General features: G+C 43.5%; 7 protein-coding genes across 13 annotated transcripts in view; 4 read left to right on the forward strand and 3 right to left on the reverse strand.

The window, feature by feature from the left end:
• Window positions 1-2,876: 2,876 nt before the first annotated feature.
• LOC306930008 (uncharacterized protein) lies at window positions 2,877-8,164 on the reverse strand (the record flags this gene model as incomplete). Its single annotated transcript, XM_079510745.1, has 2 exons — window positions 2,877-3,819; window positions 7,338-8,164. The coding sequence occupies 2 exons, from the start codon at window positions 8,162-8,164 to the stop codon at window positions 2,877-2,879; spliced, it is 1,770 nt and encodes a 589-aa protein (XP_079366871.1).
• Window positions 8,165-11,573: 3,409 nt separating this feature from the next.
• Window positions 11,574-72,985, forward strand: pparg (peroxisome proliferator-activated receptor gamma). Of its 2 annotated transcripts, none has more exons than XM_079510451.1 (9): window positions 11,574-11,963; window positions 44,137-44,526; window positions 46,604-46,776; window positions 54,788-54,926; window positions 58,574-58,773; window positions 64,251-64,401; window positions 65,718-65,932; window positions 66,748-66,991; window positions 70,868-72,985. In XM_079510451.1, the coding sequence occupies exons 2-9, from the start codon at window positions 44,145-44,147 to the stop codon at window positions 71,113-71,115; spliced, it is 1,752 nt and encodes a 583-aa protein (XP_079366577.1). In that variant the 5' UTR covers window positions 11,574-11,963; window positions 44,137-44,144; the 3' UTR covers window positions 71,116-72,985. The 2 variants fall into 2 exon arrangements, with proteins under 2 accessions (XP_079366577.1, XP_079366578.1); XM_079510452.1 differs by having other exon boundaries at window positions 46,607-46,776.
• Window positions 71,614-102,785, forward strand: terf2ip (telomeric repeat binding factor 2, interacting protein). 4 transcript variants are annotated; one of them, XM_079510448.1, is made up of 10 exons: window positions 85,681-85,831; window positions 90,350-90,595; window positions 90,958-91,112; window positions 91,574-91,791; window positions 94,108-94,649; window positions 94,722-94,822; window positions 97,211-97,272; window positions 98,647-99,186; window positions 99,801-100,010; window positions 102,275-102,785. In XM_079510448.1, the coding sequence occupies exons 2-10, from the start codon at window positions 90,369-90,371 to the stop codon at window positions 102,500-102,502; spliced, it is 2,283 nt and encodes a 760-aa protein (XP_079366574.1). In that variant the 5' UTR covers window positions 85,681-85,831; window positions 90,350-90,368; the 3' UTR covers window positions 102,503-102,785. The 4 variants fall into 4 exon arrangements, with proteins under 4 accessions (XP_079366573.1, XP_079366574.1, XP_079366572.1 ...); XM_079510447.1 differs by lacking the exon at window positions 85,681-85,831 and adding an exon at window positions 71,614-71,676 and having other exon boundaries at window positions 94,108-94,822; XM_079510446.1 differs by having other exon boundaries at window positions 94,108-94,822.
• Window positions 102,786-110,271: 7,486 nt separating this feature from the next.
• On the reverse strand, window positions 110,272-161,290 carry iffo2b (intermediate filament family orphan 2b). Of its 3 annotated transcripts, none has more exons than XM_079509508.1 (8): window positions 160,082-161,290; window positions 125,345-125,405; window positions 121,861-121,956; window positions 119,568-119,738; window positions 117,221-117,369; window positions 114,669-114,846; window positions 114,371-114,460; window positions 110,272-112,664 (listed from the first exon to the last, which is right to left on the reverse strand). In XM_079509508.1, exons 1-8 carry the CDS (start codon window positions 160,621-160,623, stop codon window positions 112,422-112,424), a joined length of 1,530 nt encoding a protein of 509 aa, XP_079365634.1. In that variant the 5' UTR covers window positions 160,624-161,290; the 3' UTR covers window positions 110,272-112,421. The 3 variants fall into 3 exon arrangements, with proteins under 3 accessions (XP_079365634.1, XP_079365632.1, XP_079365633.1); XM_079509506.1 differs by having other exon boundaries at window positions 114,669-114,876; XM_079509507.1 differs by having other exon boundaries at window positions 119,568-119,759.
• A 4,433-nt stretch (window positions 161,291-165,723) lies between these two features.
• mrto4 (MRT4 homolog, ribosome maturation factor) lies at window positions 165,724-170,241 on the forward strand. Its single transcript, XM_079509469.1, has 8 exons — window positions 165,724-165,825; window positions 166,108-166,166; window positions 166,294-166,397; window positions 167,286-167,367; window positions 167,915-167,982; window positions 168,108-168,259; window positions 169,156-169,232; window positions 169,325-170,241. The coding sequence occupies exons 1-8, from the start codon at window positions 165,798-165,800 to the stop codon at window positions 169,475-169,477; spliced, it is 723 nt and encodes a 240-aa protein (XP_079365595.1). The 5' UTR covers window positions 165,724-165,797; the 3' UTR covers window positions 169,478-170,241.
• A 100-nt stretch (window positions 170,242-170,341) lies between these two features.
• Window positions 170,342-178,399, reverse strand: akr7a3 (aldo-keto reductase family 7, member A3 (aflatoxin aldehyde reductase)). Its single transcript, XM_079509468.1, has 7 exons — window positions 177,881-178,399; window positions 173,992-174,179; window positions 172,510-172,614; window positions 172,286-172,382; window positions 171,401-171,500; window positions 170,846-170,975; window positions 170,342-170,504 (listed from the first exon to the last, which is right to left on the reverse strand). The coding sequence occupies exons 1-7, from the start codon at window positions 178,200-178,202 to the stop codon at window positions 170,343-170,345; spliced, it is 1,104 nt and encodes a 367-aa protein (XP_079365594.1). The 5' UTR covers window positions 178,203-178,399; the 3' UTR covers window position 170,342.
• Window positions 178,400-180,114: 1,715 nt separating this feature from the next.
• megf6b (multiple EGF-like-domains 6b) overlaps window positions 180,115-211,832 on the forward strand; it is a gene marked incomplete at its 5' end in the record, with an annotated part of 186,077 nt that continues 154,359 nt past the window's right edge. Inside the window, 3 exon segments of the mRNA XM_079510418.1 lie at window positions 180,115-180,215; window positions 183,879-184,013; window positions 188,974-189,083. Of these exon segments, the coding sequence (XP_079366544.1) occupies window positions 180,115-180,215; window positions 183,879-184,013; window positions 188,974-189,083 (346 nt within the window).

Here is a 211,832-nt window from a genome sequence, read left to right on the forward strand (position 1 = left end):
GTATCAGGGTCCAGAGTTACATCCACTGCATATTTTTGGATCCTCCTCAGCTCAGCATCACCCAGCTTCTTCTCCATCTCTGCACTGAGTGTCTTCAGATGAGCCACAGCTGTCCTCACAGTCTCCACATATGAAGACTGAAGGACATTGACCTTTGTCCAGTCCTTGGTGGGTGGAGGGGTGTTGATTGGTGTGAAGTTCTGAAGGAGGTGGTCTTCAGTTTGTGAGCGCTGCTTCAGCTCAGAGATTCTGTCCTCTAACTGAGTCATTTCCTTTTTCAAATCTTTAATGAAGCCTTCAGCCTGTTTCTCTGTAGTTTTCTTCTTCTCTTCAATCACGTCAAGGATCTCAGCCTGGCTTCTCTCAATACAGCTGATCAGAGCAGTGAAGATCTGCACACTGTCTGCTATGACTGCATCTCCATCTTTCCTGCTGATCTCTTCCAAGTGTTTGACCTCCTGGATCTTCACTCGTCTCTCCTGGATCATCTGCTGGATTTCAGCCTCTGTCTTTGCTTCATATTCTTCTTTCCACTTGTGACTCCTGAACTGATGAACCATCTCAGAAACTGAGGTATCGGTGGATACTTCTGGTCTCTCGTCGAAGACCTTTGCACACAGCGGACACCTGCACACGTCGTTGGTGTCCCAGTAGCGTGTGATACAGGTTCTGCAGTAGTTGTGTCCACATGGAGTTCTGATTGGATCGGTGAACACATCCAGACAGATAGCACAACGTAAGTCCTCTTCAGTTGGGAGAGCGCACATGGAAGCCATCTCTTCACACTCAGAATAAAAGTGTAGGAGGTGGTGAATGGTGTTGTCTCAGTGTGGGCTCTACTTTTATACCAGGTGCTGTGACGTCGTCAGAGTGATGTCACTGTGACGACAAGCTGTGCCCACACACAGACTTACGTGTCAGCCTTGCCCAAATAAGGAGTTCTGTGATGTCATGCTGGCCTCCTAAGTACACTGATCTTTAATGTTAGGTATAGCCATAGCAACCCAAAATCAACAAACTGATCTCTTCGGAAATCTATGAGATGGAATCTCCATATATGGGCATACAGGGTACACCCTAGACACAGATACTGATATCTCCATATATGGGCATAATTGGCACATACAGAGATCATATTTATAGGCATATGTGAGCCGGTGGAAATGTAGATGTGTTTGGTTTATTATAATTTTTGTGCTTTGCTGTGTTATACTTTTGCATGTTTGTTGAAATGTTTTTCTTTAAGTTGCCGTAGAGTGAGATTATTGTCGAGTGATTTAACTTTATTGTTTTGCTTATTATTTGCGTTGCCGTTGCATGATATTTTATTATTTTATATAACCTTTATGTTTCCACTTTCGCTGCGTTGAGTAGTTGTGGCGATTTGTACAAAACGGGTACAAAGCGGGCTACTCCTGAAAAGTTTAGGAGCCAATCGTAGCCAATGAGGGTGGATTATGAGAAATCAAACAAACCCGTCTTGATCACATGACTATGGAGAGCATGTGTACGGATTTGCGTGAAATTTGGATACAATCTGAAGGAGTAATATTAGAAAATGTGTTTTACATATGTCGGCCTTCTGGTGGCGCTATAAAGAGCAGATGTGAAACATTCCAGGCAAAGGTTTTTCCTTGGCCTCTAGGGAGTTGGCATACAAAGTTATTCACAGATCCGTGCAGTTAGAGGTAAAAACACTTTTCGGCCAGTTATAGCGCCACCATGAGGCTGAGTTGAAAATGTTCATGGGGCATTTCTTCCTCTGCCTAGTGGGAATGTGCGTGCACAATTTCACGGAAATCACATGATGTGTTCATGATTTGCAGCATTTTGTTTGAAACCGAGCACTCCTGCAAACTTTGGAAGCCAATCTTAGCCAATCAGGATGGAGTCTGAGAAATCTGAAAGACCCGTTTCGTTGAATGGCTCTAGAGAGACCGTGTACCAATTTGCGTGATGTTTGGACAAAATATGTAGGTGTACTGTCCAAAAACTTGTTTTGCACAAAGCGGCGTCCTGGTGGCGCTATAAAAGGCCATTCTGGAAATTTTGGGGCAGAGGTTCATCGTTGGCATCCAGGGAGTGTGTGTGCAAAATTTGGCATCGACCGGGTTAACGGTGCCGGAGATTAGCTGTTCACAGACGGACGGACACACGGACGGACGGACACACGGACACACGGACGGACGGACACACGGACACACGGACGGAGTGCAAAACATACTCTCTCCCCATGCCATCGGCCTGGTGGAGACAATAAACAATACATACAATACAATATATCAATACAACAAGTATCTCGCTATATGATGTACTGACCCCATGACGTCACAGCCCAGTAGCCAATGAAAACATGATGATGTATTGACCCCATGAAGTCACAGCCCAGTAGCCAATAAAAACATGATGATGTATTGACCCCTATGATGTCACAGCCCAGTAGCCAATGAAAACAGGGGGCGGGAATGAAGATACATTTTCTAGTTTATTTTGTGGGCTTGCTACTTGAGCCCTTACTTACAGTACATTAAGAAACTAAAGTACGGTATAATTCTGGGAAATTGAACAGTATGGTTGCTAGGTACAGTATGATGGTGATGTATTGAACCACATGACGTCACAAGGGGCGGAATAATGAAACTAAAACTGTTTTTGGGATTGCTAAATGGGCAATTACTATGGTCTGTTTTCCCTATAAGGGCAACCACACAAATAAAGGGTGTGGCCCTCTAGTGGCCGTGGGCCTGTGGCCCAAAGCGGTGGCTTACTATAGAGGTTCACACCTAGGTCACCTAGGCCGTAACACATCCTTAAGCATATTTTAATATATAGGACGTGCATAATTTATTCCTGAATAATTTACTGCAGGGACAACTTCACGTTCTTCTTCTTTTTGATGTCAGAGGGGACACGTTCCCTCCGTCCCCACTGAGACCAGCGTCCATGTTGACAGGAGAGATGATCAGAGGAGCAGAGTTTCTACCGCCATAATTAAGACATGGACTGAAGAAGGAAAAGAGTTTCTCAGTGAAGGTGCAGCCAGTGAAAGAGTAGAGATGAACTCTGGCCTTGGCGTCATAAAAGGAGACCAGACCCTCCTCATAATCCACAAACACTCCCACTTTCTGGAGCTCCTCTCTTACAGGGAGGGGGACAGCAGGGTCAGCATTAACCCAGTAACCATTCCCATAAATAAAGCCTATAGTCCAGTAACCCTCGTTGGGACTCAGTATGTCGTCTCCCTTCCTGTCGATGGACTCTCTGGCCAATCCTAGATCCCACTTAGTCTTGCCGTTAACCTGAACCTCATAGTAGAACCTTCCTGAAGATAAGCTTTGTTTTCCTAAAACACCAACACATGGAGAGAATCTCTCCCTGTTGTCAGGGACATTCTTATGTATGTCTCCATGACTCACTTGTTTTCCATCATCAGACAGAATGAGTTTGGGATGTGCTGTATCAGGGTCCAGAGTTACATCCACTGCATATTTTTGGATCCTCCTCAGCTCAGCATCACCCAGCTTCTTCTCCATCTCTGCACTGAGTGTCTTCAGATAAGCCACAGCTGTCCTCACAGTCCCCACATATGAAGACTGAAGGACATTGACCTTTGTCCAGTCCTTGGTGGGTGGAGGGGTGTTGATTGGTGTGAAGTTCTGAAGGAGGTGGAGGTGGTCTTCAGTTTGTGAGCGCTGCTTCAGCTCAGAGATTCTGTCCTCTAACTGAGTCATTTCCTTTTTCAAATCTTTAATGAAGCCTTCAGCCTGTTTCTCTGTAGTTTTCTTCTTCTCTTCAATCACGTCAAGGAGCTCAGCCTGGCTTCTCTCAATACAGCTGATCAGAGCAGTGAAGATCTGCACACTGTCTGCTATGACTGCATCTCCATCTTTCCTGCTGAGCTCTTCCAAGTGTTTGACCTCCTGGATCTTCACTCGTCTCTCCTGGATCATCTGCTGGATTTCAGCCTCTGTCTTTGCTTCATATTCTTCTTTCCACTTGTGACTCCTGAACTGATGAACCATCTCAGAAACTGAGGTATCGGTAGATACTTCTGGTCTCTCGTCGAAGACCTTTGCACACAGCGGACACCTGCACACGTCATTGGTGTCCCAGTAGCGTGTGATACAGGTTCTGCAGTAGTTGTGTCCACATGGAGTTCTGATTGGATCGGTGAACACATCCAGACAGATAGCACAACGTAAGTCCTCTTCAGTTGGGAGAGCACACATGGAAGCCATCTCTTCACACTCAGAATAAAAGTGTAGGAGGTGGTGAATGGTGTTGTCTCAGTGTGGGCTCTACTTTTATACCAGGTGCTGTGACGTCGTCAGAGTGATGTCACTGTGACGACAAGCTGCGCCCACACACAGACTTACGTGTCAGCCTTGCCCAAATAAGGAGTTCTGTGATGTCATGCTGGCCTCCTAAGTACACTGATCTTTAATGTTAGGTATAGCCATAGCAACCCAAAATCAACAAACTGATCTCTTCGGAAATCTATGAGATGGAATCTCCATATATGGGCATACAGGGTACACCCTAGACACAGATACTGATATCTCCATATATGGGCATAATTGGCACATACAGAGATCATATTTATAGGCATATGTGAGCCGGTGGAAATGTAGATGTGTTTGGTTTATTATAATTTTTGTGCTTTGCTGTGTTATACTTTTGCATGTTTGTTGAAATGTTTTTCTTTAAGTTGCCGTAGAGTGAGATTATTGTCGAGTGATTTAACTTTATTGTTTTGCTTATTATTTGCGTTGCCGTTGCATGATATTTTATTATTTTATATAACCTTTATGTTTCCACTGACTGCCACTAACCCACTGACTAATCAAGGACCTGCAGCTTTAAGGACCTGCACCTGGGTTGGGTGTGGTCAACCAGGAGCCCTATATAAGAGAAGACAGAGTGTTTGGGCCGGAGAGAGAGAAAGAGGAAGGAGAAGGCTGTGTTGGGAGAAGGAGGAATGGGGGCAGCTCCATGGGCTAGGGCCAGGACACTCCAGCTGGGGGCCAGCGGTAGCCATGATCGTTGAATACAGATGGGCTGTAAGTGCCATGAGAGCCAGCCCTTCGACACTGTAAGCGCCACGACCGCGGCCCCTGGCTGGTGTCATGGGGGGGCTGTCCGGAGAACATGAGAAAGACCCACAGAATGCAGCAGGGGGCGGAAAGAGCGATCGAGGGGACCGAGAGAGAGACGGACGAGGCTGGAGCGAGTGCTGCTTACGTGTCAGCGTAGGTGGCCGGTTCTGATGCCGGCCGCGGCTGTAAGTAACCTTCTGATGCAGTACTCGCTCACATACCTGTCTACCAGAGCCGTTTGATTAATAGAAGATGTTGGAACCGTTGTACTGGCCTACCTGCGTATGTGATTGCAGGAGCTGTTTGTGGAGTGGAAGAGTGACCAGGATATTCCAGACTACTCTTCCAGAGAACCTCCCCTGCACCAATCCCTACCTCTGCACTAATGTTGCACATGTTGAAGGACTAGAGTGTTTTAAGAGTTTTTAGCATTTGTGTTGTCTTTAATTGGTATTTTAGGTGCCCATGTAATTAGGCCTAATTTATAATAAATATTGTAATTTTGTATCTTCTTTATAGCCGGTTTCCGTTTCAGTCCTTCCTTGGTTTCCCATATCCTATTGCTATTTTTTTTACCTGGTTTTAATCTCGAACCTGAGTGTCCTTTTTATATAGAATTTCAGAGCCAGAGTTCCCTTTACTCTTTTAATCAAAGGGTGGCATAGTTGGCTACAAGACATTTTAAATGAGTATCACAGTACAAATGCACACGCACTTTAAAACAGTGCACTTTAAATATGTCTGTGTTCTTAAAGAGTTGTGTTTATAAATATAGTTTTCTTGTGACTTATTCGGCCACCCGTCACACATACACACACTAAAAGCCCAACCTGCACCAATGAATGGCCACACTGGCCTTTAAACAGCCATAACTTTGGTTCGGTCTTCCTATTGGCTGGCCTTTAAACAGTCATTCCGGCCCTCCTTCTAAAAGAAGTTCTCAGCTCCGTCGGCCCAAGCCTGGTATCATTATTCAATTCATGCGTTCTCTCAGGACAGGTCCCTGCCCCCTTTAAACATGCAGTGGTTCAGCCACCAATTAAAAAGAAAAACCTTGACCCATCTATTCTCTAAAACTTCAGGCCCATCTCCCAGTTACCCTTCCTTTCCAAAGTTCTGGAAAGAAATGTGTACACACAACAATATTTCCTAACAAACCACGACCTCTACGAGAAGTTTCAATCTGGTTTTAGACACGGCCACAGCACCGAAACAGCCCTCCTGAAAGTTTTCAACGACCTCATTTTAACAGTTTACTCTGGTAGCCCTGCCATCTTAGTTCTTTTGGACCTCTCCGCTGCCTTCGATACGGTGGACCACAGAATCTTGATCTCATGGCTGGAACATCAGGTCGTCATCTCTGGCACTGCCCAAGCGTGGTTCAGGGCTCTATTCTGGCCCCTTTACTGTTTTTAAGGGGCGCTAGCCCCTTCTATAATCAGCTTTTGTCCCCACACGTCTCAATATTTTGCCATTGACAATGAACGGAGAAATTACGTCAGAATTCCGCTAAATATGATGTAAATTAAACATCAATAAATTAAACGCCATTGACATTGAAGGGAAAACTTATGTCATTATGTAAATGAGCATATCTGCTAACCAATCACATGTTGGTGCCGGTGGGAGTGCTTGGTCAATAAGGGACCACCTTATATAAGTACCTTATGTAGCAATGTCAAATGTCCGCTAACAATGTGTGATTTTTTTTATTATTAATTAATGAATTAATTAATTTTAGTATGTTATTTAGCACACCCAATACTAACAGAATCCTTTGAGAAACCTCTTCTGGAGTCACTGCAAACAGACCACTAGGGGGCGCGCCCGACCCATTTGTGGTGTTTTTTTGGAAACTTAAAAACCATGTCACATAAATCACTCCCCAGCATGGAGGTTCACACCTACGTGATGTCGCACATGGAGGTTCACACCTACGTGACGTCGCACAGAAAATCCCCCTGATGTGACCATATATGGACATCTCTGTACCTGTCAGTCCTTTTCACCTTCATGCTCATATATGGAGATCCCTGATGTCATCAGTATATATGCCCATATTTGGGCAAACCCCTATTTTCTGCCCAAATATGGAGCAGAGTGATTTTGTTTGTGCCTGATGAGATGACAACACGCCCTTAAGCGTATTGTAATATATATAGGAAGGTGCATAATGTATTTATGAATAATTTACTGCAGGGACAACTTCATGTTTTTCTTCTTTTTGAAGTCAGAGGGTACACGTTCCCTCCGTCCCCACCGACACCAGCGTCCATGCTGACAGGAGAGATGATCAGAGGAGCAGAGTTTCTACCGGCATCATTAAAACAGGGAATGAAGAATGGATGTAGTTTCTCAGTGAAGAAGGTGCAGCCAGTGAAAGAGTAGAGATGAACTCTAGCCTCCACATCATAAAAGGAGACCAGACTCTCCTCATAATCCACAAACACTCCCACTTTCTGGAGCTCCTCTCTTACAGGGAGGAGGACAGCAGGGTCAGCATTAGCCCAGTACTCATTCTCATAAATCAAACTTATAGACCAGTAACCGTTGTTGTGATTCATATAGATGTCTCCCTTCCTGTCGATGGACTCTCTGGCCAATCCTAGATCCCACTTAGTCTTCCCTTTAACCTGAACCTCATAGTAAAACTTTCCTGAGGAGAAGCCTTGTTTTCCTAAGACACCAACACATGGATAGAATCTCTCCCTGTTGTCAAGGACATTCTTCTGTACGTCTCCATGACTCACTTGTTTTCCATCATCAGAGAGGATGAGTTTGGGATGTGCTGTATCAGGGTCCAGAGTTACATCCACTGCATATTGTTGGATCCTCCTCAGCTGAGCATCATGCAGCTTCTTCTCCATCTCTTCACTGAGTGTCTTCTCCAGATGAGCCACGGCTGTCCTCACAGTCCCCACATATGAAGACTGAAGGACATTGACCTTTGTCCAGTCCTTGGTGGGTGGAGGGGTGTTGATTGGTGTGAAGTTCTGGAGGAGGTGGAGGTGGTCTTCAGTTTGTGAGCGCTGCTTCAGCTCAGAGATTCTGTCCTCTAACTGAGTCATTTCCTTTTTCAAATCTTTAATGAAGCCTTCAGCCTGTTTCTCTGTTGTTTTCTTCTTCTCTTCAATCACATCAAGGAGCTCAGCCTGGCTTCTCTCAATACAGCTGATCAGAGCAGTGAAGATCTGCACACTGTCTGCTATGACTGCATCTCCATCTTTCCTGCTGACCTCTTCCAAGTGTTTGACCTCCTGGATCTTCACTCGCCTCTCCTGGATCATCTGCTGGATTTCAGCCTCTATCTTTGCTTCATATTCTTCTTTCCACTTGTGACTCCTGAACTGATGAACCATCTCAGAAACTGAGGTATCGGTGGATACTTCTGGTCTCTCGTCGAAGACCTTTGCACACAGCGGACACCTGCACACATCGTTGGTGTCCCAGTAGCGTGTGATACAGGTTCTGCAGTAGTTGTGTCCACATGGAGTTCTGATTGGATCGGTGAACACGTCCAGACAGATAGCACAACGTAAGTCCTCTTCAGTTGGGAGAGCGCGCGTGGAAGCCATCTCTTCACTCTCGGAATAAAAGTGTACGAACTAAATAACTTCCTTTGTAAGAGAGAACTATTGTGATCCGGTAGGAGGCGATTGTCGTGTCAGTAAGAGGTTGTTTAAATATTTTAGTCTCAGTGTGGACTTTACCTTAGATACCAGGGTGCTGTGACATCATCACAGTGATGTCACTATGACGACAAGCCGCGCCCACACACGGATGTCCTTGTCAGCCTTGCTCAAATAAGGAGTTCTGTGATGTCACGCTGGCCTTCTAAGTGCACTGATCAGTATTGGTAGCCATAGCAACCCAAAATCAACAAACTGATTTCTTAGGGAAATCTATAACATGGAATCTATATATATGGGCATACAGGGTACACACATAGGCCCTCATGAATCAACGCGGTGTATTTTTGGGCGTTCTGATTGGATCGACAGGACGTTTCGATCCAATCAGATAAATGACAGGACGTGATAAATGAGGGCCATATAGCCTACTGATATCTCCATATATGGGCATACCGAGTACACACTTAAAGCCCAAACCGCACAAATGATTGGCCACGCTGGCCATAACTTTGGTTCTGTCTTCCTATTGGCTGGCCTTTAAACAGCCATAACTTTGGTTCTGTGTTCCTATTGGCTGGCCTTTAAACAGCCATAACTTTGGTTCTGTCTTCCTATTGGCTGGCCTTTAAACAGTCAAAACTTTGTTTCTGTCTTGCTATTGGCTGGCCTTTAAACAGCCATAACTTTGGTTCTGTCTTCCTATTGGCTGGCCTTTAAAAGCTATAACTTTGGTTCTGTCTTCCTATTGGCTGGCCTTTAAACAGCCATAACTTTGGTTCTGTGTTCCTATTGGCTGGTTTAGTTTAGTTTAGTTTATTTGATCATCCTTCAGTTTCAGATACAATATTTAAAGACAATGAATGGAAGCTGTTACAAAAACAAAACAAAACATGAAGATGATCAAAAGGAGTAGGCTGGCATTTAAACAGCCATAATAGAGCGTCGCAGTCCCGCCCCTTACCATGGACCAGGACATGATTCTCCGTTAATTTTCCTCATAGACATTTCAGAAAGTATTTATTTAAAGACGTTTACGCCGCGGACAAAGCCAACTCGAGTCGTGACAAATCATGACAACAAACACAATTTTTGGGGCCGAAAAAATAATTAGAAAGAAGAAAAAAACGGCAGGTTACAACACTTTTTTTGTTGTTTTTCTTCTTTGTAATTATTTGTTTGGTCCAAAATATTGTTTGTGTTGTCATGAGTTGTCACGACTCGAGTTGGCTTTGTCCGCGGCGTAACCGTCTTTAAATAAATACTTTAAGAAATGTCTATGGGAATAATGCATTGGGATTCATTTCCTGGTCCATGGTAGGGGGCGGGACTGCAACGCTCTATATTGGTTCTGTCTTCCTATAGAGCGTCGCAGTCGCGCCCCCCAGGGCCCAGGAAATGATTCCCTGTTCATTTTCCTCATAGACTTTTCAAAAAGTATTTATTTAAAGACCTTTTAAGCCTCGTACAAAGCCAACTCGAGTTGTGACAAATCATGACAACAAACACATTTTTTTGGGCCGAACAAAGAATTAGAAAGAAGAAAGAAACGGCAGGTTACAACAATTTTTTTGTTGTTTTTCTTCTTTGTAATGGTTTGTTTGGTCCAAAATATTGTGTTTATTGTCATCATTTGTCACAACTCGAGTTGGCTTTGTCTGCGGCGTAACCGTCTTTAAATAAATACTTTTTGAAATGTCTATGGGAAAAATGCATTGGGAATCATTTCCTGGGCCTGGCGTCGTCGGGGAAATGGGTCGGGACTGCGACACTCTATTGGCTGGCATTTTAACAGCCATAACTTTGGCCTTTACACAGCCTTAACATTGGTTCGCAGCATGTTACAGTCTCGAAATGTGGTTTATGGACTTAACCAATAGGGACAAGCTGTAATTGCTACAAGCTCACAATGCTTGGAGATATTGTGAGCTTGGAGATCTGCTATTTTCAAATGATATACTAATTCAGTATGGGAGAGTCAACCATATAGCCTACTGACCTACTGTACTTAATATTGGATTCAATTCAATATTGCATTGCATTCATTTTATTATTCTTACCACATTATTTTTACATACCATCTAATGTTTTCCTGCTGTGTGGTTAATGGTTATTATGGGATTTAAGAGCTTCTATTTATGTAATTTCTTAATTATCTTGAAAATGGCCAGCTGATCAATCAATAAATCAATCAATCAAACCTGCCAAACAGTCTCCCCAATGACCAAAACATTAACTACAGGCCTACTTTAAGTTTAGATCCCTAAATTAGTGTTTATTCAAAAGCCCATGTAGTTCAACAATCTAAACCTGCATGTAGTTTAACAATCTTTTGATTGATTGATTGATTGATTGATTGATCTAAACCCATGTAGTTTAACAATCTAAACCCATAGTTTAACAATCTAAACCCATGTAGTTTAACAATCTTGTTTTCTCTCAGAACAAAAATCCCCAGTAGCCACATTTATATACTGCTATACTGTAAAACTGTAGGCTACTACAATTGGAGGTATTTTGTTTTTTACTTTACTACTCCAGTCCAGTCTCCACTACTATTATTTGAAAACTTTCTTTACAATATTCAATATAATAGTTACTTTGTAGATTTTCCTTTTTTTCACAAAACATAGAGCATGCCTACATTAACCACTAAGCCCTAATAAAAACGTCTGGGTTTCCGAGGCTACACAACATATGCGTCACGATTTTCAAAAGATTTAAAATTGTATATACATTTTTGAATAGCCTACTTGAAATGGGACATTCTGATGCCAATTGGCCACCAGAACTTGAAATGGTAATTTGATGCTTCCGCGTCTCTCCAGCACGCTCCCATGAAGGAGTCCCGTACCGAACTGACTGAAGTGAAGACGGAGGAGGGAGCTTTGAGAGAGGTAGGCAGACACTCTGACCAACCAGCGTGACAACAACCTCCTCCTCCACAGTCCACAACAACAGCAGGGTCAGCAGCGACGTGACCAACTGAGTGACCACACCACGTTGTATTTAATAGCAAGACCTTTCTTATCAAAGTGCGGACATTCATACTGCGCTACTAATTGGCAGGCGACGACAGACAGACACATTCGAGGCAGGCAGAGCAGCAGAGTCACTCACAGAACCACCACCACCAGACGCGCACACGTTATTGTCGCGCTGCCTGCAAATAATATCACAAGAAGGAAGGAAGACCCGTCTGAAAGAAGATAAACGTAACAGTCAATTTCAAGTTCAGGTGAGTAGTATAGTAGCCTACGGTAAATTATAAACTCGCTGCGCTGCTGGGTTTCAAGTATTTGCTGGAGGTTGCATGGCAGGCAGCATGGCAAATGTTTGATGGCATGTCAGTGACAGCCAGGACAGTTGGCCCTGCAATGCAGGGTCAGGTGAGAGAGAGAGAGACAGTGAGACTTGTATTCTACTGTAATGATTGATGACCATATGAAATGTATAATTAGAAATCTTGTGCACTAGTCAAAGCAGTCACAGACAGTGACAGTTTTGCAGGTGAGTCAATTACAAATGCACCTTAGACTATTAAAGCCTAAATTTCATCAGTTCATGCATGCAATGTTCAGTGTAACAATAATACCACTTCATTAGGAAGAACTGAACATGGTTTTCATCACATAGTCTGCTCTATCTGATCTGATATGCAACTTGCAGCTGTAGGCCTATATAGGTGCGTGCCAACTAGGGTGTGTGTGTGTGTGTGTGTGTGTGTGTGTTTATGGCAGCATATACTCATTCCGACTGTAAAATCTCAGTTGTGACTCGGCATAATTAGCAATGCAGCACACATGTTTTTGTTTGTTTTCACTGTTCATCCTAATCTTCTCTGGTATAGTTATTGTGTCCAAAGAGAGGCTAAAATAGTGTTTTGAGTCTTATTTGCCATATAGGTTTACAATGGAAGTTGAACATCCATGATGAAGGTGTGATAGTTGTAATATTTGAGTTTGTCATATTTGAGTTAGAAATCTAAGCCCATGTGCGCACACTGCTGTTCAATCCCAATGCTATTGTAGACCTCCAGTAAGAGTAAATACCGTAGAAACATCAAAAGTCTACTGGAAAGTCAAGTGCTATGCCATTGCCAGACATGTACAGTAAATATATATGGGTGGATTTCAGCCAACTTATCCAAGAGGCCAGGACAGTTCAAATGAGGTTGCCTCGGGTGTAGTGCATGGGTTAGTGATCAACATGATGAAAAACCCACAGAGCGGATTTCTAAACCATTTTAGGCCTGATGTCGAAAAAAAAAAAAAAGTCTTCTAAATCCTGACAGTTTTCTGAAATACCTCATGTTTCTATATCAGTGGTGCTCAATATCTCAGGTCAACGATCCCAGAAATGATATGTATAATTGGCCACCGACCCCCATCTGAAAATATTTTCACGATTAAAAAGAAAATAGCAGATCTACAAGCTCGTATCGCGGCACTCGGTGCAGCACTATGAGCTTGTAGATCTGCTATTTTTCAATATAGATAAAGTATAACAGAATGCTTAAAAACACCAAAAGGGGTTCCCGTACAGTCTAGACTCTAGAGCAGTGACACTAAAAATTATAATTAATATAATAATAATAAGAGTACAGTTTTATACACGTTTATTTAATGCACATATTTGATTGCATTTATGCAGGCAGCTTAATAAAGTACTTTTGTTGGCTATACTTTACTGCAATATTTAGATATGTAATAAGGGGGCATGACGGAACCAAGTCAAAAACTAAAAATCCCCAAATTATATTCAGGGCGTTGTTTCTGAATTTGGTTTTGTTTTGTTTTAATTGGATATGTTCAGAGAGAGAGAGAGAGAGAGAGAGAGATGTACTTTATTATCCCCACAGGGAAATTGATACGTTAGAGCAGCATAATGTACAATGTAAAAAATAAACAACAGACAAACAAAAAAACACATTGGACACATTGTATGCGTATGGGGTGTCGATTTTTACATGAAGTGAAATAAGGTCAAGGACACGTCGTCGGTGACTTGGTGATTTGCAATGGTATATTTAGTTTTAAACTATTTTAAGAACAGTAGAAATGATGAACCAAGAAGTGACCTTTTATAAGTCAATGAAGAAACCACCATGATGACAGACATGTTCTGTGTTTTTGTGAAATGTGGATTAAAGGTCATATCTGAGCTTAATGATGACTCACTGGGGATACATTTAATTGTGTTCTATTATTTGTTAGGCAGGACTGCTAAGCCACAGAGTCCGTTGTCGTCATTTTCAGTTATAGTTCCTCTTCAGAATGTGTGTGTGTGACCCTCCGGTGTGACTTGTGACCACAACAAGTATGGGACAATTCAGACCTGGTAGCTGTCGTGAAATATTGTGTGTATTAATGTAATGTAATGTAATGTATTGTACGATACAGTACCACTAGCAGTCTGTCAATTATAGCAACATTCACAGCAGTTTTATGTCATTATATTGCCTATACTAGCTTGTGCGTGCGTGCGTGCGTGCGTGCGTGCGTGCGTGCGCATTTGGACTTTGTTCTGTGGTCATAAATGAAAGGAGTGTCCCCAGATACCGTGCACTGTTTATGTTGTCTCTCACATAGCCTGAAAGCCACTTTTAACTCTGCCCAGACACTGCCTACCGTTGGACACACTCCCTGTGCTCACACAATGAACAGCTTAACCACTTCTTAAAATGTATTCTTCCAGAGAGAGTCTTATAGAAACACTCTTAGAAGTCTTAGAGAAATGGACTTGAGTCACAAGTTGAGGCGTTGTGAGCTTGCCAGGATAGGCAGGCTATAGTACGGGTTCTGGTGGTTCACTAACTCTACGCACATAATTATGTGCAAAAGCACATATTTTACAAAAAACAAAGCATCCATAACATGATCCCCAGTTGTAGTTGTAATGCTTCTAATCATATTTCAAATGTGCGACTTTCCTACAGATGAGTTGATTTAGGTTTAGGTTTTATTTATTCGCACATAAAAAAGGTTTAAAACAGGAAAAATAAATTCATGCATATTAATATTGTGCAGGAGAAGTTAAGCCAAGTTAAGCAAGTTAAGCAGATCTACAAGCTCATGCTATTTTTGAAAAATCGTGAAAATGTGGCGCAAATCTTTGAATATATTCTTTCAGAGCCAAAGTTTTTAACTCAAATCTTTGCTTCTGGGGGGGTCCCTGGAACAACATATTTTCAGATGGGGGTCGGCAGCCAATTACATATAATCTTGGGGGTCCTTGACATAAAAGTTTTGAGAACCACTGACCAAAAAACTGTCATGACTTAGAAGGCATTTAATTTGTAGAATCGTTCCCAGGTCAAAATGGGTTAAAAGCCAAAAGGACTTCCCCTAATTTGAAGAATCAGACATTAAATAGAAACAAAACAATACCAGTAATACATTCAAATAGATATGCTTAAATACAAAATGACATGCAGTACATACATACAGTATGCATACGTTATATATATTACAAACAATATTTTATATTACAGTCATAACAACCCATCTGCAGATTTGATGAGAAGGATTTTAGCTTCATGCCATGCACAGTAATAGTATACGTTTGTCATACTGTATCAAGGCCTGACAGTATATTATGGTAGTGAACATCACAGCCACTTGGCTTTGTATTCATATGTTGATGCTCACTTGGAAATAATTTAATAACTCTTATAATAACTAGGAAAAAAAAGTTGCCGTTTGGGTGTTTGACCCCATCCTACCCCTGTCACGCATGCGGTGTCACATGCCTAAAATAGCGTCAAGCACCTGAGCTTGTCGATCTATTTTCGGCACACAGCACCGTCGCACAACGGTACGACAGTATAAATCAGGCTTTAAGAATCATTTGGAAATTGGACGGACGAGATTTGTGAGGCAGAACCGTTGCCATTGAAAGCTTCAGCACTTGGAACTGGTCTTCCATTGGATTCACATGAAATGAAATGATTACTATATTTACCCAGGGTATCTGGGCTAAGCTCAAGAACTTGTTTCCAGCCAGGCCCTGCTCATAGAACACATTTCATCGTAGTGGTTCAATGCCTTGTTCAAGGGCACTTCAGCGGTGGTAATTTTAACGTGTCGGACCGCTGATTCGAACTGGCGACCTTCCGGTATCAAGACCGCTCCGCAATCCGTTCGGCCACCGCTGCCACATACAGGATGATACATCATCCTGTATCACGTCAGTTTTTGGGGGGGATATTTGAAACTAAATCCAAGGATCTTTTTTTTTTTCTTACCATTATTCGGGAATGTCATAGGCATAAATGAAAAAAAGAAATGCAAACACAAAAGTTCCCCCCCCCCACAAAATGGCGAAAATAGCAGATTCTCAAGTATAAAATATAGGGCTTAAAACACATGAATCCTATAGTGACCCTATTTTGGACATGTGATAATAGGAGAATATTCTACAAAAATACACAAACATTCAGCGGAAATATATCTGCTATTTAAGACATAATGGAGGGGGGGAAAAGTTACAGGGTTTAAGCGGTTAAATTGATTGGCTCATCTCCACACAAAAGAATCCCACGTGTCTGCATGCACATGCACATGCACGCACGCACACACAAAGCACATGCACGCACACGCACACACACACACACACACACAGCTGCACACACACACGCACACGCACATGCACACACACCGTATATAATGAGTCCACTTGTCAGTGCACTTGAGAAAAGTTATTAAAAACAGAGCGGCAGGTCAGGAGGGGACCCTCTCTGCTGTCATGGGACCAAACGACAGGTCAGGAGGGGACCCTCTCTGCTGTCATGGGACCAAACGACAGCTCAGGATGGGACCCTCTCTGCTGTCATGGGACCAAACGACAGGTCAGGCGAGGGGACCCTCTCTGCTGTCATGGGACCAAACGACAGGTCAGGAGGGGACCCTCTCTGCTGTCATGGGACCAAACGACAGGTCAGGAGGGGACCCTCTCTGCTGTCATGGGTCCAAACGACAGCTCAGGAGGGGACCCTCTCTGCTGTCATGGGTCCAAACGACAGGTCAGGAGGGGACCCTCTCTGCTGTCATGGGACCAAACGACAGGTCAGGAGGGGACCCTCTCTGCTGTCATGGGTCCAAACGACAGGTCAGGCGAGGGGACCCTCTCTGCTGTCATGGGACCAAACGACAGGTCAGGCGAGGGGACCCTCTCTGCTGTCATGGGACCAAACGACAGGTCAGGAGGGGACCCTCTCTGCTGTCATGGGTCCAAACGACAGGTCAGGAGGGGACCCTCTCTGCTGTCATGGGTCCAAACGACAGGTCAGGAGGGGACCCTCTCTGCTGTCATGGGTCCAAACGACAGGTCAGGAGGGGACCCTCTCTGCTGTCATGGGTCCAAACGACAGGTCAGGCGAGGGGACCCTCTCTGCTGTCATGGGACCAAACGACAGGTCAGGCGAGGGGACCCTCTCTGCTGTCATGGGACCAAACGACAGGTCAGGAGGGGACCCTCTCTGCTGTCATGGGTCCAAACGACAGGTCAGGCGAGGGGACCCTCTCTGCTGTCATGGGACCAAACGACAGGTCAGGCGAGGGGACACTCTCTGCTGTCATGGGACCAAACGACAGGTCAGGAGGGGACCCTCTCTGCTGTCATGGGTCCAAACGACAGGTCAGGAGGGGACCCTCTCTGCTGTCATGGGTCCAAACGACAGGTCAGGAGGGGACCCTCTCTGCTGTCATGGGTCCAAACGACAGGTCAGGAGGGGACCCTCTCTGCTGTCATGGGTCCAAACGACAGGTCAGGCGAGGGGATCCTCTCTGCTGTCATGGGACCAAACGACAGGTCAGGAGGGGACCCTCTCTGCTGTCATGGGACCACATGTTGATTTATGTAGGATGCTCTGTGGCCCAGTGAATGACATCACCGTCACTAGGGATGTCCCGATCATGTTTTTTTGCTCCCGATCCGATTCCGATCATTTGATTTTAAGACATACAGTACCAATACTGATCTTTCCCGATCCGATCTTTATATTTTTATATAATACTTATGCCATATCACAATAGCAAATATCCTAATCACTCTAGTCTAGTTGTGTTGCCTTTCAATTATTGAAAGGCAAAATGTGACTATACTTTTATTAGAATGACTGTCATTGTGTTATTTTTCTATGAAAAGCATGGAATTATAGCAAAATAATGATGTATTGGTACAAATTGCGAACTACATTTATTTCATTTGAAATTATGACTGGAAGTGATTACTTCATAATCTGTGTTGATTTTGGCAGAAAAGTTTTGAATGAAAAATAATTTTATTTGAGTCATCTCAGTCACCTGAAATTCTTTAGTTTTAGTCATGCGATTTTAGTCGACTAAATCTACAGTTGTTTTTTCTCAACAAAAAAGCATTTTTGCGGGCCTTGCTGCCACCGTAATGGCTGATTTTACACTTGCTGAAAATAGCCGACCTACAAGCTCACAACACGTCACTGTCCCTTCCCTTCCTAGAAATGCAGTGGAGTCAAAATTACAATATTTCTAATCTAAAATGTACTGGAGTGAGAAGTAACTAGCTTGCAAAAAAACAAAAAATTACTTAACCCATTCTGAGCGGGAACCCCTTTAGCTGTTGAAAAATAGCAGATCTACGAGCTTGTAGGTCTGCTATTTTTGAAAGATCATGAAAATGTGGCGCAAATCTTTGAATATATATTCTTTCAGAGTGAGAATTATATATAATTTTTGGGGTCCTTGACAACAATTATTGAGCACCACTGATATAGAAACAGGTATTTCAGAAAACTGTCAGGATTTAGAAGACATTTATAGAATCGTCCTCAGGTCTAAATGTGTTAAGTGCAGTAGTCTAGTAAATGTACTTATATTAGTTGCTGTCCGTCAGCAGTGTTTGTCAAGGATACTCTTTGAGGCGAGCTCAAGTGGCATCATCTGTTCCACCACACTCTCTCATGTATTCCAATAATGCAAACATTGCCAACTCTTCCGTCGCCAACTCACTGCCCGGCCGTCATGTTATATACGATATAAATATATATATTTATATATATATATATTTATATATTACCTGTAAAAAAAATAAGTTTCCATATCGACACATAGAGAATAGAACATAGAGTATGCATCAATATTGATGTGTCTGTGATAGGCCGGTGATATAATAGTTAAAATGATCCTACAGTAAACGCCAATATGCAGACTTGTTTTGGCATTGTCCATTTTTAGAAGTTTCTCCCTCAGTTACTCTGGACACGTACTGTGTGTACTGTCAGTGCTGGAAAGTAACTAAGTACATTTGTGACTCTTTGAGTGGTGCAGCCACTCCTATAGACAGCTATGTGTGTCCCTGTGTCCCTGGGTCTGTCCCTGGCTGTGTCCCTGGATCTGTCCCTAGCTGGGTCCCTGGGTCTGTCCCTGGCTGGGTCCCTGGGTCTGTCCCTGGCTGGGTCCCTGGGTCTGTCCCTGGCTGTGTCCCTGGGTCTGTCCCTAGCTGTGTCCCTGGGTCTGTCCCTGGCTGTGTCCCTGGGTCTGTCCCTGGCGGGGTCCCTGGGTCTGTCCCTGGCTGGGTCCCTGGGTCTGTCCCTGGGTCTGTCCCTGGCTGGGTCCCTGGGTCTGTCCCTGGCTGGGTCCCTGGGTCTGTCCCTGGCTGGGTCCCTGGGTCTGTCCCTGGCTGTGTCCCTGGGTCTGTCCCTGGCTGGGTCCCTGGGTCTGTCCCTGGCTGGGTCCCTGGGTCTGTCCCTGGCTGGGTCCCTGGGTCTGTCCCTGGCTGGGTCCCTGGGTCTGTCCCTGGCTGGGTCCCTGGGTCTGTCCCTGGCTGGGTCTCTGGGTCTGTCCCTGGCTGGGTCTCTGGGTCTGTCCCTGGCTGGGTCCCTGGGTCTGTCCCTGGCTGGGTCTCTGGGTCTGTCCCTGGCTGGGTCCCTGGGTCTGTCCCTGGGTGGGTCCCTGGGTCTGTCCCTGGGTCTGTCCGAGCACGGAAATAGCGTTATAGTGGTTTGTTCACCACCAAGTGTCACTGTTGCACAGCCTCAGATACAGACACACAAAGGCCAGGGAGGAGGGCTTGTACAGTACAGTACAGTACAGTACAGTACAGTACAGTACAGTACAGCACCACTCACTTCAGACGGGTCTGATTTTGATACAGAGACAGTCATGGCGGCTGTTCAGGAGAGGAGAACAACTGATTTTTATCCAAAATGAGTTAATAGCACAGGCAGACTTCACATACTAGAGCATGTCTGAAATAAGTGTCAGAGCTGAAATCCACATGTAAATATGAAATAAATGCTTAAAGGGTAAGACCACTTTTTTAGAGGTTTGGGTTGTTTTCTTACCTTATTATGGGCAAACTAGTCCTTTCCATGAGTTATTTCGCTCCGTTGTGTTGTTTATTAGAAATTTGAGAAATAAAAAAAGTCGCTCATTGACTTCCATTGTAACGGGGAAACAGCTCTCAAAGTCAGTCTTTTAGCACATGAACCAACGCAACAAAAGCTGATTCTGACAGTTTATGACACCAGGAAAACTCATGCGGTTTTATTTTCGTCTTTTAAGATAGATTTATAAAGTTTTTAGTCGGAGATAGACTGAAGCAGTGCTACGGCGTTCCCAACTCTCGCGCGTCGTCTTGTGAGGTTTCGTTTGTAAACAGAAGTCTCCACGCTGTTTGAGATGCATCCAGCTGCAGCCTCGCATATGAGCAGTCCCAGACACAGACACTTTACACACTTCTTCTAAAGTGTCTTCTAAAGTGTCTCCCTCAAACACGTCCATTGTGTATGTTTTTAGTGACAAGCGGACGAGATCAAATCCATGTGTTTACATCCCCGTCATTTCCAATAAGGAAGTGGTGTACAGTTTTGGTCCAATCAGATCGTTTTTCACATCAGTGATTCGGTCGGCGTAGGCATACCTACCGGATCTTCTTTCTACACAAATTAGTCAAAACAAGACAAAGTTGAAATTTTTTATTAAAAATAAAACCGCATGAGTTTTCCTGATGTCAGACTCATAAACTGTCAGAATCAGCTTTTGTTGCGTTCATTTATGTGCTAAAATAGTGACTTTGAGAGCTGTTAATACGTTACAATGGAAGTCAATGGACCCTATTTTTTATTTCTTAAATTGCTAATAAACAACACAACGGAGCGAAATAACTCATGGAATGGACTAGTTTGCCCATAATAAGGTAAGAAAACAACCCAAACCTCTAAAAAAGTGGTCTTACCCTTTAAACATGTAGCTAGGTGTAATGTTAGAGACCACAGCACTGACACCACTCATCCCTGCACAGCAGTGATCCGTTCAAGCCTGTTTTCTCAACTCGCTGTTTTCTACAAGACATTACTCTATAAGCCATATCTCCAAAACTGGTGGGTCAAACTGAACAACCAATATGTCAGTTTGAAGCTATATGATTTAAAAATAAATAAATAAATGACTTAGCCTCGGTCAGAAACTGTCACATTTACTTAAAGGGGCATTCCACTCATTTTCAACATTTTACTATGTCATTAATGTACCATAGAGCTGTTGTGTGGAAATAATAAAAAAGTCCCCCCATTCTGCGTTTCCTAGAACTAGAGGTCTGAAAAAAATCATTAACATGGTGAAACACATCTTGATGATGTCATCAAGATGTGTTTCACCATGTTAATGATTTTTTTCATAATTACAGTTCGAGAATGGGGGGACTTTTTTATTATTTCCACACAACAGCTCTATGGTATATTAATGACATAGTAAAATGTTGAAAATTAGTGGAATGCCCCTTTAAGTAAAATGATTTGGTATTTTTTTGAGTGGTGCAGCCACTCCTATAGACAGCTATGTGTGTCCCTGGGTCTCTGGGTCTGTCCCTGGCTGGGTCCCTGGGTCTGTCCCTGGCTGGGTCCCTGGGTCTGTCCCTGGCTGGGTCCCTGGGTCTGTCCGAGCACGAAAAATAGCCAACAGGGGGTGCTGTTTTTACTATACTTCTACTCCATTACATCTCAGAGGCAAATATTGTACTTTTACTCCACTACAATTATTTGAAACTTTAGTTACTAGTTACTTTGTAGATTTTGATTATTATCACAAAACATACATTAACCCCTTCAGCCCTACATAATATTTGCGGCCATTTGAAAATAGCCAATCTACAACTTGTAGATCGGCTATTTTCAAAAGATTTTTAGTTAAACTTGAAATGGGACATAATCTGTATAAAGACTACTTTTTCTGTTGGCACTTTAAGTACATTTTTGAGTGGTGCAGCCACTCCATTGCAGAGCTATGTGTGTCCCTGGGTGGCTGGCTGGGTCCGTCCGAGCACGCAAATAGCGTTTGGTTGGTTTTCACCACCAACTGTCACTGTTGCGCAGCCTAACACACACACACACACACACGCACGCGCACACACATTAACTGTATATATATATGATGATTTCGGCTGGGGGCCCCCACACCACCCTGGCCATGTTCCTGTGGGTCTGGAAGTTCTGGGGACCCACCCCGGGGACCCCCACACGGAGTTGCACCACTCAGTTCACACGGGTGTGTTTTTTTATGTCTATATCGCACTATATATCGCAGTATTGATACTTTCACTTAAAGTAAAACATTGTGAGTACCTTTTCCACCATGGGCTGCGGTTTCAGGCAACAAGGCACTTCCCTCTTTTCCTCTTGTGTTACTAGAAACCCCTCCCTGTCCTATCCTGTCCTCTACCTCTTCCTACCTTGTGGTGTTCCAGTCACCCCGTCTTTCATCTGCTGCATCACTGTTTTTCTGTGTGTGTATGTGTATGTGTGTGCGCGTGACTGTGCGTGCGTGCGTGCGTGCGTGCGTGCGTGCGTGCGTGCGTGCGTGCGTGCATGCGTGCGTGCGTGCGCGGAGAGTGGAGGCCTTGACAGTAGGTACCGCTCCTTCCCTCTCTTATCCAGTAAGGAAGCCCACACAGTGCCCGAGGGACTCATCAACCATTAACTCATAACTATTTAAAGGAATTAGGGGAGAGTTCACGTCCTCGGATTATTGTGCAAGAGCCACACGTTCCCTGCAGCGAGCCGTATATATACATTGACAGCGTATATCCTCATTGGCTGGCCAAGAAGAAGCGCGGCCTGCTGCACGTGCCCCGAGTGTTGTTTAGGTTTTTTTTTCTCTCTTCCTTGCTTTCGCTATCTCCTCCTCCTCTTGTGTTTGTTTACACAGTATAGATATAAATATGTCTAATGCTGTATTGTGTGTGTGTGTGTGTGTGTGTGTGTGTGTGTGTGTGTGCGTGTGCGTGTGCATGTGCGTGCGTGCGTGTGTGTGACCTGTCTTTGTATTACCCACTTAAACATTAGGCTCCATGTGAGTGGGGGTCAGCTAGGAGACACACGTGTCATGTGATACAAGACGTCCAATCACGTTCCTCCACTGCATTATTACTCAGCCAACAATGTATGACATCATCCTGAACTCTGCATTGTGTGTTTTTGGCAGTGTTGTTTTTGTCGACTAAAACTAAGACGAAATGTATTGGCAATTTCGTCAACGGATAGAAACTAGACTAAAATGTTAGGAAGGGACTAGTGGACAAGAGATCCAGTATAAGTCATTTTACACTTGGTTGCATGCTGGAAATAGCAGATCTACAAGCACACAAGCTGTGAGCCCTTAGATCTGCATGCTATTTTCAACAAGTAAAGTAAAATGTCCCCATCAGTGCCCATACCATAGGCAGGGTTGGCAAAAGGGCCTTTCTGTGTGGAGTTTGCATGTTCTCCTCGTGTCCCCTAGGGTAGGTACCCTCACAAAAAACATTCAGTAATCCTGGTCTCTAAACTGCCTCCCCCTGGCCAGCCGGGGCGCCTGATGGAGGGGAAAGGAACTGGTTGGAATAACGTGTTCCTTCCATGCACTATACGTCCGGCCGGGGAAACTCTCGCCTGTCAGGTGAAAAGAAGCAGCTTGGACTCCTCATGCATAGAAGGAAGCATGAGGTTAGTCCGTTGCTCTCCCCAGGTTGGTAGAGGAAGTGTAGCGTCCATGATTACATTAGATAATTGACACTGGGTGAAAACATGGGTTGCAAAATCGTGGTGGGATAAAAATGTAGGAAAAATAAATACAAATCTCAGTGCGTGCGTGCACGCGCGTGTGTTTGTGCAGTACGTGCATGACTATTGACTAATGTGCATCAGTGTTGTTTTTGGCAGCAAATTTCTATTTTAGTTAAGTCTTTGGAATTTAGTTTTTGCCATATTTTAGTCACCTGGTAATGTTTTAGTGTTAGTCTAGTTTTAGTCGACTAAATGTCAAAAGATTTTAATCGACTAAATCTGCAGTTCATTTAGTCGACTAAAATGTATTTTGCCAGGCCTTGATGCCGTCGTAATGACTCATTTTACACTTGTTGAAAATAGCATGGTTGCATGCTATTTTCAGCATGCAACCAAGTGTAAAATGACTTATGCTGGATCTCTTGTCCACTAGTCCCTTCCTAACATTTTAGTCTAGTTTCTAGCTGTTGACGAAATTGTCAATACATTTAGCTTAGTTTTAGTCATCATAGCTTAGTTTTTATTTAGTTTCCATTTAGTTTTCGTCAGTGAAAAAATGCAGTCGACGGACATTTTTCGTCTTAGTTTTAGTCAACAAAAACAACAGTGATGTGCATACTTCAGCTGTTGGGTTCATATTCACTCAATGCAGATCCATTCTCTGCTCCCCAGTCCCTCCATCCTCACCCTTCATCTTTCAGGGGCTGTACTTTACTGTGAATGTTCAAAGGTTTGGTGGTTGATTGTCGTTTCAAGCCATCATAATGTCAGGGTGGAGCGCTGCAAGCTGTTTCTGGACGGAGAACCCCTTTTGGTGTTTTAAAGCATTATGTTATACTTAGCTATATTGAAAAATAGCAGATCTACAAGCTCATAGCGCGGCACCGAGTGCCGCGCTATGAGCTTGTAGGTCTGCTATTTTTGAATCTTTGAATGTATATTCTTTCAGAGCGAACGTTTTCAACTCAAACCTTTGCTTCTGGGGGGTTTCCTGGAACGAAATAGTTTCAGATGGGGGTCGATCGGCAGCCAAATACATATAGTTTTTGGGGGTCCTTGACATGAAATTGTTCGAGAACAACTGATATAGAAACAGGTTTTTCAGAAAACTGTCATGATTTAGAAGATATTTTGTAGAATCTGATCTCGGGTCTAAATGGTTAAAGGGGAATACCACCATTTCGACATTTTACTATGTCATTAATTTAATATACCTTAGAGGTGTTGTGTGGAAATAATACAAAAGTCCATCTGTTCTGTGTTTCCTAGAAAAATCATTAACAAAAAAAATCAAAACTTGATGTCATCAAGATGTGATTCAACATGTTAATGATTTTTTTCAGACCTCCAGTTCTAGGAAACACAGAATGGGGGGAACTTTTTATTATTTCCACACAACAGCTCTAAGGTATATTAATGACATAGTAAAATGTTGAAAATGAGTGGACATTCACGGCGCTGGTGCTTTATCACATATTGACCATCATGGACGTGGTCCATCACTGTCAGGATATACGTCGTATCGTCTCGCAATACATGGAGGAAGTTTCACGACTTTCCGTGTCATGTTTGTCATGATGTTGCAACGCTACTCGATCGGCTCCGTAGCTGTATAGAGACAGCCTGAGGCTCTGAGGCTTAAAGGACAACTTTAGTGTTTTTCAACCAAAAGTTCATGTTTTAGGTTGTTATTAGAATAACGGTAGTGGGTCACACACACCAAGACTTCAGTTCAAATTGTTGATTTCAATTTTGAACAGGACAAACGTTTCGGCTATCCAGCCTTCATCAGCGTGGTTGTTGTTGTTTTTTTCATTTGCTGCTTTCTTTCGTTTTAGCTATTTTGACAGTGTGGGGGGGCATTCGAACATGGGGCTAAATATGTATTTTCTTACAAAGTTGTATATTATATACTATAGTCCTACTAGGCCCCATACAATTTCATCTGGCCACAAAACATCACAGGATCTATTGAATGTGAAGGGACACACTGACATATTGAGCCTACGACACACAGTATGGCAGCCCCCTAGTACCTCCCTAGTACCTCTACCTTCACATTCAGTAGATCCTGTGATCTTGTGTGGCAAGTTGTAATTTCCTGGGGACTAGTAGGACTATAGTAAATAATAATAAAGATATCGCTGTAAAATCTTGTAAAAAGGACTTTACAAAGACTGTACAAATGGGACCCAATGCCTCCCTGCTTGACACTCGGGATCAATGGGTTGGATTGGGGAGGTCAAATAAAATTAAAATAAAACGTTTTCCAAAACATGTATAACATTACACAAAATATGTAACATAATGTCGTTATTTGCCAAATGGGCAGAGTGATACGTTTTGGAAAAGTTTTGGAATATGCGCTGGTAAAAATGAGTGGGGAACAATGCCCAGCAGTAAGGCATAATTAATTTAGTGTTAACGTCAGGTAATATCATTTTGTACACATGAATAATTTCCGCAGGGGAAGCTACTGTGTGAGTGTGTGAGTTGTTGCTCACTGTCATTCTGCTAAACTCTGTATAGCCTCAGACAAAAGCAGAACTAGACCAGAGTGAAAGTCTGGTTTCATTCTTTGGTAGGAAAAGATGTTCAAGTCTAAACTGATCGTACATTCCACTCTGATTGTGCAACACAATAGGCATGTATTTTAGGGAAGATTGACCCTTACGGAAACACACAGTGTTGTTTTCGTCGACTAAAACTATGACGAAAAATGTTCGACTACCTTTTTTCACGAAAACTAACTAGAAACTAAATGAAAACTGAGCTATGATGACTAAAAGTAAGACTAAACATAGTGACAATTTCGTCAACAAATAAAAACTAGACTAAAATGTTAGGAAGGGACTAGTGGACAAGAGATCCAGTATAAGTCATTTTACGCTTGGCTGCATGCTGAAAAAAAAGTCATTACGACGGCATCAAGGCCCGCCAAAATACATTTTAGGCGACTAAATCAACTGTAGATTTAGTCGACTAAAACCGCATGACATTTAGTCGACTAAAACTAGGCTAACACAAACATTCCAGGTGACTAAAATGTGACTAAACTAAGTGAAAACTATTCAAGAGAATAATGACTAAAACTAAAACTACAAATCTGCTGCCAAAAACAACACTGGTCGGCGATGACATTAGAAGTTATTCTGTTGACATTTTGTCTCTGTAATAATTCCACACAGTAAAATCATTTGAACTGGTCGGCTCCATATATGGAGATCTAAGGGTTTGAGGTTTGAGGTCAGATGTTAGAGTTTCTGGCCGGCTCCATATATGGAGATCTAAGGGTTTGAGGTCAGACGTTAGAGTTTCTGGCCGGCTCCATATATGGAGATCTAAGGGTTTGAGATTTGAGGTCAGATGTAGAGTTTCTGGCCGGCTCCATATATGAAGATCTAGGTGATGATCCAGTCTTCTCCGTGTAGGGCTATCCAGGGCGTGGTGAGGTCAGTGTTGTGACTCGTGATCTTCATTGCGACCATAGCAGTTCGCCGTTTACTATGAAAAATCACACCCGTGTGAACTGAGTGGTGTAAGGTCTTATATAGACTGATCAGCTGTGGTCTGACGTAATGTCTTTTTGGTACGAACAGACACGGGTACATTTTTTGAATGGTGTAAACCACTCCTACAACTGGCTTTGTTAGTTTGTCTGTCTGTCTGTTCGTACCAAAAAATTAGCATGGTTGCTATGGTCACCCAGTTCACACGGGTGTGATTTCATTACGTCAGACCACAGCTGATCAGTCTATATAAGACCTTACACCACTCAGTTCACACGGGTGTGATTTTTTACTTTACTGCAGTATTTCCAAGTATCAATTTTACAAAACACATTAAAGTGGCATTCCACTCATTTTCAACATTTTACTATGTCATTAATATACCTTAGAGCTGTTGTGTGGAAATAATAATAAAAAAGTCCCCCCATTCTGTGTTTCCTAGAACTAGAGGTCTGAAGAAAATCATTAACATGGTGAAACATCTTGATGTCATCATGTTAATGATTTTTTTCATAATTACAGTTCTGGGAAACACAGAATGGGGGGACTTTTTTTGTTGGTACAAACAGACACGGGTACAAAGCCAGTTGTTGGAGTGGTTTACACCACTCAAAAACCAACGGATTGTGGCACGACGAATTTTCGCCTATATTTCCCCAGAAATGTTTGCCTATTATTATGAGATGCCTGGAATAGATATATACGAGGGGAAATAAATAATCAGCCTGGTAATATTGCGTCGGTATCGGCGGCAGAGGCGACTGGCGCCGCCACGCGTCACCGTTCGCTGTCACCATGGAGCCCAGAGAGACTGCAGCGGGAAGTGCAACCAGAGAGGCTGAAGCAACAGGAAACCTAATCACATCTGACTGTCTACTACACCACACACACACACACACACACACACACACACACACACACACACACTACAGACTACAGACTACAGACACACATGCACACACACACACACACACTACAGACTACAGACACACATGCACACACACACACACACACACACACACACACACACACACTACAGACTACAGACACACATGCCTGCGATGAAAGTTATCCATCCGTTGCATATATAATATATATGCAACGGATGGATATTATACCGGTACACATCAGTACAGTATACTGCCGTGCATGGAAACGGCATGCATGTGCACACACACACCACACAGGGAGCGAGGCACAGTGTGACATGCACTGTGGTACGTGCACGGTGACCACACAGGGTTGCACACTAATGACAAAAGAGGTAGTGACTTAAGTGAGAAACCGACCACATGATAGTTGATCAGCTGTCAGCACTTCTGCTCAGCTTTCTGTCATTGGTCATTGGTTCCTGGGGAAACACACACACACACACACACACACACACACACACACACACACACACACCGATCTCAGGCTCTCACCTCCCTGCAACCTCACTCATTTGCCAGCTCCACACAGCCAGCGAAAGGCCTCTTATCTGGTGGATGGGAGACGGGGTGAGTGTAGCTGAACGACACTATATCTGTCTGTTTTGTTAAGGCAAGGACACGATTTTTCTTGTGCACGCACGCACGCACGCACGCACGCACACACACAATCACACACAGAGACACACACACAAAGGATTTGTGAATGTTTGGTGTATGAAATAACCAATGCTGATGTCCATGCGGCAATACAGCCACAATTTGGAGTGCTGACAGTCCTTGTCTTCTTCATCATTATTTACAGTACCACTTTAACCACTTTTACCTGCTATTCTGCGTTGACCTCACTGGGTCCCCGAGGGCACCTTGATTTTTTTTTGCAGAAATTAGCCGATCTAGAAGCTCACAATGGACGCTATAGGGTTCAAGGATCCAGCACATATAGTTTTCAAGATTGTATCATGAATTGAGCGCATTGTAATTCCTTGTAATTTATTGTATGCGTGCGTGCGTAACGTGCGTGCGTGCGCATGGCTGAGGGAAGTAGGGGTGCTGGGGGGGCTGGAGCACCCCCTCCCCCCAGGCACAGCCCCCCCTCGGACAGTAGGGGGGAAATAATCATTTTAATAACAGATTTCTGTTACTAGGCTTAATAAATATGCTGTATCACAGTATCAGCACCTTATGCTGGTTAATTGCCTGTGTCAGTTTTCTCATGCGTGTGGAGAGGGAAAGTAAAAGCCACTTTTCTGCGTGAAATTGCGCGAAAATGCATTTTGCATTTTGCGGCGCGCACTCACGCGCACGCACTCCCTACTGAAGGTGCAGCACCTCCTAGTTTAAACATCTTCCCGCGGCCCTGTGTGTGCGTGCGTGCGTGTGTAACGTGCGTAACGTGCGTGCATACGTGCGTAACGTGCGTGGTGCAAATGGTTGTGATGCATACCACTGCCTGTATCCTGTTTGAGAAAATCAAGATGTGATTAATTGATTTTGTCACTGACTAGCAGAAAGTGCTTATGATTCAGTCAGATACAGTCCATTTAATCTTAATCAATTTTGGGCGGGAACCCCTTTTGGTGTTTTAAGCATTATGTTATACTTTAGCTATTGAAAAATAGCAGATCTACGAGCTTGTAGGTCTGCTATTCTTGAAAAATCGTGAAAATGTGACGCAAATCTTTGAATGTATATTCTTTCAGAGCGAATGTTTTTAACTCATTCTGGGAGGTCCCTGGAACAACATATTTTCAGGTGGGGGTTGGCGGCCAAATACAGATAATTCTGGGGGTCCTTGGCATGAAAAAGGTTGAACACCACTGACATAGAAACATGAGTTTTTCATAAAACTGTCAGGTTTTGGAAGACATTTGTAGAATCGTCCTCAGGTCTAAATGGGTTAATCGTCAAGCCTTATCAGGGTCTTACCAACAGCCTACTGTATGTAAATACCAGGGCTCTTACTATGAAATGAAATGAAATGAAATGAAATGAAATCTATATTTACCCAGGGTATCTGGGCTAAGCTCAAGAACTTGTTTCCAGCCAGGCCCTGCTCATAGAACACATTTCATCGTAGTGGTTGATGCCTTGTTCAAGGGCATTTCAGCGGTGGTAATTTTAACGTGTCGGACGGCTGATTCGAACTGGGAACCTTCCGGTATCTAGACCGCGCCGCTATCCGTTCGGCCACCGCTGCCATATAACAGCCTCAGACATGTTCATGGACTTAGAAGAACTTTACTGATTGTGTGTGTTATCCATTACCAGAAAGTAGATTGCATGTAAATCACCACAGAGGAAATTGGATTTGTTAGACAGGGATTAAGTTATGGTTTAACTTGAGTTCATGTTGAGGGCCGAGGCATTTACCAGTATGTAAAGCTGTGGGTTTTATGGTTCGTGGCTGGTGGAATGGGAATAGCTATAATTCACAAGAATATCCTTGTAAATGCATTTGGCATTGTGCAAGGATTGTGCAAGTGTGTGGGGTTGCCAGTTAATCAAATGATACAGTTAATTTGAAAGTGCATGAACCTTCTTTCCTTTTTGTCTTTCTTCTTCCATTCCCCCAACTGCTGTCCATTCTTTGTAACTTGTTTTCTCCCACTCAACTTGACTTTGATTTGACTTGTCTTTTCTGCAACGACGTGTTTGAGGGCAAAACAGTGTATTGGATCAGAAACCAGATACATGTAATGTGGTTGTAATTGTAACAACCAGACAGAGATTGTGGTGTCTGTACCCGCCCACTGTGCCGAGCTTTGAAGATTAGCAACCATCGTGTGTGTGTTGTGATGTATGTATTGGGCCATGATGAGTAAACTCTCTACTAGCCTTTTTTGTTTCTACTCATGGGGCAGTCCAGACCTCTGGCTGCACTCTCGTTGGCACAGTGTGGGTGGGCTTGGTTTACTCCTGTTTGGAGGGTATTACAGTGCAACTTTGTGAATACCGTAGATCAGGGGTGCCCAAAAGGTAGATTGCGTGTGTGTGTGTGTGTGTGTGTGAAAGGACCCATGAAAAAAGCTACAAATACATTGGAAAGGCTACACCATTAAAAACAGATATAAATGCAAAATAATATATAGCATATAACATGTATAACGGAGGACACAGACAATAGTAATAGTAGCAAAGGTTAATATAGAAAAATATATATAATTTGGCATCTGACACTTGAATTAAGTGTTGAGCACAAACATCAGTAGCACTACAAAGTTACATACAAAAACTACAACTATTTCCATTTCCCTCCCTTTATTTCCAAGTGTGTTTGTCATGTTATGTAACGCCAGAGCCACTATTCCAAAGCCCCCTCAGGTACATTTAAAAAAAAAAACTATTTTCAGTAATGACGTTTTTTTTGGTGGGTCATTTCAAAAGTAGCTCTCTAGTCAAAAACGTCTGGGCACCGACCGGCCGGCCCTGCTGTAGATTATAGAATCACAGGGTTGGAGCTATCAGATGTATGATAGATCTGCTTGCAATATCATTCACAGATGTACCTTGGCCCTCACCATACAACTTTAAACCAGTTTATTCTGAAATGAAACCTTCCTCTTAACTCGGTCGCCCCAAAAAACGTTTTGTGGGGGTTTTCGTTTTTGTACAGTACATGTTTTAGAATTAGTTGATTGGCCCTTGATTTACATTTGTAAAACTTCTGGACCCAACCATAATGTAAAACGCCTGCAGCACAAGTGAGACCTATGCATAATGTGACGGGTAACGGAGGTGTTTTAGGGATTAGGGATTTAGGGATAAACAGGTAACCAAAATACCAACTTTAGTGGGGGAACACCCCTTCCCCACTGCCAAATCCCCAAATTGTGTATTTAGAAAGCTCGGACGAAAATGGAGCCCTATGTCTACATAAAATGCTATCTAAGTTACTTAAGGTTAATTAGCCTTTGCACACGCCTGTATGGTGTTTTTTGTGTGTGTTGATACGTAAAGTAAAAACAAATAGGGATAATTGTAATTATTAGGGATTATTATAAATTGATTTTTGATAAACAAACAAACAAACCGATCACGCATTGCTTCATTCCGAAGTGATAGACTATGGGTTCCAGATCTTATGGGTAAGGTGATGTGAGGTTGCAGGGGGTTTCTTTATTTCACTCAGCGACACTTTGAACAATACTAATGGTAAACATGGTGAGGTCAGGAAGTCACCTCTGTGGGGTTGTCTGTTTTCTTCATTTCTCTCTCTTCTTCCTCTCTCTCTCTCTGTCTCTCTCTGTCTCTCTCTCTGTGTCTCTCTCTCTGTATCTCTCTCTCTGTATCTCTCTCTCTCTCTCTCTCTCTCTCTCTCTCTCTCTCTGTCTCTCTCTTTCTCGTTAGGTGATGCAAAGCATACAATCTAACAGTGTTTTAACAATTAAACAGACATTTCTCTTGTGAGGACCAAGAAAATGGTCTTCACAATAGACCTTGAAGTAAAACACACGCACGCACGCACACACACACACACACACACACACACACACACACACACACACACACACACACACACACACACACACACACACACACACACACACCTGTGAACGAAATGGAGCACTGCACCGAAACCACTGCATCTTTTTTATCTTTAGACAGGAAATACCCTGGCCTGCACATCACTTTGAACCTTTCCTCTTGTTTTTAAGCACTGTCATGCAACAAACATTGATGTATCATAGAGTGATAAACATATTTTCCGAAGACATTTTGTAGAATCTGTTCTCAATGGGTCTAAATGGGTTAATATGTTGTAGGACTAATAGTTCATTTGTTAATACATTGCAGTACTGTGGTTAATATACGTGGCAGTACTGTTACAATGTGGTTAATATGGTATGTTGATTTGTTGCAGTATTGTATATTAGTATTGTAGTATATATATAGTATTGCCCATTTGCAGACCGCGGCCATGTTTCCATCAGAGTTTGGAAGCACTCGTTTTCAGGAAAGCAATGTCCTGCTGCCTCTTGGATTATGTGCATTATTATAAACAGGTGGTACGCATGGGCAGTTGAGTGATATCTAACGAGCACTTCCAAACTCCAGCACTTAGAAAAAGAATCACCTGCAAGGACACAGTAACTCATAACATGTCTACAGTGGATTTTTATGAAATAAACATGAGGATAGAAAGAGAATAATTCAAGCTTTCCGTACAGCTGCAATGTTGGTGAGTTTGACATTGTTTAATTCAATCAGATAGGACTTTTCTGTTTGGATGAATGGGCTGCCAATGGAAGTTGCACCTATGTAGCACCTTGCCATTAACTTATATGGTAAGATGGCCGCGGTCTGCATATGGAGAATAGCAGTGCATTTTTCACCCTCAGAAAGGGAGCGTATACTTTTGAGTTAGAAAGATAAGGTTGTTGATACATCATGAAATGCTGCTGGGCAGGTTTTCCCCATTGTCTCGCTGATTACTCCATGTGTGTCAGCTTAGTAGGTGTCGTTAACTGCCATGCATGCCCAGGACTATATACAGCATGACCACAGTACCAGTGTTGTTTTTGGCAGCAAATTTCTATTTTACTTTTAGTCATAGTCTCTTGAATAGCTTTCACTTAGCTTTAGTCACATTTTAGTCACCTGGAATGTGTTAGTGTTAGTTTAGTTTTTGTCGACTAAATGTCATGAGATTAAATCTACAGGTGATTTAGTCTACTCGATTTTGGCGAGCCTTGATGCCGTCGTAATGACATTTTACATTTGCTGAAAATAGCCGTTCTACAAGCTCACAACGTGTCACGTTGCGACGCGTTGTGAGCTTGTAGATCTGCTATTTTCAAGCATGCAACCAATTGTAAAATGACTTATGCTGGATCTCTTGTCCACTAGTCCCTTCCTAACCTTTTAGTCTAGTTTTTATTTGTTGACGAAATTGTCAATATATTTAGTCTTAGTTTTAGTCATCATAGCTTAGTTTTCATTTAGTTTCTGTTTAGTTTTCATCAGTGAAAAAAGGTAGTCGACAAACATTTTTCGTCTTAGTTTTAGTCGACAAAATCAACACTGCAGGTCCACACCAGGTACCATGGCTATAGCCAGTGGTAGCCTGATTATCAGACTGTAGCTTTCTTGAAGCTTCAGTCTGACATTGTCTCCTGTCTGAGCGATTTCAAGGGGGAGGGGATTAGAATTTCCCTCAACCCTCTGTGTGTTGCGCTGCGTGATGACGCTGAAAACGGGACTCGGCGCTGATTGGTTGTTCGTTAGACCCACCCCCCCACCACCGATTCTCATTGGATAATACATTTTTGTACCGAAGAAATTATAGGTTCACAGCGCAACACCAGACCAAGAGATGCAGTCCACTCAGAGAGTGGGCGGGGTCTTTGGGCTGGATCCAGGCTAAGCCAGTGGTGGAAAAAGTACGTTTTACTTAAAGCTGCTATAAGCAAAAAATAAAACAAATCTGTATTTCTCAAAAAATGTAATTACTTTAAAGAATTCAGACAGCCAGCAATGGGTAAAACATCTCTGTGACACATCTAGGGGCCGCAATCTGCATTCAAAGATTTCCCATTTCTGCATTCTTTTTTTCTTTTTTACCAATTAATCTTTGAATATATATATATATTCTTTCAGAGCGAACGTTTTAACTGAAATATTTGCTCCTGGGGGAGTCCCTGGAACAACATATTTTCAGATGGGGGTCCGGCGGTCAATTACATATATTTTTGGGGGTCCTTGACATGAAAATGTTTGAGAACCACTTAAATAGAAACATGGGGTTTTTCAGAAAACTGTCAGGATTTAGAAGACATTTTGTATGGTCCTGCAGGTCTAAATGGGGTAATGATATGACAAAATGCAATAGAATATAAATGTGGAATGGTCTAGAATAGAACAAGCATATGAGTAGTGTAATTTGACCCACGGGGTCTATTAATCAGTCACTGGACAGTGTTGTATCGTTGCTGTTGTGAGGAAATACATATATCCAAACATTGCGTTCCTTTTGCAACCGTGTCCCTGAAGACAGACATTTCACATCCCAACGCTGAACCTTTGCGTTTTCTCATGTTATTTCTCCACCTCCTCCTTTTAGGCAGGGGATCAGAACCACTCCCAAAAGTTACCCAGAGTAGACTTTTATTTGTGTGTGTGTGTGTGTGTGTGTGTGTGTGTGTGTGTGTGTGTGTGTGTGCGTGTGCGTGCGCGTGCGTGTGTGTGTGTGTGCGCGCGTGTGTGTGCGCGCGCGCGGAGGCCAACTATTTGTATTTAGTATAGGCAATAGCATTGTTGATTTTGTCGACTAATACGACTATGACGGAAATTGTTCGTCGACTACCTTTTTTCACTGACGAAAACTAAATGGAAACTTAATAAAAACTAAGCTATGATGACTAAAACTAAGACTAAATATATTGACAATTTCGTCAACAAATAAAAACTAGACTAAAATGTTAGGAAGGGACTAGTGGACAAGAGATCCAGTATAAGTCATTTTACACTTGGTTGCATGGTGAAAATAGCAGATCTACAAGCAAGTGTAAAATCAGCCATTACGACGGCATCAAGGCCCGCCAAAATACATTTTAGTCGACTAAATCAACTGTAGACATTCCAGGTGACTAAAATGTGACTAAAACTAAATTAAGTTTAATTCCTCTTCCAGATTAGCACTTTTCATGTGGAGATAAAAATGACTGATTCCAGACGTGTATCTCGGTTTACTGTCGGTCTTGGTTCATGGACTCCAGTAGCTTGCCAGACCTGCTTTATACTGGTTTGCGTTTTTTTTGTTTTGTTGGGCTACAGTCACATTGTTTTTATATAACAACAAGCAAAGATAGAAACTACTCCTACATGTGGTACACTTTACTGCAGACAAGCACCAACATGCAGACAGAAATCTGAGCTGCTGGAAGAATGGATGCCAGAATAGTGCATGCATACATACAGTACGCACAGTGGTGGAAAAAGTACTCAATTGTTTTACTTAAGTAAAAGTACCAATACTGCAATTTAGAACTACTCCGTTACAAGTAAAAGTACGTAATTGAAAATGTACTTGAGTAAAAGTACAAAAGTATCGGCATCAAAATGTACTTAAAGTACTAAAAGTAAAAGTATTCATATTGCAGAATGTCCCATTTCACAAGTTCAAAATGTGTACAAAGTCTATTGAAAAGTCTATTGAAAAAGTCTATTGAAAATAGCCGATCTGCAAGCTCACAATGCGTCGCAACACGACACATTGTGAGCTTGTAGATCGGCTATTTTCAAACCGCCAAAATGTATAGGGTTGAAGTGGTTAATGTATGTTTTCTACTCAAAATTAAAATCGCCAAAGTAACTAGTAACAAAAGTTTTCAAATAATTGTAGTGAAGTAAAAGTACAAGTACAAATTTTGGCTCTGAGATGTAGTGGAGTAGAAGTGAAAGTACTGGAAATTGGAAATACTCAAGTAAAGTAGAAATACCTCAAAATTGTACTTAAGTACAGTACCTAAGTAAAAGCACTTAGTTACTTTCCACCACTGCGTACTACGCACATGCACAGTGCACACACAAACACACTGACAAGGCGCTCTCCGAGCATGCTCATGTCTTTTGTTCAGGCACACTGTGCAGAAACATTACTAATCATCTGTCATCCTTTTGAAAAGTTTGACAGAGTAAACTTTTGCATAATATGTGCACACAATGCTCACCCATACAACAGGAACATACAGTCATCTCCTCCCTGTGCACCTTGTTGTGTGAGAGGTATGACGATGTTTAGCAAGATGATGGTGATGGCGACTTCATGGGTCCACTCAAGACAGTGCCTAGATTGTAGGGGTGTCAAAAAAATCGATTCGAATTAGAATCGCGATTCCCGTTATGAACGATTCAAAATCGATTCATATATATATATATATTTTTTTTTGTTACAGTTACAGGAGTTTTCACTACATGGTGTTTGTGATATGAAATGTAAGCTTACCCTAATCACAGTAAACATCATGTCTTCAGTCATCTTCAAGTTACTGTACTACAGGTATAGTCACTTCAGTTCAAGACTGGAGTAGATTGTGATGAAATCCTATGTATTGAATCGATAATCATTTTGAATAGAAAATAGTTTTGAATCTGGAAAAAAATAAATCATTTGAATTAAAAAAAAAAACGTTTTTGGATTGAGTTGAATCGAAAAAAATATTTTGAATCGAATTGTGACCCCAAGAATCGGAATCAAATCGAATCGTGGGACACCCAAAGATTTACAGCCCTACTAGATTGGACTGGAATGGGCTGAGACATTTCTTTCCCCCCGCTCTCCTGGAGTGTGACAAGGTACACTGGACTGAACGTCTACTTTGCTGGTGCGTGTTCACGTCTGGCGGTTTGATCTTGTCGCCGCGAGTTTCAGTCAAATCTGGTCACATATAGTATAATATCATTTTGCATCTTTGTGACAGGCCTAAACACGACTACCAGCCCACAACGCGTCGCAGCGTAGATCTGCTATTTTCAGCATGCAGCCAAGTGTTAAATCATGACATACTGGAACTCTTGTCCACTAGTCCCTTCCTAACATACATCGTCAGTATATTTAGTCTTAGTTTTTAGTCATCATAGCTTAGTTTTCATTTAGTTTCCATTTAGTTTTCGTCAGTGGAAAAAGGTAGTCGACGAACATCTTTCGTCTTAGTTTTAGTCGACGAAAACAACACTGGTAGGGAGGAGGAGGGGGTCAACCAAATCGTCAGCAACGTCCCTGCTCTCTCTCTCTCTCTCTCTCTCTCTCTCTCTCTCTCTCTCTCTCTCTCTCTCTCTCTCTCTCTCTCTCTCTCTCTCTCTCTCTCTCTCTCTGGACTCACCTCTCCCCCCTCTTCTTCAGAGCCGTGGTGGTTCTATTGAGTGCATTCCTGCCTCCCGAGTCATGCCAACTGGAGTAGAAGTCTAGCCACTGTCCTCCTATTACTGTAACTCACCACTGGGATTGGCCACAAATGGAAAAAAAATCACTGCTTCTCTTGGACTATTATTAGAAAGCATTTGCCCTGCTTGGCCTGCAATAGCTTCCAAGGCAATTCCATATAGACCTGCTTGACTTGTACTCCCTCTCTCTCCCCCCATCTCTCTCTCTCTCTCTCTCTCTCTCTCTCTCTCTCTCTTAAAGTACACCCCCCCCCCTCTCCCATTGAGTTCTGTGGTGCCCACATTCCAGCGCAAAGGGAAACAATCAGTAAATGGAAGCTTGGAGGATGTTTGTTTCGTGGGGATATTTTGCCAAGTCATTTATTGGAACCATTTCAGGCCATTTTTATACCTGCTCTAATGCCCTTTTTTTATATACTTCCTCTTTATAGTGTTTTTTTCCTCCTATCGATAGTGATTCATCAGTGTCTTGATTGGACGGACGGACGGACGGAGGGTTATTTTCAGACCCGATGGTGATTGCGGAGGTTCGCTCTCGCTCCCAGCCAAGACCAGGTGTTTGGGAACATCTGGTGATTGTTCAGGACTGTGCAGCAGGGTGCTCGCGCTGTGTCACCTCCTGTTCGCCCTCGCCTCTTGTCTCAGCCAGTATTGAGAATGTCCCACCTTTAAATAGGACGTGCAAACCTGCATCACGAGAAATATCACAATAGGCATTGTTTTTATTTTTCTCTCGTGGAGACGGAGGTCTTTGCCATGCAGCGTGTCCTCAGAGTCCCTGAAACCGCTGTCTCAGGTTGTCCTCAGAGTCCCTGAAACCGCTGTCTCAGGCTGTCCTCAGAGTCCCTGAAACCGCTGTCTCAGGTTGTCCTCAGAGTCCTTTAAACCGCTGTCTCAGGTTGTCCTCAGAGTCCCTTAAACCGCTGTCTCAGGTTGTCCTCAGAGTCCCTGAAACCGCTGTCTCAGGCTGTCCTCAGAGTCCCTGAAACCACTGTCTCAGGTTGTCCTCAGAGTCCCTGAAACCGCTGTCTCAGGCTGTCCTCAAAGTCCCTGAAACCGCTGTCTCAGGTTGTCCTCAGAGTCCTTTAAACCGCTGTCTCAGGCTGTCCTCAGAGTCCCTGAAACCGCTGTCTCAGGTTGTCCTCAGAGTCCTTTAAACCGCTGTCTCAGGTTGTCCTCAGAGTCCCTTAAACCGCTGTCTCAGGTTGTCCTCAGAGTCCCTGAAACCGCTGTCTCAGGCTGTCCTCAGAGTCCCTGAAACCGCTGTCTCAGGTTGTCCTCAGAGTCCTTTAAACCGCTGTCTCAGGTTGTCCTCAGAGTCCCTTAAACCGCTGTCTCAGGTTGTCCTCAAGAGTCCCTGAAACCGCTGTCTCAGGTTGTCCTCAGAGTCCCTTAAACCGCTGTCTCAGGTTGTCCTCAGAGTCCTTTAAACCGCTGTCTCAGGTTGTCCTCAGAGTCCCTTAAACCGCTGTCTCAGGTTGTCCTCAGAGTCCTTTAAACCGCTGTCTCAGGTTGTCCTCAGAGTCCCTGAAACCGCTGTCTCAGGTTGTCCTCAGAGTCCCTTAAACCGCTGTCTCAGGTTGTCCTCAGAGTCCCTTAAACCGCTGTCTCAGGTTGTCCTCAGAGTCCCTGAAACCGCTGTCTCAGGTTGTCCTCAGAGTCCCTGAAACCGCTGTCTCAGGTTGTTCTCAGAGTCCCTGAAACCGCTGTCTCAGGTTGTCCTCAGAGTCCCTGAAACCACTGTCTCAGGTGGTCCTCAGAGCTGAAACCGCTGTCTCAGGTTGTCCTCAGAGTCCCTTAAACCGCTGTCTCAGGTTGTCCTCAGAGTCCCTGAAACCGCTGTCTCAGGTTGTCCTCAGAGTCCCTGAAACCGCTGTCTCAGGATGCATGTTGTAAATATTCATTAAGCATAGCTTCCTGGTTTTACACAGTGTTGTGAACGTCTATACACATTGACAAACAGGAAGCCTGATCAATGTGCCTCATCAATTTATCAGCACATTATTTTTTTTAGAACATAATCTAGAAACAGTAGTTTGACGTGTGCGTCAAAAATATCAGACCTACAAGCTTGTAGCGCGGCACTCTTTGTTATTTCCTCCCCAAGATAAATGTACATCTTCTGCTTTCAGTTCGGTGGCCTCTTTTATTGTTGATGACTCTGCAAGTCTGCAGCTTTCTCAGTTTGTAAGAAAGGATGCTTTTGAAGCTGGTCTTCCTTGACACTGTGAAAATGCCCGATATACTGTTGAATACAAAGAAGAAGAAGTGCTGCGTCATCTGTGTGGTTATCTAAAAAAAAAAAAACAGGTGCTCGTAGGAGAGGGTATACGACCATAGATAGAATAAGGGAATCCAAGGCACTCTGTTTCTGAGAAGTTTAAAAAGCCTTTCTTTCAGTTATGTGTGGAAAAACACTTGAACCCAACCCTATAACGGCAATATTTGGAGTGGTAAAGCCAGAGGAGAGACTAGTTGTGCATCAACAGAAGGCTTTTGCCTTTGCCTCACTGTTGGCCCGTCGTCTCATATCGGTGAATTGGAGAGCAATAAACCCACCGTTATTCAAACAATGGATCAATGAAGTGGTGAGCGCATTAAAGTTAGAAAAGATTAGAAACTCTGTAACCGGAGCAAGAGAGAAGTTCGATACAACATGGGCTCCATTCATAAGATATGTAGAGAACCGAGCTGTCATATAATAACAACATAAACCAAGCTGCCATCATGCTGATTCTCTTCTCTCTCCTTCCCCCTTCTGATACACTGTGCAGACTACATCCCTGTCCATTCAGGGCGGCAGGTGGCACGGTGGAGAGGATGGGGGGGTGGGGTGGGGTGGGGGGGAGGTAGAAAACAGAAGAAATAAAATCAGTATAGGAAACATCTAGTGACTCTCTCGGAGGCCTGGCCATGCCTATTTTGTATTTTTATTATTTTTTTTTTTATTTATACTATGTCGACCGTCATTAATATCGTATATCCATGGAACTGGTATAATCAACAATATTACAGTATTGTTACCATCATCACTATGTCTCATGTTTATATCAACAGGTTCTATTTTTTGTCTTTTTATTTATACTCTCATACAATTGTCATCACACAGACAATCACTCTATGCAAATGGAACAGACTGTACGAACACTCAGACACTGACCCTGGTGCGGGAGGGGGGGTTACGTATGTATATACAGGCATATTGAAAAATGGGGGGGGGGGGGTGGCACATGATTTACTGAGAGGGGAAGGGGAGAGTTAATGTATGGAGAAAAAAACAAAACATAAGTACAATAATGCTGTAAATGTTTATGTTGATCACTCTCCTCCCAGTTCTGTACAATTGTCTGAATGAGTGTGCTTATCAATAAACAGAATAATATTCTTTTTTTAAAAGCCTTTCTTGTAATGGCATCAGCTATAGGCATGTTAAAGAACGAGCAACACGTTTCGGCTGTCCATTTCAGAGGGGATCGTCCGTTTCTTTCCATTTTTACTGTTTCCATTCGATTATTCTATATTGTCTTGAATTGATAGTAGTGTGGACATAATGCTAGGCGTGTTAATTTTTTAACACGCCTAGCTGATGCCATTACAATAAAGACTTTTTAAAACTTCACGGAAACAGAGTGCATCACCTCGGCCCCCTGTAGGGCCAGGGCCATATTAGCCATTGGGCCAATGGGGCCGTGGCCCAGGGGCCCTTGGCTCTGAAGGGCCCTTCTGGGAAAATGTAAAGCCCTGTAATGGGTTTGAGGCCCTGAAAAAAGCTCCTGGGGACCTTCATTAGCCATTGATTTAGTTAAATTTAGGTAAAAAAAATGATATAAACACAAAAAACCTCGAAATTTCTGCGTGCACGCGCGCTAGGGGGGCCCCAAAAAATGTACCGGCCCAGGGGCCCTTGTGGGGCTAATCCGTCCCTGTAGGGCTGTTGAGAATCACCTCGGGGCCCCTGTAGGGCTGTTGAGAATCACCTTGGGGCCCCTGTAGGGCTGTTGAGAATCACCTCGGGCCCCCAGTAGGGCTGTTGAGAATCACCTCGGGCCCCCTGTAGGGCTGTTGAGAATCACCTCGGGCCCCTGTAGGGCTGTTGAGAATCACCTCGGGCCCCTTGTAGGGCTGTTGAGAATCACCTCGGGCCCCTGTAGGGCTGTTGAGAATCACCTCGGGGCCCCTGTAGGGCTGTTGAGAATCACCTCGGGCCCCTGTAGGGCTGTTGAGAATCACCTCGGGCCCCTGTAGGGCTGTTGAGAATCACCTCGGGGCCCCTGTAGGGCTGTTGAGAATCACCTCGGGCCCCTTGTAGGGCTGTTGAGAATCACCTCGGGGCCCCTGTAGGGCTGTTGAGAATCACCTCAGGCCCCTTGTAGGGCTGTTGAGAATCACCTCGGGCCCCTTGTAGGGCTGTTGAGAATCACCTCGGGCCCCTGTAGGGCTGTTGAGAATCACCTCGGGCCCCTGTAGGAAGTCTTCTAAAGTTCCCCCCAAAAACAAGCGTGAAGGATGAACAAGTTCCTCCCCATGTGGCCCAGGGGCCACATGGGGCCCCTGGGCCACATGTGGCCCCTGGGCCCTCAATATCAGAATACTAGATTTGCAAACCAGCTATAAATTACTTCAGTCTAAATTAGTAGCTTATTGAGTATAGTATTAATCTTTTGTTTATGTCCAATGTATTTGTATTTACTTTACTTTTCAGGATTCCAATTGAAAAATAGCCCAAAATATTCAGAATTTCAATTCAAATGTAGCTAAAATAGCTGATCTACAAGCTTGTAGATCGTCAATTTTTTGCTACAACAGTAATATACAATGTGGCCACTCTGGAGTGAGTGTGGAAATATAGTGGCCCTCTGGAGTGAGTGTGGTAATATAGTGGCCCTCTCCATCGTCCAAGTTGCTCACCCCTGTCCTAAATGATCAAAACGGAGACCTTTGACAGTTTGAGACCACAGTATCATTCACTACTACTTGATGAATTTCATTTTTATAGCGCTTTTCCAAGTGCTCAAATCGCTTTACAATGGTTCATTTATTCATACATTGGGAGGTGAAGCGGCGAACAGTCGGCGCCAGCGTCCTCACTTCCCACATTCACACACCAACGGTGGCGAGCTCACACCGACCGACTCATTGGAGGCAATGTAGGGTTCAGTGTCTTGCCCAAGGACACTTCGACATGTGGACAGGAGGAGGAGACGGGATTCAAACCGCCGACCCAGGGATCATTGGACGACCTGCTCTACCTCCTGAGCCACAGCCGCCCCAACTATAGCACTGAATGACCCGTTCCGAACTTGGCCTCAAACTCTTGTTGTCTCTCTGTGTGTGTGCTTGGGGTTGGGCAATTTGCGAGCCACCCAAACATGAGGGGAAGAGAAGAGGGTGTTTTGAGCAGAGCAGACGGGGGGTCAGGGCCAGAGTTCAGCGTGTACTCCTCGTGACAGTCTGTCTTTTCTTCTTGTTTACTAGATAACGGACAGACTGCTCAAAGGCACATGCAGCGGCGGCGTGTGTGTGTGTGTGTGTGTGTGTGTGTGTGTGTGTGTGTGTGTGTGTGTGTGTGTGTGTGTGTGTGTGTGTGTGTGTGTGTGTGTGTGTGTGTGTGTGTGTGTGTGTGTGTGTGTGTGTGTGTGTGTGTGTGTGTGTGTGTGTGTGTGTGTGTGTGTGTGTGTGTGTGTGTGTCTGTTTGATGGTGTGTGCATACTGTATATTTGTGCATTGGCGCGTGTGTGTGTGTGTTGCGCATCAACTGCACATGTGTGCAGCATTATTATTTTTTCTTCACATTTTCTGTTATCACCACATGGCCATGGACAAGTAAACCTCTGTCTGTCTGTCTGTCTGTCTGTCTGTCTAGTACCTGGAGGGTTGCGTGCGTTTTTACATGTTGTGTTTTTCCTAGAAGGTCACATCCCAATCTTTTGTGGTCGGATATTGCATCAGCTGTCTAGTAAAACGGGTGCATCCCTCCTCCTCCTCCTCCCTCTTGTCTCCCCTCCTGTGTGCGTGCGTGCGTGCATGCGTGTGTGCGTGCGCGTGTGTGGTGTGTGCGTGTGTCTGTAGTATCAGACATGGTGGACACCCAGCAGCTCCTCAGCCCCTGGCCCGTGGGCTTCAGTCTGAGTGCGGTGGACCTGTCGGAGCTGCAGCAGCAGCAGGAGGACGAAGACGACATCGACATGAAGCCCAACGGTAACTGCTGTTACTCCACCCTGGACTACGCCGTCCTCTCCTCCTCCTCCTCCTCCTCCCTCCACTCCTCCTCGCTCTCCTCGCCCTCCACCATGCTCTCGTCGTCCATGTCCGGAGGCGGCGGCGGAGGAGGCTGCTGCGGCGGCACGGCCTACGATCTGAGCCCCCCGCTGAGCGAAGACCACCTGACCAACATGGACTACGGCAGCGCGCTGCACACACAACAACATCACAGCTACAGGATGCACACGGAAAGTCACAGTGAGTTCTGGGCTTCTTATGTTCTGCTTTTTTTGTGTGTGTGTGTGTCTTTTTTTGCAGTGGTGGAAAGTAACTAAGTACATACTTAAGTAATTGTACTTGAGTACAATTTGAGGGTGTTTGTACTTTACTTGAGTATTTCCAATTTCCAGTACTTTTACTTCTACTCCACTACATATCAGAGGCAATTCAATATTTTACTTTTACATAGCCGAGCTACAAGCAATGCGACGCATTGTGAGCTTGTAGATCTTGTAGATCTGCTATTTTGTTTTACAAGATTTGAAACGAGACATTCTGCATAATGAGTACTTTTACTTTTGGTACTTTTAAGTACATTTTTGATCCCAATACTGTTGAGCTTTTAAATGAGTAGACCCAATAAACATACACACAGTACATATTTGTAACAACCGCCTCCAACGGGCGCTATGAGATGAGCATATACTGTATACTTAGTCTTGAAAAGAAACTCTGATTGAAACCCGACACAGCAGAGGGAGTATAAAAGTGGAAGTGAGAAGGTTCAGGGATTTGGAATGTTGATCTGTCATCTCCTATCTCAATGTCTATTTACGGCTTTGGCCATATCCTACATAGCCTAAACAACTTTCTTTTTTTTCGGTCAAGGACATTTTTTCTTTTTTTTTCTTTTTTACTTCTGTCTGCTTTGTTTGTATTCTTTCTAGTTGTTATACTTGCATGAATAATGAAGTCTTTGTTGACTGTACATCATTTCATATAATAGGCAAACATCGCTTCGGCTCCGTGCTTATTTAGAACTGAGGCCGATTCTAGAAACGGCTTCTAAATCGTAGAAAAGTTTTCTGAAAATCGTCTTTTTACTTCTTTTTTTAATAAAAAAATTACAAAAATATATCTTGCTATATAAACAACAACTCACAAAATGTGGTTTCTGTCTTGGAAGGTAAAAACGCAAAATATTAGTTTGTCTTGGAAGGTAAAAACTCAAAAATTGGTTTTCTGTCTTGGAAGGTAAAAACTCAAAAATTGGTTTCTATCTTGGAAGGTTCCAGAATGTCTTTGTGTTCCAGTAGGTTGCATCAGAATGTCTCTCTGCTCCAGTAGGTTGTATCAGAATGTCTTTGTGTTCCAGTAGGTTGTATCAGAATGTCTCTGTGTTCCAGTAGGTTGTATCAGAATGTCTCTGTGTTCCAGTAGGTTGTATCAGAATGTCTCTGTGTTCCAGTAGGTTGTATCAGAATGTCTCTGTGTTCCAGTAGGTTGTATCAGAATGTCTCTATGCTCCAGTAGGTTGTATCAGAATGTCTTTGTGTTCCAGTAGGTTGTATCAGAATGTCTCTCTGTTCCAGTAGGTTGTATCAGAATGTCTCTCTGCTCCAGTAGGTTGTATCAGAATGTCTCTCTGTTCCAGTAGGTTGTATCAGAATGTCTCTCTGCTCCAGTAGGTTGTATCAGAATGTCTCTGTGTTCCAGTAGGTTGTATCAGAATGTCTCTCTGTTCCAGTAGGTTGTATCAGAATGTCTCTGTGTTCCAGTAGGTTGTATCAGAATGTCTCTCTGCTCCAGTAGGTTGTATCAGAATGTCTCTCTGTTCCAGTAGGTTGTATCAGAATGTCTCTCTGCTCCAGTAGGTTGTATCAGAATGTCTTTGTGTTCCAGTAGGTTGTATCAGAATGTCTTTCTGTTCCAGTAGGTTGTATCAGAATGTCTTTGTGTTCCAGTAGGTTGTATCAGAATGTCTTTGTGTTCCAGTAGGTTGTATCAGAATGTCTTTGTGTTCCAGTAGGTTGTATCAGAATGTCTCTGTGTTCCAGTAGGTTGTATCAGAATGTCTCTATGCTCCAGTAGGTTGTATCAGAATGTCTCTGTGTTCCAGTAGTTGTATCAGAATGTCTCTGTGTTCCAGTAGGTTGTATCAGAATGTCTCTGTGTTCCAGTAGGTTGTATCAGAATGTCTTTGTGTTCCAGTAGGTTGTATCAGAATGTCTCTCTGCTCCAGTAGGTTGTATCAGAATGTCTTTGTGTTCCAGTAGGTTGTATCAGAATGTCTCTCTGCTCCAGTAGGTTGTATCAGAATGTCTCTCTGCTCCAGTAGGTTGCATCAAGCTGGAGCCAGAGTCTCCCCCGCAGTACTCCGACAGCCCCTCGTCCTCCAGGGTCCATGACGAGTCATCGCCGTCCACCTCGCTGAACATCGAGTGCCGCGTGTGTGGCGACAAAGCTTCAGGATTCCACTATGGCGTCCACGCCTGCGAGGGTTGTAAGGTAGGACAGACCGCAGAGTTATGGGAAATAACTCGTTTTTAATACACTCTCTGCTGCATTTATGGGGGAATGGGTTACGTGCAAACCTTAAAAGGGCCACTTCACCCCTCTAGCAACCAGATCTTATTTGAATTATGTTTGGGAGACAAGAAACACTTTCCTGGGGTTTTTACGTGGGTAATATGTGTTTTTAGATATTTCAGTATATTTCAAAGTGTCTATACACCGACACCAACTTTTGTCAACAGGGGCGTCAATATAGCTGGGGGGTGGAGCCGGGGGAAAGTTCAGAGTTCTCCCAACCGGAATAAACAGTGGCGTGTTGGGTTTTCAAACGCAGATGCTTTAAATACTACTAATTTAAAAGTAGGCGTCATGGCTTGCCAGATCACAGGCACAGATCCTTGTTGCCACTCGACAAGGAACGCTACTTTAGAAAATGAAACAAGCTAGAGGCCGATTGGAATGTTTTCCTTGACTGCATGGACATGATCACTGAAACTTATCATAATATATACATTTTAAAAAGCCATTCATTCATCAATGATGTTTATAGAACATGTTTTAGTGAATTCCAAGTAGGCTACCGACACCATTCGTTTCGACCGCACAACGATGGCTCCGTGCCAAGTTCCAACTGTCTCTAAACTATTTAGAATTCACTACAATGTGTTCTATAAACATTATTGATGACTTAATGGCTGTTGGTTTTTGATATTACGTTAAGTTTAAGTGATCAGATCTATAGTGTCTCTACGAGTAACACAATGTTTTGTAACATGGAGGGAGAGGGAGATTGATGTCCGATTTCAGTGGTGGTTATGCTTGTGCAACTTGACGCATGCAATAAAGTATAAAGAGATAAGGATACTCTGACTATAAACCACTTGAACCCCAGGTCCCCAGCATAAACCAAAAATCTACAAACTCACAACGCGTCGCAACCGTAGGTCGCAACGCGCTGTGAGCTCATGGTTGGCCTGGACTGTGTCTGTGTGTTACGCACATTCTCCATTTACAGTCCTTACGGCGTCTTACGCCTACACAAATGTTCAGATTACAAATATAAAGTGCTCACCCCAGGGCCATGGATGTTACAATTCTGCTAGGGTGGGAATAAGTACCGGTATCTTCCGTATTGTTCAATAAAAAGCAATGTTTAATCCGTTTTTGGCCATGTGCTTTCAACTATGCGCCCCTATCGGTTGGTGTATTATAACTGATAAAATGGCCACCGATCGGATTAAAACGCTTTTTATTGAACAATGCGGAAGATACGGGTACTTCTACCCACCCGAGGAGGATTGTAACATCCGTGGCTCTGGGGCGAGCACTTTATATTTGAAATCTGAACATGTATGTAGACGTTAATGTTCTAAATGGGAAAAGTGCATAAAACAGGTTGAAGTTCCGCCATGACAGACGAGCGCCATGTGAACTATGGCTAAATCGTCTCGTATACGTAATAATAAGTCAACTTTCCGAGGGCGAGTGTTCCAGATGTCCTTGTGATGGATTTTTCTTGGCTGTCAATATTTCTATCATCCAACAAATCGTTCTGAAAGTGATCCCCAAAGGATCGTACGCTATTATAACTCTATGGGGAAGACCATTTTGTTTACCCCGGGCTAAAACCGGATGTGACATTTGTGGGTGTTCCTGTCTAGCTTGGTGTGGATGTATTCAGTATTTAAGTCTGACGTCAGTTTGTAGTGCTACGTTACGTCCGGGTCCAAGTGGCACCAGCTCCCGTCCGCATCTCATTGTAAATAGAATATCTAAATGCGTGAATCTTTTTACAATGACGTTATTTATCAGAAATGAAGCCATTGAGGGTTAAAATGGGTCTTAATGCTTCCAACTCGAGTAGAATTATTAATGTTTTGTACAATTTGTCCATGACAAAAAAAATATATGATGTGGAGACAATAAAGACTATTATTATCATTATTATTGAAGGTGGTAACAGTCCATTTGCTCAGTAAAATATTTCGGGGGCATATTTAGAATGTTTGCAGGCTTGAGTATGTTGAATCTAGTTTGCATTAATGAGGATTTAGTTGACACAATGAAATAAAATGGCGATAGTATTCCGTGTGGGGCAGACGGCCTGTCACAGCCAGATTTGGGAGAGCAGCGCAGCTTTGTTGTTGCGAGGAAAGCGGTAAAATTAGACTTTCGTGGTTGTTTTCGTCTCAGATTTAGTCTGACGGAGCGTCACAGTATAACTTTATGGGGACACAAAAGCGACACAAAAGTAGGACCCGGAAGTATCTCAGGAGGGGGCGCTCACGTCACAGCTAAAATACTGAATGGGCTCCATGACGTCATGGACACTGGGCTCACTTACTTCCTGGACTACATGTTGTCTCAGACCGCCCTCCCCCTATCCACAAGGAGGAGCAACATTGTGGGAATTGTAGTCCAGGAAGGAAGTGAGCCCAGTGTCCATGACATGATGGAGCCCATGGACACTTTGAAATACTAAACTATCTAAAAACACATATTACCCACGTAAAACCCCCAGGAAAGTGTTTCTTGTCTCCCAAACATCATTAAAATATGATCTGAAGTGTCCCCTTAAGCCGGTTTTAGCTTCATTTGTTATAACTGCAATTCCTCCACAAAGAGCTGGCTATAAATAACAGCTGGACCTAACCATCGATTAGTTGAGATGTAACAGGTTCCTCTTATACGTGATTTTGTGTTTTATCCTTTTAACAAATTATAACATAATATATGTTTATCCTTTTAAATAATATATGGTCATGTAACCTATATATGTGTGTGTGTGTGTGTGTGTGTGTGTGTGTGCGTGTGCGTCTGTCTGTCTGTCTGTCTGTCTGTCTGTCTGTCTGTCTGCCTGCCTGCCTGCCTGCCTGCCTGCCTGCCTGTCTGTCTGTCTGCTATGGTGAAAATAGCAGCTTTACAAGCTCACAACCCACCTTGCGAGCTTGTAGATCGGCTATCTTTTCACTACTTCTTAATTTAATTTTTATTATGTTTTATTCATGGAATTTCTTAGATTTGTTTGTTTGTTTGTTTTAAAAAATATGTATTTTTTTATTTAAAAAATAATCTTTTGAAATCTTTAGAAAACTGGGATGTTAACTCGAGTTGTGACCCATAAAAATTAGTCCGTGACCCACAAATGGGTTCCGACCCACTGTTTGTGAAACAGTGCCATAGAGGAATTAGTCGTTAGTTAGCCTAGTTTTTGGTTGGCACAAGAAATCAGCTATTTGAGAGACACACAATAACGGAATATTGCAATATTCATGTTTACTCAATTTGAACAATAGTGGCAAAAGAACAGTGACTCAAGTGCTATCAAAGTGTAAATGTATGAAGGGCACATTCTACAATGGTGTCATTTCCAGAAAGTTCATCAAAGGGCAGACAGAGCGTGATCAAGCCCAGGGACGTGCACACATAGACATGAAAGGGGGCTTCAGCCCCTGCCCTTTTACCCTGTCTGTAAAACAACTGCGCTTTCCAGACCACAAATGCAGCGTTTACTTTTTACTACATGGTGAAAGAAATGCAAAATGCCACTCCTTTCCATGACATACCGGAAGGCATAAGCATTCAGGAGAATTGCTTTTTTTCTGAAGTCTCCTGAACTTGAACACAGTATTTTGCGTTGAACAAAATTGTTTAGAAATCTATGTCGTTACACACCGCATCTCCAATAGCTAAAGAGTGCTGGGTTGCGCCCCGAAAATAGCTGATCTACAAGCTCTCAACGCGTCGCAGCGCGACGCGTTGTGAGCTTGTAGATCAGCTATTTTCGCTATTTTTGTCCAAAAGTGCCCTCTTACGGGATTTCAGCCCCTGCCTCTCTAACACTCTCTGCACATCCCTGATCAAGCCCAGTCGTCTCCGTCCCTCTGAACTGGTCTTTTGACTTGCCATAAACCCACCTACTGGTGGAATAAATTCTTTAATACTGCATGGAGAGAAATGTGAAGATTTCATCTTCTTTGAAGCATGTTTCTCTAACCACAAGCCACAGGTGTAGACATACAGCCAGCCACTCCACATACCGTATGACTGTCTGTCTGGAGTGTATATGACTGTATGTGGGCAAAAATGTTGTGGTATACATTTCAAATTTTCTTTGAAACAATACAGAAACATGATCAGGTTAGCACTTTTTAAGCTCTGTTTTGAGCAGTGTTACTATGTGGTAGCTGGTTAGCAGTTTCAGTATTAGTATGTAACAAAAACTAAGTTTATTCCCTGATGCACATTTCTGTGGCAAATAACTCCTTATATGGTAAATGAATAACTAAAACGAATAGTGTTGGGCAAGTTAAGCTAACACTGGTTATATTATATGATATGATTTTCAATCATATCATCTGTAATTCTGATTTTCAATCATATCATACAAATTAGTACTTTTACTATTTTACTGTAAGTATATGTTGATGCCAATACTTTTGTACTTATACTCAAGTAGTAACATTTTGAATACAAGATTTTTACTTAAAAACAGTAAAAGAAGTACGCTATCTGAATACTTCTTTCACCACTGATGAATTATGGCAGCTTTGTTGAATACTGTGATTGGTCCGTCAAGGCAGTGTGTTACAGAGCCATTGAATACTGTGATTGGTCCGTCAAGGCAGTGTGTTACAGAGCCATTGAATACTGTGATTGGTCCGTCAAGGCAGTGTGTTACAGAGCCACTGAATACTGTGATTGGTCCGTCAAGGCAGTGTGTTACAGAGCCATTGAATACTGTGATTGGTCCGTCAAGGCAGTGTGTTACAGAGCCACTGAATACTGTGATTGGTCCGTCAAGGCAGTGTGTTACAGAGCCACTGAATACTGTGATTGGTCCGTCAAGGCAGTGTGTTACAGAGCCATTGAATACTGTGATTGGTCCGTCAAGGCAGTGTGTTACAGAGCCATTGAATACTGTGATTGGTCCGTCAAGGCAGTGTGTTACAGAGCCACTGAATACTGTGATTGGTCCGTCAAGGCAGTGTGTTACAGAGCCATTGAATACTGTGATTGGTCCGTCAAGGCAGTGTGTTACAGAGCCACTGAAGGAGAGTTGTGTCATTGAGGGGGCAAAAAGAGAGTGACAAGCTGGAGTTTGAAATACATTGTTTTCAACAAGGGTGGTGCAAATATCAGCAATTTTAGGCACATGTGTGCAACATGACAACTGTTTCAAAGTATTGTACAGTAACAATAAGGTTTCTGTAATGTTTGTTGTACTATTACTAAAAAACGAACTAAAATAAAGGGATTTAAGATCATTAAAGCTGGGCTGTTGCCCTGAGTCCAGTGCATTCTGCCAACTTCCGGTCCAGGACTTTGTCACTCTTCGCCAATAGAAGTCTATGTAGAAGAGCTGCCATTGGACTGAAGCCCCATGAAGTGAACGGAGATGTCGTAACTCTCCCTCGATGGCTCTGGTGTGTTCATTCTCAATAACAGGCCACTGGTCTGCTTCTGTCTACGTTGTTACGGAAGCGGATGCTTTAGTCGCCTCATGAAATCTATTTGAAATGAAGATTTAATGACAAATTGATACATTTGTTCATAAGTAGTTATAGTTGTGGAATAAGCACACTGATCACCTCACACATTATCCCTTAGTTAAAGGTAAGAAAATGATTTATCTGTAATTCTCCTTTAAGTATCGCCCATGCTGTTCTTTGAGCTTTTCAACCCACAAGTTAACCAGTATACCGGGAAAGTGATTTTTTAGTGTTGGCCGTTCAAAAATAGCAGATATACAAGCTCAGAGAGAGAGAGAGAGAGAGAGAGAGAGAGCTCAGAGAGCTCAGAGAGAGAGCTCAGAGAGAGAGAGAGAGAGAGAGAGCTCAGAGAGAGAGAGCTCAGAGAGAGAGAGCTCAGAGAGAGAGAGCTCAGAGAGAGAGAGAGCTCAGAGAGAGAGAGCTCAGAGAGAGCTCAGAGAGAGAGAGCTCAGAGAGAGAGAGAGAGAGAGAGAGAGAGAGAGAGAGAGAGAGAGAGAGAGAGAGAGAGAGAGAGAGAGAGAGAGAGAGAGAGAGAGAGAGAGAGAGAGAGAGAGAGAGAGAGAGAGAGAGAGAGAGAGAGAGAGAGGAGAGAGAGAGAGAGAGAGAGAGAGAGAGAGAGAGAGATGAGAGAGAGAGAGAGGAGGAGGAGAGAGAGAGAGAGAGAGAGAGAGAGAGAGAGAGGAGAGAGAGAGAGAGAGAGAGAGAGCGAGAGAGAGAGAGAGAGGTGTTATGATGATATGATGTTAAAATGGCAATTTTCAGGACTTCCCTGGGATATACTATACACATAACAATCACGTTGCTACGAAGTATAGAGCCTGTGTGGTTAGCATCTGCATTCGTTTTCCTATTTTTAATCACGAGTTATTTAAAGAAGGAGGAAGTCAAACAGGGTCGAGACTCCACCCCAATACAGAATGTTTTGTTTTTTAAAACAATAAAAGTGGTTGCCTTCTTGGCTGACCCCTTGTCTCCCCTGAGACGAGAGCAGAACAATGACCACTGTATCTTACCGTATGATCATTCATAGACGCTAATTACTCCATGCTTTAATTGAGTCACTAAACTTCTTTTCTCGGGGAATCAAAGACTGTTAATGTACAAAATGTGCTATAGTCGTCAGGGTTCTGTTTGTAAAACAAAGAAGGGGGGCAGGCCCGTCTAGAGTTTGAATGGACGGGTGTCAGTCAAAAGGGAGACATCGAAGAGGAAGGATGGATGGAGAAGGATCAACATAATATGTTGATATAGTAGTAATAGTATGTCAGAACCTGTTCTGACATTCCATATTATGGAATGTCAGAACAGGTTCTGACATACTTTATACTGTATATCCATATACTAATATTGATGACATCAGGAATCTCCATATATGGGCTTAATTGCGACAGCAGGTTGCATTTACTATGATCCCATGATTTACTATCATCCCTGATGATGTCATAGTGATGTCACGAGTACCTGGGCACAATATATGGGGGCTTTCCCCATGTATGGGGATTTTGAGTTATACACTGACAGACAAAAAAACGCACGATCCCATAGTTAACTAATAATACATGTCATGAACAAATATAACACTATCAAAACATTCCATTTATCTCCACTCGTGGTCTCCTGATCTATGTTTTTCATATTATATCAATTTTGAAAGAAACCACTTTTATTGGATGGTGTGTGTCAGGGGCCATTCCACGTTTTTGGTAGACTCGGAGACCGCGACCGCGTTTCAAAAGGAAAAACGAAATCCTCTCTGTGGTAACCAGTGTTGTTTTTTGGCAGAACTGTTTGATTTCAGTTTTAGTCATAGTCTCTTGAATAGTTTTCATTTAGTTTTAGTCACATTTCAGTCACCTGGAATGTCTTAGTGTTAGTCTAGTTTTAGTCGACTAAATATCATAGGATTTTAGTCGACTAAATCTATAGTTGATTTAGTCGACTAAAATGTATTTTGGTGGGCCTTGATGCCGTCGTAATGACTGTTTTTACACTTGCTGAAAATAGCCGATAGCAGATCGAATAGCAGATCTACAAGCTCACAACGCGCCGCAGCGCGCCGCGTTGTGAGCTTGTAGATCGGCTATTTTCAGCATGCAACCAAGTGTAAAATCAAAATGACTTATACTGGATCTCTTGTCCACTAGTCCCTTCCTAACGTTTTAGTGTAGTTTTTATCTGTTCACGAAATTGTCCATTTATTTAGTCTTAGTTTTAGTCGTCATAGCTTAGTTTTCATTTAGTGTCTATGTAGTTTTCGTCCGTGAAAAAGGTAGTCGGAAACTCTCCATCGGACTGTGTCTACTGTACTTTTTTCCCTTAATTGTTCTGTAATCTGTTTTTAACTGCTGTGCTGTGTTTGGCGCCTGAATTATCCCCAGCAGGAGCAATAAAGGTCTTATCTTATCTTACAAAAAAACGATCATTATATTTAATTGCCATTTTGTTTGATGATTCTTTTTTGTCCTTCTCCACTACTATTTATCTTTTATCTTCATTTTATCTTTTTCTTCTAGGGGTTCTTCAGGCGGACAATCAGGCTAAAGTTGGTTTACGACCACTGTGATCTCCACTGCCGCATTCACAAGAAGTCTCGGAACAAATGCCAATACTGTCGCTTCCAGAAATGCCTAATGGTTGGCATGTCACATAATGGTAAGGGCTTTACTACTGTCTCAAAACCTCATATGAGTCTGTGGATAACTTTAAAGATGTAGTGCCGTGATCCCCCCCCCCCCCCCCCTCCTAAAACATGATCATCAGGTACTATGATTATACCAGGAGGAAGATTTCTTTCAAAAAAGTGTACAGAAAGTGTTAAAATTATGTTTTTATGTGGCCACACCCACCAGTTCATTAAGTATACCTGGTTTTCACCTTAGCTCCACCCACCTGAAGTTAAGCCTCGCCCACAGCTGTTGTATGGTAATGGGGGAGGGGTTAGGGTAAGAAAAATGTTCGTCGACTACCTTTTTATCACTGACTAAAACTACATGGAAACTAAATGAAAACTAAGCTATGATGACTAAAACTAAGACTAAATACACTGACAATTTCGTCAACAGATAAAAACTAGACTAAGATGTTAGGAAGGGACTAGTGGACAAGAGTTGCATGGTTGCATGTTGAAAATAGCCGATCTACATCGCGACAGCAAGTGTAAAATCAGTCATTACGATGGCATCGAGGCCCGCCAAAATACATTTTAGTCGACTAAATAAACTGTAGATTTAGTCGACTAAAATCTTATGATATTTAGTGATTTGATTTGTTTCGTTTCCTATCGTTCTGCCTCTATTTCATGACTTCCACCCAGCGCTTTCAAACCTATACGTGTTTGTTTCGAGTTTCTTTTAATCAATCATTGACATATTATAAGCGAAGATAGACCGGACCGGTGTTGCCTTCTCAAAACTAGCCGTGTCACCGTTGCTGGCTCTGTGCCCAGTCATAGTGTGATAGCCTCCAGGGAATGTCTTCTAGCTCATTTGTATTTATTTGCTAAAGGTGTGATCATACAGGTAGTATAGTAGGCTGGGCGTGGCCCAGCTGCTGATCGTTTACTGATTTACTCTCATTGGCCAGGGACGTGCACACATAGACATCAAAGGGGGCTTCAGCCCCCTGCCCTTTTACCCCATCTGTAAAACAACTGCCCTTTCCACTAGACCACGAATGCAGCATTTACTACATGGTGAAAGAAATGCAAAACGCCACTCCTCTCCTTTCCATGCCATGTAGCCTACCGGAAGGCAGCATTCAGGAGAATTTGGAACGCAGCATTTTTGCATTGAACAAATTTGTTTTCGAAATCCATGTCGTTACACCTGCATCTCCACTAGCTAAAGAGTGCTGCTGGGTTGCGCCCCGAAAATAGCTGATCTACAAGCTCTCAACGCGTCGCGCTGCGACGCGTGGAGAGCTTGTAGATCTGCTATTTTCGCTATTGTTATCCAAAAGTGCTCTCTTAACGTGATTTCAGCCCCTGCCCCTCTAACACACTCTGCACGTCCCTGCTCAGTGCTGTCAGCCAGCCTTAACAACATATCGTACACTGAATACATTCCTCAGGCCATGAATCATGTCTAATCAGCGCTGGATTTGCCGGGGTTGAGATGAGGGTACAGCAGACAGGCTACGTTTCCCCCCCAAAAAAGTACATGTGGTATTTAAGTCAGTCTGACCAGAACCAGGCGATAGAAACACGTGACCAAATGGGAGGGAAATCAAAAGCAGAGGCAAATCCATCCGACCCGGCATTTTTACAGAACTAACTATTGTTGCAACTTTGACCGTGTTTGACCAAAACACTCAGCAGATGTTGGCAGGCATGCGTTGCGCGCCGCGGGGTCATTGAACTGATCACCTGGACTGTTCTGACACACTGCTCGCTGTTCAAACAGGAGGAACGTGCTACGCAGGCGTTATGCAACTAGAATTGGCACCAGCCCACGGGCGGCCTATCCGATATCACCAGCTGTTTAAACAGAGACCTTATCCACTAATACTTCCTCTGTGTTAATTTACAAATCAGCAATTCGGCAATTAAAGGTTTCAGGACATTCATTTTCATTTATTTTTCATTTTTCTTTATAGGAGAATTGCTTTTTTTCCTTCCATGTCGTACGTCGCATCTCCACTAGCTAAAGAGTGCTGGGTTGCGCCCGAAAATAGCTGATCTACAATATATCTGTAGATCTAGATTTTTGTCCAAAAATGCCCTCTTACGGTATTTCAGCCCCTGCCCCTCTAACACTCTCTGCACGTCCCTGCTCTTAAAGGGGCATTCCACTCATTTTCAACATTTTACTATGTCATTAATATACCTTAGAGCTGTTGTGTGGAAATAATAAAAAAGTCCCCCCATTCTGTGTTTCCTAGAACTAGAGGTCTGAAAAAAAATCATTAACATGGTGAAACACATCTTGATGATGTCATCAAGATGTGTTTCACCATGTTAATGATTTTTTCCATAATTACAGTTCTAGGAAACACAGAATGGGGGGACTTTTTTATTATTTCCACACAACAGCTCTAAGGTATATTAATAACATAGTAAAATGTTGAAAATGGGTGGTTTTCCCCTTTAAGCGCAATATCCCTAGACCAAGCAGGAATTCCGTCTTGTGAGAGTATAGTAGGAGTTTGCCTCCCACCCAGATGAAACAGGAAACTTACGGACTGCTGCCTGCCTATCCTCTTGGGCTCTTCAGAAGAGTCAAATGTTTGGGGAAAGTGGGAATAGTGCCCAGACCAAAAATATGAATTCCGGATGTGGGTGTTTCAACTTAGACATGTATTGTCTAAGTTCCATTCCCTGGCCCTAATATTAGTATGGGCAAATTAATATAATGTGTTGCATTGTCACATTTTATGTAACCTATTATGCTCAAACATGTGCACATAGTAGACCTAAGTGTGGAGTAGGAGAATTTTAGACATGTATTGTCTAAGTTCCATTCCCTGGCCCTAATATTAGTATGGGCAAATTAATATAATGTGTTGCATTGTCACATTTTATGTAACCTATTATGCTCAAACATGTGCACATAGTAGACCTAAGTGTGGAGTAGGAGAATTTTTTGATTGATTAGTTGATTGATTGATTGATTGATTGATTGATTGATTGAATACGTTAGTCAGAAATGTAAACAGCACATGTTACAGACATCAATGTTAAAAAACGTCCTGGGAAATAGTACATGCCATCAACAACAAACACGATGGGAATTTAAATTTCCTGTGTGGTCTACTGATAGATGGTTGTTCCGGCCAATGTTGAAAGAGATACATATTATGCTTCAATGCAGTGGTTTTCAACCAGTGGTCCTTGAGGGGGTTCCAGGTGGTCCCCAGTTAAATGATGGAGAGTTGGTAACCAAATGGGCCCTTATTAGATCTTTAACTCTAGTTAAGTCTACACAATTTAGATAATGTAGGAAAATATTTTGGTCAACGTTGGCCTGTTATCTCTCCTAATGGTACCAACATCAATACAGCGTGGAATTGTGGACAAAATCACATGTTTAGAAGCATCTTCCAGGAACATGACTGCCTGGTCTCATAAAATGTCATTAAAACAAAGAGGTTAATGGTTAATGCATCAAATCTGTGACGCTGGTCGGCTGTTAATGTAGAACAGCAGCAACAATAGGTTTAGACTTGATTAAAAAAAGATCTGTTTAATTGTTTCTGTAATGTATTCATCTCAATGAATCAGTTCAAGTCCCAGCCCTAACATCATTACACATGTTCAGTCTTGAGATTGTATTTTTTTTTGCTTTCTCCCACGTCGTACGCAGCCATCCGTTTCGGCCGTATGCCCCAAGCGGAGAAGGAGAAGCTTCTGGCCGAGTTGTCCTCTGACGTGGACAACATGCATCCGGAGGCCATGGACCTGAGGGCCCTCTCCAAGCACCTGTACGAGGCCTATCTCAAATACTTCCCCCTCACCAAGGCCAAGGCCAGGGCCATCCTCTCCGGGAAGACGGGGGACAATGCGGTAAATATTTAATACACTTAACTTTTTATTTTATTTTTTCAACCTTTATTTATAGGCGTAACTTATTTATAGACGATTTGGTCACATTGTGATGAGATCCTTGGTGCTACACTAGGGGCTCCATCTTGCGCCACCCCTTACCCCTTATTCCTAAACTTATTTGCCATTTTTTACTATTTTAAAACATTTTAAAATAGTACAACAGCGTGTCGATGTAGATTGGCTAGTGCTAGTTGAACTATTTTTAAATGTTTTAAAATAGTAAAAAATGGCAAATAAGTTTAGGGATAAGGGATAAGGGGTGGTGCAAGATGGAGCCCTAGATGTATTATATATTTTCCAGTAAGACGCCCTGAGGGCGAGAAGCCCTCAGGGCGACCTCACCCAAAAGGGTGAGGTCGCTTGCACGCATCCGCCTGGGTGACAGCAGACTGCTGGGCGAGTGCTGGCGCTTTGGCATGGGGGGGGGGGGGGGTCAGATCAAACATATGGAATGAATTCTATACTGGCCATATATGGAGCGTGTCTTGAGTGTACAGGGTTTGATGAGGTCAGATCAATATGGAATGTCATCGAAAATGTTCCCCCCCCTGTTTACCTGACGAGACCGAAAATCTTAAAACGTTAATTACTCGCGATCTAAATCATTCCGTCCAATTCTAAACAAAGATCCTGTGTTAGACGGCCCACCGCGGTCCAGTCGCTAGTAGCGTTAGATGTAATCATCCCGTTGTTGTCGATCGGCTCTAGAGTGTTTTGGCTACATCTAGCTGCTACAGCCACATCCGGGATAACATCCGGTCCGTCAGTAAAAGTGTTCCCCTGCTATAAATCGCTGGGCGCTATGATTTAATGGATTAAATAACCCCGGGCAATTATTGTGTTAATAGTTGAGCCATGTGATGACATGAGGTCATGATGTATGTCTGTGTGTACTGTACATTATATCACTCTGAATGTCTCCACCAAAGCATGCTGAAAATGTCAAAACTAACTTGGTCTGAAACACAATACCAGACCCAAACAGGGGATATGAGCCATAATGTGTTAATGTGTTGTTGTTGATGAAAATGAGAGTGGAAGGGCTTCTGGTAAGCACATGTCTTGGGCAATGGGAAACAAATAACATTCACCCCATGGGAGCGGTTCTGGCCAGTCACACTATACCTACTGCAACAAAGGAATAGACATATGTGTATTGCTTCAGCCTAATTAAAAACATCCCTCTCATCAATATTCATGCCCAGAACGCCACAATAATTTATTATGGCACACATGAATATAATACTATAATGTCTTCCTGAAGAAGTGAGGATTGATGCAACAAACACGTTTTTTGGGGGCCGAACACGTTTTTTTCTGTTTTTATTTTTTCTAAATATTTGTTTGGTCCAACAAATTGTGTTTTGTTGTCCTGAGTTGTCACGATCCGAGTTGGCTTTGACCGAGGCTTTTACAGGTCTTCAACCCATTTTGGGCGGTAACCCCTTTTGGTGTTTAAAGCATTATGTTATACTTTAGCTATTGAAAAATAGCAGATCTACAAGCTCATAGCGCGGCACCGAGTGCCGTGCTACGAGCTTGTAGGTCTGCTATTTTTGAAAAATCGTGAAAATGTGGCGCAAATCTTTGAATATATATTCTTTCAGAGCGAACGTTTTTAACTCAAATCTTTGCTTCTGGGGGGTCCCTGGAACAACATATTTTCAGATATGTCAAATACAGATGATTCTGGGGGTCCTTGGTCAGGGGATCTTAGTATAATCTGATCTGACAGAAGGAATTGACTTAAGATCCCCTGAACGACGTGACCGTCCTTGATATGACATAGAAATATGGGTTTTTCAGAAAACTGTCAGGATTTAGAAGGCATTTGTAGAATCGAACTTAGGTCGAAATGGGTTAAATAAATACTTTATGAAACTTCTTTGGGAAAAAATGAATTGGAAATTGTCTTCCGGGCCGGGGCGCTCGTCGTCATGAAAGGGGGCGGAACTGCGACGCTCTATTGAATGCCTTCCTTTTCAAATGAGCGTTATTATCACGGGACATATTCATATCATGGCCACCGGGGGCGGCGGTGGCTCAGGGGTAGAGTTAGCCTGGCTAATAAGCCAGACCGAATCAGCCGTTAGCAAAAAAAATAGCCAGGCTAGGGTAGAGTGGCTGGATGGTATCACGGGGCATATTCATATCATGGCCACCGGGGGCGGCGGTGGCTCAGGGGTAGAGTGGCTGGATGGTAACCGCAAGGTTGCCAGTTCAAACCCGGGCTCCCCCAGAGTTAGCGTCGAAGTGTCCTTGAGCAAGACACTGAACCCATAATTGCTCCTGATGTGCTGGTTGGTGCCTTGCATGGTTTCCGCTGCCATCAGTGTATGAATGGGTGAATGTAATGCACAATCTATGTAAAGCGCCTTGGATATAGGCGCTATATAAATGCACCATTTACCATTCTGTCCATCAGTAGTATTTCGATGACGAGATCAAGCAGCAACAGAAGTTCTTCTCGTCCGTTCCTGATGTTTCCTGTTATACTGCACTCAACTATCCCAAGGATATTATGGACCCCCCCCCCCTGCTTGTTATGACTGCTGGTTGTTGTGATGATAGTAAAAATGCTTGTTTTAGTCTCCAGGTTTTCAAAGTGGGAGCTGTGGCCCATAGACAGTGTTGGTTTTGACAGCAAATTTTGATTTCAGTTTTAGTCATTAGTCTCTTGAATAGTTTTCATTTAGTTTCAGTCACATTTTAGTCACCTGGAATGTTTTTAGTGTTAGTCTAGTTTTAGTCGACTAAATATCATAAGATTTTAGTCGACTACATCTATATTGATTTAGTCGACTAAAATGTATTTTGGTGGGCCTTGATGCCGTCATAACGACTGATTTTACACTCGCTGAAAATAGCCGATCTACAAGCTCACAACGCGTCGCAGCGCGACACTTTGTGAGCTTGTAGATCTGCTATTTTCAACATGCAACCAATGCAAAGTGTAAAATTACTTATACTGGATCTCTTGTCCCTTCTCTTGTCCCTTCCTAACATTTTAGTCTAGTTTTTATTTGTTGACGAAATTGTCAATATTTTTAGTTCATTATAATTTAATTTAATTTTAGTCATTATAGATTAGTTTCCATTTATAGTTTCCATTTAGTTTTCTTCAGTGAAAAAAGGTAGTCGACGGAACATTTTTCGTCATATTTTTTGTGGACGAAATCAACACTGCCCATAGAAGGCATTATATTTGGGGTCGTCATTGGCATTTGAGATGTTTGGGAGTCCCTGTTTTAGTCAATACCTTAGAGTATATATATTAATAGAGACGGCACCCGGAGGAAACCCTGAGGTGAAATGGACATAGTGGCCGAATTTGGTATTGCAGCTCGAGCCAGCGTTGGTACGTTGACTATCATTGCGCACGTTCTTGTTATTGGGGCCATGCCACGTGAACGCTATGTTTCATACGTGAACGCGTGCAATGATAATCAGCGGCCAGCGCGTTCACGATTTGGCCCAATACATCCTAGAATGCACTCTGTTCCTACCCGGAAGTGCCTCATGCGCTTTTGAGCAACTTAATGTTGTGGATGGGAGGAGAAATCCGGTGCCGTCTCTATTAATATATACTCTAAGGTTTTAGTCAATACGGGCAGGAAACCAGAAGTCTTTATAAAGTATATCTCTGCTGTCGGGAATAAACCACCTATATCCAAAATGTAAATTTTTCAGGAAATGAAAAATAATAATAATAATCAAACATGGAGTTAGGTGGTTTCCTCCTGACAGCAACGAAATTAAATGCTGAATAGTCGACATTCAGTATACTGTAGTTTCACCAGTAATCTGCTGACTTTTTCCCCACTGATGTCGTTCGTTATACTGATACAGACTGTCCATATTACGTGTGGCGTGTAGAACAGTCCTACCGGTATAGGAAGTAGTAGAACATTATGTTGCGCCCCCAAAAAAGGGGGGATAATTTCTGGTCTATTCTGTTAGATGAATGTTTTAAAGTCTAATAGAAAGGGTTCTCATATTATCCCCCACTCCTTTGAAAGATCCCCAGTGAAGATGTTGGCTTAAATTCTCTTTGGGTATGAATGGTGTAATTCACATGGGCTGAGGCCAGTACAGTGTGTGTCGTCGCCAGCGTGTTTCCACACAGTAAGCGTGTCTAGGGAGCTCGGCTTTAAGCCTCAGTGTCTTATGAGAAAGATGATGAGATGTTTTTTGAGTCTCTAGTCTGCACAAACAATTTACTGGGTTTGCTGGTCAGACGCAAGAGACGTGCCACGAACAATGAGGCATCACTTTTAACACGCGGGCGGGGGGGTATCGACTGACACGCAACGAAAGAAATGAAGAAGGACTGATGATCATTATTTGTCCATAGCCCATTTAGACCTGAGGCCGATTAAAAACAGTTTTCTGAAAAACTATAAGTCAGTGGTGCTCAACCTTTTTCATGTCAAGGACATCTGGATTTACAAACGGGTTGGTTTATTACAAACGTTAGCAATGTGGCTATGATTCAGGATGCTTATCTGCTCAATATTATTTTTTTATATGAACGTCTAAAAGCATATAAAAACGTCATATAAAAATGTCTGACGTTTATAACAAACCAAACCGTTTGAAAATCGGTTGAAATTAAGTAAGTTATGGTTATTTAAAAAGTACATGCCCCATAGACACAATGTTATGCTGCCCCGAAGTAAGATGGCCGCCACGTAGCGACGTCGCTCTCCATTGGCCAGCAGCGCCCGTGAGCCATCTAGCTTTCTTACTGTACCAACATCAATACAGCATGGATAGTGGACCAAATCTTATCCAACTACAACAAAAATGTATCCCATCAGATGGTGGTCTTATGAAAAGGGTTGAAAACCACTGGTCTAACTCATTCCTGGCCTCATCCTTTCCTCCGTCCCACGTACTCCATCCCTCCTCTGTCCTCTGACTAAAACTATGACTAAAAATGTTCGTCGATGAAAAATGTTCGTCGACTAGATAGTCGACAAACGATTTTTCGTCACTGAAGAAAACTAAATAACTAAATAAAAAACAACAAAAAAAGACTAAATTGTTAGGGAGGAGGGAGTAGTGGAAAACCTAAAGAGAAGTTATTTTATGTTTGGTTGTGCTCTGAAAGTAGCCGATCTTCAAGCTCACAATGCGTCGCGCTGCGACACGTTGTGAGCTTGTAGATCGGCTATTTTCGGAGTGCAAACAAGTGTAAAATCAGGCATTACAATGCCTTCAGGGCCTGCCAAAACGCATTTTAGTCAACAAAAAAAAATCAACTGTATATTTAGTCGACTAAAATCTTATGACACTTATAGTCGACTAAAACGAGACTAACACTAAAACATTTCAGATGACCAAAATATGACCAAAACCAAATTAAGTTTCGGTCCAAAATCCACATTTGCTGTCAAAATCAACACTCTTGTCTTAAAACCCCTCCTATCCAGCCTTTCGTCATCCACGACATGAAGTCTCTGATGGAAGGAGAACAGCTCATCAACTACAGACCCATGGCCGCCGGTCCAGAGCAGCATCAGCCGCTTCAGCACCACCAGCCACAGCAGTCCTGTGGCGGCATCACGGTCGGACACCACGGGGGTCAGTACGCCGCAGTGTCAACTAAAACTAAGACGAAAAATGTTTGTCGACTATACCTTTTTTCACTGACGAAAACTAAATGGAAACTAAATGAAAACTAAGCTATGATGACTAAAACTATGCCTAAATGTATTGACAATTTTGTCAATAAATAAAAACTACACTAAAATGATAGGAAGGGACTATTGGCCATTGAATCCAGTATAAGTCATTTTACACTTGTTTGCATGCTGAAAATAGCAGATCGCGCTGCGACGTGTTGTGAGCTTGTAGATCGGCTATTTTCAGCAAGTGTAAAAACAGTCATTACGACGGCATCGAGGCCCGCCAAAATACATTTTAGTCGACTAAATCAACTGTAGATTTAGTTGACTAAAACTAGACTAACAATAAGACATTCCTGGTGACTAAAATGTGACTGAAACTAAATGAAAACTATTCAAAAGACTATGACTAAAACTAAAATCAAATATTGCTGCCAAAAACAACACTGGTACGCTGTCCGTCAATGGTGGAAGGTAACGTATACAAGTACATACATTCACTGGCTGGGTTGGAGAAAGGGCCTTTCTGTGTGGAGTTTGCATGTTCTCCCCGTGTCCCTATAGGGTAGGTACCCTCACATGTTCTCCCCGTGTCCCCTAGGGTAGGTACCCTCACTTGTGCTCCCCGTGTCCCCTAGGGTAGGTACCCTCACATGTTCTCCCCGTGTCCCCTAGGTTAGGTACCATCACATGTTCTCCCCGTGTCCCCTAGGGTAGGTACCCTCACATGTTCTCCCTGTGTCCCCTAGGTTAGGTACCATCACATGTTCTCCCCGTGTCCCCTAGGGTAGGTACCCTCACATGTTCTCCCCGTGTCCCTATAGGGTAGGTACCCTCACATGTTCTCCCCGTGTCCCCTAGGGTAGGTACCCTCACATGTTCTCCCCGTGTCCCTATAGGGTAGGTACCATCACATGTTCTCCCCGTGTCCCCTAGGGTACGTACCCTCACATGTTCTCCCCGTGTTCCCTAGGTTAGGTACCATCACATGTTCTCCCCGTGTCCCCTAGAGTAGGTACCCTCATGAAAAACATGCAGTAATCCTGGTCTCTAAACTGCCAGCTGGGGCCAGCCTGATGGAGGGGAAAGGAACTGGCCGGCTGGGGAAACTCCCCCCTGTCAGGTGAAAAGAAGCAGCTTGGGACTCCTCATGCATAGAAGGAAGCATGAGGTCAGTCCGCTGCTATTTTTGTCCTATAAAGTGCCCTCTTAACGGGATTTCAGCCCTTTGCCCCTCTAACGCTCTCTGCTGCACGTCCCTGGCTGTCACAGGAGGTCACCCTGCAGGGAGCGTAACAGGAGGGGAGTCTGGCCAGGGGCCAACGGACGGACCCCGGGGGCCAACGGACGGACCCCAGGGGCCAACGGACGCCGCAGAGCTGCGCTTCTTCTACAACTGTCAGACGCGCTCGGCCGAGGCCGTGCGGGAGGTGACGGAGTTCGCAAAGAGCATCCCGGGATTCGTGGAACTGGATCTCAACGACCAGGTGGGTGGGGGTGGGGTGACTGACTGAGCATGGCTTTATTTTGGAGGGCTGTTGTTGTTTAACCAATGTATAGACCTGAGATCATATTCTACAAATGATGTTGTAAATCATGACAGTTTTCTGAAAAAAAGTCAGTGGTTCTCAACCTTTTTCATGTCAAGGACCCCAGAATTATCTGTATTTGGCCGTGGACACCCATCTGAAAATATGTATTTCCAGGGACCCCCCAGAAGCAAAGATTTGAGTTAAAATGATATTACACGAGAGGGTGTTTTTTACTTCTGCAATACATTTCGGTACTCGCCCAGCGGGCGAGTTCCTACGGCACCACAGGCATGCATTAATGACGATAAAGAGAACCCTCAAGTGTAATATTGTAATTATACACAGGGGTGCACATTATTATTTTTGGGCTAGTACTCAAAGGAGTACCTGTACATGTAGTTTGGTGAGCAAGATACAAAGATGCAAAGCTGCACAGTGTATTTGTAGTCGTTAAGCAGCAGAGTGTGCTGACCATATAAGGAGTTCCTCCCTGTCCTCAGTTAACCCCTGCGGGTCAAAAAACCGTAGGTTTCGTTTTTGGCTAGGTGGCCCAGCCTTCATCCAATCAGGATAGAGAGGGGCCTTCTGCCAATCATGATCGAGCGGGGGCGGGCCTTGGTGTGTGTGCTGTTGGCCTGTCGCGTGTCCCCCTACTGTAGTGCATGCATGTGCACATCTTGTTACCGGGGCCGACCGAGGGGGTTTTCCAAATCACCCAAATCACTGAATGCTCCTTTAATATTAATTATTATAGGACATTTCCCCATCAGGTGACCCTGCTGAAGTACGGGGTGATTGAGATCCTGATCATCATGATGGCTCCGCTCATGAACAAGGACGGCACGCTCATCTCCTACGGGCAGATCTTCATGACCCGGGAGTTCCTCAAGAGCCTCCGGAAGCCCTTCTGCGAGATGCTGGAGCCCAAGTTCGAGTTCTCCGTCAAGTTCAACACCCTGGAGCTGGACGACAGCGACATGGCACTGTTCCTGGCCGTCATTATTCTCAGCGGCGGTACGTTTGGTTTTGGTTGGTTTTTTACCGCTTATAGAATTCATTTGAACCTGTTTGGACCTGAGTGACGCCGTGTCTGTGTCACCTCATAGCTTTTAACCACTTTTAACCATTATTTTAAACTTTAGCTGCTGAAAAATAGCACATCTACAAGCTCGTAGCGCGGCACTCGGTGCCGCGCTACGAGCTTGTAGATCTGCTATTTTTTTTATAAATCGTGAAAACGTGTGCAGATCTTTTGAATATATATTATTTCACACTCACAGTGAACTTAAGTTTTTTTTAACTCAAATCTTTGCTTCTGGGGGGGGTCCCTGGAACAACATATTTTCAGATGGGGGGTCAGCGGCCAATTATATAACTGTTGCGGTCCTTGACATGAAATAGTTTGAGAACCGCTGACAAAGAAATGTATGTTTTTCAGAAAAATGTCATGATTTAGAAGACATTTGTAGAATCTGGTCTCAGGTCTCAATGGCTTAATATATCGAATGCTTGGCTACAGTTATTATTATCCGAGACTGCTTCCGTGAGATGCTGCTCAGATCCACTTCAGCATGCAGGGACAAAATGACGCAGGGACAACCAACGCAGTCGTGAATTTTGGTTGGAGAGTAACGGTATACACTGACACCACAGTGCGTAATCAGCGCCTCAAACTGTGACTCCGCCCACCCCCGGGGGAAGTTGTGATTTGCTCTCGTTTACGGCAATGCAATTTGCGGCATTTTAAAAACAATATTGAGCAGAGTAGCGATTATCAAACGTATTTGCAATGCCATACGTTGAAAGATCTGTTGCCCGTGGACAAGGCACGCTACCTCCGCAAGTTAGATAGCATTGGCATAGATGTTTGTCCGTATGTGATTAAGGATTGGACCAAGTTGCATTGGCAGCCATAGAAAATTCTTACCCCAGGCTAAAACCGGATGTGACGTTTTTGGGCGTTCCTGTCTAGCGTGGTGTCAGTGTATAGTCAGGCTGGGATACAAATGGGAGATTTATGCCAAGAAAGGGAATTTTATGCTCTCAACCTCAGCCTTTAAAGATTTTTGTACTTTTTCTGTTTTGCATACATGTGTCTATAGTTAACATTACTCTAATAGACCCCCAGGTGTGGTTATAATATTCAAATATGTCTTCCCTGTGTATTGTTGGTTCCTTCCTGAAAGCTGACATCATAACCCTAACCCCTCCCACATTATAATACAACAACAGCTGTGGGCGAGGCTTAACTTCAGGTGGGTGGTGCTAAGGTGAAAACCAGGTATACCTAAAGGAGCATTCAGTGATTTGGGTGATTTGGAAAAAAACCCGGTCCACCCGGTAACAAGATGTGCACATGCACACGCTCTACAGTGGGGGAAGTACAACAGACCAACAGCACGCGCACCAATGCCAGCCACACTCGATCATGATCTGATCCGCTAAAATGGGGGGGAACATTTTGGATGACGTCCCAACCGGAAATTACATCGAATGTTGCCCAACAGACGCTCCCAGCCTGTGGACCCTGTTTTGATATCAATAAATCTCCGTCCTTTTATTAATCTCTGTCCTGAGCGCTGGGCGTTACTATTTGATATGACGGAGAACTCCGTTTATGGGAGGGTGTTAAATATCTCAGTGTTGCCAGGTTCTCATAAACACTGTGCAGGAGCACTTTGGACAGACCTATTTGACAAGATCATTTTGCATTCAAGTACTACTAGGTCAAATCCTCAGTTACCAAATGGCTACATTAGCTAGCTGAAGATTTCACTGAGTACAAACTACAAGCTATGCTCTCTCACACACACAAAAAGAATGGAAAAACAGATTTTGGCACAGTTCTAGTGTCTATATTGCTGCCAAAACATTGGAACATCGAAATCTAGGTCACAAAGACTATCAATTCATCCATTTTGTGTCTGTATACATATAGTACAGTCAATATTGTTTTGGCCTCCATTTCTGCCTTTGCGGTGTCCTGGATTGAACCAGAATTGTGTTTTATTTAAGTGCCACAATGGTTATTTGCTCACAGATCTATAGGATTTGTTTGGTTTTGTCGACCTTGAACCCGCTGTCACTCGAAATCAGATCATTAGGTCAAACATTAACTTAAATGACCTGAGATTATAGCTGCAAAATCAAGATACAGGCAGACATGAAAGCTTTTGTAAAGAGGCAGCTAAAATGGTCTTTTTAACAATCGGTCCCATTTTCCTGCTACATCAAATTATTTTCACTACTTTCTTACAGCTTCTAACGCTCAGCTTTTTAATTGTTCAGCTATATCTGCACTTTTTTTCTCCCCATCTACACAAAGGGCTCCATATTGCGCCACCCTTATCCCTTATCCCTAAACTAATTTGCCATTTTTTACAAATTTAAAAAACCTTTTAAAATAATTCAACTAGACGATCTACATTGAGACATTATGAGCTTGTAGATCGGCTATTTGAACTATTTTAAAAGGTTTTTTTTAAATAGTAAAAAATGGCAAATTTGTTTAACCCATTTATTATACCCTATTATACCCTATTTTTCAAAAATAGCAGACCTACAAGCTCGTAGCGCGCCACTCGGTGGCGCGCTATGAGCTTGTAGATATGCTATTTTTAATAGCTAATATGTATAACATATTACATAATGCTTAAAAACACCAAATGGGGTTCCCGCCCAAAATGGGTTAAGGATAAGGGATAAGGGTTGGCACAAGATATAACCCCAAGGGCTATATCTTCCCCTTACCCCTTATCCCTAAACTTATTTGCCTTTTTTTCTTTTTTTTTACTATTTTGAAAAACATTTTAAAATACACAATCTACAAGCTCACAACGTGTTGATGCAGATCGGCTAGTAAAGAAAATGGCAAATCCGTTTGGGGATAAGGGATGGCGCGAGAAGGGCCCTAGGGCTCTATTTTCACCCCTGCCGTTACCCACGACTCAGTCAGCAAAGGAGCTTGCATGGTATTTTGGTCCAGCGGTCCACCAGTATTTGGAGTGAGACTTCAAGGCAGCAACACGAAAAATGTCCGTCGACTATACCATTTTGCACAGACAAAAACGACATAAAAACGAAATGAACTAAGCTATGTTTTCTAAAACTAAAACTAAATCTATTGACAATTTCGTCAACAAATAAAAACTAGACTAAAATGTTATTAGGGGCTAGTGGACAAGAGATCCAGTATAAGTCATTTTACACTTGGTTGTATGCTGAAAATAGCAGATCTACAAGCTCACAACTTGTGGATCGGCTATTTTCAGCAAGTTTAGGCCCACCAAAATACATTTTAGTCGACTAAATCAACTGCAGAATTAGTTTGACTAAGATCGTATGATATTCAGTCGACTAAAACTAGACTAACACTAAAACATTCCAGGTGACTAAAATGTGGCTGAAACTAAATGAAAACTATTGAAGAGACTATAATGACTAAAACTAAATTCAAAATTTGCTGCGAAAAAAACAACACTGATGATGCCCCATCCATTCCATTCCATTCCTGGGGCGGCGGTGGCTCATGGGTAGAGTGACCACTAGGGGGCGGCGGTGGGTCAGGGGTAGAGTGACCACTAGGGGGCGGCGGTGGCTCAGGGGTAGAGTGACCACTAGGGGGCGGCGGTGGCTCAGGGGTAGAGTGGCTGGATGGTAACCACAAGGTTGCCAGTTCGAACCCTGTGGGCTCCCCCAGAGTTAGTGTCGAAGTGTCCTTGAGCTAGACGCTGAACCCCTAATTGCTCCTGGTGTGCTGGTTGGTGCCTTGCATGGTTTCTGCCGCCATTGGTGTATGAATGTGTGTGTGTGTGAATGTAATGCACAATCTATGTAAAGCGCCTTGCATAAAGGCGCTTTATAAATGCACCATTTACCGTTCCATTCCAGACCGTCCGGGCCTGCTGAACGTGAAGCCCATCGAGCGCCTCCAGGAGACCGTACTGCACTCCCTGGAGCTCCAGCTGAAGCTCAACCACCCGGACTCCCTGCAGCTGTTCGCCAAGCTGCTCCAGAAGATGACCGACCTGCGGCAGATCGTCACCGACCACGTGCACCTCATCCAGCTGTACAAGAAGACGGAGGTGGACATGTGCCTGCACCCGCTGCTGCAGGAGATCATGAAGGACTTGTATTGATTCAAAAATGAAAGAAAAAACGGTTGGTTGGTTGGGAGGCATGGGAGAGAAGTGTAGGGACGAGTGTTTAGGCCTCACTCACACGTAAGACACACTTGTGTCCTGTGTGTTCTGTGTGTCATGGCCGCCTCAATGCATTTCCAATGGGAGTCACATGGTTTGAAGACACAACCTTGTTGCATGGGGGGAGGGCAGAAGACAGCCATGCAACAACCATGCAACAAGGTTGTGTCATGAAACTATGTGACTCCCATTGGAAATGCATTGTGGTGGCCATGACACACAGAAGACACAGGACATAACACACAGAAGACACAGGACACAAGTGTGTCTTGCGTGTGTCTTACGTGTAAGTGAGGCCTTAATGTGCGTGCATGTGCGTGCGTGCGTGCGTGTGTGTGTGTGTGTACATTACACCTCAAATAACTACATTTCCCAGAGTTCAGCAGCAAAATGGCTGCTGCTCGTTAGGAGCACCTGAAAAGGTTTAAATTGAGCCTTCAGTCAAATAAACACCAGAAGACAACTTGCAGCCGGTTCAATCCAAACTAAAGACCAATGGTCGGTGAAATAGTTTTTTTGTCATTTACATGCTTGTTTGAATCGCTGCTGAATGTGTTTTAACTGCTACCGTTTAAAATTGGTTAAGGAACACATTGCAGCACTGCTTTCATTGTGTGTGCGAGCACGTGTGTGTGTGCGTGCGTGCGTGCATGCGTGCGCTGGCGTGGTTGAAAGGAAGAGAGTATGACGTAGCCAGACAGAATGACTGACTGAAAGTAAGGTGTGAAATAGGGAAGCTGGGGGGGTTGGATGTGACTGACGGAGTCATTTCTCGTTTAAGCCGCAACCATGTGAGCAACGTGTGGTGTGTGTGTGTGTAGTCATCACTGCTGAGCACGGACATTTCATTCTGAGAGGACGGATCCATCCATCGACCACAACAACCGCCACAAATGCACTATCGCTATATCCGTCAGTGAGAAGAAAGCCAGCGAGAACTTCCTGAATCTCTTAAGATGTTTTTCTGTAGTCCGTCCGGGGGAACATGTCTCTTTACAAAGGGAACTGTGATATCACTGTGAATATAAATATATATTTGTTTCGTCACATGTCAAATAGGGTTAGGGGTCTTTTTTTTAATAACCCATTTAGAGCTGAGGATGCGTCTGTGTCACCTCATAGCTCTTAACCACTTTAACCATCATTTTAAACTTTGGCTGTTGAAAAATAGCAGATCTACAAGCTCTGCCGCGCTACGAGCGTGTAGATCTGCTATTTTTTTTAATTGTGAAAACGTGTGCAAATCTTTGAATATATTTTCCAGCGAACGTTTTTAACTTAAATCTTGGATCTCTGGAACAACATATTTTCAGATGGGGGTCGGCGGCCAAATACGTATAATTTTTGGGGTCCTGGACATGAAATCGTTTGAGCACCACCTGTTATTTAGAAGACATTTTGTAGAATCTGGCCTCAGGTCTTAAAACTCGTTTTTTGAATATCTACATAAGACATTGGTTTGCAAGCTGTGCATTTTATACTGTATAAAGGACCTGTGGAATTAATGTCACATACTGTGCCTAATCTTTTTTATCATTATTTTTATTATATACATATATACATTATCGTTGTACAGATTAAATTGTCCTTTAAATAAGTATAGTGACCTAATTGGTCTCACTTTTATTTCAAATCTACACAAATGTTTGGATGATAATGTTCACTGATGGAATTTACTTAAAACAATATGTTTAAAGCTACATGTCTGTAAAGTCTGCTTTATCAGATGTTTTTGTTTATTTTGCCAGACAGTGGGAATTGTATCTGTGGGGACAGTAGAAATTGTATAAATAAAATATTTTCTCTATTTTGTCCATTGGATGCACCTTTTGTTGTTGGTTGAAATATAACTAGTTTATTTGGTGTGAAACTCATACTGTATACTAAACTATCATAGGCCTTTTTTCCCACAATTTTATCCACTTAAACCGCCCAGAATCAGTACTAGGGTTCAAATTGTTCAAGGACCACTTCACCACTTTTCAACCTATCTTCATATAATTGGTCCTCACTAATGTTTGTGATAAAATACCACCATTTTTTTCCTACTCGGTCTGTCTGATTGGAGGGCTGTGGGCAGTTCACCTGTCCACCATTGTTATAGGCAGATTTGTTTTAAACAAGATTTTCAAAAATATATATAGGATATATTTGTATTATCGTGGGAACGATGATTTCCATTATCACATTGCAACTTTTCAGGAATAGAAAGCCTGCAGTTTCTATTCTCCATATGCAGACCACGGCCATCTTACCATATGATATAAGTTAATGGCAACTTATATCGTGTAGTTAAATGCAACTTCCAATGACAGCCCATTCATCCAAACAGAAAAGTCCTATCTGATTGTATTAAACGATGTCAAACTCACCAACATTGCAGCTGTAGGCTACGGAAAGCTTGAATTATTCTCTTTCTATCCTCAAAGTGTTTGTTTCATAAAAATCCACTGTATACATGTTATGAGCTACTTTGTGTCCTTGCAGGTGATTCTTTTTCTAAGTGCTGGAGTTTGGAAGTGCTCGTTAGATATCACTCAACTGCCCTGTGTACTAATGCAAGAGGCAACAGGACATTGCTTTACTGAAAACGAGTGCTTCCAAACTCTGATGGAAACATGGCTGCGGTCTGAAAATGGGCATTTAGCTTGGATTCCCCATCAATGAGGTCACATGTGGACGGGTTCAGAAACTGCCCACAGTCCTCCCATGAGACACAGACTGAGTTAAACAAATGTGGCATTTTATCATGAACATTTGTGAGGACCAATGAAGATGGGTTGAAAAGTGGTGAAGTGGTCCTTTGACAGTTACATTCCTGTCCATCACCACCAGTTTGTAAATACATCACAGATGCGATTAATCCATTTCTAAATGGAAAAATTCTTGGCCTGGAAGTGAATGAGGTCATCTTTATCAGGTGGTCCCCAACCTTCTTGGATTGTTTCAACCCTTAACCACTACACTCTCCAGTTGGCGTGCCAGCAGCAGGGACAAATTAGCCAGTGGCTCTCAGGGGCCCTTCAGGGAAATTGGACCGTGAGGTACTGGGTTTGACGCCCTGAAAAGGGCTCCTGGGGCCCTTCATTGGCCATTGATTTTGTTAAATTTAGGTCAAAAAGGTGATAAAAACACGAAAATGTCGCACGCACGTGCGCTAATTGGGCCCCCAATTGGCCCAATTAGGGCAATTAGAGCAATCACTGCTGGCCCAGCAGTGATTGGCCAAGTCACTGCTATGGTCCTATCTCTTATGCCAGAGCCAACAGGAGGCTCTCCCTGCCGTGTGTGTTCTTGGGGGCGATTGCAGGCACTGAGAGGTCTCTAGAGCCACATTCCAATACCCAAAATCTCGGCCACTCGCTCACTCTCACTCGCTCACTCCAGCATGGTGGTGTTACAGTGAAATTGGTGACCTGCTGACATATCGTGTAGAGTAGACGTCACATAATGTCAGTGTCTGAATGTAAATCATTGCAGTTGTATGAAGTCCACAAGATGGTAACATATATTTCGGAGTGGAAAGAGTGAGTGTGTGAGTGTGAGTGAGCAAGTGGCTGAGATTTTGGGTATTGGAATTTGGCTTAGGACTACGAGGGTCCTCCTAGGTCTCACCAGACTGTCTGTGCGCGCGGTGTGCTTGCGACCGTCCGTCCTCGTCCATTTGAGTCAAACATGCGATCTGTTATCTAGGCCTATTAGGGCCTACAATAGATTGCGTGTTTGGGTGGCTAGATTGTAGTCATTACATCATCCATTCAGAGCATATCTTACCAAACACACACTCGCACACCCTTTTGAAACCGCAACTTCTGAACCCATGCCGACACAGGCAGGAAGTGAAAAAATTCACATAGCTTATAAGTGAAGTAACACATGGATTCAGGAGTGTAAATACATATTAGCCTATTTTTACTGTGTGTGTGTGTGTGTGTGTGTGTGTGTGTGTGTGTGTGTGTGTGTGTGTGTGTGTGTGTGTGTGTGTGTGTGTGTGTGTGTGTGTGTGTGTGTGTGTGTGTGTGTGTGTGTGTGTGTGCAATTGTGCATGCTCATGTGCAAGCGTACGTGTGTGCATGCATGCACGTATTTGTTTGTGTCATATATTGCTATATTTTAAACTTTCTTGAATTTAGACTTTGAGTTGAGCAATCTGGATGAATAGGATTTGTATGACAAAACTGTTGTCTCCACCAGGCCGAAGGTATGGAGAGAGAGTATGTTTTGCCCTCCGTCCGTGTGTCCAGCTGTTACCAGCCAATCTCCGGCACCGTTAACCTGGTCGATGCCAAACTTTGCGCACACACTCCCTGGATGCCAACGATGAACCTCTGCCCCAACTTTTTCAGAACGGCATGTTATAACTGCACCGATCTGCATGAAACGTTGAATGCACACTCCATATTTCATCCTAATTCATGAATAACATTGGCTTCCAAAGTTTGCAGGATTGGCCCGTTTTGAACAAAAAGCCTCAAATCATGAACGCAGCTTGCAATTTATGTGAAATCTTTCACGGACTTTCCTTAGGCTGAGGAATAGATCCCACCTTTTTCATATGGGCCTTAATTTCTCTCTCTCCCCTTCTCTCTCTCCTCTCTCACTTTCTTTATCTCTTTCCCTCTCCTCTATCTCCGACTCTCCGTCTCTTGCTCTCTCTTTCTGTCACCCTCTCTCTCTCTCTTTCTCTCCTCTCATCCCACCTGTCTGTCTGTCTGTCTGTCTGTCTGTCTGTCTGTCTGTCTGTCTGTCTGTCTGTCTGTCTGTCTGTCTGTCTGTCTGTCTGTCTGTCTGTCTGCCTGCCTGCCTGCCTGCCTGCCTGCCTGCCTGCCTGCCTGCCTGCCTGCCTGCCTGCCTGCCTGCCTGCCTCGGGCTGCTGTCGTTCTTCCCTGGGTGGTCAGGGTAGCGTGGCATTGGTCCGACCTCCCGTTAGTCCAAACATTACTAACACTATCCCAAACCCTAAGCTAACCCTAACCTCCTGTTAGTCCAAACATTACTAACACTATCCCAAACCCTAAGCTAACCCTAACCTCCTGTTAGTCCAAACATTACTAACACTATCCCAAACCCTAAGCTAACCCTAACCTCACAGGAACATTACTAACACTATCCCAAACCCTAAGCTAACCCTAACCTCACAGGAAGCCGCGGGTGATTTGTAACCCGCAGCACGGGTGATTTGTTTGATTGATTGATTGACGTATTTATTAACAGATTGGAGAATTACAGTACATTTCAAGCACAACTCAAATACAAAAAAAAACTCCACAAAGACACCATAAAGCATTACACTTACAATAGGGTCCACCATGTTCAATTCATCATAACAATTAGAGACGTACAAATATACACTTCTATATAGACAAAATCATCATAGAGGTAAAAAGGGAAAAGAAACATACAGTGAGGGGAAAAGGGGTGTGGGTGGGGAGGGAATTCCGATTTTTACGGGGCCAGTTTTGAATTGCAGCCGTCCGTAAGTGCCCGGTATTCGAATGTAAGTGGGAATGTAGAGTTTGACGAGGGGGAAAGCAGGAAGGTCATCAGTGCCCATACCCGAGGCGGGGTTGGCGAAAGGGCCTTTCTGTGTGGAGTTTGCGTGTTCTCCCTGTGTCCCCTAGGGTAGGTACCCTCACAAAAAAATATGCAGTAATCCTGGTCTCTAAACTACCTCCCCCTGGCCAGCCGAGGCGCCTGATGGAGGGGAAAGGAACTGGTTGGAATAACGTGTCCCTTCCACGCGCTACGTCCAACCAGGGAAACTCCGCCCTGTCAGGTAGAAAAGGAACAACTTGAACACTCATGCATGCAGGAAGCATGAGTTCAATCCGTTGCTCTCCCCAGGTTGGCGGAGGGTGTGTAGAGCCCAGGATCACATTAGATAATTGACACAGGGTGAAAAATGGGTTACAAAATCGTGGGATAAAAAAAATAAAAAAAATGAAAAGCAGGAAGGAACGGGAGATGAGTGGGAGGAATAAAGGAAGTGAGTGGAAGGGAAACACGAGCGAAAAGCAAGAGTGAGAGAAGAGAGGAAAGGGAGAGGGGCGGGGCTGATAAAGGAGAAGAAGTATGTCCTCTGAAAAATAAGCACGTGTCTTGGCAGGTGGAATGTTTTGGCTGGGGTCCCGAGGGTCTGACTCCTCTTGGATGGTTGATGATGATGAAGATGGAAGCTGTTTTGTATTTTAATGTTGTGTCAGCATATCCTTACTTTGTTAGGGGCTGGTCTCTGTAGACCAAAACCCTGCCAAACATTCCTAAACTAATCTGCCAAATAATTTTCATAAGAATAGTTATTTTTCTGTTATCCACAGAAGGATCTTGTATAGGAAGGAGTCCAAGTTGTTGTCGAACCATAGCACTTCACTTGGTGATTTGTGTGAGGAAGTTGTATTTTTTTGTGTTCCGGCAGCTTCATTTTGTCCGCTCTTCTATTTAGATGCCAAAATATTCTACTCCCAGCATTGTGTGGGGGATTCCTGTCTTTTTCTGTCTTCTCCTCTCTCCCCCGCTCTGTTTCTCTCACACTTGTGTGTATGTGCGTGGGTGCGTGGGTGCGTGCGTGCGTGCGTGCGTGAGTGAGTGCGTGCGCTGGTGAAGTGACATACCTCAGGCAGACTCCATGAGCCACAGATTTGTAAGAGATTGGAGGTCATACTGTGGATTCATTGGGTATTATGTAGCCTTATTATGTTCTGCATATTTCATCCAATTTGAGCATTGTTTTGTATGCATTTTATCGAACGTTACGTTCCAGTTACTTTCTCCTCAGAATTTCCTTGCTGAATGTTCAGCTACAGTACATCAGAGATTCATATAGTGAATCAACAGTTAAACCAATGGAAAGGAAGATTATTTTTTTAAATTTTCTTATAATCTATAATATGAGCTCAACAATGTACAATAGATATAAATAACTATGTATACATATACCCAATAAGTGGGTCCATGATTATTTGAGCATACACTTTCATAATTATAACAGAATATCACATTGTCAAAACTACTTTCAAAGCATAACTTTTGACACGGCTTTGACTTTACTTGACTTACTTTTCTATACAGTGACAGCCAGACAGTTCCCATGCACATTACAAGGACCACAATGAACTGCCACACAGCTGTGCTGCTCCTACTGTCCAGCATATGTCACTGTATGATCCCCCCACTTTGACGACATGGGTCGTGACTATACACTGACACCACGACGCGTAATCAGCGCCTCAAACTGTGACTCCGCCCACCCCCTGGGGAAGTTGTGATTTGCGCTCGTTCATTGCAATGCAATTTGCGGCATTTTCAAAACAATATTGAGCAGAGTAGCGATTATCAAACTCATTTGCAAATTGCAATGCCATACGTTGAAAGATCTGTTGCCCGTGGACAAGGCACGCTACCTCAGCAAGTTAGATAGCATCGGCATAGATGTTTGTCCGTATGTGATTAAGGATTGGACCAAGTTGCATTGGCAGCCATAGAAAATCCTTACCCCAGGCTAAAACCGGATGTGACGTTTTTGGGCGTTCCTGTCTAGCTTGGTGTCAGTGTATGGGTCGCCCATCTTAGATCGTCCTCGCCATAATAATCCATAATCTGTTTCTTTCAATCGCCTGTATCTCCTATTCCTTGTCCCAGATGGTATTTTTGGTCAAAACTACGTTTCTTTGATGGCACAGAGCCAACGATGTGGAGCCCTCCAGTGTCCAGGTATAGATCCATCTTGTAAACAAGGCCTGTCCAGGACCCGTTTCGCTTCCTATAGTTTATGTTCACTTCCGGAAGTCTGGAAATGTGGCTTTTCAAAATAAGAGCTCAACTGGGAAAAATGCTGGCGAGAATTAGATCCTAATTTGTCAATAAATGCTAGCGGGCTAAGTGTTAATGTCAGTGAAGTCCACACCCACAACACCAGAGGAAGTAGAACAAACCATGTGCAACCCAGATTCGGCACAAACAAGGGACTAAATTATTTTCGTTCCTATGCCACCAAAATGTGGAACGCCCTACCAACAGTCATTAAGACATGCAAATCCCTTGATTCCTTCAAAACCGCTCTCAAAGGGCACCTACGGCTGCAATTCGAAACTGGCCCCCGTAAAATCTGAACCGTGCTTGAAATGTACTGTAATTCTGCAAATTGTTATACAGGACATGCACACCAGGAAATAGTCATTGGTGGGGGATGGTGGGGGATGGGGTAGTGATTGTGGAGGAATACAAGTACTTGGGTACAACGATTGATTCCAAGCTGACATGGAATTCCAACACTCATTCCATCTATAAGAAAGGTCAGCAGAGGCTGCATTTTATGCGCAGACTGAGACAGTATTGGAAAAAAATGTTATGGCACTTTTTCATCGATCCTTTGTGGAGAGTGCATTGACATTTTGTTTTGTTTCATGGTATGGCTAATTATCATTGGTTAATAAGAACAAACTCCATGAAATCATCAACGTGTCCAGCAAAATAGCTGGGGTACGATTTGAGAGTATGACCTCAATGTATGAGACCCGGGTACTCAGGAAGGGGAAAGCTATTACTAGGGACAATACACACCCGTTACACAGCCAATACCATCTTTTACCATCAGGGCGACGGTACATGGTACCTTCCCTGCAGGCTAGGGCCTCAAGATCGTTTGTTCCCATAAGTATAGGACTTATGAACAAGCAGGCCCCATCTCAGTTCCGTGCATAAAGTGTGATGTGATGCCTCTTGGAACTATGACTGGTGGCCTTCTGTTGGCATTGTTTCTTTATTGTCTATGTACTGTGTGATCTGTTTGTTTCCATATGTTTTATGTATATCCTGATGACTGCTGTGCACAAAACTAATTTCCGAAAGGACAAATAAAGTATCTATCTACATACTTCAATCAATCAATCAAACCCCCCCCCCCCCCCCCCCGTATATACTGTATGTAATATCTTACCATGCAGTGGACACTTGATTGTCCATTGTGTTGTGTTCATCCATGTAAGCCCAGCCCTCTAGTGATGTTAATTTATACGTAAGTAAGCCTGTTAAATTAGTGTGTGTGTAATCGTGTATGTTGTGATGTCCCTCCAGGTGTATCCTGCCTGTAGGCCTACCAGTGTCTGTGTCCTTATCCTGTTCCTGTATTCAGCGTGTTGTGGAGATAAACTTTTTACCTACAACTCTGTGTGGGGGCCCCCTGGGGGGGGGGAGGAAGTTCCAGACCCACAGGAACGCACCCAGGGTGCCGGCCCGGTTCCGGCGAGCCGCCCCACGTCCGAATAGGTTGAGAAATGACAGAGTTACCGTGTGGGGGTCTACTGTACCCTGTACTGTACTGTACTGTACTGTACTGTACTGTACTGTACTGTACTGTACTGTACTGTACTGTACTGTACTGTACTGTACTGGCACACCCGAAATCATCATATCTACAGTTAATATGTCCGTGTGTGTTTGTGTGTGTATTAGGTTGCGCACAGGTGGTGAAAAACAACCATGCTGTTTTCGTGCTCAGACCCACCCAGCCACCCAGCCAGCCACCCACACACATAGCTCCGTAAGGGAGTGGTTGCACCACTCAAAAAATAATTTTGAAATAGTCTGCAAGCTTGTGAGCTTGTACATGTGTCTACAAGGCACAGCTAGTCAGCTACATGTCATGGTTTGGTTAAGGGTTTACCATGACATGAACTATTATGTGCAATAATAATATAGGCTCAGAAAAACACAATAGAGAACGCACATCCACTAACTAAATGCAAGGTGCCGGGCCGAGGTAAACAATAGAAAAGAAAATAAGGTCCGCACACTGGAATAAGCTGCAAAGCTGAACATTTATTGAGGTTCCTTAGTCCTTACACCATAGTGGACGTTTTCGAGCCTCACGGCTCTTCATCAGACTGAATGAAGAGCCGTGAGGCTCGAAAGTCGAAACGCCATGTCCACTATGGTGTAAGGAACCTCATTAATTTTTAAGCTTTGGAGCTTATTGTCGCCACCAGGCCGAAGGCATGGGGAGAGACGAGAGAGTATGTTTTGCACTCCGTCCGTCCGTCCGTGTGTGGGTGTGTGTGTGTGTGTGTGTGCTGTCAGTCCGTGTGTCCGTGTGTCCGTCCGTCCGTCTGTGGACAGCTAATCTCTGGCACCGTTGGCTTGATCGCAGCCATACTCTGCACACACACTCCCTGAATGCCACAGCTGAACCTCTGCCCCAAGGTTTTCACATTGGCCTCTTATAGCGCCACCAGCAGGCCACTTTGTGTAAAACAATTGTATAGGTATACAGATCACGCAAATTGGTACACAGTCTCTCTAGAGCCATTCAACGAAACGGACAGATTTCAAATCGGCCTCATGGTGGCGCTACAACAGGCCAAGTACACACAAAAAACAAACAAACAAAAAATTAAAATAAAAAGATATTACTCCTAAACATTTTGCCAAACATCACACACACTCCTATCCTCCTGGTGGAGACCTGTGCCCAGAAGGGCACTTTTTCTAGTTCCGGTCTGCGGACCTTATTTTCTTTAATAGGCTGCAATGAAATATAATCTATGAAAGGTGAGATATAAATCCAATCCAGTTGCATCAGGCTGGAAACCTGAGCTTTTCAAGTATACGGATATGTTTCATGATGTGATTCATCCAAGCACACTATATTACCACTGCCATCAGCCTGATAAGGCTCCCCATGGGAGCCCAGGGATTCCCAGGGGCCCTTGAGGGGGTTCCACCGGGTCCCCAGGAAAATTATACATTTAAATAGCCCATCTATGAGCAGCAAGCACACAATGTGCTGCATCACGACTGCGTTGTGAGCAAAGGTTCTGTATATATGCGCGAGATATATCGCAAAGGCGACGTGCTGTGAGCTTGTAGATCAGCTATTTTTTGGCACAGATATTTGGTGAGAGCCGGTATAGGGCCTTATAGGGTTTGGGGTGTGATTGTGTGCTCGACCGTCCTTGACCCATTGGCCCGGTTCTGCCCAGGGAGTATACACACTACATCCAGTGGGAGGGTGGTTTCCATACCAGTGACGAAGCTAAAACACCAGGCTCTCCCTCCCACTGTCGAGCTTCTGATGGTGACTCACATGGATGGTATTTTAGGGAGATGCAGCACCAAGGTCATGCCTGCATGGAGTCTAGCTGGTTCACGTTTTTATTTTTACACGGACGAATGCTTCTGATTCTGAACGCCGATGATGCCCAGTTAAACTGCTGTTGGATTAGATTGTGTTTTAAGGTGTTGCGCTGATAACAAGTATAGCTAATTGTGGTGAACAAAGATGGGGCATATACAACACAGAGATCTTATTTACTGACAGCTCTGATGTGCAGGAAATGCAGCAAGATTCCTCCCCCACCCCCCGAGAATCAGGATGTGATGGTTCTAAGCGTGGTTATGGTTTCAATCACCATCATCCACAGTTAGGGATGATTGCAGATTTGTGCTCATGCATACATTAATGTTGGGAGTGAGTGAGGGCATCTCTGAGTAGCTATATTGTATTGTTTCAGCTGGTTATAGGCTGTAGACGGGGAGGAACAATAGAGGCCAATGAAAATAACGAAAGGATTGTGAGGGAGGCCCTGCAGGCCAGTGAGTTTAGTCAAATGGACCAGCCCTGTCCCTCCCCACCATGGCCTTGTCCTCTCCTGTCCCTCCCCACCATGGCCTTGTCCTCTCCTGTCCCTCCCATGGCCTCCTGTCCTCTTTTATCCTCTCCTGTCCTCTTCTGTCCTATATCCTCCTGTCCTGAGTCCCTACTATAGCCTACAGCTGAAGACCAGGTCAAGTTTTAAACCGCACACTCTCATTTGTGAAATCTGTGAACCCTTTTGAAGCATATAGGCTATTGGTCGAATTAAGAGGCATATTTGTATTGTTTTTTTGTATTGTTTTTTTTTTATTATTTATTTACTTTATGTGTGATTCACGCTATATCAACGTGAAACCCTGTCGACCGGGTTGTAAAAATCAGTGGTAGGATCATCAGGACTCAGCTAGGGACCATGATGCCACTCAGTATCCACAAGAATGGTTCGGGCAGATTCACACTATGGTCCCGGGTGCGCACTCGAGTCGGGACCACTTGGCACTTGTTGTAGTGTGAATGTTGCGTACCGTTCCATGGGAGCGTGGATCACCCAACCGTTCCCGGGACCGCATGGAGGAAGTCTCGGGACCGATTGAAGTGTACTCGGATACGGATCGAGCAATGTGAACACATTGAATGCATAGTTGAATGAAGTGTACTCTGATACGGATCGCTGCGATGTGAAAGCATTGAATGCACAGTTGAATGAAGTGTACTCTGATACGGATCGCTGCAATGTGAAAGCATTGAATACAGTTGAATGAAGTGTACTCGGATACGGATCGATGCAATGTGAAAGCATTGAATACACTGTTGAATGAAGTGTATTTGCGTGCGGAAGAATCAAGGCCAATGTGAATCATGGCCATGCAGCGGGGACCAGGCAATCTTATTTGGGAACAGTTTGAATCAAACAGACTCGGTGTGAAACTGCCCGTGCAGGATGTAGTGTAGACCCTGGGTAGAACTGCATACATCATGGCATAATTGCTTGGTAAGGTCTTCCGCCTTTGGCTAAGCCCCCCTCCCCACAAACCCAATTGACTGACTTCTATGTCAACCAAAATGCATTAATCCCCACTCTAAATAGCCAGCCCCCCATAGTGCCCCTCTGCAGTCACAAATTTCTGGAGCCGTAGCTGGATAGTGTTAGTTTATAAGTTGGACCATAACAAAAATTAGGCCTATTCGAAACGGTTCAAGATATTTTAAAGTAGAGAAAATTGAGATTTTCATTCATTCAGGGAAATAAGGGGTAAAAAATAATGTGGAAATTAAAGTCTTATGGCTAACTTTATGAGAACATTAAAGGAGTAAGGGCGTAGAGCGCTTTAAAATGATCAAATAGAGCATTTCTGTGGATATAGAACAGTTACCACCTAAATGTACCGGTAGTTGATGTACAAAAGGTCTTAGAAATGGGCTTACTGTACTCTGTCGCCATCTAATGGATGAATATAAGTAATACACAAACGACAGCGTGGTAAAACACCAGCAGGTGGCGCTAATGTGACAGCACTGAGCAGTAATGCTTTGTGAAGTGTTGCCATGTCCGATTATTATAAGCGACTTTGGGCTTGTTTTTTTCTGTAAAGTTACTTTTTTGTAAATATTATGTAGTTTATTTGGACTTGTTTCCTAATGTTGTTTAACCAGTGTTTCATTTTCAAGTCAAGGACCCGGACCCTCAACTTAATATATCATTTGTCTGCAGATCTGAAAATATATTATGCCAGGAACCCAACATACAAGATTTGTGTTCTTAAAAATGTTTAAATATTTTTTGAAATTTCTTCAAGATGTATTTGAAAATAGATGCGACGCGTTGTGAGCTTGTAGATCTACTATTTTGCAAAGTGCTTGCTGTTTTTGTAGCCTCGCAGTGGCCAGTGGCTATCCCTTTTGGACTGAGTGTTTGACTGTACGCTGTATATTAGGGATGCACCGAAAGGGAAATTCTTGGCCGAAAACCAAATACAGAATATAGGAAACAGTTGGCCGAAAACCAAATACTGAATATCCGAATATGATTTAATATTATATATCTTTTTTCCTACCATTGCTGTCATGGCTGCTTAAAGCTACGTGATTTATGGCAAAAGAAATGGTTATGGCAAACTTAACTTAAATAATAATCACTATTATGGGTCCATAAAACATTTATTCAGCTCTTTTGAATGCATTAATTGCATACACTATTCGGTGATATATTTTCTGCCTATTCGGGCCGAAACCGAATAGGCCGAAAATGCATTTTTAGCCATTTTCTGCCGAATAATAATTTCTGCAGCCGAATATTCGGTGCATCACCACTGTATATAGAGGGTATGCATGCATAAAGTGAATGGCAGATCGGAGTGGCAAAGTGAGTTTAACGTTGTTTAATGCAATCAGATAGGACGTTTCTGTTTGGATGTATATGGCCTGTCAAGGCCAGAAAAGTTTTTTTTGCCACTCGGTAGGCGTTCGGGTATGATGATGATGTCACGCGCATACCCTCTATACATTCCTGTCTAATAAACTATTCAGTATAAAATCAATCAATCAAAGAAGAAGCCAGGCTACTTCCTTTGGGCTGCAATTCGAAACTGGCCCCTATAAAATCTGAATCCCCCCACCACCACCCACCCCTTTTCCCCCTCACTGTATATGTTTCTTTTCCCTTTTTACCTCCTTTATGAGGAATTCCTGTTCTGTTCTTTGGCTATATAGAAGTGTCTATTTGTACGTCTCTAAATGTTTTGATGAATTGAACAAGGTGGACCCTCTTGTAAACAAGTGTAATGCTTTATTGGGTCGTCCACTCACAGTTAACAGTCTGCAAACTGTTAATAAATAATTCAATCAATCAATCAGCTTGTTTTGGTAGACCAGGTTGCTTGATTCTGTCAGGTTGCTTGTTTCTGTCACACAATCTGGCAACCCTGGAGAAGACAGTGACAACAACAACAGAGTGAACAGACATGCGCACTGCGCAGAAGGAAACGTGAAGCTGTCCAGTGTTTGGTGTTTTACCGCGGGAAATCATCTAAACAAGAAATAATTCCGTTTTAACCTCGGGAAAAGGTGAGTTTTTTAATCTGATAACAGTTTAAACGGTGCCATGACACCGCTTTCCATCATGCATGATACAAATGTCCCCAGAACACACGGACAGCATCATGCAGCCCGCCAGGACTTTAGCATTAGTAATGTGGAAAGTAACTAAGTACATTTACTTAAGTACAGTGGTGGAAAAAAGTACTCAATTCTTTTACTTAAGTTGTTAAGTAAATGTATTAATGCCGCCAATGTAGAACTACTCTGTTACAAGTAAAACATTATAAGTCTGGAATTAGAAATGTACTTGAGACAAAAAGTACACAAAGTCTTGGTATCAAAATGTACTTAAAGTACCAAAAGTAAAAGTACTCACTGTGCAGAATATCCCATTTCAAGTTTTCAAATGTATAAAAAAATCTTTTGTAAATAGCAGATTGGCTATTTACAAATGGCCGAAATGTATATAGGGCTGAAGTGGTTACTGTATGTTTTGTAATAATCAAAATCTAGTATTAAAGTACTAAAGTTTTCAAATAAATGTAGTGGAGTAAAAGTACAATATTTGCCTCTGAGATGTAGATTGATTGAAATATTGAATTAACAGTTTGCAGAATTACAGTACATTTCAAGCACAAACTCAATACAAAGGCTGTTAACTGTGTGGACGACCCAATTAAGCATTACACTTGTTTCCAATAGTGTCCACCATGTTCAATTCATCAAAAACATTTAGAGACGTACAAATAGACACTTCTATATAGACAAAGAACAGAACAGGAATTCATCATAATGGAGGGAAAAAGGGAAAAGAAACATATACAGTGAGGGGAAAAAAGGGGTGGGCGGTGGGGGGGATTCACGTTCAGCTCCGTTCATTTGTTTGTTTTCCTTGGAGGAGCTGCGTTGGGTCCCCAAGTCGGCTCCGTGGCCGTACCTTGAGTTGGCTGTGTGGCCGTGACCGTCTCTTGTGTTGTCCTTGTGTTGGGTCCCCAAGTCGTTCTCAGTGGCCGTACCTTGAGTTGGCTGTGTGGCCGCGGCCGTCTCTTGTGTTGTCCTTGCGTTGGGTCCCCAAGTCGGCTCCGTGGCCGTACCTTGAGTTGGCTGTGTGGCCGCGGCCGTCTCTTGTGTTGTCCTTGCGTCCGTGTTTGAGGGATTCCGATTTTACAGGGGCCAGTTTCGAATTGCAGCCATCCGTAGGTGCCCTTTGAGAGCGGTTTTGAAGGAGTCAAGGGATTCGCATGTCTTAATAGAATAGTGGAATAGAATTAAAAGTATTGGAAATACTATAAAAAGTACAAATATCTCATTGTTACTTAATTAAATGTATGTTTGTACTACATGCATTTGAAAAAACGTTAGATTTTGATTATTGTTATTGCAAAACATACAGTAACCACAGTAACCAGCTTGTAGATCTGCTATTATGGCTATTATCAAAAACAGTTTTTTTTTGTAGCCTAGATTTGAAAACTTGAAATGGGACTTTTTTACTTTTAGTAGCCTACATTCTGTACTTTTGTATCAGGTACATTTTGTATTCCAATCTGGACTTTTACTTGTAAACAGAGAGAGTAGTTATATATTGCAGTGTTGATATTTTTTACTTAAAGAAAAATTGTGATTGGCCTACTTTTTCCACCCCTGGATACCGTCAAGTCAGGCTTTTGCACACACATGACATCAAGAGAAATGCCCATTTATTCATTCATTCAGCAATGTGTCCAGTCCATGATGGTGACATTAAAGACTCAGTGAAATGAAAAATACATTTTCACACTTTTAGACCACATCCGTGGTCATCATATGGGCATATCTAACGATGGATGTAAAAAAATCGAATTTTAATTACTTCCTGAAAACTAAAACGTACTGCGTGTCTGTGTGATGACCACAAGCCCCCAGGGAGGCTCTCCAGCATTGAACCACTCGGCCCTAGTGGTTAGAGAGCGAACTGCAGGCGGACCTGTGGATTCATGACGAGGAAACCCCGTGCAGCTGGGCTTTAACATTAAGCGCTCGTTCTTCCGGGTGCTTCAAAACGCCACTGAGCAACTTCCACTGAAATGAATAGCGGGGGGCGGGGCTGTCGCTCCGGTTCAGTCTCTATCCTTTTATTACTCTATGGTGATGACATGTCGAGGTCTACATCAATAATCATCACGCTAAAATATGTATCTGAAAACATTATAGGGTAGAAATAAGCCACATAGCAGTAAACTGGTACAGCTGGCCGACTGTCTGACTTGTAAACAAACACACTCCATGCGTCCTGCGTATAGCACAGCTACCGTCCCATCGTCTGAAGGGATGCGACGCTCTGATTGGTTCAGAAACTTCAGAGCCAGCGTTTCAAGCTGAAACTTCAAAATAAAATGCCCAAGTTAACCATTTCACCTGTCTTTAACCCATATACTGGCTCCTGCTGGACGCAGAGCCTATTTCAATGCAGCACACACTGGACTGACATCCTGTCTGGAGCGTCCATCTTTAATGCTAAATAAATAGCGTCAATGCTAGCAAGCCAAAATGAAGCCATCCTTGCTCTAGAAAGCGCCAATGTTTCCATCTAAACCACCGGATAATCAGCAAAGACCTCCGAACATCGCACATTTTATCCAAACCCTGGAGAGCTCTGTAGATTTTGAGTTATTCAGCTTTTTAGTCAGCCTGTATAATGGGAGGTGGACTGCAGCGCGGTTGCGCAATCCTGTCTAGGATCGCTAAAGAAGGAAAGGCCAAGGCAAAATAATAAAAAAAGAAATCAGCGATCCGGTTCGATATCAATAATAAAGCTTATCAGACGGAACATTACGCCAGAAGCAGTTGCTGGTTGGATTCCTTCTGACGGAACGTTCCGCCTGCACGAGCAGTTAAACTGTTAAAGGTGTAGTGAAACGGAAATGGTGGGCATTTTATTTTTAAGTTTCAGTTTGAAGTTTCAGCTTGAAACGCTGGCTCTGAAGTTTCTGAACCAATTAGAGCGTCGCATCCCCCCAGGCTATGGGGCCTCCAAGTCTGTGACTTCCTGTCACGTTTGTAAACAAAGTGACAGAAAGACGTGGGGCAAAGCTAGGGTATTATTTCTAACCTATACACAACCTATATACATATTTTAGCCTGATGATTAAGTTTTAAATGAGTAATACACTGTCTGGATGTCATCTTGAATGAGATTAAAAACGGACAATGAAGCAATGGGAATCAAACTGGTGAGCTTAATTTTTATTGGCTTTATTGATGTGGGCCTCAACACGTCATCACGCAGCACGTTTTCGTTTTCAGGAAGTAATTAAAACAATATTTGTATGGACTTTTTATATAAACAATTAGCATTTGCCCTTTTTTTTGCATCCATTGTTGGTTATGCCCATATGATGACCACAGATATGGTCTAAAAGTGTGAAAAACTATTTTTCATTTCACTACACCTTTAAAGTCAGACTTCTCTAGTATTGTTATCTCCACCAGCCCAGCCAGTCCGGCCGGAAAGGCAGGTTTTTGCAAAGCAACCAGGTCTATGAAAACAAGCCCAAAAGAGGCGAGTCTTTCGCCCTTTACCTTTAACATAATACACAGACCATTTCAAAATAGCTGATCTACAAGCTCACAACGTGTCACCTTGCGATGCGTTGTGGGCGTGCCGTGTAGATCTGCTAAAAATAAAAATTGAAGAAATGTGGAATATTTTATTAAACGTAACACAAATCTTGTGTGGCCGTTCCTGTCATAAAATGTTTTCAGATGGGGGGTCCGCAGACAAATCATTTGGGGGACTTTGACTTGAAAATGAAACACTGGTTTAAACAACATTAGGAAACGAGCCCAAAAAAACATAACCTGCAATTACTTATTATTTACAAGTACAGAAAAACAAGCCCAAATTCGCTCAACCCATTTAGGCCTGACGTCGAAATTTAAAAGAATTATTTTTAAAATGTATTTTTTTCTGAAAAACCTCATGTTTCTATATCGGTGGTTCTCAATATTTCATGTCGAGGTCCCCAAAAATAATATGTAATATGCCGCCGACCCCCATCTGAAAATATGTTGTTCCAGGGACCCCCCCAGAAGCAAAGATCTGAGTTAAAAACGTTCGCTCTGAAATAATAAAGAATATATATTCAAAGATTTGCGCCACATTTTCACGATTTTTCAAAAATAACAGACCTACAAGCTCGCTATGAACTTGTAGATCTGCTATTTTTCAATAGCTAAAGTCTAACATAATGCTCAAAACACCAAAAGGGGTTCCCACCCAAAATGGGTTAAAATCCCAGAAGAGACACCGGGGCTAGGCGTTTCTTGTGGCATATTAAGTGTGCTTACACACAATATCAGGCACCACTGGACCAATTGGAGTGAATTTGAAACGTTGCATGCACACTGCCACACTCCCAGTAGGCTGTAGGCCAAGGAAGAACCTCACCTCAACTATATCTGACCCTGAAGAATGTACCGTAATTATTGAAAGGTACAGTATGTCATTACAAAACCTCTCAGCGATGAGCCCATAATAATGTGTCCTTATGCTCGCTCCAAAAGGTAAGAAGAGGTCCCAGACATGTCGAAGAGGCAGGCCAAACGGTCTCCCATCTCCCCGGTGCTTTTCATGACGCTGGAGGGCGAGCCCATGCGCTTCTTCCTGCGTCCAGGGCCCACCAAGCAACGGCTCCAGCCTCAGATCAAGGCCGGGGGAGGACTGGTGGCCAGCGCCCAGAAGCAGGCAGGAGCCATCCTGCTCGCAGACCCCGAAGAGTTTGAGTCTCTGCCCAAAAATGTTTCTCACTGGTAAGGTGTTGGGATAAGCTTTTCCCCTGCTCTCTGCCTTTCCTGTCTCTCCCACTGATGCTGTTGAAATTAAGCTCAATTCCCAAATAAATCGTAAGACACTGGTTCCCAAAAAGTGGGTCGAGACCCATTTGTAAGGTCCCAGACTAATTTATATGGGTCACGATTCGAGAAAAAAAGTATTTCACCTAAAAATATATATATATATTTCAAAAGATTTAGTTTTTAAAATATATTATTTTTAAAGAATAAGAATAAGAAATTCCATAAATAAACATTCTAGGCCATAGAAAGCATAGGTGGTCCCCAGGCTAGGGAACCACTGCCTGCTGTAAGACGTACCATCTGCTCTCTGCCTATAGGTACGTGTCTACCCAGTACATTGAGGATTGTGTAGAGAAGAACGAGCAGCTGGAGGTCGAGGACTACAGGGTAAACCCTGAAAGCCTGCAGGGTCCCTCGTCCACCAAGAAGAAAGCCAGCCGCCATAGCTCTGGCACTGCCTCCGGAGGTATCGGTAAGCAGCAGAAATACATTCTGTTATACAGTGTTGTTTTTGGCAGCAAGTTTTGATTTTAGTTTATGTCATGGTCTCTTCAATAGTTACCTGGAATGTTTTAGTGTTAGTCTAGTTTTAGTCAACGTGTTGCGCTGCGACGCGCTGTGAGCTTGTAGATAGGCTATTTTCAGCAAGTGTAAAAACGGTCATTACGACAGCATCGAGGCCCGCCAAAATACATTTTAGTCGACTAAATCAACTGTAGAATTTGACGACTAAAACTAGACTAACACTAAAACATTCCAGGTGACTAAAATGTGACTGAAACTAAATAAACTATTGAAGAGACTAATGACAAACTAAATTTGCTGCCAAAGACAACACTGGGTGTAGATCAGCCCTACAGCCGTGAATCAAACAATCAACAATCAATAATGTATCAAATAATCCTGTTATTCTTTGGCTAAATAAAAATAAAGGCAGGTCACCCTACACTCCTGAAGAGGATGCTGCCATCTTGAGTTACGTCGCCAAACACAAGGATAAGAGTATAGGTGGGAATCAGCTGTGGCAAGAAATGGGGAAGAACGACGTGACGGGTCACAGCTGGCAGTCCATGAAAGCCCGCTACGCTAAGTGCCTGGCTCGCCGACAAACGACACCAGAACAGAAGAGGACAAACGAGTCAGAGACCGAGGTAATTCACCCTTTGTCAAGTCCCGCCCGTGGTTGTGCCCCTCTTCGCACCAATTGACCATTTGCAGACCGCGGCCATGTTTCCATCAGAGTTTGGAAGCACTCGTTTTCAGTAAAGCAATGTCCTGCATGCCTCTTGCATTATGTGCTAATTCAAAACAGGTGGTACGCATGGGCAGTTGAATGATATCTAACGAGCACTTCCAAACTCCAGCACTTAGAAAAAGAATCACCTGCAAGGACACAAAGTAGCTCATAACATGTCTACAGTGGATTTTTATTTTTAACAAACACTTTGAGGATAGAAAGAGAATAATCCAAGCTTTCCGTACAGCTGCAATGTTGGTGAGTTTGACGTTGTTTAATACAATCAGATAGGACTTTTCTGTTTGGATGAATGGGCTGCCAATGGAAGTTGCACCTAGGTAGCACCTTGCCATTAACTTATATGGTAAGATGGCCGCGGTCTGCATGTGGAGAATTGGTTGTGGTTTCGTGGTTGGACAAAAATCCTCTCTCCATCCACTACCATTGAAATATTGTTTCATTCTAAAACATGTTTTTCAGTTGCCTCATGTTGATATTCTGTGCACTCTTACTTTAAACTTGGTGTCAGTAAAAAGGAACATCACGGGTGCAGCATGGTGACTGACTGGGCATATCATGTTTGTTTTTAGTTTTTTCCAAAAAAGATGTTTTAGCAAATTCAACATAAACAAGGCGGAACCAGGGCGGAACAAGGCAGAACGAGCCTGCTGGTTAGTCAGTCTCCTCCATATAAGAGGGGAATCGCAGTTGAAGTGAATTGGAAGCAATAAGGCTATTGAAGAATCCTAAAATCATGTGGCTATTAACATTTCCTTGTGACGTGCAAAAACATCTACGCTGTTGTAGTTTATTTTGCAACCCATTTTTTCACCCAATGTCAATTATCTAATGTAATCCTGGGCGCTAACACTTCCTCTGCCAACCTGGGGAGAGCGATGGACTGACCTCATGCTTCCTTCTATGCATGAGGAGTCCAAGCCGCTTCTTTGTACCTGACTGGGGGGAAGTTTCCCCAGTTGGAAGTAGCGCGTGGAAGGAACACGTTATTCCGACCAGTTCCTTTCCCCTCCATCAGGCGCCCCGGCTGGCCAGGGGGAGGTAGTTTAGAGATCAGGATTACTGCATGTTTTTTTGTGAGGGTACCTACCCTAGGGGACACGGGGAGAACATGCAAACTCCACACAAAGGCCCATACCCCACCTCGGGTATGGGCATTGATGATGCGGAGGAGAGAACACGCCCCCAGCGCCCACCATCTATGCCGTTGTTGACAATACCATCATGAAATGATTTCCCATTAATAGTGTATGGGCACTGATGACGCGGAGGAGAACACGCCCCCAGCACCCACCATCTATGCCGTTGTTGACAATACCATCATGAAATGATTTCCCATTAATAGTATACCCAGTTACTGATACAGGTCCTCGTGACATGGAGTGTTCCGAGTTGTGTTTCTTAAACTCTACACACGTTCCAGTAGTTCCCAGTTTCCAGTGAGCAGTTGAGACGAATAACAGTCAAAGTCTATAATTTATTCTGACCCCTCCCCGAAAAGGCCTATCTCTAGTCCTAACCCCTAATTCATCATTTATACATTATGGAATTATGGATAATCAATAGAAAGAACTCAAAGAAGGAATGCCAGCACTCAATAAATGTCCTTTTTGACATGTTTATTTACCTCTGACGAGCCAGCGTACTCGTTTCGGCCAGGTGGGCCCTCAACCGAGGATGCTCCTCAACACAATAGATCAAATAAAATACCCACATAAAAAAAAAGAAAACAATCACACTTGTGTGAAGTGAGGGGTGCCCACTTTGGCTGCCACACGATTGCCGATTCACTGCCACTATATACTGTATACGATACGTTACAAACTTACGAGACATGAATGAAGTGTGTTGTTGTTGCATGTAAAACAAAACCAGTCACAAGATGTATTTATATTGACCACATCATGACGTTTCATTTAGTGCCCTAAACAAGTCCATAGACTTGTCTGCCATATATGACATAATTTCTAAAGCCATGCATTGGGAGGGGCTAGCGCCCCTCGAAAAATAAATTGCATCTACAGGACTCTGCACTGTCTATATATGTATATATATTATATACACAATATGGTGAGCCTTGCACGTCACTACTTCCATGATGGAAAAAACTATGAGTTATGTATGCTTTCCTTGATAATTGACAGCCCAATACACGTGTTTTGGAACTGACTGAACTGAACTAAGCAAGCAGGGCATTTCTAATGTTCTACAGGCAGACCGCCAAGCACCTTCTGAGAGCTCTCATGAGTCAGATTTGGAGAGGTCTCAGTCAGATTCCGAGGAGATGGACGTAACCAACGCAGCCCAACCGGAGCTCATACTCATACTAGACGACTCTTCGCCAGCTGAGTCTGCACCACCCGGCACCCCGGCTCCTCCGCAGCTGGAGAAGCAGCCGGCAGCAGCCTCCTCCACCGCGGCGGCCCAGCCGGCAGCAGCCTCCTCCACCGCGGCGGCCCAGCCGGCAGCAGCCTCCTCCTCCTCCACCGCGGCGGCCCAGCCCCTACCTCCAGCGGTACGCCGACAGCTTGCGCTCGGCGGGCCAGTGGTCGTTCTTACAAGAATGTCCAGGTCGTCGCTCCCTCCTCTTGCCCTGGAAAGGGCCACGTCGGCATCACCTCCACCATCTAAGAAACCCAAATCAACAGACATGCTCCCTCCCCCGAAAGACACTTCCACTCCCCAGAAACAGAAAGACACATCCTCTCCCCAGAAACAGAAAGACACATCCTCTCCCCAGAAACAGAAAGACACATCCTCTCCCCAGAAACAGAAAGACACATCCACGGACCAGGACGCTGTTCAGAATGGACCATCCACGGACCAATCCACGGACCAGGACGCTGTTCAGAATGGACCATCCACGGACCAACCCAGAGGAGAGAGTGGAGCGATGGTGTCAGATAACGGCAGGGCGTCAGCCTCAGGTGAGAATTGAGATCGTAGCCCTGTGGTGTTGCTTTGCACTGTTGTAGATTCAATAATCTTCCAAAGATGAAGGATTGACAAAGTTCTTCAGGGTGAAGTATTGAGAATTTATTGAGAAGATTCAGCAGAATAACAACATACAGAGAGTAAGGAACAAGCCTCCTGGCTTGTTCCAGCAGCCCCTCCGGGAGCAAGCCTCCTCAACCCTATTCTCAGACAGTTCTTATAGTCTTGTCTTAGCAGAGATGCTATACAAAGTAAAGTGTTAAAATAAGGATCTGGGCTAAAGATAAGGGCGACACAAGTAGTTACACAAGTACACATTCGCTGACATAGTGATAGTAAGCATGGAGAAGTCAGGTCAGCTGTTAGATTGACAGCTGCAGTTGAGTTAGAATGAGCATATTGGTGAGCAATGAGACTGAATGGAAGGCAGAGAAATACACAATAATGCATATATTTGTCAATGTATTTGGCATTCTAAAATATCCATTACAACACTGTTCAAGCAGGTTTATCACACTGTTGAGGGTTTGATGTGAGTGGAAGACACTCAAAACACAATGTACGACCTTTATTAACTCGTCTGGTGGACGGCTCAGAGCGCCACACATGTTTTCAACGGCGAGCACCATTAGTTTGAAAGCCGATTTGGCCGGAAACTGAGTCAGGAATGAGAAAATCTACTATGTGTCATGTCCCGCGTTTGTCATTTAATTCACCCGAAACATACTTTTTGTAAGCTAGGAATAAGGATCAAATAAACGTTTAGAGAAAGGAGCCGCAAATCAAGCTTGTTTTTGGTCTAAAAAGGAGAATCAGAGATATTAGCGTTCTAAGAATCTCCGTCGAGACAGCATAAGACCAGACGATTTTCCATTTCCGTTATTCTTTTTTTAAATTTAAATTCGGGTTATTTTCACCGCACCGAAACCGGAGTGTATGAGCACATACAGGACACAATTGATCACCGTAATCAATTGATATAAAAAAAAAGGCGATCTCGGCGCCGAGCACCATCAAAAAGCATGAAAAGGCGATTTTGGCGATAAATTAGTTAATCCCGCAGGGGAAATTCTGTTTTAGCTTCACCCAGCTGATGGCTGCTCAAGTGGTCATAATGAGTGCTCTGGGTGTTGGGGACACTTTGACATATACAGGTATAGTGGGTGGACCAGTGGGAGAACCGATTTCCTCCTGTTGGCAGGCAGCCACTCTACCCACTAAGCTTATGGCCACATTGTGAAAGGCTGTGTTTTTGCCTATGCATTGCCATTGTGAGCTTGTAGATCGCCTATTTCCAGCGCAGGGGGACAATTCTACAACAAAGTACTGCCAAAGTCCTCAGTTGTTTTTGGTTTGGTGCCCTCCCGTTAAGTAGAAAATAGGGTAATAGACAAAGTAAAATAAAAAATCACTGAGTTTGGAATAAATTGCTGATTCTGACAGGACATTAGGTCTACTAGCCAGGATAAAAAAATCTATCCTAATCTGCTCACTGCAAATAGCTTAAATTTGCATGAATCAAAGATGCCCCATTGACAACCTATTATAAGGCAATATTTTCTAAATTTCATTATGCTTTAAGTAGCATGTGATGTGTCAAACTAGGGGGTTTTCATGATTTTGAATCCATTCCAAGCATTAGTTTTGCACAAAAACACTCCTCCTTCATTTGCAGTGAGCAGATTAGGGTAGATTTTTTATCCTGGCTAGTAGACCTAATGTCCTGTAGCCTCGGTCCCAGGCTCACTTAACTGCGAAAAAGAAGAGCCTGGTCACAACCTAAGGCAGAGAAGCTATCGAAAGGAGGGACTTCCGCCGTGTAACCCCCCCCCCCCCCCCGGAAGTTAACGTTTTTTGACCAATCGCAGCGTTGTGTTCCCGAAAATGTATTCCCGCTGAAATGATCATTGGGTGGGGACTAGTAAACACAGCCGCACCGCGTGACGTAGTTATCTTACACGCAACACTTCCGCCACTTCCGCTGATAGTCTTTTCAGCGTAGGTCTTGCCCAGGGTGAATGTCCTGTCAGAATCAGCAATTTATTCCAACCTCTGCCATTTATTTATTGGACTAAAACCCCAACCAATCATGGGAAGCAATAGGGCTGACTATTGGCACCCAGCAATCAGCGGGTATATGAGTGCCACCTGGAAGTAATAACCCCCAGGCACACACACTCACAGACACTCTTCTACAGGCACACTACTGACACATGTAATGTAAGAGACTCACTGACACTCTTCCACAGGCACACTACTGACACATGTAATGTAAGAGACTCACTGACACTCTTCCACAGACACACTACTGACACATGTAATGTAACCGAAACGGATTGACTGACAATTCTGCTCTGCTGTTCCGTTTTGTTCCGTGACAGAGCGACAGGCAGGAGGAAAGAGAAAGCTGGGCATCCTGGAGATGGCTTCAAAGGAGTTTGAGGTAATTATACTGATTTCTCGAATGCAGTGTTCGACTACCTTTTTCCACTGATGAAAATTAAATGGAAACTAAATAAACTAAGCTACAATGACTAAAACTAAGACTAAATATACTGACAATGTTGTCAACAAACTAGACTAAAATGTTAGGAAGGGACTAGTGGACAGGAGATCCAGTATAAGTCATTTTACACTTGGTTGCATGCTGAAAATAGCCGATCTACAAGCTCACAACACGTCGCAGTCATTACGACGGCATCAAGGCCCGACAAAATACATTTTAGTTGACGAAATTCCTATATTTAGTCGACTAACACTAACACATTCTAGGTGACTGGAATTTGACTAAAACTAAATAAACTATTCAAGAGACTGACTAAAACTAAAATCTAAATTTGCTGCCAAAAACAACACTTCTCTAATGTAAGAATATTGCATTGATATGACTAATAGAGCAGTGGTTCCCAAACCTTTTCATGTCAAGGACCCCCAAATTGACACTAATTTGCCCGCGGACCCCCATTTGAAAAGGTATGCCAGGGACCTCCATAAGAGAAGATTTTTACGGCTCTAGCAGTGATTCTCAACCTGTTTAATTTGAAGGACCCCCCAGTTTGACATGCAAATTAGTCTACCGACCTCCATTTGATGGCATTTCTATCTCTGGGACCCCAATTTATATTGTAAAATCAATGTTAATTTTACTCTTGAGAGTGTTCCATTTGTACACTCAGAGTTACCGACCCATAAGGGTCCATTTGGTTCCAAACTATCAACTAGTTTTTTAGTTTACATTTTTCATAACTTCCAGGTATGATGATGATGTCACATGCATACCCTCCATTAACAGTTTAGGGCCCCAGACGGAGGTCTCCGTCCTGTTAATTAGTACGGTGTGATGTCCTAGACGGAGATTGATTAATAGGATGGAGATTATTGGTATCAAAACCGATCGCATCGCTCCACAACCTGGGAGCGTCTGTTGCGCAACAGTGTGGGACGTCATCGAAAATGTCCCCCCCCCCCCCCCCCTGTGTAGCTGACGAGACCGAAAATCTCAAAACGTTAACTCTTGATCTAAATCATTCCGTCCAATTCTAAGCATAGATTATGTGTTAGACGGCCCACCGCGGTCCAGTCGCTAGTCGCGGTGTTGTCGATCGCCTCTAGAGTGTTTTGGCTACATCTAGCTGCTACATCCACATCCGGGATAACATCCGGTCCGTTGGTAAAAGTGCTCAGCTGCTATAGATCGCTGGGCGCTCTGATTTAATGGATTAAATAACCCCGGGCAATCGGAGTGTTAATGTGAGTTTGTTATTTTCCTTTCCGTTTTGTATTTGGCGTTTAGCTGTTTGTTCCTGTGTCTCCCCAGTCTAGTGACGACGACCAGACACCAGAAGACACGAGTGTCATTGAGGAAGTACGGGACAGACCTAAACTCCCCGGAGGACCGGGACCCACCACCGCCCTCCAGGAGAAGGGTCAGCCCCCGGAGGAGGCTGCCTGTCCCGGGGTGGGGGCTGGACCGGGACCCACCACCGCCCTCCAGGAGAAGGGTCAGCCCCCGGAGGAGGCTGCCTGTCCCGGGGTGGGGGCTGGACCGGGACCCACCACCGCCCTCCAGGAGAAGGGTCAGCCCCCGGAGGAGGCTGCCTGTCCCGGGGTGGGGGCTGTGCCGCTGCCCAGCGACCCTCCTCCTACCTCCGAGTCCACGCTGTCCAAGGCCCACCTCTTCATATTTGACGGTGAATCCCAGGACACTCGCTCGGTTGTGGACAACAACAACACGGGGACGTCCTCCTCCTGCCCTCCTCCTCAGCAGAAAGGGAAGGAGGCCGTGGGGTCGCTCACTCAGACCCAGCTGGGAGAGGACATCCAGCGGATGAAAGCGCTGATGAAGCAGACCGATAAGGTGACAGCCGAGAAGAGACCATTTTTTAATTGTTGTTGTTGTTTATGACAACACTGGTCCCAGCACTGGGTCGGCGGGACCAGTTTGTTGTCCCTTTTGATTTGATTTCTTTAACCCATTCAGACCGTACGACGCGTGGGAACGTCATAACTAGTCCAACCGACGGGTTGCTCGTAGAGATGCTCAGATAATCGGCCAGCGATCGGTGATCGGCCCATAATTTCACTCTGATCTGTAATCGGCATTTACCCTATCTGTGATCGGCAATTTACCCTATCTGGAGAAACTGATCTTTTACACCATTTAAGTATAAATGTCAATCAGATATTTAGTATTTTTCTTGCTGTATCTTTTTTGCATTTGTGTGACAGGCCTAAACATTCTCCCCTTCCTCCCCACACACAGGAACAGTTGGTTTTGACATATAATCATTTTGGAAATTTGCAACATTTCATAAGATCAGTATCGGTATCGGCCGATCATGAGAAAAACAATCGGTGATGGGTATCGGTCTAAATGGATTAATCATATTGACTGCTGCTTATTTCACGTTGTTCTTCACATGTTTCACACACTCCTTTCTCTCTGTCACTCTGCCCCTCGGCCTCTTGCAGGACTTGCAGAGTGTGACCAGGGCTCTGCTGAGGGCCAGTGGAGATTTCGCGGTGGCCCGGTCCCTCCTCTTGACTCCCTCCTCCGTCTCGGGACCCGTTTGGACTCGCCCGGACGACAATCTGCTGCGCTCGGGCGACCCCGTGGTCCGCGAACGACTCCAAGACAAATACGGGGTGGAGGCCGTGGCCAAAAGAATGCTCTTCCTTGAGGTAGAATGATGGGAGACAAGAAATGGCAAGGCAATCTAGTCTTAATGTGCATTAATGTGCAGTACCTTGTTTTACAATAGGTAATGTTATATGGTTGTACGGTTATGTAGGTTCAAACCTGTTGCCGGTCCACTTGGTGCCTTGTGGCTCATCAATAGGCCTTTCACAGAGTGATGCCACTTTTCACCGTCAGCTGCTGCAGTCCTCACTGAAATGCACTTCCGGCCATGATTTCCCATCCCGCCTCTTTGCAGTTTCAAACAGTTGTTGATATGGGATGGAATTTGTTAAAAGAAAAAAACCTTGTTAAAAATGTGTTCTAGGGGCATGGTGGCACAGTCTGTAGTGCTGTCGCCTCACAGCTAGAAGGTCCTGGGTTTGATTCCCGCTGGGTACGCTGTGGGCGCACAAAATCGTGGGATTAAAAAAATATTTAAAAAAAACAAAGTGTTCAAAACATGCTAAAACTTCAATTTACTTTGCGACAAGGACAGAGTCAATTCCTTCAATTGAGATCCCATGTGGGAAGTGTTTATGAACCTATGGATGTTGAAATATTTCAAAAATAAAATGTATCTTTTGTGTATTAAAAAATATTGAGTAATTTTATTTTATAGATGTTAAGACATTTATTTATTTTAACCTGTCAAACCCTATATATCTTTCCCACAGACCTAAAACACGTCGTTACATCACCAGCGTTGAACAAGACTCCCCTTGATCCACTTTTTCGTAATCCAAACACTTTCAAGACACTTTTTCAAAAATGTTCCATTTGGAGTCCCTCAGGGCGATTCTCTGTCCACTTAAGTTCAATCCGATGCTAAGCTTTAAGTGCCTTGTCATGAGTAACTTGTCCAATTTATGTGCAGTTGATTGGAAAATATACAAAAATTGTATTTCATTGACTTCCATTGTACAGCTCTCAAAGTCAGTTTTTCCCTCTTTTTTTTCAGTTCTTTTTAAGATATTTTTTGTGGTTTTCGCCTTTATTTATTTTTCATAGAGGGATAGGTATACAGTAAGCTGACAGGAGTCACTCTTTTTTTTTCTTTTTATCACATACTTTAAACGAACACAAACAAAGCCGAGTCTGACAATAGACAACATCACAACATGCTTTTATTTCTAGTAGACTAGTTTATTGTAATGCACTCTTTGCTGGACTGACAATTAGGTGTTACACAAACCTATAAGCTTGTTCAGAATATTAGAGTTTGAACTAAAACCAGAAAGTTTGAAATCACTCGTATTTTATCTTTATCTTATCTCTTCAAAGTCAAAGTAAATCTATTATTTAGACCTGAGAACGATTCTACAAAATGTCTTCTAAATCATGACAGTTTTCTGAAAAACCCATGTTTCTATGTCAGTGGTGCTCAACCTTTTTCCTCTAAAACTAAAACCTAAATAAAGCTAAATCATTAAATGGTGATTTAAGTCACCATGGCCCCACTCTATGGACTTCTATGCCACTTGAAGAAAGGTCTGTCTTTTTAGCTAGGTTTGAAGTGTATACCGGTAGTTATGTTTTTGTTTTACTGTTCCTTTTATTGTAATTCATTCTTTTTTTTTTTTTAAAGATGTTTTTTTTGCGGCTTACGCCTTTTTATTGGTTTTTGAAGGGACAGACAGTAGGCTGACAGGAAACGGGAGAGAGATGGGGGAAGACATGCAGTAAAGGCCGTGTCGGGCTCGGGAATCGAACCCGCGGCACACTGCGACTGGATTACCAGTCGGGTGCCCAGACGGTTACGCCACCGCCTGGGCTTGTAATTCATTCTTATTCTAATGTTTTAATTATATATAATTACATTATTTTCCTCCATCATTGACATATTTCCATATTTTTACCCATTCTGGGTGGGAACCCCTTTTGGTGTTTTGGTGTTGATGTGGCACAAATCTTTGAATATATATATATTCTATCAGAGCGAACGTTTTTAACTCAAATCTTTGCTACTGGGAGGGGTCCCTGGAACAACATATTTTCAGGTGGGGGTCGGCGGTCCAAATACATATAATTCTAGGGGTCCTTGACATGAAATTGTTTGAGAACCACTGACAGAAACCTAGGGTTTTTCAGAAAACTGTCAGGATTAGTAGACATTTGTAGAATCGTCCTCGGGTCTAAATGGGTTGAAGCACATTGAGTATGCTTTTCGTATGAATTGTACTAAATAAATGTAACTACTCCTTTTTCCCTCCTATCTTTTTCCTCTCCCTTCTCCCTGTCACTCTCTCCTGTGTCCTCTCTCTTGCAGGAGTTGAGGAGCTTAACTAAGACTCTGCTGCAGGCCAGCGAGGACCTGACTGTTGCCTGGTCTCTTCTCTTGGCTCCCTCGTCGGTCCTGGGACCTTTTTGGAGTCGCTGGACCGGCCTCGACGACAATTTCCTGCGGTCGGGCGACCTCGTGGTCCGCGAACGACTCCAGGACAAATTTGGAGAGGAGGCCGTGGCCAAAAGAATGCTCCTCCTTGAGGTAGAATGATAGAAACAAAGTGCTTTTGATTTGTCTTATTAAGTCTGTTATTGGTTCCAAATATACTGTAGGTTTTCGATATATGTTCAGTTAATTGCCCAGCCCCGAACTGTTACTCTTTTGTTTCCTCATGTTAAAACCTTTTGTAATTAACTTTGGGCCTGAGCCAGGGCAACACTCAATTGAGATCCCATAATGAAATGTGTATTAATGTTAAATTCATTGTTGAATGTTGTTGCATGTTTAAGTCATTGTTATATTGTTGAAATGAAAATAAAATATCTGTTTATATTAAAAAAATTAAATTGAAAGTGATGTGTTTGTGATGTGATTTTAAATCAAGGAGGAAATACCCTTAGAAGTCTGGAAGGAAGCACGCTGGGCAAGACTTAGCCGGTTTAATGGAAGTAGCGGGATTTTGGTGGAATTATTGCCCAAGAAATGACGTTGACACTTCTGGGGGAAATACGACGGATGTTCCGGCCTAACACTTCCGGCAGAACTCTCTCTTTGTCTGATTAGGCTAAATCTCATTTACCGAGTGCCACGCTATGAACTTGTAGGTCTGCTATTTTAGAAAAATCGTGAAAATGCGGCACAAATCTTTGAACGTATATTCTTTCAGAGCGAACGCTTTTGACTCAAATCTTTGCTTCTGAGGGGTTCCTGGAACAACATATTTTCAGATGGGGGTCGGTGGCCAATTACATATAATTTTTGGGGCCCTTGACATGAAATATTGGGCATCACTGATACAGAAACAGGTATTTCAGAAAACTGTCTGGATTTAGAAGACATTTTTTTAATTTTGACGTCGGGCCTAAGTGGGTCGAATAACTGGGATACGATGGTAATTCCGACGCAGCAGTGGTCCGACATGTGGGAACAACGGTTGGACTAGCGCTGGAACATGCGCGGCGCCCGTGCTTGCAGTTATGGTTAGGTTAGGGTTTAAGGTGGGTTGTCGGTCTAATGACTGTCGGACCAATAGGGTTTGAGGTAGGTTGTTGGTCTAATGACTGTCGGACCAATAGGGTTTGAGGTAGGTTGTCGGTCTAATGACTGTCGGACCAATAGAGTTTGAGGTAGGTTGTCGGACTAATGACTGTCGGACCAGTAATAGTGTCGGGCTTAAGATTACCAACCAAAAAAAAGAAGCATGATGACCTTGGTTTTATTCAATCCACCATTTTATTTAATGTGACCCAAATACCAACTGTACATTAAACATAACCCACCCCCCTCGTGAATACAATGTATCAATAGCTTACACACGCACACACACACAAATTATTTCACTATTGTAAAGAAATACGTACTGAAATAAGCAGACAAATCATATACAAAAAGTTCAAAAGAAAAATGATGAATTCAGACAAAGTTCAGCACTCGACATCGTTCAATTATGGCCACATTTACAAATATTGCTGTTCTCCTTTATCATGTTTATGAGATCACAAGCAGATCACTGCGGTCAGGTAAAAGCAAGATGGTCTGATAATGGCATGGCATCCCTGTGCAATCGGTAGTTTGTTTCTTCTAGGTTTTGCAGTTTGTGAAGGAAGCACCAAACATGCTACGCATTGCTACAGTGAGGCGAGATGTGAGCTGTGTGCATCAGCTGAGCAGTCAGTGTGGTGAACTCTATATTGGTCTACGTCTGTCTGTGGGGGACAGAGGTGCAGATCAACCCAGTTCTCTAGACAGCTGGTCCCTTTTGGCTCCACGCCGTAAAACAAAAACAAAGAAATAAGTCAATTTAAAGTTGGAATAAATGGTGACTGTCAACTGTGTTGCCCCTGTTGAAAGAAACGCCATTTTAATTCCAATGTCTTGTCAGTTCTCTTGCATGATTCCTGTAAGTCTCTCCTCACTCTTGCACATCAGATTTTTACCTGACAGTAGTAAAAAGCTCACTTGTCAACAGACGGTTATTAACAAGTAAAAAAAAAAGAATTGTTTAATGACACTTTGAATACAACCATATATTCCCCCAGCACTACATTGATAAAAACCGTTCATATAAAACCTTTATTTAGTATGAAACATTCACATCCACCAGGATACAATTTACATGAGTCATACCAACATAATACACAATTATGTATGAGCCCCATTATTAAAACAAACACTTGAGTGGCTTCTAAATAAAGTATGTTGACAAAGTGTTTATTTTCCAGGCACCTTCACTTGTTTGTTTAGTTTTACATTCAGACCCCATTATGGGAAGCGACTGCAGCATAGCACACACAAAGCAGCCGCCTTTAAAAAGATTAGTGGTGGAAACGCTTCCAACAGTTTCAATTTCAACTTTTTAAAGATGTGCTAAGTAATGACCATGTTTTTTTGAGTGGTGCAACCACTCCAAGGAACAGAAATGTCCCTATGTATGTCCCTATGTTTAGAGTACCAACAGGGGGTGCTGTTGCACTGCTAACTTCAGACTGGTCTGAATTCTTTTTTTTTAAGACCACATTCAGGGAGGAGTTTTTTAATGACACTCAAGGAGAACAAAACTGAGATGGATATATTTTTTTCCCCCTGGTGTTTTTGCCCTCGTTTTTGCTTATGCTAAACGATACATATTACTGAATCAAAGTCTGCAACATAAGACATCACTATAGCATATTATGTTAACACAATAATTAGCTTGTTTGTGTATTCATATCTTTGGGTCATATTTGATTAAATTCTGGCCTGAGCGGTGCGAGTTTTAACGTCAGACAGAGCGTCGTCGGGGTGTCTAACGCCAATACCCCAAATCTCGGCTACTCACTCACTGACACTCGGTCACTCCAGCATGGCGGTGTTACAGTGAAATTGGTGACCTGCTGAAATATGTGACCATGTTGTGGACTTCACATAACTTGCATGGAGGTCTTTAAAAACGTGGTTCCCAAAGTGGGGTCTGGGGACCCCCAGGGGTCCTTGAGGGAGTTCCAGGGGGTACTCAGCTAAATGATAGTTTGGAACCAAATGAACCCTTGTGGGTCTGTAACTCAGAGTGTACAAATGGTTCCATTTGTACACTCTGTGAGTTAAATTAGCATTGATTTTACAATATAAATTGGGGGTCCCAGAGATAGAAATGCCATTAAACAGGAGGCCATATAGACTAATGCATGTTAAACTGGGGGGTCCTTGAAATTAAACGGGTTGAGATTCACTGCTTAGAGCTGTGCAAATCTTCTCATATGGGGGGTCCCTGGCATGTATTTTCTAATGGGGGTCCGCGGGCTAATTAGTGTCAATTTGGGGGTCCTTGACATGAAAAAGTTTTGGAACCACTGCAGTATATACCACTATGTTGAACTCTGCTAATTAAACAAACTACAATGATTTACGTTTGGACAGTGATGTTATGTGATTGTCTACACGAGTGTCCCATATTTCATCAGGTCACCAATTTCACTGTAACACCGCCATGCTGGAGTGACCGAGTGTCAGTGAGATAGTGGCCGAGTGTCAGTGAGATAGTGGCCGAGTGTCAGTGAGATAGTGGCCGAGTGTCAGTGAGATAGTGGCCGAGTGTCAGTGAGATAGTGGGGGGGAGATTTGGGGGTATTGGAGCCAAAGGAAATGTCTTGCTTCCGCTTGGCTGCCATTATAGTGCTATGATAAACCAGTGGTGGAAAGTAACTAAGTATATTTACTTAAAGGTATATTCAGTGATTTCACTTAATTCAAATATCACTTATTTTTTTGTTTTGTTGTGATAATCCTCCTTACTATAGCGTGTGATGACCATATAAGGAGTTCCTCCCTGTCTGGGGTCAAAAAACCTTAGGTTTCGTTTTTGGCTAGGTGGCCCAGCCTTCATCCAATCAGGATAGAGAGGGGGCCTTCTGCCAATCATGATCGAGCGGGGGCGGGCCTTGGTGTGTGTGCTGTTTGCCTGTTGCGTGTCCCCCCACTGTAGTGCGTGCATCTGCACATCTTGTTACCGGGGCGGACCGGGGGTTTTTACAAATCACCCAAATCACTGAATGCTCTTTTAAGTACATTTTGATGCCAATACTTTTGTACTTTTACTCAAGTACATTTTCAAATCCGTACTTTTACTTAAGTAAAACAATTGAATACTTTTTCCACCACTGGTAAAAAAAAAAGTCAATTTAAAATGTAAAGCATGTAAGCGACATATTGTTTATATACTATTTATTCAAGTAATCAATTCAAGAATAAATCTGAGAGTGAACCAAAATAGCACCCTTATTTATATTGACAGTAATGTCTTTAAAAATCTGCTTTTAGCCAACTGTGGAGAAATGAAAAATCCCAATTCCCCCCTGGCCAGAGACCTGCGACAAGACCACGGTTAATTAAAAGAGGTTAGGCAGCGAAGACTGTACGGTGGACTCCATGTTGCTCCCTGGAAGGAAAGAAACATTCGCAATTGAGACCAAGGCCTCACTCAGACCTTTACTGCATTGCTGTATGCTTGTTGGATGAATGTTGTGTAGTGTCATGGCCGCCCATGACCGCCCATTCCATTGGAAATGCATTGGGGCGGCTATGACTCTACACAACATTCATCCAACAAGCATACAGCAATGCAGTAAAGGTCTGAGTGAGGCCCAAGGAAGCTGAACGCGGAAGTGTTGGCTGCATATAGCCCATTGCACATGTTTCTTTCCTTCCAGGGAGCAACATGGAGTCCACCGTACGGTGTTCACTTCCTAACCTTATTTAATTAACCTTGGACAAGACCAGGAAGAATCGCAAGAATGCACTGAGCTAGCAAAATCGATTTTGTTTGTCCCTAACAATGACAATGAAATATATGACAAGGGAGGGTGCAGTGACGTGCACACAATCACATACAGTAGGCATCAAAGGGGGCTTCAGCCCCTGCCCTTTTACCTCTTTTACCTTGTCTGTAAAAACAACTGCCCTCTCCAGACCACGAATGAATGCAGCATTTACTACACAGTGAAATAAATGCAAAATGCCTTTCCTTTCCATGCCATGCCGGAAGGCAGCATTCAGGAGAATGGCTTTTTCTCCCAAAGTCTCCTGAACCTGAACACAGCATTTTACGTTGAACAAATTTGAGTGCTGCTGGGTGGTTGTGCCCCGAAAATAGCTGATCTACAATCTTGCGTTGCGAGATCTGCTATTTTCGCTATTTGTCCAAATAAAATCCTCTTTCAGCCCCTGCCCCTCTAACGCCCTCTACACGTCCCTGGGAGGGTATAATCTGACCACAGTAATCTAGTAAGAAAGTGGCGACACTAGCGTTGACTCCCATTGTAACAATGCGGAAGTGCTCTCAATGGGATAGTTCCAGCCATATAGGAGCAATGTTTGGAACTATATAGCCCATATAGGCACCCGCTTTGCGGCGAGATCAAAGCGCGTCGCTACTCTCCTACTCTACACTCTGACAAGAGAACATCACAATGTGTTCGTACGGACCAGAGAGAGAGAGAGAGAGAGAGAGAGAGACTGGTATGGAATCCAGAGTACTGCAGCCCTAGCACTCGCAGTGGTGGAAAGTAATCAAGTACATTTACTTAAAGTACAGTTTTGAGGTATTTGTATATTTGAGTATTTCCAATATCCAATACTTTTACTTCCACTTCAGCTCTGATCCAAATATTGTAGTTTTACCTCCACTACATTTATTTGAAAACTTTATAGATACTAGTTACTTTGTTATTATTACAAAACATACATTACCCACTTCAACCCTATATACATTTTTGGCCGTTTGAAAATAGCCAATCTACAAGCTCACAATGCGTCGCGATGCGACACATTGTGAGCTTGTAGTTGTAGATCGGCTATTTTCAAAAGATTCCAAAACTTTAAATGAGACATTCTGCATACATACGGAGTATACATTCTACGTTTGGTACTTTTTAAGTACATTTTGATACCAATACTTTTGCACTTTTACTCAAATGTTGATTTTGGACTTTTTACTTGTAAAGGAGCATTTCTATATTGCAGTATTGATACGTTTACTCGAGCACAAAACGTTGAGTACTTTTTCCACCACTCGTTTACTGAAGGCTATAGAGAGCCTTTCAATCAATAGACACAGGTGTGTGTATATAATGTAGGTAGGACTTCACAGCACGTTATAAAGTACAGTACCAATAAAAAGCATGGCTTTCTGCTACTTGTCGGGCTGTTTTTTTTTTACACTGACACAAACATCGCTGGGTATAAGGCTCTCTCGCTGTCGTCTGGTATACAGTAGTAGGCTTGTTTGGGGCGGTGTGGGGGAGGGCTGGTTTGCGGGGCTCCTGCAAAATAAAGGCCTATTCATAGTCTGGATCTTCGGTGGTGAGGTGACCACTGCTCCGGTGGTGAGGTGACCACCGCTCCGGTGGTGAGGTGACCACCGCTCCGGTGGTGAGGTGACCACCTGAGGTGACCACCGGAGCTGTAATAAAGTGGAGCGGTGGTGAGTAAAAACAGAGAGAAGGGCTGGGGAGAGCGGTGGTTTGCCGCGTTGCTCCGTGACGTCATGTTGTAGTTGCGGTGGTCACCTCACCACCGATAAATCAGACTATGAATATCGCTTAAGTGTACGCTGAATAATACAAGGTCATGTTCCTACTATTTGGATTAGATAGAATAATTATAATAATTAAAAAGAAAAGACAGTGAAAAAAAAAAGAAAATTGACACCATTAAATACAGCAGATTGTTGAATTAGACTTCACAATCGTCGTTCTGATTTTAAAAAAAGAGTAGCACACTTGTCTGCATTGCAACAATTATTGGCTGTGTTCAAAATATAACAAGTTATAGAAAAACACTCCCTCCAGTCTTATGAAGCATGCTGAAATGACAAACGTATTTTTGACATTCTGTGTCGTCAATTATTAACTTCAGCGTAGAAGTAGCATTTGACGTGTCTTTGATCCAGCTAAGATCATGAATACAAATTAATACATGATGGAAAAGATCCTCATGCGTTGATCGGTTTACACACCGATCCAATGGAAAGCACTATTAAAAAACGGCAAAAATGGGAGACAAAACCAATCGCAATGCATACGAAGCAATATGAACAGAAAAAGGCCTCTGGGGTATATACGCCATATACGGTCACATGCCTAAAGCCCTCTATGTACAGACAAAGCAGGACCAAAGTATAGCCTATCTGGAACAGCGCTCCCTGACACACAGGAGGGGGATAGTCAACACAGCAAAGGCCAGTCAGCAATAAGGATGATTTGACCAGATGGAAACTCAGAAAGGGGAAAATTTGTCCTTTTTTAGTTTTCTGAAAACACCTAGGTTTCTATGTCAGTGGTTCTCAAACTTTTTCCTGTCAATTATCTGCATTTGGCCGTGGAACCCTTTTTGGTGTTTTAAGCATTTTGTTATACTTTAGATGTTGAAAAAAAAATCACACCCATGTGAACTGAGTGGTGTAAGGTATTATATAGCCTGATCAGCTCTGATCAGCTCATTTTTTTGGTACGAACAAACACGTGGACACGTAAACTAACAAAGCCAGTTGTTGGAGTGGTTTACACCACTCAAAAATAGCAGATCTACAATCTCATAGCGCGGCACCGGGTGCCGCTCTACGAGCTTGTAGATCTATTTTTGAAAAATCGTGAAAATATGCCGCAAATCTTAGAATATATATTCTTTCAGAGCGAACGCTATTAACTCAAATCTTTGCTTCTGAGGGGTCCCTCCCTGGAACATATTTTCAAATGGGGGTTGGTGGCCAATTACATATAATTTTTGGGGTCCTTGACATGAAATATTGAGCACTACTGATACAGAAGCATGAGGTATTTCAGAAAACTGTCAGGATTTAGAAGACTTTTTTTTTTAAATTCTGACGTCAGAACTACATTTGGGTTAAGAGCTTGCTAATAAGCAAATGCGTGGGATTCTCTGGCGGAACGGCTCTCTCTGCAACCTGACTGCAGATAAGATGGATGAAGAGATCAAGACTCCCCAAGAAAGACCCATCAAAAGAACTGACGGTTTGACAATGGAAATGGTAGTTCTCGAAAGGATCACCTGACAGTGCTGGCTTTCTCAATAAATGAGAAATTGCATCTGAGCCCAGTCTTGCCAATCTTTTATTTTGGGGTGTGCCGCTTTTTCCCCCACTTTGGTGGTTTTTGATTGAAGTTATATTTATAGCCGAGCACCCCACAGCCCTAAACCGAAGGGCAGCACCCAGAGGAAGCACACTTTGCTTTTCTTTCTTGGCAGTGGCTTCAAGTTTGTAACAAATATACTCCTTTCGCCCTCTGATTAAGATGTTGATGCACGGAGGCTATGTGAGTGTAGCAATCTGTTCAAAATCAAATGGAAAAAAATGTCCTTTGGTTTTGAGCTTATAAAATGGTTGTTTGGTTGGAGTCTTAATTGTTGATCTGTTTGAAAGTGAATGTGGTTGTATTGCTCTCTCTGAGAGAGAATGTGAATGTGGTTGTATTGCTCTCTCTGAGAGAGAATGTGAATGTGGTTGTATTGCTCTCTCTGAGAGAGAATGTGAATGTGGTTGTATTGCTCTCTCTGAGAGAGAATGTGAATGTGGTTGTATTGCTCTCTCTGAGAGAGAACGAACATTCACAGGGTAGTGAATGTGGTTGTATTGCTCTCTCTGAGAGAGAACGAACATTCACAGGGTAGTTGTGAGAGAACATGGCAATGCCCGTTTCAGCGATTTGGTAAAATAGCAATCAGTATTCATAAGGCAGTGTAAATAAATGTATACAGTGAATTTATTAGGCCAATGGTGTTGACGACATTCCTTTCAACGATTCCAGAATACCCTCCTGAGATCTTTCCAAATCAGGGGACACTGTTCCAGTGCTTACTGTCCACAAACAACAAAGAAAGAACGTTCCATATTCCATATTTTTACAATCTCAGCACACATAACTGAGCTGTTGAAACATATACATACAAAACACCTGCTTGGCTTAAAAGGCTAATTGTACGGGGTTACAGAGAAATGAGGAAGGAAATAAGGCCAAAGACAGACAGATGGCCGGCCTAATGGAAACGACTGACTGACCGACCAGCCGAAAAAATAAGGCATCACTCGCCTAAAATAAAAATAAATTTCAACTAGTTGAAAAAACAACGTATTTTCTGTGAGCAACGTACGCAGTCATACGACAAAGTATAAATTAGGCTTTTAATTGCATAGAATTTGATTAGTGCATCAATGCAGCAAAGGCCTGTGCTCCTCCTTTCCTGTCAGATCTGGTGACCCCGGAGAGTTCCCTCAGACACTATAGACGTAACTATACACAGCTCTCGCATTGCCTCTTTGAGAATAAACATTAGATATATTCCTGTTTCATTTGCATTGCAAATAACTCACTGTATGTAATTCAAGTAAGAAGTATTCCTGTTCACTGATTTGAAAGCCCTGATTATTTTGTTTTTGTGATCCAAAATGAAGAGGGAAAAAAAAGGTTGTTTAGATTGTTGTGACTTATATGTATACGATCCCTGTTCACCAAAAAATATAATGTATCCTGAACCAACTGAAAGATAATGGAATTAAATGGGGGCAACGCAACGTAATGACTTTTTCAGCCATTTGAAAAGGTTTGAGAATAAAATATGGTTGTCAAATGTATCCTGTGGAGCTCTTTAAAGAACCTACGACAAGGCAGCGGTGAGGGAAGCGAGCACAGTTTGGAAAATGCAACCACCTTTTCTTTTTTACCTTTTATGAAACAAAAGGTTGTCCCCGTTCCCCTCCTTTATACAACGCAACACAGACAGTAGATAGAAGCACCAGTTCTGGGCCTGCATCAGTTTTGTGTGTGGTGGTGGTGGTGGGGGGGGGGGGGGGGTATAGGGGCTTATCCAACAGGACTCCTGAGGGTCAAAAATGGTCCATTGTTGTTGGATCCCCACGCCGCCGCCCCCCCTCCCCCCTCCTCCCACCAGAGCCTGGCTAGTGGACACTAAGCCTCCATCAACTAACCGAGCCTTCCGTCTCAGCCAGCTCGTCCTTGTTGTCCAGGATCTCGTCCTGGATCTCGTCGGTGTTCCCTGAGTCGCTGCTGGCCACCGAGCTGACGGAGGGAGAGTCCCTGCCGCCCTTGATCATCCTCCGACACGTCTCCATCTGCACGTCCAGGCCGCGCTTCATGCTGCACATCTCCATGTACTCGTGCAGGTGTCTGTTCATGTCGCTCTTGGCGGTGGCCAGCTCCATCTGTAGGGGACAGGGGGGGGTACAGTGAACAAAGCAGTGGTGTAAAGTAACTATGCACTTTTACTTAAGTACTGTACTTAATTAAAACCTCTTGAGCCCCATTGCCCCGGCTGCCGGCGGGGGCAGCGGCTGTCCACCTCTGAACAGCGCTCAGCGGGTCAATGGAGACCCAATTGGTCTCCGGTTCCAACTCCGATGTTGCGGATTTTCCCCCTGGACCCCCCTGGGGTTTAAGGCCTCACTCACACGGTCGCAACAGATTGCTGTATGCTTGTTGTATACAAAGGGTGTGACACAGCTTTAGCCTGGCTAATAAGCCAGACCTGCATACCGTGTCCCGATTGGCCACACCAGTTCTCTGGTGTAGGAAATGGGCGTACAATTGAGCCTCTCCAGACCGTAATCCGCCGGCAGGCAATTTTTCTTTTGTGCCAACGGCTGATTCGGTCTGGCTTATTAGCCAGGCTAACACAGCTTGCCCCAATGCATTTCCAATGGGAGTCACATGGTTTGACACAACATTTGTGTTGTATGAGGGGGAGGGGCGCAGTCGAAACACAGCCGAAAGCCATACAACAGCTTGTAGTCCAAAATGTTGTATCAAACCATGTGACTTCCATTGGAAATGCATTGGGGCGGCCATGACACTCACAACATTCATACAACAAGCATGCATCAATGTTTTAAAGGTCTGAGTGAGGCCTTAGGCCCATGGTGGGGCGAACGGTTCTCGAGTTATGTGCATTACAACCGTACACACACGCGTAGACACGCAGAGATGTGGCGCATTTATAGTAGGATATAACTAGTGTTGACTAATGATGGCTCTTATTTTGAAGAGGAAGAGGAAGCCCTTTTCGGCTGTAACCAAGCTGCCATGACTAAGCCGTTTGGAGCTCTAGTCTAACCAAGTAAACAAGAAAGAACCCACGTTCATGTTTACGATATGAAAACCATGCATCTTTTCACTTAAAACAAGTGGAATTACGTTAAACATGGAACCTCTGCGGGCATTTGGTGAGTCATTCATTCATTTTTATCTACGGCTGCAGAGTTCATGTGCAATCTCATGCTGGATAAAGTTTGTTTGTTTTCCCCTGCTTGTTTCCTCTGAGAACTATCCCCCCCCAAAGAACGTAGGTGCACGTAGCCGCAATTTGCAACTCTACCAACATTGCAGCTGTAGTCCAAGCTTGACTTATCCTCTTTCAATCTGCCAAGCTTGTTTTTCATAAAAATCTCCCGTAGACATGTTATGAGCTACTTTCTGTCAAGAACTTCTGTGCAGGTGATTCTTTTTCTAAGTGCTGGAGTTTGGAAGCACTCGTTTTTGTTAACGGGTCGTGCTGCTGCCTCCTGCATTATGTGCAAATTCGAAACAGGTGGTACGCAGGGCCGTTCAGTGCCTTATGACGAGTGCTTCCAAACTCCAGCACCTGCACAGAATTTCTTGACAGAAAGTAGCTCATAACATGTCTACGGGAGATTTTTATGAAAAACAAGCTCGGCAGATTGGTGAGTTTAACGTTGTTTAAGACAAGCAGATCACAAACCAAATTGTGGTGGGGAGTCAATGGAGGGTATTGCAACTCTAGATTCATCCCATTATTAAAAAATCTAGAGTTGCAAATTGCGGCTATGTGCACCTCTCCTCTGCACAATGGACATAAAAAGGTAAACAGAGAGGTAGTCGTGTGAACCTTTACCTCAATCTGGCCGATGCTTTCCTGATATTCTTCCTCTCTGGTCTTGAAAAGTGTTTCTGTCTCATCTATGAGGCTGCCGAGGCTTCCGTCCTGAGAACACAAATTAAACATATTATTGGTACATGTTTGTAACATGTAGGATAAAGCAGGGGGGGGGGGGGGGGGGGGGTGCTGGTGTGGGGCATGTTCCGCGCTATGAGCTTGTAGATCTGCTATTTTTCAATAGCTAAAGTGTAACATAATGCTTGAAACACCAAAAGGGGTTCCCGCCCAAAATGGGTTGTGATTGAGGCCTTACACTGGCGGGCTCTGCGTTTCCGTCCGTGTTGTTGTTGTTGGTAGGGCACGCCATGGCAGCCGCCATGGCGCCGGGCACATTATAGTTTGCGAAGTCCTCCCACAGCAGCAGGGTGTCCTCGTTCTCCTCCCACGTCAGGCTGTCACAGTCGTCGTCGTCGATCTCGAACGTCTCCCGCCTGGCAACAGAGGAGTTATCTGAACAATGTCTGTATGTAACAGAAAACAAGGACAGGGAGGGGAAAGATATAGGGACAAGAGAGAGGTGGATGGGACATGGACATGGGTAAGGAGTGGAGGGAGGGAGGGAGGGACAAGAGATAGGTGGATGGGACATGGACATGGGTAAGGAGTGGAGGGAGGGAGGGACAAGAGAGAGGTGGATGGGACATGGGGATGGGTAAGGAGGGGAGGGAGGGAGGGAGGGAGGGACAAGAGAGAGGTGGATGGGACATGGGGATGGGTAAGGAGTGGAGGGAGGGAGGGACAAGAGAGAGGTGGATGGGACATGGGGATGGGTAAGGAGTGGAGGGAGGGAGGGACAAGAGAGAGGTGGATGGGACATGGGGATGGGTAAGGAGTGGAGGGAGGGACAAGAGAGAGGTGGATGGGACATGGGGATGGGTAAGGAGTGGAGGGAGGGAGGGACAAGAGAGAGGTGGATGGGACATGGGGGGAGTGGATGGAGGGAGGGAGGGACAAACATAGGCAACACATTCAGGAAGAGAGGCTGGCACATCCACAGAGAAAGATCTACCCACATATACAGAGAAGAGGGTATAGTACCCTCACAAAAACATGCAGTAATCCTGGTCTCTAAACTGCCTCCCCCTGGCCAGCCGGGGAGCCCGATGGAGGGGAAAGGAACTGGTTGGAATAACGTGTTCCTTCCACGCGCTACGTGCAACCAGGGAAACTCCCCCCTGTCAGGTGTAAAGGAGCGACTTGGATGCATGAAGGAAGCATGAGTTCAAGTCCGTTGCTCTCCCCAGGTTGGCGGAGGGTGTGTAGAGCCCAGGATCACATTAGATAATTGACACAGGGGTGAACAATGGGTTACAAAATCATGGGATAAAAATTATATATAAAATATAATATACATATATTTATACATATACAGAGAAGACGTAAAGATGGAACATAGTAGCTGGAGGGGGGGGGGAGGGGAAGCATGCACGCAATGTCGATTTTGACAGCAAATCTTGATTTTAGTTTTATAGTCATGATCTCATGAATAGTTTTAATTTAGATGTAGTCACATTTTAGTCACCTGGAATGTCTTAGTGTTAGTCTAGTTTTAGTAGACTAAATACATCATGTATCATACGATTTTAGTAGACTAAATCTACATTTGATTTAGTCGACTAAAATGTATTTTGGTGGACCTTGATGCCGTCGTAATGACTGATTTTTACACTTGCTGAAAATAGCAGATCTACAAGGTCACAACGAGTTGCGCTGCGACGCGTTGTGAACTTGTAGATCTGCTATTTTCAGCATGCAACGAAGTGTAAAATGACTTGTATACTGGATCTCTTGTCCACTAGTCCCTTCCTAACATTTTAGTGTAGTTTTTATTTTTGGACAAAATTGTCAATATATTTAGTCTTAGTTTTAGTCAGTGGATTTCAACCAGTGGTCCGGGGACCACCAGTGGTCCTTGACGGGGTTCCAGGTGGTGCCCAGCTAAATGATGGAGGGTTGGTAACCAAATGGACCCTTGGATCTTTGAAAAAATTAAACCAAATGGACCCGTACGGTTTCATTTTACACTCTCAAGAGTTACATCATTGTTAAACATCTGCATTACTTAATTTGCAAGTAGTCTACACAATTAGAGAATGTAGAAGAACTGTTATTTTGATCAACGTTTGCCAACGGCATGGAATTGTGTGTCAATTAAGAATTAACAATAACAAAATATTCTTTATTCTTGGGTCTGAGAGGCTAAATGTCATCACATGGTGGTCCGTGGATCAAATGGCATAGATAAATAATGGGCCTTGATATGAAAATGGTTGAAAAACCATAGTGTAAGTCAGGGGTGGGCAAAACTACACGTCAAATATAGCAAAAATAGCCGCGTCGCAAAAACGCGTTGCGTCGTGTACATCAGTCACAGATGACTGATGTAATAGATTATACCAGGCCATATGGGAGCACATGTCGTTATTATTAGACCCTGTCCTGTTACTATTTCATCGTGGCTTTGTGAATTATGCATAACTAATTATGATGGTTGCGTGGTCTGTCATATTCATAATATGAAGGGTTTCGGGCTGAATGTTCCCATTCTAGAAGCACGACTCCATGTCGACACTAGATGGCAGCAGAGTAAAACAACGCTGATGCACTGCAGGAACCTACTGTATGTCACAGCAGTGCATCATTGTGTGTGTGTGTGTGTGTGTGTGTGTGTGTGTGTGTGTGTGTGTGTGTGTGTGTGTGTGTGTGTGTGTGTGTGTGTGTGTGTGTGTGTGTGTGTGTGTGTGTGTGTGTGTGTGTGTGTGTGTGTGTGTGTGTGCGTGTGCGTGTGCGGGGGGGTTCACGTACAGCGTGTTGAGCATGCGTTTCATCTCGTCTGTGATGTTGAGCGGTCCAGGAGGCTCTTCCTCTGACGTGCTGGGGTCGGCGTCCATCTCAGAGCTGTCCTCGTCAGACACCGCCTTGCGCTCTTTCCTCCTGCAGCACGCCATGGCTCCCTGTGACACACACACACACACACAACATCATATCGTTGCTGTCGGGAGGAAACCACCTAACTCAATTGTTTTGAGGTTTTTGATTTTTTTTTCTTCCCTTTACCCTTTACGTCTGTGAAATATTGAACCAATGGGAAGTAAATGACAATATATAAAGTCACAACACCAACTTTGATGAGGCAGTATTGCTTTGTTTTTTTTAAATATAAGCTTTTCTTCATTTCCTGAAAAAAATATATTTTTCATTTCCTGAAAAGTGAACATTTTTGGACTTAATTGGTTTACTCCCGACAGCAGAGACATGTAAATATATACAGATTTTACTTAATGCATATATGAATCTACGCAATGCGCACTTTGTCTTATGAATTTTGCGTTCATTGCTCATTGGTGATCGTTAGGTGTTAGGCCCGTACTAGCCTGGGGTCCCCCTATGCTTTCTATGGCATAGGCAGCTCCCGGCAGGATCCGCCGGGAGAATCTAGACGCAGCTGCGCGACATGAGACTAATTAATTAGAGCGACAGAGAGAGAGAGGAGTGTGTGTGTGTGTGTACAGGTGTGCGTGTGTGCGTGTTCGCATCAATTTAACAAAGGTGCAGATGATCAGAAATCAGCAGAGAGTGAGCGATGTTTGCGCTACTCTATGCCGAATTGAAGTGGACTCGGACCCAGACTTTTCTTTCCTCCCTGGAAATAAAAACGTCTGTGTTTCCGAGGGCTAGGCCCGTACTATCGGTGCCGAGGCTAGGCCCGTACTATCGGTGCCGAGGCTAGGCCCGTACTATCGGTGCCGAGGCTAGGCCCGTACTATCGGTGCCCCGAGGCTAGGCCCGTACTATCGGTGCCGAGGCTAGGCCCGTACTATCGGTGCCGAGGCTAGGCCCGTACTATCGGTGCCGAGGCTAGGCCCGTACTATCGGTGCCGAGGCTAGGCCCGTACTATCGGTGCCGAGGCTAGGCCCGTACTATCGGTGCCGAGGCTAGGCCCGTACTATCGGTGCCCCGAGGCTAGGCCCGTACTATCGGTGCCGAGGCTAGGCCCGTACTATCGGTGCCGAGGCTAGGCCCGTACTATCGGTGCCGAGGCTAGGCCCGTACTATCGGTGCCCCGAGGCTAGGCCCGTACTATCGGTGCCCCGAGGCTAGGCCCGTACTATCGGTGCCCCGAGGCTAGGCCCGTACTATCGGTGCCGAGGCTAGGCCCGTACTATCGGTGCCGAGGCTAGGCCCGTACTATCGGTGCCGAGGCTAGGCCCGTACTATCGGTGCCGAGGCTAGGCCCGTACTATCGGTGCCCCGAGGCTAGGCCCGTACTATCGGTGCCCCGAGGCTAGGCCCGTACTATCGGTGCCCCGAGGCTAGGCCCGTACATCGTGCCATGTCATCATAACCTTGGGTGCAGCGAAGAAAGTCTCAGCATTCGCCGCTCTGTGTGTGTGTGTGTGTGTGTGTGTGTGTGTGTGTGTGTGTGTGTGTGTGTGTGTGTGTGTGACTGTGTGTGTGGAGCATCGACGTATCGATTCCCCATCGGCAACGGTCATTTCATTTGCAGAGTTGCTGACTTCTCCTCAAAAAAAGCATATATTACCATAGTAGTCCCATTCACAGCTCTGTCAAAGTCATAATACATAGAGGGTGGATATGGAATTGGGAGCTTTTTTTAAATGTATTTATTTATATTTAATGGGCGGGAACCCCTTTTGGTGTTTTAAGCATTATGTTATACTTTAGCTATTTTTGAAAAATCGTAAAATGTGCCTCAAATCTTTGAATATATATTATTTCATTTTTAACTCTAATCTTTGCTTCTGGGAGGTCCCTGGAACAACATATTTTCAGATGGGGGGTCGGAGGAATATTACATATAATTCCTGGGGTCCTTAACATGAAATATTGAGAACCACTGATATAGAAACATGAGGTTTTTCAGAAAATGATTTAGAAGATAATTATTATTTTTTTTCGACGTCAGGCCTAAATGGGACAACTAATGACGCAACACTATTGGAAACAAAGTATTGCATTGTGGGTTTGAGATGACCTTTTTAGGTCAATCAATCAAGTCACCTTAATTCAAGTGGCAGACCCTTTGACCCCCCCCCCCCCCCCCCCCCCCCTCTAGACCACCAGAAAGCATGCTGGCTATAGGCCTGCAGGCTACTGTTCTTAGCGGACAAGACAGACAAGAAGACGCACCCTCTCTGGAAGCGAGCGTGCGGGGCTCAGGTTGAACATCTTGGACATGTCCTCTGAGTTGCGTTGCTGAGCCACGTCGCACAGCTTGGCCGTGATGTCTATCCTCCTGCAGATGTCCATGTCCACCCGCATGGCCTTCTCGTGGATCTTGGTGTCCAGGTCGGTCATTTCCTGCAAACGGGAGGAAGGAAGCTAATTTTGATTTTAGTTTTAGTCACAGTGTTTTGAGTCTGACATCATCATGTATGCTACAGGGAATAATATAAAACCTCAAAACACACTGTGAGCTTGTAGATCTGCTATTTAAAAGGAAAATAATCACACTTGTGTGAAGTGAGAGGCGCTCTTATCATCACACATCATCATCTCATATATATATATATATATATATTCATCCTGACACCAGCTGCAGTGTATTACAGCTGTATATATATATATATATATATATATATATATATATATATATATAAAAACACCACCACCACTGATATACTGATATAGAAAGATTTTCAGAAAACTGTTAGGATTTAGAAGACAATCGGCCTCAGTCCTCAGAAGAGCTTGTGACTAAATTCTAACTGCATAGGATCCATTGGAACCCCGCACCTCCCCTATTTCCTGAAAAGTAAGAGTTTTGGACATCGCAGTGTTCTGCCCGGCACAACGACGATAATAACATTCTTCTCCTGGATCTTTAATGAGGAAGGCAGCGGCCTCAATGGCTGTCTCCGTCTGCCTAGATGTGATTTAGTATGATTGACAACTGCTCTCTCACAGTACAGTTATAATTATAAGCAGCAGAAGCCACCGACATAATTGGCACTGCTGCTGCTGATGGTACTGCCAGAAGCACAAAAGGTTTTTGAGTTGAAGGATTGTTGACTTCTTCTGTGTGAGATGGGATTAGACATAATTAACCCCAGAGTGCTATCTTAGAGGGCAACGTCTCAAGCGAGGAGGACACTAGCTGGAGCTCATTCAATGTCATGTCGACTATGCATGCACCGCGTGGTGCGTGAGCAACCTCTCATTTAAAAAAACAGCTGCAGACCTCTCAAAAACAAACTGGACTTTTTGTGTCTATACTCAATCATTATTGTTATTTTTTTTACATTGATTTAACACCTTGCTTGCCCGGACCTATTTAATCCATTGAATCCATGTGCCCATCATTTATAGCGCCCGGACCACTTTTACCGGCGCACAGGAAGTTGTTGTGAATGTCTGTGTAGCAGCTAACAATAGCCACACCACTCTAGAGTCGATCGACAACAACGGGAGAGATCACGAGTTATGAACGTTTTAAGATTTTCGTTTTCGTCCGCTAAACAGGCAGGGAACATTTTCGATATCGGATTGGGCAACAAGCGCTCCTAGGCTGTGGAGCGATGCGGACGGTTTTGATATCATTAATCTCCGTCCTATTTATCAATCTCTGGCTTGGGCACTTGACCATGACCTTGAACTTGACGGAGATCTCCGCCACCGGCCTCCATGGTGTTAATGATGACGATAACTGTGGGGGGAGGGATGGGGTGAGGGAGAAAATGGAAAAAAATTGTATGTTCAAACTAAACTTAAATTGTTGAAACCTGCTACCAATAAACTGGGCAGGTTACTACTAGGCCTTCTTACACCCAGAACTCTTCAGCGGATGATTCTCCTATCCCACTCCGTCCGATGGAAACCCCCGTAAGTCTTAAAACGTATTAAAACGTGAATTAAACAATGGAAACGTAACTCGTTATCGGGAGGGACGCTGTTCTACAGTCAATTAACTTGTGAATGGGAGGGAAAACGTTTTCATGAACTGGTGGGTGTGGCCACATAAAAAACATAATTTTAACACTTTCTGTACACTTTGAAAAAAAATAAAAAATAAAAATCCTCCTAGTATAATCATAGTACTTGATCATGTTATTTAATTTTTTTGGAGGGGGGGGGGGGGGGGGGCACTCCATCCTTCACCCATTTAGACCTGAGCTCGATTCTACAAATGTCTTCTAAATCATGACAGTTTTCTGAAAAACCCTATGTTTCTAAACGTTCGCTCTGAAAGAATATAAATTCCAAATTTGCGCCACATTTTCACGATTTTTCAAAAATGGCAGACGTACAAGCTCGTAGCGCGGCACTCGGTGCCGTGCTATGAGCTTGTAGATCTGCTATTTTTCAATAGCTAAAGCATAACATAATGCTTAAAACACAAAAAAGGGTTCCCGCCCCAAAATGGGTTAAAATCCAAAGGTTGAGAAGCGCTGCCCCCTAGAGGAGGAGAGGTGAATATACGTACGTCACTCATCAGGCTCTTGAAGACCACCAGCTCTGCCTTCAGTCTGTCCACCTTGTCGTTGAGCTGGTCCTGGATCTCCGACGACTCCTGGGCACTCTGTACGGAAAATAATAAATACACTTAACACTCAGACGACTCCTGGGCTCTCTGTACGGACGGGATTATAAAATACACTTAACACTTATTGTACTGCGCTAGCATTTATTGACAAATTAGGATCTAATTCACGCCAGCATTTTTCCCAGTTGAGCTCTTATTTTGAAAAGCCACATTTCCCAGACTTCCGGTATATGGTAAGATCTGGTCATCAAACTAGGAAGGTCATGGCCTGGTCAGCCTGCAATAACAAGATCTGGACATCCCAGCTTAGTAAGAGGTTCAAAGTAAAAAATATTCCAAAGGCACTGCTCACTTCACATTATGGTGAGATTTTTTTAAAACACTTAAATAGCCCAATAATTTGTCGTTTGACGGTGTCGCACGGTGAAAGTATACGATTTACACCAGTGGTTCCCAAACTTTTCCATGTCAAGGACCCCCAAATTGACACTAATTAGCTCGTCGACCCCCCTTTTGAAAAGATATGCCAGGGACCCCCATAAGAGATGATTTGTATGGCTCTAGCAGTGATTCTCAACGCATTAGTCTACGGACCCCATTTAATGGCATTTCTATCTCTGGGACCCCCAATTTATATTGTAAAATCAATGTGGTTCCCCCAATTCCCCCACACTTCGGAAACCACTGATCTACACCAGGGGTTCTCAACCCGTGGGTCGCGACCCCTCGGGGGGTCGCCAAATTATTTTAGGGGGTCCCCAAAGTATTTAAAAAAAAAGAAAAAAAGATTTCAAAACTAGCAGGCCTACAAGCTCATAGCGCGCCACTCGGTGGCGCGCTATGAGCTTGTAGATCTGCTATTTTTCAATAGCTAAATTATAACAATGCTTAAAACACCAAAAGGGGTTCCCGCCCAAAATGTTTAAGGTTATTGTAGCAGTCAATTTATATTGGGGGTCGGGAGGGGGCGGGCGGGGGTCCCGAGACATTGCCAAAGCATTTCCGGGGGTCCCTGGCCAAAAACGTTGAGAACCCCTGATCTACACTACAGGCTCAAAACATGTGACCAAGTGCTGTGAGCTTGTAGATCTACTACGTTGGCTATTATCGCAATAACCCTTCACCTATAATGCCATGCCCAAAATGGGGACGCCAGGGTGAAAGAAGTGGTTAGGCTGAAATACATTTTTATTTATCATTTATTTAGTCCATACTAGTTTAATTTACCTAATGTATCACCGACAGCTGATACTAATGTAACGCGCAGCTATGAATGGAACAATAAGTCAGAAAGGTGGTAATAGAGAAGTAACAACAATAAAAGGTATATATAATCAAAACGTTGTTTCAGAATACCTCTTTATGAGAGATGTCTGTGTTGCATTGAAATGATTAGCTTCTGTATATCTCTCGTTCTCCCATACTCAGCATAACATCTGGCAGTGTGCTCTAAAAGGTTAAACCCCTTCTGGGACGGATCTCCGCCGTTTTGCTGACCCAGAGAGCAAGATAACACAGATGCTGCCGACCGATCGATTTGTTCAAGAGCAGAGGAAAGCAAAGAGAGAAGAGGGGGGGGGGGGGGGTGTGTGTGTGTGTGTGTGTGTGTGTGTGTGTGTGTGTGTGTGTGTGTGTGTGTGTGTGTGTGTGTGTGTGTGTGTGTGTGTGTGTGTGTGTGTGTGTGTGTGTGTGTGTGTGTGTGTGTGTGTGTGTGTGAGAGAGCATGGCCTGTTTTAAGATGTCATGCTAACCCTAGACGGGCCTATAAATCTACGTCCAGTGTCTGCTGTCCACAGACACATAACATACTGTGGTAGAGTGCCTCTGATAGATCACCTTATTAATATCTGGTACCACCCAACACAGGCTCCCTCCCTGTAATGTGCTTTTCTGCTCTGACACAAATCTCTCTGGCTTTGACAGTCTGCTCGGACGGACCACTCATACTCAGCTGACATGGAGAATAAAACAGTGTGTTTATACAGTAAACCGTAGAGTAGTAGGGCTGGGGCAGTATATATGGATCTTATATCGATGTCGTGTTATGAGACTAGATATCATCTGGAATTGTGGATATTGTAATATTCTGATATGGCATATATGTGACGAACTTTGAACATGCCATTTTCACTCATTGACATGAAATCTATAGGCTTCTACTGTTGCAAAATCTGCTGCAAAGAACTGAAAGTGCTGCTTCTAGCCACTAGCACACTGATCAGATGAAAGCACTCTGAACTCTCAATGACCCCAATCAACAATCTTTCTACCTCAACAAGCCTGTCATGGAGATGACAGCCCATAATACCATAATAGTGTTGATGTGTAGCGTTAATAATGCCGTAGTGTTTTGGACTACAGTCTCATGAAACGGAGACTTTTGAGTCGCGGTAATTAACACCACATGCAGTCAATACAAATAATATATATTTTGAAAACTAAATTTGCTACACTTTTTCCCAGAGTCTGGAGATAGTTGTGCCGCGGTCTGGCTCTGGCTTACGGTGGCTTGAGACCCTGCTAGCACCGAAATAGCCATATGTGTATGCAACAGGTTGTTAGCTTGTCGACTCGATTGGCTATTTTCAGTGCGCGCCACCTGTGAGCGTCTAAGTATAAATCGGGCAGCAGCTGACCTCGATGTCTGGTCTGTAATTCTCTGCAAGGCATCACATTAGACTGGGCTGTTGAACTGCTTGGGAGAATGGAAGTGGTGGTGGACAAAAAAGTACTCATATGTTTTACTTATAAGTAAAAGTATCAATACTGCAATGTAATGTAGAACTACTCCGGTAGTTCTACATTACTCGGGGCGGCTGCGGCTCAGGAGGTAGAGCAGGTCGTCCAATGATCCCTGGGTCGGCGGTTCGAATCCCGGCTCCTCCTGTCCACATGTCGAAGTGTCCTTGGGCAAGACACTGAACCCTACATTGCCTCCAATGAGTCGGTCGGTGTGAGCTCGCCACCATTGGTGTGTGAACGTGGGAAGTGAGGACGCTGGCACCGTTCGCCGCTTCACCTCATTATGAATGAATGAACCATTGTAAAGCGCTTTGAGCACGTGGAAAAACGCTATAAAAATGCAATTCATTATTATTAAGTAAAAGTCTGGAATTCAAAAATATACTTGAGTAAAAGTGCAAAAGTATTGGCATTAAAATGTACTTAAAAAGTACCCAAAGTAAAAGTACTCTTGTGCAGGATGTCCCATTTAAAGTTTTCAAATGTATAATAACTTTTGAAAATAGCAAAGCTCACAATGCGTCGCGTCACAATCCAAATCTCCAAAGTAACCAGTACACTAAAGTTTCAATATAACAGTACAATATTTGCCTCTGAGATGGAGTGGAGTAGAAGTATTACACCCACTGGAGTATGGTGTAACGTGGGAAGCGTGATTGATGTGGATTAGGTTTTAGCCTACCTCCTCCATGGTCTCCACCTTGGATTCCAACAGCTCTCGTCTGGACAGTTCCTCCTCCCATCTGCAACACACACAGACACAACCAACAGCATCAGCACTGCTAGCAGCAGAGAGTGTAAGGCTGAGCTCACACCTTTCATGCAATTCTCTGCTCGTTGGATGCTCGTTGGATGCATGTTGTGTTGTGTCATGGCCGCCCAATGCATTTCCAATGGAGGTCACATGGTTTGACCCAACATTGTGTTGTGTGAGGGGGAGGGGCGCAGTCGTCCGCCCCTCCCCCTCACACAACACAATGTTGGGTCAAACCATGTGACCTCCATTGGAAATGCATTGGGCCGCTGGGCGGCCATGACACAACACCCAACGAGCACAGAGAATTGCATGAAAGGTGTGAGCTCAGCCTTAGAGGGACAGGGGCTAAACATCCCGTTAAGAGGGCAATTTTGGACGAAAAATAGCAGTACATGAGACTTCGGGAAAAACAGCAATTCTCCTGAATGCTGCCTTCCGGGATGGCATGGAAAGGAGTGGCATTTTTGCATTTCTTTCACCATAGTAAATGCTGCTAGCCTGACACTCTGAATTTTCATTTTGTTTAACTTAATTATTCAGACTGAAAGCCCTCCCCACGGCAGCAGTTTATGGGATGGGTGTCGTCAAGGCGACAGTCTTCGGTGATTGGTTCATACCAACCAATCAGAATAGTAGGAAAGCAGATGACGTTGTTGTCAATCATGAGGCTATGGCTAACCCGTTTGCTAACCAAACAAACACAGCCAACGAGTGCTACTAGCATGTAAACAAAAGCGGTAAAATATAACGGATGATGATGTTTATAAAACCTCTCGTGTCTGTAAAGAAACTATTTATCATACGTCGATGTAATAGCCAGATTGATGCGGTCGTGAGTTACCGCAGTGGGGGCAGCCATGTTTGTTGTCTGACGCTGTTGAGTGACGGGGCTGATGGCCAATCAGCTGCTGCGTTCGGATTTTCGAACGACACTGATGCAGCCGTAGGCAGAGACTCCAGACCTGAATCGCCAGAACATATTTTAATGGGCGTGGCTAGCGATTCAGGGCTGGAGCCAGGCTAAAATGCTGCATTCGTGGTCTGGAAAGGGCAGTTGTTTTAACGGGTAAAAGGGCAGGGGCTGAAGCCCCCTTTGATGTCTACTGTATGTGTGCACGTCCCTGAGCAGCACGGTCTACGTACAGACTGATTTATCGACTTTGGACAATATATCTGCCATTGTTCGACTTTTCTGACGACATCGGTAATCTGCACAGATTGATGATGACACGTGTGCAGCAGCACATGTGTTGAGAACCCCTGATCTAGGGAACTCTCCATGGTTTTCACCAGAAGGACAATGTTCTGTCTTCATTTCTGACTTCAGCATGCCTCTCGTTTGGAATATTAACGATTCTAGAGAGACTTTAGCGTGACCAGCGTGAGGTAAGAATGGAAGATTCGAGCAGATATGACCTCGTTTGGTGGTGGGTGGGGCCCAATCAGACCAATTAGATTACCTCGTTTGGTGGTGGGTGGGGCCCAATCAGACCAATTAGATTACCTCGTTTGGTGGTGGGTGGGGCCCAATCAGACCAATTTGACACACCTGTGGCTATACTATATAGGTAGGCCTACGTACAGTAGGAAGCACACACAAACACTTTGCCTCTTCCTGGAGATGTGCTGTTCTGTTCTTTGGCTAAATAGAAGTGTATTTGTACGTCTCTAAATGTTTTGATGAATTGAACAAGGTGGACCGGACCTCTTATAAACAAATGTAATGCTTTATTGGGTCGTCCACTCACAGTTAACAGTCTTTGTATTGAGTTGTGCTTGAAATGTACTGTAATTCTGCAAACTGTTAATAAATACTTAAATCAATCAATCAATCAATCAATTGAAAAGAAAAGATTTGAGTTAAAAACGTTTGCTCTGAAAGAATATATTCAAAGATTTATATATATATTTATATATTAAAAAAATAGCAGACCTACAAGCTTGTAGATCTGCTATTTTTCAACAGCTAAAGCATAACATAATGCTTAAAACCCAAAAGGGGTTCCCGTCAGAATGGGTTAAAATCATAATTTCCATCATTCATCACTTAGCTGCCACCATTCAACACCATCGTGTCCTCTATCATCTGTACAAAGCCTGCTTGAATAAATATTATACAAGAGGTCGTGTCGAGGAAGCCATCTGATTGGTTGAAACAGCTTTCTAGACGTGCTTAAAACGACAGTATGTATAAGAACACCTAATCAAAACAAAGAAAGAAATCAGCTGCTCTGTTCTCCGAGAGCGCAGAAGACTGAGTTGCTAGTTTCTTGGGACATTTGTGATCGTAGTGGCTACATCTGTCATTAAAAAAGAATACGACTTTTTAGCGTTTTAGCACAGAGTGCCGCGCTACGAGCTTGTAGGTCTGCTATTTTAGAAAAATCGTGAAAATGTGGCGCAAACCTTTGAATATATATTATTTCAGAGTGAACGTTTTTGACTCATATCTTTTCTTCCGGGAGGTCTCTGGAACAATATATTTTCAGATGGGGGTCGGCAACCAATTATATATAATTCTGGGGGTCCTTGACATTAAATACTTTGAGAACCACTGACATAGAAACATATTTTTTTCAGAAAACTGTCAGGATTTAGAAGACATTTGTAGAATCGTCCTCAGGTCTAAATGGGTTTACAAAAAACAAACGGGATCAGTATCGAACCCAAACATCTGCCATTATTCAGGCCTCTGCGTTCGTATGACAACAGTATATCATAGAGCAGGGGTTCTCAACGTTTTTGGCCGGGGACCCCCGGAAATGCTTTGGCAATGTCTCGGGACCCCCGCCCCGCCCCCTCCCGACCCCCAATCTAAATTGACTGCTACAATAACCTTAAAACATTTTGGGCGGGAACCCCTTTTGGTGTTTTAAGCATTGTTATAATTTAGCTATTGAAAAATAGCAGATCTACAAGCTCATAGCGCGCCACCGAGTGGCGCGCTATGAGCTTGTAGGTCTGCTATTTTTGAAAAATCGTGAATAAAAAAAAAAAAATAATAATCTTTTTTTTTTTTTGGAAAATAATTTGGGGACCCCCTAAAAAAAAATTGCGACCCCCCGAGGGGTCGCGACCCACGGGTTGAGAACCCCTGTATAGAGCATGGAATGGCCTCTAGGGTGCCCCGAGACAGGGTAATGGTACTTTGCGGGACGGTATAATCTCAGCTCTGATTACACACTGCCCTTGACAATGCGGGCTCCCGCCCAGCTCCCACCCCGCTGACGCTCTTTTGTCTCCCCCTCCCTTTTGTCTGAAGTCCAAGAATGGAATTCCAGACCACCTTTTTTTTGAAAGAGGATCGGTTTCTCATGGGGTAGTCTTAACCCCTTTTGGTGTTAGCATTATGTTATGCCTTAGCTATTGAAAAATAGCAGATCTACAAGCTCATAGCGCGCCACCGAGTGGCGCGCTATGAGCTTGTAGGTCTGCTATTTTTGAAAAATCGAAGAACGACTGACATAGAAACATAGCTTTTTCAGAAAACTGTCAGGATGTAGAAGACATTTTTAGAATCTGATCTCAGGTCAAAATGGGTTAAAGGGACACTTCTCCCTTTTTTGAAAAAAAAAAAATGTTAATGACATTTAGAAGATTTAGAACACTTTCCTGGGGGTCTTTATGTGTGTAATATTTGGTTTTAGATATTTTAGATTTTAGCAGTGAGCCCAGTGTCTCTGATGTCATGGACACTGGGCTCACTTACTTCCTGGACTACATGTTGTCTCAGTAAGACAGCCCTCCCCCTATCCACAAGGAGGAGCAGTGCACCAAAGCATTATGGGAATTGTAGTCCAGGAAGGAAGTGAGCCCAGTGTCCATGACAAAATCTAAAATATCTAAAACCACATATTACACACATAAAGACCCCCAGGAAAGTGTTCTAAATCTTCTAAATGTCATTAACATATATTTTTTTGCAAAAAGGGTGTCCCTTTAAGGCAGAAACGGATCATTCTAGCTGTATAGGGTGGTTAACGCCGATTCAATAGCCCCCATGAGGGGTGGGGTCTCTTTGATTCAATAGCCTCCATGAGGGGTGGGGTCTCTTTGCCGCATAGCAGACCCTACTGTGTGGCTTTTCTTGACATTAATAACAGCCTCATTCATTTCTCATGCAGCGCTGGCTGGCTCCAGGGAAATCACTCATTTAGCAAAATCTTACAGACTCGAGCTCAGAATCCATAAATGAATAATAATGAATGAATGATTTTGTTCTTTTTCTTTTAAGGAATAGGTTTTGTATTTTAAATGCCTGGTCAAAAATCAGTTAAATCTCTGAATGTTTACTGAGGGGTTTAGGAGGTTGATAATCAAATACATACAATTGCCAGTGAACAGAAAAAAAGAGCATTATGGGCATGAGTAAAACGGCCTTTACTTTACTGTAAATTAGAACAAAGCTTCTATTCTCTGCTGACAGGTCATAGCACTACTTCCCTAGAGGTACTATCTATCTATCACACAAAGGCATTGCTTAATAATGACCACTGATAGAGACAGGCAGCATTTGTCAGCTTGGGACCAACGGGTCCCACAGTGTTGATTTCGTCGACTAAAACTAAGACGAAAAATGTTCGTCGACTATACCTTTTTCCACTGACAAACTAAATGAAAACTAAGCTATGATGACTAAAACTAAATATACTGACAATTTCATCAACAAATAAAAACTGGACTAAAATGTTAGGAAGGGACTAGTGGACCAGAGATCCAGTATAAGTCATTTTACAATTAGATCCATGCTGAAAATATAAGATCTACAAGGCTTGTAGATCGGCAATTTTCAGCAAGTGAAAGAATCAGTCATTACGACGGCATCGAGGCCTGCTCTTGTTCGACTAAATCAACTGTAGATTTAGTCGACTAAAATCGTATATTTAGTCCACTGAAACTAATACATTCCATTTGACTAAAACTAAATTAAAACTATTCAAGAGACTAATGACTAAAACTAAAATTGAAATGTGCTGCCAAAAACAACACTGCTATCACACAAAGGCATTGCGTAATAATGACCACTAATCAGGCAGCATTTGTCAGCTTGGGACCAACGGCGCCTATAATGGAGACCTGTCTGTTCCCATGGGGAACACTCACGTCCCGGACGACTCCCAAAAGAGAGTTTGAAGTTAAGAATGAATTCATTCGATAATAACATGAGGTCATCATCCACATCGTTATGGGCACCTGCATGACTGTGTTGAGCTGCTCTGAGACACATGGCTGGCTGTATCTAACGCAGTGGCAGAGTGGCACTGTGTGCGTGCGTGCGCGCGTGCCTGTGTATGTGCAGCCTTTCTATGTCAGTGGTTCTCAAACTTTTTCATTTCAAGGACCCCCAGAATTATCTGTATTTGGCCTCTGACCCCCATCTGAAAATATGTTGTTCCAGGTCCCTCCCAGAAGCAAAGCTATGAGTTAAAAATCGTTCACTGTGAAAGAATATATATTGAAAGATTTGCACACATTTCCACGAAAAGCAGATCTACAAGTACAAACTTGTAGATCTGCTATCTTTCAACAGCTAAAGTTTAAAAAAAATAATGGTTCAAGTGGTTTAAAGCTATGAGTTGACAAAGATGCGTTCTCAGCAGTGGTGGAAAAAGCACTCAATTGTTTTAAGTAAAAGTACCAATACTGCAATTTAGAAGTACTTTGTTACAAGTTAAATGTACTTGAGTGCAAAAGTATCGGCATCAAAATGTACTTAAAGTACTAAAAGTAAAAGTATTCATATTGCAGAATGTCCCATTTCACAAGTTCAAAAAGTGTACAAAATCTATTGAAAATAGCCGATCTAAAGTCGTTTCGTTTACATGTATGTTTGATTAAAATTCAATAAATGTAAATTGAAAAAAAAGAAAATAGCCAAGCTCACAATGCATCGCAACGCGACGCATTGTGAGCTTGTAGATCGGCTATTTTCAAATGGCCGAAATGTATATAGGGTTGAAGTGGTTAATATTGTTTTCTAATCAAAAGTACACATTTTGCCTCTGAGATGTAGTGGAGTGGAAGTACAAGTACTGAAAATTGGAAATACTCAAGTAAAGTACAAATACCTCAAAATTGTACTTAAGTACATTGACTTCACCATGGGAACAGATACGGGGCTAGCATGTTGGTATTATCACCAGCAGCGTCCACTAGCTAGCATAACGTGGGGTAAACAACAACGTGCGTCACTAGCCCATTTCGACCTGAGGACGATTCTACAAATGTCTTCTAAATCCTGACAGTTTTCTTGAAAAACCCTATGTTTCTATGCCGGTCGTTCTCATACATTTTCATGTCAAGAACCCCCAAAGATATATGTAATTGGCCGCCGACCCCCATCTGAAAATATGTAGTTCCAGCCAGGGAACCCTCCAGAAGCAAGGATTTGAGCTAAAAACGTTAAAAACGAATATATATTCAAAGATTTTCACGATTTTTCAAAAATGGCAGACCTACAAGTTCGTAGCATATAAAGCATAACATAACGCTTTAAAACACCAACAGGGGTTCCCGCCCAGAGTGGGCTAGAGATCCGCCTCGGACCACAAAACTCTGCCTTTTGTTCCCATTCAGAAGCCACTGAATGCATACTGTCTAATTAGAGGAGAAGTATTCCTTGGCAGGCTCTGCAGGGCAGGCAGGCTTGGCTTCACGCGGTGATTGAAGCCTTGTTCGTTCTCAACAAAAAATGCTGCCAGTGCTGCATTTTGCCTCGACCACAAACACTGCCTGCCTGCCTGCCTGCCTGCTGCAGGACTCTCTGAGGTCAGCAGAGTCCACAACTGCATCGCATATCCTCTGCAGACAGAATTAAACAGTGGGTCACTCACTCGCAGCATCTGCCAGTCTGCCTGCAATCTCTATCTACCATGCTGGAGGCACATGGGTGCGTCTCTTCCTTTCAAGCTAATGGACAAAGCGGTGGGAAGGGGTGCAGAGTACAGCGATATTACTATATCAACACAGTGATAGAAAGCGGTCTTGATTAAATATCACCCTCCCCGCCCTTATACCCAAACCCCCCAGAGCGCGGGTGGCTGGCCAACATGGAAGCCACCAAAAAAAGCGGAAAGCAACTGCAGGCGCGTGGTTTTTGCCCTGTGCATGTAGCACGAAAAACCCTGTGCAGCTGGGGTTTAACGTGAGGAGCGCTTATTTTCACCTGATGGTGAGGAGTTACAACTTACACACTGGAAGGACATAAAACGCATGTGGAGGAACACCTTAATTCCTCCCAATTCCACTCCCTGCTGCAGAACAGGTGCAACGACCAACCTGTAGTAGCCGCTACAGAATCCTGGGTTTTTCGTTGTTGGACCGACTAGCATTTCAACTGGCAAGTTAATATAAATCTTGACGGCATCTTGGATGGTGTTTTTTTTTCTTTTCATTACTAGAATAAAGTACCCTTCGGGTGTATGGCTCCATCCTAACTGAATGTCCCCTCATATCACCCCTTAAAAGAGGAAGTAACCGGTGCTTGCAGCAACTGGCCTTGTTTTTGTCGACTAAAACTAAGACGAAAAATGTTCGTCGACTACCTTTTTTCACAGACAAAAACTAAATGGAAACTAAATGAAAACTAAGCTATGATGACTAAAACTATGACAATTTCGTCAACAAATAAAAACTACACTAAAATGATAGGAAGTGACTTTTGGCCATTGAATCCAGTATAAGTCTTTTTACACTTGGTTGCATGCTGAAAATAGCAGATCTACAAGCCGATCTACAAGCTCACAACGCGTCGCGCTATGACGCGTTGTGAGCTTGTAGATCGGCTATTTTCAGCAAGTGTAAAATCAGTCATTACGATGGCATCAAGGCCCGACAAAAAAACATTTTAGTCAACTAAATCAACTGTATATTTAGTCGACTAAAACTAGACTAACACTAAGACATTCCTGGTGACTAAAATGTGACTAAAACTAAAGGAAAACTATTCAAAAAGCTAAAACTAAAATCAAATATTGCTGCCAAAAACAACACTGCTCCCCTGCCTGCTTCACACACGGCCATCTGTGTTTGTTGGGAGCGCTCAGCGAGGTCAGAGACAACGCAGTCTCTTATCGAACCACAGTCTCCACGCTAGTGGAATGGCAGAAATAAAACCATTGTTGGGGGAAGCTATACAATTGTGATTCTTCTGATACCTGCCACACACAGACGGAACGCAGTAACTACAGTGCACGGCTGCACGCACACAGTAGTCTAAATAAAGATGACAATACAGCACTTGAGAAGGTATTCTAATCTGGCCTTTATTGCCATGAAGCCACGGCACCTCTCCCAAAGGTTTTGCTAGTGTATAGCTTTGGTTTGAGTCAGTCAAAGGAACAGAACCCGAGTCTTAACAAGGACAAAGGCAGCAGGAGGCTCGGAGCCCGACTGTGTCACCCACACCCTCACTTCACACAGGTGTGATTTTTTTCCCCGAGAGAGCTGGGGCTGGAGGCGGGGGTGGGGATCAGGGCAAATCAAATAAGGTCTGACCTTGAGGTTATTGTTGTCTACTCAGCACGGATAGACCCTATAGCAGTCAGCCAGCCAGCCAGCAGCCTCATGGGTCATGCCACCCCCCCCCCCCCCTCCCCTCCCCTCCCCTCCCCCCTCACAGTTCTTTGTGTCAGTGTTGTGTTCGTCGACTAATACTAAGACGAAAAATGTTCGTCGACTACCTTTTTTCACTGACCGAAAACTGAATAAAAACGAAATGAAAACTAAGCTATGACGACTAAACCTAGCTAAGACTAAAGATATTGACAATTTCGTCAACAAATAAAAAACTAGACTAAAATGTTAGGAAGGGACTAGTGGACAAGAGATCCAGTACAAGTAATTTTACACTTGGTTGCATGCTGACAATAGCCGATCTACAAGCTCACAACGCATCGCGTTGTACTTGTGAGCTTGTAGATCGGCAAAATACATTTTAGTCGACTAGATTTAGTCGACTAAAATCGACTATGATATTTAGTCGACTAAAACTAGACTAACACTAAAACATTCCAGGTGACTAAAATATGACTAAAACTAAATGAAGTTTTATTCCAAAGACTATGACTTAAAAACTAAAATAGAAATTTGCTGCCAAAAACAACACTGCTATGCAGGCTGTTCACTGCATCCATGGTGTGTTGTTGCTCATTAGCACTCCACACATGTCTGACTCTCTGTGGACCTTATAGATCACACCACCTCCCCCCGGCCTCGACCGTGGCGTCCAATCAATGTCCTCCCAGTCTGAGATATTGCCTACTTACTTCCTTTTGGCTCACAATTCATGTTCCCCCTCTCTTTTAACCTCTGTGTCATCGTGGACGTTTCCTATAAAGCACCTATATAACACCCTTCCTTCCCAGCCCAGAGCATACCCTAATTTGTTGGTATACAGGTCTGGAAGGTTGATGATTACGATCGAAAGCCTCTTCTTGCATGCCTGCCATATACATGCATGTATGTAGGCCAGGGGATAGAGAATGCGTTCGTGGAGAAGGCTGGCAATATAATATATGTATATATACAATACATATACATGCATACTGTATCGAGTTCCATCGGAGATATCATGTGCTCTGGTTGTGATTTATTATGGGCTGTCGGTGTAAACTCCCAGATCCTTAACGGGTCCATTTTGGATCCATTTGTACACTCTTCGGAGTTCAATTAACACCAAGGATTTCACTGTGCATGCAGTATACTGTAGCTGCAAGGGCTTCATGTCCCACATGTAGCCCTGATATATTGATTGGACCTAGATCTGTCAGCATGGAACATTAACAGCCCCTGATTTTCTTTGAATGACTTGGTGCAATTCATTATGATGCTGATGTTCAAATAACTACGTTATTTCTTTTCGCCTCTTATTGAAGGAATCAAATCTGCTGTCAAATTCCTACGCAATTCCAATTCCAGGGACCGCCGCCCCATTTCTAGCACATGAGAATTGACTTTATGAGTGAGATGAAGAAGGGTGTGGTCTGTTTTCCCCGTCACGGGGTGAATTAAAACATGTTTATTGTCAGTTATGAGCGACTAGGGCTTTTCATCCGGAGGAACAACCACACCTCAAAATATTCCGAATAGGCACAGTCCATAAATCATTTTTATCCCTTTTATTATCAGGTGACCAGTCATATCGTCTATGAATCATCTACAAATGACTATTTGAGCACTGCGATTTTAGTATCAGAGGGTGAAGTGAGGGGCGCTCTTATCATCATACATCATCATGCATCATCTCATACTGGCCAATCAGAATGCCTGTTGCCACAAATTTACGTCATATTTGGTGGACATTTGGGGACAAGGTGATGTAAATTTGTCAATGGGATTTAATGTTTGTGTTGTGGACATTTGACCTAATGTCTCCTGTCATTGTCGATGGCAAATATGAGACACGTGGAGACAAGATGATGTTAATTTTCCCTTCATTGTCAATGGGATTTAATGTTTGTGTTGTGGACATTTTTGGGGACAAAAACTGTATAAGGGACTAGCGTAACCTGACTCCGCCAGATGGGGCAGCAGGGAGGAACACAGTGTACTCTCTGCTGCCCCATCTGGCGGAGTCAGGTTAGGACTAGCGGCCCTCAAAGACAAACAAACAAAAAACCCAAGATATACATTATATCAAACAACGTGCCTGCAATATTTGGACTCCTACATTAGTGTCCTGAGAAAACAGCAGCACTAAACCAAAAATAACCAAAGATAAGATCTTGTAGATCTGTGCTGTTTCCTGCCCGTATGGCGGAACCCTCGTTTTGATAATAAGGTGGTTGGTGTGCAAATGGAACTCCGGCTATTCCCCAGGCCCAGACATACCACTCAGAGCAGCGAGTGCTTGTTGGCAAGGGGCTGCTGCTGGAATGCTATTGTTGTGCACACCAAAAATGGACCAGGAATAAGTCAGCTTGACATGAGATGCTTCATATTTTTTCTGCTTCAGTGTCTGCAGTGCAGCATCAGCTTATTTCATTTTTGTAACTCAGTCAGTACACTGAAATAACCTTGTACCGCACTGGTACATACATCGGTAGAAGAACCACTGCTTGAACTTGAGTTAACTCCTGTTTTTCTTTGAGGGGCGATGCCCAGCTTTTAGTGCATGGTGTGCAAACACAAACTTTGTCCTACACAAACATTAAATCCCATTGACAATGAATGGACAATTTTGAGTGTTCGTGAAAACACAAACATTGCGTAACACAAACACCGAAGACAAAAGTGAGGACGCAACTTGTGATTGGTCGGAATGAGATGATGTATGACAGGGTTCCCCAATTAATTTTCCTCAAGGGCCATATTTTGACTAGGGTACCAGGCTGGGGGCCGAGTCCGCACGCACAAGGTCGAGGTCTTGCCCTGAAAATTCATTTTCAGGGCAAGACCCCATTTGAAAAGGATGCCCAGTTTGACATGCATAGGCTACTGACCCCCATTTAATGCCATTTATATCTGGGAACCCTGATGTATGATGATGTACGATGATGAGAGCGCCCATCACTTCACACAGGTGTGATTTTTCTTCATATATTTTGTACAAAAAATAGAAAAAATAGCCGATCTAGTACAAGCTCAGAATGTTTTGTAGATCATAACTTTGGCAAACCAACCAGGAAAAAGTCTGGACGGACACCAATGTTGACCACAGTGCAGAAGACTTAAAAGAGTATTCAGTGATTTGGGTGATTTGGAAAACCCCCCGGTCTGCCTCGGTAACAAGATCTGCACATGCACGTATTACATTGGGGGGGGGGACGCAACAGGCCAACATTTATCATTTCATTGTCAATGGCATTTAATACAGTTTGTGTTGCCACAAAATGCAGATTTGTTCAGACACATATGACGTAAATTCCCCTTTCATTGTCAATGGCAAATGTGACACGTGTTGTGACGAAAAGCTGTATGGGGCTAGTGCCCCCATGTCTCTTCCATCCGTCCACCTGCCTGCTTCCCTACTTCATCTTCCAGCCCCATTATATTATACACACACGTGTCCTCCATCGGCCTTTCGCTCCGGCATTCTCGTGTTCATGAACGCGTGCCACGACACCGTGCCATGTGACCTGCAACAGATCCACACAGAGACTAATTCCTGGCTCACTTGATCCTGAAGTGTAAACTGTACATATATATCTCTACTGTCGGGAGGAAACCTCATAACTCCAAAATGTTCATTTTTCAGGAAATTAAGAACTCCCTCTCCCATGAGAGGGGGAGAGGTGGTGGAGTAAGTTGCTTTAGCAGACATTTTGAGGGTCCAATGAGTTAAGAGGTTTTGTCCAAAGCACTTTTTACTACTTCCCATGGGTTCAATATTTTCGAAACAACACAGTAAAGGGTGTTCAATAGCACTGATTTATGCAAAAAAAAATCTATAACCTCAAAAATTGAGTTATGAGGTTTCCTCCCGTCAGCAACGATTACAGTAAGGGCTTGGCGGGCCGGGGTCATCATTGCTCACTGCCTGGTGACCCTATCTCTCCTATCTTATACCACTGAGTCCACACGCAGACCAGGCAGTCTTAAATATAGACCTTCTGCTCTCCCAGACGGGACAGGAACACTGCAGACACCACAAGGCCTCCGGGGAGGAGGAACAAACTGGAGTTGCTAAGTGACCAAAGACATTTTTTTTTGGGTATACAGTTACTACTGGTTTAAAGTTAATATGTGCGTGTGTGTTTGTGTGTGTGTTAGGTTTGAAACAGGTGGTGAAAAACAACCATGCTGTTTCCGTGCTCATACCCAGACACCCAGCCAGCCAGCGACACACATAGCTCCATAAGGGAGTGGTTGCACCACTCAAAAAGTACTCATTATGCAGAAGGTCCTGTTTCTCAAGTTTTTCAAATGTCATCAGTGCCCATACCCGAGGCGGGGTTGGCGAACGGCCTTTCTGTGTGGAATTTGCATGTTCTCCCCGTGTCCCCTAGGGTAGGTACCCTCACAAAAACATGCAGTAATCCTGGTCTCTAAAACTACCTCCCCCTGGCCAGCCGGGGCACTTGATGGAGGGGAAAGGAACTGGTCGGAATAATGTGTTCCTTCCACGCGCTACGTCCGGCCGGGGAACCCCCCCCCCTGTCAGGTGAAAAGAAGCAGCTTGGACTCCTCATGCATAGAAGGAAGCATGAGGTCAGTCCGCTTCCCCCCCAGGTTGGCAGAGGAATTGTAGCGCCCAGGATTACATTAGATAATTGACACTGGGTGAACAAATGGGTTACAAAATGATGGGATAAAAAAGAAAAAAAATCTAATGTATGAAATATTTATAGTGGTTTTGTAATAATAATATTAAAAATCTTTACTTAATAGTTAACCTTCCTTTCCACCACTGTTTTGAACCATACAGCGAGGGAGGAATCCTTCAACTGCTGCTGTCTAGTGTCAAGACAGAAAATGTCGCACTGACATTTCGTTACAGCCACGTGTTAAGTCAATCTAGAATGTTCTTTTTGTGAGTGCCTCTTGGACTCGTGGCACATATTAAACAACCTACAGTGTGCATAACATGTGTTAGTTATTGAGCTATAGTATAATGGTGTAGTTCAATTAATACTATCAATATGTAAATGTTGAATCCACCCTAACCCACCCCTTTTTCCCCCTCACTGTATATGTTTCTTTTCCTTTTTTACCTCCTTTATGATGAATTCCTGTTCTGTTCTTTGGCTATATAGAAGGACCCTCTTGTAAACAAGTGTAATGCTTTATTGGGTCGTCCACTCACAGTTAACAGTCTTTGTATTGAGTTGTGCTTGAAATGTACTGTACTTTTGCAAACTGTTAATACAAATTTCAATCAATCAATCAAATCAATCAATAAAGAAAGGTGTGACTCATGGCAACTGCTGCCTGCTGATAATATTTCTATACAACACTTCACATTACTAGGTAATAATCTATAATACTATGACATATTTGACTAGCCTGGTGCCTTTTGTCGACATGTGTTCACATCAGTGTTGTTTTCGTCGACTAAAACTAAGACGAAAAATGTTCGACTACCTTTTTACACTGACAAAAACTAAATGAAAACTAAGCTATAATGTCTAAAACTAAGACTAAAAGTCGATTTTGTCAACAAATTAACTAAACTAAAATGTTAGGAAGGGACTAGTGGACAAGAGATCCAGTATAAGTCATGTTACACTTGGTTGCATGCTGAAAATAGCAGATCTACAAGCTCACAACGCGTTGTAGATCAGCTATTTTCAGTAACTGTAAAATCAGTCATTACGACAGCATCAAGGCCTGCCAAACACACATTTTAGTCGACTAAATCAACTGTAGATTTAGTCGACAAAAATCTTATGATATTTAGTCAACTAAAACTAGACATTCCAGGTGACTAAAATGTGACTAAAACTAAATGAGAAGAGACTATGACTAAAACTAAAATAGAAATTTGCTGCCAAAAACAACACTGATTCACATTTATAGCACATATATATCTGTACATGTTATACGGTATGCAAGTTCACCCACTGTATTGAAGTCCCCGTATAGTAAAGTAACAGTACATTTAAACCCTTCAAAAAGACATATAGCTAGCTGAACCGGCTACGGTAGAACTTCAAACAAACCTATTTGCGTGACAGCGTATAATGACATTGAAAAGGACAAGCAACTGGTAGGGTGTGTGTGTGTGTGTGTGTGTGTGTGTGTGTGTGTGTGTGTGTGTGTGTGTGTGTGTGTGTGTGTGTGTGTGTGTGTGTGTGTGTGTGTGTGTGTGTGTAGGTCGCAAGGATACTGTAACAGTGTGTAACCTATAGGGAACTCAAGATTTGTTTATCAATGCGTGTGTATACAAAACATATGGAGTTGAACCATTTCACATTGCATAACAGGACACTTTGTGCACTGTGCTTGTCCTTTGTGAATGTTTCCCATGCATAACGTTCTGTTCTTTCTGTGGCATGTTTAAGAACCACTTGCCCATTATAAGTGATGGGAAATTATGGTTGTGGTTATGGTTTTGAAGTAGGGCTTATGCTTCTTTGATGCATGTTTGGAAGAGACTTCCGAGGAGTGGGAGGAGGTGAACTTGACGGTATTGGAAAACGTCACTCGGTGTGTGCTTGACGTGCACTCTTCTTAAACACAGCTCACGCAACAGTGCTTGACGTGCACTCTTCTTAAACACAGTTCACGCAACAGCGATTAGTCTTTTACTGTGTGTGTTCAGGATGCCACTCCTACAGGTGCAAACAGTTAATAGAAAGTAGAAACCTCAACAAACACATGTCTCATGTCATAGGCTGGTCATCATGACAAATGAGCACGCTAGTCTCCATAATGCTATTAGTACATCCTGGCTAACAACAAACAAAGACACATAGCGACAGGTTCACTTCAGACAGAAACATGCATGAACATGATGAAACCAGTGGTGTAAAGTAACTAAGTACTTTTACTTAAGTACTGTACTTAAGTACAATTTTCACTTTTTTAAATTTTTCCACTAGCCAAAATCTGTTACTTTGGCAATTTTGATTAGAAAACAGTAACCACTTCCACCCTATACATTTCGTCCATTTAAAAATAGTGCATCTACAAGCTCACAATGCGTCGCAAGCTTGTAGATCTGCTATTTTCAATAAAATTTGGACACATTTTGAACTTGTGAAATGGCACATTCTGCACAATGAGTACTTTTACTTTTAGTACATTTTGATGCTGATACATTTGTACTTTTACTCAAGTACATTTTTAAATCCGTACTTGTAACAAAGTAGTTCTAAATTGCAGTATTGGTACTTTTACTTAAATAAAACAATTGAGTACTTTTTCCACCACTGGATGAAACTGAAGCCCACATTGGACACTATTCATGCTCCAGTCGCCTTTTGAATGAATGCAGGTGATCTTTTTCTTTTTTTTTTGCCTGCGTTGTATTCATCAAAGTCTCCATCCGGTTTCGTATAAGGGCTGGTATAGCAGCTCCCGTATGTTGACAGACAGAGTGCCGGAGCTCGAGGTTGGAGCCAACGAACGTGACAATAAATCTACAGTAATCCTACAGTATATATGCCCTGTCGTGGCCCCACAAACACCATGACCAACCACGTTGCCTGAACACATTACCTTACAATACCCACAATAGGGCTGCGTGCGTGTGTGCGTGCGTGCGTGCGTGTGTGCGTGCGTCTTTAGGCACACTGTGCAAACATATTTATCTAATCATTGTCCTTCCTTTCTGTACTGTAACAGCACAGTAACTGTACTGTCAAGTTTGCCTCTGCCAGACCCCTCATGTGCAAGACAAAGCTTAAGGTGTGCCCATGTAAAGTGTGATCAAAAGAACATCCCGAAATAAAAGATAATGGGTTTCAAGTCAACTCATATAATTGTTGTATAGCCATTTCTACAAAGCCTGCAGGGACACGTGAAGTTGGCACACATGCTGCAATGTTGGCAACATTCTGAACCTAATGATTTGTTTTTGTTTTTCAACTGTTGTTGGCATGATTCTGACAGCAGAGAGAGCAGACTGTCTGGGTTTTTCCAGCCGTACAGAGAGGATCTCACGATTACACAATCACACCTGAAGAGTGTGATTTCATGATAAGGTCAAGAAGAATTCTTACATGTACTTAAGTACTTACAGTACAAAAGCCATTGCTTTTTCTTGCTAGTTACTCTTCATAACACAAGACCACTCACTGTGCAACAAAGAAATTGTATCTGACTATGAAAGTCAGTAATAAACGTATTAACACCTTGAACCATAGGGGGCGGTAGGTGGCCAGGTGCCAGTGAAATGTGCGACATAAGCAGAGAAGAAGAAGAAGCATTATCCGGCCGACCCGGACGTGATTGTCCTCCATCGCCTATTATTATGGTTAGCACGACCTCAAATTAATGTACATTAATTTAGAACATGTTTAATGTTCCCATCATCCTACTTTAAACTTGACCAGGGGTTGGCTCTGTTCTTGGCCTGCTCTTTTTCCCCCCTTTACACCAAATCTCTTCGCCAAAAATAGCCAATCTTCGCGCTCACAACGCATCACATTGAGAAACCTTGTGAGCTTGTATAGGTCAGCTATTTTCAGCTAGTTTCAAGTGGTTAATGTAGTAGTAGTACTACCAAAAACAAACCCTGGCATTAACACATACAGCACATGAGCATTCATCTATTGTCTGCTTATTATACCGGCTGAAACAGAAGGAGGGAGGGGAGGGGAGGAAAGCTATACGTTTTCCCCTCTGGGGGTCTGCAGCTCCAATCCACCCACCCTGCAAAACGACCCCACCCCACATCCTCCTATACAGTCTGAGCATGCATGCTAAGTACAGTAGCATGCTGCTGTCTGTTGTTACAGTGTGTTCCCCCATCCCTCCCTGTGCTGCTGCTGCTGCTATCATTTCCTGCAGTTCACATTGTAGCACTGTTATAATAGCTCTGTGGCCGCTGCTTATTGATTCAACATACAATGAGCTCATTCAAGACAGACAGACAGACAGACAGACAGACAGACAGACAGACAGACAGACAGACAGACAGACAGACAGACAGACAGACACCTACACTGTCGCCCGGAGGCGGCAGAGCAGTTAAGGTTACAGCTTACATTTAAGTATGAGAAGAAGAAAACAGTACAAGGCAAAAGAAAGACAAGATGCATAAAAAGCAGAGCAACAGCAAACAAGGCTAAACCCCCCCCCCCCCCCCCCCCCCCCCCCAAAAAAAACATAGAGTAAAACACTGTTCAGAGAACAACAGTCAAACTTATTTGAAATAAGTGGTAATAATCTCTTGTGCTATAGCTCACAAATGGTGGGGGTTTTTTTAGACGTTATTTAACACCTCAATGCATTTCATGTGTACGAGGACAATTGTGACTAAATCTGACAGGGAATCATAACTTCAAATTGACATATTGGTTGTTCAGTTTGACCCACCAGTTTTGGAGATATGGCTTTAATGTCTTGCAGAAAACAGCGAGTTGAGAAAACAGGCTTGAAAGGTTTACTTCTGTGGTCTCTAACATTACACCTAGCTACATGTTTAAGCATTTATTTCATATTTGCATGTCTTCTGTGGTCTCTAACATAACACCTAGCTACATGTTTAAGCATTTATTTCATATTTACATGTCGATTTCAGCTCTGACACTTATTTCAGACATGCTCTAGTATGTAAAGAGTCTGCCTGTGCTATTAACTCATTTTTGAGGAAAAAAAGGTTTTCTCCTCCGGTGAAAAGCTGGAGTTTGCGCGATGGCAGGCTCTCAGTCAAATCTGGTCACACTTGTTCTTGTACATGCATCACGAAAACATGCTGCATGTACAGGCCTCGTTAGGGTGGAGAAGAGATGCCTTATTATTATGGAAGACGTTCCCTTTTGACGTGAGATTTAGCTGTTTAGGGGCGTGTCGTGATGAATCCTTCTTTTCTATTCAGTGGTTTGTCATGGTCATTACCTCTCCTATAGCTGCCACTCCCACTTGTCATCACCTCATTCCCTTCACCTGGCTTTCCCTGTTTGTTTTTTGTTTATTCTGCCATTGAGTTCTGTGTCGTGATTGTGTGTTTCCACCTGTTCTGAGACATTAACTGTCACAGGGTGTGCGTGCGTGCGTGTGTGTGTGTGTGTGCGTGCGTGCGTGCGTGCGTGCGTGTGTGTATGTGCATTCAAACCAAGGGAAAAGCATGATTGCTCTGGGCTCAATCTCATGGTACATCCCTATTGTGATCTAAGCACACACACACACACACACACACACACACACACACACACACACCTGTGTAAAGAGATATTTTACTGTAATCTCTACAGCTTCATTCCCTGAAGTGACGTCAGAGTTTTTGTTAGTTAGTAACAGCACCACATTTCAAATCTTCTTTTAAATAATTAATTTCTCCCCTCAGCAATATTGTAAATACTTTCGTTTCTTGGTTGTTGTTTTTTTTTTGTCTTTGTTTTTTTCTTTTTGTCTGCCCACTCTTTCTTCTTTTTCTCCTTCTGAAATGTACACTCTGAAGCGATACTGCCCTTTGCCCCTGTTAAGTGTTGACTTGATGCCATATGTAGTCCTGAAGAAAGCAAGGATGTTACAGAGACACTGGAGATGGAGTCACTTGGAGGGGGGAGGGAGGGAAGAGGGGTGAGAAAAAAAATCCTGGGAACTGCACTTGTGTCCTATGTATACATAGAAATGCTGTTATTGTACTGCTTTTTCCAAATAAAATAAATATTATAAAAATAATAATAATTCATTTATTTTCATTCTGGCCTGATGATGAAATGCAAGGTAAACAACAATGCTAGCAGTGACATCATGACGATTACATAAATGTACCTCCAGTATTTTTGGCACATTGTAAAGATGATGTAAAGAGGCTGCAGAAATGAAACAAAACAAGCAACGATGAGCAATGCAGGGATGCACGTGTGAAAAGGCTAGCATGACAAGTCTACACACATGGAGGCCAACTTGATCTGCTAACTGCTAGGCTTCACGGCAATTTGTTGTGGAAACACCAAAATCACCAAAAACATCCATTATTTTCGGTGCTCGACACAAGTTGTAAAACAAAGTATGAACTAGAAAAAGTGCCCTTCTGGGCACAGGTCTCTACCAGGAGGATAGGAGTGTGTGTGATGTTTGGCAAAATGTTTAGGAGTGATATAAACATGTTTGTTTGTTTTTTGCAAAATAAATCTTCATTTTGTTGAGGAAATGCAGAGCCAGATCACTCATAGCATCTCTGAGGATAGAATTCTGGATGAGCAGGACATGTGCAGCATTTTGTACAAAACGGGCCACTCCTGAAGACTTTGGAAGGCAATCTTAGCCAATCAGTGTAGAATCTGAGAAATCAAACAGACTCGTCTTGATCACATGACTACAGAGATCATGTATACCGATTTGCATGAGATTTGGATGAAATCTGTGCGACTAATATAAACAATGTGTTTTGCAGAAATCGGCCTCATGGTGGCGCTATAACCGGCAGATGTGGAGGGATGCAGGGAAAATGTTTTTCCATGGCCTCTAGTGCGCATACAAAGTTGTACACAGATCGATGCAGTTATAGGTCAAAACAGGAATTGCCCTGTTATAGCGCCACCATGAGGCTGGTTTGGAAAATAAATTGTGTCATGTCGTCCTCAGCCTAGTGGAAATGTGCGTGTATAATTTCACGGAAATTGCACACTGTGTTTGTGATTTGTGGCATTTTGTTCGAAACGGACCAATCATGTGAGCTTTGGAAGCGAATCTTAGCCAATCAGGAAGGAAGATGGGAAATGGCGCAGATCCGTGTTGATCACATGACTATGGAGATAGTGTATACCGAATTGTGTGATGTATGGATAAAATGTGTACGAGTAATCTACAGAAATGTGTTTTGCCTAAATCAGCCTCATGGTGGCGCTATAACAGGCCGTTGAGGAATATTTGGGGCAGAGGTTCGTCGTTGGCATCCAGAGAATGTGTGTGCAAAGTTTGGCATGGATCGGGCCAACGGTGCCGGAGATTAGCTGGTAACAGACGGACGGAAGGAAGGAAGGAAGGACGGACGGAAGGACGGACGGACGCACACACACACACACGGACGGAGTGCAAAACATACTCTCTCCCCATGCCTTCGGCCTGGTGGAGACAATTAGCCATTAACAGTTCTACTGCGTAACCCGCGTTCCCCGCTATTTAATCCATGTCGGTGCTGAGTAATACGCTAAACCCGCTATTTGTTTAATGTGTTTAATTTGCCGTTTTTTAATAATTAAAAAGAACGAGCGGATTTGTCGCGGACCTGGTGACGAGGCCGTCGCGTTATGATGACGAAACCGGAAATCATGGGCTGCTAGGGCTTCTGGGAAAATGAGTTCAATGCAAGTGAACGGGCGGTAAACCATGGGACTATTTTCCGCTGGATTTTCGCCGATCAAAGCTGCAAATACTTCAGCGTTATGCTCCAAAGGTAATAGATCAATCCTGGCAGCCTAGATAGGATGGCTAGATTAATCTAAGCCTCCGAAAGTGTTAATGAAAACACTGTCACAGGCACTGTCACAGGCACTGAGGGCCACACATTATAATCCACAAAACTAGCGTAATTTATATTGTTGACCTTGATTTCTACAGCAACCTTCGTTCAACGTTGACCCCTCTGTCACATGGAACTATGGTTTTGTGCTGCCGTAGTGATACTGGACATAAAACATAGTATAGTGTGACAGAGGGTTCAAAGTTGAACGAAAGTTGCGCTATATGGTAGAAAATCTAGAAATGGGTCAACAACACAAATGATGCTAGTTTTGTTGATTGTTGAATGCGTGGCCCCCGTGCAGACCCCCACCACTAATGACCGGAACTACTTAATATTCACCAAATCCAGACCAGAACTCCCACTACTACGGGCAATCAATTAATACCTTTGCAACCACTATATGAATGGAATGTATTTCATACAGCTTTAAGTCAAATCAATCGGAACTAACCCTTTCTCATACTGTTTTCTGAAGTAGGGATGCAAGGATATAATTAGATTTGATCTTTCATTATGAATAGAAACTGAATTTCTACCAGTATCCTCTATGATGACTCCAACCAGTGTTGTTTTTGGCAGCAAATTTTGATCTTAAGTTTTAGTCACAGTCTCTTGAATAGTTTTCATTTAGTTTAAGTCACCTTTTAGTCACCTGGAATGTTAGTCTAGTTTTAGTCGACTAAATATCATAGGATTTTAGTCGACTAAATCTACAGTTGATTTAGTCTGCTAAAATGTGTTTTGGCGGGCCTTGATGCCATCGTTTTTACACTTGCTGAAAATAGCCGATCTACAACGCGTCGTGCTGCGACGCGTTGTGAGCTTGTAGATCTGCTATGTTCAGCATGCAACCAAGTGTAAAATGACTTATACTGGATCTCTTGATCACTAGTCCCTTCCTAACATTTTTGTCTAGTTTTTATTTGTTGATGAAATTGTCAGTATATTTAGTCTTAGTTTTAGTCATCTAGCTTAGTTTTCATTTAGTTTCCATTTAGTTTTCGTCAGTGAAAAAAGGTAGTCGACAAACATTTTTCGTCGAAAAAACAACAGTGACTCCAACTAGTATTTCTTCAGAGAGACCATTTGGTGCCAGTGGTCACATCACACCTTTACGAGCGGAACTAAAAGCAGAAAACCTGAACATGCTGATATTAAAAATGACATTTTCTTTTGCACAAAAGGACCAATTGTCTCTCTCTCTCTTTCTCTCTCTCTCTCTCTCTCGGCCACACAAGGCCAGCGGCACTATTTGATGACAGAAAAGTGTCAAACAGCGTATTCTATTTAAAGAACACATTCACAAAATGTTTCTACTTTTATATAAAAGGATTGCATTCATCCTGCTGTCCTTGCTGTACCTATACCTGTGTGATCTGAAAACAAAACATGCAATTCATTTCAGCAGGGTTTGGCACAAAGGTCTCACAGGCACTTGCCCATCGGGCAAGTACAGGTCATGTTCTACTTGCCCGAAAAGTAAATATAAAATGATAGCTAAAATGTGAAGTACGTACTGTTACATTTAACACAAACACAAATATGTTGTTCCAGGGCCCCGTCCAGAAGCAAAGATTTGAGTTAACCCCTTTAGGCCTGAGATCAGATTCTAAAAATGTCTTCTACATCCTGACAGTTTTCTGAAAAAGCTATGTTTCTATGTCAGTCGTTCTTCCATTTTTCAAAAATAGCAGACCTACAAGCTCGTAGCGCGCCACTCGGTGGCGCGCTATGAGCTTGAGCTTTTCAAAAATGGCAGATACAAGCTCGTATCTGCTATTTTTAAAGAATAACATAAAAAACACAACATTAAAACACCAAAAGGGGTTCCTGTACTGAATGGGTTAAATGTCATACTAACATGAATATGACTATATGGCTGGGTTTTATATTTGTAATGTAGCTACAGTGAAACCAGCACATTATAGGTAAACACTGCACTTATATTACATTCCACAGACCAGAAGACAGAGCGCTCTGGCCACGTTCAGGTGTTTTCAGACAGATATCTCGTACCCTCTCAAATGAGCACTTGCCCAGTCGGGCAACCTGAAAGCAAACTCCACCTGCCGTAAGTTTTATTTACCTGCCAAGGGGCAGGTGGGCAACCCTTAGTGTCGATGCCTGATTTCAGGGCTGCACAATGTATCGCACTATACACATGTGCAATAGTGACATTGCAAAGGATGCGACGTGTAGCTTGGCAAATGTATCTACACTTTATATTGTTGATAGAAAAAGAAAATGTTTTCATTACTCATCTGGAAGAAAAGTAATATATAGTTCATCTGATGAATAACAATGATCATAGACGTACACAGAAGTGTCACGTTGAGTCAACCAGCGTAATGAACAAGATGTCGAGATGTATATCATTTCTATGATTCTCACAATAATATTGTGAATCGCAATTATTTGGGCCAGGATAATATTTACATAACTTCACTTTTCCATACTGTCCCCCGCCTATTCTGAAAGGACTCATACAACTGAAGCGTGAACAGTCAGAATATATGCAAATTATGAACACATTGATACTGTGTCTTGTTTGTAGTAAACGTGTCAAGAACAGAGATAGATTTAAGACCCCGCTCAGTGGAAAGATTCCTGACCTATTCGCCTCCCTGCCATAACACTGGCAGATGTAGAACATGACCATGACATGCTGAACACGTGTGTGTGTGTGTGTGTATGTGTGTGCGTGCATGCGTGCGTGCGTGTGTGCGTGCGTGTACTTGAATTAAAACATGTGCATGTCTGCATGAGTGATGGAGGCTGTCGTGGGAAGGGAAGGGATTAAACACACACGCTGTTAACTCTCGACCCAACACACTTTCCTGAATCCTGCGGGATAATGAGCTTTTGAAATACAGCGGTTATGAACTAAGTCACAATGCCGCGTCGCTACATGTAGGACTAGCCTAGCTTTGAGAACCGGTCTGGGTAGACACAGGTGTTCCATTTTACGTAATTAAGACTTAAATAAGGAGGATTAGTCATGGCCATTATGGTCTTAACAACAGTAGGTTTCGCTTGACATAACAAACCGTAACTCTTCTGTTCTCTACCTGGCTTCAGGGCATAGCTCAGCTCACCAAGTCTAGCCCTTTCCAAAACACATCTTGCACCAGGCTGCCATTATTTATTTATTTTCCTTGCTGGCTGCTGTCTGTACCAGTGTTGATTTCGTCGACGAAAACTAAGACGAAAAATGTTCGTTGACTACCTTTTTCCACTGACGAAAACTAAATGGAAACTAAATGAAAACGACTAAAGCTAAGACTAAATATACTGACAATTTCGTCAACGAAGTGGAACTAGTGGACAAGAGATCCAGTATAAGTCATTTTACAATTACTTGCAATCTGAATATAGACGATCTACAAGCTCACAACGCGTCGCAGCGCGACAGCATCAAGACCCGCCCAAATACATTTTGTTCGACTAAATCGACTGTAGATTTAGTCCACTAAAATCTTATGCTATTTAGTCGACTAAAACTAGACTAAAACTAAAACATTCCAGGTGACTAAAATGTGACTAAAACTAAATTAAAACTATTCCAGACTATGACTAAAACTAAAATCTAAATTTGCTGCCAAAAACGACACTGGTCTGTACCCCTATGCAGCGCTTTAAAAAAAAGGACAGGTGCACTGTGGCACTTTCCTACATGGCAGGATGCCACTGAACTGGGGCTGCATCGATGCCTGAGAATAATCTGCTACAGCAGCACAGCGGCAGGCAAGCTTTCAGAAAACACAGTGCAATCATGGAGAAAATACACAGACACAATGCAGGAAACAGTATTCCACCATGGGATCGCCCCCACATTCCCCGGCTGTCCCACTGGATCAATACAGGGAGAGAGAGAGAGGGAGGCCAACACTTCCTTTGCATCCTTTCTTTTTGTTCTGCTATTGCTCTCTGCTAGATTTATAACTGAGACTGTGAGAATGTGAACTGTGTTTTTACTTTTATTTATTTTTATTTTTTGCTTTTGTCCTGTTTGTCCTTGTTTCGTTGGGGGGGGGGGGGGTGTACGTTGTTTGTTGTTTGTGATGATTTAAAAAAAGAAAAAGAATGGGTGACTGTGCAAAGATTTTCTTGTCTTTCTTTCTTGTTTTTTATTGGCTGTCCCCAATAAAAAACTATATATATAAAATAAAATGAAAACAAATAACTGAGACTTTTGTCTTTTCAAAGACGGCAATGATGAGTGTAAAATTCAGTTCCTTTCCTTATCACTTCCACTCCAGGTTTGTAAGGATACTGACATCCACAGAAGACATAGTTAACTTGTGTGCACGATATCTAAACTTCATTGCAAAAGACTCAAGGAAAACTCAGATCATCACAAGTATAGAAGAATGTGAAAGGCACTCGCGAGTAGAGCAAGAACAAAAACTACTTGAATCTTTGTTCAAAAGCCTTCTTTCATTGTAACATGGTTGCAGGTTTACAGTACACCACAGAGGGAACGCCTGCACTGCCACTGACTGTGTGTGGTGACCTCCAATGATGGAAAACATAGACTGCAATCTATTTGGAAAACAAACAGATATATATATAATGTGGGGGAAAGGGTGAGAGATAGGGAAATAATAATGAGAGAGAGAGAGAGAGAGAGAGAGAGAGAGAGAGAGAGAGAGAGAGAGAGGTGGAGGACTATAATCTGAAGCACACAAAGGCCTTTAGTGAGTGAACTTGACTCTGCCTACCCACTGTAGGTCTCAGCAGCAGGGAGCCCAGCACTTAGAGGCTCTGGCGCTGGCAGAGGTGCTAGGTTACAGCTAAGAGAAAATCCTTCACGGGAACAACATGGCATGGATTAACACAAGGGCATGTCAGTGCCACAGAGAGAGAGAGAGAGAGAGAGAGAGAGAGAGAGAGAGAGAGAGAGAGAGAGAGAGAGAGAGAGAGAGAGAGAGAGAGAGAGAGAGAGAGAGAGAGAGAGAGAGAGAGAGAGAGAGAGAGAGAGAGACAGCCAGCCAGCCAGCCAGCCAGCACTGTTTTTAGGTTTAGTCATAGTCTCTTGAATAGTTTTCACATTTTAGTCTTAGTGTTATAGTCTAGGATTTTAGTCGACTAAATCTAGTTGATTTAGTCAAAATGTATTTTGGCGGGCCTTGATGCCGTTGTAATGCCTGTTTTTACACATGCTGAAAATAGCCGATCTACAAGCTCACAACGTGTCGCAGCGCGGCGCGTTGTGAGCTTGTAGATCTGCTATTTTCAGCAAGTGTAAAATGACTTATGCTGGATCTCTTGTCCACTAGTCCCTTCCTAACATATTAGTCTAGTTTTTATTTGTTGACGATATTGTCAGTACATTTAGTCTTAGTTTTAATCATCATAGCTTAGTTTTCATTACGTTTTTATCAGTGGAAAAAGGTAGTCGACGAAAACAACACAGACAGACAGACAGACAGACAGACAGACAGACAGACAGACAGACAGACAGACAGACAGACAGACAGACAGACAGAAGCACTCATCAGTGCAGGGTGTCACATTTATTAGGTAAATGCGATACTGGGAAATGGAAATACAATACTCACTTAGAATTTTGTGTCACAGTTTAATTCTTCCACCCCCACACATTTCCTCCCCAATAATTAATTAATTCAAACATGCCTGAAAGTCTCCTTTTCAAAGTAACTAACTACAGTGAGAGTTGAAAGTGGCTGTGCTGCTGAGCCTTGATGTTGCCTCTCGACTCTTATAAGCGCCAGGAGGGGAGAGTGATCAAAGGCTCTCTCTCCTCCGGAGTCTCATTGCATTGATCCATCCACACACTGGTCAGGATGCAGCTAAATTCAGAGCTGGACTTATTAATTATTCATGCAGGAGGAACATGCCCACGGGGCCCCGGGTTGAACGCTTCTGGTTCATAATATGTCTCCCCCTCTCTGTGGATATCACACATGGATATCAGCAGCAGGGCTGTGGTTGGGGTGCCGAATCCCAAGAGGAGCAGTCTAATAATTCACAATAAGGTGTGAATGGAGCGGCGACCGGGGCTTAAATCCCAATTCACCCTTTGTCAAGTCCCGCCAATGGTTGTGCCCCTCTTCGCACCCATTGGTTGCTGTTTCGTGGTTGGACAAAAATCCTTTCTCTCCATCCACTACCATTGAAATAACGTGTTTTTCAGTTGCTCCGTATTTATATTCTGTGCGTTCAATTCTTATTTTAAACTTTGTGTCATTAAAAAGGAACCTCACAGGTGCAGCATGCATGGCGACTGGGCATATCATGTTTGTTTTTAGTTTTTTCCAAAAATGATGTTATAGCAAATTCAACATAAATGAGGCGGAATCAGAGCGGAAAAAGTTAGGAAGAGCCTGCTGGTTAGTCAGTCAGGGACCAATCAGAAGGCTGACAAAGGGTGAATTGGGGGCATAGCTTAAGGCTTATACTATCAGCTACTGACTGTATATAAGGCCAAACCACACCAATGCAACTCCTTGCAACATGCAACTACCAACTAGTTCCATTTGGGAGGGAACCCCTTTTGGTGTTTTAAGCATTATGTTATGCTTTAGCTATTGAAAAATGGCAGATCTACAAGCTCATAGCGCGGCACCGAGTGCCGCGCTACGAGCTTGTAGGTCTGCTATTTTTGAAAAATCGTGAAAATGTGGCACAAATCTTTGAATATATATTCTTTCCCTGGAACTACATATTTTCAGATGGGGGTCGGCGGCCAATTACATACAATTCTGGCATGAAATAGTTTGAGAACCACTGACATAGAAACATGAGGTTTTTCTGAAAACTGTCGTGATTTAGAAGACATTTTGTAGAATCGAGCTCAGGTCTAAATGGGTTAAAAGTGTTTTGTTGCAAGGAGTTGCAACTAGTTGCATTGGCCTTTCTTTAACCTCATACAGATGCAGTACAGTAGCTGGTGTGTCCTTGTCTGTACTCTGTAGTAGTAGTAGTCTAAAATGCTGCAGTAAAGCTTTGCGCACAGAAAAAGTGATAAATATTACATCTCTCTCCCTCTGTCCCTTTCTTTCAGTTCATGTACAGTAATCATCTTCATAAATACAGTAGCCAGCTAGCTAAAAGCCGTCACTGCCAAATTCCTCTCAATAAGAACATCAGCAAAATGCCTTATGACTGTAATGAATTGTACATAACAGCTACAACAACTACAAAAGGAGAGTTTCCTTTCCATTCTTATAGTCTCATAGTTGTTAAAGAGACATCATATTGTTACAAATAAACTGTCTCTCCCTGGCCTTAACTTTCTGTCTATGGAATAATCTTCCCAACTGTGCACAGGGGAACGCAGCATTGGCTCCTGTATGATTGCAAATCAATCTTAACCCATTCTGGGCGGGAACCCCTTTTGGTGTTTTAAAGCATTATGTTATACTTTAATTATTGAGAAATAGCAGATCTACAAGCTCATAGCGCGAGTGCCGCGCTACGGGCTTGTAGGTCTGCTACTTTTGAAAAATCGTGAAAATGTGTCGCAAATCTTTGAATATTATATTCTTTCAGAGTGAGCGTTTTTAACTCAAATCTTTGTTTCTGGCTGGGGGGTGCCTGGAACAACATATTTTCAGATGGGGTTCAGCGGCCAAATACATATATTTTTGGGGTCCTTGACATGAAAATGTTTGAGAACGACTGACATAGAAACATAGGGTTTTTCAGAAAACTGTCATGATTTAGAAGACATTTGTAGAATCGTCCTCAGGTCTAAATGGGTTTTTAAATACGATACCTAGTTACCTGACCCCTCTGACTATTAATAGATGGCATTACTACTATAGACAATCAGAGTCAGGATCAGGTTTGCTCTTGAGGTCCCTCGAGTCAACACTGAGCTGGGACTAACTGCTCTTGGTTATTGTGCTCCTACAGCAGTGGTTAAACCAAATGGACCCGTATCATTTTACGCTCTCAAGAGTTAAGATCTATAAGGGTCCATTTGGTTACCAACTCTCCATCATTTAGCTGGGGACCACCTGCAACCCCCTCAAGGACCACTGGTGGTCCCCGGACCACTGGTTGAAAACCACTGTCCTAGGGCATGGAATGAGTCTCAAGAGACTTTCAGATTGGATGCCTGAATCCCACTGTGCAAATTCAAACATATTCCTATACAGCAAGTTAGAAGTTTATTTATTATAGTTTTCTGTTGTATAGCTGTACGATTATTTTAGGATGTATATTATTGTATTATACTGTATGATCATTTTTAATTATGACTAGGTTTTTATGATCAATATTATGATGATTGATTGCTTGTAAACAGGACAGGACACCATCGCAAATGAGACCTTGGTATGACGTTTTGGTATGAGTTTTCTGCCTGTTTAAATAAATGTAAATGTAAATTAATGCAATAAAAAAGCATTTGAACACCTACAGTATAGTCTGTGCTATTAAAGCTATCTGTATATGAAAACAAATATGCAAACAAGAAACAAATTGGCCATGTTGTGTCTTGTTTGTATTAAACAGGTGTTATCTGGCATGAGGCGATGAACATTATAAACATAGTTTCTATCCTTATATAGTGAAGGGAAGCTGTGTGTGGAGTGAATGAGACGCTGGAAGACGATATGACCGTCGTCATCAATGTCAGCCGGGCTTGTTTGTCACACGATACAAGCTGGCAGCAGTGACTGAAGCCTAGGCGACCTCACTGAACCTACAATGACACTTTATATCACCCTGCGAACACATCACGGACCAGAAGACCATGATGTGCCTGCAGGCATTGGTCAGTAGGAGAGAGATGTAGCCACCCTGTGCAGAGAGTATGTTCATATACTGTACAACCTGTCTCTGTGAGTTATTAAAGCTATCAAGGGAGTGGGACAGAGAGTGTGTGTGTGTGTGTGTGTGTGTGTGTGTGTGTGTGTGTGTGTGTGTGTGTGTGTGTGTGTGTGTGTGTGTGTGTGTGTGTGTGTGTGTGTGTGTGTGTGTGTGTGTGTGTGTGCGTGTGCGTGTGTGCGCGTGCATGGCCATTATTTCTCAAGCCATTCATCTAGTGTTCCGGGCACCTAGGCTGCTCATCCTGATCCCGACGACCTTTGCAGCTGCGACGCAATCCCCCCCCCCTCCCCCTTGTACACTAAAAAGAAAAGCTGTAAGCCGCAAAAATATCTTCTTAAAAAGAAGCCATTCACCTACACAGTATCAGAAAAACATGTGTGCATGCATGCACCACCAAAACGTTTGTGTGAGCGTGTGTGCGTGGGTGGGTACATGTGTGTGTGTGTGTGTGTGCGCATCCATCTTTTTGCCTGTCTGTGTTTCGCGTGTTGTCGTGTTTATATTAAGTTAGTAAGAGATGGAAGTAGTACTTAGTGTAATGACTGTATTATGCAGTGAAATCAAATGGGTTAAGAAGATTAACGGACCAAACCGTTTCAGCGCTTTCCCAGATCTAGAATTATACTGTCTGTGACTAGGAAACATCCAGTGTTGTTTTTGGCAGCAAATTTTGATTTTAGTTTTAGTCGTAGTCTCTTGAATAGTTTTCGTTTAGTTTTCGACTAAATCTAGTTTCAGATTTAGTCGAACAAAATGTGTTTTGGTGGGCCTTGATGCTGTCGTAATGACTTTTTTACACTTTCTGAAAATAGTAAATAAATCATAGCTTAGTTTCCATTTAGTTTTCGTCAGTGGAAAAAAGTAGTCGACAAACATTTTTCGTCTTAGTTTTAGTCGATGAAAACACTGGAAACATCAATATGTTTCTTAATAAACGAGCGTTGTGAAAAGGGAGTATTTCCCTTAGGAATACTACTTAATCTTAGAATACTAATCCTATATTTTGTGACACCATCACTAAACACAGGTATATTTTACCCAATGTAAAATATTCCATAAAAGAAAATACATTGAAGTACAGCAAAACATGGCAACTTGAGGTACTCTTCTTTAATATATATATAATTATATATATATTTTTTTTTATAATTTTTATCCCACGATTTTGTAACCTATTTTTCACCCCTGTGTCAATTATCTAATGTGATCCTGGGCTCTACACACCCTCCGCTAACCTAGTCCCCATATATGGGGGACATGGGGAGAGCAACGGACTTGAACTCATGCTTCCTTCATGCCTGAGTGTCCAAGTTGCTCCTTTACACCTGACAGGGGGGAGTTTCCCTGGTTGGACGTAGCGCGTGGAAGGAACACGTTATTCCAACCAGTTCCTTTCCCCTCCATCAGGCGCCCCGGCTGACCAGGGGGAGGCAGTTTAGAAACCAGGATTACTGCATGTTTTTTGTGAGGGTACCTACCCTAGGGGACACGGGGAGAACATGCAAACTCCACACAGAAAGGCCCTTTCGCCAACCCCGCCTCGGGTATGGGCACTAATGATGCGGAGGAGGAAACACGCCGCCAGCACCCACAGCGTCCCGAGCGGGAATCGAACCCAGGACCTTCTAGCTGTGAGGCGACAGCACTACCAACTGTGCCACCGTGCCCCTTTAATATTTCATCATGACTTTTCACAAAAAACGAAACATAGATGTCATGGGGGGCAGGGGGGGGGGGCTATCATAGGGGGGCAAAGTCGGTGAAAAACGCACTGAACTGAACTGACAGAATGGTCCAGTGAAAAAAACAAAAGTCCATTGTGGGTGTATGGTATTTTTCTCTATCACACTATCACTAAACACGGGTGAAATTCACCCGAACACCTTCCTGTAGAAAAAAACAGGGATGTGGGCAGGAAAAACAAACCTATACCTTCATGTCACTGAGCATCATGAAGGTACTGAAAGACCCACCCACCTCAGACATCAACACAATTATTTACAAAAAAGATGATTGTCCGGGTGAACATCACCCGTGTTTAGAGTTCTAGGGGTTACTTAATCATAATAATAATCATCATAAATAATAATAATAATAGGTGGTTCTGGCATCTGGTTAGGATGCCTCTCGGGCGTCTCCCTAGGGAGGTCCTCGAGGCACGTCCAACTGGGAGGAGACCCCGGGGCAGACCAAGGCACAGTTGGAGGAAACTGGCCTTAGAGGAAGTCATACTAATGTTGCTCTGGAGAGGGAAGTCTGGAGCTCTCTGGTGGAGATGTTGCCCCCGCGACCCGACTACGGATAAGCGGTTGAAGATGGATGGATGGATAAATAATAATCATAATAATAATATTTAGTTAATAATAATAATAATAATAATAACATCTAGATTTGAACAACCAACACTTATGATCTGAATGGGGGGGGAAAGACAGCACCAATATTATTTTATGGGCTGGGAGTTGTTGATTTTGGTCCATTATTACCCAACAAAGATATGAGATCACATCCAAGAATCATATGATATAAGACGACAACAATCCTGCAATGACTTCCACGGCTGATGTAATCATATCATAAAGAGAGACATTTTATGATGATTACATCAGCTGTGGAAGTCATTGCAGGATTGTTTTGGCATTTTTGATCACGCCATCGACTCCTTTAGAGTCTAAAGGATCGATGATCAAAAACGCCACACCTCTCAGAACTGACTGACTCTACACACCCCTCAGCATTACTTCACTCTACACAGTATGCTTTCACTGCGTCTGTACTATTTTGCCTTTGGCTCCAAAAACTGACTCTTCGTCCACAAAAACAAGGCTACATTGTAAAATAAAAATAAAAGGCAGAATGTAAACAGTGAGTGCATCACAGAATGAACACAAGTGGCCAAATTAGAAACGAGGCCGGCCCGGCCTGGCACATCCATCTCCCGGTGTGTCCAACGGTCGTAAAAGCTCTAATAAATCTACCACAGTTGCAGGAGGCCCTCCGTCGGGACACAGAGGATGCCTCTCAAAAGCAGTCTGTGTAACACGGACGGTCGGGGAGGAGGAGTGGAAGCGAAGGACAGAAGGAATGAATGGATTGGAGACGTGAGACAGAGCAATGCTGCCCGAGGAACAGATAAGGCATGGAAGAAGGAAGCAAGACATGAATGCTGATGTGTGTGCCCGTCATTAAAACGTGTATTATGACAGGGGAGTGGGAGAGAGAGGGCAGGGCAGTGAGACACATACGGTGATGTCATTAACCTAGTTGGCTTACATGGGGGTGGGGGGGGGGGGGGGGGCTGAAGAGAAATGGATAGAGTACAACAACAAGGCTCAGTGACTTCTGTATTAGTTGCTGAAAACATTTCTAACGCTTGCTTAGAATATGATACATATATGATACACTATAGAAAGATGTGATGTTTTGGGTTTCATCAACAACAGCCAAAACAATTGCTTTCGTATCGGACAGCTTCATAGGAAAAAGGAATGTGTGCTTCTCGGTCATGTTATACATTTTATGGACCGGAGGCAGACAGATATCTGGCTATGTCATTGACTTAAATCTTGCATTTACTCATTGAAACACAAGGAGGGCCCCAGACTCCAGATCACCCCACTTTGGCTGCTGCAGCTAGAAGACATTTGGCCATTGTCCCAGACAGTCGCTGCTGTTCATTTCTCTAAATCAGAAATGGACAAAAAAAGGAACTTCAGATTCTGAACGATGACTGGACAGGATATTGCTACCCTGGACAATAAGCTGGAAGCTGGGGGTTGGGGGGTCGGGGCCCTTGTGGGGGATCCTGAATCTGAACCACAGACTGACAGACATTCTGTGTCACTGAGTCAGACGGCCCACATGGAAGTGAGCCTTTCCCGCAGGCATACAGGCCCTGTAGGGAAAGGCCTGAATGCCTCCCCGCCCGCTTGACTCATGAGAAAGCAGAAGGCATGCCTGGTTGCCTGGGCTGGAACGGTTCCCAGCAGTAGCTCTGGCCAGGCCCGGCCAGGGAGTGACGTGGGTTGCCTGGCTGGGAGTGTGGGGGACGCTGCGGCGGGGCCCACCATTCATTCAGCTAGTTATGAATATAAGTGAAAATATAGGAATAATGGATATAGCTTTATACAGACTGATAAGAACTGTCCCATGGAAGGTGGTATCTATATAGAGGCTGTGTGTTAGCCTGGCTAATAAGCCAGGCTATTTTTTTTTGCCAACGGCTGATTCGGTCTGGCTTATTAGCCAGGCTAGCTGTGTGTGGCCCAATGTATTGTGAACTACAAAAAAAGCATAGCATACACAGTACACTCACACGCACACGCACACGCACACACACACACACACACACACACACACACACACACACACACACACACACACACACACACACACACACACACCATCACTTTGATGGCTGTCATCTCATCTCTCTGCCGTGCACAGCAGTATAGCCTAACTGTATATGGATCCACCACAAGACCAAATGAAATAGTCACACCTATGAGTTAGAAATGACAGCTTGGCCGGGGGACATACACAGGAGCGGCCCCTATATGAATTTCTGAAATACAACCAACTAAGTTACTCAAAATTCTCAAGCAATGTGTGAGGAATCTAATAGTGTTTAGTAGGCTATTTACCATGTCATTATACAATGAAGTGGGCTATCCTGGCCTACACTACAGTAAGTAGAACGCAATATCCTACAGTAGGCTACCATCTGCAGTGAGTCAAGCCTTGGTAAATCTTGCCAATGACGTGTATGGGCCTAATAAGGCCTGAATAATAGCACTACAACAAAGCATATAACACGAGTTATAGGCATATATTTTGCTCACCTTCTCCGATACTCGTCTCTCTCTCGCTTGACTTTAGCCAGAACATTGTACAGAGCTCTCAGCTCGGGGGTGATGGTGTCTATCTGGACCCCGACCCCGTCCGGATACGTCCAGGACACCCCGGGCCCCTGGAGGGTCTCGAAGCGGCCCCCCTGCGCCCTCCTCACGTGCGTGTAACTCCAAATGGTGCCCGGCAGCCGCGAGTCCGGCGAGTCCGTCTGCGTGGCCACCTCCCGGGTGTACAGCACCACGGCCTGGTAGCGCTGCTGGTGCTCCAGGGCCTGCCGCAGCTGGCTCTCCAGCAGCTTGTTCCTCCGCTCCAGCTCGTGGACCTTGGCGAGGAAGCATCGGAAGCGCAGGTTGAGCGTCTTCAGCACATGGATGTTGGAGCCCAGGTCGTTCCGCAGCGCGCTGGTCACCTGCACCGGCACCGCGCCCGGGGAGGAGCCGGACAGATGACTGCCCACGCCGGGCATAGCAGTGGCGATCATACCTGCAGGCTGGTGGTGATAAGGAGGGTCAGCGAAAAACATCGAGTTCATGTTTTGGTCAGAAAAAAACAATAATGGGGTAAATTCCACTGCGGTCGATCTGTGCTTGGGCTGGTCAAAAATACTTTTACAACCAAACCCCTCTCTGTCCCTCTCTCTCTTATGTTTTATCTCTGCATTCTAAAAAAAAAAAAAAAGAAAAAAAGAAACCCACTCCCCTCATGCAGCGAGTTTCTCCTTAGTTATGATGATGCAGAACAGATGCTGGAATTGAAACTGACAGAGTAACTTGAAGGTGAGTCCAAAAAAACACCAACATCACGGTCCCTGTTCATTCATTCATTCAACCTCGGAATTACACCATAGATAGGATAGATAGATCCCTGTGACTGTGTGTCAGACAGTGTAAATAAAGGCAATATAGTGTCAGAGCAGGCATCCAGCAGGAGGTATACCGGCCGGTAATCATCTTTATCGTGTTAAAAGATTTGACGCAGACCGCAACAACAATAAGCAGCAATCATCTTCATCTTCTCCTGCCTGCCTCTGTGCTTTAATGCCAGGTGCTGATGCTGCTGCTTTCTGTGGAGTTTAGGCTGCTAGTAACACGGCCGCATAGACTCTCTCTAGTACCGCATAGGTTCCTGTTCTTTTCCAAAGCCCTTGTTGTAGTACAATGTGTGCGGTCTCTCTCTCTCTGTCTCTCTCCAGTAGCCCGGTGTGAAGGAAAGGGAGGCAGGATCCAGGACCGCAGCAGAGCAGAGCCCAGCCTCTCCGTGGCGTCGCTGCTGGATCATGTTACAAGTGCTAAACTAGGCACTATCCAGTCCGGCTGGCTGCTACGCTGCAACCCCTCCCACATTCTCTCTCTCTCTCTCTCTCTCTCTCTCTCTCTCTCTCTCTCTCTCTCGAATGAGACAGCTGATCTCTGGATACTGGATAGCTTTACTTAACACTAACTTAATTACAAGACTGGCTGCCATTTTTAGCTCAGACAACAATAGCAATGTTGGTCAGTCGGTCACTTACTTGGTGGGTCAGACTGTCCAGTATAATGCCAAACCGACATATCTCTAAAACTACTTTATGGATTTCAATGAAAATTTCTCTGCATATTATATGTAACCTCAGGGTCAAATTAGCCAGTGGGGCCCAGGGGCCCTTGGCCCTCAGGGGCCCTTCGGGTAAACTGACTGCGTGGTACTGGGTCTGAGGCCTCGAAAAGGTAGCGCCCCCCCCCCCAAAAGCATTGCCAGAATTTCAAGTTATCTCAAAATTGAAATGGCAGACTGGCTGATCGAGGACTGAGCAAAGATTCCCACAATGCCCAAGTTATTGCTGTTTACTAGTGTGGATTATAAATCACCATGGGGAATGTGTTGGGGGATTAGCATGTTATTTCGTTTTATTTGTTATCTTTTTTTTTTGTATACGTGTTGATTAGCCTCCATGAGTGGTGGGGGGCAACTAGAGGGAGCACCTAGCTGCCTCATGTGATATATGACTGTTTGTTTGGTGCTTTGGGTGTGGGTGATATTGTTCCTAGAAGAGGTCATCATGAGTCACTACCGGTATAGTTCCTTGCCATCAAGCCTTGACAGCAGCCTGGCAGCTGGAAGAGGTGTCAAGCTACCCTGCTACAAATTGGAGATGGACCTTCTCCCATCAATCCCATGTCTCTTTTCAATGTCCCCGGCCGGCCGTCCCACGTCACACGACAGACAATAGAATGCAGACGATTGTTCTCAATCCAAGCTTGCAAATAGGTTGATGTGCCAGTAAAAACATTTAAAACAAGGCATGCAAGCCCAGCGGGCATCACGCCATTAGGATGTTATGCTTGACCTGAGAGTGATAAAGCGTTGGGCCCTACACCGCCATACCTCCAACCAGGCTCCAAGTGCCCACGTCAGAGTCAGAGTTACACAATCCGAATTGTTGGAAGATAAAACAATCGGCAAGGAGACACAGTGCAACAGGTGTCTTAAATTTTCCCCCACCAGTCCAGAAAGAATCCATTATGGCAGAGGAGTTAATCTATATAATATGGCTGCTATTGATAGTGATACAGAGAACCGTATACAGTCTTGATCCATAAGTCTGTAGGCTAAAAACCAAATGGCTTTCTCTGGAACACACTGCCCTTGCAGATCAAGCGTGCTGATTCAGTGTCCTCTTTTAAATCCCTTTTAAAAACACACTTTTATAGATTAGCCTTCAGTGCCAACTCCTATTAATATTTTGTATTTATTTTGTTGATTTTCGCTGTTATTGTGCTGCTGTTTATTATTATTTTGCTGTTTTTTGCAATGTTTTCTGCTGCTTATTTTCCTGTTTTGAACGTGTAAAGCACTTTGTAATTGCAATTTTGAAAGGTGCTATATAAATAAAGTTGTATTATTTTATTATTACATGTGGTATACACACACAGGAGCGTCAGGGCTGAGCAGTGATGCACCACACCATGGAAATAGTGGTGTGTAGCCATCATGTTTCCCCCTCTCGTGGAACACTGACTTGGTCGGCAAGTCTGAAAGACTATATTTAGCAGCGTATATCTGCGAGCTGAATAACATAAAGTGCCAGGAGTCAGGACCTTATTAATCTAAGAGCGTGTTCCCTTTCTTCGGTCTGTCTAGCCTAGAATCCAGCTCGACACTCACGCCATTATGAGCATCGAGTGGTGCACAAAATAACAGTTATTGCCACAAGTCAAGCCTTTAGGCCACTAAGTAGTAGTCTAAAGGCTTATCTTGTGGCAACATTAAAGGCACCCATTTGTATGTTCTGGGATCAAGCCTTTCATCAGATATCACCAAAATGTGTCGCGTACAAAAGCAAATAACAAATGCTGGGTATATGGGCGAGTGAGAACACTGCACTACAATTGAGCTTTAGCTTCTCTTTCTCATTCTACACACCACTGCTAAATTGAGACAGGGTTACATTCTTCTCCAGACTTATGACAAGAGTTCAAAATGTCCCACATGTATCTCAAAGTGAGGCCCTGGTAGCTGTGAGACACTCGTGACCCACATTCATACAACACAGCAAGCACGCAAACAGCGAAGGTACGCCTGAGCGTGATGCAATTTGTACTGTAGTAGTAACAATAGTCCTATTATGAAACTTGTGATCCAAATAAATATCCCTGTTTATTTGGATCACACGATCAATTGAGAAGGCCTTTAACCCATTCTGTACGGGAACACCTTTTGGTGTTTTAAACTTTATCTATTGAAAAATAGCAGATCTACAAGCTTGTAGTGCAGCACTCGGTGCCGCGCTACAAGCTTGTAGATCTGCTATTTTTGAAAAATCGTGAAAATGTGACGCAAATCTTTGAATATATTCTTTCACAATGAACATTTTAACTCATACCTTTGCTTCTGGGGGGTCCCTGAAACTACATATTTTCAGATGGGGTCTGCGGCCAAATTCAGATAAATCTGGGTGTCCTTGACATGAAAAAGGTTGAGCACCACTGACATAGAAACACAGGTTTTTCAGAAAACTGTCAGGATTAGAAGACATTTGTAGAATCGTCCTCAGGTCGAAATGGTTAACAAGTTGACTACAGGCTAAATAAGTCATACAAATATTATTGTCTAGAGTAGACCTACGCACATAGGTCTACTGTAGTGTAGTAGGCTATAGTCTTTTATATGTGTCGCTTGCCAATATAAACATTCTGAATGGCAGTGGTGGGAAGTAACTACAGTAAGTACATTTACTTAAGTACTCTACTTAAGTACAATTTTGAGGTATTTGTACTTTACTTGAGTATGTCAAATTTCCAGTATTTTTTACTTATACTCCACTACATTTCAGGTCCAAAATGTTTATTTTTACTCCAGTCTCCACTACATATATTTGAACACTTAGTTACTAGTTACTTTGTAGATTTGTATTATTATCACAAAACATACAGTAACCACTTCAGCCCTATATACATTTCGGCCATTTTGAAAATAGCCGATCTACAAGCTCACAATCCATAGCTTGTAGATGTGCCATTTTCAAAAGATTTCTTTTTTTTTTTTACATTTGAGAACTTAAAATGGGACATTCCGCACAATGAGTACTTTTACTTTTCGTACTTTCAAGTACATTTGGATTTGAATGCTTTTGTACTTTTACTTGTTACGGAGTAGTTCTACATTGAAGTATTGATACTTTTTACTTATTAGTAAAACAATTGAGTACTTTTTCCACCACTGCTGAATGGGTCAAAGTCTATCCTGTTGCAGGGTTTGTGAATGTGTGACAGCCCTTATATGGTGACAGCGTGTTGGTGAAGGTGAATCTTAGAGTATAAGACAGCAGGTTTTTTTCAACCAGTGGTCCGGGGACCACCAGTGGTCCTTGAGGGGGTTCCAGGTGGTCCCCATGCAGCTAAATGATGGAGAGTTGGTAACCAAATCGACCCCTATAGATCTTTAACTCTTGAGAGCGTAAAATTAAACCAAATGGACCTGTATTTTGGGTTTTTTCATTTTACGCTCTCAAGAGTTAAATTATTGCTAAACAACTGCATTACTTAATTTACAAGAAGTCTACACAATTAGAGAATATAGAAGAATTGTTATTTTGATCAATGACAGCAATTAATATTCTTTAGTTTTGGGGGTTTTAAATGCCATCAAATGGGCCTTGAAATGAAAAAGGGTTGAAAACCACTGCTCTATTAAAAGAGGTGATACTGAATACTGTGAGTGAATGAATATCAGTAGCTGACAGGCAGCTGACAGGAAAATATACTGGGACAGCACGCAAGCGGTTCCCTAGCAACTCAGTTCCATTGACAAGTTTATGTTTGGCTTTATATTAAGTCTGATATGAAATACAAATACGTTCAAAATTTATTTTCACATTTTAAGCAAAGTCTTTCTGGTAGTAGATCAGTAGTGAAACCTTTTACCCCCAACTGATTGATAGAATGATTGAAATATGTATTAACAGTTTGCAGAATTTCAGACTGTTAACTGTGAGTGGACGACCCAAGAGACGTACAAATAGACATTTATATATAGCCAAAGAACAGAACAGGAATTCATCATAAAGGAGGTAAAAAGGGAAAATAAACATTATTATCTCTTTTGATTTTAGTGCAGGCACCACCTAGGTCAGCTTCGAAACATTTGGGGTCTTTCCTCTCTTCACGTGTGCATGTCGCTCCTCTATGACGTCATTTCTTCTTCTTCCAGACAACGTGAAAGATAACCATGCCGAAGTCAAAGAGGGACAAGAAAAGTAAGCAAACACAAACACTAAACATGTCCATTATGAAAAGCGTAACATTTTTAAACTGTTACTTTACGTGACCTTATTCAGACATTAATGTCATTCATATCACGTATTCAAGTTATATATATCTCCTAACACTGACATAGTACTAAAGTAAGCTAGCGTTAGCTTGGCCTGCTATGCAATGTAAAAAAAATCCATGACAAATACATTAGCTTACAAGCCAGCAAATACATGGTGGTAATGTTGGCCATGAAAGGTAATGTTTTTCAATCGTCTCTTCTCCAGTTTCGTTAACGAAAACAGCCAAGAAGGGGCTTGCGACAAAGCAGAGTTTAATTGAAGAAGTAAGTATCTGATCTATGCTGTCTTGTCTGTCTGTCTGCTGGTGCAGTAATTAATGACCCGAAAATATAATACATCGTACTAGTGTACGTCCTACTGAATACGATCTTCCTTCCCTGCTGTTTTTAGCTGCGAAAATGTGTGGATATATACAAGCATCTGTTTATCTTCTCTGTGGCCAACATGAGGAACAACAAGCTCAAAGACATCAGGACAGCATGGAAACATAGCAGGTAAATAAACCCTTATACTGCTATACCTGAGATCAGTGTTGTTTTTGGCAGCAAAATTAGATTTTAGTTTTAGTCATAGTCTTGAATAGTTTTCACTTAGTTTTAGTCACCTGGAATGTTTTAGTGTTAGTCTAGTTTTAGTCGACTAAATGTCATGGTATTTTAGTCGACTAAATCTACGGTTGATTTTGTCGACTAAAATGTTTTTTGGCGGGCCTGATTTTACACTTGCTGAAAATAGCTATGACGCTTTGTTTGCTTGTAGATCGGCTATTTTCAGCATGCAACCAAGTGTAAAATGACTTATACTGGATCTCTTGTCCACTAGTCCCTTCCTAACATTTTAGTCTAGTTTTTATTTATTGACGAAATTGGCGATATATTTCGTTTTAGTCATCATAGCTAGTTTTAGTCGTCATAGCTTTTTAATTTAGTTTTAATTTAGTTTCTGTCAGTGAACAATAACCTCGGCCTCACCAGGCTTTCCACCACCTCGGAGGAAAGCCTGGTCTCTGTTTTAAAAGTCTGTATGATCCTGTCGGGAGCGGATGATATCGTTACGTCATGTTGTAGTATTGTTTTGTAGTGACAGGCAGGAACAACGGGGCGGCAACTTTGTTTTCCCTCAAACCGATTTTTCTCAATAAAAGCTCTCGTAGCCTGTAGCTTTTATTGAGAAAAATGTTCCTGTGTGAGTTCTCTCCTGAAAATGTATTTTCTTTTTAGAGCTGGAGAGACGGGGAGACCTGAACATAGTCTAGTCTACATAACAATGATTACTATCAGAATAATAGCGCTATTTAACAAAATAACACTTACTGAGTCTAACTAGTGTCATAATAATAACGCTAATCTGTTTGACTGAAATGTACTCTTTCATTTTCACAGATTCTTCTTTGGCAAAAACAAAGTCATGATGGTCGCCCTGGGGAAAGGTCAAACGGACGAGTACAAAGATAATGTGCACAAGGTTAGTGCAATGTCGTCAAGTGACTTGGATTGATTGTTGTAATCTGCATTAGAACCTTAGCCGCTCACTTTAAAGGAGAATTCCATGCTATAAGGCTTTCTTACCTTTATTTGTAGTTGTTACGTCCCCACCAAAGAGGTCCAGTTGTTATTTTGTGCAAAAGTGCATTATTGGCTATTTCCCCTGTTTTACAAACACAGGATATGATGTTATTATCCAAAGTGCCTTGGGCTCAAAAATCTTTTTTTTGGTATATATCCTCTCTTCATAATGTAAATGGTATCCCAAGTGGCACACTTTACTACTTATTTCGATGGAAATAAGCGAATTAGCACAAAAACCCAACGCCCATTGGGGGCTTATATTAGGGGAAATAGTCAATAATGCACTTTTGCACAAAATAACACCTGGACCTCTTTGGTGGGGACGTAACGACTACAAATAAAGGTAAGAAAGCCTTCTAGCATGGAATTCTCCTTTAATCCTGGCCTCGTGATGTAAATCGGCTATTGTGCTTAAGTGGGTACTTTTAATGGTGTTTTTTTAGGTCTGCAAATATCTGAAGGGAGAAGTGGGTGTGCTATTCACAAACAAAACCAAGGATGAAGTTCAAGAGTAAGTAAGGGTTCAGTTTCTTTTTCCGAGTCGCAGAAGACACATACATACCAGTATGTTTGAGTGTGAGATGCTTGATGTAAATTATTCTTGCATGTTCTCCAAATTGTGTCCTTTATCCACAGGTATTTTACTCAGTTCAAAGAGATGGATTTTGCACGGGCAGGTAACCAGGCACAGATGGACGTTGTGTTGGATGAAGGACCCTTGGAACAGTTCCCTCACTCCATAGAACCACAGTTGAGGCAGTTGGGACTTCCCACTGCTCTCAAGAAAGGTAGTGTATTCATGTATATTTGGCTAGCATTGACAAATAGCCCAATGCCTATTTTATACTTGATTACGTGCCTAATTGTCCCCCGGTAATGGCAGATCTACAAGATCATTGACGTTTTGTGAGCATGTAGATCTGCTAGCTACACTGTCTGGCACACTACGTATTAATCACCTTTAGCTTGAACCTATCCGACAAGATTTTTTTGTTGCTTTGTCTTGCACAAATCCAACAAGATTAGAGTTTGTTTCTTAACAGTTTCCCTGCAGTGATTAAACAATCATGTTCCAGATCTCCCTGCCTAGTTTACACTAAAGGCTCATACATAGTCTGGACTTTCGGTGGTTAGGTGACCACCGAACTACAACATGACGTCACGAGCCGCGGTGAAGAGCAAACCACCGCCACCGCTCCAGCCCTTCTCTCTGTTTTTACTCACCACCGCTCAACGTTATTTCAGCTCCGGTGGTCAGCTCACCACCGGAGCGGTGGTCACCTCACCACCGAAAATCCAGACTATGAATGAGCCTTAACCCTTTGAAGAGCCACTGTGCCGACTTGATCCTTGCTTGTCATGAAAAACTGCTTTAAAAGGGTGTAATCGCTTGTAATAGTGTAGAAAGATATTCCAAAGTGGCGATCACAACAACAGAGCGGAGAAGGAACGTGCCTGCTGCGCGTCACTCCCGCCATTGGAATGCATTTGGCCTCAATTTCCCAGAACCCTTTGCATGCCAGTGCGAAGGAGGTTTTTGCGATGACGTAATCAAAACGTGTCACCTATCCCACCTCTGTCCGATGGAAACCCCGTATGACTTAAAAACGTATTAAAAGCACGGATTAACTCGTGTTATGGAGGGAAAGTGTTTTAATGGTAATCTGTGATTGCTTTGTTTTAGGGGTGGTAACGCTATTAAAAGAACACCAAGTGTGTAAGGAGGGTGAAACCCTAACCCCTGAACAGTGTCGTATTCTGGTGAGTTCTTGACCTTTCTTTGGCCTGTGAGAAATCTGATTAATACATGCCATCAGTGGGTAATGGGCTTGGTTGTGCTTTGTCAATTACAGAAACTGTTTGGTCATGAAATGGCTGAATTCAGAGTGCAGATCAAGTGCATGTGGAATTCAGAAACGGGTGTGTTTGACAACTTCACTGGCGTGGAAGAACCTGCGGAGGAGGAGGAGGAAGAAGAAGAAGAAGATGCCGAAATAAAAATTTAGGAAGGACTTTCCATACTTTACTTTTAAGTCACCGGTTTGGCCATTTATTCTGGACCTTGAAATTAAAGCTACCGAGAGATATTTGATCCTACACTGGGAACCTAAGTGGTCAGTGGAAACTGATGCCTATGGTATAATATTTCATCACCTGGAAGCATTCACTGACATCTGTCTCTCACTTTGGAATGTATGTCTGAAGTTATATATATATATCTGGTTGTTCAATAAGTAGTGGAGAGAGAGAACGGAGTTTTTTTTCTATACAAATTCATTTCTATTAAGATGTGGACACTTCAAAACCGCCTCAAGATTTCAAACAATGGCTTCCATTATAACATGCAAACTTTAAAGGAATAGAAATAATGCAGTTCCTATTAGCTTGGTTATTCCCCATCAATGAACTGCCCAGTCTTCCTGAGACAGACAAGGTAGACACAAATTGTACCATATGAGCATTATATGACCAAGTTGTCCTGGTGAAGTCGTCCTTTTACAACCAATATTTACAGGATTGTCATAGGTTAGTGTGAACAGATTTGAACCAGATAGATTGTCCTTGTAACAAGATTGAGGGGTGACGTGTTGACCAGTTTATTTAAGATGGACACCTCCAGAAAGTAATTTTTGCATCAAACTTGTATATTTACAATTAAGTAATGTGATATATTGATACATGTAAGTTTCACATGTAAGTTTAAGAATATTCTTAAATACAATCTGTATCAAGTGGGATTTCCTGAAATAAACTTACTGTTCATAACTTATGTCATGTTCTTAAAAAAAAAGAAAAGGAAACTGACACTGCAAATCACTCATTATACAGATCAGAAAATGTAAAGGTATTGCAGGCTATAATTTACAGTATTCAGCGAAAGTAATTTGGACAATCGTGGGCCACCATATCCCAAGCTTGCTTGAAGGCCTCTACCACCCGCTCATCCAGAGGACCCTCCTCTGAGGCAGACATGTTCTGCTCAAGTTGCTCCATGGAAGACATGCCGATGACGACTCCGTCTCCTAGATTGCCCTGCGATTTATTGAAGACATTGCAATGGTTACAGAAGGACCAGGATATCAAACCATGTATGCAATCAAGACATAATGTAACTCCCAACAGACCAATTAATCCGCTTGTACTAATTGGGTGTTTTGTTAGAAAAGCTAGCAATAACTAAAGCATAAAGGTCTACCAAATGGCTAAAACTTTAGGGCAATGCCCATCTTTACATTGATCTGTCCACTTAATTTAAAAATCAAATTCATAAATGATTTGAGGTCACAGTAATGCACTGTGGCATTCACACATGCCAGTTACATTGGCACAACACGATAAAACTAACTGCAAATTGTGTATTTACACAGTTCTACCTTAAGATGGGAGTGATGGTACATCCAGCGTATCGCTGCAGAGGTCATGGTGGGTTTCTCTGAACCATAAACGGCCTCCAAGGCGGTTTGAACCAGAGCTATTGCCAGGAAGTGGCTCTGTTTCCAGTATCTGATGAGACATTAGATCATGATATCAAAATAACATGTTATTCACCTTAGGAGTTAGGCCTTTACAATAGCTTGAAGGGAAACCTGAAGCAAAAATGGTGGCCTTGAGCCTTCCAGTGTTGATTTCGTCGACTAAAACGAAGACGAAAGATGTTCGACTACCTTTTTCCAATGACAAACCAAATGGAAGCTAACTGAAAACTAAGCTATGATGACTAAAACTATGTACTTGTAGATCGGCTATTTTCAGCAAGTGTAAAATCAGCCATTACGACGGCATCAAGGCCCGCCAAAATACATTTTAGTCGACTAAACCAACTAGATTTAGTCGACTAAAACTAGACTAACACTAAAACATTCCAGGTGACTAAAACTATTCAAGAGACTGACTAAAACCAAAAACAACACTGGAGCCTTCTAACTAACCTGTCCCTGTACGCTCCAGCCCAGTTGTTGCCAAAGAATCGCCCTGCAGGCTGGGATCCGTCTTTGTCTTCATAATGGTACTTCCCTGTCAGGAGGCCCCCTGGTGGAGGAAGAGGAGGAGGAGGATCAACCACCATAACATCCATTATCTCAGAGGTGAGTTTTTATCCCACGATTTTGCAACCCGTTTTTCACCCAGTGTCAATTATCTAATGTAATCCTGGGCACTTCCTCCGCCAACCTGGGGGGGCAGTGGACAAACCCCATGATTCCTTCGATGCATGAGGAGTCCATGAGCTGCTTCTTTTCACCTGACAGGGGGAGTTTCCCCGGCCAGACGTAGCACGTGGAAGGAACATGTTATTCCGACCGGTTCCTTTCCCCTCCATCAGGCTGGCCAGGGGGAGGCAGTTTAGAGACCAGGATTACTGCATGTTTTTGTGAGGGTACCTACCCTAGGGGACACAGGGAGAACATGCAAACTCCACACAGAAAGAGGTGATTTTATGTAGACATTTTAATCCCAGGTAGGATTATGAATTATTCAATACTCTAGTCAGAAGAACTCTGGAGATATGGGGTTTCATGCCACAGGAAAAGCATTGTATGTACAAACCTCAGTAGGCTATATAGAGGAAGAAGCTTTATTTTGAAGAAGGCTTAGATGCTAAAATGTTAATAAAAACTGTTATAAATAAAATTATATAATCTAAAACACTACTTTTTAATGTAAGATATCAAGATGTAGATATAATTTGTTCCTGACAACTTCCTCCTGTATAAAATAATGCATGCATTTTTAATAAATGGCAGCAAATATTATGCAAGCATCACTTTTTAGCAAACTTAAACTGTAACAGTGAAGAGGTGAGAAATCCACAGTACCTGCTAAAGGGTTGTATGCATAGAATCTTATTCCGTAGTATCTCAGACATGGCAGCAACTCTGTCTCAACCTGTCTTGTAGTGGCATTGTACATTCCCTGCCAGTGAGTGGTTACAGTTTAATTACAATGGGACATTGGGGAGGGTTCAAAGTTTAATCGTGAAATGTTGGCTAAAACTTGTTTTAATGGGTTGACATGAGAAATGTGAGGTGTGCCGAATTACCTGGTAGACAGAAGGAACAATCCAGTTGTTGTGTCTGCAGATAGACACAATTTCAGCTACTTCCCATGATGCATAGTTTGATAAACCCAGCTCCTTGAATTTCCCCTGAAATGAAACACGTTCAAATTCAATCTCACTTTGTCATTGCACCAAGACAACATGATTAACATGCTTTTTTAAGCATCATTGACCTATGCTTATGGCATGGCTCCTAGGAGGCGAGCCAGGTAGAAGAGGGTCTGTGTGGGTGTATCATGCGTGTGCCAATTACGTCTGTGTGTGTGTGGAGTTAAACTCGCAAAGCACTCGGCCTATTGGTGCCTATTGCCCAATTACTTGTAGATGCTGTCAGTAGGCCAAGGAATTGAATGTTGAACTGAATGTTATCGTGAATATTATTCTATTCATTGGTCTAGATTTCCGTCCTACACAAACATTAAATTCCCATTGACAATGAATGAAGAATTTTATGGCATAGTGTCTATTTTCGTCCTACACAAACATTAAAATCCCATTGACAATGAATGAAGAATTGTACGTCAGTGTCTGAGCAAATAGGCATAGTGTCTATATTTTACGTCATGATGATGTACGATGGTGAGAGCACCTCTCACTTCACACGGGTGTGATTTTTTTTTAAATATATTTTGTGATTTTTGAGTGGTGCAAACCAATAACCAATAACCAGCTTTGTCTGAATGTTTGTGTACCTGTGTACGTGTCCGTGCACAGGTGAGCATGGTTACTATGGTCACTGACATTACGTCAGACCACAGCTGATCAGGCTATATAAGACCTTGCACCACTCAGTTCACACGGGTGTGATTTTTTTATTACATGTTCATAATCTCAGATTCAGTTTGGGACATGACGACCATGACATCAAACATCCACATTGCAGACCGCAGCCATGTTGCCAACTTGCCATCAGAGTTTGGAAGCACTCATTTTCAGTAAAGCAATGTCCTGCTGCCTCTTGCATTATGTGCTAATTCAAAAGAGGTGGTACGCATGGGCAGTTGAGTGATATCTAACGAGCACTTCCAAACTTAGAAAAATAATCACCTGCAAGGACACAAAGTAGCTCATAACATGTCTACAGTGGATTTACAGTGTAAACCACTCCTACAACTGGCTTTGTTGTGCAGAAAAAATGAGCATGGTTGCTATGTTCACCCGGGTGTGATTTCCTACAACTGGCTTTGTTAGTGCAGAAAAAATGAGCATGGTTGCTATGTTCACCCTGTTCACCCGGGTGTGATTTCATTACGTCAGACATGATTTCATTACGTCAGACAGGCTATACCTTACGGCTTACACCACTCAGTTCACACGGGTGTGATTTTTATTAAACAAACACTTTGAGGATAGAAAGAGAATAATTCAAGCTTTCTGTACAGCTGCAATTTTGGTGGCCGCGGTCTGCATATGGAGAATAGGGAATATTGTAGCTAGCTACTACTACTACCTATGTGTGTGTACCTCTTTGTGCAGTTCGTGGCAGGCTCTCAGGGTATCCTGGATGGGGTTTTGGTGGTCCGGGGCATGGAGGTAGAACAGGTACACAGAGTCTGTATTTAGCCTGTTCAGGGAGGTCTCCAACTGGGAACGAACACTTTCTGGCGTCAGTGTCTTGCCTTCCCAGGGGTTGGCTTTGGTGGCTATGTTCACTGTCACACAGAAAATAACAATCATTAACTCAAGGCGGTAATACATCATGTATGTATGAATACGAGACATCTCACCCCGGTGAGTTGTCTTCACTTTTTTACATGTCGGGGTGAGTTGTCCGGACAGCTCACCCCGGACAGCTCACCCCGGAAAGTGAAGACAGCTCACCCCGGAAAGTGAAGACATCTCACCCCGGTGAGATGTCTTTACTTTCCGGGGTGAGCTGTCTTCACTTTCTGACATTGCTTGCTCGCAGAAGTAGCATAGCAACTTATGCTACTCTTTTGGTGTCACATTTAGCTTCATACTGGGTGAAAGTCTCATTCAAAAAAAAAAAATTTCGCTCGAAAATGTTAGTTACAATGACATTGAGTTGACGTGTTTTTCTTTTTTGGTAACTGTTGCATAATCGCAATTTCGCACTCGAGTCCCATGCCCCGGCCATCTAGCTCTGTCCCCCCCCCCCGCTGACATGCCCTCAACCACGGCTAAGTTCAGCCTGCTGCGGTCGGAGCCTTGCTCACAGGTTGAGCAGCACTGCAGCGGGCTAAAATGCATATCCGTGATGGACCGTCATTCAAATATCTCATGTACCACAACATTGTTCAAGTGCACTGTGTGTTTATGCTTATTCATTGTAATAATCAATATCGCTATGATGATTTATCGCCGCGCCGCTCCGCATGACAGCATGTAGTCTAGCCCGTCTCAGATGCCCCCTCTCACCGCCGGCCTCATAGCACGCACACACACACACACACACACACACACACACACACTCTCTCTCTCTCTCTCTCTCTCTCTCTCTCTCTCTCACACACACACACACACACACACACACACACACACACACACACACACACACACACACACACTCTCTCTCTCTCTCTCGCTCACACACACACACTCACACTCACACTCACTCTCTCTCTCTCTCTCTCTCTCACACACACACACACACACACACACACACACACACACACACACACTCTCTCTCTTCAAATGCCGTAGTTACCACAACATTGTTTCAAGTGAACTGTGTGTTTATGCTTATGCATTGTGATAATCAATATCGCTATGATGATTTATTGCCCTCGTTGTCCGCTCCGCTCCGCGGGGCTGAAGCGTGTAGTCTCCCGGCAATCAGATCATGCCACACCGGGGCATTTGCACTGGGGCTCAATGGCTCATCGTGTCGTGAGCACAAGTAACCTGACACCGATATGGGGGGGGGGGGGGGGGGGGCTCGCTCGCTCTCTCTCTCTCTCTCACACACACACACACTTCATTTTCACATCGCACAACATGCACAATGATTGTTTAGGCCTACTTTCAATTCATTATCAAAAAGTATTCCTGTTTTTCATTCATTGGTAGAATGTTCCCACACTAGTGAAGTTTGTAAAGCAACTACTACAGATAATATTTCATGTTCTTGCTGTCTACTAGGAAACCACCTTCGTAATTCCTTTATTGATTCTATGTTGGTTATCTCTGCCCTACCAAGCTATGTACATCATATGTTGGTGTGTTGGTTATCTGCAGCCTACCAAGCTGTAGATTCTGATTTTTTTTCCATGCTGTATTGATGTATCATTGTAGGAGAGATGACAGGCAAACGTTGATCAAAATAACAATTCTACACCATACCCATTTAGGACTGAGACCAGATTCTACTAAATGTTTTCTAAATCATTTTCTGAAAAACCTGTTTCTATAAAAGTGGTTTTCAAACTATTTCATGTCAAGGACCCCAAAATATGTATGTAATTGGCCGTGGACCCCAATCTCAAAATGTTGTTTCAGGGACCTCCCAGAAACGTTCGCTGTGAATGAATATTATATTCAAAGATTGGCACTCATTTCACGATTTCTCAAAAATGCCAGATCTACAAGCTCGTAGCGCGTCACTCTGTGCACTCTGTGCACTCTGTGTATGAGCTTGTAGATCTGCTATTTTTAGTTTGTTATTTTTTATGAACTTGTTGATCTATTCTATGTAGATCTGCTATTTTTATGTTGCTCCTATGTAATGGGTCCCTGTACCCAGGGGTGGTCGTTTAGATGGGTCCCAGGAGTCCTACTTCAACGACGTTAGAGTACAGTAGTAATTTTCACTTCAAACTGCAATGATGCAAATAGCCTGCACACACAGCACAACTTTTTTCTTTCTTTTTGTAGATATGACAACTTTTTAGTGCACAACTTTTGACCAAAATGGGACAGCACACTGCACTGCACACAGCACAACTTTTTTCTTTCTTTTTGTAGATATGACAACTTTTTAGTGTTTTTGTAGCAAACTGATGTTTTTTTTTTTTTTATGACAACTTTTTACTATATTTTTTAGTTTAAATTTTTTCTATACTTAACTTTTTTCTATATTTTTTGTACAAACTGCTGTTTGAACTTTGTTTACAATGTTTCTATATTTAAATAAACTACATTACATTTGACCGTACATTTGACTCTTGTGTTATATTCTTGTGAAATATTCAGTAAAGTATAGCTCAAAGGCTACATATTCAGTCAGACTTTTGGTGAGTTGTCCTGACAACTCACCCCTAAACGTGAAGACATCTCACCCCGAAAGTGGCCAAAAGTGAAGACATCTCACCCCGGAAAGTGAAGACATCTCACCCCTAAAAAAGCAGGGGTGAGATGTCTTCACGTTTAGGGGTGAGTTGTCTGGACAACTCACCAAAAGTGAGTTTAGGGGTGAGTTGTCTTGTTACCGTATGTATAACCTGGCGGCTTGACCAACTTGACCATGGACCTCCTTGTACAGTATAGTCCTACAATACAGTAACAGTCATGTCAATTCAGGACAGACAAAAAACATGAACCTATCACCAGAAAACAGTCAACATGGGTCTTATATAGGGCAGTGGTTCCCTAACTTTTTCATGTCAAAGACCCCCAAATTGACACTAATGAGCCCGCGGACCCCCATTTGAAGAGATATGCCAGGGACCCCCATAAGAGAAGTTTTTTACGGCTCTAGCAGTGATTCTCAACTAGTTTAATTTCAAGGACCCCCAGTTTGACATGCATTAGTCTACGGACCCCCATTTAATGGCATTTCTATCTCTGGGACCCCCAATTTATATTGTAAAATCAATGTTATTTTAACTCTGAGTGTGTACAAATCAAACTATCTACTATTTAGCTGGGGACCCCCTGGAACTCCCGCAGGTACCCCTGGGGGTCGCCGGACCCCACTTTGGGAACCACTGTAGGGTATTCACGTGATCACAAAAGGGGAGCAACTTGTGCTGCATTGGCTAAAACATTACACACAGGAATGCTGGACTCGGGTAATGCTAGCTCTGGTCCATAGCTCTAATGCATGGTCCATGGCATAGACATATAATATATCTATGGTCCACCGTCCACTCCATGGAACGTAATTGGACGAATTTGAGCCTATAAGCCCTAAAGTAAACTCGAAAGTTAGTTGATGTCAGGGGGGCGGCTCTGTAGTCTTGTGCACAGCCAATAAGATGCGATTCTGTCTATAATCTGTCTTAATGACTCGCACAAGTTTGACAAGTATAGCCTACTACAACTAAAGTAGCCTACATTTGAATTGAAAGCTTGGCGTGAATGCGTATGCAGTCGTTAGCAATAACTTGTTTTGCATGTATCGTGACCATTGCTGCCATCATGTGTCCAGAGTCCAGACAGAACAACACTGTACCTGTCTTTGGTAGATTCATGCCCCCTATGATGGTCTCTGCCTGTCCGCCCGTGTACATGAAGGCTGAGTCCACCTCATTGTGCCCACGGTCCAGGAACGCTCTGACCATCTCCAGGCTCTGCTCCGCGTTGGCTCGTCCTCCGAACGCCATGGATCCCAGCAGGGAAACGGGCTTTTTCACATGTTGAGAAGACATGTTTCTCAGTGCCAGTACTACCCCAACAACCGCCGGGGAATAATGCGTGAAAACGTGCTTGCTAACGCGTGTTTTACGGAGTGTGTGCAGGCCTACTAGTACTAATCTCTGCGTTGTCCACTGCATAATAAAGTAGTCGCGTGTTCTCTGAGGTAAAAGGGCACGTTGTGCCGATAAGGAGGGAGTGTGGTAAAGTTACTTCACTTTAGACTCCCCTAGACTCAATTGTAAGAACAGCTGCTGGTAGTTTTTAAGCAAAAGAAAGTGTGGTTAATCATTGTGTATGTCGTTTACCCCTGTCAATGTTTGCTAAAATTAAATAGTGTATTTACTTTGAGGCCATGTCTCTTCGTTGCGTCACCCGAAGAGCACATGGCAGCGTTCCCTAAATGGAGCGGCAGTTCTTGTTTTGGCCACAAGGTGTCGGCAAAACATCATCTATTATTTCACACAGGACTCAATACATTCGCGGACCGTGCACTAATGTGCCTCGGTATTAATATCGCGTTTAATATAACTTAATACTAATATAGCACAAGCCATTAATTCATACTTATATATATTAATTGATCATTAGGCATAATTATTATAACAGAAACAGTATCAAACCTAACAATGATACATTTTGAGTGGACAATAACCAACCAATAACAACGATTCACTGTCATGTTTTGGTCGTCGTTTTTTGTTTAATTGCTGCAGGTGTGCGCTGCATGACTTTTGTTTTTTGGAGCGGGAGCGCACGTGTTGCGTAGCCAACTGTAGCAATGGCCCATGGAGACTGACCTTTTCGGCCATTAAAATGCATGCATCCAATGGACCAGGGTGGGTAACCTGTTGGGGGGGGGGGGGGGGGGGGACAGCAGTAACCCAGTCCTGCTGCTGACCCACTGACCCGGACCTGGCCTTGACCAGTGACCACATCATCAGCTGTTTGACCAAGAGAAGGAGAAGAGACAACCCCCTGCAGTCCCCCCCACACTACTATAACTCATTCACAACTAAAGGTAAGACGGACAAGCGAGCACGCCTGTTTACTTTTTTGTAAACAGGTGTGACTGAGAAGAAGAGGCGAGACATATCATTGTTCATGACGTGTACCTATTATTGATTGATTGAATTTGTTAAACAGATTGGAGAACTCAATAATCAATTATAGCTTAATATGTTGTGCTCCATCGCACGAGGTCTCAAATAAACCGACGTACGGTGTACTATAAACCAGTGGTTCCCAAAGTGGGGTCCGGGACCCCCAGGGGTCCTTGAAGGAGTTCCAGGGGGTACCCAGCTAAATGATAGTTTGGAACCAAATGGACCCTCTGAGAGTGTACAAATGGACCCTATTAATTGCATGTCAAACTGGTAGTCCTTGAAATTAAACTGGTTGAAATCATTGCTAGAGTCGTAAAAATCTCCTCTTATGGGGGTCCTTGGCATAGGCCTATCTTTTCAAATGGGGGTCCGCGGGCTAATTAGTGTCCATTTGGGGGTCCTTGACATGAAAAAGTTTGGAAACCACTGGTTTAAACGACGCATAAATTAAGGCTTTTATTATAGGTGGCAGGCAGGCAGGCAGCAGCCGGCCGCATCTCATCCTCCCCCATCCACCCTCCCCTGACTGGGCTAGCCTGCCAGACATCATTACCAAGTCAATGGGAGTCAAACCACTTCAGCTTCCACGAGTCTCTCTCTCTCGCACGCATGTGCGTCCAACCAACAGCATAGTATCAATCTGCACTAAATGCAGTGGAGGTGGTGATCTGTGTCTGGTGGTGTCAGTGTTTCAAATACCGCTGCTGCTGCTACTACTAGGCTACGAGCCGGCTGCAACATGTGTGTCGCGCACTTTATACAGTAGCCGAACTTCTGGGGAGCCGTTTAAAAAGTTTCTTCAAGTTGATTCCTTGGATTTTTCCCCCCCACCTTTATTATTATTATTATTTATGGTGAAAATCCTGCTATGCAGTGAGCATTTATGAATGACTTAGAGCGTTATTCGTGAACATTTTCCATTGTATTGCAAGAGGAGGTCGAAATGATGGATATTATTATTGCTTTTTCGTTTTTTCTACTGTTTCTCGGTGAGGTTTCCGCTGCTGCATCCCGTTATGGTATTGCAAACAATCTCCAACCCTATATGTGAGTATAACATGTCTATGTATCCTCAGATATTTAATGGAACAAAAATAAAAAGCTATAGTTCAGGTAGTATATGACAAAATAGGCTATTCATAACTGCTTCAGGGATATAAAGAACAATATGAACTTTTTTCACATCAGTCGGCAGATTCTCAACACATTTTCATTCATAGATAGCTTCATTTTTAGGAATGTCACTTTATAGCAGAGAGGAGAATAAATTAGCTATTTGTATTTTACCTGGACATGCACAAACTTGTGGTTATGTGGGTCCCAAACTAACAACCACAGCCTAAAGTAAAGACACAGGTTTGAAGACAGGGAGCACTGTGTCAAGGCTGTATTTTACACATTTCTTGGAGAGGCAAGAAAGCCACAGTATGACAGGTCGAAGTAATAATGTGTACCAAACGACTCGCCCCTTTACCAACTCGTCCCGTGAAATGTTTTAATGTAGTTATTTATAGTTCATTTAGTATTTCCCTCCCTCTCTGAAATCTGAAATGATCTTGTATACAGATTTATTTGATTGTATATACTATATAGTCGATCTCTATACTGTGTAAAATTAAGAAAGAATAACATGACACAGAGAGGGTGACTGCTTAATTAACTTAATTTAGGACCTTCTAGCAGTTAATTTATTTTTTGTAAACACATTTCTTCCATGATGATCATCATGCTATTATGCCCGTGGATATACACAGTGAACTTAACAATGATAAATTAATATGATAATACCTTTTATATAATCACCAACATGAATTATGTTTGTTATTCACAGCTAGGTAGAGTAGTGGGCGAGATGGAAAGGCGACCGTACCTGTTACCGTCTGAACACCATGCTCTTTATTGCATCCCACAGTGACCACACTATGACTGTACTGTAATTCCCATGATTATACCCTGCTATACCCTGCAGATTACTGATGATGCTGCATTCCTATCTGTGTGACAAGGACTTGCTTGTTTTAACCTTCTCAAAAGGGAAATGCCAGTCAGTCACATAATATGGGTAAAAACCTGGCAATTATCAACCAAACGCTTCCAACAATATTTGGTGTTGTGTGTTTTTAGGCCAGTGGTTTTCAACCAGTGGTCCGGGGACCACCACCCCAGTGGTCCTTGAGGAGGTTCCAGGTGGTCCCCAGCTAAATGATGGAGAGTTGGTAACCAAATGGACCCTTGTAGATCTTGTATGGGTCCAATTGGTTTCATTTTACACTCTCTTAAGAGCTAAATTATTGTTAAACATCTGCATTATTTAATTTACAAGACGTATTCACAATTAGAGAATGTAGAAGAATTGTAATTTGTTATCAATGTTTGCCTGTTATCTCTCCTAATGGTACCACATCAATACAGCATGGAATTGTGGACAAAATCGTATCCAACGACAATTCCAACAAAAATATTCAAAGTTTTGGGTCTGAGAGGCTAAATGTCATCAAATGGTGGTCCGTGGCTCAAATGCACAATAAATAATAGATTTTTTTAATGAAAAGGGTTGAAAACATGTACAGTATGGCGTTGTTGTGTGTTTTAGGCCATTGTCATTTCATTGTTGTTGTATGTAAGCCATGCTGGTTCAGTTTCTAAAAACAGGTCCACGTGCAGCTCTGTGATGATTTGTTTAGTGCATCAGTGGTGGTTGTGGATGATCCCGTGGTTGGAGAAGGGAATCTCCACATGACTGATGATTTTAGAGTTGTCCCGATACCATTTTTTTACTTAATTGTACTTCATTTTTAGTACTCGTCGATACCGAGTACCGATACGAGTACTTTTTATTTTTGTCGAGTAACCACTTATTTTACCCCCTTTTTCTCATAGATGCAAATGGATCTCTGATCTACACTTGTCAGTTGTCATTTATGCTTGTAGTTCGGCTGTTTTTGGCGATTTGCTGCAGTGTTGGGTCAGACTTGCTCCCGTAAGTCCCGTTGCATTTGTTCAGCCTAGTGTAAATTGGATGTTTTGGTACTCGGGTCAAAGTATCGGGCCGGTTCCGAGTACCGAGTATGTGTACTTGAGGGTGGTATCGGCCCGAGTAACCGATACCAGTCGGACTATCGGAACAACTCTAGATGATTTATACGCGCCTAGTGTACGACTGTGTCGCGTGTCGATCAGCAGATCCACAATCTGACAACGTCTCGCATCATGGGTGAGCTTCAGCGTGGCTATTTTTAGCACGTCCCACACACCAGGGACGTGCATGCATAGACATCAAAGGGGGCTTCAGCCCCTGCCCTTTTACCCATTTGTAAAACAACTGCCCTCTCCAGACCACGAATGCAACTAATTACTATAGTGAAAGAAATGCACTCCTTTCCATGCCATTCTGGAAGGCAGCATTCAGGAGAATTCTTTCCCGAAGTCTCCTGAACTCGAACGCAGTATTTTGCGTTGAACAAATATGTTTAGAAATCCATGTCGTACACCGCATCTCCACTATAGCTAAAGGGTACTGGGTTGTGCCCCGAAAATAGCAGATCTACAAGCTCAACGCGTCGCAGCGTGACGCGGTGTGAGCTTGTAGATCTGCTATTTTCGCAATTTTTTGTCCAAAAGTGCCTTCTTAACGGGATTTCAGCCCCTGCCTCTCTAACACTCTCTGCACGTCCTCTGCGCGACACCGTCGTACAGTGGATTATAAATGATGCGTAACACCTAGAAAGCCGCTCCACACTGTCTGCCCTTGGAGAGCAATCTCCACAAGCCTGCCGGCTGCCATATCCAGTTGCACATTTGAGACAGTTTTGGAGCACTGCGAGCAATTCGGGGAATGGTGCGAACGACATCAATAGCACTCAGACTGCTTGTAAAACCCAGACAGACTATTGTGTGCAGGAGGGGAAAGAATAGCTGTAAGCTTACGTTGCTCTATACCTGGGGTGAAAATGTAACTGTATGCTTCTCTTTCCTGATGTAGAAAGTCGTGTGCACAGTATAGGCGGAGTCAGCGGACATGCCTGAAACCATGTCATTAGAGTATTCCCAGTTAAGGATGCTATAAATCTTTTGACGTGTGCTGTCTTGTAAATCATGCTGTTCGTGATAACCACTTTTCTTTTTCCACAACAGGTTCATGACTTCATTAGTGTTTGAATTTCATGATTTTGTTGCGCCTTCACACACATCTACAAACCTTTGAAGATTTGTTTTATTCCGTGGACACAGTTTTCTTTTCTGATTTGGAATTATTAACAGTAAATAAAATAAAATCTAAAGTAGCCAGCTTCTCCCTTCATGTCTTTTACAGCTAGCACATGTTAATTGAACATTTGCTTTGCGTTTTAACTGCAGGTAGTGTCTTGTGTGTTGCAGTGTTTGTCCTCTGAAGTGTGTAGTAGAGAGCAGGTATAGTGCGTGTGGAATTTCCCCCCCTAAGTCCTTTAAAATCCCCCAAAATAGACAGCATAAGCACCCTGACATTTTTCAGTAAAATGCCCCCACGGGCATTACATTGTAGAGGGCCCGAAAAACAAAAAAAAAGTCTCACGAAAGCCTTGTCCTGTCTGTCTTCACTAAAACATTTCCTGGTACAAGAGTCCTCATAAATTGGTAGAACACTATCTTATCCATCTGTACAACACAGTGGAACAGTTTGACAACTTAAGTATTTCTTCTTCTTTTTTTTTTACACCATTTCCCATCCAGGCCCAACGTGTGCGTGGAGAGGGAGGTGACGCTGGTTGCCCAGAGGCAGCCCTGTGTACAGGCCTTCACACGCATGGTCAAGGTGTGGAAGCAAGGCTGCCTGGGACAGACGTGGTGCATGGGATATGAGAGGAGGTGAGTAATGTACCCAAAACACTACCCTGTCTCTCTCTCTCTCTCTCTCTCTCTCTCTCTCTCTCCCTACAGTATCTATCATTTACCCTTCCCACCTTTTTGAGTGGTGCAAACCACTCCAACAACTGGCTTTGTACCCGTGTCCCGTGTGCCCGTGTTTGTTCGTACCAAAAAAACGAGCATGGTTGCTATGGTTAGTGTGTGACGTCACTGACATAGCTGATCAGACTATATAAGACCTTGCACCACTCAGTTCACACGGGTGTGATTTTTACAGTAATAACTAGATCTGAGTCCTGAACACTGGGCGCTATCATCACCTCCTATACCGTGAGGTTTAACCCATTTTGCGCGGGAACCCCTTTTGGTGTTTTAAGAATTATGTTGTACTTTAGCTGTTGAAAAATAGCAGATCTACAGGTGCCGCACTATGAGTTTGTAGGTCTGCTATTTCTTTTAAATCGTGAAAATGTAGTGCAAATCTTTGAATATATATTCTTTCACAGTGAACGATTTTAACTCCAATCTTTGCTTCGGAGAGGTCCCTGGAACAACATATTTTCAGATGGGGGTCGGCGGCCAATTACATATATTTTTGGGGGTCCTTGACATGAAAATGTTTGAGAATGACATGACATGACATAGCAACATGGGTTTTTCAGAAAACTGTTTTGTAGAATCGCCCTCAGGTCTAAATGTTTTAAAGGGAACACCTTTCACCTTTCCTCCACCTTATCTCTATCATTTAAGCGAGGGCTTAAATGATCACTGTAGGATGCTATAGCATTTCTGTCTGCGCCACTCTGTGTCTCAGAGGTGTGGCTGTGGGATAGCTTGAAAGATTGACCTCCCGATGACATCATCGGAGGGGGATTTCCAAGCTAATATACGAGAATAATAGAAGATAAAGCGTTATTGAGCCCTGGATGGAAATTCAGCTGTCATAGCAGCAGCAGTGAGAATGAAAACACAGGTGAAGGTATACAGGTACAAGAGAGTCTAGAACCAAACCAAGATAAATAAGAATAAACAATCTATCTTTTATCTTTGATAAAAAGATAAATCATGGCCTTAGATTCTAGTCCTATAACTGCACCGCGTCTCTGAATGAGTAGCCTCAGAAACCCAGACGTTTTTATTTCCAACTGAATGAGTGAACATATCAGATTATGATTCTATCAATGAATTAAAAAAATGTATACAGTAATATGAATGAATCTAGTGCAATGGAATCTGCTGTGGAAACTATACCACCTGAATAGTAGTCCGTTCATAATGTGAGGCAGTGCTTCTGTGCCTTTTCCCATTTTGGCCAATAGAACTTCATGATGCATTATAGCAGTGGTCTTCAACTAGTGATCCGGGGACCACCAGTGGTCCTTGAGGGGGTTCCAGGTGGTCCCCAGCTAAAGGATGGAGAATTGGTAACCAAATGGACCCTTATACAGTAGATCTTTAACTCTTGTGAGTGTAAAATGAAACCAAATGCACCCGTAAGGGTCCATTTGGTTTCATTTTACACTCTCAAGAAGTTATAATATTGTTAAACATCTTGCATTACTTAATGTACAAGAAGTCTACACAATTAGAGAATGTAGAAGAAGCGTTATTTTGATCAACGTTTGCCTGTTATCTCCTATATCGTATCACATCAATACAACATGGGAATTGTGGACAAAATCTCATGATAACAAAAATATTGGGGCTAAATTGAGGCTAAATCTCATCAAAAGGTGGTCCACCGTGGCTCAAATGCCAAATAAATAATGGGCCTTGATATGAAAAGGGTTGAAAACCCACTGCATTATCGCACAGCAACAGTCAGCGGCCTCTGGAGGTTGAAACATTGAAACGGTAATAGGACATGGCCAGTTAATTACTACTAATTACTTCTAATTAACTGGCCATGTAATAGGACATGGCCAGTTAATTACTACCTCCTTAGCCCATTTTGGGCGGGAACCCCTTTTGGTGTTTTAAACATTATGTTATAATTTAGCTATTGAAAAATAGCAGATCTACAAGCTTGTAGGTCTGCTATTTTTGAAAAATCGTGAAAATATTTATATATATTTATAATATTTAAAAAAGGTCAGGCCTAAATGGGTTAGTAGAGTCATGTTATGTAAATCAGTTCACAAGTTTTGTGACAAATCCATCCGTAAGTGCTCTAGATATCCTGCTAACAGACAGACAGACGGACGGACGGACGGAAAACATTAGAAGTCATTATTAAAACATTTGAAATCTTGCTCGAACTCCCCTCTAATGTAATCGGCAGGTACAAATGTCAACAGCCTGCTTCTGAAACGCAGAAAGAGTCGACAGAAATGGTACTTTCTGGGCTTTCACTTCTAGTGATTTTTACTAGTTGATTAATTGCCTAGTTTACTAGTCAACTAGTCGTTTAACTACCTATTATGTATTTATTTTTTATTTTTTATGATATTTGTACATTTAAAAAACTGTGTACATTGGTGACTATAATCTAGCATTCTAGCTGATCTTGAGGCCTACAAAAACGGGGGGGAAAAAGAAGGGTACTAGTCAACTAGTACCAACAAGGTCGACTAGTGGATGTACTAGTCGACTAGTTGAATAGTTGACTAGTTGCTTAAAGCCCTACATGGTACCATCCTATAGTTAGCAGCACTAGTGAGGAGTGAGGACGGATATAGTGTAAAGCAGTGATTCTCAACCTGTGGTATACGTGTAAAAAACTGGTGATAGTGTAAAGCAGTGATTCTCAACCTGTGGTATACGTGTAAAAAACTGGTGATAGTGTAAAGCAGTGATTCTCAACCTGTGGTATACGTGTAAAAAACTGGTGATAGTGTAAAGCAGTGATTCTCAACCTGTGGTATACGTGTAAAAAACTGGTGATAGTGTAAAGCAGTGATTCTCAACCTGTGGTACGTGTAAAAAACCTGTGGTACGCAGAGGAGTCGCCCAACAAAGACAAAAGTGGAATGAAATATTTATATTAGTACAGGCAGTTCTTCTGACCAAGCATTCATTGAAATAGGCTCTCCAGCCGTGCTGAAATGAGCATGACATCACACCTGGCCATTAATAGAAGATTTGAGAACAGATTAATCACATTATTAGAAATATCATCAGTTGTACTGATTAGTGATTATAGACAGAGTTTCGTCAGAGCAGCAGCATTATTGGCTTATCAAGGAATATATTACATTTCCCTCCTGTGTTCCTTTAAATTCTGGCAAGAGTATAATGCCCTATTTATGATTTTGTATAGAGATTAGAGAACATTGGGCTCCATTTTTGTCACCGCTAAACTCCTTATCCATAAACTTCTTTGCCTTTCTTTTTTTACTATTTTGAAAAATATTTGTGATTAGTTCAACTAGCCAATCTACATTGACACGTTGTGAGCTTGTAGACTGGCCATTTTAACTATTCAAAAATGTTTTGCAAAATAGTAAAAAAAACAAAAAAGGCAAAGAAGTTTAGGGATAAGGGTTAGCGGTGACGAAAATGGAGCCCATAGTGTTTTAACTTTCTATACTGACAAAGTAATACTTGCGAAGTTAAAAACTTAAAAGTCTAAACACAGAGGGACGCCATGCATCCGTAAACGAATTCCACCCTGGTATATAATATCCGAGACAATGCTGTCTGTCTGGCTGGCTCCCTCACCTCCTCCCTTTTCCTTCACTTAAATTATTCCTGTCTGTCTGTGTCTTTCGCTCTCTTTCTCTTCTGTGTTCTGTGATCAAACGCATTGGGTCCTCTCATACAGGTATAAGTGCAAGGTGTCGCCCTGTTTCACCAGCATTCACCAGCCATTTAACTCACACAGGCGTCTCCAGGGTTCCACATACCTTTAGAAGGAGACTCCCAGTGCCTAATCCCTTTGACTGTCCCTGTGAGTCACTAGTACTACACTACAAAATCCTCCGTTTTGGACCTGTAAAGGCCAATTTTAACACTCAGGGATTTTGAGTGTTTATGTGTGTGTGCCACTCTTGCCCGCTTTCTCCGTATATATTTACCACGGTACAAAGTCAAAGCGTTCTTTGAAGGCACAGCCAAGGCCACAATTACTTGCCGATAAACAAACCAGTTTTTTTTTCCTCCTTCTTTTTCTTCTTCTCCTCCTCGACCACGACGCCTAATGACTATGGAGCAATGAGAGAGGGGGCTCTAAAGTACAGGGATCTACACCACAGTCTGAAGTAGAGCCCTCGTAGTCTCACACTTTGAAATAGTCGCTTAAAAGCCTGGGAAGATGTTTGCTGATTATTATGCTGTTAACGTGACTTAAAAGAGTGGGAGAGGTTGGGGCAGATTATCTGTCAAGATTAGGTTTGTTTTCTTCATAATCCAAGAAACCACTTCTAGAAGCGTTATTAAACGGAAAATAACTTGCTTAAATGATTATGACATATGTGCACGCACGCACACACGCACGCACGCACGCACGCACGCACGCACGCACGCACGCACGCACGCACGCACGCACGCACGCACGCACGCACGCACGCATAGACACACTGTACTCGTATACATGTGTACACTCGCAGGCGTACACATGCACATGCCACATACACACGTGTTGCTATAAATGCTATATTTGGATCCACTGAACAAAGTCATAATTTACACTTCAAATATCACAGGGGTTCTGTGTGGTTTAAGGACATGTGATGTCCAAAACGTAGTTAAACCTCTACTACTACGCACGCACGCATGCTATGCACGCATGCACACACACACGCACGCACACACGCGTCCCTGGAACAACATATTTTCAGATGCGGGTCGGAGGCCAATTACATATAATTCTGGGGGTCCTTGACATGACATAGTTTGAGCACCACTGACATAGAAACATAGGGTTTTTCCAGAAAACTGTCATGATTTAGAAGACATTTTGTAGAATGGAGCTCAGGTCTAAAAAGGGGTTTTAAATGGACATACTTGTTGTGATTGACAGGACGGCGTACTACACTGCATACAGACAAGTCTACAGGCAGGATTACCAGACGGTCTACAAGTGCTGCCCTGGATGGTCTCAACTCAACGGGGAGGCCGGTTGCCTGTATCGTGAGTAATCCTTATATATTTGCCTTCTTTCTCTCACTTCATAGCTAAAAACACATCGCATGGATGCACCTGGGACGTATCCTGAGGTCAACAGGGTTTCGGGTCTACCAACATCATACCCCTCACTCAGGCGACCCAGCCGGGGTTGATCAAATCCCGACTTACATCCCAGTAGCTACTCAGTCCATCAGGGAATGAGCAAGGCCACACAATCCGTCGCTCCGGAACTACTCTGCTGGGACTGGGAGAACCAGATTCTGGCGCGTGGAAGGACTAGGCTCTGTGGGTTGACTCCTGTCCGGGCCCCTCCTACGTCTCACCAGGTCCACTCCTGCTCTCACCAGGCCCAGGACCTGTGCATTGCATCAGACTCCCTTCATGTTAGATAAAGTTGTTTTTCTTTGGAAAACCAATACATTACACAGATAATTTATTTGGCGTAAAGGCAGTCGATCTGCGTCTGGGATTTTGTTGTGCGACTCAAAGGGGGGTGGGGGTGGGGGTGTGGTTGGTTGGATATTCGATATTCGGCTCGGCAGGAGGAAGGTCGCTTCAAACATCGCCTCACGCTGGGCACAGGACCCTGAGTGGAGTCTCTTTTAGGGAAAGGTCAAAAGGTCAAGAGGTTGATGGTCCTACCGGGCTCCTCAGCAGCTGTTATCAGTCAAAGCCTTGTCCGCAGTACTTCATCTGTCGTCACTGAACATTCAGAAGTGGGTTGCTGCACCGTGCTGCTGCTATGTGGGGAAAAGTCTTAACGTGTTGAATGTCGAGAAATATCCTGCAACTGTCGAATTTAGCATTGCGATTTCTGTGCAAAACGCTGATGATCTGAAGATTCATGTTTGAGTGCTGAGTGACTTGGCTAGAGATAATCCCCCGTTTACGGCTTGGCTCAGGTGCATTTTGGCTGTGCATGCGGAGCTCCTGTAGGGCTTTGATACAGATGGGCTCCTGTAGGGCTTTGATACAGATGGGCCTGTGCATGCGGAGCTCCTGTAGGGCTTTGATACAGATGGGCTCCTGTAGGGCTTTGATACAGATGGGCCTGTGCATGCGGAGCTCCTGTAGGGACAACTTGTCAAGGGTCAACTTGTCATAGCACCCGTTTTAACTATCTGTCTGTGTCCCACATGGAGATCTCTGTATCTGCCAGTCTGCCTGTGTGTGAAGAGTGCAAACTGACTGTGAAAAGTGGAGTGGTGAAGTAATCAATTTGCAGGTGTGGGGTTGCCATAGCAATCAATTGGCTGAGGCAGCGTGTGGGGGCGAACGCGTGTGTCAAATGGTTCTCGAGTTATGTGCATTACAACCGTACGCACACGCAGACAGAGACGTGGCGTTATTATAGTAGGACTAGACCTGTATGTGCCCGTTGCAGTCGGCCACCGGCCTACTTGGGAAGGATGCAACTTGGGAACCTAATGATATACGTTGTCATAGCACCCGTTTTAACTGTCAGCCGGTGTCCCACATGGAGATCTGTGTATGTGCCTGTGTTCCTGTGTGTGTGTGAAGACACTGAAAAGTGTACTTGGCAATCAATTCGGCCCACTGGCAGAGCCTGATTGGTTGAGCCTCAATTGGCTGAGGCAGAGGCTGGAAATTGCACAGGTGAAAGGAGTTGGCCTCATTAGGCCCACTGGCAGAGCCTGACCAGAGCCTTTTGTGGTGGTTCTGGAGAACCGTGGGTCCGACCGACTTGTTACCTGGCACTGCACTCCCTGTGGGGGTGTGGAACGCATGTGTCGAATGTGCAGTCGGTGGGTCGGTTCTCGAGTTACGTGCATTACAACCGTACACGCACACACACACACGTAGACACACAGAGACGTGGTGCATTTATAGTAGGATATGCTACTATAAATGCGCCACGTCTCTGTGTGTCTGCGTGTGTGTACGGTTGTAATGCACATAACTCGAGAACCGTTTGACCCACCAACTTCACATTCAACACACGCGTTCCACACCCCCGCAGGGTTCTCCAGAACCACCAAAAGGCTCTGCTCAGGCTCTGCAAGTGGGCCTAATCAGCCTAAGTCCCCTCACCTGTGCAATTCCCAGCCTCTGCCTCAGCCAATTGATTGCAATGCATGGCAACCCCACACCTGCAAATTGATGACTTAACCACTACACTTTTCACAGTCAGTTTGCACTCTTCAGGCACAGGTGGACAGACAGATACAGAGATCTCCATATACAGTATGGGCACAAAAGGGACACAGCCGGATAGTTAAAACGGGTGCTATGACAAGTTAACAACGGGTATTATTATGTTCCCAAGTTGCATCGTTCTCAAGTAGGCCGGTGGCCGACGGGCACGTACAGGTCTAGTAAAGTAGACACAGTGATACAAATCTTATCAAATGGGGGTGCATCCATGGCCTAATGAATTTCATGTTAGGGTCTTTCAAAATGAAAAAGGTTGAGAATCCTTGCTGTTGTCAAACCACTCACTGAAATGTATGTGGTTATACCAGTTTCACACGACGGAAAATAAATGACTGACGTGTGAACATGAACCCGTAAGGATCCGTTCAATCATCTAGCTGAGGAGGTCCCTGGACCCCATGTTGAGAAGCAGAGGATCGCACGCACGCACGCACGCACGCACGCACGCACGCACGCACGCACGCACGCACGCACGCAGGCACGCACGCATACACACACACATACAGCGAAGAACGTGAATCTATCCCACACAGCAGCTCTGATCCACGAGTGTGTGTGCGTGCGTTGTGGTGGTGTGTGTGTGTGTGTGTGCGTGCGTTGTGGTGGTGTGTGTGTGTGTGTGTGTGTGTGTGTGTGTGTGTGTGTGTGTGTGTGTGTGTGTGTGTGTGTGTGTGTGTGTGTGTGTGTGTGCGTGCGTTGTGTGTGTGTGTGTGTGTGTGTGTGTGTGTGTGTGTGTGTGTGTGTGTGTGTGTGTGTGTGTGTGTGTGTGTGTGTGTGTGTGTGTGTGTGTGTGTGTGTGTGTGTGTGTGTGTGTGTGTGCGTGCGTTGTGGTGGTGCTGATGATGGAGAGGTTGTGGTAACAGGAGATCCTGTCTGTGGGTCATACCGGGGGCTGCCAGCACAGCTCATCTCGCTCTCTGGATAGTCTTATAGCTTATAGCTTCTATTTTAGTTTTAGTCATAGTCTTTGGAATGAAACTTCATTTAGTTTTAGTCACATTTTAGTCACATGGAATGTGTTAGTGTTAGTCTAGTTTTAGTCGACTAAATCTACAGTTGATTTAGTCGACTAAAATGTATTTTGTCGCGCGTTGATGCCGTCATAATGGCTGTTTTTACACTTGCTGAAATTAGCCGATCCACAAGCTCACAACGCGCCACGCTGCGACGCGTTGTGAACTTGTAGAACTGCTATTTTCAGCATGAAGCCAAGTATAAAATGACTTGTCTTTTATCTATACTGGATCTCTTGTCCACTAGTCCCTTCCTAACATTTTATTCTAGTTTTTATTTGTTTTTATTTGTTGACGAAATTGTCTTACTTTTAGTCATCATGGCTTAATTGTTTTCATTTAGTTTCCATTTAGTTTCCACCAGTGAAAACTAAAATGGTATTAGTCGACGAAAACAACACTGCTTAGCTTCACCCCATTGAGAGCAGGCAGTCTTTGATGGGATTTTACAGCCGGTGATCCACGGCGCATTGCCTGCATACCTAGACAGCACCCTTGGCAAAGCCCTCCTGTAAACAGCTTGGGACACACTGCCGTCCTCAAGGGAAAGCCGCTGCTTCCTCCTCCAGACTTGGACCACCCGTGTGCGATTGTGCCCAGCTTTGCTACCCCTTCCTTAATTCCCTCCCTCCTGAGCCCCCTGGTACAGGTAGCTATACTCTCTGCGGGGCTAATGGCGAGTCACTGGGGCTAGGGGGGGGGGGGGGGGGGGGGGGGGGGGGGTGGAGGGGGGGGGTGGAGTGGGAGATGATCCCCCTGGATGTGCCTTTCATCAGCGTCTCATTATGGGGTTCATGCCGTCCTCAAAGCGATCTTTGTCTTCCCTGGAGAGAAGGTTACAGTATTAAATTATGCAGGGGAGCATTAGGCTGTCTGCTGTGTGTGCCGTGATGCCGGGGCCTGGTTTGTTTTAAAACGCACACAAAGAAACGTCTTAACAGGCATTCCACAGCGCTGGCCAGTGCCCCCCGCCCCCCACCCCCCCACACACACACTCGCTATAACCGTGACTTATACTTTGTTGTACGACAGTGTCATACAATCGAAAACGGCAAGCTCGCGACGTGTCACATCGGCGATGCGGTTTTTGAGATTTTTATAGATTGTCAGCCGTGCAACACTCGCGTACGGCAGCGCCCAAATCAGGGGGCATCGGCCGGCCAGTCGGTCGCACAGGGCTTTTGTTTCTCCGTTCGCGTGACAATGTCAAGCTCTAGGGGCTTTTATCTTTAGGTAACTGAAGACGTAGCAGCACTTTGTAGATGGGACAAACTAATCACCCTTCTCTCTGAACCATTGAACCGGGATAAAAGGATCCTCCTCCCTCTCCCTCTGTCTGAGCACTTATCTATTATATGTGCTATCTGCACTGTTACCCCTTCAGCGGCACAACTAAGTATATGAGACTGTGTTTTCAAACGGTGCACATTGTTGCATGCAAAGGGAACATATCTGCTTTGAGGGAGGTACTACTGCAATCTAAAGTGTTGGAGCTTTAGCAAATCCCTGGAAAATCTTAAAGAGTGCTTTGAGTTAAGAGTGATTTAGTGCCTAGCACCTGTGGGATCTCTCTCTCTCTCTCTCTCTCTCTCTCTCACTCTGTGCTGCTCTCTCTCTCTCTCTCTCCCTCTCTCTCTCCCCCCCCCCCCCCCCCCCCTCTCTCTCTCTCTCTCTCTCTCATCATCTTTGTGGTAATCTAGTAAATCAGTGGTTCCCAACCTGTGGGTCGGGAGTCGGGACCACCAAGGTGGTCCCCATGTGATTTTGAGGGGGGTCCCCACTCCCCAGATAGTGAAGTGACAATTTAAGGACCTTTTTAATATCTCAAAAAAGGACAAAGAAATAACTAGAAATGCACTCTGTCGAGATGCCAACTTGCGCCTTGCACACAAGTAGGCCATGTATGGCCTAAGTTTGTGCACAAGCAGAGCATGCCATGAGGTGCGCTCACCACTGCTGGTACGACTGCTGCTCTGAGTCCTAAAGCTCTCTGCTGCTGTCTGGGTCCGACTGCTGCTCGGAGTCCCTATATAAGAAGGGAAAATTAGCGAAATGTGTGGCAAATCTGAAAAACAAATGCTTACCACTAGCTTTCTTCACAGATGTGTTCATAAAGGTGTCTACAATCACATACAAATTTGTTCCAACCCAACTCCCTTGGGAAACTTTGTGACAGCTGCTGAAAGTTGGAGTACCATTATCAACCAATATAAGGCAAAAAATAAATCAAAATTTCATTATACTTTAAGTAGCATGTGACGTGTCAAACTAGGGGGTTTTCATGATTCTGAATCCATTGCAAGCATTAGTTTTGCACAACAAACACTGCTTTGCCTAAAAATGCCTAATAGCCGTGATCATAAATGTGATGAGGTCAGCACATTTGAATTTAGCCCAAGGAGTATTTCTGTGCAAAACTAATGCTTGGGATGGATTCAGAATCATGAAAACCCCCCAGTTTGACACGTAGCATGCTACTTAAAGCATAATGATGGGGGGGGGCAACGCAACACTCTTCCATGGGCTATAGACCGTAAGGCTATATGAAGCAATATAGCACTAACGTGCAACGGATACGGGATCTCTTAAAGGCAATGGCACGTGGACTGGTGATTGGTTAAATTTGGTTTAATTATTGTAACGCCCAAACCACACCTATGCATAATATAACGGGTAACGGAGGTGTTTTAGGGATTTAGACAGGTAACCAAAATACCAACTTTAGTGGGGGAACACCCCTTCCCCACTGCTAAATCCCCAAAAGTGTATTTAGAAAGATGAGACGAAATTGGAGCCCCTAGAGCTCTCTGCTATTCTAAATCCTTTAGACCCCTTAATGACCTTATACCACTACATACATACATACCGATACATACATACATACATACATACATACATACATACATACATACATACTGTAAATACAATGTATGTACAAAAGTGTGTAAACACAAACATTGAAGACAAAAGTGAGGACGCAATGTATGATGGCATATGATGATAAGAGCACCCCTCACTTCACACTGGTGTGATTTTTTTATTATTATTATTTTTGAGTGGTGCAAACCACTCCAACAACTGGCTTTGTTAGTACCCATGTGTGTGTGTTTGTGTACCTGTCCCTCAAAAGAATGAGCATGGTTACTATGGTCACTGACATTACGTCAGACCACAGCTGATCAGGCTATATAAGACCTTGCACCACTCAGTTCACACGGGTGTGATTTTTATTTAATAAATGTATGATTACCGGTTGTCATGTTTTAAAACTCTCCTTCGGTGATCGTAATCTGTGGGAAGTATGTATCTCTTTTTAGCGCGACACGTTGTGAGCTTGTAGATCTGCTATTTTCAGCATGCAACCAAGTGTAAAATGACTGGATCTCTACTGGATCTCTTGTCCACTAGTCGCTTCCTGACATTTTAGTCTAGTTTATATCTGTTGACGAAATTGTCAATACATTTAGTCTTACTTTTACTCATCATGGCTTGTTTTCATTTAGTTTCCATTTAGTTTTCACCAGTGAAAAAGGGTAGTCGACGAACATTTTTCGTCTTAGTATAACAACACTGCTGTGTATTAAATAACATTCTATTTCATTTTCCAGTATGTCAGATCCCGTTCAGATCCCGTGTGTTTTACATCTAGTGGTTGTGCGCTCTCTCTCTGTTACCTCTATTTTCTATTTTCTGTCTTCTCAACCCTCCCCCCCCCAACTCCCCATGCATTGTGGATTATCTGTCTCTGGCCACAATTGTTGTTGTCTCCAACATTTCATTTCTTTGCTTGATAAAAGTAGTCATGTTTGAGTAGAGAATGCCAGAAATATTGCAAATATCCGGTTATTGTCACAACATGTTCCATTCTATTATATCGTTGGTTGTCCTTTTCTCCCCGTTTGTCCTCATCCTGAATGTGAAAATGAAGCATATCTTCATCACATGAAAGGACGTTTGGGGGCCCCTGTGCCTTTGGAATCTTCACAATATGACTAAAGATGAACAAAGAATGTGGAGGAGGCTCAGACTAAAAGAATTTCTTTTGACAATTCTACGTAGGAATCCCAACGTTCTCCGCAAGATACAGGTCTGTTCAAACGCTCGAGAAACCAATTTAACAAAGGGGCCTTTTTCTGTGTGGAGTTTGCATGTTCTCGACCGTTTCGGACGCTGGGCGGCTGGCCGGAACCAGGCTGGCACCCTGGCCGCGTTCCTGTGGGTCTGGAACTTCAGGGGACCCCCACACAGAGTTGCACCACTCACTTGACACAGGTGTGATTTAAAAAAATAAATAAATCTCGAAGTCAGTGAGCAGACAAACGAGGAAGTCCATGTAAAACGCAACTTAAAAAGCCCTGAAGTCCCTTTGAGGTGAACCATTGAAACATGGCTACTTAAACTGTTTTTTGAAAGGAGTCCAATTGGCTTGGTGACAATCTGATTCCGCCGAGAGCGTAGGTGCTCTTGACTTTAGTGATGGCACTCAGAGGGACTTCCTCTACTACTTAAGCATTCTGTGGAGCGCTCGCTCAACAAGCACAGCCTGACCCTGGGCAAAGTGGACGGGAGAATAGGTGAGGACAGTCACGAGTGGAAGCAGGCAGTTAACGTTGATTGACGGCAACAATGAGCTTCGAGGCGGCGGGGCTGAGGAACCCGGGACAATGGCTTCTCCAGTTTTTTTTGCGCCCTCGTTAAAAACACTGAATGGGGGGAACTGTGTGGCCCCCTTTTGTGGGGGACCAGGCTGGAGAAGGTCGTCCTGGTGTGGAGAAGAGGAGGAAACTGCTCGTCTCTGTCCATGGGTGGTCTCTCTCTCTCTGTGTGTGTGTGTGTGTGTGTGTGTGTGTGTGTGTGTGTGTGTGTGTGTGTGTGTGTGTGTGTGTGTGTGTGTGTGTGTGTGTGTGTGTGTGTGTGTGTGTGTGTGCTCTCGCACGCGCGTGTGAGAGTGTGTGTGTGCAGCGCCGTGCGTGCATGGAGAACCATCAGAACTATGTCAGTGGTCATGGGGACTGCACAGTGCATTGTTGAGCATAGACACACACACACACACACACACGCGCACACAGACACACACACACAAACACGGACACACTCCCCGTCCCAACATGACATATGACACCATTACATCAACAACATGTAACTGGTGTTTGTTTTGTTCTCTTTTATTCCTAATATAAAATCCCCCAAAATATTGATTACATTTTGCCGTTGAACGTAGAGTTGTCCCGATTTTTTTCAGACAAGTACTTAATCTTTAGTACTCGCCGATACCGAGTACCGATACGAGTACTTTATTTTTGTTGAGTAACCACTTATTTTACCCCATTTTTCTCATAATGCAGATGGATCTCCGATCTACACTTGTCAGTTGTCATTTATGCTTGTAGATCGGCTGTTTAAGTGGTGCAACCACTTCCTTAAGTGACTATGTGTGTGGGTGGCTGGCTGGCTGGCTGGCTGGCTGGGTGGCTGGGTCTGTCTGAGCACGAAAACAGCATGGTTGTTTTTCACCACCTGTGCGCAACCTAATACACACACAAACACACGCACATATTAACTGTATATATGGTGATTTTGGGTGTGCCAGTACAGTACAGTACAGTACAGTACAGTACAGTACAGTACAGTACAGTACAGTACAGTACAGTACAGTACAGTACAGTACAGTAGAGGGACCCCCACACGGTAACTCTGTCATTTCTCAACCGTTTCGGACACGGGGCGGCTCGCCGGAATCAGGCTGGCACCCTGGATGCGTTCCTGTGGGTCTGGAACTCCCCCCCCCCGGGGACCCCCACACGGAGTTGCACCACTTACTTCACACGGGTGTGATTTTTGGTGATTTGCTGCAGTCAGAGTTTTCTCCCGTTGCATTCGTTCATCCTAGTGTCAATTGGATGTTTTGGTACTCGGGTCAGAGTACCGAGTACGAGTACTTGAGGGTGGTATCGGCCCAAGTACCCGATACCAGTATCGGTATCGGAACAACTCTAGTTGAACACCATAGCGGCCATACAAGGAACAACATCATTGATGTTGACAGGGAGGGTAATATGGTATAAGTCTCGGTCTGCTGACTTCCTCGTTAGTCAGAGAGAGACATACGTGTAATTATCTTGTCTGATGATCGGCGTCTCGGGGACGTTTTGAAGTGAGGAGGAGGTCAGGGCAGGTTATCTTGGTTATCAGGTTGGTTATAGCCGATCTACAAGCTCACAATGCTTCCGCGACGCAAGCTTGTAGATCGGCTATTTTCAAATGGACGAAATGTATGTACGGTACGGTTGAAGTGGTTAAAGGACCACTTCACCACTTTTCAACCTATCTTCATATAATAGGTCCTCACTAATAATCATGATAAAATGGCACAATCTTTTTCTACTCAGTCTGTGTATCATAGGAGGGCTGTGGGCAGTTTAGAAACCGTCTTCCAGTGACATCATCATTAGGCAGATTTTTTTTTAAACAAGATTTTATTTACAAAAATGTTTAGATTATTATATTATTATCGTGAGAACGATGGCTTCCAATGTCTTATTTATCCTACTACCATACTCCCTCTTTTTCTTTTCAACTACCGCAAAGGGTAAGAATGTAAGTACGTAAGCCCTTCACACGACACTCCATTTTGGAGTGCACATGGAAACATGTAACATGTCCCTCCGGGAGATTTATTTCAGGCTAAAATGAATCTCTAAGTGTATACTACCCTAGGCCCATGGACAAAATTAATTAAATGATTCATGGCACAGCAGAATGCTCAGCAAATATTCTAATTGCTAGCTGTAACCCATTTAGGACTGACACCAGATTCTACAAATGTCTTCTAAATGATGACAGTTTGCTGAAAAACCTATGTTTCTATATCAGTGGTTTTATATATATATTTGGCCACCGACCCCTATCTGAAAATATTGTGTTTCAAGGGACCCTCCAGAAGCAAACTTTTCAGTTAAAAACCTTCGCGCTGAAAGAATATATATTCCAAATTTGTGGGGTGCATACTTAGTTTAGACTAGTCATTGGTTAGACATAAGGTTGGTGAGGGGTGTGTTAAAACGACCGGATTAAGGTTGGTGAGGGGTGCGTTAACACGACCGGATTAAGGTTGGTGAGGGGTGCGTTAAAACGACCGGATTAAGGTTGGTGAGGGGTGCGTTAACACGACCGGATTAAGGTTGGTGAGGGGTGCGTTAACACGACCGGATTAAGGTTGGTGAGGGGTGTGTTAAAACGACCGAATTAAGGTTGGTGAGGGGTGCGTTAACACGACCGGATTAAGGTTGGTGAGGGGTGCGTTAACACGACCGGATTAAGGTTGGTGAGGGGTGCGTTAAGACGACCGGATTAAGGTTGGTGAGGGGTGCGTTAACAAGACCGGATTAAGGTTGGTGAGGGGTGCGTTAAGACGACCGGATTAAGGTTGGTTAGGGGTGTGTTAAAACGACCGGATTAAGGTTGGTGAGGGGTGCGTTAATACGACCGAATTAAGGTTGGTGAGGGGTGCGTTAAAACGACCGGATTAAGGTTGGTGAGGGGTGCGTTAAGACGACCGGATTAAGGTTGGTGAGGGGTGCGTTAACACGACCGGATTAAGGTTGGTTAGGGGTGTGTTAAAACGACCGGATTAAGGTTGGTGAGGGGTGCGTTAATACGACCGGATTAAGGTTGGTGAGGGGTGCGTTAACACGACCGGATTAAGGTTGGTGAGGGGTGCGTTAAAACGACCTGATTAAGGTTGGTGAGGGGTGCGTTAAAATGACCGGATTAAGGTTGGTGAGGGGTGTGTTAACACGACCGGATTAAGGTTGGTGAGGGGTGCGTTAAAACGACCGGATTAAGGTTGGTGAGGGGTGTGTTTTAACGTTGGGAGAGGGCAGGGGCGGTTTTTAGCGCTACGCAAACTACGCAGCTGCATAGACCCCCGACGGCTAGAGGCCCCGAGAGTTCTCCCTGAAAAATGTCTAATATCGTTCAGTCGCAGCGGTCGGTTTGTTTGGCCCCCCCCCCAGGCCCCAGGGGGGGCTGCGACGGCCGCGCGTCGCTTCCTCCTCCCAAACGGAGTCACTTCTTCATCCTCCCGGACAAGTGACGCCCGTCCGTCCCGTCGTGGGGCCCCCTGTTGTCCCCCTCTGGGGCTCTGAACCTGCTGCCTGGCCGCATCATCAGCGGTGCGCATCGCATGTAGTATGAATCCACCCGTGCCGTGCACTGCAGAATTAGAGCAGATCTACAAGCTCACAACGTGTCGCGCTGCGACGCGTTGTGAGTTTGTAGATCGGCCGCGCCGCCGCGCAACGCAGTCGAATTATACACACAATGGAACACACAAGCTGAACACATGTACGCTAGTTGAGTGCACAACCGCTCACCTCACAAACAAAACGACTCGTCACTCGAGTGAAGTGAAAAAGGTAGGCTGTGTCATGTCATGTATATGACTGTGGACAAAAAAAAGGTTTAATTTCAAATAATTTGTCACGCTGCACGCATGGACCGACGACCAAACGAGAGGGACCTCTCTCTCTCTCTCTCTCTCTCTCTCGCTGTCTCTCTGTCAGTCCAGTCAATGTCATGATTTCACAATTTTCTAATTGAATTTTGAAGTCTGCAGGCAATCAAGCAAATGTGATACTTAATAATTATAACAAATAACAGCAACACAAGCTGCTGTTCATTTTACTTTGAAAACCAGTAATTTGAGCTGCACTGCAGGGCAGACTGGTTTATTTAACAGGGACAATACAAAAATAAAGTAGTAAAAACATGAAATTGGGTACAGTAGTTGTCTTCTCTATATCACAGTCTATGGACTTTGCTTGTTAGAGCACTTTAGGGAACAGCAACGTCTATGGACTGTTTGCTTAGTGCACTAAAAGCAGTGAGGCAGCCACAGTGGGCACATGTTTTAAGTTAAAGCAATTTATTCCCGAATCCCCATATTGTTCCTGATGAACAAAGTAAACATTTTCTCATACTTTATCTAAAGCTTCTGTGTTGCTTTAAATAATTATATTATCAGTATTACATGAATGTGAATCAGTGAATGTATTTGTTTTGCACTGGCATAGTAATGGCATCTTCTTAATTAGCCTATTTGTTTTCTATGATCTCATCAGGGAATAATATATCTTGCTCAATAATATAGCTTTGTACTGATTGATAAAATCAATCTGAGATGCTTATTTACTCAATGTTCATATCTTGCTCAATACTGAGTGTAGATTTGTACTGATTGACTTAAGTATAGTTAGTATAACCTTGTATCCCCAGATTCCCCACCCCCCGCAAAATGTGTAGCATCCCTAAAGTGCCCTTTTCTAATTTCGGCCCCTGCCCCTCCAAGTCCCTGTGCACGTCCCTGAGCTAATGGCACAGTTTTTTCAGTACATGCATTGTACAGTTGGGGCGTGGGGGAGCTCACACTGTACTTTGTCTGCTATATAGTCTGCTATGCCGTTTTGCCTGGTAGTCTGCTATGCCGTTTTGCCTGGTAGTCTGCTATGCCGTTTTGCCTGGTAGTCTGCTATGCCGTTTTGCCTGGTAGTCTGCTATGCCGTTTTGCCTGGTAGTCTGCTATGTCGTTTTGCCTGGTAGTCTGCTATGCCGTTTTGCCTGGTAGTCTGCTATGCCGTTTTGCCTGGTAGTCTGCTATGCCGTTTTGCCTGGTAGTCTGCTATGCCGTTTTGCCTAGTAGTCTGCTATGCCGTTTTGCGCGCACGCGCAAAGCACACACGGCCAATCCTTCGTGCGCGCGCGACGCAAGGGCCCCCTGACAATCCTTTGCTTAGAGCCCCCTGAATGGTAAATCCGGCCCTGGGAGAGGGTTAAGGTTAGGTTTAGGTGTGCTGCCCCGTGGCAGGTTAGGGTGAGGGTTTGAGATATAGGTTGTAGGACTAATGACTGGTCTAACTAAGTTCTACACCCGTATGAAACAGAGTTCACGTGTCATCGGCCCAATAACATGAACGTGCGCAATGATAGTCGGCTCGAGCTGCAATACCACATTTGGCCACTATGTCCATTTCGCCTCAGGGTTTCCTCTCGGTGACGTCTCTATTATATTTATACTAAGATTTGCCTGTGGACTGAGTCCACGAATCCCATATATATGAAATAACAATTTGCCAGCAGGTGTCACCGTTGAGGGATTTTTGCCGGTTTTCATTGCAGCTTAAAAGGCTTCAGAGCACACAGAGAAACCCCCCCAGACCACAGAAAATCCACTGAATGTTCAAAGTTCAGGTTGTGTGGGTGTATTTGAGGTCATAAAACAAAAACAATATATAGAATTAAATGAAAATTAAATTAAATGAGTTATTGGAGAGCTGTCGAGGGCCATCTGACGTAGCTTCGCCCCTGGCGTGTCGAGGGCCATCTGACGTAGCTTTGTCCCTGGCGTGTCGAGGGCCATCTGACGTAGCTTTGCCCCTGGCATGTCGAGGGCCATCTGACGTAGCTTTGCCCCTGGCGTGTCGAGGGCCATCTGACGTAGCTTTGCCCCTGGCGTGTCGAGGGCCATCTGACGTAGCTTTGTCCCTGGCGTGTCGAGGGCCATCTGACGTAGCTTTGTCCCTGGCGTGTCGAGGGCCATCTGACGTAGCTTTGCCCCTGGCGTGTCGAGGGCCATCTGACGTAGCTTTGCCCCTGGCGTGTCGAGGGCCATCTGACGTAGCTTTGCCCCTGGCGTGTCGAGGGCCATCTGACGTAGCTTGGCCCCTGGCGTGTCGAGGGCCATCTGACGTAGCTTTGCCCCTGGCGTGTCGAGGGCCATCTGACGTAGCTTTGCCCCTGAGAGCTGTCGAGGGCCATCTGGCGTAGCTTTGCCCCTGAGAGCTGTCGAGGGCCATCTGACGTAGCTTTGCTCCTGGTGTGTCGAGGGCCATCTGACGTAGCTTTGCCCCTGGCGTGTCGAGGGCCATCTGACGTAGCTTTGCCCCTGGCGTGTCGAGGGCCATCTGACGTAGCTTTGCTCCTGGTGTGTCGAGGGCCATCTGACGTAGCTTTGCCCCTGGCGTGTCGAGGGCCATCTGACGTAGCTTTGCTCCTGGTGTGTCGAGGGCCATCTGACGTAGCTTTGCCCCTGGCGTGTCGAAGGCCATCTGACGTAGCTTTGCCCCTGGCGTGTCGAGGGCCATCTGACGTAGCTTTGCTCCTGGTGTGTCGAGGGCCATCTGACATAGCTTTGCCCCTGGCGTGTCGAGGGCCATCTGACGTAGCTTTGCTCCTGGTGTGTCGAGGGCCATCTGACGTAGCTTTGCCCCTGGCGTGTCGAAGGCCATCTGACGTAGCTTTGCCCCTGGCGTGTCGAGGGCCATCTGACGTAGCTTTGCCCCTGGCGTGTCGAGGGCCATCTGACGTAGCTTTGCTCCTGGTGTGTCGAGGGCCATCTGACGTAGCTTTGCCCCTGGCGTGTCGAGGGCCATCTGACGTAGCTTTGCTCCTGGTGTGTCGAGGGCCATCTGACGTAGCTTTGCCCCTGGCGTGTCGAGGGCCATCTGACGTAGCTTTGCCCCTGGCGTGTCGAGGGCCATCTGACGTAGCTTTGCCCCTGGCGTGTCGAGGGCCATCTGACGTAGCTTTGCCCCTGGCGTGTCGAGGGCCATCTGACGTAGCTTTGCTCCTGGCGTGCCCTGTTTTTTTCTTCTTTTTTTTTCCTCCTTTTTTTTTCTCCACAAGAATGCTTTGAAATGACACATCCCTCGCAGAGCAAAACCATGATTTGTAGACCCAAATAGGGCACTGGGGTTCATATAGAATATAAACTAGAAAAAGTGCCCTTCCGGGCACAGGTCTCCACCAGGAGGATAGGAGTGTGTGTGATGTTTGGCAAAATGTTTAGGAGGATGTTTAAAAAAAAAAAAAAGAATTTGCAACAATTTTCTTCATTTTGTTGAGGAAATGCAGAGCCAGATCACTCATAGCATCTCTGAGGATATAATTCTGGATGAGCAGGACATGTGCAGCATTTTGTACAAAATGGGCCACTCCTGAAAACTTTGGAAGGCAATCTTAGCCAATCAGTGTACAATCTGAGAAATCCAACAGACTCGTCTTGATCACATGACTACAGAGATCATGTGTACCGATTGCCATTTCTTCATACGCCTTTGATGGCAATTGGATGATTTGAGGCATTTTGTTCCAAAAATATGTTTTGCAAAGATCAACCTGTTGGTGGCGCTATAACAGGCCAATGTGAAAAGGGTGGGATATATTCCTCAGCCTAGTAAGAAAATGTGTGAAAGATTTCACGTAAATTGCATGCTGCGTTCATGATTTGAGGGCAATCTTGCAAAGTGTGAATGCCAATTATAGCCAATTAGGATGGAATATGAAATATCGGACAGATCCAACTTGAGCACATGACCATAGAGATACTGTGTAACGATTTGTGAGATTTTTGGACAGAATCTGGAGGAGTAATATCAAAAAATGTGTTTTACAAAAGTCGGCCTCCTGGTGCCGCTATAAAAGGCAGATGCGGAAAATTCAGGTCAAAGGTTTGTCCTTGGCCTCTAGGGAGTGTGCATGCAACGTTTCACGTAGATCGGTGCAGTTTTAGGTAAAAAATGTGAAAAGCTGCCTCATGGTGGCGCTATAACAGGCCGTTCTGGAAAATGTGGGGCAGAGGTTCATCGTTGGCATCCAGGGAGTGTGTGTGCAAAGTTTGGCATCGACCGGGTTAACGGTGCCGGAGATTAGCTGTACACAGACGGACGGAAGGAAGGACGGACACACGGACGGAGTGCAAAACATACTCTCTCCCCATGCCTTCGGCCTGGTGGAGACAATGACTGTATTGTGTACTGTATATGGCAGTGGTTCCCAATTTGCCAATAGCTCTAATGCAACGCATTAGAGTTATTGACCAGAGCTACGGATCCCCATTTAATGGCATTTCTATCTCTGGGACCCCCAATTTATATTGTAAAATCAATGTTAATTTAAGCACTCTGAGCCCCCCACCACGTATAAACGGTACTTTTTGGCCAGAAAGGGATTTTTTTTTCACCGGAGGAAAAATATTCTCTATGAGGCAATTCTCTGGCAATATCGGTAGAGGGCACAGCAGAGTAACTAAAAGTACCGTTTATACATGTGGTGGGGGGCTCAAAGTGCTCCCACTAAGGAAAGTAGGCTTTCTAATGACCTTTGTTTTGGTGAGTAGCAAAAACCTTATTTTTATTTACGCTAAAGACGAGCGGCGGAAGTCGAGAGCAGAGTTGGGGTCCGTTACTCAAAAAAGTAATACACTACATATTACACATTACTTTTGAAAAAGGTAATGCCTTACTTTACTTGATTACTCCCTGGAGAAAGTAACTTAGTTACACTACTCGTTACATTACTTTTGCGTTACTCCATAAAATCGCCTGAGATGCATTGTCACATAATTTACCACCACTTAACAAATCTTTAAAATCCTAATAAGAGGACATACACAAGATCTTTCTTTATGCTCTTTACCAGGTTGTGGAGGAATAAAACAAAATGGGCCTTTCCAAAACGGTCTAGTGCAGTGGTTCTTTTGACCTTGTAAAACGTTTCCTATGCAAACTTCTAATTAATTCTTTAAGTACATTGTACATGTTATGTAACAGTGACAGCAGTGGCTTTCAATCAGTGGTCCGTGGACCACCATACACTAGTGAGCCTTGAGGGTGTTCCAGGTGGTCCCCAGCTAAATGATGGAGAGTTGGTAACCAAATGGACACTCATTAGATATTTAACCCTTATATCTTTAACTCTTGATAGTGTAAAATGAAACCAAATCCATTTGGTATGATATATGGTATGATATGAAAATGGTTGAAAACCACTGTACCACTGTAGGTTCTCTAGGCAAATATTAACCCAAAATCTATTCAAATAAAATAATGAGACTGAGAGAAATAAGTAGCCTATATGTTCACAGTGCTTTAGGATCCCTTTCTTTATGATGTCGAGTTCCCTGCTCCATTGCTCATTAAATGTAGTATTTCATTTCGGCATATTTGGTTTATTCATCTCTGCATTAACTAACTAGCAAGTGATTGTGAGAGCACACATTCTACAACAAACAAACCGACCCTCCCACTGGCAGTGTTGCCAAACTTGCCAGGTTTTGGGAGAGAAACAAGCAGCCATGTCTATGAAAACAAGCCCAAAAGAAGCCTGACTGGGCTATTTTATAAAACAAGCCCAAAGTCGCTTATATAATAAGCGGACATGGCAACACCCCAACGTCTGCTCTGTCTCTGTTTAGGACAGTGGGAGTGAGTGTGGCCGGCTCGATGTGGATCTGAGCAGCGCTGCGGAGATTTTAATCCCGAGACGACGTAAATTACAGTTATGACACAAGCACTTTATATCACAAAAAACGGACAATAATGTGGCCAGCCAGAGGTTGAGGTGGGAGGGAGGACGACAGGTGGGTCTAAAACCGGACGTCTGGCCACCCTACGAGTCCATGACGGTAACAAAAAGTGCTGTGCTGCTGCTGATCTGACACCAGTTTGAAATGTTCTAGTCCGCGACTCCGCTAGTGCGTTGCCAGCACAACCATTAGTGTTCATGTTCAACTCATCTCCGTTGTGTGCATTATTCTCCAAAGCAACACTGCTGAAAGCAGCCACATGACGCAAGTAACGAACGAGTAACTGCAGCGCTACAGCGACCAGTAACTGTAATGTGATTATCAATTTGGAGGAGGAGTGTCGTTATATTACTCGTTACCGACCAAAGTAGTGTGATTACAGTAACGAAATATTCCGTTACTCGTTACACCCAACTCTGGTCGAGAGTAACATAGCTCTAAATGCAACGCATTAGAGCTATGGACCAGAGCTAGGGGATCTACGTAGCCTATTGCATGTCAAACCCCGGGGGCCTTGAAATTAAATGGGTTGATAATCTCTGCTAGAACCGTCCCTGGCATATCTCTTCAAATGGGGGTCTGTGGGGCTAATGAGTGTCAATTTGGGGGTCCTTGACATGAAAAAGTTTGGGAACCACTGCTGTATGGTACGGCACCAAACGGGGTCCACACACCACACCACACAGCGGCTTTTGTGTCTGTGAGTTACCGCTAAACGCTTGGTCTCCCTCCTGTGTCTCGTTCTCTGGGGGTCAAACAAATAGACGGAGCCTAAACAAAAACAGGAATTTTCTTTTAGAAAAGCCTTTATTCCCCCTTGTCCTTTTAGGGGGTCCGAGCCGCTGGCTGCCACCTGCTCGTCGGAACTCCAGCGCGTCGGCGAGTGAGTCTTTGACCTCTCTGGGGTCTCTCCGCTATGCCTGGTTCTTTGTGGGAGCTGCTAATCCTCTCAGACACGGTGTCTTTGGAGTAGAGTGGAGGCAATCACAGAGAGAGAGAGAGACATGAGAGCCAGTCTTGCGCTGTTATTAGGCCATGCTGCACGGCACATTAAGGAATCATTTCAGGGGGAAGATTAAGTGGTGTAAGGGGGCACTGGATCGGGGCAGACCCAAAAATGCTCTGGTTAGCAGCCAACAAGCCCTCATCATAGTCATCGTATACTCTCTGGAGTAGGGAGGGAGTGGACATTCCCCATTACTCTGCATAGAGGAGAGAGTGAGAGATATCTGAATCTCTGTTTCGGTGATTCTCAACTTGCCGTTTGATTTCAAGGCCCTCAATTTGATATGCATTATTGGGCCACAGACACACATTTTATATATTTTTTTAATCTGGGAGTCAGGACCACAATTTGCACCGTAGAATTCTCAGTGAGGTCCATTTGGTTTCCATCTGTACACTCTAGGTTCCTATAATAACTATCAATCAGTCATTTAGCTGGGATCCCTTCAAAAACCATTGGTGGTCGACCCCACGTTCGTTGTGACCCAGTTTTTGCCAGGTGCGAAGCAGCCGCCCTGGCCTACATTTAGCACGCACCACTACTGACGACCGTAAAGGCGACTCTAAACACGACCCGGTCATGATTGGCTGCCTCCTAAGCCAATGGGAGTTTGAGCGGCATAAAACCCATACTCTGAACGCCGCAACGCGGAGAGAGTGGCAACAGAAAGAATAAGGTTGGCCAAAATGAGTTTTCTTCGACGGGTGGCTGGCAGTGTTGAGTTCGTCGACGGAAAATGTTCGTTGACTACCTTTTTTCACTGACGAAAACTAAATGGAAACTAAATGAAAACTAAGCTATGATGACTAAAACTAAGACTAAATATACTGACAAGTACTGACAAGTTACTAATGTTGCTCTGGGAGAGGGAAGCTCTCTGGTGGAGCTGTTGCCCGCGCCACCCGACTACGGATAAGCGGTTGAAGATTGATGGTATGGATGGAACTGAGTAATGTGTTCGTGCACATCCATCATCTGTGAAGCCATATATTTGCTCTCAGCACATTTACATTTCATCACCATAGCTAATGGCAGAAGTAGTGATAGTTATGTTAAGTTGTGCTACTACGGTGCATTGCAGCTATACTGTCGCCACAGAATGGGAGGAACTGGAAGTCATCATGACATGGGGGGAGATTACAGCAGTCACGATCTGTCCTTCCTGTTGGCGGTGCCATTTCACCGGCGTCACTGAGACGAGACGAGAGAAATGCTGAATGTGCTTCGTCAACGTTTCCCCAAACAGTGGGTCGGAGACACATTTCCTACATTTTGTTTTTTAATTATTATTATGATTATTTCAAAACGTTTTCCAAAAACATTCCCAAAAATGCAAAAAATGTAAATGATTTAGATGCGTGCGTGCATGCGTGCGTGCGCATGCATCTGGCCGTGCGTGCATCTGGCCGTGCGTGCGTGTGTGTGTGTGTGTGTGCGTGCGTGCGTGCGTGCGTGCGTGCGTGCGTGCGTGCGTGCGTGCGTGCGTGCGTGCGTGCGTGCGTGCGTGCATGCGTGTACAGTAAGTGCATGGTGGAACTAGTGCTGAGCAGGTGTGTGTGTGTGTGTGTGTGTGTGTGTGTGTGTGTGTGTGTGTGTGTCTGTGTGTGTGTGGGTGTGTGGCCACTGAGACACTGAGGGCTGACAGGCGGATGTTTAGGCTGTGCTTCCCTCTAGTCTGGATCTGCTGACAGACAGTTGGATGAAATGACCCCATGGCATGTCGCGGCCGATTAGAGACGCCAACTTTCAACTTTTTCATGTCCATCTCCTCTGAAGAATGTCACCCCCCCCCCCCCCCCACCCCAACCCCGTCGATGACGAGGTCCAGTTCCAAACCAGAGACACATCTGAGTCATGTCTTTTAACCCATTCAGGACAAGAACCCCTTCTACGAGCTTGTAGAACTGCTGTTTTTGAAAAATCGTGAAAATATGACGCAAATATATTAATTCATATTCTTTCAGAGCGAACGTTTTTAACTCAAATCTTCGCTTCTGTGGTGGTCGAAGGAACATTGGAACGTGTTTTTAGATGGGGGTCGGCAGCCAAATACACATCATTTTTGGGGTCCTTGACATGAAAATCTTTGAGAACCACTGATATAGAAACATTATTTTTTCTAATTTAGAAGCCTTTATATATATATATATATATATATATATATATATATATATATATATATATATATATATACACCCGTATGAAGTGGGGGGCACTCTCATCATCATACAACCTCTCATTCCAGCCAATCACAATGGACCTATAGCTAAGCCCCGGTCTCTCCCACTTAGACACTCCCACTTGGACACTTTCCAGCCGGGCTCATTCATTCCAATGTAAATATCATGGATTTTACACATTAAATACTGGTTCATTTTTGGAACCAGACCTTCAAAATCTCTTCCAAATCCGTCAACAAGGCCTGCCATATGCCCCTGGAAAAATAAATGTGCGTGACAACGCAAACAGTGTTTTATCAGGAAAACATATTGGCAGCGGTGGCCGAACGGTTTGCGGAGCGGTCTTGATACCGGAAGGTCGCCAGTTCGAATCCCCGGACCGGCACGTTAAAATGACCACCGCTGAAGTGCCCTTGAGCAAGGCATTGGACCCCTACCATGAAATGTTCTATGAGCAGGGCCTGGCTGTAAACAAGCATCTCGAGCTTAGTCCACGTCCCTGGGTAAACAAAGAACTTTGCTTTGTAGAGAGGTTTGTCTAACCCATGTTATGTTTAGCTGTGATTGGACCATAGCAGTTTGGGGAGGGGCTTAGCTATAGGTCAATTAGGACAATGTTTGTTCTTACACAAACACTCAAATTGTCCATTATCAATGGCATTCCATGTTTGTGTTGGGACAGAGTTTGTATTTGCACGCACACTAAAAGCTGCACATAGGAGGGGCTAGCCTAGCACCCCTCAAAAGAAATCAAGGGGCGCTCCTCACCATACATAAATCATCATGCATCAAACATACTGTACATCACATTGAGTGCTCAGCCATCACTAATGTCATTCCGGGCCAATCACAATTTTGCATCTTCACCTTTCTGTCCTCGCTTTTGGCTTCAATGGTTGTGTTTTTGAGTGGTGCAACCACTCCCTTATGGAGCTATGTGTGTCACTGGGTGGCTGGGTCGGTGGGTGCCTGCCTGCCTGGGTCTGGATCGTTTATTAAAATAAACAATGATAGCTTAGCATCCCGGACATCTGACTGTGTAACACAGTGAAGAAAGCTAGCGGATGTTGTGATCCGTTGGACAGGAAATGACATCGCCAGATTCCCTCTATTCGGTCAAAATCGGCACCATCAGGTTACCGCCACCATCAGGACTGGGTATAATACTATAGGATTACCGTGTTAGAATGAGATATAGTGTGTATGTCACAGATTTTTCTATTGGCATTAAAAATATGAATAGTGCAGGTAGAAGGCACAATAGGGTGGCCATAAGAGGGTTAACTGTGGTGTGCCAGTACAGTACAGTTACAGTACAGTAGAGGGTACAGTAGAGGGACCCCCACACGGTAACTCTCTGGGCGTGGGGCGGCTTGCCGGAACCGGGCCAGCACAGAAAAAACAGGCGTGGGAAAAGAAAGAAGCCTTCATTTTCTGTTGCCTTATTCTGTAGATGAAGGTAAACTAAACTGACAGCTCTTGCTTTTAAAAAAAATGATTTTTGGGGGTCCTTGACATGAAAATGTTTGAGAACCACTGACATAGAAACATAGGTTTTTCAGAAAACATTTTGTAGAATCGTCCTCAGGTCTAAATGGGGTGATATCAGAAAAGTGTGTATATGGCATAAGTATGGCGTCAGAATGAAATGGTGATCAGAAAGACTCTGGGATTAGATGAGCAGCTGCTAATCTGGCAAAGGTTCCCCCCATTAACCCGGCTTTTTTTCTTTGGACGGCGGGGTATGTAATCACTTGGACAGGGATTGATGCTTGCATTCCTCTTGTGATTAGATGGAACCCTCGCGGCTCTCCTTAGCTCTGCCCAGCCAGTGTGTACATGTTGCCAGTAGGAGGAAGAGCAAAATCACAGACATCAATCCTCTGCCATCAACGCTAAGTACCGTACTCAGCTAGAGCCCAAAACGACAGGCCCGGGATTTCATGGCTGTATATTACTCTGTGGAGTTATTAGAATCACACACATCACACAAGCATGCATGCAAGATGGCACGCA

This window comes from Electrona antarctica, assembly GCF_951216825.1.
Source record: "Electrona antarctica genome assembly, chromosome: 9".
Taxonomy (NCBI): Eukaryota; Metazoa; Chordata; class Actinopteri; order Myctophiformes; family Myctophidae; genus Electrona; species Electrona antarctica.

Excerpts from the sequence above, each read along its gene's own strand:
- mrto4 (XM_079509469.1), top strand. The coding sequence starts at position 165,798 with ATGCCGAAGTCAAAGAGGGACAAGAAAA. Across the intron at positions 165,826-166,107 it reads GTCAAAGAGGGACAAGAAAA|TTTCGTTAACGAAAACAGCC; the intron begins GTAAGCAAACAC and ends TCTCTTCTCCAG. Across the intron at positions 169,233-169,324 it reads CTGAACAGTGTCGTATTCTG|AAACTGTTTGGTCATGAAAT; the intron begins GTGAGTTCTTGA and ends TGTCAATTACAG.
- iffo2b (XM_079509506.1), bottom strand. The coding sequence starts at position 160,623 with ATGAACTCGATGTTTTTCGCTGACCCTCCTTATCACCACCAGCCTGCA. Across the intron at positions 125,406-160,081 it reads AGAGACGAGTATCGGAGAAG|ATGGGAGGAGGAACTGTCCA; the intron begins GTGAGCAAAATA and ends TGTGTGTTGCAG. Across the intron at positions 119,739-121,860 it reads TCAAGAGCCTGATGAGTGAC|GAAATGACCGACCTGGACAC; the intron begins GTACGTATATTC and ends TCCCGTTTGCAG.
- pparg (XM_079510451.1), top strand. The coding sequence starts at position 44,145 with ATGGTGGACACCCAGCAGCTCCTCAGCCCCTGGCCCGTGGGCTTCAGT. Across the intron at positions 54,927-58,573 it reads GGTTGGCATGTCACATAATG|CCATCCGTTTCGGCCGTATG; the intron begins GTAAGGGCTTTA and ends CGTCGTACGCAG. Across the intron at positions 64,402-65,717 it reads CACGGTCGGACACCACGGGG|GAGGTCACCCTGCAGGGAGC; the intron begins GTCAGTACGCCG and ends TGGCTGTCACAG.
- akr7a3 (XM_079509468.1), bottom strand. The coding sequence starts at position 178,202 with ATGCAGTGGACAACGCAGAGATTAGTACTAGTAGGCCTGCACACACTC. Across the intron at positions 174,180-177,880 it reads CATGAATCTACCAAAGACAG|TGAACATAGCCACCAAAGCC; the intron begins GTACAGTGTTGT and ends TCTGTGTGACAG. Across the intron at positions 170,976-171,400 it reads GCTGGAGCGTACAGGGACAG|ATACTGGAAACAGAGCCACT; the intron begins GTTAGTTAGAAG and ends ATGTCTCATCAG.
- terf2ip (XM_079510447.1), top strand. The coding sequence starts at position 90,369 with ATGTCGAAGAGGCAGGCCAAACGGTCTCCCATCTCCCCGGTGCTTTTC. Across the intron at positions 91,113-91,573 it reads CACTGCCTCCGGAGGTATCG|GCAGGTCACCCTACACTCCT; the intron begins GTAAGCAGCAGA and ends ATAAAAATAAAG. Across the intron at positions 100,011-102,274 it reads AAAGAATGCTCTTCCTTGAG|GAGTTGAGGAGCTTAACTAA; the intron begins GTAGAATGATGG and ends TCTCTCTTGCAG.